Below are 227,563 nucleotides of genomic sequence, written 5' to 3' on the forward strand. Positions count from 1 at the left end.
TACTCGACTTGGCTACAAAATCAGGGGCTTCCGTGACCTCCTCCTCAGATTGGATGACCTGCTATAACAGCTCACAGAGCTCAGAGAAACACTTTACATACTATTGCAAGTGTTTGTACATGCTCAGCCGTGTCCGACTCTTTGTGACCCCATGGAATGTAGCCCTCCAGGCTCCTCTGTCCATGGGATTTCCCAGGCAAGAATCCTGGAGTGGGTTGGCATTTCCTCCTCCAGGGGATCTTCTCGACCCAGGGATCAAACCCACATCTCTTGCATCTCCTGCATTGGCAGGCGGATCTTTTACCACCAGCACCACCTTACCGCTTTATTGTTACTGTTCTGGCTGCACCACGGGACATGGGGGATCTTAGTTCCCCGATCACGGATCAAACCTGCTCCCTCTGCAGTGGAAGCAAATGGAGTCTTAGCCACTGGACCGCCAAGCAAGTCCCAATTACTGACTTATTATAAAGGATATTTGGGTTTCCCAAGAGGTGCTAGTGGTAAAGAATGGACCTGACAATGTAGGAGACACAAGAGACTCGGGTTTGATCCCTGACTCAGGAAGATCCCCTGGAGTAGCAAATGGCAACACACTCCAGGATTCTTGCCTGGAAAATTCCATGGATAAAAGAGCCCGGTGGGTGACAGCCCATAGGGTTGCAAAAAATCAGACTGGACTAAGCATGCCCAGCACGCATAAAGGATGTTACAAAGGACACAAGTGTCCCACCCTCCAGGCTCATGAAAATATCCCCAAGCACAAACAAAGCCAACACTTTCATTTAGGATTTTCATGGAGATTTCCTTAGATAAGCATGAATGAATCACCCATTCAGGTGATTACCTCCATTTCTAATCCCACCCCCAGAGGTCAGGGGTGGGGATGGGGCTGAAAAGTTTAACCCTCTAACCATGGCCAGGTCTTTCCAGTCCAGATGAAAGCCACCCACCCCTTCACCGTGTAGTTCCCAGTCATCAATCATCTCCTTTACATACAGAAAGACACTCAGTTACTTTGGAGGTACAAAGGTCTCAGAAGCTCTACGTCAGGAACGGGGACTAACATCAAACAGTGTAACAAAAGACGTTCTGATCACCCCATCGCTCAGTTTTACAAGGGTTTACAAGCTCTGTGCCAGGAACCTGGGATGGAGACCAAACACACACATCTTCTGACACCACCAGATCTCCATAACCATGCCTGCAGTGCGGGGGTCTCGTCTGCTCCGCACAGGTGGTCTCTGAATGCCTCCACCCTGCTCTGCGCCCCTCGGAGTCTCCCCATCTCTGCCTGGTGGTTGATTTCAGCAAGTGGAGCGGCCAGCAGCAGACCGGAGGGCGGGGACTTCCCTGGTGGTGCACTGGCTGAGGGTCCCAGCACCTAATGCCGGGGGCTCGGGGTCAAGCCCTGGTCAGAGATCCCTCGTGCGACAGCTAAATAACCTGCGTGCCACAACTAAGAACTGGCACACCCAAATAAATAAATATTTGGGGAAAAAAAAAAAGGCTGGAGGGCAGCACTGAAGCGAGGTGGAGGTATTTATTGCCCCTCCCCGCCTCTGGGCTTTGAGTCACCGGTCCTCCCAGGACAGCCCTTCCCATGGCACTGGTAGCCATTCCCAGCCCCCCCACCCAGCCAGGCCCAGGCCTGCCAACAGCTCCCCACTGTTACCTGCCCCAGCCCCACCCCTGGACACGCCATCCCTAGGCCTGCCTACATCTGCTCCCACTTTGGTAAAGATCCTGGGCAGGAAAGCCTGTTTGCATCATCTCACTGGATTGGGAAGATCCCCTGGAGGAGGGCATGGCACTCCAGTATTCCTGCCTGGAGAATCCCCTGGAGAGAGGAGCCTGGCGGGCTACAGTCCATTGGGGTTGTAAAGAGTGGGACATAACTGAAGTGACTGAGCACGCATGCACACACTTGAGAAAGTGCCAGCTGTGTCCTGCCAGGACCCTGACCACCTCACTCTGGGTGTAAAACTGGAAGCTGCACAAAAGCAAAATCTTTGTCCCACCCAGTCCTCCGGACTCTGGGTTCCCCTCCCCCAGGAAACAGTGTACCCAGGCTCCATTGCATCTCTCCATCCAGAAATGTGACTGCGAGGTTTCTGTTGGCTTGTTCGGGATTATCAATAACTTGTGAGTTAAGCCAGGCCCGTGAGTGGACGTGACCCCAGCGCTATGTGGGGAGGACACTGGTTCAGTGCGATTTCCCTCTTGCCCCTTTGTGTCCACACAAAGGCCTTGCTTCCAGTGGGCGGAGTCCAGACCAGGGCTTTCTGGAATTAACCAGGTCCTATGCTGAGATTCTGAAAGAGATGGGAATACCAGAACATCTGACCTGCCTCTTGAGAAACCTGTATGCAGGTCAGGAAGCAACAGTTAGAAGTAGACATGGAACAACAGACTGGTTCCAAATAGGAAAAGGAGTACATCAAGGCTGTATATTGTCACCCTGCTTATTTAACTTCTATGCAGAGTACATCATGAGAAACGCTGGGCTGGAAGAAGCACAAGCTGGAATCAAGATTGCCAGGAGAAATATCAATAACCTCAGGTATGCAGATGACACCACTCTTACAGCAGAAAGTGAAGAGGAACTAAAAACCTCTTGATGAAAGTGAAAGAGGAGACTGAAAAAATTGGCTTAAAGCTCAACATTCAGAAAACAAAGATCATGGCATCCGGTCCCATCACTTCATGGAAAATAGATGGGGAAACAGTGGAAACAGTGTCAGACTTTATTTTTTTGGGCTCCAAAATCACTGCAGATGGTGAGTGCAGCCAGGAAATTAAAAGACGCTTACTCCTTGGAAGGAAAGTTATGTCCAACCTAGATAGCATATTCAAAAGCAGAGACATTACTTTGCCAACAAAGGTCTGTCTAGTCAAGGCTATGGTTTTTCCAGTGGTCATGTATGGATGTGAAAGTTGGACTGTGAAGAAAGCTGAGCGCTGAAGAATTGATGCTTTTGAACTGTGGTGTTGGAGAAGACTCTTGAGAGTCCCTTGGACTGCAAGGAGATCCAACCAGTCCATCCTAAAGGAGATCAGCCCTGGGTGTTCTTTGGAAGGAACAAAGAACTAAAGCTGAAACTCCAGTACTTTGGCCACCTCATGCGAAGAGTTGATTCACTGGAAAAGACTCTGATGCTGGGAGGGATTGAGGGCAGGAGGAGAAGGGGATGAGAGAGGATGAGATGGCTGGATGGCATCACCGACTCAATGGACATGAGTTTGGGTGAACTCTGGGAGATGGTGATGGACAGGGAGGCCTGGCGTGCTGCAATTCATGGGGTCGCAAAGAGTCGGATACGACTAAGCGACTGAACTGAACTGAAGTGATGTTGAGATTGCAACTAACGGACATTAGTCCAAGGCAGGTGGGCCAACAGGAACCGGCTTTAGCAAGACCCTAAGCCCTTCCTGGTAATTCAGGTGTGTAAGAGTCAATTCGGGAAAACTAGTTAGGACGAGGAATCCTGGCTGGCAGCCTGCATTTGGCCCCTCAACTCATTTTTGGATTCCCTCACCTGAGTGGTATACTTTTCCCCAAAGAAACCGAGGGCAACTTTTTTTTTTTTGGCTACCCCAGGTCATGCAGGATTTCAGTTGTGACAGGGGTATGTGGGATTTAACTCCCAGACCAGGGACTGAACCTGGGCCCCTGCATTGGAAGCCCAGAATCAACCACTACACCACCAGAGAAGTCCCAATTATTAGGATTCCTAAATGATGTTTTAGTTTTGTTCCCATGGGGTCAGTTCCTCCTGGGGCTTGGAGCCACATTTCTTGAATTCAAATTCCAGTTCTGCCACTTCCTAGCTGGGAAACAGTGGGCCAGTTGCTTAACCTCCTTGCCTCAGTTTTCTTATCTGTGAAATAGGGAGAAAAACAGAACTTACCTCATAGGGCTGTTTCGAGGCTTAAAGGAGCAAATAAGGGGCTTCCCTAGCCGTCCAGTGGTTAAGACTCTGTGAGTCCAAGGCAGGGGGCACAGGTTCTATCTCTGGTGGTAGAACTAGACCCCACATTGCTGCTGAGTTGTGTCCAACTCTTTGCGACCCCATAGACTGCAGCACGCCAGGCTTCCCTGTCCTTCACCATCTCCTGGAGTTTGCTCAGACTTATGTCCGTTGAGTCGATGATGCCATCCAACCATCTCATCCTCTGTCATCCTCTTCTCCTCTTGCCCTCAATCTTGCCCAGCATCAGGGTCTTTTCCAGTGAGTTGGCTCTTTGCATCAGGTGGCCAAATATTGGAGCTTCAGCTTCAGCATCAGTCCTTCCAATGAATATTCAGGCTTGATTTCCCCTGAATCAACCAGGGTTGATTGACTGGTTTGATTTCTTGGCTGTTTAAGGGACTCTCCAGATGCCACATACTGCATGGCAAAACAAAAAGGAGAAGATAAATGGACATCGTTTGAATGTAAAATGTGAAGCAGGGCTTGGCTGGTAGTAGGTGCTCAAAAATCAGCCAATTTTAGAAGGATGACAACTGACGTTTAACCAAATGCCTACTTGCTGTATAAATACAATTGCCGTTTATCTCACTGAATTCTCATGGCAGTCTCTCAGGTCCACCTCGTCCCTACTTTACAAATGAGGAAACAAGTTTAAAGATTATGGGAACGTTCAGATCAACAGTTAGTACAAGGCAAAGCTTGTAATAGCCCTCATAGTCAACAAAAGAATACAAAATGCAGTACTTGAGTAGAATCTCAAAAAGAACAGAATGATCTCTGTTTGTTTCCAAGGCAAACCATTCAATATCACAGTAATCCAAGTCTATGCCCCAACCACTAATGCCGAAGAAGCTGAAGTTGAACAGTTCTATGAAGACCTACAAGACCTTCTAGAAATAACACCCCAACAACATGTCCTTTTCATCATAGGGGACTGGAATGTAAAAGTAGGAAGTCAAGAGATACCTGGAATAACAGGCAAGTTTGGCCTTAGGCACAAAATGAAGCAGGGCAAAGGCTAACAGAGTTTTGCCAACAAAATGCACTGGTCATAACAAACACCCTCTTCTAAAAACACAAGAGACGACTCTACACATGGATATCACCAGATGGTCAATACTGAAATCAGACTGATTATATTCTTTGCAGCCAAGGATGGAGAAGCTCTATACTGTCAGCAAAAACAAGACCAGGAGCTGACTGTGGCTCAAATCATGAACTCCTTATTGCAGAATGCAGACTTAAAGAAAGTAGGGAAAACCACTAGACCATTCGCATATGACCTGAATCAAATCCCTTACAATTGTGTAGTGAAAGTGACAAATAGATTCAAGGGATTAGATCTGATAGACAGAGTGCCTGAAGAACTATGGATGGAGGTTCATGACATTGTACAGGAGGCAGGGATTAAAACCATCCCAAGTATAAGAAATGCGAAACGGTTGTCTAAGGAGGCCTTACAAATAGCTGAGAAAAGAAGAGAAGCTAAAGGCAAAGGAGAAAAGGAGAGATATCCATCTGAATTCAGAGTTCCAAAAAATAGCAAGGAGAGATAAGAAAGCCTTCCTCAGTGATCAGTGCAAAGAAATAGAGGAAAACAAAATGGGAAAGACTAGAGATCTCTTCAAGAAAATTAGAGATACCAAGGGAACATATCATGCAAAATGGGCACAATGATGGACAGAAATGATATGGACCTGACAGAAGCAGAAGATATTAAGAGGTGGCAAGAATACACAGAAAAACTGTACAAAAAAAGATCTTAATGACCCAGATAACCATGATTGTGTGATCACTCACCTAGAGCCAGATATCCTGGAGTGCGAAGTCCAGTGGGCCTTAGGAAGCATCCTTACGAACAAAGCTAGTGGAGGTGATGGAATTCCAGCTGAGCTATTTCAAATCCTAAAAGATGATGCTGTGAAAGTGCTGCACTCAATATGCCAGCAAATTGGAAAATTCAGCAGTGACCACAGGACTGGAAAAGGTCAGTTTTCATTCCAATCCCCAAAAGAACAATGCCAAAAAATGTTCAGTCTACTGCACAATTGCACTTATCCCACATGCTGGCAAAGTAATGCTCAAAATTCGCCAAGCTAGGCTTCAACAGTACGTGAACCAAGAACTTCCAGATATTCAAGCTGGATTTAGAAAAGGTAGAGGAACCAGAGATCAAATTGCCAACGTCAGTTGGATCATAGAAAAACAAGAGAGTTACAGAAGGACATCTACGTCTGCTTCACTGAGTACTCTAAAGCCTTTGACTGTGTGGATCACAACAAACTGTGGAAAATTCTGAAAGAGATGGGAATACCAGACCACCTGACCTGCCTCCTGAGAAATCTGTATGCAGGTCAAGAAGCAACAGTTAGAAGTAGACATGGAACAACAGACTGGTTCCAAATCTGGAAAGGAGTACGTCAAGGCTGTATATTGTCACCCTCCTTATTTAACTTATATGCAGAGTACGTCATGCAAAATGCCGGGCTGGATGAAGCACAAGCTGGAATCAAGATTGCCAGGAGAAATATCAATAACCTCAAATATGCAGATGACACCACCCTAATGGCAGAAAGCGAAGAGGAACTACAGAACCCTTGATGAAAGTGAAAGGGGAGTATGAAAAGGCTGGCTTAAAGCTCAACATTCAAAAAACAAAGATCATGGCATCCAGTCCCATCAGTTCATGGCAAATAGATGGGGAAACAATAGAAACAGTGACAGACTTTCTTTTCTTGGGCTCCAAAATCACTGCAAATGGCGAGTGCAACCATGAAATTAAAAGATGCTTGCTCCTTGGAAGAAAAGCTATGACCAACCTAGATAGCGTATTAAAAGGAAGAGACATTACTTTACCGACAAAGGTCCCTATAGTCAAAGCTATGGTTTTCCCATGTATGGATGTGAGAGTTGGATCATAAAGAAAGCTGAGCTGCAGAAGAATTGATGCTTTTGAACTGTGGTGTTGAAGAAGACTTTGAGAGTCCCTCGGACTGCAAGGAGATCAAACCAGTCAATCCTAAAGGAAATCAATCTTGAATATTCATTAGAAGGACTGATGCTGAAACTGAAGCTCCAATACTTTGGCCACCTAATGCTAAGAAATGACTCATTGGAAAAGACCCTGATGCTGGGAAAGATTGAAGGTGGAAGGAGAAGGGGACAACAGAGGGTGAGGTGGTTGGATGGCATCACTGACTGATGGACATGAGTTTGAGCAAGCTCTGGGAGCTGGCGATGAACAAGGAAGCCTGGCGTGCTTCAGTCCACAGTGTCACAATGAGTTGGACACAACTGAGCAACTGAACTGAACTGAAAGCTTGTAATAGCCTGCCCTCTGGGCAACGCCACCACATAGCCCTGGGGCTGAAGTGTGACAACCTGGCTAAAGAATGTGTTTCCTCATTTTGATTCACACCACTGAAGGTCTTTCTGGGCTGTTTGCTTGTAGGAATCATGGTTAGTTACCTTGTAAACACCTGGAGGGCTATATGAAGAAAATGAAAGTGGCTCAGTCCTGTCCCACTCTTTGCAGAATTCTCCAGGCCAGAATATTGGAGTGGGTAGCCAGTCCTTTGTTGGCAAAGTAATGTCTCTGCTTTTGAATATGCTATCTAGGTTGGTCATAACTTTCCTTCCAAGGAGTAAGCGTCTTTTAATTTCATGGCTGCACTCACCATCTGCAGTGATTTTGGAGCCCAGAAAAATAAAGTCTGACACTGTTTCCACTGTTTCCCCATCTATTTCCCATGAAGTGATGGGACCGGATGCCATGATCTTCAAACCCGTGTCTCCTGCATTGCAGGAGATTCTTTACCGGCTGAGCTATCAGGGAGGTCCAGGAGGGCTGTGTTTTTGCACTTGCATGATCCAGGGAAAATTTCCTGAGGTGTTTGTTCAAAGGAGGGATTCCCTGGCAGGCTTGCTAGCAAGTCTGATTCAGGAACAATGCGGGCGGGACCTTGGATTTCTGGGTCTTTTTTTTTTCCCCTGCTCCCCTGACCCGGAGTTCTAAAGAAAAGACAGGGTTGGAAATTTCTGCTGTGTGGAATAAGAGCGCCCTCTGCTATCGGTAAAGAGGATGACAGTAAAACGGACGCAGCCATTGCGGGGTTGTCGGGCCCCTTCCTTTAGCAGGTGTTTCTCCTGCCTCGATTTTTCTTCTACCCTTCAGGGTCACTGTGTGCTCAGATCAGAGCTGGGCAGGGGCAAAGGCGAGTAAAAGGAAGGTCAAGGTTCTCCTTGTTCTCGCAGAATTTACAATCGAATTGAACTCGTAAGACATCTTCAGGAAATCATGAGAAGCTCATTCAGAAGCAGTGGACGGGGCTCCGTCCGGCAAGTATCTCTTGAGTATGCGCTGTGTTTGGAGCTTCACGAATGTAGGTATCAGTACTTGGGAGCCCTTGGCGCCCAGGAATAGACATACCGTGGTTCTTACAGCTGTAGCTTATAGCTTGGTGGGGGTCCAGGGACAGACACATAAGATGCGGGACCAAACTCTGAGCATCTCGTGAACCTGGGGTGGGGTTTGGAGAGGAGGTACCACCCAAATAAAAGTGCCTTTATTGTTTTTCTATTTTATATCTATGAAAATAAATATTCATGCTAAACTATTTGAATAATACAGAAAAGGATAAACAAGAAAGTAAAAATCACCTGAAGTCTAAGTGAAGAAGTGAAGTGAAGTCGCTCAGTCGTGTCCGACTCTTTGCGACCCCATGGACTGTAGCCTACCAGGCTCCTCAGTCCATGGGATTTTCCAAGCAAGAGTACTGGAGTGGGTTGCCATTTCCTTCTCCAGGGGATCTTCCCGACCCAGGGATCGAACCTGGGTCTCCCGCATTGTAGGCAGACGCTTTACTGTCTGAGCTATTCGGGAAGCCCTGAAGTCTAACCACCTAGCAGTGTTTGCAAATGTACCTTTGAAGTCCATCTTTCCACATGACGCACTGTGTTTTAGGGACTTCCCTGTAGCTCAAATGGTAAAGAATCTGCCTGTGATGCAGGAGACCAGGGTTTGATCCCTGGGTGGGGAAGTTCCTCTGGAGAAGGGAATGGCAATCCACTCCAGTATTCTTGTCTGCACACACACGCACGCACACACACACACACACACTGTGTTTTATACTGACGCACGTATGTACACCCAGTCACTTTATTATACATGCAGCGTTTTATTCAGGCTTCCTTCCTTGTTTTCTTAAGATCTTTATTGATATATAATTCATATATATAACTCATCCACTTAAAATGTCAGCTCAGGGACTTCCCTGGCCATCCAGTGGTTAAGACTCCATACTTCCAATGCAAGGGGCATGAGTTCGATCCCTGGTCGGGGAACTGAAATCTCCCATGTCCTACAGCCAAACAAAGTCAGTTTAATGATTTTAGTATATAACCAGAGTTCTGCAACCATCATCATCATCTAATTTCCCCAATTTTTAAAATTGAGATTTAGTAGACTTATAACATCGTATTAGTTCAAGGTGCAACGTGACGGCTCGGTTTATGTCCGCATATATTGTGAAATGACTACCGCAGTAAGTTTAGTTAACATCTATTACCTTATATAGTTACAGATTCTTCTTCCTTTCTTTCGACATTTATTTCTCTTTCTCTCCTTCCGCTACTGTTTTTTGGTTTTCTTTGTGCATACTTCTGTGTCAAAGATGTTGACAGCTTGTATTATCTCCTTTCTCATCTTTCCCAAACACACACATACAACCCCATTTATTGTTGATTTGCAGAGTAACACGATTCAGTTTTCTACCCTTTGATGCAAGGAGCAGGCACACTTTGAGCTTAACCCTTTGAGTGTGGAGTCAGGAATCTGAGCTTCTAATCCCCAACCCCAGGCTTTCTGTGGCTGCTGGTTCTGCTCCCTTGAGTTAGGGAAGGTTGGCTAGTGAAGGCTCATGTTGCTGTGGGCAGCAGAAGGAGTCAGGAGGAGACTCAGGAGGATCCTGAAGACAGGTTCACAGGTGAGGGTCTCCAGGTAAACAGTGTGTACAAAAGCCTTGGATGGGAGACAGTTTCAGGTATGCTGTGGAGAGGACAAATTCTGTGATTGGATAGAGAGTGGGGTAGAGGTATTGATGGCCTTGGATGCCAGAATCAGGGCTTAAGAATCAAATAAAGCAGGGAGCAGGAACTCTGATATGGAGAACTTTTGCAAACAAAGGAGAAGGGGGAGGCAGAGGATGAGATGGTTAGATAGCATCACCAACTCAGTGGACATGAATTTGAGCAAACTCTGGGAGATGGTGAAGGACAGGAGAGCCTGGCATGCTGCAATCCATGGGGTTGCAAAGAGTCAGGCACGACTGAACGACTGAACAAGCAACAAACAATGGCAGTGGAGCAGCCACTCATTCAGCCATGGGGAGTGCTGGTAGTGTGTCAGGCACGGTGCTGCTGCTGCTGCTAAGTCGCTTCAGTCGTGTCCGACTCTGTGCGACCCCACAGACGGCAGCACACCAGGCTCCCCCGTCCCTGGGATTCTCCAGGCAAGAACACTGGAGTGGGTTGCCATTTCCTTCTCCAATGCAGGAAAGTGAAAAGTGAAAGTGAAGTCGCTCAGTCGTGTCCGACTCTTTGTGACCCCATGGACTGCAGCCCACTAAGCTCCTCCGCCCATGGGATTTTCCAGGCAAGAGTACTGGAGTGGGGTGCCACTGTCTTCTCCGGTCAGGCACGGTGCTTTCTGTGAATTACTTCATCAGTCCTCCTAACAGCTCTCGGGACAGATAGCATTTTCATTCTCATTTTACGGAAGAAGGCAACTGAGGCACAGAGAAGTAAGTTGCCCAAGGTCACACAGCTGGTAAGCGGCAGTTGTTGCTGTTGTTGAGTCGCCCAGTCATGTCCGAGTGTAAGTGACAGAGCCAGGCTCAAATCCAGGCAGTTGGACTTGAGTCTCTGCTTTTAACCACTGTGTCTTTTTTTTTTTTTTTTTTTTAGTATTTAGGTATTTATTTGGTGTGCAGTCTTAGTTGCAGCACAGATCTTCAGCTGTCACTGTGGCACACAGGATCTTTAGGTGGGACATGGGAACTCGTAGTTGTGGTATGTGGGATCTAGTTCCCTGACCAAGGATCACAGCTGGGCCCCTGCATTGGGAGCGTGAACTCAGCCACTGGACCAGCAGAGAAGTCCCTAACCACTGTGCCTTATTCCACCTCAGCACCTTTAGTCTCTTCATCTGTAAAAACCAGCACAAAGATGACAAGGCCAGTGGGAAGTGACACTTACCCAGAACAACAAACAATGACGACACCAACCAAAATAATAGTAACAAGTATTTAGCAAGCGTGAACTGCCTCAAAGGCAGGGTGGTATGGAATAGTGGTCAAGGGGTTGGATTCTGACATCAGGGAGATCTGGGTTCAAAGTTAGCTCTGCCAAGCACTAGACAGGCAGATTATATACAGCCTCCTAGAGCCTCAGTTTGCTCACCTGTAAGATGAGGCTAAAAGTACCTACCTCATGAGGCTGCTGAGAGGTTAAATGAAAAAAGCATGAAAATTGCATATAGCAGCGACTGTTCAATAAAGGTTAAAAGGCAGTGGGGCTGGGAGGAAGAATAGTCTGAGAATGAAAACAGATGCGTCCTGAGGTGGGGTTGGTGGGGGTGGTAACTAAATTCCGAGAGAGCCCTGAGATTGGATGACAGGGCACCCCTCTTGTGCTGCTTCCTAAGTAGAAGCCTATGTCTTGCCAGAATGTTGCAAACATCTGCTCACACAGTAGGTGAGAACGGTGATAAAAGTTCACAACTACAGTTTACTGAACACCGTCTGTCCGAGAGCATCTCTTAGGTCCGCAGTTCCCAAGTTGTGCCTCCAGGTAGGTGCCCCTGGGCACCACAGAATATTTTAGAGGATTTTTGAAAGGAACACAGCGACATCTATCGGCCAACGTTCAAACTACCAGGTCAAGGTAATTTGCATTTTGAATGTTAGATGTCCTAACTCTATGAAGCTGGGTTTATGGCAGTTGTTCTGATTTTTTTAAAAAGTTTCATGTAAAAATTTTTGTAGGACGGGAAATGAAGGGGCTCATGTTCAATCTAATTCCCGGGTTTGAGCAGTTGTATAGAGCCCAATAAATCCACTTATTTCATTAGTACATACTTAGGATTATTTAAGAAGAAACAGTACGTGAACCGAGAACTTCCAGATGTTCAAGCTGAATTTAGAAAAGGCAGAAGAACCAGAGATCAAATTTCTAACATCCATTGGATCATAGAAAAAGCAAGAGAGTTCCAGAAAAATATCTACTTCTGCTTTATTGACTATGCCAAAGCCTTTGACTTTTTGGATCATAACAAACTGTGGACAATTCTTAAAGAGATGGCAATACCAGACGACCTTACTTGCCTCCTGAGAAATCTGTATGCAGGTTAAGAAGCAACAGTTAAAACTGGACATAGAACAACTGACTGGTTCCAAATTGGGAACAGAGTTATGTCAAGGCTGTATATTGTCACCCTGTTTATTTAATTTATATGCAGAGTACATAATGTGAAATGCTGCGCTGGATGAAGCACAAGCTGGAATCAAGATTGATGGGAGAAATATCAATAACCTCAGATATGAAGATGTCAACCCCCTTATGGCAGAAATCAAAGAAGAACTGAAGAGCCTCTTGCTGAAAGTGAAAGAGGAGACTGAAAAGTTGGCTTAAAGCTCAACATTGAAAAAACAAAGATCATGGCATCTGGTCCCATCACTTCATGGCAAATAGATGGGGAAACAGGGGAAACAGTGACAGACTTTCTTTTCTTGGGCTCCAAAATCACTGCAGATGGTGACTGCAGCCATGAAATTAAAAGACGCTTGCTCCTTGGAAAAGCTATGACCAACCTAGACAGCATGTTATAAAGCAGAGACACTACTTTGCCAACAAAGGTGCGTCTAGTCAAAGCTGTGGTTTTTCCAGTGGTCATGTATGGATGTGAGAGTTGGACTAAAGAAAGCTGAGCGCCGAAGAATTGATGCTTTTGAACTATGGTGTTGGAGAAGACTCTTGAAAGTCCCTTGGACAGCAAGGAGATCAGACCAGTCGATCCTAAAGGAAATCAGTCCTGAATATTCATTGGAAGGACTGATGCTGAAGCTGAAACTCCAATACTTTGGCCACTTGATGCAAAGAACTGACTCATTTGAAAAGACCCTCATGCTGGGAAAGATTGAAGGTGGGAGGAGAAGGGGACGACAGAGGATGAGATGGCTGGATGGCATCACTGACTCGATGGACAGGAGTTTGAGCAAGCTCTGGGAGTTGGTGACGGACAGGGAAGCCTGGTGTGCTGCAGTCCATGGGGTCACAAAGAGTTGGACATGACTGAGAGCAACTGAACTGAACTGAAGAAGAAGCTAAAATATTATTTTTCTTTCAATTTACATGCATTTTCAAGGGCTTCCCTTGTGGCTTAGCTGATAAAGAATCTGCCTGCAATGTGGGAGACCTGGGTTCAATCCCTGGTTTGGGAAGATCCCCTGGAGAAAGGAAAGGCTACCCATTCCATATTCTGGCCTGGAGAATTCCATGAACTTTACAGTCCATGGGGTTGAAAAGAGTCAGACATGACTGAGTGACTTTCACTTCACTCAAGTGGCAACTAAGTTGACATAAATACTTAATTGTTTTGACCTCACTTACTTACTAAACGTAACTGTTGGGTTTTGTTTTTTTTTCCCCCACAGGGAAGTGGGGAGGCAAGTAGGGGCTGCCATAAAAAAAGAAATTACTGAAACATTGAGGTTGCCTAGAACCAAGAAAGTTTGGAATACTTGCATTAGGTGTAAAAAGTTGGAGATCTATATCTCTGTTTTATACATCAGTCAATAAAGGCAAATTCATTGCCTGAGGCCACCCATTGGGGTTGGGGTGTGTGTGTGTGGGGTCCGTGAAATTCACACTAGGTCTCATGTGGTTTTCAACAAGGCAAAATGCCTCTCCCAACCTCTATGTCCATTCAGATGTGTCCCCTGATTGTGAAGAAGGGCAGATTGGGGCCTGGATCCATCCCTTTCTGTTTGCCAAGCATCAATATCTGACACCCTTCTCATTCAAGAGGGGAGCCCTACTCAGGGGGCCCAGGACAACAGCCTTTGTGTGCGGTGGGAGCTGAAGTTGGGCCCTTGGTGGTGGGGCTCTTTCCTTAGATACCCTGCAGGATCTCCCCACTCCTGCTCTTAGTCCCCCTCCCAATTAAATCCACCTTCCGTCCCCAAGTCACTGGCTCAGGCACCTGGCTGCCAGGGGCCCCAGAAGTTAAAGACTTTAAAAGTCGTGCCATGGGACTTCCCTGGTGGTCCAGTGTTTAACATCGTGCTTCCACTGAAGGGGATGCAGGTTCGATCCCTGGTGGAGGAGCTAAGATCCCACAGGCCTCTTGGTGTGGCAAAAAAAAAAAGTCGTGCTGGGCATCCAGGTCCCACGCAATCCGGCTCCACCTTCTAGGCGAGAGTCTCCGAGGGGCAGCTGCAGGTGCCATGCAGCTTCCTGGAGCGGGTAACAAAGGGGAGAGCCACGAGGGGACAGCACATGGCGTCCTCCCTGACCTTCGGCTGGACTTGAGGATCTGCCCCCAGTGGTGAGCTGCCTGACCCCAAGGCTACTTATGCTAGAGATAAAGGGAAGCACTGGAAGAAATGTGGGGGTCCCATTTTCCCAAGGGGCAATTGCCAGCACCATCCCGTGCAGTTGGACTGTCAGGCTCTAGGGGGACTCTGAGCAAGCTGTTCCACCCCTCTGAGCCTCTGTTTTCTCCTCCACAGAGGGGGAATAACAGCGCCTACTTCGTAGAGTGGTTCTGAGCATTTCATACATTACTAAAGGTTAGTGCAGAGCTGAGTACACGTGGTCGGTGTGCAATGAAATATATTCAGTCCATGAATATTTATTGAGTGCCTACTAAGTACAGATGAGGCAACATTCTAAGCACTGGGAGTGAGCAAGACAGACAAAAGCCCAGCCCTGGGAGGAGTGAGGCGGACTTTCTAGCAGAGGCAGACAGACCATAAAAAACCAAACCTCATCCCGACTCAATGGACATGAATTTGAGCAAACTCTGGGAGATGGTGAAGGACAGGGAAGCCTGGCATGCTGCGGTCCATGGGGTCGCGAAGCATGGGACATGACTGAGCGACTGAACAACAGCAGTGTAAGTAAATGACAGAGAGGTACAGTCCAGTAAAGATAGGATGTGAGCCGTGCATGTGATTTAAATGTTTCCAGTGGCACCATTATAAAAGTACAAAGAAATGGGTCAAATTCAGGTTTCTAATTTTTAATGTAAGATGTTTAAAAATGTAGTTTTAAGATTAAAATCTTTCGGGACTTCCCTGGCGGTCCAGTGGTTAAGGCTCCATGCTTCCAATGCAGGGGGCATGAGTTCGATCCCTGGTTGGGGAACTAGGGTTCCATAGGCCACAGAGCGTGGCCAGAAATTTTTTTTTAAATACACACACACAAAAAAAGCTTTCACCTAAAATATTGTTGTTTCGCCCAGAGGCATCAGCCACATTTCAGGGGCTCAGTGGCCACATGGGCCTCACGGTTGCTGAATGTGTCAAGTGAGTGCAAAAATTAAGACTTGACCAGCCCGCTTTTCCCTCTGCTGGCCTGGCCTGGTCTGCAGCAAGAGCCTCCTGGCCACGTGACGCCTTCTCCCCTCCACTGTTGGCAAGCATGACCCTGGTTCCTCAGACCCCTGAGAGGTGCCCCAGCCCAGGGGCTCCTCAGCACCACCCCGCCCACTCCAGGCAACGGTGTGCACCCCTCGTTCTGGGGGCTTATGGCCACCCCAGGGAACAGACAGCAGGAAGTTTTTCCAGGCTCTTACTGGAAAAGGGAAGATGTGGGTTGGTGGGGTGTGAGGATGAGTTTTTGTCCAGGGCTTGGATCAGTAGGAAGTGAGGGAGGGCTGGAACCTGCCTCTATTTAAAATTTGATATTTTTTGTTCATCAGATTTTTGGCATTAATTAAGAAATATGTTTTATTCATATATTATAAAATTTGTCCATTTAAAGTGCAAAATTCAGCGGTTTTTAGTAAAGTCACAGAGTTGTATAACATCACACAATCAATATTAGAACATTTCCGTCGTCCCCAAAGAAACCTTATTCCCACCAAATAGCCACTCCCTGCCCCGACCCCCATCCCTCCAAACCCTGGCGACCATGAATCCACTTTCTGTCCATATGGACTTGCCTATTCTGGATGTTTCCTACACGTGGGATTGTACAATAGATGGCCTTTTGTGTCTGGCTTCTTTTCACTTAGCATAATGTCTTCCAGATTCACACCTATTGGAGTATGAATCAGGACTTCACTCCTTTTTGCTGTGTGTGCTCAGTCGCTTAGTCGTGTCCAACTCTTGGCAACCCCATGGACTGCAACCTGCCAGGCTCCTCTGTCCATGGGATTCTCCAGGCAAGAATACTGGAGGGGGTTGCCATTTCCTTCTCCAGGGGATCTTCCTGACTCAGGGATCGAACCTGAGTCTCCTGTGTCTCCTGCATGGCAGATGGATGCTGAGACATCAGAGAAGCCCACACTCCTTTTTATGGTCAAATAATATGCCATTGTAAGGACAGACCAGATTTTTTTCTACCCATTCTTTCACTGATGGATATGTATGTTGTTTTATTTTTTGGCTATGGTGAATTATTCTGTTGTGAACATTCATGTGCAAGTTTTTGTGTGGACATTTCTTTTAAATTCTTTTAGGGTTTGCATTAATTTAGAACTTTTAATATCCTTATATAAACTATTATTTTATCTAGATGTACTGAGTTTTTCCATCATCCCCTTAAAATTTGCTCCTTAGTCAAGAACTTGACTAGCCTCACCCTGCAGGTCCTGTCCCTGCTAGCTGCGTGACTTTGGGTGAGTTGCTTACCCTCGCAGAGCCTCAATTTCCTCCTCTGTAAAAAGGGCATAATCCCTGTGCCCACTCACGGCTGTAGGGGGCTGCATGGAGGTAATGACGTGAGTTACAGACCCAGTCCACAGTAGACGTGAGTCAACGCGTTTTTCCTCCTGGGAGGCCTGGTGCCCTGGCTGGCTGTGGGGGGTTGTCCCCAAGTGGATGTGACCTTGCCCTGCCCTTGAGGATAGTTGGCCCAACAGCCTGGAAATCGTTGCTGCTTCTGTGCCCAAGGGTAACCTGCTGTTTGGTTCTCTTGCTCCAGCCTGACCCACTGCAAGGTCCTGCGGGGGTGGGGCCGGATGCTGGTCACCCAGAGGCCTCCCCGGCTCCCAGCACCTTGCGCCCCAGCTGTCTGGCCCCCCATCGCCGCCTCCCCCACCCTCCACTCTGCCCGTTCCCGTTGAAGGCCGCGGCTCTACCACTCTCTGCACTGCCATGAGGCCTGCACTGCGCAGGGTGAAGTCCAAAGTTCAGTCCCTTCGCTAAGCACACGGATAAATATGAACCTTGGAGAATTTCCCCAGCTCCAATGTAAACAGAGCGGGCAGGGGCCCTGATTCACTGGCCACTGGGGCCAGGGTTGGGGGTTGGGGGTGCCCACAGGGCTTGGCTAGTGGGGTTTGGGGGGGGCAGCGGGTGCAAGGAGCCTGGCTGGGGCCTGCCTGCGGGCCGGCCAGCACGGAGCCAGCCCACGCGGTCGGGGGAGGCGGCCGGCCCGGTGGCCCCTGGCCGCGTGGCCCGGCGCTAGTGGAGCCATGGTTTCTAAACTGAGCCAGCTGCAGACGGAGCTCCTGGCGGCCCTGCTCGAGTCAGGCCTGAGCAAAGAGGCGCTGATCCAGGCACTGGGTGAGCCGGGTCCCTACCTGCTGGCTGGAGATGGCCCCCTGGACAAGGGGGAGTCCTGCGGCAGTGGCGGCAGCCGAGGGGAGCTGGCCGAGCTGCCCAATGGGCTGGGGGAGACCAGGGGCTCAGAGGACGAGACGGACGACGATGGGGACGACTTCACGCCGCCCATCCTCAAGGAGCTGGAGAGCCTCAGCCCAGAAGAGGCGGCTCACCAGAAGGCCGTGGTGGAGACCCTGCTGCAGTAAGGACCCCTCCCTTGTCCCCCGCTCCCAAGGAGCCCTGAGACAGGGACCCACCCTCGGCTCCTGCCCGCCCTTCCCAGTCCAGAGTCCCATGGGCTGTAGCCTGGTTGTTGCGACGGGGACAGGGCCCGTTAGAGCTTGGAGGTGGTGGGAGGGGGGTTCTGGCTTGGAGGTTGCAGTCTCCAGCACCCGATCCGGCCCTCTGCAGGGTCCTGTCCCCATGAGCCAAGGCTTCCAGCCCAGAGCTTGGGAAGTGGGGCATGCCCCGCAGGGGAACCCCAAGATGGGAACAGAGCAGAGAATCCACAATTTGAGTACCCGGGGAGAGAACTGGGGAAGGGGTGGTGGTGGGAATTTTTAGCTACCAGGCACATTTCTAGTCCCCCAGTCCTAACTTCCCAGCTAAACATCAGGGCACACCCCTGGCTAGGGTTTTGGGGGGCCCCCTTTGCCTCCGCAGAACTCGAGCTTTCAGCCGGGAGAACCCAGGTCTTTCTTACCTGTGGGAAATGGAGCCTCAGGAGGGGAGCTACTCCCCTTTCCAGCACAGCCTCAGGCCCCCCATCACCAGCGGGTACAGCTAGAAGCCTCCCTGCTCTGTACCCCCAACCCACCGGCTGGCTCTCCCCATCTCCTGGAGGACGGGGTGGGTCTGAGCTCTCTGCTCCCCTCTCCTCAGCAGAGCTGAGCTGGTTACTAATTACCCACGGGCTTTATTATTTCTCTTTTGTTTTATAAATTTATAAATGGCGAAAGGCTCTGATAAGGCCTGTGATCATTAACTTGTAGGGCTGGTGGCCTGGGGAGGCCTGAGCCATTTCTGACTTCCCCCCAGGTGGGGGTGGGGGAGGTTGGGGGAGGTTGGAGGTGAAGGAAGGGAAGCCTGGGGGCTGCAGGGACAGCACCCCTCCAAGGCTCTGTAACCTCCCTCCTAACAGTCCGGGGAGGGGTGCCCGGCTGAGGTTTCACCGGCGTCATTTCGGGCAATGTTGAGATGAACTCTGGAGGAAGCTACATACAGAGAAGGATGACGAAAGGAAACTGGGGCTCAGAGAGGGGAAGGAGCTGGACTAAGGATGCCCAGCTGGGGCTCCATACCCCTCTCTTGGGACTGGGGTCGGAGCTGGGGGCAGCTAGGGGTGACGGGGTCGGGGGGAGGTGGGTTGCTGAGGAAGAGTTCCTAAAGACTATCTCTTTTCTGTCCAAGGTCTGGATCCCAGCCTGGGGTGGGGGAGGGCGGGATCCATCCCTCAGGGAGCCCTCAGGGCCTGCCAGGCCTTCTGAGGGCCGGGGAGGGGGCAGGGGAGCAGCCAGGGCCCCCTGACTTGGCAGGAGGAGGAGGGCAAAGGGCCCTGCTGGGCTGCAGGGGAGGGGCATAGAGTCAGGCATCACCAGACCCAGGGAGAGGGCAACCTGGACAGGGTGGGGCTGGGCCAGAACTGCTCAGGGCCCCAGATGGGCCTGGGGGCTTTCAGCGGGGAGTAGGGGGCAGGGGGGGTACCAAAGGCCTTACCTGGCTGGGTGGGGCCTCTTGACCAGTAGCCCCACCAGCAGGATGATGGGTGGACAGGAAGGCTTGATCCACAGCACGCAGGGGTCAAAGTGCTCCCTGGGGACCAGCAGAGACCTGGAGGCGGAGGGAGAGAGAGGAGACAAGAAGGAAGAGACGGGGGTTGGGGGTGAGTCTCGGGAGATGGAGAGAGAGACCTGGAGAAGCAGAGTGGAGCGGAGGAGCCAGGAGGGGCCTGGGGCTGACATGTAGCTGGGAGAAGGGGCTGGGGAGAGAGCGAGGTGCCCCAAGCTGCGAGGAAGCTGGAGTGCTTGCCTCCCGCCCCGATTGGGTTTTCTTTAATGCTAACAGCATGCTATTTACTTTCCATTTAAATTTGAGATGTTGCTATAAATTATCAACCAGCTCCTTGTTCCTGCGGAGTTTATAACTAACTACCTGGGTTACTTATTGTTCAGGTAACAAAAGGGATCTGAAAACACCCCGAGGGGGGAAAGTGGGGCCTTGAGCCTCAGGACATAGGCTGAAGAGGGGTGGGGGACCCCTGTGACAGCCCTGGGTGGTGGGGGAAGTTGAGGCTGGAAAGGATGGCGAAAGGGTAGGACTTTCCCAGGAAGCCAGGTGTGACCTAGAGTTAACTTGGACATGTCTCTTCTCATCCTGCCTTGGTTTCCCTGACCAGGACAATGAGTAAAATTCACACTCCCTGCCCTGGTTCCCTGACCTCTTCCTCAGGTACCTCTCTCCCCGCCACCACTTTCCTCCACTTACATTACACTGACTTCACTGATTCCCACCTCAGGACCTTTGCACGTGCTGTACCTTCTCCCTGGACCCTTCTTTCCAGATCTTCCCATGACCAATTCCTTCCCCTTTTTGCTCCAATATCACCTTGTCAGTGAGGCCCTCCCTGATCACCCCATCTAAAGGAAGGTTCCAGCATCATCACTCTCTTCCTCTATTTTCGCTGACTTTCTCCTGAAATGTATCATTACTTATGATCATCTTATTTGTCTGTTTTCTGTCTCGGGCCATGACTACCGAAGCTCTTCCAGATCTGTGTTCACCACTCAGACCCCTGATCTCCAGCCTGGTAGCTGACATTCATGAATGAATGAGTGACAAGTAGGTTTCTCTGAGCTTTGGGGACATCTGCTGCTATGGCCAAGGGAGGAGCTTGTCCCCAGGGCTCCTTCCTGAGTGTCCTCCTAGGTCCTCCTATCCCTGAGCCGCTCAAACTCGAGGGTCTCTGGTCCTCTCCATTGGGCAGTACCAAGGCCCGGAGATGCAGGACGACAGGGGCTGAGGTGGGACAATCTGACACCCCGACAGAGGCCAGCCTGCCTGGACTTGATCCCCAGCTTGGCTGGGGCAGGCAGTTTTAGTTTTCTGAGCCCCAGTGTTCTCTGCAAGGCAGAGTTGATCATAATGCTTACCCACAGGGTTAAACGGCATGTAAGTGCAACAAACAACTGCTATTATCAATGGTCCCATTTTACAGATGAGCAAACTACGGCTCAGAGAGGCAAAGTGACCTGCCCGAGGTAGCCTTACAAAGCAGGACGGCCAGGACTTGGACCCAGGTCCTCCACACTTGACACAGCACCCTGAGGTCACATGCCTTTCTTTGACACGTTCATCTCCCTCTTTACCCTCCTCCAGCAGTCTCACTGTTAACCATTGACTGATTTCCATGCAGTGCTCTAGGGCTGACGCGTGCGTGCGTGCTCAGTCACTAAGTCGTGTCCGACTCTGAGATCCTATGGGCTGTAGCTTGCCAGCCTCCTCTGTCCATGGGATTTCCCAGGCAAGAATACTGGAGTGGGTTGCCATTTCTTCATCCAGAGGATCTTCCTGATGCAGGGATCAATCCTGCATCTCCAGCATTGGCAGGCAGATTCCCTACCACTGAGCCACCTGGGAAGTCCCCTAGGGCTTATGAAGGGCTTACAAATGCATGAAACTCATCTTCTCCTCCTGATAACCTATGAAATATTATTAGCCCCCTATCATGGTTGAGGAAACTGAGGAACATGGAAGTTAAGCAACTTCCGAGAGCCACCTGGAGGGTGAGTGGTAGAACTGGGGTTCACGCTGAGAACTCGGCTCCCCTCTAGGTAAATGGCTCTTCAGGCTGGTCTCCCAGCTCTGCAACCTTGGACCCACCAAAATCCCATGGGCCTGTAAGCAAGAGGCCCAAAGTCTCAAACCTCTGAGGGACTCCAGAACCGGCAGGAGGTGGGAGGAGGGAGATATGGGCAGATATCCACCATTCCTGAGCCTTCTTCCCTCTGCTGTGGGGCTGGGAGGCCCCAGGACTAAGTTGCAGATGGTGATGATGGAGGTGGTGGTGGTAACAATATCGTTCCACTTACTGAGCTCTTACTGTGCGCCTGGCCCTGACCTCAGCATTTCACCCCTGCTAGAAACTCATCCAGTTCTCCCAATAGACAACTGGGAGGCAGACGTGGAACCATCATCCTGTTACAGGGCGGATGAGAGGCGTGTACATGACAGGCGTGAGGTCACAGAGGTGGGATTCAAACTGGGGATTGGCTTAACTCAAACCCATTAGCGTGAAAGCAGGAGATGCCTGGAGACCTGGCCTCTTAATTCTGCCTTGGGGAAAATGTCCTGAAAAGAGCCCTGTTCTTGGAGACTCTGTGTGTGTGTGTGTGTGTGTGTGTCTGTGTTTTGTGGAGGTGGAGAAAGCAGAAAACAGAGACAAAGAGACAGAAAGAGAGTGTGTGTGAAACAGTGACAGACAGACAGAGACACACGGGGTCAGATGGACAGGGAGAGACAGCAGATCTTTAATTTGAGCCCAGAGAGGCGCTGCTGAAGGAAGACTGGGCTCCTTCTCTCTGGAGAAGAGACGGAGGGAAGAAGGACCTCTCTCTCAGGAGAGGGATGACTGCAGTTGGGGGAGGAGGGAGGCCATGGGCAGCCCAGCCCCGGAATCAGATAAACATGTTTGCCGTGGAGCACAAGGCTGGACTTTGTCCTGCCCTTCCCTCCCAGGACTGACTGGCATCTGGGGAGCTGGTAGAGGGGGGTGGTGGCAGGGAGGAGAGGCTTCTAAGGGCCCCTGAAAGCAGGCAGACAGGGCTCAGGGAGATGTCAGGGGTACAGGCAGAGTGAAATAGTCCTGAGCCCCAGTGAGGTCCCCTTGGACAAGCACACACCTTTCTGAGCTTCAGTTTTCTCACCTGTGAGATGAGTCGACAAGTAGCACCTAGCTTCCAGGGTTAAGATTTAAATGACCAGCCCTCAGCACAGTGCCTGGCTCCCTGTGAATACCCCAAAACATGCATTCTCCTGGCTGCCAATCAGCTACTGACTGCTGACTGTTTTAACTGCATCTGTCCCTATCTTCCCTTCCTCCCTCCCTCTATGCGACCTGCTGATAAAAAAGGAGGAAGTCAGAGGGCCAATGAGGATGAAGGTCTCTGTGCCCTTGGGTCTCAGAGTGGGGCAGGCAAGACTGGTTCTTGGAGGAAAGAGAAGGCCCGGGGGGGGGGGGGGGGGGGGGGGGGGGAGGCACTGTGGGGTGGGCTTTAGAGTGCTGGGAGAGAGGTTAATTTGCTTTTAGATTTTTTTTTCACAATTCAGTTTTAAACATGATCTATGTAGTATATTATCAATATATGATATTGATATATATGACACATGATCCTGTATCATATAATTTACAAAGCGCAGAAGAGTAACAGAGAAAAGCCCCCACCCTGCCCCATCCCTAGCATCCAATCAGTGTCTCCAGTTCTTTCTGTATCCTTCCGGTATTTTATGTGAACACAAGCAAATATGTAGACATGTTTTATCCCAATTAAAAAAAATTTTTTTTAATTTGGCTGTACCAAGTCTTCATTGCGGCATGCAAGAGCTTTGTTGCCTCGGGCGGGCTCTTAGCAGAAGCATATAGGATCTAGTCCCCTGACCCGGGCCCCCTGCCTAGGGAGCACAGAGTCTTAACCCCTGGGCCACCAGGAAAGACCCTGTCCCACTTTACATTTTATTTTTTAATATATAATTTTATTTGTTTCTTTTTTGACTGTGCTGGGCCTTTGTGGCTGTGTGGCTTTTCTCTAGTTGCAGCGAGTAGGGGCTACTCTCTAGCTGCAGTGTGTGGGCTTCTTATAGTGGTGGCTTCTCTTGGGGAGCACGGGCTCTAGGGCATGTGGTCGTCAGTAGCTGGGCACCTGGGCTTGGGAGTTGTGGCTCCCGGGCTCTAGAGCACAGGCTCAGCAGTTGTGGCAGATGGGCTCGGTTGCCCTGAGGCATGTGGGCCCTTCCAGGACCAGGGCTGGAACCTGTGTCTGCTGTGTTGGCAGGTGGACCCTTTACCACTGGGCCATTAGGGAAGGCCCCACACAGCAGATGTACCAGACGAACTGTTCCAGCTGGGCTTGTGCAGAGCTTTCTCAGGGGGTTGGAGCGAGGCGCTGCAATCTGGTTGACCGGCATCCTTTTGCTGGGCGTTCAGGTTGTACCCAATCTTTGGCTGCGACATGTGATGCAGCAACACGCCGTTTGTCACACATGCCAGAATTGGAAGCCTCCGATTTCTGAAAGCAAATAGCTGCAAAGAGGCGGTGGGAACACAGGCTTAGGATTGCACAGACCTGGGTTCAAATCCCAGTTCTGCCTCTCTCAGCACAGCTGCATCTGCCACGTGATGTAGCAGAAGCTCAGGAGAGGATGAAGGGAAGAGAGGAAGGCTGAGACACAGCAGGAGAGGGAGAGGGAAGGACTTATTTGGTACAGGCAGCCTGACCCTTTCTGTTCCCCACGGTGAGCTGAGGGCAGGAGGCTGAGCAACAGTGGCCTCAGGTCCCTTGAATCCCTCCAGTGACAGAACTACGTACATTTTTTCTTACAAGAAGTTCTTGGGATGCCAGCCCATAACCCTGGGACTCTGTTGAAAAACTAGCCATCTGCCTCAGGGCTGTGCGGAGACTGGCCGCACCATCGTCTAGGGTTAAGTGCAGACTTTCAGGAGGCATTTTGACGCTATGTAATTTTTATCAGATGAGCCAACTTAGAACTAAATCCCTTGAGCTGGGGCGGGACTCTGCTGGGCTGACCCCATGACCCTGGGCAAGAGATACATGTGACACAGTGCTTTGAGCCTCAGTGACCCTGGCTGTCAAGTGGGAGAATCATGTTTCTCGCCTTCTTGACAGATCCAACGTTTTTCTTCCAGCAGGTCACTCTCATCTGTACATCCACCCGCCTACCCACCTATCCATCCACACATCCATCCATCCATGCTTTCAACTGCTCATCCATCCACCTACCTCACCACCTGTTCATCCATCCATCTACCATCTACCCATCAACCATCACATTGCTTTATCCATCAGCCGTCCTCTCACCCGCCACCCACCATCAATCCATTGTTCATCCCATTACCTATCCATCCATCCATCCATGCTTTTATCCAATTATCCACCCGTCTACCCTACCATCTGTCCATCCATACACCCACCTATCCGTCCATTTATCTACCATCTGCCCATCAACCAACCCATTTATCCATCCATCCTCTCACCCACCACCCACCATCAATCCATTGGCCATCACGTTACCTATCCATGCATGCATCCATCCATCCATATATACGTACAGTCATTCATTCATGCAGTCACCAAGGGCATACTCTATGTCAGGCCTATGTTGGGTGCTGAGAACCAGACAGTTCCTGCCCTCCAGGTGTGTACAGTCTCTCAGTGGATAAGACACAGTCACAAATAACATTTCTAGGTAGAATGAGGAGGGGTCTTTAACGGAGGATCCTCCCCATGGGCCTGTGTAGCTTCCAGGGTGAGCCTGTTTAAGTCTACATGTGTGTCCGTGTATCACTGTGTGTTTCTAAACCTTCATCTGTTCCTGTGTGTGCAGGGCTGGTTGGGGCCTGTCTACACGTCTGCCACGTGTGTGTGTCTGTGAATCTCTGCCCCCATGTCCTTGTGTCCTGACATGAGTGCCCATACCTCCCCGTCCCTGAGTCAGGCCACAGGCCCCTAGGCTCCACACCTGCCTCCATCCACCATCCCCGCCTCCCGGGTGGACAGGGCTCCCAGCACCCACCCCGGCTCAGCAGACGGTCCTTCCCCCAGGGAGGACCCGTGGCGCGTGGCCAAGATGGTCAAGTCCTACCTGCAGCAACACAACATCCCGCAGCGGGAGGTGGTCGACACCACCGGCCTCAACCAGTCCCACCTGTCCCAGCACCTCAACAAGGGCACGCCCATGAAGACGCAGAAGCGAGCCGCCCTGTACACCTGGTACGTCCGCAAGCAGCGAGAGGTGGCCCAGCGTAAGTAATGACCGACAGCAGCCCGTCTTCCCGGCAGGGCCTGGGACTCCCTGCAGTTCGAGGGCGGGGGCTGGAAGTCTCGCCCCCTCCCCATTCCTTGGATAGGCAGATGGACAAAGTCGAGGAGCGGGTGGTAGTGGGGGGGGAGGGGAATTCAACCAGCGTGTATCACCTGTTCTGTGGGAGGCGCTCTGGTAGAGGGAAAGAGGGTTGATCCTGGGCATCGAGAGATGGATGAACTGGGTCCCTGCCTTCTAAGAGCATCCTGTGCAGAGGGGAAGCCAGAGGACAAATCCGCATGATTCGGTGAGATGAGAATTAAAATGTGATAACACCAACAAGAGCCAGCGTTTCTGGAGCACGCACCACGTTCCAGGCCCAGCACAGGGCACCACAGGGAACGTTTCTAAGTGTTGAGCTTGCAGAGAAGCAGCTCCTCTTCCTCACGGAGGCAGGGGCATCAGGAGTGATCACACGAGGAATATGACCTCTTGACTAAGTCTTGAAGTGTCAGTTGAATTTCGACCCCTGAAGATGCAGGGAAGGGAGTTTCAGGCAGAAGGAACAGCAGCAATGAAGGCTCAGAGGCGAGGTGTATGCTCAGGGAACCCTCCACTGCAAACCTGGGGAGAGCTAGGCATGTTCTCATTCAGGGCATGGTGGGTTTTACCACCTGAGCTTCATACCCTATAGAATCCCAAGTGCACTTCCACACTTTTGAGCTTAAGTGTAAAAAAGATGGGTTTTGATGTTTCTTTTATAATTATCCAGGTTTGTTTTTAAGGCAATACTCATACTTAGTTTTAATAAAACAGAAGAAAGATTTTACAATAAAAATTAGGAGTCTTCTCCTAAAGCAGCCACGGGCATTCCTAGTCTCATACAGATCCTTCCAGAGGTATTATATGCAAACACTGCTGCTATTTAGTCACTTGGTCATGTCTGACTTTTGCCACCCCATGGACTGTAGCCCTCCAGGCTCCTCTGTCCATGGGGCTTCCCCGGCAAGAATATGGTGAATCCTGAGCCACCAGGGATGACCCCCGTGCATACATGAGCCATACACTATATATATATAGATATATATATACACACATCTATATTTCCTCTGCTGTTTGAAGGGCAGCTAGCTGTTCTGTTATTTGGAAGTGCCATTAACTGGCCTCCTACCAAAGAATCAGCTGAGAAAGTGGCTGGGTATCTTCTCTACTGGCTAATACTTGTACTTCAGGCTTGATTTTCAAGGCTAGAATGTTGAAAATAACTCTTGAATCTACTCAGGAGATACAAGTTCAGGTTTCTGCTCTACTGTGTGGCCCTGGAAAAATATTTCACCTCCCTGAGCCTCAGTTACATCTTCTGTAAAATGGGATGGCATATGTGTCCAATGTGAATAAAAGGTGATGCCTACCTGGAGCCTTATATTGAGGACTGTGAGATTATATCTCGGCCCAATAGAAGAGTGTGCAGGGGTTGATTAGTGATGTCTGCCTTGGACACAGGTTAGGCAAGGGGTGACGTGTGCTGTGTGTTTGTCATCACTGGATTAGGCGATTTCTGGGTTCGAGCTGCAAGCCCCTCTGGCTCAGCACCCTGGGAATGAGAAAGAAGCAGAGGCATGCTCAGGCTGATGCGGGAAGGTGGGCTGGCCAGTGTCCTGCTCACAGCTCTCTGTGCCCGCAGAATTCACCCATGCAGGCCAGGGTGGGCTGATTGAAGAGCCTGCGGGAGATGAGCTGCCGACCAAGAAGGGGCGCAGAAACCGATTCAAATGGGGCCCAGCCTCCCAGCAGATCCTGTTCCAGGCCTATGAGAGGCAGAAGAACCCCAGCAAGGAGGAGCGGGAGGCGCTGGTGGAGGAGTGCAACAGGTAGAATGGTTGGCGGTCGGCAGGGCTGGCTGGGTCTGGGCTGGGTCTGGGTTGGGGAAGGCAAGGAGGGCTCTGGATCCTGAGGGAGGCCCCCCAATCCACTCCAATGTTCTTGCCTGGAGAATCCCAGGGATGGGGGAGCCTGGTGGGCTGCCGTCTATGGGGTCGCACAGAGTCGGACACCACTGAAGCGACTTAGCAGCAGCAGCAGCAGCAGCAGCTGTTGGCCCAGGAGTTCTCAGCTCCCATGCAGGGCCTGAAACCTAGCTCTGTTTCTGGCACCCACCCCCCACCCAGGGGTCCCCAACCTCCAAATCTAATGCCTGATGACACAATATGGAGCTGATGTAATAATAATAGAAACAAGTGTTAGTCACTCAGTAGTGTCCGACTTTTTGTGACCCCATGGACTGTAGCCTGCCAGGCTCCTCTGTCCATGGAATTCTCCAGGAAAGAACACTGGAATGGGTAGCCATTCCCTTCCTGAGCCAGGGATCGAACCTGGGTCTCCGGCATTGCAGGCAGAGGGAAGCCCCAACAGAAACAGAGTGCACAATAAATGTAATGCATTTGAATCACCCCAAAAACCATTTCCCACACCCCAGCCCATGAAAAAACTGTCTTCCATGAAACTGGTCCCTGGTGCCAAAACGGTTAGGAACTGCTACCCTGCCTACCCAAGCACCCGAGTGGGGCTGTTCGTCTCACTCACCCTCCGCTTACTGTGCTCCCTCTGTATGAAGAGACTCAAGAGAGGCTAAGCCATTTGCTCAAGATCGCAGAGCAGACTGGGCTCAGAAGCCAGGTCTGTCAGCTTCAGTGGACTCTCGGGTAGAGAGCCCTGCTTCTCAGTACCTCCCCCAGGCTCACAGAACCTGTCTCTCCAGGGCGGAGTGCATCCAGAGGGGGGTGTCACCGTCGCAGGCCCAGGGACTGGGCTCCAACCTCGTCACAGAGGTGCGTGTCTACAACTGGTTTGCCAATCGCCGCAAGGAAGAAGCCTTTCGGCACAAGCTGGCCATGGACACGTACAGCGGGCCGCCGCCGGGGCCAGGTCCCAGCCCTGTGCTGCCCGCCCACAGCTCCCCTGGTCTGCCCCCGCCTGCCCTTTCCCCCAGTAAGGTCCACGGTGAGTGCCATGTGGGCAGGGGGACTGGGCAGTGGGCAAAGGGAATATGGGGTAAACCACTTAGCACCTCATTATGGCTCCAGCTCCATTCTCACCCTATCCACCCCACCCCTCTCCTCTCCTCTCCTCTGACCACTCAGCTCCAGCCACTGCCCTCTCTTCTGTCCACCACATTCACTCCGACCCCACTGGATTTCGGTTACTGCAATTCATTCTCGATCAAGCCAACTTAATCCCTTTCAGCTCAGTTCAACTCAATCCAGTTCAACTCACTATAATCTGAGTTTCATTTAAATTTCATACAGTTTGGTCCAATCCCATTCCCAACTGATCAGTTTAACTAAATGTATTTCAAGGAAATTCGGTTAATCTCGTATCGTAGAGTTCAATTTCAATCCAATTCGATTTGATCCAATTCAACTCAATCTCAGTTCATTTCGGGTTTGATTCAGCTTGATCAGTTTCATTCACCTAATTCCAATTCATTCTATTCAAGTTTGCTGCGGTTTAATTTCATTAGCCTAGTTCAGTTTGGCTCTGTTGTCTTTCATTGAGCACTGACTGCATGTCCGGTGTAGCCCTGGGCAGTGGGGGGCCACAGAGCTGATAAAACACAAAGCTTGTGTTCAAGGGGTGGAACAAGCAGCCAGCACAGGGCCTGGCAGGAAGTGGATACTCCAGCAAAATCTGCTGGCTGCATAGAGAAAGATGGTGTAGTGGCCTGAGCAAGCCAATACAATTTGGGGTGTTGGGGGCCGTGGGCACAGGCAGGAAACTGGGGCGCTGACGCTGGACACTGCTTCCACTCCAGGCGTGCGCTATGGACAGCCTGCCACCAGTGAGGGGGCGGAAGTGCCCTCAAGCAGCGGCGGTCCCTTGGTGACAGTGTCTGCACCCCTGCATCAAGTGTCTCCCACCGGCCTGGAGCCCAGTCACAGTCTGCTGAGCACAGAGGCCAAGCTGGTGAGTGTCCCCCCAACCCTCCCCCATCTCCCCTCAGCTGGGATATTCTGGGGCAGTACCCGGGGAGGCAGGGTGGGGCAGTACCCGGGGAGGCAGGGTGGGGCCCCACCCTGACTCAGTCTGGCTTCCCCTCCAAGGTCTCAGCCACTGGGGGCCCCCTGCCCCCGGTCAGCACCCTGACAGCACTGCACAGCTTGGAGCAGACATCTCCAGGCCTCAGCCAGCAGCCCCAGAACCTCATCATGGCCTCGCTTCCCGGGGTCATGGCCATTGGGCCTGGAGAGCCTGCCTCCCTGGGCCCCACGTTCACCAACACAGGAGCCTCCACACTGGTCATTGGTAAGCTGGTGGGGCTGGAAGGGGGCCATCTGAGTGAGGGCCTCATGGGGTCTCCCGCTGAATCCAGGAATGGGGAGAGCCACTGGGACTCATTCATTCATAGATTTATTGAGTGCCTGCGCCATGCTCCACCGGGGATACACAAGTGAACCAAAGAGCCCAAGAACTCAGTCACCTAAGTGGGGGAGGCAGACGATAAACATAATACACAAGTTACACAATACCTAAGATGGTGAAACAGCTACAGGAAAACAGAGCAGTGTAAGGGGGACTGACGTTTTCTAGGTTTTAGTTTTTTTTTCTTAAAGTTCAGAAAGAGTTTATTCACAGAACTATTATGCAGAAGCTCAATATATGACAGACAGGGAGTTGCTGGGGAAGAGGTACAGAGTTAAGCCCCAAGGCCTCTGCACTGCTGTAGAACCCCAGGGCACCAAGGAACCCTCTTTGACACACTCCCTGCCCTTATAGTAAGCTGGCAGCTCAGAGAGGGGGAGTCACTTGCCTGGGCCTTAATGCAGTGCAAGGCTGTTTCCAGATTACCTCGTCCCCTCCTCCAAGCCACGGGCTCTAGGAGGGAGGGCTGGTGCCCCTGGGGGTCCGGGCTGGGCCTGGGGACACCACGGAGGTAGCCAGAGGCCTGGCCGACCCCTGCCCCTCCCACCACTTCAGGCCTGGCCTCCACGCAGGCACAGAGTGTGCCGGTCATCAACAGCATGGGCAGCAGCCTGACCACCCTGCAGCCCGTCCAGTTCTCGCAGCCGCTGCACCCTTCCTATCAGCAGCCACTCATGCCTTCTGTGCAAAGCCACGTGGCCCAGAGCCCCTTCATGGCCACCATGGCCCAGCTGCAGAGCCCCCACGGTGAGCACCCCTTGGCCCCCTGCTGGGGGGTGGGGTGGTGGGAACCCAGGGGAAGGGGCGGTGTGGCAGATGCTGTGGTCTATGTGTCTGATATTCACAGAAGTGTGAGTGCTTCTGTGATGGGGGCTCTGGGGGTGCTCAGATGCACGTCCATGGGCTGAATACATTTCAATGTGTGAATCCATGTGGTCGTGTGTACACACCCACATGTGCCCTTGGGGCCATGTGTACCCCTCAGCTTTTAGAAAGGTGATATGGTGCATACACCATGAGGACGTACAACACTCTCAGCAAGGCTTGGTCCGACACCCTTTCATCAAACACCATGGTTTCTGCAGCCAAAGGGAGAATTCCACGAAGCAGGGTTAATAGGCTCAGGACCGACTTCGCCACCAGACAAGCTCTAGTACCAACCTGATGAACACCTGTTGGTTTTCAGACCTTTCTGGAACTTGGATTCTTGGATGAGGGATTTGTGGACCTGAACGTCTGTGTGTGTGGTGGCCACCATTTATGTGTGTATGTGGGTGGCTGTGTTTTCATCTGAGTCCACGTGACCATACGTGATTTGTGTCGCTTTTCTGCTGGTGTATGTGTGTTTTGGGGGGGCTGGGACTGCAGATGGAATGCTGGGTTACGCTGTGGAGAGGGGCCCTGGAGGTGGGGGATAAGATGCGCCCCCCTCACCAGGGCACTGACCCTTCCATCCAGGGCCCGTACTGAGTACCCCATCAGCACCTGCATCTCTGGGTCCCTTCCACACCTGCGCTCTCCAGGTGACGGCAGGAGTGGGCTCCCCGCCTCCCCCAGGCTCCTCCCCACAAGACAGGCAGAGCAGGCCCCTGCGGTTGGGGGCAGCACCCATCTCTTCTACCTGGAGCTCCCAGGTTTTAGAAATCAGCCCTGAGTCCCCGACCATTGCCCCACTGCGGGGCTCACCAGGCCCACGCCTCTGCCTTGAGGCCCCTCATGGGAGGAGCCCAGCCGGACCCAGGTGCCACGTCTGTACCCTCCTTTTTCCTCCCTCCTGGCCAGCCCTCTACAGTCACAAGCCTGAGGTGGCCCAGTACACCCACACGGGCCTGCTTCCGCAGACCATGCTCATCACCGACACCACCAACTTGAGCGCCCTGGCCAGCCTCACGCCCACCAAGCAGGTAAGGCCCCGCCCCTCCATGGGCCCTGCCCCAGCCCCCGTCTAGGGCGGCTCAGGAGCTGCTCTTCCGCCAGGTCTTCACCTCAGATGCTGAGGCCTCCAGCGAGTCCGGGCTTCACACGCCGGTGTCTCAGACCACCACCATCCACATCCCCGGCCAGGACCCTGCTGGCATCCAGCAGCTGCAGCCCAGCCATCGGCTCAGCGCCAGCCCCACCGGTGAGCCCCCTTGCCCCACTCCACCCCTTCTCGCTGTCCCCACAGCTGAGGGAGGTGGCGGGGAGGGGTGGACATGTGAGGGGGCACGGGTGCTCTCCTGAAGTGAGACGAGAGGGGTGTGAAGCCACAGGAAGCGGGTCTGTCTCACTGCAACATCCATTAACTCGGTGGAGGAAGAAGATAACCTGAAGTAGGGCGGAATAGAAGGCGTGGGAAGGGCTTGCTGGGGGCGCCGGAGATGACTCGTGGATGTGCTCCTCTGGCTCCGCGTTTGGTGTTTTTTGAATCTGTTGCCAACAGTTAAAAAATTAAGAGCTTTCACACCTTTCTGGCTTCTCCTGGGGAGTCAGAAGGACTCACGTTCCCCCGTAGCGACCACAGAGCCCACCATGTGCCACCCAAACCCTGCATTTTCGTTCCCTGAGAACCCAAGTCTGCAGCCCGCAACACCACAGTGACGAGCAGGCACTGTGGAGTCAGGCTGCTGGGCTCTGAGACCCGGCTACTTGCTAAGTCTGAGTCTTGGGGTCCTCCATCCAGCCCTGGAGGCTGCGGGGACAGTCCCTGAGGGCTCCGCGGTCCAGGCTCTGTGCTCGACCCATGAGGTGGGCAGCAGCACCCCTGTTTTCCAGAGGAGAAAGCACCCGAGGAGGAGAGGGACTTGGAGGTGGTGGGGCCAGGACCCAGACCCAGGTCCAAACTCCACGTCCATTCATTAACCATGTGAATCAGTCAGGGTTCTCCTGAGACGCAGAACCAATAGGGATACACACACACACACACGTGCGTATTTAAGAAATTGGTTCATACAACCGTGGGGTCTGTAAGTCTGAAAGCTGCAGGGCAGGAGGCCCTGCTGCAGTCTCCTTCTCTGGGAAGCCTCAGCTTTTGGGCAAAAGGCTTCGACTGATTGGATGAGGCCCACCCACACTGTCAAGGGAAATCTCTACTACTTAACACCAACTTACGTAGGTGTTAACCACAACTGCAAAATACACAGCGATGTCTGGACTGGGCTTTGGATCATGACTGGGTACTAAAAGGCAAAGCTGAGGCATGAAAACTAACCACGACGCCGGTTCACCAGGGCTCCTCTGACGTGCTCGCTGAACTGTGCTGGGGCTGTGGGGGCCACACCCTGGCGGCCCTGGAGCCGGGCTGGGTTAATAAGGCCTGAGAGCTGAGGTGTGACCTTGGGGTTCTAACCTGCTGAGACTCAGGAGGTGCAGGGGTGCTACTTTCCCATCCCAAACACCCTCAGGGACGGTGGTGGTGGGGCATGGGGTCGGGAGCAGCGTGGCGGGCACCAGCTGCCTCCTCTGCCTCCGCAGTACCCTCCAGCAGCCTGGTGTTGTACCAGAGCTCCGACTCCACCAATGGCCACAGCCACCTGCTGCCATCCAACCACAGTGTCACCGAGACCTTCATCTCCACGCAGATGGCCTCTTCTTCCCAGTAACCATGGCCTCCCAGGGGCCCTGGAGCCTCCACAGTCTGCTGGACGGGTGACCAGGACATCTGAGCCTGCAAACCTTTACTGCTCACCGGGCAGCTGCTCATCCCTGGAAAACTGCGCCTCAGTCCCCATCCCCATCCTGCCAGCTTCAGAAACGGGGCCTTCAGAGGAGGGTTGCTTCAGTGCTCAAGTGGGGACAGTGGAGAGCTGGAGAGCAGAGCCTGTTCCTGGTGGGTCACGGGGAGGGACTGTCCCTGCTGCCCAGGGTAAATCCTGTCGCTTGGAACACAACCCCCCCGAGGCTGGGAGCCCTTGCATCCAGCAGGGAACTGCCAGCCACACTTCTCAGGACAGCAGCCCGTGTAGCTGGCAGAGGTCATAGGTCAATGTGGCCCCAACTCTGTCACCTATGCCCCAATCAGGCCATTCCACCTAGCCCCCTTGCTATTAACCGCATGCCCCTTTAGACCTACCTGTCCCCACTCTCCTAAGCCTCACCTGAGTGGCTCCTCTGGGCTGGGGCCTGGGGAAACGCAGGCCTCTCCAGCTTTCTTCCACCGAAGCCAAACTTCTCCCCAGCCCGTGACCTCTGGTTTTCTTCGACATTTTGTCCCCCCTGAGCACCACACCTTCTGAGGCCAGCCTGGCATCCTGCATCTACTGGAAAGCCCCCCACCCCTGCAGGCCTAGGCGTCATCCCTGCCCCTGGTGAGAGCCTGGTGCCAAGTCGAGGCTGTGGGGCGGAACACCCTTCCCGGCTTCGGGAGTGAAGCTGCTGAGCTCAGAAAGCAGCAAGGCCGGGGAAGCAGAGCTGAGGGGCCCAGAGGGAGAAGAGAGGCAAGATCAGTGGAGGGGTTGCACCTGGGAGCTAGGGCCAGCTAGCAGAGGGGAGGGTTCCCAGCCCGCCCCCCACAACCGCCGAGGAGGCTGAGGTCCTGAGTGATAAGGCAGCCATGTCAGCCGAGGGCTCACATGACCTCATCTCCCGGGGGGTGGGGGCTGCTGCAGATAACCCGGCCCTCGTAGACCACCTCCATCCTGGATTGAGGACAGGGCAAGGAGAGAACTAGCATCAGCGCAGCCTGCAGTCAGCTGAGAGCGAGCCTGTACATTTATTTAACTTTTAGTAAAGTAAACACGGATCGTGTCCAATATCTTGCTTGTTGTGTAGGTGGGGTGGGCAGGCGGAAGGGGGCTCGGGGCCTGAGGAGGGGCGGGGCTGGCACACACACTCTCACATCCCACCTGTCTTCCTGGCTCCACCGAATCTCCGCGGCCAGGCCACCGAGCTGGAATGCCTCCTTCACCATGAACTTCTGCTCCTTCTTGCAGGACACGTGGGTCCAGGAGTCCCAGGCCACGAGTGCTGTGACACTCCCTGCAGTCTTGAAGCTGGGGTGTGGGAACACTTCCTGGGGTGTAGGCAGGAGGACCCCACCTGCATGATGGTCATCAGGCTCAGCACTGACTTGGGATCAGGGCAGCACCCAGATCTCTTGTTACATTTCTGTTCCCTCGACATTTTCCATAATCTGGCTGGCTCAGAGACACGATCACGCATGGCATATTCACATTGTGGAGACAAAATTCTGGAAAACCGGGTGTGGGGGCAGAGTAGATCTCTCTCTTTTCTAGACAGTGTTTTATGAAGCCTGTGTGGAGGGAGACACACAAGGGGCTCTGGGGCCTCGGGGCCCACCCCACCTTGTCTCCTTCAGGTCGTCTCCTGCACCAGACTGAGGCGGCGGGAGCTCGACTACTTGGCCTTCAGCCCTGAGTGACTGGGAATCTCCTTCTTCCTGGGGTCACAGAATGTTCTGGTACCACAGGTCTGCCACGGCCCAGGGGGAGCACAGGAGGGCAGGCCCCGCTCACCCTATGACCACTTCTCGGCCCCTACGCCTGGGCTGGCCCCAGTCACGGGCAGGGCCTGGACTCGCCAGCCAAGTTCTTACATTGGAGAGGGACTCAGGGCTCAGACAGGCTAGTCCCTGTGGGAAGCCTGAGCTGGTGGGCTCCCGGCCCGCACGCTGGGCTCAGTTCGAGGGAACGGCAGCAGCGCTCTTTGTTGGCGGGGACGGGGAGGCCTCACTGGCCTTCTTTGTCTTTTTCTTCCGTTTCTTCTTTTTGGTCCCAGGGGGCGCCTGGTCTCCGTTGAGCTGGGCAGACTCCTTTTCCTGCCTCCCGACTGCGGCCTTGCTGGTGGCGGCAGCAGCCACGTCAGCACTGTCCTCCTTCTTGGCTTTCTTTTTCAACTTCCGTTTCTTCTTTTTCTCCACGGAGACATGGCCATGGATGGCGGACTCCTGGAGAATGTCAGAAGCGGACACAGCCGCCTCCCGGCAGCGCCGTAACTCCTCGTCGCCATCATCGCTGCTGCCGGGGAGGGTGGGGGGAGTGTTAGGGGACTCGGGACTGGGCCTCAAAGGCGCCGCGCCTGCCCCAGGCCAGGCCATCAGACGGAGGCCAGGGAGAGACGGCGGTACGTGGAGAACTCAGGCTTGGCCGGGGGGCAGACCTGGGTTCCCACACAGGCTTCTCTCCTTCCAGGCTGTGTGACCTCGTTTCGTGACTTAACCTCTCCAACCCTCAGGGTCTTCACCTATCAAGTGGGGATCTTAACAGAGCCCAGGCTTCACAGGGATGTCCCAGGAGTGTGGTGTCAGGCACGAGATAGGTGCTCCGAGAGCAGTCAACATCTAGCCCCCAGTGGAAACTCTCCCGCTCCCACTGAGCTACTATGTCTCCAGCTACCTGGTGGGACTCCTCCTGGGCCCAGGCCTGACTGGGGTCCATGTGGCTATCTGTGGGTGGAAGTGGGGGGGATCTGGCCAAAATGAGGGAACCTGAGGAAAGGACGCGTCATCTCACCTGGAGCTGGAAGGCAACCGTTTCCGGCAGGGCTGGGGAGCAGCTTCCTTCTCGGGGCCTCCAGGGATGGACGTGAAGAAAAGGCGGAAGCCTGCAACCCATGGGGACAGAGTCAGCACAGCCAGGGGCCCCCAAGTGCCGAAGCTGCCCCATCTCTGCCCTCACGGAGCCCCTGGTCCAGAGGGCATCGCTCCTGTCTAATAGAGAGTGGTGCCTCACAGGATGAGAGGCAGCATGCTTCCTTCTGCTGCAGCGAGGGGACTGGGTGCTTGAGGGGTTGCCGGCCACCAAGTCAAGCCAGCAAGTCTCCCGAGGCTTCTGGGACTCAGCAGCTGAGCTACCTGCCTATGGCAGCTTGCAGAGTGGTCAGTGAGTCAGGCAGGGGACAGAGACTTGTGTGCGAGAGGCTGTGGGGTGCAGCAGGCGCTCCTGCTCAGGGTCACCTCGGGCCAGTGGCCACATTCCTGGCCCCAGCTCCCCTCATGGGTCCCCCTGTGAACACGGTCACCATAACATCTGCCTTGGACAGGGCCTGCAGGCATGAAGGAAGATAATATGCCAAAAGGGCATTTCGTAGCTCCAGCCTCACAGGCGGGGGCTTAATAAAGGAACGCTGTTATCAATAGTTGAGCTGCTCACCGTCATCCTCCAGGGCGCCTTGCTGCACCTCGGACTTTCTTGGCTCCTTCACGATTTCTGAAATGGTAATGGAGCTACAGGAAGAGACAGTGGATTTAGGATGAGATTTTGGGTAACAACAACAAATATTCTTTTTAATTAAAACTTCTTTTTGTTGTTGCTAAGTGGAGGGGATAGAGTAATGCAATGCTACTCATGGATGCAGAGGGCCCCCAGCTGATGGGAACATGCCTGGTCACAGCCATAATGTGGTGAAGAGCCCCTGTCAGCTCAAACAATGGTGACTCACTGGTTCAAACCCTACTTTATCCCACAAAGTGCTGAAGAAGTTTTGAAGATACTCATAGTATAACAGAATGCAACTTCAAATAAGGCAAAGAGAAAATGAGAGCAAGAGGGACAGAAAGAGCCGGAAGTGTGGCCAGGAAGCCCGAGAGACTTGCTAGACAGAGGGCACACATTTGGTTCTGAACTTCCTGGTAGCAAGCACGAAAAGGGAAATATGACCAGTTGAGGAAAAGAACGTTTCAGAGGTTCAGCTCCTATAACAGGCAGACCTGCCTTTTTTTTTAATATTTAAAAAGCTTGAGTTAATATATATTGACACTCAGTGCCAAGAAATAATATGGGGAGACCCCATGTATTCCCCACCTGGTTTCTCCCTCGGGTAACACTGTGTGTAACTAACATCCATGATCACAGCTGAGAAACTGACTTTGTTACAATCCACTGACCTTTCTCAGACTTCAGACCTGGGTTTTGAGTTCTGATTTTTGTCACTTACTAACAAGGAACTCCATCTCTCTGAACCTGTGTTACCCCTCTGAACACTGGGAGTGATGAGACTCCCGGCCTCCTAGAGCTGTTACAAGGTTCAAATGAGAAAGTGAATTCTAATCCCTGAGGATGGAGCCCGGCTGTGAGCCAGTAAATGCCAGCTATAACGATGATGAAGATGATTACTGCTGTAAGATAAGCAATCAGTAGAGTTTCCTGGTGGCTCAGTGGTAAAGACCAAGCCTACCAATGCAGGTTCAATCCCTGGTCCGGGCAGATCCCACACGCCATGGGGCAACTAAACCCGTGAGCCACGACTACTGAGCCTGTGCTCTAGGGCCTGCGAACTGCAACTACTGAGCCCACGTGCCACAACCACTGAAGCCCGTGAGCCTAGAGCCTGTGATCCCAACCAGTGAAGCCACCGCAGTGAGAACCCCTCGTACCTCAATAAAGAGGAGCCCCCGCTCGCCACAACTAGAGAGCCTGAGCAAAGCAATGAGGACCTGGCACAGCCGAAAAGAAAAGATAAGCAATGAGCTCCACAGGACCCCTTTCTCTAGCACAGACAAAGAGGGGAGAACTGCCGAGACCAGGAAGCAGGTCTCGGGGAGTGCTAGCGAGGCAGTCACCTCGCAACTGGAGACCAACGCTCTCAGCAACGCCCTTGCAGCAAACAGAACGATGTGCTGGGCGCTTCTCCTAACTGCCTTGTGTAGGTGCCAGAGGCCTCATCCTGCACAGAAATGATGCCAACAGGGTCCTGACCCTGAGCCGGGTATCTAACCTGGTGGTTCAGTGTCAGTCAGCAGGGACATTAGGCGATGTCTGGAGACACAGCTGGTTGTCACGGCTGGTGGAGCAATGTTACTAGGATCTCGTGGGTAGAGGCGAAGTATGCTGCTAACCCTCCTACAGCGCTCAGTACAGCCCCACACAACCATGGTGCCAAGCCATGTTGCCACCATGGACAAACCATGTCCATGGTGCCAAGGGACCAACTGGGGTATCGTTTCTCTGTGCGTGCTACATTGATTCAGTCGTGTCTGACTCTGTGCGACCCTATGGACTATAGCCCATCAGGCTCCTCTGTCCATGGGATTCCCCAGGCAAGAATACTGGAGTTGGTTGCCATTTCCTTCTCCAGGGGATCTTCCCAATCGAATTCACATCTCTTATGTCTTCTGCACTGGCAGGCAGGGTCTTTACTGCTAGCACCACCTGGGAAGCCCTTAAAACACAAGATACTGGCTCAGGATAGCTGTGCTAAGTCATTTCTTTGGAGAGGAATAAACACAGAACGCTGCAGGACCTATCCTGATGGTGGGTGACCAACACCCGGTGGATTTCCACCTGGGAAGCGCTCGTCACGGGTCACTGCAATGCCAGGTGGCCCTGGTTACCCTGAAGCCGAACGGTCACTGAGAAAAAGCACTCCCTCAGACTGAGATGCCCAACTGACCTTCCTAAACACGTTAAGCACATTCCCAGATTGGGGACTGGCACTAAGGCCGTGGGGGTGCAGGCTGCTGAGGACTGGCCCAAAGTTCTGTCTGGATTAGCAGCAGCTGTGCACTTTGGGAGGGCTCATCTGTCCTTTTTGATGGTTACTTCACATTGAAGGACTATGGCCCAAACATCCTGAGTCTCCCTTTCAAAATCTGCTAGGGCTTTGTCAAGTGAGAATGGATCTAGCCCAGCCTGCCCGGGACCGAGTCCCATGCCACGCCACTGGTCATCCTCGGAACAGAGGCACTGTGGCCAAACATGCTTGGAAGATGCCGGACTACACAAATTTACGCAGGACTCTCTACTGTAGGACTTCTCAGAGCTTTGAAGACACTACCAAGCATCTAAATCTCCCAGGGCAGGGCTTCCCTGCTGGCTCAGTGGTAAAGAATCCGCCTGCCAATGCAGGAGACATGAATTCGATCCCTGATCCAGGAAGATTCCACATGCCGCAGAGCAACTAAGCCCACTAAGCCAACTAACAGAACTACTGAGCCTGCGCTCTAGAGCCTGGGAGCCACAACTACTGAGCCCACATGCTCTAGAGCCCCTGCTCTATAACAAGAGAAGCCACTGCAATGAGAAGCCTGTGTACTTAGAGAAAAGCTTGCACAGCAATGAAGACCCAGCACGGCCAAAAGTAAATAAATAAAATTATAAAGATAAATTAATTAACTTCCCAAGGCACAGTGGGTATGCAGAGTACAGCATTTCTCCACCTCCTCTTTGCTGCTGGAACCCTGGTGCCCAGAGCCACACTCTGGACTCGAGTTCCTGGGCACCTACTTTAGGAATGCTGATCTGGATCTTTTTTTTTTTTTAAAGTATTTCTTTGGCTGCGCTAGATCTTACTAGTGACACACGTGATTTTTTCTTCAGTTGTGGCATGTGGGAGCTAGTTCCCTGACCAGGGACTGAACCTGGGCCTCCTGCACTGGGATCGTGGAGTCTTAGCCACTGGACCACCAGGGAAGTCCTGCCAACCTGGATCTTCACAGGTTATATTCTCGCAGCACCTGTCATACAGTAAGCACTCAAGAAACAGGAATTCCGCTGGTGCCTTGCCCTCTTGTGGTGGGAATAAGCTCTTGCATCTCGGGGTCCCCTCTTCCTCTGGGGGCAGCAGGAGAGCGCAGCAGTTAAGAGCAGGGCCCTGGAGTTGAGCCCACTCTGCTCCCTCCTCCGTGACTGCAGGCACATGCTTATTCTCACAGATGGGAGCCTTCTCCCACAGCTGGAGGACAAGGATGACGACAAGCCCTGCATGGCAGGGTGATACCTTGTGCTTACCACGATGCCAACTGACATCTGCTGAGCTCCCAGGCCTCGGGGGCCGTGACTCCTGGAATGAATGAATGAGGGCAGGAAAAGAGAACGTAGGTGTTTGTTACCTGTCCAGCAGGGCTCCCAGTTTCTTGGCTACATGGGCTCGGAATTCGGGGGTGGTCTGAAGCTCGTTGCCGTCTTGTTCATGCTCATCTACCTTGTGCCTGCAACACATACACAAGGACCTCACCTCCTGCCAGCTCAGAGGCTGCCCCCGAGAGGGTGGGGAAGACATGTGTCTTGCTCACCCTGACATACCAGGTGTAGCAGGGAGTACATGGGGTGTGTGTGTGGGGGGGGGGCAGGTGGCAGGGGCCAACATCAATGAATGAAAAGATGAAATCTGAATACAAAGTGCACAGTACCTGAGGCTTGGCTGGTTGGCTGGCAACTTAGCATTTGTAGCATCTGTGGAAATAATGAACACTGAGGTATTTACAGAGGAAACAACTACACCATCTGTTGTGTGCTGGGCACTATTTTATGTCATTTACGCCTATAACTTGTTGAATCTTTCCAAAAACCTGATGGGGCTAATGGGGGTGGGGGTGGAGGTGGAGCAGTCACCATCCCCCATTTACAGAAGAGGAAACTGAGGCAAGGAGATGTAAAATAGCTTGTTGTTGTTCAGTGCTAAGTCATGACTGACTGATTGCAACCCCACGGACTGTAGCCTGCCAGGCTCCTCTGTCCATGGGCTTTCCCAAGCAAGAATGTTGCCATTTCCTTCTCCAGGGGATCTTCCTGACCCAGGGATCAAACCCATGCCTCCCTGGGGAAGCCTGTTAAATAGCTTAGCCAAACAGCTAACAAACGACAAGAACTGGGATGAGGATCCAGGCTGTCTGGCTCCACAGCCCCTCTTCATCACCATGCTGAATGAGCACGTCTAAGTGTACTTTGATTCCAGCATTTATTGAGTGCCCACTGTGTGCTTAGCTGTGTGCTAAGTGCTCTGGAAGAGAGAAACGAAGGGGGCTCAGTTATGCTGATCACTGGACGGGGAGTCTTGCTAGGGTCTCAGCTTCCTCACCCCTTAGAGGCCCCTTTCCGGCAAGTTCATTCATTTAAAAATCATTTTGCTGAGCAAGGTATAGGCCCTGGGGATACCATGGTGAACAGACACCAGCCCTTGTGAAGTTCACATCATGCAACCTCTCACTCAATAAATTTGTGGAGCAAGTATGAGCCACAGTTGACTCTAGGTACTGGGGTTGGAGGGGTGAAAGGAAAAAAGGCAGGATAAGTAAAGAAGCAATTATAGAAGAAAGGAAAGCATTATATATGAAGGGAATCACATAAAGTATGACGATCGTGGAGAGAAGGCATGTAACCCAGTCCTCCTGAAGAGATGGTGTCTCAGCTGTATTAAAGGATAAATGGGAGCCAGACAGGAAGGGGAAATGAGTCCATGACGAGAGACCAACCACATAACTGCTCTTTACTGGGCCTTTAATGTGTGCCAAGCACTGCAGATACATCATCTCCACTCCTTACAACGGTGGGTACTATCCTTAACCCCACATTACAGATGAGGAAATTTAAATACAGTGAGACTTAAGTACCCCGCCCAAATTCTTCCTGCTAGTGAGTGGTGGCAGGACTTTACTTTTGGGGGCTCCAAAATCACTGCAGATGGTGACTGCGGCCATGAAATTAAAAGACGCTTGCTCCTTGGAAGAAAAGCTATGACCAACCTAGACAGCATATTAAAAAGCAGAGACATTACTTTGCCAACAAAGGTCCGTCTAGTCAAAGCTATGGTTTTTCCAGTAGTCATGTATGGATGTGAGAATTGGACTATAAAGAAAGCTGAGCGCCAACGAACTGATGCTTCTGAAGTGTGGTGTTGGAGAAGACTCTCGAGAGTCCCTTGGACTGCATGGAATTCCAACCAGTTCATCCTAAAGGAAATCAGTTCTGAATATTCACTGGAAGGACTGATGCTGAAGCTGAAACTCCAATACTTTGGCCACCTGATTGGAAGAAGCAACTCATTGGAAAAGACCCTGATGCTGGGAAAGATTGACGGCAGGAGAAGAAGGGGACGACAGAGGATAAGACAGCTGGATGGCATCACCGACGTGATGGACATGAGTTTGAGTAGGTTTCGGGAGTTGGTGATGGACACGGAAGCCAGACATGCTCTAGTCTAGGGGGTTGCAAAGAGCTGGACGTGACTGAGTGACTGAACTGAAATGAACTGAGTGAGTGGTGGAGATGGAAAGGCATTTCTGCACACAGAAAATAAAAAGAAAATGGCAGAGTTATGGTGACCACAGATGAGAGGACATAGTATGGTCTGGAGCCTAGCTGTGGAACGTGTGGCAGGAAAGCAAGCTGGGAACTGATTACCAAAGGCTGGGAATTGATTACCAAAGGGTTTGTAAATCCTTTTATTTATTTATTATTTTAACTTTTACAGAAATTATTTATTTACTCAGCTCTGCCGGGTCTTAGTTTCGGCACTCTGGATCCTTAGCTGCGGCCTATGAACTTCTTAGCTGCAACATGCAGTCTAATACCCTGACCAGGGATCCAACAAAGGCCCCCTGCACTGGGAGCACGGAGTCTTAGCCACTGGATCACCAGGGAAGTCCCTAGGGCTTGTGAGTCCTTTAAAACAAAAGCAGGAGTTAACCTTGCTTTGCCATGGCCTGCTCTGGCAGCCTGGATCCTTCTCAGAATAATCTTTTAGATGCAAAAAATACAACACATAGGATTACAAAGAAAACCAGTGATAGTGAAATTCAGTTATCATTAAGAGTAAAAAGCAAAATTTGGGATACTTTAATACATGTGCTTCTTCATTAATGTATTAAAATCTACTGATGGGCCTAAAAATTACTGTAATTTTTTAAAAATTAATTAATTTATTTCTGGCTGCGCTGGGTTTCCGTTGCTGCCTGAGGGCTTTATCTAGTTAAAGCAACTGGGGGCTACTCTCTGGTTTCTGTGCTCCCGTTTCTCATTGCAGAAACCGGCTTCTCTTGTTGCAGAGCACCGACTCCAGAGCTTACCAGCTCTGTGGTTTTAACGCTCAGGACTTAGTTGTCCTGTGGCATGGGGGATCTCCCCGGACCAGGGATGAAACCAGTGTGCTTTGCACGGGCAGGTGAATTCTTAACCTCTGGACCACGAGGGAAGTCCAAAATTACTTTAATTTTAAAGCAGGGATGAGTGGAAACGATTTTTTTCCCAACATATTGTGAATAAAATATTTTTGATATATCTGAAAGACTAATGGGATTTGAAAGTCTGAGACTTTTGTTAAGACAAAGTAACAGGTATCGCCAAAACTACTGCGGTTGTTCACACACATGATGGAAAGACAGGCTAAATTTCAGAGACTGGTGAAAGTGAGATGAAATATTTTTCCCATTAATATTCACAAGTCCTCTGCACTTTACCCACCATTGGGCGCCCTTATGTTAAGGGGTCTGGGATTTATTCCCAGGGCACTAGGGAATCAGTGAAGGACAAGAAAGATAGTGAAGGATGGGGAAGGCTGGCGTGCTGCAATCCATGGGGTCGCAGAGTCTGACATGACTGAGGGACTGAACAACAGCAAAGGGAGTCACGGTCAAGGAGGTGTGCGACGAAGCTCGCTGGCAAAGTGGAGCCGAAGAAAGGCTGGATGCAAGAATCCAGCTGTCGCAGTAATCTCCGATGAGTGGCGGGCCGCCCAGGGTGCAACAGTTAGGATGGACCCAAGAAGGCAGAGTCAAGAGATACTCTGGTGCCTTGGTTTCCCTGACTGGGATAATGAACAACCCGCCCCGCTGCCCTGGTCCGTATTTTGACTCCAAATCCTACTCTAAACCCTACCCAAGCCGTGGAGCCTCCTCAGGGAAAGAAGTCGAATCCCGGTGACACCCTCTTCACCGTCCATCCTCTCAGGCCTGAGGGGAAGATCATACGCTCTACGTCCAGAACCCCCGAATATAGTCCCCTACCGACTCCTGGCTTCTCTGGACCCCTCGGGCGCTGCTCCAAGCCCCAAGCCGGCAACGCTGCCTCGCGGCACCGTTCCAGCTCCTCTTCATCGCTGCTGCTGCTGCTGCTGCTCTCCAGATCGCTCATGGTGCCACGGGTGCCGCCACCTTGAAGCACCGCAAAGGATTGTGGGGAGCGCCTCCAGGCGCGGTCGTCCTCTTAGGATCCCCAAAGGGAGCTGAAAAACGCAGGGCATTGTGGGGATTGTAGTTCTTAGACTCAGGCCGTCATTGGTCCTAAATTGTCCTGAAGGGTTTCCTGAAACGTGAGAGCTGGAAGGGCCTAAGAGATCAACAGATCTATCCTTGATGAGGAAAATAAGACCTGTAGACAGGCAGGAATTGCCTAAGGTCACACAAGGGGTTAATGACAGTCAGGATCGGTTCCCATATTTTGGTCCAATGCACTTTGATTCTTATCCACTTATTCTACAAATTCAGAAGTCTATTTGGGCATCAGAAGTAACTTAGGGACCTTTGTGTCTGTGGCAGGGTTGGGTAGGGGGCAAGGGGCTTCTAAGGTGGTGCTAGTAGTAAAGAACCTGCCTTCCAGTGCAGGAGATATAAGAGACGCAGGTTCAATCCCTGGGTCAGGAAGATCCCTTGGAGAAGGGCCTGGCAACCCATTCCAGTATTCTTGACTGGAGAATTCCATGGACAGAAGAGCCTGGTGGGCTACAGTCCATAGAGTGGCACACAACTGAAGCGACTTAGCAAGCACGCAAGCACGTCTGTGGTAAAAGTCACATAATATTTTGTTGTTTAGTTACTAAGTCGTGTCTGACTCTTTCGACCCCATAAACTGCCTGGTCCAATGTCCATGGAAGTCCCCAGGCAAGAATACTGGAGTGAGTTGCCATTTTCTTCTCCAGGGGATCTCTCCAACTCAGGGATCAAACTTGCGCCTCCTGCATTGCAGGTTGATTCTTTACTGCTGAGACACCAGGGAAGACCACATAATATAAAACATACTATTTTAACCATATTTAACTGTATGCTTCACATTGTTGTGTAGGGGACTTTTTAAAATGCAGATTGCTTTCAATATCCTAGGGCTTTGCTACTACTCTCAGTATAATCCGTGAACAAGCAGCATCAGCAAACTCCAGAGCCTGTTAGAAATTCGTAGTCTTGGTTTCAGCCTAGACCTGAATCAGAACCTGCATTTAAACAGAATCTCCAGGTAATACGGACTTCCCTGGTGGCTCAGCAGTAAAGAACCCGCCTGCCAATGCAGGAGATACGGGTTTGATCCCTGGGTCAGGCAGATCCCCAGGAGAAGGAAATGGGAACCCATTCCAGTATTCTTGCCTGGGAAATCCCATGGACAGAGAAGCCTGATGGGCTACAGTCCATGGGGTTGCAAATAGTTGTACTTGACTTAGCGACTCAACAACTGCAACAACAATAGGCTATTACGGAGTATTGAGTCGAGTTCCCCATGCTATACAGCAGGTTCATATTAGTTATCTGTTTTATATGTAGTGTGTATATGTCAGTCTCAATCTCCCAGTTTATCCCTCCCCTTTCCCCCTTCACCCCTGGTAACCATAAGTTTGTTTTCTACATCCATGACTCTACTTCTATTTTGTAAATACGTTGAGGGGATTTTTAAAACTACATCATCCTCCATCTCCCAGACTTCCCTTATCTCTATCTCACTTTCCACACAGTCCTTACTTTCCAGAGTTGAGAGGCTCATATGCTTAGGCTATAACTCCCAGGACAGCCTTAGCACCTGTGGAAATAAACGAAGACCACCCAAAAGAGAACAAACGAAGTTTATTTATTTCCAACTCGCTATAGCCAGGGAGTTAGCCACCATCCCTCGCCTTTGGCAAAGACACCAAGGCAAGGAGGACAGTGAGACAGTTTTATAGTGGCATAAAGAGAAGGCTTCAGGTATACCCCGACTGAGGTTGTTTGCATGGGAAGCTGGAGGTGGGCTAATTAGAAGCAGAGCATCCTATATGATTGGTCAGGGAGCTTGTTTGGATTTCTTTCATCAGTCCTAAATCGGAAGGGAGGGAATAGGGAGGCTAGTAGTTGTTGACCAAATCCTGATGGTTTCCAGTTAATTGATAGAATGGTTCGGCTTCCAGACTGTTGGCTGCAGAGCTTGTGGGTCAGAATTCTATTGTCAAACATGCTCTGGATATTGTTGGTTTGCATACCTAGTCTCATATCCCTCGTCATCCCTCTACTGGCAAGGTTAGGTGAAATCGATGGGACCTAGATTAAACAGCAAAAACGCACAGGGAGATGTTTCAGAAGAGACTAACTGGGTGGAAATGGAACCTATTCAGCTGTCTTTTTGGAGAGGATGAGGCTGGTGCTGGCTCAGACACCACAGAAACCCAGACTCCACTCATCCTGCAGGACTTGGCCTTGCAACTCTAGCTGTTGCTTCTTTCTGAGTAGCCCCTCCCTCACTTCAATCTGACACTTCAGGTCAAGGACTAAGCTGCTGGAGTAAATGGCAAAGGTGTGGCTCCCACCGCTGGGATTCTTCACAAAGACCTGCATCTCAGGAGAGACGATCTGCAGCAGAGAGACGCAAGCGTCAGAGAAGATACTGTAATCTGCCAAAGAGGAGATGTTCCTGAGGACCTGTCGCTCCCCACCAGGCTCCTGGAAGGACAGACGCTGTGGGGCCGAGGACTCCAGCTTACACTGGATCTTCTCTTTAAGCTTCTGTATGGACTCATAGGGGTTCACCTGGATGACGAAATCCACACGACCCCACTGCTCCACTGTCACGTTGATGTCTCATGCAAACTGGAAGGGAGAGGACAGAGAGGGGTTAAATCCACCTTCCGCTGTCTGAGGACAAACGTGCCCTTCAGGGATTTCCCTGGTGATCCAGTGGTTAAGACTTCACCTTCCAGTACAGGGAGTGTGGGTTCGATCCCTGGTTGGGGAACTAAGATCCCACATGCCTCGTAATAGAAAAAACTGAAAACATAAAACAGAAACAACAGTTGTAACGCATTCAATAAAGACTGAAAAAGTAGTCCACATTAAAAAAAAATCTTAAAAAAAATTCTGTTGTGTGGATGGACATTAAAAAAGAAAAAGTGCCTTTCACCTGTCCTTGTCTTTACAACAGCAGCAGCTGCAAACATTTTGTTTGGTTGCTAAGTCATGTTCGACTCTTTGCGACCCCATGGATTGAAGCCCACCAGGCTCCTCTGTCCATGGGATTTCCCAGGCAAGAATACAGGAATGGGTTGTCATTTCCTTCTCCAGGGGATCTTGTGGACCCAGGGATCAAACCTGTGTCTCCTGCACTGGTAGGTGGATTCTTTTCCACTGAGCCACCAGTATCTCATTCTGAACTTCTAGCCTCTGGCAGCCAGAGAGGAGACATTACCTTCAGTTTCCAGTTGGGGATGCATGTCTCATTGTTGTCATAGCAACAGGACTGTTTCAGGCAATGTCGGGCACTCTGAGCCACTATATCCCATCTGTAGCCTGTTGCCACATTGTAGGTGGGGTCAGCCGGATCCAAGATGATGGGCCTGAAACACAGAGAGAGGGAGCCCAGGTTCTTTCTTGTTTGGAAGCCTGAAGGCCAGAAAGAAATCTTCTTGGCAATCATCTGAGCATCTGCTGTGTTCAGAGCCCAGGGTTGTCAGTCCAAGAGGGTCCACAAATATTTCCAGAGAGTAACAGAATGACGAGGGCTTCCCAGGTGGCTCAATGATGAGGAATCCGCCTGCCAATGCAGGAGACTCAGGAGATCTGGATTCGATCTCTGGGTCAGGAAGATCCCCTGGAGGAGGAAATGGCGACCCACTCCAATATTCTTACCTGGGAAATCACCTGGACAGAGGAGCCTTAGGGGGCTACAGTCTGTGGGGTCACAAAGAGTCAGACTCGCCTGAGTGACTGAGCAGCAGCAGCAACAGAATGAAGAGGGTTCTGTTTCCAAGAATTCCTCAGGACTTCCCTGGTGGTCCAGTGGCTAAGACTGCACTCTCAGTGCAGGGGGCCTGGGTTCGATCCTCAGTCAGGGAACTAGATCTTGCATGCTGCAGGTAAAGATCCCACAGGTAGGAACTACGATCGAAGATCCTGACTAAATGCCACAACTAAGTCCCAGTGTGGTCGAAATAAATGAATAAATACTTGAAGTAAATTTCTCTTGGGGAGAGTATTTTAGGTGTTTGTAAGGAATCTTTGAAGTGTACAGAGGTTGAGACCCCCAAAGCCATGATGGAACAAGAATAGCGGTCCCTCAGGCAGACCACACCAGCGTGTGGGCCTCTTAAGTTCAGAGCTTTCACTTTGCTGAACAGACTATGTAAATGAGTTCAAACCTAGAGCTTCTGAATTGCTTTGGAGGATAACAATACCGCTGGTTATTGTTTAAACAATATTGATAAACAATACCAATGTTTCCTGAGGCACGGGGTCAATCTCTGAGTAACCTATTCTAATCCCTGCAACAATTCTCTAAAGTATGACAGTGATGGTGGTGATGATGATGATGGTAATTTCTCCCCACTTTACAGATGAGAAAACTGAGGCACAGACCTCCCTAGGTTCTCCCAACCTGAACATGGGATTCTGATCCATCTCCTCTGCCTCAACGGAGGGGAGGTTGAGCTTCCAAGTGTCTCTCCTCTAGGTGACTGTTGAATAGATATTTTAAAGACTATTGGCTTGAAGGGGTCTAATAGCTGACTGAGGTTGCATGGGGTGACCATAGATCTTGGATGTCAAGCCCATGATGAAGCCCTAGCGCTTGTGTGGTTTCTTGTTGTTTTATTTGGCTGAGCTGGGTCTTAGTTGTGGTGTGCCAGTTTTCATTGTGGCACGTAGGATCTTGGCTGCGGTACATGGGGTCTTCTTAGTTGTGACTTGTGGGATCTAGTTCCCTGACCAGGGATCAAACCCAGGCTCCCTGCATTGGGAGCATGGAGCATTAACTACTGGATCACCAGGGAAGTCCCAAGACCTGGCCCTTGTACCCCAGGAGCTTTTGACTTAGGCATGAGCTGAGACTTTATCTAAGTGACAGAATGTGTTAGCAGGCTAGTGACATGAACTGGACACTTTAGGCTCCATGCTTTCAACCCCCAGCATCCCTGGCTCCCTGAAATGCTCCTGCCTGATGGAGTCAGGGAGCAGTGCCACTCCATCCTGTGGATTCAACTCACCTGATCCAAGTGACCCACCAGGTGAGCTGGCATGTGGAGCCTCTGCCTAGTAATCAAATTAGTTCCCTCTGGAGTTTGGACCAGAAATAATGGATGTTCCTCATCACTTTGGAGTAAGAGGGGAGCAGGGCAGGTATGGAGAGAGAAACAGAGGCAGTGAGAGGGTAGGGAGCACATGGGCCATGAGAGGGAATGACAGAGAAGAGGAGTCTATACTAGTTTGCCTCAGGTCCTGATGGTTTTCCCAGGTCAATATTCTGGGCATCCATACAATAAATTGTCTTTTCATAAGGAGACCTGGTTACTCTTTCTTGTTTAAAAAAAAAAAAAAAAGACCTGATACTCACATGCTGCTGCTGCTGCTGCTAAGTCACTTCAGTAGTGTCCGACTCTGTGCCACCCCACAGATGGCAGCCCACCAGACTCTCCCGTCCCTGGGATTCTCCAGGCAAGAACACTGGAGTGGGTTTCCATTTCCTTCTCCAATGCATGAAAGTGAAAAGTGAAAGTGAAGTCGCTCAGTTGTGTCCGACTCTTCGAGACCCCATGGACTGCAGCCTTCCAGGCTCCTCGTCCATGGGATTTTCCAGGCAAGAGTACTGGAGTGGGGTGCCATTGCCTTCTCCGGACACTCACATGAGGGAACAATAAATATTCTTATGATATTGCTTACAGTGACCTAAAGCTTCTAGTACAAAGAGTTGTCTCAGGCTGGGTTCTCCCAGGAGCAAAACCTAAGATGAGGATTTGAGTGCAAGTCATTTATTTGGAAGGAGGTGCCAGGAAGCACCAAAGAGCAAGTGGGAAAGTGAGACAGGGACAGGAAGGATGCCAATAAAGGATATGCATCAGGGTGATTATCCCTGTGAGCAGCTGGGGCTTGGACTCTGAGAACTAGTGTAGAACACATGACCCAGAAAGAGTCCCTCCATCTGAGATGGCAGGGAGCTAAGGTATTTACACACCAATCCCCACCAGTCACTAAGGGAAGCTGAAAACCCACAGGCAGAGGGACACAGGTGCCGACAGCTGGAGGTTGAACCAACCTTCCCTGAAATGGTAAAGGCCCAGGGGATACAAATGGGTACAAGCAACATGTGTTACAGTACTGAACATTTAGCTGGCATCTATCATAGACTAGATACAGTGGCCCTTCACGTATATTTTCTCTGACTATCTTAAGAGTCCTGCATGGCTGGTGCCAATTACTCCTGTTTTGGGCTTCTGTGGTGGCTCATCAGTAAAGAATCTGCCTGCCAATGGAGGAGATGGGGTCAATCCCTGGATTGGGAAGATCCGCTGGGAAGGAAATGGCAAAACACTCCAGTATTCTTGCCTTGGAAATCCAATGGACAGAGGAGCCTGGTAAGCTATAGTCCATGGGGTCTCGAAAGAGTTGGACAACAACAAGAACAACTCCTGTTTTATAGACGAGGAATGGAGGCTCACAGAGATGAGAAAACGGCAGAGCTTGGATTTAACTTGGATCTCCATGGTTCTTTTTAGTTTCTCATGCTGGGAAAAAGCACTGAAATGGTCTTCTGAGGGCAAGAGGATTAACGTAGAGTGGAGTGATAGCTCAAGGAATAAGGAAAAGGCTTATAGCCCCTAAGGCCCTGGCGATTTGAAAGGTGATCACCTTGAGATGTCAACTGTGTCGGGGTGAGATATCTGCTTTTCTATTTAATAAAGTCCACCCAGGCTTCCCTGGTGGTCCAGTGGTTAAGAATCCGCCTTGCGATGCAGGGGACACAGGGTCGATCCCTGGTCCAGGAAAATTCTACATACAGTGAAGCCCAGAGTAGCCACAGCTACTGAAGCCCGTGCACCCTAGAGCCAGTACTCCACGACTAAGAGAAGCCCCTGCAGCGAGAAGCCTCTGAACCACAGCTAGAGGGCAGCCCCCGCTCACCGCAAGTGGGAGAAGCGCATGTGCGGCAACAGAACTCAGCACAGCCAAACCGTAAAATAGACAAATCTTTAAATATATATATTATATATAGTGATTTTATATATATAATAAAGCCCACCCAGGAAACTCGATACCACCTTTCCCTTAATTCTCTTTCTCTGAGATGTGGCTGGCACGCGGCGATCCAGTACCTCTTTTCTTTGAGCTGGTTTCTGACAAAGTCCTCAATGACCGGGTTCTGCAATGTGTAGTACTTGGTCCAGTAGATGCAGAGACGCTGATACTTCGTAAGCAGCAGCAGCACAGTGACCAGGCCTTTGTCCAACCTGAAACGCTCTTTCTCCTCAGTACCCGTTTCCCAGGCATAGATGGTCAGTAGCTCAAGGGCATACATTGGGGGCAGCTCCGCCCTAGGGCACTTGGCTTTCACATACTGTTGAAAGACATGGGAAGAGAGAGAGAGACCCCGATTCCTTAGAAGGATGACATTGGACCCCAAACTGGAAAAACCCAAGTTCTTGTCCCAGCTTTGCTACCTACCAGCAGTGTATTCTTGGCCAAGTCACTTTTCCTCTCTGGCCTTAACTGGGTTTCCCCATCTTAAAATTAAGCAACTGGGTGAGTCCAGTGGGTTTCAAACTGTACTTGACATAACTTCTGGAATGGAGTGATGAAGAAGTATCCCAGGGAGTGAGCAGGGACTTTTCCTGGTGGTCCAATAGCTAAGATGCCATGCTCCCAGGTTCCATCCCTGGTCAGGACACCTAGATCCCACATGCCATAACTAGAGATCATGCCACAGTGAAGGCAAAAGATGCCACATGCTGCAACTAAGAGCTGGTGAGGCCAAACAGATAAACACTTAAAAGAGAAAAAAGGGAATCAGCAGGTTGGGCTCTGTCACAAGCACCCCAAACAAAATAACTCTATTTTAATCTATTTGGGCTTCCGGGAGATTTCTTTTAAAGAAAAATCTTCTTAGCTAAAGAGGGAAAAAATGTGTTTGTGTGTGTGTTGGGCGACTATGTTATCATTGCTGTTTAGTTGCTAAGTCGGGTCTGACTCTTTTCGACCCCATGGACTGTAGCCTGCCAGGCTCCTCCAGGACTAGGTAATAGCTGAGAATCTGTATTGAACATTGGGGTTGCTTCTCTAATAGGTATGTCTTTCTCCCCCATTGTTTAGTGGCCATGTTGTTTGGATGCGATTGGCCCAATCCTCATCTCCAGGGTTGGCCCCGACTGGACAGGATCACGAGGATAAACCTATTTCCCCTTGCCAAGTGATTGGTTCAAGAGATGCCTGGTGATCTAAGCTGGCTCAATTTGAGTCAAATCTAGTTCTTTTGTTCTGTGGTTGAGAGAAGAGAAGTCTAAGTGAATGTGAGGGCAGGAACAGATGCGGCCATTTTGCCACCATGAGGGAAACCAGCTTGGGGACCAAGTTGACATATAATATTGAGAGAAGCTGTTTCAGATGGCGCTAGTGGTAAAGAACCTGCCTGCCAATGCAGGAGACATAAGAGATGCGGTTCCATCCCTCGGTCGGGAAGATCCCCTGGAGGAGGAAATGGCAACCCACTCTAGTATTCTTGCTTGGAGAATCCCATGGACAAAGGAGCCTAGTGGGCTACAGTCCATGGGGTCGCAAAGACTCAGATATGACTGAAGCAACTTAGCACACACGCACACACAAGAGAATTACAGAGAAACAGAGCTGGAGCCTTCACCAAACGGTGCCTGAAGCTCTCTCCACTGTTGTAGGTTTTCACACATGAGCTGATAATTCTCTTTATTGGTTAAGCCCATTAGCATTGGATTTTCTGTTACTCTCAATTAAAAAACAAAAAGAAAAAAATTAGAATTTCTTCTAATTTCTAAAAAATTACCCAGGTTAATGTTCTATTTTTGATGGCTATATGAGGTGGCGGTGGGGAGACAATGCTTTCTTTCTTTATCTCCTACCCTCAGTATTAGAGAAGGAAATGGCAACACACTGCAGTGTTCTTGCCTGGAAAATCCCATGGATGGAGGAGCCTGGTAGGCAACAGTCCATGGGGTCACAGAGTCAGACATGACTGAGCAACTTCACTCACTCACTCACCCTCAGTATATGGCTATACATAGTGCAAACTTGAATGATAAATTATTCCAACTGACATCTCAAAAATTTTTTTAAAAAATGACTTTGTGTGTGAGCATGCACAAACTTGGACATCTCTGAGATCAGTGATATTCTTACAGTTAAGATTTTGTGAAATCAAATAAAACCCAGAGAATCTAACTTACACATTCCTTGGCTCCAGTGGATGAATTGGTAAGAATCAAAAAATACTTTCGAATCATAATTGTAAATGACAACTCCTGGGATGTTACATAGTCTCCAGATAAAAATGAACTAACAACCTTTTTAGCATCACAGGACTCTAGTTCTGTTTAACGTATCATATACTCTTTGTGTCCTTGAGGATTGATCAACACGTCTTGTAACACTTGGTTAAATAAAAATTCTCAAATAAAAGAAAACATCAAATGAATAATACTGAGTCAAGAAACTTTCAAAAAACCATATGCAGCCAACATCTTGTCTTAGAGGCAGAGTCTTTTAAGCTGTTTGTTTTTAGGTCGTGTGGGGACCGTGGTTCCCTGACCAGGGATGGAGCCCAGTACCCCTGCAGTGCAAACGTGGAGTCTTAACCACTGGACCGCTGGAGAAGTCCCTCAGAGGCAGAGACTTGTACAAAGAAAGGGCTATAGAAAATAAAGCTGGTATGTTTTTCTGTGGACATTGCCAATAAATGTGCATGACGTATTCAGGAAAAAAACACTTTGTACACTTAGCCAAACAAACAAAACAAACAGATCATTCTTTTGAGTTCCATCTCTTCAAATCCACAAAACTTTGGATCATTTCCTGTTTAAGTGACTGACTGGCCAAAAAAACCAATTTCCTTCTTGACTTCGGTGTTGCTAATATCTGAAGATACATCACAACCTTTGTTGAGGTGATAACTATGTAAGGAAATGCTATTTTCCCACATACACATACTAATGTAAACAAACTTTTACATAGTATCTTGATTTTTATCTTTAAATACTATTTTTTTCTTTTTTGGTATTTTTTTCTTTTTTGGTATTTTTTTCTTTTTTGGTATTTTTTTCTTTTTTGGTTAAACCAGTCTAAACTCTGACTCTTACCAATTTTTTTAAAATAAGGAATCATTTTTTTTTTCTTTCTCATTTTTTGTTTGTTTCTGAGTCTTCCTTTCATAAGCGGAGATGACTCTGCTCATCTGGGTATTTGGAAATACCCTTGGTACCATGCAGACATCCTATGTGAAATCTAAAAAGTAGCTTGTCATAAAACAGGTAACTAACTAAATCCTCTCCCTCCCCACGACCATTGCCCCTCCTCACAGTATCCCCCTGATGACAAGTCTGGTTCCTGCCTTTTCTTCTCCTCCCTCCCCCATCTTCTGCTCTTGCCCCCATCAGGCAGCCTCCTCACCTCGAGGTACCAATGTTTTACCAGCCGCAGGAGGCTCTTCAGCTTGGTTGGCTTGTATTTCACAAAGTTTCTCTGCAGCTCGCTGAAGGATGGGGAGAAGTATCCAAGAGTACGGCAGGCCTTAATCAGTCTCACATAGACCTCTGGGGAGGGCTGAAAGTTGGGAACAGAAGGCCCTGAGGAGGCAAAGGGGAGACAGTGAGGGCTTAGAAAGCCCCAGTTGCTAATAAGTCCTCTAGGGTTTTTGTTGTTTAGTCGTTAAGTCATGTCCGACTTCTAGTGACGCCGTAGACTATAGTCTGCCAGGCTCCTCTGTCCATGGAATTTCCCAGGCAAGAATACTGGAGTGGATTGCCATTTCCTCCTCCAGGGGATCTTCTTGACCCAGGGGTCGAATTCACGTCTCCTCTATTGGCAGGCGGATTCTTTACCGCTGAGCCAGTGGGGAAGCTCTCAGGAGACTGCTAATTCATTTGAGTATCTCTCCAGGGAAGCCTTTCAAATCTTTCTGTGTTGTTGGGTGTTGTCATTATAGACATGCCTAAATCGGCTAAGTCTGCTCCTGCCCCTAAAAAGGGCTCTAAAAAAGCTGTGACCAAGGCCCAGAAGGAGGACGGCAAGAAGCGCAAGCGCAGCCGCAAGGAGAGCTACTCCGTGTACGTGTACAAGGTGCTGAAGCAAGTCCATCCGGACACCGGCATCTCGTCCAAGGCCGTGGGAATCATGAACGCCTTCCTCAACGACATTTTCGAGCGCATCGCTGGCGAGGCATCGTCCCTGGCGCATTACAACAAGTGCTCGACTATCACATCCAGGGAGATCCAGACCGCCGTGCGCTTGCTGCTACCTGGGGAGCTGGCCAAGCGTGCCGTGTCCGAGGGCACTAAGGCTGTCACCAAGTATACCAGCTCCAAGTAAATATAATATGCCTAGCCGCTGTTAACGGAGAAGGCAATGGCACCCCACTCCGGTACTCTTGCCTGGAAAATCCCATGGACGGAGGGCCTGGTGGGCTGTAGTCCATGGGGTCGCTAAGAGTCGGACACGACTGAGCGACTTCACTTTCACTTTCCAGGGAAGCCTGGAACCACATAGCTTGAAAGACTAAAGGCTTGCCTTCTTGACTGTCCTTCTGGAGAATGAAAAGTGAGTTTTGCAGAAACAGATTTATAGATATAGAGAACAGACCTGTGTTGCCAAAGAGGGAGACAGATGGGTGGGGTAGGGATAGATTGGAAATTCGGGTTTAGCCGACGCAAACTATTATATGTAGCGTGGGGAAACAACCACCCCCAGGGTAAGTGTTCCAGAGTCACCCCAGGATTTGCTCTAATGCTTTCCCTTCCTTGACTCTCCCTTCCTCTCCAATCATATATTTATCTGCATGATTCCTTGATAAATCTGTTTGCCCCATTGAACCACAAGGATAGCCAGAGCTGAGTCAGTCCCAGGCATTTCAGTCGCCCAGCACCCAGCACGGGATGTGGGTTGAATGGGTGCATGCAGGCGTCTGCACGTGGCCACAAAGGAGAGGTGAAGGAGCTGTGGGTCCTCCCCCTGGGGAGGGCAGGTGTGTGAGTCAGGTGGGCTTTCCCTTACTCAGGACCCCGTAGGCCGGCACAATGGTGACAGTGACTTGCTCTTCCATCTCCCAGGTCTGAATGGTAAAGGCGACAGCAGAGGTGACTCCGTGGACCAGCCTCAGGTTCTGGGGCTGGAGGTGAAGCAGATCCGGGAAATCCGTGAGCTTTTCACAGAGCATGCTCAGAACATGCTCATGGTGATTGTGGTTGCTGGCTTCCTCCTGGAAGCTGCTAAAACCGCTCAGGAACATCACCAGCTCCACCTCCGCGTGGTTCCTGAGCACCGTGCCATTCCCGAAGGAGCCCACCTGTGGAACACAGAGTCCCATCACCTCAAGGCCACTGCTGGGACCAGGGAATCCCTAGGGCTCTTCCACGGATGATCCCGTTCATCGCTACCTGCCTCACCGATGGGTGGGGAGTACCCACATCACCTCTTTATAGGGGAGGAAAGTGGAGAGGTCAAGACGGCAAGCCGCTCACCCAGGGTCACACAGTGGATGTGTCAAACCCAGGCAGCCGGACTCCACAACCCATGTTTCTTACTTACTCCACTGCCTTGCTTCTGAGACTCAGCCTTATCTGCAAGAGTGATCCCCACTCCAAGGAAACCATCGTCCTCTACAGGGTGGCAGTTGGAGGGTTCTGGGGGGTGGGAGGGGCAGGTCTGAATAATTCTGTGCTCTGTGTGTGTGTGCAAAGTCACTGCAGTCGTGTCTGACCCTTTGGGACACTGTGGACTGTATAACCCGCCCGGTTCTCTGTCCATGGGATTCTCCAGGCAAGAATACTGGAGTGGGTTGCCATTTTCCATCCCCAGGATATCGTCCCAACCCAGGGATCAAACCTAAGTCTCCTGTGTCTCCTGCATTGCAGGTGGAGTCTTTACCTGCTGAGCCATCAGGAAAGCGCCCAGTTGAGGTGGAGGGACTAGGATAATTATCCCCATTGTACAGATGAAAAAAAGGAGGCAATTGGGGGTTAACTGATTTGCCATGGACTCATAACCAGGAGTCATGGTCACAGTCAGAGGGTCAGAACACAGGGTGTGGTTCTTCTGCCTCTTTATTTCCAGTGACCCAAGTCTACGTGCCAGGCCCTGCTTTCTGTGGAAGAGAAGTCTGCCATCTTTATTTTCCTCTTCCTTTGTTTTTGGCCTCACCATGTGGCATGCAGGATTTTAGTTCCCCATCCAGGAATCCAGGAATCAAACCCACAACCCTTGCATTGGAAGCGTGGGAGTCTTAACCACTGGACCTCCAGGGAAGTCCTCCTTTTCCTTTTCCATTTTTCTTTCTCCACCTGCATTCAGAGTCAGCCTTTCTGCCCCATGTGAGAGCATTGTGGATGGCACTCGGTGTGCCGAAGAAAGCCACAACCCCTTGAAGGCTGTGCCCTTCCTACCTTTCCCAGTGGGAAGATACGGGCAGAGAGGGAAGAACATTCTAGAGCAGGCTGTATGATTTGCTCCAGTCTAAACCTATTCCAACCCAAGGATAAGCATTCACTCATATGGGCCAGCACAGCTCACCAGATTTTCATGGGAGGGAAGAGGGTTTAAAGCCCAAATAAAGTGCTAATTTCTCAATAGCTGTTGCTCTTTGGGTGTCTCTATTATTTATTAATTTCAAGATTGGAGAAGATTGCAGGCAGGATTTGAGGGCTGGGTTAATACCACTTCCTGCCGTCAAAACTCATGTTTGAGACATCCTTCCGTCACACTCACTTGCCCCATGCCATTCTCAGGGTTGGTGGGGTGGGGTGACTTTGGTCTGGGAGGAGTCATACTGGTGCTCCAGGCCCAGAAGAAAGCTCGAGCAAAAGTTGATAACAATGCTTTTGTTTTTGAACATTGACTAATCATTTAGCCTGCACCATTCTATCTGGTTGACGAGGGAGAGATGATGATGATGGTGTGGGTGTGTGCTCAGTCGCTCAGTTGTGTCCGACTCTTTAGGACCCCATAGACTACAGCCCACCAGGTTCCTCTGTCCATGGAGATTCTCCAGGCAAGAATACTGGAGTGGGGGCTTTCCCTGATGGACCAGTGGTAAAGCATCCATCTGCTAATTCAGGAGACACAGGTTCAATTCCTGGTCCGGGAAGATCCCACATGCCACAGAGCAACTAACCGCACGTGCCACAACTGTTGAGCCTGTGCTCTGCAGCCCGGGAGCTGCAACTACCGAGCCCTCGTGCCACAGCTACTGAAGCTGGTGTGCCATGCAGCCTGTGCTCTGCAACAAGAGATGACACCACAGTGAGAAAACTACATTGCAATGGAGAGTAGCCCCTGATATCCACAACCAGAGGAAAGCCCATGCAGCAACGAAGACCCAGACAGAGCATGGCCAAAAATAAATAAATAAAATTATATATATAAAAAAAATGCTGGAGTGGGTTGCCATTTCCTCCTCCAGGGGATCTTCCTGACCCAGAGATGGAACCTGAGTCTCCTGTATTGGCAGGCAGATTCTTTACCACTGAGCCACTGGGGAACACTTGCCCCCCACCTGCACTGCGATGCTGGTAATGTCATCCCAATTACACAGAAGAAGACTGAGATGGAGGGTTTGAGAGACAAGACTGTGACTCTAAGTTCACCCGGCTAGTGAGGGAAGAAGCCAAGAGTCAAGCCCACGCCTTGTGTCAGAATGTGTGGTGTCTCATTTCTAAATCGCACGGCTTCAGGCTCTGGGTGTTGGGGATGAGAGTTAAAAAGTAACATGGGCCTGCAGCTTCTAGATCCTTCCCTTAAGCAACTGCTCCTAAAGGCAGAACTAGAGCACTGAGCTTCGAGTCAGGAGTCCTAGTGCTAGTCTTGCCTGTACCACCAGCTTGCTGTGTGAACGTGGAAAGTTTCTCACCCTCTCTGTGCCTCAGTTTCCTTAGTGTTTACAGGAAGGATTGGCTGAGACTGTCTGCCTCCAGGACCTTTCATGTTGGGAAGCTGAAGCTGGTGGATTGAATTAAGAACATGTAGGGTTTCCCTTGGAGAAGGCAATGGCAACCCACTCCAGTACTCTTGCCTGGAAAATCCCATGGACGGAGGAGCCTGGCAGGCTGCAGTCCATGGGGTCACTAAGAGTCGGACACGACTGAACGACTTCACTTGCACTTTTCACTTTCATGTATTGGAGAAGGAAATGGCAACCCACTCCGGTGTTCTTGCCTGGAGAATCCCGGGGACGGGGGAGCTAGTGGGGGATAGACTCTGTGAGTCTATGGGGTCGCAGAGTCGGACACAACTGAAGCGACTTGGCAGCAGCAGCAGCAGCAGGGTTTCCCTAGTAGTCCAGTGGTTAAGAATCTGCCTTGCAATGTAGGGGACACCGGTTTGATCCCTAGTCCAGGAAGATCCCCTATGCAGTGGGGCAACTGAGCCCCTGTGCCACCATTGCTGAAGCCCGAGTGCCTAGAGCCTGTGCTCTGCAACCTGACAGGCCACTGTGGTTGAGAGGTCCATGCAGCACAACTAGAGAAAGCCCTGGTGCAATAGCAAAATCCCCAGTGCAGCCAAAAATAAAATAGATAAATAAATTTAAGAATATGTAGATTTTTACTTGATGAATGAGGGGGCACAAGCCATCCATACGGGCAGGTAGCTGCCCCAGCAAGCTCCCCTGTAGGGTAATGAAACTCATGGGGCCATTTGGAGGAAAGACACAGTTTCAGTATACCCATACAAAGGAAGTGGAGTCATAAGATTTATTACTTACACAAACAGATAACTAATGAGGACCTACTGTACAGCTCAGGGAGCTCTACTCCACTCCGTTTGATATTTCCTTCCCATTTAGGTCACCACAAAGCACTGAGTAGAGTATACTGTATACTGAAACTGTGTCTTCAAAACGACTTTTGAAGTGTGATGAGGAAAAACAAACAACTGCGTCCCTTTGCTGTACAGCGGAAACTAACATTCTAAAGCAACCATACTCCAATAAAAATTCATTAAAAATTAATTTTAAAAAAGGCTTATTACTACAGATCCCAGAAGCAAGGGGACTCAGTGAACTGGGGAGAGAGCAGGCCTTCTCCCCAGGTCACAATTTAGCAGGGTAGAAAGCACCTAGTTCTTACAAGGTGATTGGGGCAGAGGTTACTAACGTTTCGCAGGCTTAACTTTGAAGTGGTTATTTTATTTTATAATTTAAAAAATCCATCTTGACTCTATATTAGAAAAAACTTTTAAAAATTTTCATTATTTATTTTGGCTGCATTGCGTGGCTTATGGAATTTCTCTGACCAGGAATCGAATCTGTGTTCCCTGCAGTAGGAGTTCAGAGTCTTAACCACCAGACCACTGGTGAAGCCCAATAACTGGTTATTTTAAAAGGTTCCACCAGGAGAAACAAAGCATAAACTTGCAGGGTGCCCAAAATTTATCTAAAGGTCCAGACTCTGGACTTTTGGTGTTAGCAGGATCATCATACTGTAAGGCGCCTAGGCAGCAACTCAGAAAAAGAAAATTGTTTTTTTGTTTTTCCTCATCACACTTCAAAAGTCATTTTTCTCATCACACCTTTCTAGTTTTGATCCGCTTGGAGTATTACCCTAGTTAGGACCAGAGGTGACGAGAGGCAGCTCCTGAAAGGGTTTGGGGGTAAAAAAGCTCAGTGGGGGCAGCCCAGAGTGGAGTAAGAAATCCCAGCTTCACCACCAGCTGTGTGACCTTCGGTGAGTCCTCATCTCCCTGATCTTCCATTTAAAAACAACAACAAAAAAAAAAACTTTCCTTTATCAAAAATTGTAAACATAAAAATAGAAAGAGAAAACAAAGAACATTTATACCTCCGCCCCGTCAGATTCAACAAGTCTAAACTTGCCATGTTTGCTTCAACTAAGCACTTTAAAGTAATTTATGGGGACTTCCCTGACTGTCCAGTGGTTAAGACATCACCTTCCAACACAGGGCATGTAGGTTCAATCCCTGGTCTGGAACTAAGTCTCGAGACCAAAAAACCAAAACATAAAACAGAAGCAATATTGTAGCAAATTCAAGACTTTAAAAATGGTCCGCATCCAAAAATCTTAAAAAATAATAATAATAAAATAAATTACAGAAACTAAGGACCATTGTCCATAAATACTTTAGCATTTATGTCCAACCAAAGAGAACATTTGCCCCCACAACCACAAAACTATTACACTTCAAAAAAAAATTCCCATATATATACATATAAAATCTAATATTCTGGCCATGCTGAAATTTCCCCAGTTGTTCCCAAATTATATTCTACGGATGGTCCATTCACACCAAGATTCAACCAGAGACCTTGCATTGCATTTAGCCATTACAGATCTTAAGTCACTGAGTTTGCATTGTGCTCATCTGTAAACTGGGAAGACGAGTGCACACTTCAGAGGGTGTACAAATTAGAGGCAGTACACGTGAAGGGCTTAGACACGTGCACCCAAAATGTGCACTATTATTAGCTTCCTTACTCAACTTGCTCCGCTCGAGGCAGCAGTGTGTCGGGATGCTGTGTCTTGAGATGTCAGTAGCATGGACTAGGGATAATGAGGCAAGAGGTCCCTAGCATCCTCAGAGACATGGACCCACGGGTTGGGTTTTGCCCAGCCCTGGCTGGGAAATGGAGGGGACCAGTCTCACCCGGATCACCTTCAGCACCTTCTGGTCCAGCCCATGGTCCCCCCGGAAGCGCTGCTTCTTCAGGAACTTCTCCACGGACTGCACAGCCTTCACCACGTCTTCTTTCCACTCCTTGATGTTATGCTGGCACTGAGCCACAAAGGAGTTCAGCCTAGAAGCTGGGGTATCAAACAGCTCCAGGGATACTGCCATCTGTCTTGAGAGTACCACTGGCGGCTAGGTATGCAGCTATGCACCTACCTATCTGCTGGCACACTCACCCTTCTTTAAGGACACTCCTCTCCAGTACCCTGTGGAATAAAGCACCAGAGTGGACAGGAAACCAGGGGTGTCTGGCTGACCTGGGGCTCCTCTTTATTGAGGCTGTGTACTGTGGCTGGTGCACCCCAGACACTGAGTGATGACTGGAAGGTCAGGTGCCGCCTTAATGGGTGTGGCTTTCAGTCACCCTTCCTGTGGCAAGTTTCGTGTCTCAACTGTTAGTTTTCTTTTTATAAGTTGCAAACTGACATTGGCTTGAGGATGGCCCTGGAAGAGGCAACTCCTCCAGCTGGATGGTATCCACCAATCCCATCCCCCTATGTTGTCATCCAAAACAGGCTGACAAAGAGCAGGGACTTGCTCTAGGTTGAACTGAAGCGTGGGAATTCTAGGGTCCCTAGCACAAACTCTGGAACTCCAGTCTGCCCTTTGTCAGACTCTTAACCTCTCTGACCTTCACATAAATAATCCTTAAAATGGGTTTAGGAATAATACCTGTCCCATAGGGTGTGTGGATTAAGCCTGAGATCATTTAGAAGAGAAAGTATTAAGTACATGTACATATTGGACTTCCCTGGCAGTCCAGTGGTCGAGACTCTGTGCTTCCAATGCAGAGGGCATGGGTTTGATCCCTAGCTGGGCAGCTAGGATTCCACATGCCTCGTGGCCAAAAGCAAAAAATAAATGCAAGTATTATTATTCATTTACTATACATCTAGTGAGGCTTCCCAGGTGGCTCAATGGTAAAGAACCCGCCTGCAAATGCAGGCGACATGGGTTCGATCTCTGAGTTGAGAAGATCCCCTGGAGGAGGAATGGCAACCCACTCCAGTATTCATGCCTGGGAAATTCCATGGATGGAAGAGCCTGGTGGGCTACAGTCCATGGGGATCACAAGAGTCGGACATGACTTAGCAACTAAACCATCTTCTATTCCACATGTGTGGATAGTGAGGGGTGATGGTATTTGGGAGGTCAGTCTCAAGTAAGGTGGTTAGGGAAGTTCTGAAAAGCAAATATTTGAGCAAAACATGAAGGAGGCAAAGAGTGAGCTGTATGTACGTCGGAGGAAATAATGGGAGAAGGAGCAGCAAGTACAAAGGCCCTGTGGTAGTAGTGTGCCTAGTGGGTGTGAAGAATAGCAGTGTGATGGAAATGGGATGATCAAGGGCGGAAAGTGGGAGGGGATGAGGTTTGAGTAGTACAGAGCTGGGGGCAAATTGTGTAGGATCTTGAAGACTGCTAAGACTCTGGCTTTTACTCTGAATGAAATGGGCTTCCCTGGTGGCTCAGATGATAAAGAATCTGCCTGTAATGCAGGAGAGCCAGCTTTGATACCTGGGTCAGAAAGATCCCCTGGAGACGGGAATGGCTACCCACTCCTGTATTCTTGTCTGGGAAATCCCATGGACAGAGGAACCTGGCGGGCCACAGTTCAAAGGGTGGCAAAGAGTCAGACATGACTGAGCAACTAGCTTTCACACTGAATGCAATGGGGAACCATGGAGGAGTTCCAAGCAGAAGAGGGACATGGTTGGACTTTTAACAGAATCACATTGGCTCCCGGTGGGAGGATTAGATTAAAAGTGGAGGGTGGGAGAGGTGGTGAGAGCAGAAGCAGGAATTCATTAAGAAGTTACTGCAACAGTCCAAACAAGAGATGTGGTGGCTTGGATCAGAATATTAGCAGTGAAAGGGAGGGAGATGTGGTATTATTTATTTTTCTTATGGAAAATTTCAAACATGAACAAAAGTAGAATATAATGAATACCTATGTGTCACCTCCCATTTCAACAATTATCAAAGTGAAAGTGAAGTTGCTCAGTTGTGTTCGACTCTTTGCGACCCTATGGGCTGTAACCCTCCAGGCTCCTCTGTCCCTGGGGTTCTCCAGGCAAGAATACTGGAGTGGGTTGCCATTTCCTTCTCCAGGGGATCTTCCCAACCCGGGGATCGAACTTGGGTCTCCCCCACTGAAGGCAGACTTTACCATCTGAGCCACCAGGGAACCCCTTCAACAATTATCAACCTATAGACAATTTTTTAATGTTTATTCAGGTCTTCTGCCTATTTGTGTGTGTGTGTGTGTGCGTGTGTGTGTGTGTGGCCATGTGGCTTGCAGGATCTTAATTTCCCAATCAGGAATAGAACCTCTGCAGTGGAAGCACAGAGTCTTAATTGCTGGGCCTCCAGAGAAGTCCCAATCTAGAGACAGTCTTTTTTGAATGATGTCCCCATCTCCCCTCTTGTATTATTTGGAAGTGAATCCCAGACATCACAGGGGCTTCCCTGGAGGCTCAGTCAGTAAAGAATCTGCCTGCAATGCAGGAGATGCAGATTCAATCCCTGGATTGAGAAGATTCCCTGGAGAAGGAAATGGCAATCCACTCCAGTATCCTTGCCAGGAGAATCCCATGGACGGAGGAGCTTGGCGGGCTACAGTCCATAGCGTTGCAAAGAGTTGGACACAATGAGTGACTAAGCGCACGCACACAGCGAAGACATATTTAAAGCCATGAGTCAGGATGACTTCACCAAGGCAGTGAGTACAGAACAAGATGAGAAAAGGACTAAAGACTGAGCCCTGAAACACTTACTAATATTAATAGATTGGAGAAATGCAAGCATCCAGCAAACAAGAATGAGGCGTATCGAAGGAGGTGGAAGGAAAATCAGGAATGTATCTTGATAGCCAAGTAGAGACGTTGTTCTGGGAAGCAGAAAGTGAGCCACTGGGTCAAATGTCAGGCAAATCTGTGACTGTGTCCTGAGGGCAGTGGCAAATCAGATGAGTGACCAGAGGAAAGGTTACCACTCCCGGTAGATTGGCCTGGCTGCTTCTGCAGGGAGGGTGGGTTGCAGGGGGCAAAGGTAGATAGACATGTCAGGATGCTCAACTGTGGCCCAGGTGTTAGGGAAGGTGTCCTGGACTCAACTGGAAGCACTGGAGGGGGGAGAAGGGATGGCATTCTAGGTCTATGTTGAAGGAAGGGAGGACAGGATTTGGTGACTACCGGTAGGAGGTGAGGGAGAAGACAGGATGGCTATCATCCTTTTGGTTTGGGTACCTGGGTAATGGGTGAAGGAATAGAGACAGGGCAGGAGCAGAGACCCAGAGGTAGAGAACAGACCTGTGGGCATGGCTGGGGGCAGTGGTAGAAGAGGGGAATGAATTGGGAGATTGGGCCTGACATACATACACTGCTGCTGCTGCTAAGTCACTTCAGTCGTGTCCGACTCTGTGCGACCCCAGAGACGGCAGCCCACCACGCTCCCCCGTCCCTGGGATTCTCCAGGCAAGAACACTGGAGTGGGTTGCCATTTCCTTCTCCAATGCATGAAAGGGAAAAGTGAAAGTGAAGTCGCTCAGTCATGTCCGACTCTTAGTGACCTCATGGACTACAGCCTACCAGGCTTCTCTGTCCATGGGATTTTCCAGGCAAGAGTACTGGACTGGGTTATACATACACTACCATGTGTAAAATAGATAGCTAGTAGGAACCTGCTGAATAACACAGGGAGCTCAGCTCTGTGCTCTGCGATGACCTAGATGGGAGGAATGGGCGCGGGTGGTGGGAGGGTGGGAGGGAGAGTCAACGGTGAGGGATATATGTATACACATAGCTGATTCACTTTGTCGTACAGCAGAAACCAACACAATATTGTAAAGCAACTCTACCCCAAATGAAAAACAAACAAAAACAAAGGGAGGAAGGTACAAGGAGGAATGGAAAGCAGGGAGGTCTAGAAGGGTAACTGTTTAAGCCAGAGAGCTTCAAAAAGGTGTCCATATTGCTTAATGTTTCTGGTGAGTTCAGGAATCTAGGCTTGAGATGCACCCAAGAGGCTGCTGGTGATCATGATGGTTCAAGTGTAGGGAGAGCTGGGAGCAGAGGCCAGGCTGGGGGGCGGGGCGGGGGGGGTGGTGTGTTGAGTAGTAGGTTGGGTGAAGGGCATGAACACCAGGAGTGGAGATAACCCTTTCAAGAACTTTGTTGTGAAAGATGGAGAAAGACAGGGTGTGAACTGGACGAAGTGGTGAGGTAAAGTCTGTTTAGTGTCTTAAATACCGTTTGTGGACAAATAAAATGAAAACCCTCAATCATGACACATTTCAGTGTAAACGTTCCAACTGGCTAACCCCAAATGGAGAGAATCACATTTTTAATTACATAAATTCTTAACATATCCAGATTTCCCAAGTCTGGTGGTGCTTGGTCCTTAAACATTCCTATATTACAATGGTTTAAAAGACAAGAGCAGTTTTGCAAAGGGTAGTCAACAATAAAATGAGATTCTAAACATTTGTCCAATGTTTATACTGACAGATAATGAGGCTCAAGGCAAAATAGAAAAGTTATTCAAGCAGTGAACATTCAGACTTGACATCTTAGTTAAAAATTTTTTTTGGAAATATAATTGATTTACAATGCTGTATTGGCTTCAGGTGTACAACAAAGTGATTCAATAGTTTTACGGATTATACTCCATTTAAAGGGCTTCCCCGGTGACTCAGAGGGTAAAGAATCCACTTTCAATGTGTTAGATGGAGGAGATGTGGGATCAATCCCTGGGCTGGGAAGATCCCCTGGAGGAGGCCCTGACAAACCACTCCAGAATTCTTGCCTGGAGAATTCAATGGACAGAGGAGCCTGGTAGACTACAGTCCATAGGGTCACAAAGAGTCGGACACGACTAAGTGACTTCACTTTCACTTTCTGTGCTGTAGAATAGATATCAGTTCAGTTCAGTTGCTCAGTCACGTCTGACTCTTTTTGACCCCATGGAAGCATGCCAAGCTTCCCTGTCCATCACCAACTCCTGGAGCTTGCTCAAACTCATGGCCATTGAGTTGGTGATACCATCCAACCATCTCATCCTCTGTCGTTCCCATGTCCTCCTGTCTTCAATCTTTCCCAGCATCAGGGGCTTTTCCAATAAGTCAGTTCTTCACATTGGATAGCCAAAGTATTGGAGTTTCAGCTTCAGCATGAGTCCTTCCAATGAATATTCAGGGTTGATTTCCTTTAGGATGGACTGGTTGGATCTCCTTGCAGTCCAAGGGACGCTCAAGAGTCTTCTCCAACACCACAGTTCAAAAGCATCAATTCCTCGATGCTCAGCTTTCTTTATAGTTCAACTCTCACATCCATACATGACTACTGGAAAAACTATAGCTTTGGCTAGACGGACCTTTGTTGGCAAAGTAATGTCTCTGCTTTTGAATATGCTGTCTTGGTTGGTCATAACTTTCCTTCCAAGGAGCAAGCGTCTTTTAATTTCATGGCTGCAATCACCATCTGCAGTGATTTTGGAGCCCAAATATAGAATAGATATGTCCTTGTGCATGCGTGTTGTCACCTCAGTCACGTCACTCTTTGTGACCCCATGGACTATATAGCCCACCAGGCTCCTCTGTCCATGGGATTCTCCAGGCATGAATACTGGAGTGGGTAGCCATTTCCTTCTCCAGGGGATCTTCTCAAGCCAGGGATCGAACCTGCGGGGTGGGGGTGGTGAGGGAGAACAAATTAACACCAGGAGGTTCCCTGGCTCACTCCTCCCCGAGGGGGATGGGCGGGTTTCTTCCTTACATGGGGTGAGTGTAGGGGTGTGTCCAGGGGTCAGGCCAGAGGGGTGGCTTAGGTGTTTTGCCCACCCCTCTGGTGGTGGTGTGTGCAGGGGTAGTGGGGTGGAATGGGAAGTACCCTGTTTTTGCTCCCTACACCTTGTTTTTTGGCTCCAGGCTCCTCAAAAGTGGCAGTTGGGTCTTTATCTTTTGGGTCCAGCGTTTGCCCCAACTGCACCCACAGGCAGTAATATTTAGTCCTCTGCAGTTTCGTTGTATTTTGCTGCCTGAGGAGGGGTGTGTCCAGGTGCAAGCACTGGAGCAAAGTGTTCCAGGTCCCAGTCTGTCTCAGATTGTGTGTTGATTTTATGGTTTGTCAAAATGCCACCCAGTTGAGCACGTTTCTATGGGGGTGAGGGAAGAGATAGTGGTTAGAAAGGGTGTGGGCTAGGTCTTGGGAAGGAGGAAGATACATAAAGAAGGGTTTTCTTTTCACTTGTATACCTCTAAATGCAAACCCTGAGACAATGATTTGCGTAAGACTTGTTTTAGGAAATGATCCCAAGAGATGGGTGCGGGGGACTGAGAAGGAGGGAAAACCAATCCAAGAAATATCACAAAAGCGATCACTATTGTGGGCAGCTGAGGTTTTGTTAGGGTACGCACACTGACTGAAACCTCCCACCCTGGCCCAGGCACCATGGTGACCATTTGGATGAGTTGTTTGACAGGAGGTCCTGGTAAGGAACACGGAGCTAATAAACCACCACCAAGCAGGAGAGCTCAGGAAAGGTCAAAAAGTGACACCACGTGTCCGACCACTTCCCAGAATCCTTATCGTTGGCATCCATCTTGGCTGAACAAGGCATGTACCACCAGGAAGGACTCTGAGTCAGAATGATTGGCTAAAGACAACCCAGAAACTAATCCCATCAACATAAAACCCGAGACTTCGAGCCACGTGGCAGAGCAGTTCTCCTGGGTTCCCTTACCCTGCTGCTCTCAGTCCGGGTATCCCTTCCCAAAAAAGTCTCTTGTTTTGTCAGCATATGTATCTCCTTGGGCAATTCATTTCTGAGTGTTAGACAAGAGCCCACTTTTGGGTCTTAGAAGTCGTTCCACTTCCTGCAACAGTTTGATCCCACTGGAGAGAGCAATGTAGAACATGCATCAAAATTATCTATCTGAGAGGTGGAAGACGGGAGTATGTACTCACTAGTTACTGTCTTTCCAGGGGGCAAGGCTTGCCCCCTGCAGTGTTAAGTCCCTAGAACTTCCATTTGTGCCTTGAGTTACTTGGATGTCTTAAGACACAGTCTGGCGAGTCCTACCACCAGAGGACCTGACTCAGGTAAGTCTGGGATAGTTGCTGATAATTTGTAGTTCACAGAGATGGTGATGCCGATTCTGCTGGTTTGGGGTCCATCTCTACTTTTGAGAATCGATGATTTAGAGGTTTGAGTACTGAAAGATGATAACATGGGGGGAAAAGGGTAGTTGACTCAAATTCATGGAGTTGTGAGCCAGCATTAAATGTTCTGGAATTACAAGTGTTTGGCCACATCTGATGTGTTTTGAGAGTGATGAAGAATGACTGCAGGACCAGCAAGGGGTAAATGATCAAGAATCCTGAATGCCAAGCAAAGGAACTTGAACTTAATTCTATATGTGGTAAGAGACTATCTGAAGGATTTTATTTTATTTTTTTACTTCTTGGGTTTTCTCTCTCTTTTTTTTTTTTTTTAGAATCCCTGACATCTACCAAGTCTCTCAGCATTTTATTTTATTAATAATTTTATTTACTTTTATTTTTGGCTGTGCTGGGTCTTCGTTGCTGCGAGGGCTTTTCTCTAGCTGCCATGTGTGAGCTTCTCATTGGTGTGGAGCATGGGTTTTAGGGCACAGAGGTGCAGTAGTTGTGACTCCCAGGCTTGAGAGCATAAGCTCAATAGTTGCGATGCGTGGGCTTAGTTGCTCCTCAGCATGTGGGATCTTCCCAGATCAGGGATCGAACCTGTGTCTCCTGCATTGGCAGGAGGATTCTTTACTACTAGCACCACCTGGGAAGCCCAGAAATGTGGGTGAGAAGCAGGAATTCCAACAGACAAGAATGACCCTTTTATCCCTACCTTGGCCTCATTTCACCCTGGGCTTCATCACTTAAACTCAAAACACACTTTTAATATTTGGTGCTTGTAGCCATTCCAATGTACCACTCTCCACAACCCATTAATGACCACAGGGAACTATAAACAGGTCTGGCTTTCCATGTCACCACATGCATGCTCAACTGCTTCAGCCACGCCTGACTCTTTGAGACCCTCAGGACTGTAGCCTGCCAGGCTCCTCTGTCCGTGGGCTTCTCCAGGCAAGAATGCTGGAATGGGTTGCCATGCCCTTCTTCAGGGGATCCTCTCAACCCAAGGACTGAACCTGTGTCTCTTCGCATTGGCAATCGGGTTCTTTACCACTAGCCCTACCTGGGAAGCCCAACCACTTGTACAAGCCGGTACTTTCCCACACTTGATCAACAGATCACTGACACATAAGGACTGTGCAAAGTAATGAGGAAAAAACTTTATTATACATTATGAAGCTAACACGAGGGTTCTGGAAGGAAGACAGGGAGAGGGAAGGAGTCAGCTGTAGGCAACGGGGGAGGGGGTGGACAGCGAAGGGAACAGGACTAGGGCCTCTGTCTGCTGTTCTGAGGACTGACCACTGGGATGGGACAACAGCCTCGAACCACCCACCTTTGAGAGGGGAAGATGGAAGGCGGGGGAACGGAAGGCGCCAGGTTTGCTCTGGAGTTAGAGGGGTTAGGGCTAGACTTGGGTTTCACATGGAAACAGGGCCCACACGAGGCCCAGCCTGGGAGGAAGGTAGACACTGTCTGTCCCCAAAGTTCTCGGCTCAGGTCTTCATCTGCCTCTTAGACTCCAAAGGAGTGGATCTCGCCCTGGAGGAGGAGGACTTGGTTGATGGCCCAACGGTCTTGTGTCCAGCCAAGTTCTCAGCAGGTGATGGGTCCCTAACAGCACGGCGTTTCCTGGCTGTGACCCCCCTGGAACTGGGGCTGCTGGAGGTAGATGGTGGGGTGGACACGCCCCTGAAGGTAACCTTGGCTGGAGGTGGGCTGTCTTCTGGGCTGGAAGTATGGGGGCTCTGCCTGGGTGCACCCCCAGGCATGTGATTGAAGATGGGGGCAGTAGCACCTCCAAAGCCGGGCTTATTCTTAGCACTGGGCTTATTCTTAGCCCTGGGCCCCATGGTCACCATGGGGGGGCTCTGGCCAGGAAGGCCCCAGTGTGGCGGGCCACTCTTCCCACTCTGCTGTGTGTGGTTCTCCGGGCTCCCCTTCTTTCCATTGAAATACTGAGAGCTGCAAAGGGGCAGCTCAGATCCAGGACAGATGCTCTGCTCCCAATGCCCCGAGGTTCTGCAGAGACTCCCGGCCTGCAGGGGGCTGTGCTCGATCCACCAGCCGTGGAGCAGCCAGGCCGGCTGTTGGGCCCAGCACTGGGCATGGCCTGGGGCACGCAGGTGTCAGCTGCAGAGCCAGGGGCAGGGGCTGGGCCGGATGGGAATGCAGCTGGGGTGGCAGCCAAGGCCGGCTGGGTGCTGGCATGGGTGACAATGGGGGAGTTGGTGGGTGGAGCTGGGGGGCCTGGAGCAGAGGTTGGGTCCCTGGTTAGGGCTGGAGCTGCCGGGTTTCCATAGTGTGGAGAGTGGTCCCAGGCGGGGGCTCCCTGCTGCTGCACATCAGGGGCCCCAGCGATGGGCTGGGCAGGGGCTCCGGTGTGAGAGGAGCCGCTGAAGAGTCCAGGCAGGCTGGTGCTGACTGTGACAGAGGCCGCGCTGTCCCTGGGGGGTGTCTGCAGGGCCTGGGAAGATGGGAAGAGGCTCCCACTGGAGCCAGGGGGAGACCCGAAGAGGGGAGACTGGGAGGGTGGAATGGTGTCCATGGGGGTGACCTCAGCGTCAGAAGCGGGGTGGGGAGCCAGGTCCCCAGATATGCAGGGTGAGGGCCTGATTTGGAGAGCAGACGGGATGAGCTGGCTGGTGGGGGGCAAGGATCGAGGGTCAGATACGGGAGGACGGCTCTGGTGGGTGAAGACAGGAGAGTCCAGGCACAGAGGTGTGGGGGACCCCATGCTCGAGGAGCCGGGCGCTGCAGTGAAGGCCGGTCTGGCGTCCTCCGCAGCCGGGCCCCACGCCGGGGGCTGGTAAGGGCCTCCTCCTCCTGCCGCGTTCGTAAGAGGCCCCCAGACGGGCTTCTGCTGGAAGCCGGGAAGCCAAGCCGCAGCCGGGGCCGGAGCCAGGCTTTCCGTCGCACCCGCCGTGCCTGGCGCGGGGGCTGAAGCAGGGGCAGAGGGGCTTGGGGGCCGAGTAGACAGGCCCGCGCTGCCCGATCCTGGGGAGGAAGCGCGGGTGGGCAAGGTGAACGGGGCGGGGGCGGGGGGGCGTGAGTGGGAAGGAGGGCCCGGGAGGGGCTGGGACCAGGGGGAGAGGGGTCCGGGGGAGCGGTGCCGCCCTCCTGACCAGGGATGCGCAGAGGAGGCCCCTCCAGCAGACGCCCGGGTGTCCACTGGCGCTGGGGAGGCCGACTCCCTCTGGTCTCTCTCGGGCCGAGGAGCCCTGCCGGGGGCCGGAGGGTCGGCGGGCGCGGGGAAGGGACCGCAGGGCTGCGGGGCCGGGGTCTCATCCCGCAGCGCGCTGTTGATGCGCCGGAACGCCGCTGCTTTCTCCGCGTCCAGGTCTTCCGCGGTGACTCGGAAACCCAGCTCAGGGGGTGGGGGCAGCCTCAGCGGCTCCCCTCGCCTGCGCCGCAGCAGAGGAAACCTGCGTCTTCCGGGCCTGGGACTGTCCGACGTAGGGGCGCCTATCTTCCAGGTTCGTTTCTGCCCCCTGGTTGCCTCCGCGTCCTCGTCAGACCGGCTGTTGCTCTGGGAAGCCACCGGGGCGGCACAGGGCGGCGGCAGGCCCCCCTCGCTCGCTTTCCTCGAGGACCTCCGGGGCAGCCCTCGCGGTATGCCAGGGCCCGTCCTCCTCCGCCCTGGCGGGAAACCTCGCCAGGAGGAGCTGTAGGAGCTCGTGATGGCGTTTCCTTGGGGGCAGGAGCTCACACAAGAGGTCTGGAGTTTCTTGGTGGATCTGTCTACTGAGCTCTTGGCGTGGAGGTTTCTCCGCAGAGGCCCAGGCTTGGGCACGAAGGCAGAGAGGTCTCCCTGGGCCCCCAGGGGCCTAAATGTTGATCGTGCACCCCGAGAGCCATCGGGGCCCCTTTTCTGATGATCCTTCCCTGTGAATGCGGGGTCTTCCTCCTGCTGGGCCATGCCCTTCCCGCTGTCTCCCAGGGCCCTCCTCACCATCTTCTCTGTGCAGGAGCCCGGGGCACACCTCAGTGTGGTGGGCGGCACGGGGGTGACCTGCTGCTGGTGCCCACCACACACAGTGACCGTGCCCACTGCGGACGCTGAGCCGCGGCACATCGTGGAGATGCGAGCACCCAGCACTGCCTTCCTCTGATGGCGTCGCCTGCAGAGGGAGGTGAGGACCCCCAGGAAGGAGCGCAGGGTCTGCGGAATCATAGAACACCGTCTCAGAGACGCTGTGACAAAGCGCAGATGCAGAGTCACCGGATATTTGTGGGCTGGCCTGCAAGTGGACAGCGGGGCGACAGCTGGGTGACCTGGGCCGGCCACGGAAAACCGGCGGGTGCGCGAATCGGGCTGGGAGCGGTCGAGCCCTCCTGGCAGGTGCTGACCCCCCAGAGCCTGGGGTGGGAATGAGCGGCAGGGCCTGCCCAGGTAACTGCCCATAGGGCACGTGTGGGTTTTCGGCGCTTGGATAGAGAGCTGAGCTCAGAGAGCTCTGGTTCAGCTGCCAAGTCAGCCAAAGGCGAATCCAGCACTGCTTGGGGCGTTGCTGGGACAAAGCTCTAGAGCCTGTGAGCAAAGAATGGGCACGCATGTGCGGGGCGCGAAGGTTCTAGAGGGATGGCGCATGCGCGGGGGAGTGTGTGTATGTGTGTTTGTGTCCCTGGGGTGGCATAGGGATGCGCTGCCGAGCTTGGGCGCTTCCAGATCTCCAGGGGCTGTGGGTTGAATGTGTTTGCCTTGAAAGTGACGAGCTTCTTGACAGGACAGGCACCCCTTCTCCGGGGCTGAGATCTAATTGTACAGGATCGGTCCCTGCCCAGCAGAGTGGGGACACTGGGGATCAGGGTACCTGGCTCAGCAGCCACTGCATGGGATGGCAGCTTTGACATCAGCACTGCGGGTCCTCCATGATCTTCGTCTTCTGAATGTTGAGCTTTAAGCCAACTTTTTCACTCTCCACTTTCACTTTCATCAAGAGGTTTTTGAGTTCCTCTTCACTTTCTGCCATAAGGGTGGTGTCATCTGCATATCTGAGGTTATTGATATTTCTCCTGGCAATCTTGATTCCAGCTTGTGCTTCTTCCAGCCCAGCATTTCTCATGATGTGCATATAAGTTAAATAAGCAGGGTGACAATATACAGCCTTGATGTACTCTTTTTCCTATTTGGAACCAGTCTGTTGTTCCATGTCCAGTTCTAACTGTTGCTTCCTGACCTGCATACAGATTTCTCAGGAGGCAGGTCAGGTGGTCTGGTATTCCCACCTCTTCCAGAATTTTCCACAGTTTATTGTGATCCACACAGTCAAAGGCTTTGGCATAGTCAATAATGCAGAAATAGATGTTTTTCTGGAACTCTCTTGCTTTTTCGATGATCCAGCAGATATTGGCAATTTGATGTCTGGTTCCTCTGCCTTTTCTAAAACCAGCTTGAACATCTGGAAGTTCACAGTTCACGTATTACTGAAGCCTGGCTTGGAGAATTTTGAGCATTACTTGACTAGCGTGTGAGATGAGTGCAATTGTGCGGTAGTTTGAGCATTCTTTGGCATTACCTTTCTTTGGGATTGGAATGAAAACTGACCTTTTCCAGTCCTGTGGCCACTGCTGAGTTTTCCAAATTTGCTGGCATATTGAGTGCAGCACTTTCACAGCATCATCTTTCAGGACTTGAAATAGCTCAACTGGAATTCCATCACCTCCACTAGCTTTGTTCGTAGTGATGCTTTCTAAGGCCCTCTTGACTTCACATTCCAGGATGTCTGGCTCTACGTGAGTGATCACACCATCGTGATTATCTTGGTCATGAAGATATTTTTTGTACAGTTCTTCTGTGTATTCTTGCTACCTCTTTTTAATATCTTCTGCTTCTGTTAAGTCCAAACCATTTCTGTCCTTTATCGAGCCCATCTTTGCATGAAATATTTCCTTGGTATCTCTAATTTTCTTGAAGAGATCTCTAGTCTTTCCCATTCTGTTGTTTTCCTCTATTTCTTTGCATTGATCGCTGAGGAAGGCTTTCTTATCTCTTCTTGCTATTCTTTGGAACTCTGCATTCAGATGCTTATATCTTTCCTTGGTCCCATCACTTCATGGGAAATAGATGGGGAAACAGTATCAGACTTTATTTTGGGGGGCTCCAAAATCACTGCAGATGGTGACTGCAGCCATGAAATTAAAAGACACTTACTCCTTGGAAGGAAAGTTATGACCAACCTAGATAGCATATTCAAAAGCAGAGACATTACTTTGCCATCAAAGGTCCATCTAGTCAAGGCTATGGTTTTTCCAGTGGTCATGTATGGATGTGAGAGTTGGACTGTGAAGAAAGCTGAACATTGAAGAATTGATGCTTTTGAACTGTCCCTTGGACTGCAAGGAGATCCAACCAGTCCACTCCGAAGGAGATCAGCCCTGGGATTTCTTTGGAGGGAATGATGCCAAAGCTGAAACTCCAGTACTTTGGCCACCTCATGCGAAGAGTTGACTCATTGGAAAAGACTGATGCTGGGAGGGATTGGGGGCAGGAGAAGGGGACGAGAGAGGATGAGATGGCTGGATGGCATCACTGACTCGATGGATGTGAGTCTGAGTGAACCCTGGGAGTTGGTGATGGACAGGGAGGCCTGGTGTGCTGCGATTCATGGGGTCGCAAAGAGTCAGACAGCACTGAGCAACTGAACTGAACTGAACTGAACTGCGGGTCCTCCTACCCTGTCACCTGGTTACATTGGAGAGAGCTGCTAAGAACAGAAGCACCCACGCCACTCAGATCTGTTGGGGTGACAACTGAAATGGCAGCCAGGGCAAGTGGGAGGGACGTATACTTCCTGTGTATTTCCCAGTCCATGTGGGAGAGGAGTCTAAGTTCCATGGGTACTAAATAACACAGAGAGATGTCCTAATCACAAAGAAAATCCATTGTGAACTCAGGAATAACTCAATGGGCTGGACACACCCCATAGGTCAACCCCACCACAGCACTGAGAAACTCTCCTGCCTTTTGTTTCAGCTGAGCTCAGACTGAGTCTTAGCCTTTCTCCATTACTGCAGTAGTCTTCAATATCATCTTCCTTGGCAGTGTTAACTTTTTTTTTTTCCTATTTTTTTAGCCACACCAGGCATGAAGGTTCTTAGTTCCCCACTGGGGTTGGAACCCTGCAGTGGGAGCTGGTGTCTTAACCACCAGACCTCAATGGAAATCCCCTGTTTAACTTGTTTTGGGTGCATTTTTGCTTTGACCACAGTAAAATGTAGAGGCTTTACAGCAATATAGATTTTGTTACCCTTCGCTCTTTGTTATAGTTGTCATGAGCTTCTCCCCACCCTAACCCTCACCCCCACCAACCCCCCACCCCTCACTCTGCGGTGTTAAGTGTTAACAGCTTGGTATTAAGTCCCCAGTGGGTAAGGGAAGGAGAACGTTTTTATAGAGGGGGAAAGGAAGTTGGGCAGGCTCTAGAAAAGAGGGCATGGCTTTTCATTGGCTGAAACCTTGCCAGGAAAGAAAAGGAATCTTCCTTCTTCTTGTTGCGCTCTGCTATGGTCAAAGGACATGAGAGCTCCCACTCTGCCTCCCAACTCTATTTGACTGTGGTTTTTGTTTATTAATTTTTTACAGAAGCATCATGGTTGAGGTTGAAAACAAGTCTTGTCTTCTCTAGGTGTCTTCAATGAATTAAACAGCAAACAAAGTGACATACCGTACACCCGTCTTGGTCATAAAATAAGTATGAGTGAATAAATACCGCCCACTTGGTCAATGAATAAAATTACACTATTAATTCATAATTGTTTCCACCTTAAAACAATAGCCATTAATTATCACACAGTTCTGTAAGTCAGAAATCCATTCTGGCTAAATTGGATTCCTTTCTCAGGGTCTGGAGGTGTGAGGCCAGCTGACTCCTTTTATTGCTTTAGATGACACCCAGAGGACCAGAAAAGTGTAGGGAGGATGAAAATTGGGAGAAAATATAAAGGGAGTCAGACTGATTTCAAATCATTACTTTTTAAAAAAATATTTTTTGTCCATGCCTTGAGGCATGCAGGATCCTAGTTCCCCCACCAGGGATCGAACCCCTGCATTGGAAGCACAGAGTCATAACCACTGGAACACCAGGAAAGTACCTCAAATTATTACACACAATTGTTTATCATCCCACAGTAAGTGTTTGTGGCCTACTTTTTTCTGGATATCTTTGTATTTTTCCAAAATCAAGGCCACAGACTCTGCTTTCTACTAAGTTTATCTCTTTAAAGAATTTTTAAGATCACACCAATGGGCTTCCCTGGTGGTTCAGTTGGCAAACGATCCGCCTGCAATTCAGGAGACCAGGGTTCAATCCCTGGGTTAGGAAGATCCCCTGGAGAAGGAAATGGTAACCCACTCCAATATTCTTGCCTGGAGAATCCCAGGGACAGAGGAGCCTGGCGGGCTACAGTCCATGGGGTCTCAAAGAGTCAGGCACGATTAAAGCAGCTTAGCACGCACAATCCAAATAAAACTGGTAACAGATTCTGTTAGAAATGTTTATAAATTGTCCTGGGAGAGCAACATAAACCAATGTTTTGCCTGGAGACAAAAGGAATGGTTCCTAGAGTAAGGAACAGCTGATCAATGGGCATTGGGTGCAGTGGAATTTCGCTGTCATTCAGGGTTAAATACCTTGAGAAAGAAGGAAAGCTGAACATTTACCTATGAATTTAAACTGCTGTAATTTTTAATATTGTCACCCTGCTTATTTAACTTGTATAAAGAGTGTATCATGCAAAATGCCAGGCTGGATGAAACACAAGCTGGAATCAAGATTGCCGGGAGAAATATCAGTAACTTCAGATACGCAGATGACACCCTCCTTATGGCAGAAATCGAAGAAAAACTAAAGAGCCTCTTGATGAAAATGAAAGAGGAGAGTGAAAAAGTTGGCTTAAAATTCAACATTCAGAAAACTAAGATCATGGCATCCGGTCCCATCACTTCATGGCAAATAGATGGGGAAACAATGGAAACAGTGACAGACTTTATTATATTCTTGGGCTCCAAAATCACTGCAGATAGTGACTGCAGCCATGAAATTAAAAGATGCTTGCTCCTTGGAAGAAAAGCTATGACTAACCTAGACAGCATATTAAAAAGCAGAGACATTACTTTGCCAACAAAGGTCCGTCTAGTCAAAGCTATGGTTTTTCCAGTAGTCATGTAGGGATGTAAGAGTTGGACTATTAAGAGAGCTTAGTCCTGAAGAATTGATGCTTTTGAACTGCGGTATTGGAAAAGACTCTTGAGAGTTTCTTGGACTGCAAGAAGACCCAACCAGTTGATCCTAAAGGAAAGCAGTCCTGAATATTCATTGGTAGGACTGATGCTGATGCTGAAATTCCAATACTTTGGCCACCTGATGCAAAGAACTGACTCATTGGAAAGGCCCCTAATGCTGAGAAAGATTGAATGCGGGAGGAGAAGGGGACGACAGAGGATGAGATGATTGGATAGCATCACTGACTCGAAGGACATGAATTTGAGCAGGTTCTGGGAGTTGGTGATGGACAGGGAAGCCTAGCGTGCTGCAGTCCATGGGGTCATAAGATTTGGACACAACTGAGCGACTTCACTTTCACTTTTCACTTTCATGCATTGGAGAAGGAAATGGCAACCACTCCAGTGTTCTTGCCTGGAGAATCCCAGGGACAGGAGAGCCTGGTGGGCTGCCATCTATGGGGTCGCACAGAGTTGGACCTGACTGAAGCGACTTAGCAGCAGCAGAGTGACTGAACTGAACTGAACTTTTAATAATCTTGTGAGGAGTAGATAGTCAGGATATTGTAGTTATCAAGAGACAGAAACAGTTACAAAACTAAACAATCATAAGATCAGATGAGTCCTTGCCTTCTGGTGGATATTTCAGAACTTGGAAGGGAGGTGAGAGGTCTGGCTTCAGTTCTGTTCAGTTGCTCAGTCGTGTCCGACTCTTTGTGACCCCATGAATCATAGCATGCCAGGCCTCCCTGCCCATCACCAACTCCCGGAGTTCACTCAAACTCATGTCTATCGAGTCGGTGATGCCATCCAGCCATCTCGTCCTCTGTCGTCCCCTTCTCCTCCTGCCCCCAATCCCTCCCAGCATCAGGGTCTTTTCCAGTGAATCAACTCTTTGCATGAGGTGGCCAAAGTATTGGAGTTTCAGCTTCAGCATCAGTCCTTCCAATGAACACCCAGGACTGATCTCCTTTAGGATGAACTGGTTGGATCTTCTTGCAGTCCAAGGGACTCTCAAGAGTCTTCTCCAACAACACAGTTCAAAAGCATCAATTCTTCGGCGCTCAGCTTTCTTCACAGTCCAACTCTCACATCCATACATGACCACTGGAAAAACCATAGCCTTGACTAGACAGACCTTTGTTGGCAAAGTAATGTCTGTGCTTTTCAATATGCTGTCTAGGTTGGTCATAACTTTCCTTCCAAGGAGTGAGCGTCTTTTAATTTCATGGCTGCAGTCACCATCTGTAGTGATTTTGGAGCCCCCCAAAATAAAGTCTGACACTTTTTCCACTGTTTCTCCATATATCTGCCATGAAGTGATGGGACCAGCTCCCATGATCTTCGTTTTCTGAATGTTGAGCTTTAAGCCAACTCTTTTCTCTCTCCTCTTTCACTTTCATCAACAGGCTTTTTAGTTCCTCTTCACTTTCTGCCATAAGGGTGGTGTCATCTACATATCTGAAGTTATTGATATTTCTCCCGGCAATCTTGATTCCAGCTTGTGTTTCATCCAGCCCAGCATTTCTCATGATGTACTCTGCATATAAGTTAAATAAGCAGGGTGACGATATACAGCCTTGACGAACTCCTTTTCCTATTTGGAACCAGTCTGTTGTTCCATGTCCAGTTCTAACTGTTGCTTCCTGACCTGCATATAGGTTTCTCAAGAGGCAGGTCAGGTGGTCTGGTATTCCCATCTCTTTCAGAATTTTCCACAGTTTATTGTGATCCACACAGTCAAAGGCTTTGGCATAGTCAATAATGCAGAAATAGATGTTTTTCTGGAACTCTCTTGCTTTTTCGATGATCCAGCAGATGTTGGCAATTTGATGTCTGCTTCCTCTGCCTTTTCTAAAACCAGCTTGAATATCTGGAAGTTCACGGTTCATGTATTGCTGAAGCCTGGCTTGGAGAATTTTGAGCATTACTTGACTAGCGTGTGAGATGAGTGCAATTGTGCGGTAGTTTGAGAATTCTTTGGCATTACCTTTCTTTGGGATTGGAATGAAAACTGACCTTTTCCAGTCCTGTGGCCACTGCTGAGTTTTCCAAATTTGCTGGCATATTGAGCATCATATGCTTTCACAGCATCATCTTTCAGGACTTGAAATAGCTCAACTGGAATTCCATCACCTCCACTAGCTTTGTTCGTAGTGATGCTTCCTAAGGCCCACTTGACTTCACATTCCAGGGTGTCTGGCTCTAAGTAAGTGATCACACCATCGTGATTATCTGGGTCGTGAAGATCTTTTTTGTACAGTTCTTCTGTGTATTCTTGCCACCTCTTCTTAATATCTTCTGCTTCTGTTAGGTCCATACCATTTCTGTCCTTTATCAAGCCCATCTTTGCATGAAATATTTCCTTGGTATCTCTAATTTTCTTGAAGAGATCTCTAGTCTTTCCCATTCTGTTGTTTTCCTCTATTTCTTTGCATTGATTACTGAGGAAGGCTTTCTTATTTCTCCTTGCTATTCTTTGGAACTCTGCATTCAGATGCTTTTATCTTTCCTTTTCTCGTTTGCTTTTCGCTTCTCTTCTTTTCACAGCAATTCGTAAGGCCTCCTCAGACAGCCATTTTGCTTTTTTGCATTTCTTTTCCATGGGAATGGTCTTGATCCCTGTCTCCTGTACAATGTCATGAACCTCTGTCTGTAGCACGCTTTGCTGGAGCAGCCGTGAACAGATACCCCACGTCCAAGAGAAACCCAAGTAAGACGGTAGGTGTTGCGAGAGGGCATCAGAGGGCAGACACACTGAAACCATAATCATAGAAAACTAGTCAGTTTGATCACAGGGACCATAGCCTTGTCTGACTCAATGAGGTCTGGCTTGGAACAGGGAAAAGCAAGGTCCTTTCATTGACTTTGACACAGTGCCACCTAGCGGGTTGCTGTGAGACGGCTGGACCCTTTTATGATTACTGACTCAATGGACATATTCAGTCCCTCAGTCGTTTCTGACTCTTTGCAACCCCATGGGCTGCAGCACACCAGGCTTCCCTGCCGTTCGCTATCTCCCAGAGCTTGCTCAAAATCATGTCCCTTGAGTTGGTGATGACATCCAACCATCTCATCATCTGTCATCTTCTCCTCCCGCCTTCAGTCTTTCCCAGCATCAGGGTCTTTCCCAGTGAGTCGGCTCTTTGCATCATGTGGCCAAAGTGTTGTGAGCTTCAGCATCACCATCAGTCCTTCCAATGAATATTCAGGGTTGATTTCCTTTAGGATTGACTGGTTTGATCTCCTTGCTGTGCAAAGGACTCTCAGCACCACACTTCACAAGCTTTAATTCTATGGCACTCAGCCTTCTTTATGGTCCAACTCTCACATCTGCACATGACTACTGGAAAAACCATAGCTTTGATTATTCAGATCTTTGTCAGTAAAGTGATGTCTCTGCTTTTTAATATGCTGTCTAGGTTTGTCATAGCTTTTCTTCCAATTGTCTCTTTTAATTTCATGGCTGCAGTCACCATCTGTGGAGATTTTGGAGCCCAAGAAAATAAAGTCTGTCACTATGAATGAACTCAGTGGACATCACTGGCTCAATGGACATGAATTTGAGCAAGCTTTGGGAGACAGTGAAGGACAGGGAAGCCTGGTGTGCTGCAGTCCATGGGGTTGCAAAGAGTCAGAAACGACTTAGCAGATGAACAGCAACAACATTAATCAAATGTCAAATATGTCTGCAACTGTCACTCAAGAATTAAAGCCTGTCCAGGGTTTAAAATATTTGAAGAAAAAAATCCAAAATATGTGGGAGCATGTTCAACATCAACAAACTCAAATTTCTTCAAGAGTTTAGTAATAAAGGTTTTTTTTTTTAAGTAAAATTTATAAACTTTCATTATGACCTCATATTTTGAATCTCAAAAACATTTAAAATAAGCCTCATCATGTTTTTGATACACCTACGTCTTAATATTTCCCTATGCCATAAAACATGATGATAGCAATAAGAGATTTCTTCTTTCCAGGCACTGATTGACAATAAATGAACTCAAAGTTTTCCTTCAGGTCTGTAGATATTCTTTACAGTTTCAGAATTCTAAGAACTTTCAAATGCAAAACTCGGGTAGTATTAAAAAAGAAACTTGAGGTTCCGGTTTCCAGTGTCACTGAAGAGCCCATATTTTCCAGTTACTTAAGAATACTGGAGACACACGATCCATGGCTACAGTACTTAAAGATTCACTTCCGGTCAAGTCTGGGAGATACCAGGACCCAGATACATGCAAGAGTTAAATGTAGAGCCTCAGTTATCAAGTGCTTTTGGCTGGACATTTAGCAGAGCCTGTTCAAACTACCGCACAACTGCACTCATCTCACATGCTAGTAAAGTAATGCTCAAAATTCTCCAAGCCAGGCTTCAACAATACGTGAACTGTGAACTTCCAGATGTTCAAGCTGGTTTTAGAAAAGGCAGAGGAACCAGAAATCAAATTGCCAACATCCGCTGGATCATTGAAAAAGCAAGAGATCTGTATGCAGGTCAGGAAGCAATAGTTAGAACTGGACATGGGACAACAGACTGGTTTCAAATCAGGAAAGGAGTATGTCAAGGTTGTATATTGTCACCCTGCTTATTTAACTTATATGCAGAGTACATCATGAGAAATGCTGGGCTGGAAGAAGCACAAGCTGGAATCAAGATTGCCAAGAGAAATATCAGTAACCTCAGATATGCAGATAACACCACCCTTATGGCAGAAAGTGAAGAAGAACCAAAGAGCCTCTTGATGAAAGTGAAAGAGGCGAGTGAAAAAGTTGGCTTAAAGCTCAACATTCAGAAAACTAAGATCATGGGATCTGGTCCCATCACTTCATGGCAGATATATGGGAAAACAGTGGAATCAGCAGCAGACTTCATTTTGCGGGGGCAGGAGGGGGAGGCTCCAAAATCACTGCAGATGGTGATTGCAGCCATGAAATTAAAAGACGCTTACTCCTTGGAAGGAAAGTTATAACCAACCTAGACAGCATATTAAAAAGCAGAGACATTACTTTGCCAACAAAGGTCCATCTAGTCAGTTCAGTTCAGTCACTCAGTTGTGTCCGACTCTTCGTGACCCCATCCGTCTAGTCAAGGCTATGGTTTTTCCAGTAGTCATGTAGGGATGTGAGAGTTGGACTATAAAGAAAGCTGAGTGCCAAAGAATTGATGCTTTTGAACTGTGGTGTTGGAGAAGACTCTTGAGAGTCCCTTGGACTGCAAGGAGATCCAACCAGTCCATCCTACAAGAGATCAGTCCTGAGTGTTCATTGGAAGGACTGATGTTGAAGCTGAAACTCCAATACTTTGGCCACCTGATGTGAAGAACTGACTCCTTGGAAAAGACCCTGATGCTGGGAAAGATTGAAGGCAGAAGGAGAAGGGGATGACAGAGGATGAGATGGTTGGATGGCATTACCGACTCAATGGACATGGGTTTGGGTGGACTCTGGGAGTTGGTGATGGACAGTGAGGCCTGGCATGCTGCAGTCCATGGAGTCTCAAAGAGTCAGACATGACTGGGCGACTGAACTGAACTGAAGGGATGCCTGGCGTGCTACAGTCCATGAGGTCTTAGAGTCAGACATGACTGAGCAACTGAATTGAACTGAGCAGAGCCTGGGAATCAGAACAGATCAGTTTCATGCCTCTGTGTGTCCTGGGTTCCAGGACACATGTTCATGAACAAGAGGTGGGATTTTAGCTCCTGCTGAGTAAGATCTTGAAACATGGATTCCAATCAAACATAGGCTTTTATTGTTATTTTACTTATTTTTAAAATGATTTTGGTGCCTCAAGTCACGTAGTTCCCCAAGTAGGGATTGAACCCATGTCCCCTGCATTGGAAGCATGGAGTCTTAACCACTGGACTACCAGGGAAGACCAAAGATAGGAGACTTTGAAAGTCTAGAACTGCCAAGGATAGTGGGCAAGGAAAGGCTTTACCACTGATCCAGGGGAAGGTGGGCAATCACCTCTCTCTGCAAATCTCCAATTGGGAAAAATATTGTAAGTAACTTCAGGATCAAAGGGTTGAGTCCCACCCACCTGGGCTCTGCGAGGAGCAGGAGGTCTGCTGACACTGAAGGAGGAAACAGACAGAGTTGGACTCCACCTTAGGCCTGTTCATGCTGATCATGCTCGGCCACCTCTCCAACGGACTCTGAATTCTGTGTTTAGTGCCTATGGAAACTACAATAGAAGGATAAGACCCTCTCTGGACAGGGGAATCTTGAAGATCACATCCAGGTTACTCATTGCCTAAGAAAAAACATACTGTAATCACTCCTGCCTCTGGACAGGTCATAAATTCTTTCTATATCTATCGGAAGACTTATTATTAACCGTTTGAACACATACCACATGAATGATGGGGTTATTGTGATTGTATTTACCCTTCCTTTGTTTTATGTAAGTCTCAAGGAAATTGGGGTGGTGGGTTAGGACACGTACACATGGGGTATAAAAGATTTTCACAAATGCTGGTCGGGGTCCTTGGTTAAGAGGAGACTCTGCCCTGGGCCCGCCGGTGTAATAAACTGCGCTCCACTATCTGCATTGTCCTTCTGAGTGAGTTTGTTTCCCGGAACGTGTGGCTATAACAACACAGGCGGGACTGGTGACCCTGGTCCTCCCAGATCATGCTCAACATTATAAGACCCACAGAGTAGAAATGGGCAGAGACCTGGAATACACCTTGTCCCCTAAAAGTCATTTTTCTTTCTAATTCCCCAGCCAAACTTTGCCCCTCAATTAAAAGAAAATTAGAATGCTTTAAGGGCTTCCCTGGTAGCTCAGCTGGTAAAGAATCCACCCACAAGACAGGAGACCCCAGTTTGATTCCTGGGTTGGGACGATCCCCTGGAGAAATGATAGAATACCCACTCCAGTGTTCTTGGGCTTTTCTGGTGGCTCAGACAGTAAAGAATCCACATGCAAAGTGGGAGACCGGTGTTTGATTCCTGGCTTGGGAAGATCCGCTGGAGGAGGGCATGGCAACCCACTCCAGTACTCTTGCCCGGAGAATTTCATGGACAGAGGAGCCTGGTGGGCTACAGTCCACGGGGTTGCAAAGACTTGGACCTGACTGAGTGACTAAGCACATAGCACAGCACAATGCTTTAATAATAATAGAACCATAAATGTTATGGCCTCAGTCTATTTCAGTAAGAAAAGGTCACAGAACACACTGCTTTGAAAATAGCATACAAATTGCATTTGTGTTTTTTATTTACAAAATTGGGAAATAAAAAGAAATGCAAGTAACTTAGAATCCTAACTCCTTAACATACCCCCGAGGTAGCACTGCATCGAATTTCTTTCACATTCTTATGTTTTGAGTTTTTTTTTGTATTTAGAAAGTTTGCAGAACCTCAGGCCGAGAAATGGTGCCATGAGGTGACCAAGGCCATTCCACGGGGCTCCACAGAGGCTGAGGGGTTCCCCAGGGGTTGGGCAAATCCCAGCCAGGTGTGAATCCTGCAGGGTCCCCTACTTGATGACAGGGTGACTGTGTGCCCGCAGGGAACTGCCTGCTTGTATGAGCAGGAACCTTGGCGCCTCTGTGCACCTCAGCCTTGTCCAAGGAGACCTGAAATGGGGTGGGGGTGGGGCATCAAGGGCCTGTCACACTGTCACCACACTGATCAGTTGAGGAGCTCCCTGTTCAGCTTGAGAAGGTCAGGAGGACAGGATATTTAACCATGCCAGGGACGCTTTCCACAAAGAATGCAACAGGACCTGTCCCTCCCAGAGTCGTGAATATGGTGGCCCTGCAGGCACGTACGGCCCCCTCTTCAGGGCCTGGAAAGGACTGGGTATCCATTCCCTGGGACATGTAGTCAGTTCACCCTTCATTTGCTGGCACTGATGGGAACCATCAGTCATCTCCCCTGCATGGTCACATGCCGTGGTGGCCAACCCAGGGTGCTCCTCTGGTTTGGGGGTTTTCCTGAAGTGCACTTATTCGCCTTCTGCACATCTTCCTACCCTCTCTAACACTCACATTTCCTCTTCTTGCTCTTTTTCATCTCCTTTTACTTTCTTGATTCATTCTCTTGAATCCAGGACAGGAGGATTTCTGGAATTAGATTCCTGATGGAATAACCTTTTTCTAAAAAAAAAATTGTGTAATCTTGACAGCTGAAAGGCAGAAAACAGCTGTGCATGACCAGAGCCATCCAGTGCAGGAGAACCCCCATAGGAGGGGTACCCAGTTTTTCTGATGCCCAGCCCACCTCTATGCTGGCCGCTCAGGATTGCTCAGCACAACTCAATTGTGTAGACTGCGTGTCAGGCGTCAGGATGACCATGGGAAAGCCAGGGAGGGAGGAGGGCTGGAGAGAAATTTTTCTAGACATGGAAGATCTCTGGACCTCAAGTGTCTGGACAAGACCAAGTTCTTTAGGATGAAAATCATAAGAAGGAACAGAGAAGAGCAATGAAGAGGCGTCTACCGATAGAATATAAACAGAATAAAAAAGAGGGACATAAGTAGGAAATTAATTACAGGCAGATTGCTGGTCCCCGTAACTCAGTCGTCAGAATCTGTAACACAGGCCTCTGCGTGCACAAGGGCAGTAATGGTGATGGAGTGGCCTTGGGGAAAGAAAGCACAGAGTTAGGGTGGGGGTGATTCCTTAAACCCCGGCTGCCCCTCTAATATTTCCACCCCTGGGAGTGCCCTTAAACCAGGGTTAAACCTGAGGCTTCCCACGTGGCTCAGAGGTTAAGAATCTGCCTATCAATACCAGAGACTCGGGATTGATCCCTGGTTTGGGAAGATCCTCTGAAGGAGGGCATGGCAACCCACTCCAGTATTCTTGCCTGGAGAATCCCATGGACAGAGGAGCCTTGCTATATAGTCCGGTTCAGTTCAGTTGCTCAGCCATGTCCAACTCTTTGCGACCCCATGGATTGCAGCATGCTATATAGTCCATGAGGTCACAAAAGAGTTGGACACCACTGAGCAACAGAGCACATGATCAGCACATGTAAACCTGAGGACAGGGCATGGAGGCGCTGCCACGAGGCCTGAACGTGCAGAGGGAGTGTCTGCTAGCGTCTGGAGCACACACAAGGGACTCTCTCCAGGTTCAAGTGTTTGTGAGGGAGTCGTGTCTCACCAGACGGCCTGTCTTGTAAATCAACACCAAAACCCAACCCCAGAATGCTAGCACTCAATTCCCAAGAGATGCCAACCAAAGGTTTTGGGGTTTGGCACTGGCAGAATCAGGAAACAGCAGGTCTTGGTGGGGGCGCAGGGGAAGACAAGCTTGCAATACCAAAGCGAAAAAACAAGGTTCCCAAAGCAAGAGACAGAGAGCTCTTATTCTTTTATTAAAAAAATTTTTTTTTTAATTTTCTTGGCTGTGCAGCATGACATGTGGACTCTTAGTTCTCTGACCAGGGATCGAACCTGTACCCCTCGCATTGGAAGTCACAGTCTTAACCACTGGACTGTAGGGAAGTCCTAGTGAGCTCTTAAGTCATGAAATCATAAAAAGGACACAGATTTCCTTTTTCTCTCCCATTTTACACCCTTCCTCCTCTGTCTCTAAAGCAACAGGTATAGCCCAACTGCTCCCAGGATCCTTTTCCCCTTGAATCCTACCTGAGCAGTTCCCTACCTGGGGAGTCTTCGTCCTCGCTACTTGAGTCATATCTTCGGTCAACAATCCAATCTTTAGAGACACAAACATGACTTAATAGCGTAGCTCACTCCTTTCTTCTACTCCAGCTGGGGCCTTCACTCTTTCCTCTGAGGTCCCAGAACTTCCCGGGGCTCCCTGGAGCCAGAGCCCTCCACCCAGACATTGATCACAGTTGCAAATCCTCAAATGAGAGAGGGGATCCCCCTTTAATATCTCACTTCCCCATTTCCACCAGATCTTTCTGGCTCTAGCCTCCAAAGGGATAAGCCTTAAATTCCAACTCTTATGGACACATTCAGACGCGGTCTGTTCACTCGTCCTCTCTCAGATTCTTCCAGAACTGAGAGGGACATGTAAGTTCCCCCTGGGGCTCCTGCAAAATAAAGGAACTCTGCCCCCGAGCCCCAGAGATGAGGGAGGTTTAATGCTGAGACCTCCTGTAATCCAACGGTTTGAGGAAGAAGGGAAGGAGCAGGAATGAAGCATCCTTGGAGGAAATATCCATTTAGTACTAAAATATCTGATGGAGCAAGGGCTGGGGTTGCTGCATCTCAGGCCCTGCAAGCATCCTACACAAAGAGGCCCCGGCACATAACTGATGCCAAACGCATGGAAGCTGAGCTTCTCCCAGGCAGTAGGGGTGTGGGAGAAAGTGCATAGGCTCTGGATGGAAGAGTCTGGATGGCCTCCCTCAGTTCCACACCCACAGTCTGTGCGACTCTCCAGAACTCATCCACTTTCCCCAGTCTCTGCTTTCTCTCATGAGAAATTAGGACAGGGATGACTTCACTTATCATCCTGTCAAACTGAATATGAAAGGTTGGATGGAGGAGAAAATTACTAACAGAAGTTGTCATTGACCCAATCACAGTGCTTCTTGGAACCTTGTGGACATTTGCCAGGCTGGTGATAAGATTTTTCCACTGAGCTTACTGAGGTCTACCTGCCATACAATGAACTGCACACATTTTAAGTGTATGGTTTGAGACATTTTAAATGCATTTAATCATATGAAACAGTAGCAGTGGGATCTTTTGCATTTAGAACTTGACACTAGGGATTTCCAGTGGCTAAGCCTCCGAGCTCTCAGTGTGGGGGTCTGGGGTTCGATCCCTAGTCAGGGAACTAGATCCCATGTGCTGCAACTAAGACCTGGTGCAGTCAAATAAATAAATCAAAATATTAAAAAAAAAAAAGAAGTTGACGCTGGCAGTTGTGTTGTTGGAAGCAACATCAAAATAGGGAAGTACACACACACACACACACATACGGGGTCACCACCTGAAGGCAATCTAAATTTAAAAAATTTAAAAAATTGAATACCCAATGCAGCCAAAAATAAACAAAATTTAAAGGCAATGAAACTGCCATGGGGGCATCCCTGGTGACCCTGTGCTAAAGGATCCACCTGCCCACCCAGGAGACACGGGTTGGATCCCTGATCCAGGAAGATTCCACCTGCCTCAGAGCAACTGAGCCCTCGAGCCACAACTGCTGAGCCTGTGCTCTAGAGCCCAGGAGCCGAAACTTACTGAATCCATGTGCCACAACTACTGAAGCCCGAGAGCCCTACAGCCCGTGCTCCACAACGAGAAGCCACCGCCATGAGAAGCCTGTGCACGGCGACCAGAGAGTAGCCCCTGCTCGCTGCAACTAGAGAAAGCCCAGGTGCAGCAATGAAGACCCAGTGAGCCGTAAGTAAACAAGTATTTAGAAAAGAAAAACAGCCATGGTTCTTTGCCTGGGAAATCAGCTTCTCTCACCCCATCCTCAGCCCCTGTTCCCAGCAGGAATTCAGAATTGGGGAGGCTCGAAGACGGTAGGTGTTGCAAGAGGGCATCAGAGGGCAAACACACTGAAACCATATTCACAGAAAACTAGTCAATCTAATCACACTAGGACCACAGCCTTGTCTAACTCAATGAAACTAAGCCATGCCCGTGGGACAACCCAAGACAGGCGGGTCATGGTGGAGAGATTTGACAGAATGTGGTCCACTGGAGAAGGCAATGGCAAACCACTTCAGTATTCTTGCCTTGAGAACCCCGTGAACAGTATGAAAAGGCAAAATGATAGGGTACTGAAAGAGAAACTCCCCAGGTCAGTAGGTGCCCAATATGCTACTGGATATCAGTGAAGAAATAACTCCAGAAAGAATGAAGGGATGGAGCCAAAGCAAAAACAATACCCAGTTGTGGATGTGACTGGTGATAGAAGCAAGGTCTGATGCTGTAAAGAGCAATATTGCATAGGAACCTGGAATGTCAGGTCCATGAATCAAGGCAAATTGGAAGTGGTCAAACAAGAGATGGCAAGAGTGAATGTCGACATTCTAGGAATCAGCGAGCTGAAATGGACTGGAATGGGTGAATTTAACTCAGATGACCATTATATCTACTACTGCGGGCAGGAATCCCTCAGAAGAAATGGAGTGGCCATCATGATCAACAAAAGAGTCTGAAATGCAGTACTTGGATGCAATCTCAAAAACGTTTCCAAGGCAAACCATTCAATATCACAGTAATCCAAGTCTATGCCCCAACCAGTAACGCTGAAGAAGCTGAAGTTGAACAGGTCTATGAAGACCTACAAGACCTTTTAGAACTAACACCCAAAAAAGATGTCCTTTTCATTATAGGGGACTGGAATGCAAAAGTAGGAAGTCAAGAAACACCTGGAGTAACAGGCAAATTTGGCCTTGGAATACAGAATGAAGCAGGGCAAAGACTAATAGAGTTTTGCCAAGAAAATGCACTGGTCATAACAAACACCCTCTTCCAACAACACAAGAGAAGACTCTATACATGGACATCACCAGATGGTCAACACCAAAATCAGATTGATTATATTCTTTGCAACCAAAGATGGAGAAGCTCTATACAGACAGCAAAAACAAGACCAGGAACTGACTGTGGCTCAGACCATGAACTCCTTATTGCCAAATTCAGACTTAAATTGAAGAAAGTAGGGAAAACCACTAGACCATTCAGGTATGACCTAAATCCAATCCCTTATGATTATACAGTGGAAGGGAGAAACAGATTTAAGGGCCTAGATCTGATAGATAGAGTGCCTGATGAACTGCGGAATGAGGTTCATGACATTGTACAGGAGACAGGGATCAAGACCATTCCCATAGAAAAGAAATGCAAAAAAGCAAAATGGCTGTCTGGGGAGGCCTTACAAATAGCTGTGAAAAGAAGAGAAGTGAAAAGCAAAGGAGAAAAGGAAAGATATATACATCTGAATGCAGAGTTCCAACGAATAGCAAGAAGAGATAAGAAAGCCTTCTTCAGCGATCAATGCAAAGAAATAGAGGAAAACAATAGAATGGGAAAGACTAGGGATCTCTTCAAGAAAATCAGAGATACCAAAGGAACATTTCATGCAAAGATGAGCTTGATAAAGGACAGAAATGGTATGGACTTAACAGACGCGGAAGATATTAAGAAGAGATGTCAAGAATACACAGAAGAACTGTATAAAAAGATCTTCATGACCCAGATAATCACGATGGTGTGATCACTGACCTAGAGCCAGACATCCTGGAATGTGAAGTCAAGTGGGCCTTAGAAAGCATCACTATGAACAAAGCTAGTGGAGGTAATGGAATTCCAGTTGAGCTATTCCAAATCCTGAAAGATGATGCTGTGAAAGTGCTGCACTCAACATGCCAGCAAATTTGGAAAACTCAGCAGTGGCCACAGGACTGGAAAAGGTCAGTTTTCATTCCAATCCCAAAGAAAGGCAATGCCAAAGAATGCTCAAACTACCACACAATTGCACTCATCTCACACGCTAGTCAAGTAATGCTCAAAATTCTCCAAGCCAGGCTTCAGCAATATGTGAACCGTGAACTTCCTGATGTTCAAGCTGGTTTTAGAAAAGGCAGAGAAACCAGAGATCAAATTGCCAATATCCGCTGGATCATCGAAAAAGCAAAAGAGTTCCAGAAAAACATCTATTTCTGCTTTATTGACTATGCCAAAGCCTTTGACTGTGTGGATCATAATAAACTGTGGAAAATTCTGAAAGATATGGGAATACCAGACCACCTGATCTGCCTCTTGAGAAATCTGTATGCAGGTCAGGAAGCAACAGTTAGAACTGGACATGGAACAACAGACTGTTTCCAAATAGGAAAAGGAGTTCGTCAAGGCTGTATATTGTCACCCTGTTTATTTAACTTATATGCAGAGTACATCATGAGAAATGCTGGACTGGAAGAAACACAAGCTGGAATCAAGATTGCCGGGAGAAATATCAATCACCTCAGATATGCAGATGATACCACCCTTATGGCAGAAAGTGAAGAGGAACTCAAAAGCCTCTTGATGAAAGTGAAAGAGGAGAGTGAAAAATTTGGCTTAAAGCTCAACATTCAGAAAACGAAGATCATGGCATCTGGTCCCACCACTTCATGGGAAATAGATGGGGAAACAGTGGAAACAGTGTCAGACTTTAATTTTCTGGGCTCCAAAATCACTACAGATGGTGACTGCAGCCATGAAATTAAAAGACGCTTACTCCTTGGAAGGAAAGTTATGACCAACCTAGATAGCATATTCAAAAGCAGAGATATTACTTTGCCAACAAAGGTCTGTCTAGTCAAGGCTATGGTTTTTCCAGTGGTCATGTATGGATGTGAGAGTTGGACTGTGAAGAAGGCTGAGCGCCGAAGAATTGATGCTTTTGAACTGTGGTGTTGGAGAAGATTCTTGAGAGTCCCTTGGACTGCAAGGAGATCCAACCAGTCCATTCTGAAGGAGATCAGCCCTGGGATTTCTTTGGAAGGAATGATGCTAAAGCTGAAACTCCAGTACTTTGGCCACCTCATGCAAAGAGTTGACTCATTGGAAAAGACTCTGATGCTGGGAGGGATTGGGGGCAGGAGGAGAAGGGGACGACAGAGGATGAGATGGCTGGATGGCATCACTGACTCGATGGACGTGAGTCTGAGTGAACTCCGGGAGTTGGTGATGGACAGGGAGGCCTGGTGTGCTGAGATTCATGGGGTTGCAAAGAGTCGGACATGACTGAGCGACTGATCTGATCTGATCTGATCCAGATGAAAGCCTGCCAACACAGCCCATCTTTCTCATTATCCGCATTCTCCGCATCCCCCACCCCCGGGCCCCGCCACGAAACAAATGAGTAATTCCAGGGTACGTACCATTTTCAGTTAGCCCTGAGGTCACCTGCCATGACAGAAGAGAAAACAGCTATGGGTATCAGATCATGCTGTGCACTGTCAATGTGGGTCTTTGATCCTATAGGGGACTTTAGAAAAACAGGTGGGAAAACTGTCCAGTCAAATGTCCCAAAAGATAGTGTAGAAGACAACACTGGTGAAAAAGGGACAAGCTTTTCCTGCACCATGGATCTTTCAAGTCCATACTGGTCCGCCCATTGCAAAATTCTTACTCCACTGAGGAAGCATTTCTGATGAGGAAAGGTCCCTGCGTGATCTCTAAACCCATGCTGCCTGTGTGAATGGCCTAGGGCACCCTGGTGGCTCAGACGGTAAAGAATCTGCCCACAGTGCAGGAGACCCAGATTCCATCCCTGAGTTTGGAAGATCCCCTGGAGAAGAGAATGGCCAACCACTCCAGTATTCTTGCCTGGAGAATTCCACGGACAGAGGAGCCTGCTGGGCTAAAGTCCATGGGGTCGCAAAAGAGTCAGACATAACTGACCGACTAACACCTTCCCTTTCTTTTCTGGAATCACGGGTCATAGGTGAGAGACTCAATGTTCTCCTTTGAGGAAATTGTAAACCCCACCTCTAATGAACACGCTCGAATTTTCCTACGTGAATTCAAATGAATTAGAAATGAAAGAAAGAAACCAAAAAAGAAGCACTCTCATCTCAGACAAAGATGGGTGAACTTGGACTTCCCTGGTGGTCCAGTGGTAAAGAATCCACCTGCCAATACAGGGGATGCGGATTTGCTCCCCGATCTGGGAAGATCCCACATGCCCAGGAGCAACTAAGCCCGTGCGCCACAGCTACTGAGCCTGTGCGCCCTAGAGCCTGTGTTCTGCAACAAGAGGAGCCACTGCCGTGGAAAGCCTGTACACCGCAGTGAAGAGCAGCCCCTGCTTGCCACAGCTAGAGAGAGCCCGTGCGCAGCAACCAAGACCCGGTGCAGCCAAATTTTAAGTTTATTAATGAATTAAAAGATGGTTGAGCTTACCTTGGTGTTAGACGGGCTCTCTTCCTCTGCCCTGTGCATAGGCAGCTCCTCCACCAGGCCCTCGGGGGGAGCTGGAAAGACACGGAGCAACTGTCAGCCTTTGGTGACGCTGCTCAGGAATCACTCAGAGAGGTCTGCTCGATGTGGACCGCGGGCGAGAGTCTGTGGCCGCGATCAGTTAACAAGCAAGCACTGAGAATTAGGGGCCACCCTCCTTGGTGGGCGAAGAAAGGCAAAGGAGAGGAACGGGAAAGAAATGAGAAGCAGGGTGTTCAGGCTAACAACAAAGCCAAATCCGGGTTTCTTATCTATCACGGTTCTGGGGGATGAAGCTCACATGAGTTGCAGAGCTTGTGGTCATAATACTATTAAATACACTAAAATATCTCCCTGATTTTTTTTCTAAAAAGCAAGTCTTAACAATTTTTAAAAATTTTATTTATCTTTTGGCTGCAATGGGTCTTTATTACTGCACAAGGGCTTTCTCTCTAGCTGTGGTGAGCAGGGGCTACTCTCTAATTTTGGTGTGAGGGTTTTTCATTGCAGTGGCTTCTCTTGTTGCAGAGTGCAGACTGTAGGCACACGGGCTCAGCAGTTGCGGCTTGAGGGCTCTAGAGCTCAGGCTCAGTAGTTGTGGAGAACAGGCTTAGCTGCCGCATGGTGTGTGGGACCTTCCCAGATCAGGGATGGAACCCGTGTCCCCTGCATTGGCAGGTGGATTCTTTACCACTAAGTCACCACGGAAGCTCTCTCCCTGATTTTTATATGGTTAGGGCCAGAGGCTGAGAAGTGACCCTAGCACTGGTAGATATCAACCTGCATTGTCTACACAGAGTCTCAGACTCTGTGGACTGACCAGGAGCATGTGGCTTCTGATGGGCATTCACACTCACATCGATGCCAAAGTTGGCTTTAAATGTACCTATAGCTGCCCTGGCATCCCTGGTGGCTCAGACGGTAATCTGCCCACAGTGTGGGAGACTCGGGTTCATTCGATCCCTGGGTTGGGAAGATCCCTGGAGAAGGGAATGGCAAAACACTCCAGTATTCTTGCCTGAAGAATTCCATGGACAGAGGAGCCTGGCAGGCTACAGTCCGTGGGGTTGCAAAGAGTCAGACACAACTCAACTTTCACTTTCATAGTTGCTCTGGGTTCTGGGACCACTGAGGCCCCTTCTGATGATGGGCGGTGTCTGTGGCCTCTGTACACTGATGCCCAGACTGTCTTGCCCTAAGACAAATGACCCCATGGTTGAGTGGTAACTGAAAGTCAGCTGTTTAGCTTCTTGGCCACACATTTGAATTCACATGTTGGCTCTTCTACATAGGAGCTCCTGAGCATGGGTCAATCATCTCTGCGCCTCTGTTTCTCTCTCTGAGAAGTGGGGATAGTGGGTCATTGCCCAGGCACAGTGGGGAGGGTTGAACGAGATAATGTACATAAAGTATTCAGGGCTGATGGCACTTTTTGGGAAATGTGATGCTGGCAATTGTGATGTGTAAGTGGGACGTATCTACGGGGGAAACGTATTTTTTTTTAAATTTATTTATTTGGCTGCTCTGGGTCTTGTTGAGGCATGCCAGGAATCAAACCTGGGTTCACTGCATTGGGAGCACGGAGTCTTAGTCACTGGATTACCAGGGAAGTCCTGGGAAACACGTGTTTTTAACTGTACACATTGCCCACACATTCACAATCACTTCACATAGATCCTCCCCACACACCCACTTCTAAAGCCCCATGTATGCAGATCCACACCCCCTCAACAGAACACAGCTATTCTCAGGGGGTGCAGAGCTACCTCCAGTCCTCATCCCCAGCAGGAAACTAGAAACAGGATAACTTTCCAGACCTAAGACCAGCAAGAAAGCCCCACCTCCCTTTTCCTCATTGAGTGAGTAATTCTAAAACACATACCCTTTTCATTGGTTCTTGAGACCACCTGCAGATACAAATAGAAAAGAAGATACTATGAGGGTAAGACCAGGTTTTTTTTTTTTTTTTTTTTAAGGAGTTTGAATTTCCTTTCCTCACCTGCACATGTCTTTTGTCCTCTTGGTGAATCTAGAAAACCAAATGGGAAACAGCAGTTGACTCAAGGGCACCCAAAAGCAAAAGGGGCCAAACCTACTCATGCCAAAAGGTACTGACTGGCTTTTCCTAGAGGATGTGTCCCTAAGTCCGATTTGGTTGGCAATCACAGAATCCTTGTCCAAGGAGGAGAAATGCCTGCTGGTGGAAATGCTTGTCCAGTAGGACAGATGCTGCCATTTTTGATTGCCCTCTTTTTATTTTATTTTATTGATATGTATTTGACTGCATCGGGTCTTAGTTGGGGCACTCGGGATCTTTTGTCACAGTGCACTGGACTTTCCAGTTGTGGCACACAGGCTTAGTTGCTCTGCAGCATGTAGGATCTTAGTTCCCCAATCAGGGACTGAACCTGCAGCCCCTGCATCGAAAGGCAGCTTCTTAACCACTGGACCACCAGGGAAGTCCCTTGAATACCCCTTTGTATCAGCTATCAGTTGGTTAGAGATCTGTGAGGGGCACCCTCCCCATCACGGAAACTGTGTAAACCATTGATAATCCAGATTTTCACAGGTGAATTCAATTGACATGAAATAAACGAACAAAGCAACATATCCCTCTCAGACAAAGACAAGCGACCTTACCTTGGCGTTAGATAGGGTTTCTTCCTCTGCTCTGTCATGAGGGAGCTCCTCCAAAAGGTCCTCAGGGGAGTCTGGCAGGCGGGGGTGGGGACACAGAGTGACTGTCAGTCACTGGTGGTGTTGCTCAGGAATTGCTCGGTGAGGTTTTGTTGCCTTGGGCAAGGAGATAGGCTGCATGGATGTGGTGGGTAAAACAAGCATGACTCAGCTGCTGCTGGGCCATCTGCCTTGGTGGACAAGGGAAGGCAAAGGAGAGGAGCAGAAAAGAAGTGAGACAGAGCCCTTGGCTTTTCAGCTGAAGGCAACCTGTATCATTGTGAAATATTCAATCTACAAATGGTACTAAACTCCCATGTTATGATTCAATGACAGAGTCCCATCACTCATCCTGCCCATTTTGAAGTCCAGCTAAATTGCTATATATTTTTTTTTAATGTGGACTGATTTTAAAGTCTGTTTGAAGCCTATTGAATTTGTTACAATATTGCTTTTGTTTTACATTTTGTTTTTATTTGGCTGCCAGGCATGCGGGATCTTAGCTCCTAGAGCAGGGATGGAACTCACACCTCCTGGACTGGAAGGCAAAATCTCAACCTCTGGACTCCCAGGCAAGTGCCCGCTGCTCTATTTTTAACATCTGTCAAAGCCACGCTGGCCTCTGTGAATTCACATAGGCTGCTACCACACTGATCATCTGTTGTTTAGAATTTTGTAGGTGATTACAAGCACACTTTTATTAGGGCACTGGATTGAATTCGAGACAAAATAATTTATTTTATTCATTTGACTAACATTTCATCATAAATATAATCAATTATAGAAGTTTTGAAAATACTGATATCCTACTGTTTAACCACGACTGGACTTCCCTGGTGGTCCAGTGGATAAGACTCCATGCTCCCAATGCAGGGGGTCCAGGTTCGATCCCTGGTCAGGGAACTAGATCCCACACGCTGCAACTAAGAGCTGGCACAGCCAAATGAAAAATAAAACAACCCTTCCCCAAAAAAACCTGTCCTAAATACTAACATCCATTAATTTAAAAAAAATAACCTGACTGCACCGTTTCACGGAGAGACCTACTTCTGCTAATATTCAGCCATCAGCTAACATTAAAACATTAATATCCAGACATTGTTGACTATTACATGTACACAAACCTGAGTTGTAAATACACCTTCACTTTTCTGGTCATGGCACAAATAACTTGGCAAATTTAAATTTTCATACATGGAAAAAAAGGAATATGGCTTAACATTTTTATAGTTTTCTCTTACACACAGTATACTAAATAAACTTCTATCATTATTCTACAGTCTATTTAAAGACTGAATTTCCAAAGTACCTTCAATTGACTGGTTTGTAGGGTGCACCCTGGGGTGTGGCAGGATGCCCACTTTTCTGACCCACTGCTGGGGGTGAGGTGTGTATCTTCTTAACTGAGGAGCAAGTTTCCTTTTTGTCTCCATCAGACCAGATCCTAGGAAATACATTCATAACAAAGAGAGCTGTTGGCATCTTGCTGGCAGAAGAGCACAGGAAAGTCAGTGATAACTTATTCACACTTTAAACCTTTGATCCCCTTATCCGACCAGCTGCCTAGCAGAGCCTCCTGAATCAAAGTTAGGCTTTAAGAAGATCTTACAGTTTGGGGTGCACTTAAAACACTCAAGGGAGAGATTATGTGGGTAAATACCTTTAATTTTTTCTTTTGGCCTCACCATGTGGCATGTGGGATCTTAGTTCCCTGACCAGGGATCGAACCCACGCCCCTGCATTGAAAGCACAGAGTCTTAACCACTGGACCACCTTGGAAGTCCACCAGATACCTTTATGTAGATGAGGCAATATAGGAAGGCAGCACAATATAAACTGAGAACATGGGCACTGGTTCAAATCCCTCTAGAAGCAGCATGAACCTAGGAAGATGATGGACTGACCTCTCCCCACAGTTCTCTGCACTGTTCTTAAATAGAACCTATAGTATCGTGGTATGAGGCTTAAAATGGTTAAATACAAGGAAAAATTAAGAATGGGTACTTCAGAAGTCCTCTTTAAGTGCTTGCTCAATAACTGTGCAGAAGAAAAAGCTAGAAACTGGGTAGGCTTGCCTCCAGAAAGAGGACTTGGATGGCTATAGGACAGGGAAGGGTGGATGTTTTCTTTTCATCCTGTACATGGGAAGGGTGCTTTTGCGGCTCGTGGAGAATGTATCTCAATCTTTCCCATGACTCCTATGTCAGCCCTGTGGAGGGGACAGTGCAGTGGCTGTAGCCCACATCGTGTTGTTGTTATTTAGTCATTGTGTCTGACTCTTTGTGACCCTGTGTGCTGTAGCCCGCCAGTTCTGTCTATGGGATTTCCCAGGCAAGAGTACTGGTGTGGGTTGCTAGTTCACAGCATTGAAATTTAGCGATTTTAAGTGCCTCGTCCAGAGTCATACGATGCATGATGGAACTGAGACAGGAATGTAGTTGGTTCCTTGAGGACAGAGATCCCTGAATCCCTAAGACTTCCCGATGATGCCCTATTCATGAACCAAGGGCTCCTCTCCCCCTCTTTTTCAAAATATCCTGGCCCAGGGTTTCTGCGAGGAGAGAGTTGATACCCCAGAGGAAGTCTTGGGCCAAAAGAATGGCTCAAACCCTGACCCAGCCCCCCACCTCTAGGACTTAATCCCTGACCCCAGACATGACAGATTTCTCCGAAGGAAGCCCCTCTGAAGGCCCAGGGGAAGTACAACCATGTGTTCATCCTCCCCCAGCATCTTCACACTGTCAGCTGTCTCACGCTGAGCTTTCCCGATGACCAGGTGACCACCCCACGTAACCAGCGGTCTGTTTGACCCCTAAGCTGGCTCCGAACTTAGGACATTCCAAACCAACTGTCACATGATGGCTCTGCCAAGATTTAACTTCCCTTCAATGGACCAGCCTTGGATGAGAAGGAGTTCATACAAATTTAATTGGGAAAGTAGCCATCTAGGCTGGTACCCTGGGAATTTAATGAAGTTTGTGACCCTCAATGTCTTACTGACTTAAAAATTTTTTTAATTTATTCATTTATTTTTGGCCGTGCTGGGTCTCCACTGCTGCATGGGCTTTTCTCCAGTTGTGGAGAGCAGGGGCTCCCCTCCAGTTGTGGTGAGGGGCTCCTCCTTGCAGTGGCTTCTCTTGCTGTGGAGCAGGCTCTGGGGCAGGCGGGCTTCAGTAGTTGTGACATGTGGGCTCTAGTGTACAGGCCCAGTATTTGTGGTGAATGGGCTTAGTTGCTCCAAGGCATGTAGTATATTCCCAGATCAGGGATCAAACCCCTGCCTCCTGCATTGGCAGGTGGATTCTTTGCTATTGAGACACCAGGGAAGTCTCTCACTGACTACTGATGTAAGCCACTGTCTGAGCAGCCTAGGCTGAGGACGGGCCCTGGCCTGCACTGGCTCTGATGGCTCACCCTCCCTGTTCATCCTTTCTCACCAGAATCCAGGCCCTGCAGGTTTCTCCTCCATTCCTAGACCTTGTAGAAGCAGAGGACAGACTCCCATCTCCTCCTCTGAGAGGGACCCATCCATAGCCCCACCCTCGAGGCCTCACCCCAGGACTATCCCTGAGGATGACCCAGGCCCTTCTAACTTCTGTCACCAAATGTTTATTTCACTAATCCCAATGGCTTTGTCCCTTCTCTCCAATCATCAAGTAAGTAAGCGTAAGCATGCATGTTCAGTTGTCCCTGACTCTGCAACCCCATGGACTGTAGCCCAACAGGCTCCTCTGTCCATGGGACTCTCCAGGCAAGAATACTGGAGTGGGTTGCCATTTCCTTCTCCAGGGGATCTTCCCGACACATAGATCAAACCAGTGTCTCCTGCGTGTCCTGAATTGGAAGGTGGATTCTTTACCACTGCACCACCACTCCCCAAGGCATCCTCCAAACAGCCAGTGATCCTGATGGAAATCCTGCCATTAAATCCCAATTTCTTTCTAAAAATCTCTGAATATGGGACGCCCCTGGCCATCCACTGGTTAAAACTCTGTGCTCCCAGTTTCAGGGGGCACAGGTTCAATCCATGGTGAGGCCACATTTGGCAGCCAAAAAATGAAAAACAAACAAACAACTCAAACTCTGAATCTAGACTGCCAATGATTAGTATTGGGTTTTGGCATCACCATCCAGAAGAGTTTGGCCTGTGATTGCCCTTTTCCTATAATGTCTATTGTGAAGATGGTATCAAAACTGATAAAAACAGGGTGGGGGTAGTCCCCCTAAATCTGTTCTCTTGAGGAATATGTTGGAGATTGGCATCATTTCTGTCTTAAATATTTGTAAGTATTCAGGGGGGAAACACCAGGGCCAGAAGTTTGCTTTGTGAGAAAAATATTCTTGGCGTTTGTTTTTCATCTGATGATTGCTTTACATATTATAGAGTACATAGATATTAAGTATACGACTTGACTTCTTGTATATATAAATGTGTATATGAAAAGTGAAAGTGAACGTCTCTGAGTCGTGTCTGACTCTTTGTGATCCCATGGACTATATCATCCATGGAATTCCCTAGGCTAGAATACTGGGGTGGTAGCCTTTCCCTTCTCTAGGGAATCTTCCCAACCTAGGGGTTGAACCCAGGTCTCCCGAATTGCAGGCAGATTCTTTACCAGCTGAGCCACAAAGGAAGCCCAAGAATACTGGAGTGGGTAGCCTATCCCTTCTCCAGTGGATCTTCCTGACCCAGGAATTGAACCAGGGTCTCCTGCATTGCAGGCAGATTTTTTACCAACTGAGCTGTCATGGAAGCCTCAACGTGTGTATGGCCAACATCTAAATCAATATACAGAACTTCTGAAACACGTAGACAGGATGGTTTTCACCATTTTCCAGTCAGTAACCCCCCAATAGAAACCCACCATTCTGACTATGATCACCGTATTTTATATTTTTCTGCTTTTGACATCAAATAAATGGAAACACAAGTCTGAACTCCTTTGTGTTTGGCTGAATATTACGTCTGAATAGTATTTGAATTCATTGAGGTTGTTATGAGAGCAAGAGTTTATTTTGAATTGCTGGCTCAGTATAAAACATGGTACAAATAAGCAAAATAAGTTTAGCTCCTCTGAGTCTTGCGTACTATAACCCATGTCGTTTCCCACGGTGGTTACTCAGAATGATTCTGGAATGAATGATTTTGTACAGGCCTGCAGGTGAACATAAGCATGTCTCCTTTATGTATATAAGGGAGAGAAGTTAGTCCAAAGATAAATAAATAAAAACATATTGTATGAGTCCACTTGCATGAAATGCCCAGATTAGGCAAGTCTGTAGATGCGGAACATAGTGTGTTTCGTGGTGTACTGGAGATAGGGGGAGAGGAGATTAGTGTTGTACTGGAGGTAGGGGAAGAGGAGAAGGTTTGTTTCCTGTTGACTGAAAGTACGTGTTTAGTGACAGGTTCCAAATGGTTTACTAGTTGTAGGAGTTAGTTCCTGAGTCTTAACACAAACTTTTAAAGATCACTAATCCCATGGACAGAGGAGCCTGGTGGGCTGCAGTCCATGGGGTCGCTAAGAGTCGGACACGGCTGAGTGACTTCACTTTCACTTTTCACTTTTCACTTTCCTTCATTGGAGAAGGAAATAGCAACCCACTCCAGTGTTCTTGCCTGGAGGATCCCAGGGACGGGGGAGCCTGGTGGGCTGCCGTCTCTGGGGTCGCACAGAGTCAGACACAACTGAATCGACTTAGCAGCAGCATGCAAAAGAGAAGGTTCTTTTATACAGACCACCCCCAACCCACCAGGGACATTCTTCTGTGAAGTAGAATTGTGACTAGCGTCATCAAACAAACAAACAAAAAAAGAGGTGATTTTCAAAGTGCTTGAAGTAGATGTACTCAAACTGATGGACAGTAAAATTTGTCAAGTTGATGGTTTTAAAATTAGAATGTCGATGAAGCTAAATTTCACCCTGTCCCAGGACACAGGAGTATAAACATATTTCTGTTTGAGAAAAATGAAAAATGCAAACTTGATTAACAACAGAAAGGGACAGATAGTACAGAAGACAGCTGCTTCCCTGCAGTAAATGTAGGTGAAAATATACATTTGCAGCTGTACTTTAGATATGATATATAACTTTCTTGGAAGCCAGTCTCATCATTATTTGGCACTCCACCTTTTTTTTTTTAACGTCATTGAGTGGCATGTGGGATCTTAGTTCCCTGGCCAGGGATTGCATCTGGGCCCCTACATTGGGAGCACAGAGTCTTAACCACTGGATCACCAGGAAAGTCCCTTGACATTCAACTTCTGCTGAGGTTTTTTGAAAATATAATCCCAAGTGCCCAAGTAAGAAAAAAAAAAGGTCTAAAAGAACATGAAGGTCATGTGTGGATTTCCTGTTTCGGGTCAACATGTGCTGAAATGAATTAAGGACAGGAGAGGGCGGAGGTGAGAGTAAAGCTGGCTGGGTCCCACTTCAGCTGAAAGGACAGGCCAACACCTGAAACAGACATACCCTTTGCTAAAAATAGTTGGATAAGATATTTCTTATTCAACTCAGGTTTTTGAAGGTCTACCACGTAGGGATTCTTTGGGGTGAAAATCACAGCCACCTGACTTGACAAATAAACGAAAGGAAAAAAATTAAAGAAAGAAGACTTCCTTGCTAGTCCAGTGATTAAAATTGTGTTTCCAAAGCAGGAAGTGTGGGTTCGATCCCTGGTCATGGAACTAAGATTCCATGGTGCAACCAGAAAATAAAAATTTTTTTTAAAAAGAAAGAAATTTATCAGCTTAACTGACTGCAAAGTCTAGCCTAGTTGTCTGAAGCTAGATGCTAATGTCATCCGGCTTCATTTTCATCTCTACAGTCATTGCAGACCTCCTTTCTTCTGTGTTGGTTTTGTCAACTGAAAAAAAATATGTATCCACAACCTAAAAGTTGAGAGTTATGCTTCATTCAGTGGGAATATTTAGGACTTCAAGCCCCGGCGACAGCATCTCAAGTAATCCTGAGAGAACTGCTCTGAGGAGGTGAGGGAAGGAGTCAGGTTATATAGAAGTTTTACAACAAAGGGCAGGTAGTCCAAACATGAAGAGATTATTATTAATTAAAGAAAACCAGATATCCCAAGTTAAGGAATTCTGTGTTTTTCTATGTATGGAAAGATGGGAGAGTCTGGGATCATGGAAATCATTCCTTTCATTTGCCTGTCAGCTATCCTGGGCCAGTATACTGTGTTTCTCACATCCCCGGCTCCCTGGGGGTTTACCATAAGGAATGGCTGCAGCTCAATAGCTGTCAGATCTCAGGTATTCTTCTCCCTCCCCCAGTGCCCTTAGGGCTCACAAACTCATGCTGGAGGGCTGCAGTCAATCATGACTGTGACACCCTTGTTTACTTATATGCCAGGAAATATTCCATTTCTCAGTTTCATCTTCTCAGCAAATAGTAAAAGATTCCAAACTATACCTGAGTCAAGGTGTAGCTCTGCCATTTACTCTGTGCAGCACTGGGCCAAACACTTAACTAAGCTGTTTCCTCATTTATTCAGCCAACATTCCTAGAACATAATATGCTACCCTTCCAGACTCTGGGACAACAGTGAGCAATGACAAATCTCCACCCCTACAGACCTTACATCCTAGGAGGGTGGCAGGTACTCAAAGCCAACTAAAAATTGTCACTTGCCTTCTGTGTTTACATGGGTGAATTCATGAGCCACTGCAGTCAGTGACTTTCAACACACCCTGAAAGGAGTTCAAGGCAGAGCTCAGGAATGAGGCACTTTGTGCTCTGGGAAAATCTGGTCTTCAGACAGTTAAATATTTTTTAGGATACAAATCCTTGAATCTTCTTAAATCTAGAAAAGCACTAACATCATTAATAGAGACACCAGCTCCTTCTGACTAGCAGTAAACCTCTGCCAAAATGTGTGCTTGACCACACGGATCCCTCTTAATTAAAGACTTATAACTGAGCTGGACCCTGTGGGGCCTTCCCAGGACAGGCCTTCCCCATATCCTCTGCTTTAGCTTCTAAGGCTTTGACTGTGTGGATCACAATAAACTGCGGAAAATTCTAAAAGAGATGGGAATACCAGACCACCTGACCTGCCTCTTGAGAAACCTATATGCAGGTCAGGAAGCAACAGTTAGAACTGGACATGGAACAACAGACTGGTTCCAAATAGGAAAAGGAGTACGTCAAGGCTATATATTGTCACCCTGCTTATTTAATTTATATGCAGAGTACATCATGAGAAATGCTGGGCTGGAAGAAGCACAAGCTGGAATCAAGATTGCCAGGAGAAATATCAATAACCTCAGATATGCAGATGACACCATCCTTATGGCAGAAAGTGAAGAAGAACTAAAGCACCCTTGATGAAAGTGAAAGAGGAGAGTGAAAAAGTTGGCTTAAAGCTCAACATTCAGAAAACGAAGATCATGGCATCTGGTCCCATCACTTCATGGGAAATAGATGGGGAATCAGTGGAAATGGTGGTTTACTTTATTTTGGGGGGCTCCAAAATCACTGCAGATGGTGATTGCAGCCATGAAATTAAAAGACGCTTACTCCTTAGAAGCAAAGTTACGACCAACTTAGACAGCATACTAAAAAGCAGAGACATTACTTTGTCAACAAAGGTCCATCTAGTCAAGGCTGTTGTTTTTCCAGTAGTTATGTATGGATGTGAGAGTTGGACTATAAAGAAAGCTGAGTGCAGAAGAATTGATGCTTTTGAATCGTGGTGCTGGAGAATACTCTCGGGAGTCCCTTGGACTACAAGGAGATCCAACCAGTTCATCCTAAAGGAAATCAGTCCTGGGTGTTCATTGGAAGGACTGATGTTGAAGCTGAAACTCCAATATTTTGGCCACCTGATGCGAAAAGCTGACTCATTGGAAAAGGCCCTGATGTTAGGAAAGATTGAAGGCAGGAGGAGAAGGGGACGACAGAGGATGAGATGGTTGAATGGCATCACCGACTCAATGGACATGAGTTTGGGTAAACTCTGGGAGTTGCTCATGGACAGGGAGGCCTGGCGTGCTGCGGTTCATGGGGTCGCAAAGAGTCAGACATGACTGAGAGAACTGAAGTGAACTGAAAGTGCTTAGATAATAGCATTTGATGCACACTTTCAGAATTGCACACATTTGTTTTACGGATGTGAAAACCCCCCGCCAAATGGGAAATGTTAACTTCTTGATGACCGTGAGCACATAGCCCCAGATCTCCTGGAGACTAAGGACTGATCAAATTAACCCCTGTAACACTACCCTGTTCCCTCACTATCAGCCAATCAGAGAACTGTGCATGAGCTGATCACATACCCTGCCACCCCCCTGTCCCCCCCTCCACCTCAAGCTGGCTTTTAAAAATGCTTTGCTGAACCCCTTGGGGGTAGCGAGGGGCTTTTCAGGGTATAAGACATGTGTCTCCTTAAATAGCCCACTGCAGGGCTATTTAAATAAATAAATAAATAAACTAAATTAAATAAATTAAATTAATAAAATAAAATTAATAAATTAATTTATTTAAATTAAATTTAAATAAATAAACTAAATAAACCTTTCTCTGCTCCACATTCTGAAGTTTTGGTTTGTTTGGCCTCATTGTGCCCTCGGACACACGATCTTGCACTAACAATCACATTTATACCGACTTTCCCACTACCACTTCAGAGTAGTTCTTCAGAGTTATCTAAGAGGCTGTCTCCTTGGCTATAGTCCTTACTTTGCCCCCAAATAAAACTTAACTCACAACTGTAACATTGTGCACGTTTTTAGTCAAAATAACAAAATGTATGTTAAATGGATAGGGTAAATGGGAAGGGGTTATGAGGGGATGAGAGAGGTTAAAGAGTAGGGAGTATATATACAGGAGTGTAAAAACTCCCAGAGAAGGTGGCATTTGTAAAATAGGAATAGTGTCTTTTCTTTTTTAGGCCTATGGTGAAGATTTAATAAGAAAATACAGGGATTCGTAAAACACCTTCCAGAGGTCCAAAATGGACCTAAGAAACCTGTATGCAAGGGGGCCCACCTGGAACTCAAAGGAAGGGGGAACGTTGGTCAGGACGGAACTGTAATGGAGGTGGACATTGCCTTGACGGAACGGTGATCCTCTGAAAATTGGGCCGGGTGGAAACGTTTGTCCTGGAGGATCGTGGATCCCCGAGGAACCTTACTGAGGGCTGAAATCTGGCGAGGAAGTACAGTTACCCTGGCAACGACGCTCTCCCGGTGCGATAGAAGGTGGTAGGCGGGAGTAGACGAGACGGGGCTTCCGGCGGAAGTGGCTAGCCTTCCACTGACTGTCAGGGAAGATGCTGCGTTCAGTGTGGCAGTGGCTTTGCCTCGGACTATGCAGCCTCCTGCTGGGACAGGCGGAGGCCCCGACACCCGTGGAGCCGCCAGAGCGGAGCCGGCCGTATGCGGTGCTGCGTGGGCAGAACCTGGGTGAGTGGCCGCTGACCGGCGGTCGGGTCTGCGCTTTCGCCGCTCCGGGCAGCCGGAGCCTGGCACGCGCGGTGTGGATGGGGGGCTGGGGGCGGGGGGCAGTGTGAGGGCAGCGGGTGCTGGTGCAAGCCCTCTCCGAAGGCCTGGGGCTCAGCGGAAGGTTTGGTCCACTGTGGGCTTGATAGGTGCAGGTTGCGTGAATGCCCTGGATAACCCAGGTCACACTCTGGGTCCCCTTCCTCCGTGACTATGTGCGCCCGAGCTAGGCAACACGGCGCATAATATACCTCACCCCCTCTGCTTTCCTAACAGGATTAGTAGTCTTAGTCCATAATGATCATTGGCATTTGTTGAGCATTTCCTCTGTACCGTGTTGTACTAGGCACGTTATATACATGATTTTATTTGAGCCTCACAGTAACTTAAGGAGAAAGGTAAGGTTTACACATAAGGAAAGTGAAACTCAAAGAGGTGAAGTTATTTGCCCAAGGTTACACAGCCAGCCAGGTGGACAGACTTCCCTGGCAGTCCAGTAATTAAAACTCTGCTCTTCCACTGCAAAGGGCAGGAGTTTCAAAAATAAATAAAGGAAGTGGTGGAGGCCAGTAGGAGAACCTTAGTTTTCTGGAGCTTGAAACATCCTTTTGGGAGGATGTCATCAAAATGCACACACACATATATACATATAGAAGTACGTGACTCTGGAAGGGGCCCTGGAGCTCAAAGCTTGGCAAACTTTAAAAAGTCTTTTGTGCTGAACTTCATTGGTAGGTCTGTATATTTACAGTGCTGCCACGTGGTACTGTTTCTGGATTACCTTGACTCTCCATGAGTTCATTGTCATGTATCGACCACTTACTTTGTACCCGAGTACCTTGTACTTGCTCCATGGTTTCCATACATCATCCTGCTTAATACTTTAGAACAGGATTTCTCATCCTGGGTGCTGCTGACATGTTGGACCAGATGATTCTGTTTGAGGGGCAAGGGCAGTGTGGGGTGGGGGTGGACATACTCTTCTGAGCACACACTATCTGAGCACTCTGAGATATTTAGCAGCATCCCCAGCCTTTACCAACTAGATGCCAGGAGGACACCCCACTCCCTGTTCAGAGAATCAAAATGTCTCCTGACACTTGCCTAATGTCCACTGGAGGCAGAATCCCCATGGTTGAGAATCCACTGCTGTTGTGTAGAACAGTACTATTCAAGGAGTGGTGGCAGAGCCCTGTGAAGTCTGCAGACTGTTTGTTATCTGCAAAGAGATGTCTTAGAGCACTTGAGATTATTTAGAAATCTGACAGTGTGACATTGTTGCAACATCCAAGCAACTCAAAAGCACTTCTAGGTCTCTAAATGGGAATGCTTTCTAGGTAGTGGGAGCTGCTAGTGAGTCATGCATAGTAGGGCTAGGTAGTGGCACTGGGACAGACAAGTTACAAAAACTAGTCCTTTACCACAGATTGTTTGAGAAACACTCCCCTGGACAGATCTATGCAGTGGGAATTTTTATCTCCATTTTTACAGAAGAGGAAACAGACAGAGATTGTGTAACTTCTGTAAAGTCACGTAGCCTGTAAGTGTAGATGGGAACCCAGACAGTCTAAACCCCAAACCATGTGTTCTTGACTGCTGTGCTGTGTTGCCTGTCTTGGTGATAATAACAGCTCTCATTTATCATGTGCTTATTATCTGTCCGGCACTGTGTTAAGTGCTTTTCATAGAAAATATGAAAAAATTTTTGAGATCTAAAATGCAGTTTATTTGAGTAAGACACAGTTGACAGTAAAAAAAAAATCATGATGTGGAGGTGCTTTTAAATTTTCTAGTATTTTGGTTGGTTGATAAACAAATACACATAAGTATTCCAAATAAGAGTTGGAACTGCCAGGGATATTGTAGAAAAAACGTTCACATTCAGTGGAAAGCTGGACCAGATGTCCTTTGAGAGCCTTTCAAGGCTAAGATTTTAGAAATCTTTTAGAATATGTTGGCCACTTTTAATATTATATTTAAAACAATAGATTCCATGTGACAGTGTTAACTCAAGCTAAAAAACAAACAAACAAAAAAAGAGCAGTATTAGAATAGTTCCAAAACAGTACAAAAACATTTCACTGGAAATTCGCTGTTTAAATGACATTCATCTTTAGCCCTCAAGAAACTCACTCTTGTGAGATGGGTTTCATTTGCCCCATGTTACAGGGTAGAAATGAGGCTTGAAAAGGGGAAGTGACCATAATGAAGGCCCTAAGTAGCCTTAAGGGCTTCCCAGGTGGCTCAGTGGTAAAGAATCCACCTGCTAATGCAAGAGACATGGGTTTGATCCCTGGGTCAGGAAGATCCCCTTGGGATGGAAATGCCAACCCACCCCAGTATTCTTCCCTGGGAAATGCCATGGAAAGATGAACCTGGCGGGCTACAGTCCGTGGCGTCACAGAAGAGTCAGACACGACTTAGCGACTAAACAATGCCACCACCAAGCGGTCTTAAAGTTCTCCCAGGTCCTGGGAAATGAAGAGTGGCAGGTGTATCCAGGCCCCAAAGGTTAGCTATCCCAACAGATTATTGTGCACCTGACAACTTGGGGTTTAAGCTCTTCTTTTTTCTTTTTTAAAGAAGACTTACATTCTCCAATTCTAGTCCCCTGCATTCCTGCTAGGAGGTTTGGTTTTGTTTAGAGCCTTTTCAAAAATAGGTTGGGAGGGGTGGGGGACATTGGTTTAAATGGAATAAGACAACTTTAGGTCCAATTATAGACAGAGTGTTAGAAACTCATGGCATTCAGAACTTTGAAAATGAGGGCAGGTGTTTAGGTAATGAGGCCTATTTTGAGATAGGTTTTGTTTAACAGAGACCCTTAAACTTCCCTCTGGCCTCTTGCAGTTTTGACCCACCGTCTTTGTCACCTTCTTCATCCTCCCTCCCTCCCTCTCCAGTGAAAGGTGATCTCTCTATACAGCCAGTTTTTAAATAATAGCTCGGTTCAGTGAGTGTGTGGGTGGGGTAGATAAGATACCCTAAATTACTCATTTAAATAAAACTTTGGTCAAATCTTATTGTTTTTTTCAGAGGAACAGTAAGTTATCAGTCTGGAGACCAAGCATGGTTAGGCCCCAGGTAGAACCCAGGTTACTTACCAACACATACACGTACATTTACTTATTAAGGTAACTTCATTTTGGGCTCCCTCCAAGGTTTCTGGGACAGACACACAAAGAGGGCTGCACATCACTTCTGGCAGGTTGCTAGTTAGGTTAAATCCCACGTCCTTATATCTAGTCTTGCACTGGTGGAGGGGGCGGGGCGGGTAACAATAGGTTCCATTTCTCACCTAAGCAACTTAGAAAATTTTGATGTGAAATTCACTGTCAGAAACCTAACAGATTTATGAAGTTGTTTCATTGCTTCTTTGACCAGAAAGCCCTTGTCAAGATGCCCCAAGAGACTGAAACACGTCATTCTTATTGACTCTCCAATCTTTATGAATGGCTTTAAAAACATAGCTGGGCTCCCTGCTTCTGTTCTTGTACCCCTGTAATGGGATGGTTCTCCACGCAGCAGCCAGAGGGATCTTTTTTCTAACTAAATCAGATCATGTCCCTCTTTGCCCATAAGTGAAGTGAAAGTCGCTCAGTCCTGTCTGACTCTTTGCAACCCCACAGACTGTACAGTCCATGGGATTCTCCAGGCCAGAATACTAGAGTGGGTAGCCTATTCCTTCTCCAGGGTATCTTCCTGACCCAGGAATCGAACCGGTGTCTCCTGCATTGCAGGTGGATTCTTTACCAATTGAGCTATCAGGAAAGTCCCATAATCCACTCTTTAAGCTTCCTAGTCTGCACTGCCCTGCGTGAGCTGGCTCCTCGCTTCCTGCCCAGCTGCCTTTCTTCCTTCGCTCCTTCCTCCTGGCCACTTTGGCCTCCTTCCTGTTCCTTGGCTTTCTGGCTTGTTCGGGCCTAAGGGGCTTTCATTTGTGGATCCTCTGCCTGCAGATCTTCACACCTCTTCCATTAAGGCCCCAGCTTGTGTGTTTCCTCCTCACTGGCTTCCTCCACCACCCCTCCCCCATCACCCTCACATTCCCGTTTTCCTCGCAGCACGTAAAGCTACATTCTCTCCCCACGTGCACAGAGACAGCCCGAGAGGTCTGTCGTGGCTGGTTTCCCAACACCTGGCATGGTGCCTGGTACCGAGTGGCATTGGGCACATGGCTGTCAGCAGACGACTTGGAGAACTTGAGCTGCCCTTGGGCAGTAACCTGTTTTCCTTTTGCAGTGTTGATGGGAACCATCTTCAGCCTCCTGCTGGTGACCGTGATCCTCATGGCATTCTGCGTCTACAAGCCCATTCGGCGCCGGTGACAGCTGAGCAAGCAAGTCCTTCCGTGAGCATCTGGGAACGGAATAAGTTGTGTTGCATGCGGGTCAGTGGAGAAGCTGGAATCAGAACTTCACTGCTTGGAAATGATCTTTGGTCTGGACAGTTGGTAAATTCTGAACAATTTAGAGAAAACATCTAGCCATCGTCTTATCCTAACGCTGGAAGGCAAGCATTGGGCCACTGAGTCTGCTTCTCAGTGTTTCTTCTTGTATCTGGCTGTGCTTGTTAAGAGTAAGACCTGAAGTTCCAGGGTTCAGCGTAAAGATGGAGTGCTCACGAGAAAGAAAACATAACTTTATGAGTGGTGAAAAAACCACCCTGGATAGGAAAGTGTATGTTTGAAACTGTTAAGAGAAGGAAGACTTGACCTGTTGACATTCCCTACTTAAGAATCATTTGGTCACAATGGGATAAGAATAACAAATGATTTTAATTATCCAGAGGTGGCCTCGATGCCCTGTTTGCAAAGCAGTGTCCACTGTAGGGAACGTAGGCGGTACCCACCCCCCTCCACCCCACTCCTCATGCTGCATAGAGCTCTGTGCTCAGATGCCTCCACTGAAGTCGGGGTTGCCAGGTAGGCCTGTGACCATGGACACTCTTGGGCTGGGAGGCTCTGGGGGCAGCCGAAGTATAGCAATTGGCCCATCTCAAACACGTTGACTTCCTTGTCCTGCAGTTAAGTCTTTCCAGCCTGTGGCCTGGAAGTCAGGGCAGCTTTTCTGATTCTCACAGGCGCTCTTTTCTGCCCTGGGTGGGCAGGGCGTGGGGCGCGGCAGATGTGTGCATTCACTGTCAAGGCCAAGGGGCACGTATTTGTGTGTTTACACAATTTAATTTCAGCTTTGAAAATGCTGCTATTCATTTGCACTGTTGGTGAACTGGAACATCCCCCCGTGGAAATGATACTTTCATTCTTAACAGTATTTATTTTAAGGGTGCTAGGCTTATCTTACTAAATTAAAATGCTTATCTTGTTTTGTGCTCCATTCTAGCACAGCACTGATTTTTTTTTTTTTTTAAACAACCTGAACTAAATGTGAAATAACTGAAGTGGGATACTGTAACTGACCTAACGATTTTGTGTGTAACCCTGGACTGAGCCGCTGACATGTCCACTGTTCTGTGCTTCTGTGCAAAATGTCCATTAAAACTAAAGTAACATCTTATGTGATGTTTTATCCTAGTCATTATTTCACAAGCATTTAAAATGCAGGTGTGTGTGTGTGTTGGAATCTGATTTAATCTCTTAAGGAGGCACTGTGAAGTAGACCTCTAAGCTACTCAGAAAACTGAGCCCTAAGTAATCTCTCAAGCTGGGCCAGGGGCCAGAAGACCTGGATTCCTGTTCCGGCTCCAGTTACAAACAGGCTTAACTTCTCTTAGAGCCTCAGTTTTCTTATCTATAAACCAGTGATATACACACTTTATCTTTCTTTATTCTAGTGAGGATCAGGTGATGTGAAAACTAACACAAATGGAAGTGGGATCACCACCGCTGGCCTGTGACTGGAGGGCGGAGTGGTGGGGACTCTGAGGGGCAGGGACAGTCACATCACAGGAGCCCACATCCTTGCCTCATCTGGGATGCCCTGTTGTGTTATCTGCCTAAACATTTATTGCCATTTTTAGCATTTTAAAAGGAAAGAGTAAAAACTTATCAGACCCATAAACCTTGTGCCCGGCCTTTTGCCCTGTAATCGCCAGCCAAGTAAACCAATCATGTTTGGTTTTCTGAAACAAACTGGCCATAGTCATTCTACATACACATGGAAAACCCAGCCTGTGTGTTCATCCCCCTGTTACCATCTGTTCAGTATGAGAGAGAGTAGTAAAGGTGAAAGAAAGTATCAATTCTGGAAGCAAGAGAGAAATAAACTGAAAGCTTCTATGCCCAGATGCTGTTTTCAAGTGGAATTATTCTCCTGGCCTTCCGCTTCAGGGGTGCAGGGGACAGGGGTCAAACCCTAGGTTCCCTAAGCTGAACTCTACTCAGGTTACTTGCCACGCCCCCCAGCAAACACATTAGACTAATATACACAAAAATGGGTTATTTTAGCAAACACTGACCTTAACATCCTCTAAATTTGAGAGTAAGAAGTTTGCAGGTTGTTGCTTGAGATTACAGGGGCTTGGAGTCGTCTTAGTGGATCACACATTTTTCCCTTGCAGGATCTCAATTGTAAATCCACACTCATTTCTAGACATGGGTCTCAGTTCAGTTCAGTTGCTCAGTTGTGTCTAACTCTGAGACCCCGTGGATTGCAGCATGTGAGGCCTCCCTGACCAACACCAACTCCCGGAGCTTACTCAAACTCATGTCTACCGAGTCGGTGATGCTATCCAACTATCTCATCTTCTGTCATCCCCTTCTCCCACCTTCAATCTTTCCCAGCATCAGGGTCTTTTCCAAGGAATCAGTTCTTCGCATCAGGTGGCCAAAGTACTGGAGTTTCAGCATCAGCATCAGTCCTTCCAATGAATATTCAAGACTGATTTCCTTTAGGATGAACTGGTTGGATCTCCTTGCTGTCCAAGGGACTCTCAAAGAGTATTCTCCAGCACCACGATTCAAAAGCATCAATTCCTTGGCACTCAGCTTTCTTTATAGTCCAACTCTCACATCCACACATGACTACTGACTGGAAAAACCATAGCCTTGACTAGATGGACCTTTGTTGGTAAAGTAATATCACTGCTTTTTAATATGCTGTCTAGATTGGTCATAACTTTTCTTCCAAGGAGCAAGCATCTTTTAATTTCATGGCTGCAGTCACCATCTGCAGTGATTTTGGAGCCCAAGAAAAGAAAGTCTGTCACTGTTTCCATTGTTACCCCATCTATTTGCCATGAAGTGTTAGGACCAGATGCCATGATCTTAGTTTTCTGAATGTTGAGTTTTAAGCCAACTTTTTCACTCTTCTCTTTCACTTTCAAGAGGCTCTTTAGTTCCTCTTCACTTTCTGCCATAAGTGTGGTGTCATCTGCGTATCTGAGGTTATTGAAATTTCTCCCGGCAATCTTGATTCCAGCTTGTGCTTCTTCCAGTCTAGCGTTTCTCATGATGTACTCTGCATATAAGTTAAATAAGCAGGGTGACAATGTACAGCCTTAACATACTCCTTTCCTGATTTGGAACCAGTCTTTTGTTCCATGTCCAGTTCTAACTGTTGCTTCTTGACCTGCATACAGATTTCTCAGGAGGCAGGTAGGATGGTCTGGTATTCCCATCTCTTTAAGAATTTTCCAGTTTGTTATGATCCACCGTCAAAGGCTTTGACGTAGTTAATAAAGCAGAAGTAGATGTTTCTCTGGAACTCTCTTGCTTTTTCGATGATCCAACGGATGTTGGCAATTTGATCTCTGGTTCCTTTGCTTTTTCTAAATCCAGTTTGAACATCTGGAAGTTCACGGTTCACATACTGTTGAAGCCTGGCTTGGAGAATTTTGAGCATTACTTTGCTAGCATGTGAGATGAGTGCAGTTGTGTAGTAGTTTGAGCATTCGTTGGCATTGCCTTTCTTTGGGATTAGAATGAAAACTGACCTTTTCCAGTCCTGTGGCCACTGCTGAGTTTTCCAAAATTGCTGGCATATTGAGTGCAGCACTTTCACAGCATCATTTCAGGATGTGAAATAGCTCAACTGGAATTCCATCACCTCCACTAGCTTTGTTCCTAGTGATGCTTCCTGAGGCCCACTTGACTTCGCATTCCAGGATATCCGGCTCTAGGTGAGTGATCACACCAATGTGGTTATCTGGGTCATGAAGATCTTTTGTGTACAGTTCTTCTGTGTATTCTTGCCACCTCTTAATATCTTCTGCTTCTGTTAGGTCCATACCATTTTTGTCCTTTATTGTGCCCATCTTTGCATAAATTGTTCCCTTGGTATCTCTAATTTTCTTGAAGAGATCTCTAGTATTTCCCTTTCTATTGTTTTCCTCTATTTCTTTGCATTGATTACTGAGGAAGGCTTTCTTATATCTCCTTGCTATTCTTTGGAACTCTGCTCTCAGATGGGTATATCTTTCTTTTTCTCCTTTGCCTTTTGCTTCTATTCTTTTCACAGCTATCTGTAAAGCCTCCTCAGACACCATTTTGCCTTTTTGTATTTTTTTTTCCTTGAGGATGGTCTTGATCACTGCCTCCCGTATAATGTCACAAAGCTCTGTCCATAGTTCTTCAGGCACTCTGTCAGGTCTAATCCTTTGAATCTATTTGTCACTTCCACTACATAATCACAAGGATTTGATTTAGGTTATACCTGAATGGTCTAATGGTTTTCCCTACTTTCTTCAATTTAAGTCTGAATTTGGCCATAAGGAGTTCATGATCTGAGCCAGTCAGCTCCTGGTCTTGTTTTTTGCCGACTGTATAGAGCTTCTCCATCTTTGGCTGCGAAGAGTATAATCAATCTGATTTCGGTGTTGACTGTCTGGTGATGTCCATGTGTAGAGTCTTCTCTTGTGTTGTTGGAATCTGGTGTTTACTATGACCAGTGCGTTCTCTTGGCAAAACTCTGTTAGCCTTTTCCCTGCTTTATTCTGTACTCCGAGGCCAAATTTGCCTGTACTCCAGGTGTTTCTTGACTTCCTACTTTTGCATTCCGGTCCTGTATAATGAAAAGGACATTTTTTTGGGGTGTTAGTTCTAGACGGTCTTGTAGGTTTTCATAGAACCGTTCAATTTCAGCTTCTTCAGCATTACTGGTCGGAGCATAGACTTGGATTACTGTGCTATTGCATGGTTTGCCTCGGAAACAAACAGAGATCTGGACATGGGTCTAGCTTGGACTTTAAAAACTCCATCAGTCATGGCACTGGCAGACGGCTTCTTTACCACTAGCGCCACCTGGGAAGGCCAACTCCATCATTCAGGGCACCACAGCCATTTGAAATTGCCATAGTGCAACGTATCTTCTTTGAGGTCATCTGCGTTTGTGAGGAAACCTTAGTCACACACGACTGAGGACTGGGAGGCGTTCTAATATTCCAATAACACACACAACAGGAGGGGACTACAAAAATGTGGAGAGAGAAAAAAAAAGCCTCTAAAGCATTCAGAGTATTGTACGAGCACCCTCTAAGGAAGCTGTCTTTATTTGTATTTTGAGAGTGAACACATATATGGAAAACGCTGTGATGGTGATACAAGGCTCAGTCCCTTTTTAACTGACTTCCTAGGGAGAAAGTCAAAGACGTGGAAAGCAGAACAATGGAATGCGAACACAGAAATTACCTCTGTTCACCTCGGTGAGTAAACACATGGCCTAAATGCAGCCATTCCCAAGACGCGTCTTTGCTGGAGGTGAAGGCTAAGTAAACAAAACGCCAGGCTGTGTGTGAGACAGGTGTGATGCTGCATATACTGGCCTTGTGTGCGGAGAAGGAATTTTGGTCAGACCATGAAGAGGAAGGCAGATGGTCACATGGAATCACAAGTCCAGTTCTTTGTGACCGGGCATGTTTTGCTGGCAACAGTTAACTGTACACACGGCCGTTTACTGGAACAGGGGCTTCGGTTTCCCTTCCCACCCCCAAAGCAGCACAACAGGTAGGTAACGGACGCAGAACAGAGGAGCATGTTGTTAACTGGGGGACTTCAGTGCAGCCTGTGGGAATGAATCCATGGGCCGGGCTGGAGTGATGGTGCCCTCGGCCGCATTCCCCAGGGTCCTCTTATGTTGTGCGATGGTTATTTACAGGAGGGTTAGACAAAATAGTTAACTACTAAAGGTATCCCAAAAAGGGCCTGAGAAAATCTGGTTAAAATGTATAACCTTGTATTGCTACGGATGGGAGCAGTCGTTTTTATCTCTTTTAAAAATAATAAAAAGATTCTGTTAAAAAATATATTTATCCAGAAAGATGTTGATTTGAACTCTAAAAAGCAAGGTGGATTCACCATTTTCCCTTTTGAGTACAGAGCCACTGAGTTCTGTCTGTAGCTCCCTTGCTCATTTCAAGCCCACCCCTTCCTCTCAGTGTGCCCAGGGCACGTGGTGGGGTCTTCCCAGGCCTCTGAGTGGAGACCTCTCACCAGAGAAGGCATGGAACACACCCCTGCTTTGGTGATCCTTTGGCCAGCCTGCCCACTTCAAGAACAAGCCTCGGGCTGTCCTAGCTGCTCCTTCAGGGTCAGAATTAGCTGCCTTGGGTTTAGCCTGGAGGATCCTGCTCTCAAAGGAACTGCCTTTACAAATTCAAATCAGGCCCCTCCTCGACAAGAAGAGGAGTGAGGTGGTTTGAAACTACCAGTAATTTTTAAGGCTAAGGCAACTTCCGTTGTCATCTGTGTATCTTAATTTGATGCAAATAGTTAACCCTAAATCTAAAATAGATCCTGTACTTATCTCCTCTTCAGCTGGGGTGGGAGGGTTGGAATAAGGTGGGGGTGGCTTAGGAACAGTGAGGGTGCCCTGGAAACCCTGTACAAAGGTAAAAATTAAAGAGCAGATCGGCACAGGTGATCCATTTCTTTGGTGAACTGTAAAGAAGTGTCTCCTAGGTCCTCATACACCACACTCTGCAAAGGCTGCTCCTCTCTTCTATAAAAGCACCCGACTCTGCAAGAACTCATCACTCCTTGATAAAAATTAATCTACAAACCTGGGGGGAGGGGCAGTGGGAGGAGGGACTGGGTTTGTATCTAAAGCTGGTAAGTAAAAAACGTGACCTGCAAGCCAACAGAGCTAATGGAAAGTGACGATGCTCTCCTCCCCTGATGCCTGGAGCGCAGGGGCGGCGGGACCCCAGCCCCTTCACAGGGGAGCGTGGCGGGTGGGCCCGGAGGAGCCCCGGCTCTGCACCTCTGCAGAAAGCAGGGGACAGCTGCCTTCTGCTGCACCCGTGTGAGATGCAGTCCCGCGCAGGCGCAGTCCCTCGGCGGGAGCGCAGACAGGAGGCGGGAGGCAGGTGGGCCTACTTCTCGGTAAGTGACAACTGGAGGACTTGCTGCAGCTCCGCCTCCTCCTCGCGCAGCCGCAGCTCGCGCTCCTCCAGCTCTTTGGCGGAGAGCTCCATGGCCAGCTGCAGGTCGCTGTCAAAGCGGCTGGTCTCACTGGAGGTGCCAGAGCCCAGACCTTCGGAGCTGCTGAGGAGGCTCTCCTGGATGGCCCTGCGTTACAAGCACAGAGGGGAAGAAACCGTCACCCGCGCGGGCCAGCAACACCCATGCTTCTTAGCCCGGGACCCAGTGCCCGCCGTGCCAGGCGCTTCTTGTCCGCTCAGTAAGCATGAGGCCATCAATCTCACCTAACTAGGGGTGCAGGTGCTGGGTGCTGGTACACACCTGCCCGAAATTACCCAGCCTCTAAGGGCAGGGCTAAGAATTGAACTCGGATCTATTTTAAAGCAAATCCCAACTTCTTCAACAGGTTCTCATATGTGCCCAGACTATAGGAAGATGCTCCATAAAATGAGTCTTTCCAGGTTAACTCCTCCTCAAACGGATAATCTGGCAACTCTCCAGTGGTCCGGTGGTTAGGACTCCAAGGTTTCATTGCCAAGGGCGTAGCTTTGATCCCCAGTGGGGGAAATTGTATAAACTTCCCACTAAGGGCAACTTAGCCCTTCTGTGATCATATTACATTCTTCGCAGAAGATCAGAAAACATTAACGAGGTGCCTTTCTGCCCGTGACACTGGTAGAGGAACTGGTCAGCAATTCTATCACCAGTTCCTGGAAGCTCAGCCACCGTGAGCTTAGAGCTAATTCAATGAGGAACTGCCACAAAGGAAGCAGGAGAGCCAACATTTTATCAAGTCTCTCCCACCAGGCCTGCTGCTGCGTGTCCTAGGCACCTGTACCAACCTCGGGTTAATCAAGAGTCATGTCAATCACCTCTCATACTGGGCGTCATAGGCATGTGCCTGGTTGATCCCTCCATTAGAAGCTGGTCCTGAAAGCTCCTAGGAAAGACAAACGGATGCACGTGAATACCCCTTAGAAGGAATAAAGTGTTGTACTGACAACAAAATGAAAGCAGCAAGAACAAGGTTAACAGTATTTCAAGTCCATTATCATCGGTGCTGGGTGGAAAAACTAACAGGGACCGGGATTATTTCTAAAGTAACACCCAAACATCAGGTAGTACAGGGTCCGCTACCCTGACTGACAGCTCCCAGTTTCCCTTACTTGATATCAAACCAATCTATTAAAAACTACTCAACCTTAGGCAAAGTTTAAATGAACAGAGCAAGACCAGAATACGTAACTCATTATTGGTCATCTTTGGCTACTCCTCTTTTCAAAGTGTATGGTCAAGGTTGATGTAGCTGTTGGGCAGAAATAAGCTCACTTAGAATGGGGAAAGGAAAAGCACGCTGGATTGACGGTGAGGGTGAGGGGAGGGAAGCCTCTCGGGAACATGCCAGCACTGGGGTCTGGCCCTTGGCCCAGCAGCCTCAGAAAACAAAATGGCTCTAAGAATGGGTCCATGGCAGGGGGGGCTCATGCTACCGAGCTCTGAGCCTCCAGAAAAAGCAAGAATGTGAAAAACCTCGGCTGGGAGGACACTGGAGTGTGGGCACCGTTCTCAAAGCTTAGTGGCTCCGTGAAGGCAGGCACTGGGGCTGCTTCACCACAGAACCTCCCAGCACCTGGCACAAAGCAGGCACTGTGCAAACATCTGCTGGATGAATGATGTGAGGAAAGCAGTGGATAGCAGGAGCCTAGGACCACACCAAAGGGCAGAAGCAGACCCCACTCTTGTAGAGCAGGAAGTCACCAAGTCTGGCAGGGAACATCCTGTAAATGATGCTGACTGGGGCTACGCACGTGGTCTTATATAAGAAGCGTTCATAAAAGACCAGGGACATAAAATATAACCTAGGTAAATACCACATATATGCCAAACTTGTCATTTAGAACCAAAGACTGGGGCCAAACGGGAGGGTAAAACCTTCCCAGCCCTGCCATTGGTTCTGATACATGTACCTGGCTTCGGCTGGACTCCAGTAAGCTCTGCTGGATGGCAAACTGCATTATCTCATAATCTTCGTCCTGCAGATGCACGTTTCTGCCATTGTCTTGAACGTGGTAAGACTCAGGGATTTCAAACACAGACTGATCAACCTCGAAGTTTGTGAGAGGGGAAGCTGCAACACAGAAGGTAACAGTCCAGTGCCTGAGTAAGCAGAATAAATTTCCACTTCAACTTTCATAAAAATTTTTTAAATTAAAATGATTAATATCAAGATTTGCTGTTAGGTGAGAGAGATTTCGAAGAAGAATAACCTCGACAGGGAACAGTACCAGAATACTGTTTTTTTTTTTTTTTCCTTTTTGCCTTGACTTTTTTTTTAGTAATATAATGCATAATCACCAAAAAAAAAAAAAAAAAAAATACACAAGACTGCAAAATTAAAAGTGAAGATCTCTCTCCCTACACCCTGTCTGCTATTTCCAAATGCCAGAGGTAACCAGTGTTTACTTGTGTGTCCTCTGAGGAATGTGATGTCTGTTTGTAGATATACACACAATCACACCAATGTCTTTATGTTTTATTATTATGAAAAATAGTAAACATATAAAAGAGTATATAATACACCTGTAAACTCAAAAGTGATATTAATAAAAACAAAGGCCTGCATATCCTTCAACTAGCCTAAGACACAGAATACTACTGTACCATAATAAAAAAGAAACTGAAAAAAACCCAATTAAGTTTCAGTATAAGTGAGTAAACAGGAAGATAAAACTAAAAAATAAATCCATTTACAACAGCATCCAACATCTGAATGGGACTGATGGCAAAGGAGCCTGAGGAAATTAGGGGGAGTTAATGGAAATGTTCTGTATCTTGCCTGTGGTGATGGTTACATGGGTTTGTATACATTTGTCAAAACGCAATGAACTGTCACATTTAAAATGGGAGGATGTGATTACATGTCACACCTCAGTAAAGCTGTTTTTTAAGATAGGCTGTCTTTTTAATTCAAGAGGCGTCATATTCATACATTCCTACAAAATTTTTGTTTTACTTAATTGAAACTAAATCTAAAATTTTCTTTCATTCAGGACAGAAATCAACTTCATAAGATACTCTAATTTCAAACCGAATAATCAGTATAATGATTAAATGTATGAATTTTTTTTTAAACCACAAAATCCAACTTTTTTTTTTACCTGAATCAGGCTGGGTCCCTTCCACATGTTGAGATACAGTTTCTTCAGCAGTGCTACAGCCATTAACATTTCCAAATGTAATCCGTGCATTTAAGACATGAAACAAGGGAATTTCTAACAAAATAAAAGCTTATATAAATAAACTTTATCCAGAAGAATAACAGCCACCACTTACTGAGCACTTACTACGCTGGTACCATGCTAAGTACTTTCTATAAGTATGATTTCATTTAATCAAAACAACCCTTTCCCAATATTCATATAGGAAGACTGAGATTAAAGAGAGGTTAAGTGACTTCTTCTAGATCACAGGAAGTGATCGAGCCAGGTTTCAAGTGTTATGAATATACAACTATCCAAAAGGTAAATTCTTCACAAGCAATTATGTATTATATGTGGTGTCATGTGCACTAATTCAAGCCCTAAAACATATTAATGATCAGAGGATCTTAGTGTCAACTGTCTTCTTCAAATAGTAAGTCTAATTTGAAGTTTCACTTCAGTAAGGTTTGATCTTAAAACAAGGCATGTGTCCCCTTTTTATGCCTTTGTCATCTGTCAGCATCATCTGTAAGCAGCACTGATGGCTGGGGGAAATTCCTAATTTTGATGTGCAAAATGAACTAAGAACCAGGACACTTCTGTAAATCACATTGAACTCGAGGACAAGTCTGCCCTCTTCCATTAAGTCCCTTGTCGGGTGCTCCTCTGCTTGACTGAATGGTACCTATTTTGACGGGAAATCCGGGCGGGAATTCCAGTTTGATGAAGTCTCTCAGCCGGGCAAAATGAGCGCTGGTGCGGGCCATCAGGTCAATGATGGGGACCACCTGCTCTACCAGGGACAGCGGGAACTCCTCACACATCCACAGCGTTGCTTTAAACCTGCCGGATTGGGTGAGATGAGACCAACTGAGGCCGGGTCCCCGAGACGGGGAGACTGCGTGATTTCTCTGCAGTAGCCTAGACAACGCCCGCTTCCCTATGCCCCAGTCTCCCCAGTTATCTCACATCCCCTGCGTCAGAGCTGGGAAGGGATGAGAGCCACAAAGAACTTGCATCACCCCGAAATCAGGGCAACTGGGGGCAAACGACCTGCGCCACAAGCCTTAATCGATAGCAAGCAGGGAGTATTGGTAGCTAGGGGAAACCATTTCATTTGATCAGTTGAGGCTTGTCGGCAGTTAAAAACAAAAAAGGAATTCTTATATCCAGTCTATATTCTATTTGGAGAAGGGCTAATAATAAGATGGGAAATTTACTGTCGCCTTTCATCAGATAAAGTGATTTTAATTTTTGGGGGGGAGTCACTCAGAATGCGTGATCTCAATTCCCCAACCAGGGGAACTTGTGCTCCTGAAGTAGCAGGGCAAGAAGTCTTATTAACCAAAGGGACTGCCAGGGAAATCCCAGTAATTTGAAATTATTTTTCAAGGGAGGGGCTGGAAGAAGAACCACGACATGGGAAACAGCACAACTTCTCAAACAAATAAGAATCTGTAAGTTGAAAATGACCGCTGAGTCCGTCTTACTTTTGCGTCCTAATCGTCAGCTCCTTCGGCCTTCCGATGTCCCTGTCTTTCAGATCGAACTCTTCGTTGAAGTACTCGTCAGGCGTGATGGCTGTGGGGTTGTGGGCCGTGGCGCACTCTGTTGTGAGGTCCTGCCGAGCCAGAACTCAGGGGAGTCAGAAATGCCAATGCTGCTGGCAAGTGGAGGTCTATGGCACCCAGCCTCTGAGGTGGCTGTGTTAACCAGCTACAGAGCAGGAAGTTCTGGTCATTAACTTTTTTTTTTTTAATTAAGTTACTGCACAGAACACCTACAAACCTATGACCAAACTACATGGCCAAGCCTAAAGGATTTCTCCATTTCAAATCGTTTCTCCAATCTCCTCTGCCTTTTTACCTCCTGATTAGAGAAAGGAAAAAGAAAAGAGATATAGACAGAAATATCTGAAAGCATATCTTCAGACTGAACCCAGGGTTCAATCCCTGGGTCAGGAAGATCCCCTGGAGAAGGAAATGGCAACCCACTCCAGTATTCTTGCCTGAAAATCCCATGGATGGAGGAGCCTGGTGGGCTACAGTTCATGAGATTTGAAGATTTGAAGATCAGGTTCCAGCTCTGTCCTTCTCTAGCCTGTGACACTGGAAAGGTCACTTCATTTTTCAGACCCTCAGTGACATCCGCGGCAGCAAATTTCACACAGTTATTGTGAGGACTGAGTCAGAAAATGTTTGTTAAGGTGCTCTATTAAAATATAAAGTCCCGAATCCTTTTTTTTCTTTCCAGTCCCATTTTTATAGAGAGGTCCTAGTTTAAAACAGATGCGAGAGAAAGCACCTGATTCCTATGATCACTATCTGCATCTAAAAATCTCTTTTCCAAGACTTGCTCATCTGATTCTCTTCCAAAAGAACATCTCCAATTCTAGCTGGGGAGTGCTCTTAAGCTTTTTCAAATAAAGTGGCCTGCTCAGGATGCAGGAAATTCCACCAGAAGCACAGAAAAGTCATCTCCTGTTAAACCATGCTGGAAATCACGCTTTGACTTACCCCTTGAGCACCAAACTGGTGTTCCACAGTCCCGAGCAGCGATTCCAGTGGGTTCCTGTCGGCTACAGAGGGGGGAAAGTTTATTTGACTTTACTTATGATTATAGAAAAAGATTCCCGTTCTACCTTCACGTTTCTCCATCATGCATTAGGAAATCCATCCTTGAACAGGCCAATAAAATCATCTCTAATAACCATCAGCTAGCATTCTTTCTGGGGGCTTCCCAGGTCGCTCAGTGGTAAAGAATTGACCTGCCAATGCAGGAGACCTGGGTTCGATCTCTGGGTCAGAAAGATCCCCTGGAGGAGGAAATGGCAACCTACTCCAGTATTCTTGCCTGGGAAATACCACAGACAGAGGAGCCTGGTGGGGCAATAGTTCATGGGGTTGCAGAGAGTCAGATACGATTGAGTGAGTATTTCTATGACACTTTTATTAAGGTCTCTAAGCTCGATGGACAGAGTTTTAAGAATTCAATCAGAATTACTACAAAGAGTTTAGATTTAGGAATGAGCCGGATCTGATTCCAACTGTACCTGTGGGTCACCTCTTGTGTGACTGAGGCCTTGGCTTCCTCCTCTGTCAAAGTGGACTGAAGGGAATAGTAGTGGACGAGGGAGTTAACAGCGACTGCATGCTTACCACGTGCTGCAGGCCCTGGTCTCCAACGTGCAGCAACTCATCTCATCCTCGCAATGACTCTTAAGGCAGGTCTGGTAGCTGAGGTGACCGTGGCAGAGTGGGTAGGTAACCTCACAAGGCCCCACCGGCCTCAGCGAGCTGAGATAAGGCGGCCACATGCTGGCCAAGTTTTGGTTCAGAGCCCAGGTCCTGTCTGAATCTCCCACCATGATGCTTTGCACTAACTCACTTCAGTGATAAATACTCTTCAATATCTTTATCTACTTTTTCGACTTGACTTCAACAACTGTTCTTCATAAAACATCAGCAAGGCCTTGTGAATGGCTTTAATTACAGCTGATGCCAACTACAGGGAAGTGCCACCAGGAGTGAGTCAGACGAGGGAGAAATTTATAAGGAGGAAATTCACATGGCATGACCCCATCACATTGACCCCCGAGTTTAACAGAGCCGACGAAGGTGTGCTGTAGGCTAGAAATGGCGTGGGGTGGGGGCAGGGAGAAGGGAAGAGATTACCTTTATATCTCTTTTTTTCTTCCTCGGTCAGATGTTCTGTCCGTATTTTGGTGATCACACTGACATTGTTCACCGTGTAAACCTTGAGAGGTGTGTGCAAAAGGAAACAGTGACATGGGGAATCAAAATTCAACAGAGAAGCAATAGCAAGAGCAAGAATGCTGAAGCCAAAACAAAACAAAGCCAAAAAAAAAAAAAAATCCAGCAAAATAAAAATGAGAAATGGTTAAACATTCATTAGGACTCTTCAGAGAAAATACAACAGCTACCAACTTAGAAGTGTCTCAGTAGTTACTCTGCATCCCTGACATCTTTCATTACCCCTGAGGAGTTGACAGGGACAGGCTGCTCCTGCCTACTTGCCCTTCGTGTTGCCAAACCCTCTCAAAGAGGGGCCTGCAGTGTAGACCTCCCAGCTGAACTTCTCCTAAGGGAACTGAACCTGTGTCGTGTCCCTGGACTGATTTTTGGTAATCTTATACCAGGACTGACCTGGACAGCCATCTGCTGGGGCAGAAGGAAAATGGAAGGAACACAAGGTTCTCCACACCAGTAAGATTAAGAGAAAACCAGCAAGCCACTGCTTAAAAGGTATTCTGTTTATTGACCCCAAATTATTTTAACTGCCAGGGTCAACGCTCTTGTTTTCAAGGTTGACTAAGGAACACTGGGTCTGAAAAGTCAAATGTTATGGTTCACAGAGAATTAACTGAGGATGCCTAACACTGGATTCCCAGTGTTCAAAGATTCAAGGAACACACGCAGCACTTCTAAGTGCATCTCGCTGAGTGTGACGTAAGCCTTCCTTGCGCACTCAGAGGTCACCAGAGGACCCTGCCGCTCCTGGCAGCGTGGCTGTGAGCCATCAACCCCCACTGTACTGCAGGCCTAGTGGGAGGCCAAGAGACAGCTTCCCAGTTGACAAAATGCCAGATGACTCGAGCAACTGTCGTCTCCACTCTGACAGCTGTGTTCTAAATTCACTGACGTCATGTGAGTGGGCTGGGAGCCTACTGGTTTACAATGAGGTTGACTAAGAATATTGGGAGACTCCTAAAAGCCATTTTGCCATATATATTTTTTAAACCTACTCAGGTGATTAAAAAAGAAAAAAAAAATGAACAAGCATGTTAAGTCTAGTCCTTTCTTTTCCTTTTGTTTTTAAAGAAAAAAATTGTCACTCTCACCAGGACAACTGATACTGGGACTCATTTCTCTACAGCAGTTTCTCTTTGGCCTAACTAGAGACCTCCTTGGGATGTGCTAGTTCACCTTCTGCAAGTCAAATAAGATACAAATGCAAGGAAGAGACATGCTAGACAGAACTTATTTCCCAGAGCACCTCCTCAGCACAGATGCATGACAAAGTCTGAACAGACCCCTCATTTGCATAGAAGCTAAAGAGCTGTATGAAATCTTATTTTAAGAGTGTCCTTTTACCTTTGCTTCGTAACCATTAACAACTTCTGCTTTATCTGTCCTCCAGCCCCAGAATCCGGATTTAGTTCTGATAAAAAGTGAACACCACAAATTTCCACATGTACAATATGCCATTCAGATTCATCCCTGCAGCCTTTACAGGTTTTCTTCCCCCAGCTTAAGTGAGCGAAGGACACTTGGAAATTAGGGTCCCTCTGTCCACGGAAGGATGTTGCTAATGACAGATGGCTCAAACAGCCCCCCGCACCCCCTCCCGCAGTTATTCATCAATTTGCCTAGCCCCCTTGGCAGAGAAAGCCTCCCCTCTTGGCTTCGTGACAAAAGCTGCCAGCAGAGGCGACAAAGGTGGTGACACTCATGGGACAGCTGTCTCAGAGGAGTGAGCGCAGACGACCAGCATCCAAGGGCTCACCACTAGGTGGGGAGCCTTTCCTAGGTCATCCGGACCACGGGCACCGACAGGGTCGGCAGCTGCAGCCCGTTGAGCAGCATTATCTCAGCCTAGGAATTCTTAGATCCGTGAGGCACAGGCCATCCTGCTCCTCAGGAAGGAGAAAGCGGGTGGGGCGGGAACTCATGGCTGTGGGGAGCTGTGTGCAGAAGTCGTGAGCACCAGTAAAAAGGCTTGGGAGGCACACTCTGTGTCCGGTTTGGTGCAGCAGTGGTGGGAACCATGTCTCAAGTGGTTTTTTAGCCTAGCCCTTGAGTCCAGCTCCATTGGAGCTGCTTTAAAGCAGTCAGCACTTCGGCAGCAGCTGCAGCCTTGGTTAAGTGCCTGAACCCCTCGTTACTCCACTCAATATATGCCTGGAAAAAAACACATTTAGGAACCGAAAGCAGCCAAGAAGCTGTGGATCGTTTTCAAGGCAGCTCACTCTGGGAAACGCTCCCAAGCCCCGGGGAGCCCTGCCCAGATGGCCCCTTTGTCTAGGATATCACATCCCAGCTCCTTGCGACGGCTGCACTTGAGCCTGCCTTCCGCCCCGACCCTGGGTGACACGGGGCACACACAGGTGGCAGGGAGGGGGTGACCTGCACCCTGTTTTTCCAAACAGTCTGCCTTTTCTTCTGATGAGATCTGGTCAAAGAAATTAGTCCAGGCTGGGAAGAAGGAGTTTCAGGTGTTTATTATAGTCCATCACAGAAAGGAGGGGCCAGAGCCTTAGTTTTCCTATTCATTATCCACCATTAGTGCAACATCAGTCAGCAAAAACAAGACCGGGAGCTGACTGTGGCTCAGATCATGAAACTCCTTAATGTAAAATTCAGACTTACACTGAAGAAAGTAGGGAAAACCACTAGACCATTCAGGTATGACCTAAATCAAATCGCTTACAATTATACAGTAGAACTGACAAATAGATTCAAGGGATTAGATCTGATAGACAGAATGCCTGAAGAACTATGGAGGTTCTTGATATTGTACAGGAGGCAATGATCAAGACCATCCCTAAGAAAAAGAAATGCAAGAAGGCAAAATGGTTGTCTGAGGAGGACTTACAAATTGCTGAGAAAAGAAGAGAAGTGAAAGGCAAAGGAGAAAAGGAAAAGATATACCCATCTAAATGCAGAGTTCCAAAGAATAGCAAGGAGAGATAAGAAAGCCTTCCTCAGTGATAAATGCAAAAAAATAGAGGAAAACAGCAGAATGGGAAAGACTAGAGATCTCTTCAAGAAAATTAGAGATACCAAGGGAACATTTCATGCAAAGATGGGCACAATAAAGGACAGAAATGGTATGGACCTAACAGAAGCAGAAGGTATTAAGAAGAGATGGCAAGAATACACAGAAGAACTGTACAAAAAAGATCTTCATGACCCAGATAACCACGAAGGTGTGATCACTCACCTAGAGCCAGACATCCTGGAATGTGAAGTCAAGTGGGCCTCATGGAAGCATCACTACAAACAAAGCTAGTGGAGGTGATAGAATTCCAGTTGAGCTATTTCAAATCCTAAAAGATGATGCTGTGAAAGTGCTGCACTCAATATGCCAGCAAATCTGGAAAACTCAGCAGTGGCCACAGGACTGCAAAAGGTCAGTTTCATCCCAATCCCAAAGAAACACAATGCCAAAGAATGCTCAAACTACTGCACAATTGCACTCATCTCACATGCTAGCAAAGTAATGCTCAAAATTCTCCAAGTGAGGTTCCAACAGTATGTGAACTGAGAACTTCCAAATGTTCAAGCTGGATTTGGAAAAGGCAAAGGAATCAAATTGCCAACATCCGTTGGATCACAGAAAAAGCAAGCGAGTTCCAGATAAACATCTACTTCTGCTTTATTGACTAAGCCTCTGACAGTGTGGATCATAACAAACTGTGGAAAATTCTTAAAGAGATGGGAATAGCTGACCACCTGACCTGCCTCCTGAGAAATCTGTACGTAGGTCAAGAAACAACAGTTAGAACTGGACATGGAACAACAGACTGGTTCCAAATCAGGAAAGGAGTATGTCAAGGCTGTATACTGTCACCCTGTTTGTTTAACTAAAATGCAGAGTACATCATGCGACATGGTGGGCTGGATGAAGCACAAGCTGGAATCAAGATTGCAGGGAGAAATATCAATAGCCTCAGATATGCAGATGACACCACCCTTATGGCAGAAAGTGAAGAGGGACTAAAAAGCCTCCTGATGAAAGTAAAAGAGGAGAGTGAAAAAGCTGGTTTAAAACTCAGTATTCAAAAACTAAGATCATGGCATCTGGTCCCATCATTTCACAGCAAATAGATGGGGAAACAATGGAAACAGTGACAGACTTTCTTTTCTTGGGCTCCAAAATCACTGCAGATGGTGACTGCAGCCATGAAATTAACAGACACTTGCTCCTTGGAAGAAGTTATGACAAACCTAGACAGCATATTAAAAAGCAGAGACATTACTTTGCCAACAAAGGTCTGTCTAGTCAAAGGTATGGTTTTCCAATAGTTATGTATGGATGTGAGTTGAACCATAAAGCTGAGCTGCTGAAGAATTGATGCTTTTGAACTGTGATGTTGGAGAAGACTCTTGAGAGTCCCTTGGACAGCAAGGAGATCAAACCAGTCAATCCTAAAGGAAATCAATCCTGAATATTCATTGGAAGGACTGATGCTGAAGCTGAAACTCCAATACTTTGGCCACCTGATGTGAAGAACTGACTCAATGGAAAAGACCCTGATGCTGGGAAAGATTGAAGGCAGGAGGAGAAGGGCACGACAGAGGATGAGATGGTTGGATGGTATCACCGACTCAATGGACATGAGTTTGAGTAAGCTCCGGGAGTTAGTGATGGACAGGGAAGCCCGGCATGCTGCAGTCCATGGGGTCGCAAAGAGTCGAACATGACTGAGCAACTGAACTGAACTGAGTGCAATGTGACCCACTCAAGGAAAGAGAGGGCTCCTAAAGGGATGACCCTGCAGGCTAGCTGTCTCCAATTCACATTCCAGAAACACATTTAGGGACCACACCTGACTGATCAATAAAGCCAAGGCCCCTTTTTGTCAGTGATCAATGAAAATCCAGATCTTCCTTTGGGGGAACCAATCGATCCTCAGTTCCTGTCTCTCAGTAAGAACTCGATATCCTGGCACAAGAAATCACGGGGTTTTGGCACCTGGTCTTCTGCGGGACCAAAGGATGACCCAGTCTGCTCCACGGCATCCTTTGTGGATGCTGAGAAATCAGAACCACGTTTTCTCCCTGGGAACCGCTAGGCTCCTCATTCACCCACCTCCGCCCCATCTGCCATCCCGGCTGCTCCATCGCCTTCCCCATGTCCACTCTCTGACAGCTCAGGTCCTCAACTCAACATCTACATCCTGTTTTAAAACCAAGATTCTGGTTTTAACTTCTTGATCAACTGTATGTGTAGAGGCTCTGAAAATGACAGGAGGAAACCCAGCCTCCTCTTCGGCCATTTTCCCTCTGCCTGTCTCCTGAGGGAGACAGCACCCCAAAGGCCATTGAGCTGGTGCTGGGCTCGGAGGCTGCCTCAAGGTGGGCAGGGCAGGAACCTTTCAGATGAGAGAAAAATCCAGACTGCAAACAGAGGGTCTATACCCACAGGCCAAACTTGAACACGGGAAAAGTACATGTTTGCCAACATCGAGCTCCGAGTGACAGATGAGAAGAAAGAAAGGGAAGAAAAAGACTATCCGAATATATCAGACCCTCATCTGCTAAATTTAATCCGCTGAATGCTTGCTCACACCTCACTTGGGTAAGAAGCAGGCAAGCACACTTTTTCTATTTCTACCAGCAAACCTCACCCTCGTGAGGGACTCAAGTCCTTGCTCGAAGCACAAGAAACTCACTGAGTACATACTTCATTCTGAGCCCCACCAAAACAGCAGCTGCTTTCCAGAAAATTCTCTTTCAGCAACTCCCTATCAGTTGCAAAAGGAGGGTTAGCCTGAACTATCTGAAAACCCCAAGGCCACAGGAATACAAAATGCAACTCAGTACGAACGGAAGGTGCGGTCATTGCCCATCTACCTGCTGGGTAACAGCCAGTAACCATCACCTCTCTGTAAACGACACTTCAGACCAAACAATAACCCTGCAATTCTGCTGCTGAACTAGAGGGAACACTGGCTCTTCTCACGACATCTGAGATTTCAGCTCAAGATTCATTCTTTTTCTCCTTTCAGCTGACGAAACAGAAACCCGGAGATGAAGCTGCTGGCTCAAAGCCGCAGAGGGAGCAGCTCCGCCAGTGGCGCCAGGTTCCTCCAGCCCTCGCTCTCCCGTCTTCCAGCTTTCAGAGCAGAGCCCTGAGCAGGCAGGCCCTCCCGCCCTGCACAGGCAGGTGCTCAAGCCTGGAGATGTCTTCCCAAGACCCTTCCAGGTATGGTCAGTCCCTAAGGCTTGCTGTCCCAGGAAGACAGCGGCTGTCACCTGGTGAGACCGGTGCCCAGAGGCTGACGAAAGGGCACTGACCCTGCCTCAGGGGTATTGCACCCAAGGCAGCAGATACCTGACGTTGTCTCTTCTGCTACCAAACAAACACCTTAATTCCACAGCTTGGTCTAAATTAGGGGGAAGGGGCACTTAAGTCTTACGTCTGACTACACAGAAGACTCCTGGTTTTAGTAATAAATTTTCTACTGGAAAGAAAGATGAAAAGAAAAAGAACAGTTCATATACTCATTAAGAGAGAAGACAGCCTGAGTCCAGGAGAACGCTGTCTGTGTCAGCTCAGATGATGCGGCTTTGGTCTACAGGGAGCAGGATGTGACATCCTAGGCAAACACTCAGGGCTCATGTAGACTCCCTGGGTTCAGTGTGATCTATGGAATAAACTCTTAGCCTAACTAATAGCTGTGACAGCCTCTGTCCCCCTCACAAAGCCCTCCCTGTCTTGGAGCCGCCCCTGGGGAAGACACCCATTCTCACCTGGCTTAACCACGGCAGAGACCTCCCCAGAGGTTGCTCCAGATAAAGTCTGGAATCAAACTGAAACCCTCCAGACTTGCTCAAAACCGTTAGGCCTCATGGAGAAGCAGAGGGCAGGCAAGGGGTAGAACCACATTGAACTGTATGCCAAGTGTGAATCTGACTAATAACCAACCACATTCGATACTGGATTGCTTCTGCCTCAGAAACTCAAGCTCCATGGTTTGGGACAAGGGGAGTCTTGTGGACTGCCAAACACAAAGATAGAATTCAGGTAGAATCCGTTAGAAAAGGGCCCATAAAAGAATATGAAGACATTTCTCCAAGACTTCACCAACGTGTGATAAAAATGCCATATGGTGGAGGATGTCAGCTGTGGTTTCCATTTGGTTGGAGCAGAGATCAACTTTAAAGCCCACTAGTGTTTCTTATGCCATAGTAGAAAAAAAATTCTAATCCACCCATAGTTTCCAATTAATGTATACATGCTATAAAGATGGCAGTAATGGGATTAGACATGAAAATGCAGAACTTAAATCCGTACCTTTCAAAAGCAATGTTTTTAGTATCAAGGCTGGTGTTAATGACAGGGCTTGTGAGCCGCCTCTCAACCTCCCTGCTTTTAGGTTTCATCAGGTCCAGAGTGAGCCGTTCCATTTCCTGGGAAAGGTCAAAGTGTTCAGTGGTGACCACTTTGTCATCGTGGTTGACTTCCATCAACTCTGCCCAGTTGTCTGTTAACGGAAACAAGGGCGTAACTAAGCACAGTGCAAGGAAGATGTGAAACCAAAGAAGCTTCGTATATTGAACTGCATCATCTTTCACACACACACACACACACACACACACACACACACACACGAACACGTTTCGATGGTGAAAAATCACTCTAAACTTAGCAACAGCAGTGACGACTACAAGGGAAACCACTCACCTTCTCCTTTAAAGATGAAACTCCGCCTCCCTCTTATCCAGCTCATGTTCTCAAAGCCCAGCAGCGTGATATCCACACGCAGTTTGGCACCGCTTTTCCAAATGCGACAGACGTCATTCGGGCATATTCGGGAAACCAAGGGCACTGGAGAAGAGATGTGCACTACTGAGAAAAGCCTGAGGGCCCGGCAGAACAGTCAGGCCCCGCAAATCAGGACCCTGACTTTACTGAAAGGACAGGAGAGGTGAGATGCCAATGGTCATACAGAACTGGGCCTGGATCCCATGCTTATGATACAAGAAGTCATTCTTAAAGAATGAGAGTGGACTTTCAGTTCTAGAGCCGTTTATAAAACTGCAGATCTATGCCCTGCCCAGAGAAAACGCTAAATCAGATTCGCAAGTGTGTTCTCAGCCCCAGATGAACCCCTCTTATTGGCCGCCAGCAGGGCTAGTGAGTGTCCATCTGGCCTCAACCCACTATCCTGTCGTTCCCACGAGTCACAAGATCAGACGTCTAAAACATGATGCTTTATCAAAACTTGGGCTCAGGGTTATTATCTTCATTAAAAAGAACTCAGATGTATAGAAGACTCTCAAGTTCTCTTCCTTCATATACTTTTTAGTTCGTTTAAATGTTTCATGGCAAATATGACTTCATGCCTGAAAGGGAAGTCTGGAAGTGAAAATTGCTGAGGCTCTGGGAGCTGGAAGCTGTCATTAACTGATCTACAAGACACAAAAGTAGAACATCTAGGAAAATTACTGTCAGTCAATTTGCCTTACATAAGATTTTGGAGCAATGCATCCATTTTGTTAAAAAATGAGCTATTCCACTGTTCATCTCATCTTCTTCCTTAGAAAAACAAGTTTAAAAGAATCACATTGAACTACATAAGGAAATGAGTAACTGAATTATGATAAATCTACTTACTAAAGATTTTAGCCCCTTTAAAGTGACATTTTAAAAAACGAATAATATGGATAAATGTCAGCCACAGGTAACAAAAGGAGGAGACAAAATTGTCTATATATTCTATTGACGAATGCTTGGGAGAAAAAGTCCCATGCGTGTGGGATACGATTCGAAGGAACACACCTACAACAGTAAGCACCTGTGCTTAAGTAGGACTGTGGGCGACTGTCACTCTCATGTATGCCTTTCCTAGATTTAAAAAATAAATATATAACTTCCATAAAAGAAAAATAAGCCTATATTCAAGCTAAATGAATTTCAAGCTCACAGCCACTCACCCCAGCTGGTGAATTCCCATTTCATCTGCACGTAAAAATCCGGAGCCTGAAGGACAAAGGTTTAAAAGAAATCACTCCTGCTATCAGAAACTAACACAACATTGTAAATTTGACTATACTCCGATAAAAATTAATTTAAAAAATAAAAGAAAATAAATTACCCTTGGTACCATTAGCGAAACACACACAGTAAGGGCTGATAGGGTTGTTCAAAAGGCAGAGGGAGAAAGAACAGAGAAAATAAGAAGAAACATAAATTGCAAACCCATCAGACTAAATGCCTATTTTTATATTCAGGCTGTTATTTTATCTCACTATAAAATACGTCTAGACAGTTAATAAAGTTAACTGCAGGCGACAAGGTTGGAGGGAGATAAAAGTCAAATCTGATTTAAGGGTTCAGTTGGGTTCCTAGCAGTGAGGGTCACAGGCTGGTCTAAGCAAGGAGAAGGAGTGTGGACCCCACCTGTCCTACAGGGAGCTTGACTGCAAAAGGCTCTGTGTGCTGGGAAGGGTGGGGTGTTTATCAGACCACTCTGAAACCAGGAGGGTGTGAGACATCACTGTCCCCAGGAAGTTATTTTCCTTCAGACTTTTGCCCCTCATTTTCTTCTTAAACTTCTAGAATTTGGCTTTTTGAGGTTTCACACCACCACAGCAAGCCTGTTTAGAATCATTTTCTGACCCACCATGAATTCCTATAGAAGGTTCTGGGAGAGCTACTTAAGAAACCCCAAAAGACAAAAGCTAGAAATTCCAGATTCCAAAGATGGGTAAAGTCATTCCAAGGGACAATGGAAAAGAAACATGGACATGCAGTGAGGAGACACCGTTGAAAGGCTGTTAGGCATGGCCTCTGGTGCCACGGAGCACCAGGTCATATGTGGGCTGTCTGTAACCTCCAACACAGGGTATAATTCAGGGCAGTTCATGGCTATGGATCAACACAGGTGAAAAAAGTCTTCTACATGGAATTTTAAAATGGGGGGGGGGTGACTCTAGGTAAAATAAGTCATTTTCTGCTTTGTCAAATGGACAGATGATGTTTTTAGTTCCTCCTACAGTGAGTTAGACAAGAAAACCAATCTATGTGATCTCTGTGCACTCAAACACACATGTATTTTAAAATCAGTGGATACAACAACTTATATTTCACGGATGGTTTCTGTGCAGTATGTGGAAAATCAATGTCTTAGGCAGGATTTAGCTTAAGTGTTAATATTTTTTTAAGAAGAATGCTCAGATTGTCTCACAGCAAAGTTATTCCTTTTCTCAACAGAGCTGTTAATTTTTCTCAAGAAGTGTGGGAAGCTGATTTATCTAGCAAGTATCTTTGGAAGTACTTGGGGGAGCTCACTTCTGTGCTTCAACTGAGAATAAATGATGTGAAAACTGAACCGCTGGCTGCCTCAGGAATACTGCACATGACTGACCAATAAGACAGCTACGCCAAGTGACAAAGGCTATCTGAAGAATGGTAACTATCATCCCAAACAATCCAAGGGGGACTTCCCTGATGGTCTAGTGACTAAGACTCCACACTCTCAATGCGGGAGGCTGGGGGTTTGATCCCAGGTCAGGGAACTAGATCCCACATGCTGCAACTAAGAGTTTCCATGCTGTAACTAAAACGTGTGCGTGCCAGGTCGAAGAGCCCACGTGCTGCAACTAAGACCCGGCGAGGTCGAATAAATAAATATTAAAGCAAACAAACAAAACAAACTTGAGAGCCTAGAAGTAAAATCTTTTAAGAAACTTCTCCAAGTGTTACAGAGCCCATACCCTTTTACTCACAAGACAGATAAACTGCCCCAAAGCTAGTAACTCTAAGTTCAGGCAATGGATTAGAAGTCACAAAATACTAATGGCTAGAAGTGACAGAGGTGTCAAGGAGAGTTGCACAAAGACTTCTGAGCCTCAACAGGCCCTGAAAATCCCCAGACAGTAATGAAGTTCATTATAATTTCCCCAAGATGACCCAAGCTCAGGATGCTACTATTAAGAAAACAGGCAGCTAGACAAATTAATTGCCTGATGTCCATTTGTCTTTAGTTCTAACTTTTAAATAGCACTTAAAAGAGTCAGTCTAGTGGCCTGGAAACATAGTTTGTGAAAGACATCATACATTTAACAGATCGCAAAAGCAAGGAATCACGCTATTTGGTATTCAATACATCGTTTTCACAATCCTTCAAACTGTTTGGGAGGGTGCACAAGGATGTCAAACTGTCTGTGGCTGCTGTGTCAGCATTCAACTCCACGGATGGCGCTGGCAGTTTTTATGGCTACCTCGAGAATTTTCTGGAGCAGCTCCGGAACTCCCTCGAGGGCCATGGACGTGTTGTGGAAGTCCCGATGCTGAAGGACCGTGTACACCATCTCGGGGTCACCGGTGCTCACAGCCTCGTGCAAAACTGGAAGGCAAAAAGATGTAATCTGATCACCCTGTATTCTCATACTTACTCACAAATTCCAAAGCCAGCTTGAAAAGTATCTCTCTGGATCGAAGGCCAACAATTTTTTTAAAGCGGGACAGAGGCTCCAGCCCCACCCAATGTTCACAACCATGACTACTTACTTTAACCCCTACCTGACTGAGCAGAGAACAGAGCACTTTCAGCCTCTTGAGCAAACCTGCCATTATTATCTTCCCCCTGTCTCTTACTACTGACTCAAATCCTGACGGTGTCTTCAGAGCTGGCTTTCACTGTGTGATGACACAGCTGTGGAGATGGGCAGGCAGGCTGTGTGTATTCTTGCTCAGTCAACCCCCAATTACTTGGACCAGCAGTAGGAGAGCTTGCAGAACAAGTGTTGTTGTTTCGTTGCTACGTTGTGTCTGACTCTTCACAATCCCATGGACTGCAGCACTCCAGGCTCCTCTGTCCTTCAGTGTCTCCTGGAGTTTGCTCAAATTCATGTCCATTGAGTCGGTGATGCTATCAACTATCTCATCTTCTGCCATCTCTTCTCCTTCTGCCCTCAATCTTTCCCAGCATCAGAGTTTTCCCAAATGAGTTGGCTTTTCGATCAGGTGGCCAAAGTATTGGAGCTTCAGCATCAGTCCTTCCAATGAATATTCAGGGTTGATTTCCTTTAGGACTGACTGGTTTGATCTCCTCAAAGTCCAAGGGAGTCTCAAGAGTCTCAAAACAAGTGAAGTGCCAGGATTTCACTGGAAAAGGATACTATTTTCAGCTATAATTTTTTTTTTTTTGGCCGGTGGGGGGTGGGGTGGTGAGATATGACCTTTATTTAGCTTATCCACCACACTTTTTCTTTTGGTACAGAAAAAATGTCTGTGCCAAACCAAATGTTTGTTACTATAATTTCTACATCACAATTAAAATCCAAACAGTTTTTCAAAAACAGTCAGCTCAATCAAAACCCACTACTTCAGAATCAATAGCTTCTTTGAAGCCACAGTAACACTTAAACATGGTTAAGACTCGAATGCAGAAATTTGGCTTGTTGGAAAGTTAATTAAGCTTCCAACTTGCTCAAACAGAATTACAAAAAAGGCAAATCTGTCTTATTCCCGGAGATATGGTCCACTGGAATCACCAACACTGGATAGCTGTAGGGGTATTTAGAGTCCTGAGATAAGAAGGAATCCAGGCTTCTTTTAGACAGTCTTCTGTGTCCTCTCTTCCCAGAGATTTGTGGATGTGTGGACTCACATCACCACCAGCAACTGTAGCCTTGATCCGAGAGTCCAATTCTTCATCTCCACGAATAGCAAGTTGCAAGTGACGAGGCGTAATACACTTTACCTTCAAGTCTTCTGACGCATTTCCTGCCAATTCAAGTACCTCTGCGGTGAGGTCCTCCAGGATGGCTGTGCTACACACAGCGGCAGTCACGTCCACACATCCATGGCTGGTGGTCCTAGATTTTAGGTATGGATGAATACGGTCCCCCAGGAACTGCAGACTGGCTCTCTGCAAGTGAGAAAGCGCCTTTGTGTTGGCTTTTCCTGAGTCCTTCCCAGCCTTACCGTCAGCCATTTCAAACAAGCAAGGCAGAAAAAGGACTAGTCAGACACCCAGTGAGAGCCCGCCGCCTCCTCCTTCTTCACATGGTGATTCAAACTGCCTATCATTTCTTTCTGATTGTCCATCATGATGGATTTGCTGGAGTTACCGCCACGCTCCTCAGGGGAAACCGGGTGCTCGCCTTCGTGTCTGGTGCGCTGAGAGCTGCTTTCTGGATGAAGAGTCACCCCCTACCCTGGGCGCCTGACCCAGGACACAATTGGGACCATTGTGCTGCAGACAAGCCAGTGGCCTCCGAGGCTCTCAGCTCCTTCCCCGGCCCCGAGTCCCAAGAGAGACAGAGCTCAAGATAAAGATGACTCTGAAGACAATGAGGACTGAGGCTACCCTTTATTCAGAGAGAGAAAACAAAATGGAAGGCTTTACGTTATTTCGCAAGTACACTTGCCTGTCCAACCCTCACGGTTTTCCTTTGTCACATCTGCTTTATGTCGGAGCAGGACTCTGGCAGATTCCAAGTGTCCCAAAGAAACAGCAAGATGCAACAGGGTGCGACCTCGAGGATCCAGGGCCTCCACGTTCTGTAAATAAACACTGGCATTTATGTAACTGGATATATATAACTGGACACAAAAACGTGGAAAGGAGTTTCAGAGGTTAATAGTAAGTACAGAAATTAAAAATAGTATTTGCACACTCAAGACAGCAGTACATGGGAAAAACAAATGCTTACACATGGGCACGAACTGAAATAATGTGACTCTGGGGGCTATAAATAAAGGTGACGGTTACTGAGTTCCTTTTTCTATAAAGTTAAGAGCCTCATAAACAAACACCAGCTACAGGCCTCCGATCATCAAACACAACCCAAAGCACAACAGCGCTCAAATTAAGTCTAAATAAGGCTAAGGGCTTGCATGGAAACACAGCCACCCTGTGGTGTGGAACGTGGGGGATTTCTCCAGCACATCTCAGCACTCAAGTCCAGAACAGGAAGTGCAAGGACTTTAATCAAAACTGAAAGTACAGAAGATAATTTGGGTCAGAATAAAAGTACGTTCTCTAGCTGGATTCCCACCAAAACACCACTCTCGTTATTGTTTGTTGAGCTCCAAGTGCCCCGAAGTGGCAGCATCCGTGGGTCCCACATACAGTGAGCGTGGTCCGCCAGGCACGCGTGAGGACGCAGATAGACATCCATTTGGCTTCTACTCTTCACTCCTACTCTGGCCCTCCCTCCGGCACCTGCACTGGGGTCCAGGGCTCCGTCTGAACGGGTCAGTGCTGCCTTCCAGAGACAGCTCTGAATGTTCTTCAAGGACACAAGAAACTTCCGTGGGCTGTTGGAAAATAAAAACCTTTAAGGGGACTCCCCTGGTGGTCCAGCGGTTGGGAATCTGCTTGCCAGTGCACGGGACACGGGTTCGATCCCTAGTCCAGAAGATCCCACGTGCCACGGAGCAACTAAGCCTGTGAGCCACAACTACTGAACACATGGACCACGACTCTGAGCCCTTGCTCCCCAATAAGAGAGGCCACAGAAATAAGAAGCCTGCACATCTCAATGAAGAGTAGCCCCCACTACTAGAAAAAAGAGCCTGTGTGCAGCAATGAAGACCCACCACAGCCCCAAATCATGAGACTGCTTGCTTAGAAAATGTGCTTTATGTTGATGTGTGATGCTAGTTGTGGGGCAGCCTCCAGAGAGATCCAGGACAAGCCACTGTCGGCCACAGGAGAGGAAGGTAAGCAGGACTGTGGGTAAATAGCCACTATCCAACAGCTACCTGACCTCCCTGTTTTGCTAATTGTATCGCGGCCATTGTGAAGTGAAGACAGACTGGTATCGAAGAAAAACAGAAGTGGCTGAAGATATTCTGCTAAGTGAACACGTGTCCTCCTGGACCAACTCCAGGCCCGGTGTTCTCTCAGGTGCTAAAAGGCCATCACGTCTCCTAGAATAGGGCCCACACCACCTCCTGGGATTCCCTGACTTTTCCAAAGGGATGGCCTGTTTATCTCACTTGAGAATTCCAAAGGGCGGGATCTGAATCTTATATTTCTTAGCTTCTGCCACCTTAGTCTCTAATGTGCATTAAATCATTGTTCTTTTTTTTCTTTTAAGTAATGTGACTTAAAACTATTAACTTAGCTGAAGTTTAGCAGGAAAGAAAGACTTAGCAAATTCATTCTTATCTTTCACGTCTGTTATAGATGATGCTTTCTTACTCAACAAGTTTTATGTACTACATGAAAGGTGCTAGGGTTAGCACGCTGCCAGACACAGGAGATGCTTAACAATATTTACCAGGCAAAAGGGGAAACTGCTGCTGCTGCTGCTGCTAAGTCATTTCAGTCGTTAATTCACACCCTAGAACAAAGCCAACATCTGGGACTAAGAAGTAAGGCTCAAGTTTCTGGGTCACTAGATATGATGTATACAATCAAATTCAAATATATTAAGTTAACTTTTTTCTATTTTTGACCACAGGGCAGCGGTGGGGCAACTGTATGTCTGAGTCCCATAGCTGTACACTTTGCATAGATAATTATAACTGTGCAGGGCCTCCTATGCCCCTCCTCATCTGAAAGGAGATAAGGGAGGGAAAATGATATATTATAATGAAAGTGTGATTTAAAACAATGGGTGAATAACGATTAGAGTGGAAACTGGTGGGGGGAAGAAAGATAGAAAATCAACAGAGAAATATCAACAAAACCAAAAGTTGGCTCTTGGAAAATATCAACAAAATTGACAAACTTTTGGCTAGAAGAACCAAAAGAAAAAAAAGAGAAGATTCAAGTTACCAAAATCAGGAATGATATAGGGGATGTTACTATCAACTCTACAGAAATAAGAAGTATTATAAATGAACACTATGAACAACTGTATGCCAACAAATGAGAACTTAGATGAAAGGCACGTATTCCTAGGCAGCCACAAGCTAGCAAAACTCACTTAGGAAAAAAACCAGAAAAAATTTATAACAAGTAAAAAGATTGACTCAGTAATTTTAAAATTTCCCAGGGGAAAAAAACCTCAGACCCAGAAGGGCTTCACTGGTGAATTCTACCAAACGTTCAACAAATTAATTCCAATTCTTCACAAACCCAAAAACAGAAGAAGGAAGAAAACCTCCCAACTCATTTTATAAGCTCAGTATTATGCTGATGACAAACAAATCACACAAGAAAGACAACCATAGACAGTATCTCTTATGACTATAGATACAAAAATCCTCAACAATATTTTAGCAAAATAAATTCAATAATATATGAAAAGGGTTATTGTACACCATGACTGAGTGAGTTTATCCCACAAATGCAAGGGTGGCTTAACATCCAATAATCAATTAACGTGACACATCATATTGATAGGAAAAAAACAAACAAACATATGACCATCTCAATAAATGCACGCTGTGGTCTGAATGTGAAGTGTCCACCCAAAATTCGTATGTTGACATCCTAACCTCCAAAGATGATGGTATTAGGAAGTGGGGCCTTTGGGAAGTACTTAGATCATGAGAGTGGAGCCCTCATGAATGGAATGAGTGTCTTTAGAAAACAGGCTCCAGAGAGCTTGTGAAACCTCTTCCACCAAGTGAGGACACTGTGAGGATTCACTTGCTATGAACCAGGAGGAAAGCCCTCACCAGACACCACACAAACCCGCTGGCACCATGGTCGTGGACTGCCAGGCGCCAAGACTATATAGGTTTCTACTGTTCATAAACTGTCCACTTCGTGATATTTTGTTACTGCAGCCCAAATGGACTAAGATGAGGCAGAAAAAGCATTTCACAAAATCCTACACCCTTCATGATTAAAAAAAACCCAAAACATTCAACAAACTAGGAATGAAGGGAACTTCCTCAAACATCATCTATCTATGAAAAACCCACAGCTAACATCATACTTAACGGTGAAAGAATGGATGCTTTCCCCCAAGATAAGAAATAAGACAGGAATGTTCTCTTCATCATATCTATTAAACATTGTACTAGAGGTTCTAACCAAGACTATAAGGCAAGAAAAAGAAATAAAAGGCATCTGAGGAAAATGTAAAACTATTTCTACTCATAGACAACATGATCTCACATATAGGAAATCCTGGGAAATCCACTTAAAAAATATTAGAACTAATGAGTTCAAGTTGTAGGCTACAACAGCAATGTAGAAAAATCAGTTGTATACTTATACACTTGTAACAACTCAAAAGTAAAATAAAAAATTCCATTTATAGTGACATTGAAAATAATAAAACATTTATAAATAAGTAACAAAAGAAGTATAAACCTTATACTCTGAAAACTATAAAGCACTGTTGAAAGAAATAAAGATCTAAAAAATGGAAACATCCCATGTTCATGGTTCAGAAGACTTAATATTTTAACATGTCAAAACTCCCTAAACTGAGCTATAGAGTCAATGCAATCTCCATCAAAATTCCAGCTTATTTCTTGCAGAAATGAACCAGGTGATACTAAAATTCTTAAGGAAATTCAAGGGACCCAGAATAGCCAAAATCATCTTGAAAAGAAGAGTAAAATTTGAGAAATCACACTTCCCAATTTCAAAACTTACTACCCAAAGCTACAGCAATCAAGACTGTGATACTGGCAAAAGGGTAGACATATAAATCAGTGGAATACAATTTAGAGTCCAGAAATAGACTTATACATCTATGGTCAATTGATTCTCAACAAGGGTGCCAAAATAATTCAATGGGGAAAGAATCATCTTTTCCACAAATGGCGCTTGAACAACTAGATATCAGCATGCAAAAAAAGAATGAAGTATTATATATACTAAACGCAAACGTTAGCTCAAAGTTGATCATAAACCTGAATGTAAGAAATAAAACAATAAAACTCTTAGAGGAAAACATACAATTATATTTGTGTGACCTTGTGTTAAGCAAAATTTCCTAAGATACAACATCAAAAGCATAAGAAACAAAAGAAAATATAGGTAAATTATACTCCATCTAAACTGAAAACTGTTATACTTCAAACGGTATAAAGAAAGTAAAAAGACAAAGACAGGGAGAAAATGTTTGTAAGTCATGTACCTATTAATGGGCTAGTATTTAGAATATGGGAGCTTCCCAGGTGGCCCTAGTGGTAAAGAACTCGTCTGCCAGTGCAGGAGACACAAAAGATGCGCGTTTAATCCCTGGGTCGGGAAGATCCCCTGAAGGAGGGCATGGCAACCTACTCCAGTATTCTTGCCTGGAGAATCCCATGAACAGAGGAGCCTGGAGGGTTACAGTCCATGAGGTCGCAAACAGTCGGACACACCTGAGGCAACTTAGCACGTGCACATCTGGAATACATGAAGAACTCTATCCATGAATAAAAAGACAAATGATCCAGTTTTTAAACGGGCAAGGGATTTAAATAGACACTTCTTCAAAGAAGATACGCCAATGGCCAACAGCACATGGAAGACGCTCAAATAACTAATCACTGTGCTGTGCTGCGCTGACTTGCTCAGTCACGCCAGACTCTTTGCAACCCCATGATCTGTAAGCCGCTCTGTCCATGGGGATTCTCTGGGTAAGAATACTGGAGTAGGTTGCATGCCCTCCAACAAGGGATCTTTCCGAACCAGGAATCAAACCCAAGTCTTCTGCATTGAAGGCGGATTCTTTACCATCTGAGCCACCAGGGAAGCCCAAGAATACTGGAGTGGGTAACCTATCCCTCCTCTAGGGGATTTTCCTGACCCAGGAATGGAACCGGGGTCTCCTGCATTGCAGGCAGATTCTTTACCAGCTGAGCTACCAGGGAAGCTTAGGGAAATGCAAATCAAAGCCACAATGAGATAATACTTCACATCCATTAGGATGGCTACAATCAAAAGGACAATAACAAGTGTTGACAAGGATGTGGAAAAACTAGAACCATTATACATTGCTGATGGGAATGTAAAATGGTGCAGTCAAACTGAAAAAACATTTGGCAGTTCCTCAAAAAGTTAAACACAGAATTACTATTAATATAAGACCCAGCAAGTCCTCTTATAGGTGTTTACCCAAGAAAAATAAAAACATACAGTCACACAAAAACCTATACACAGATAAGCAGAGCAGGATTATTCATAATAGCCCAAATGTCCATCAGCTGGCTAAGGAATAAACAAAATATAGCATACACACACACACACACACGGGAGTACTATTCAGCCATTAAAAGGAATGAAGTATTAACACCTCCCATGACATGGATGAACACTGAAAACATCATGTTAGGTTAAAGAAGCCACACACAAAAGGCCACGTATTGTATGATTCCATTTATAAGAAATGTCCAGAAGAAGCAAATCTATAGAGGTATCAAGCTGCTTAATGTTGCCTGGGGCTGAAGGGTTGGGGGGAAATAGGGAATGACAGCTAATGGGTGTGGGGTTTCTTTCGGGGGTGATGAAAATGTTTTGGAATGTGACTGTGGTGACAGTCGCACAACTCAGGGAATACACTAAAAACTGAATAATACACGTTAATGGGTGAATTGCATAAGGGAATTGAATCTCAATAAAGATGTTTAAAAATCAACCTATGTATGTGTTTTATGCAACACATAAGTCTAATCTACGATCTACATGCTCTTTGACGAGTTGCTTAACTCCTCTTGAGCTTCAGTATGCGCGCTTGTAAAACGGGAACAGTAAGAACAAACAAACAAAAAAAACCCACCTATCTTACAAAAGTCTTACTAGGGTAAACCTCATGGCAAGCTCTTAGAAGAGTCAGCTCTTATGATTATACTCCTACACTACATTGCTTCACATAAGCTGTCGCTTTCTCCCTAAAAGGGATTTGTTCCAATTTCCTTACAGCTAATAGGGGAGCTGAGGGTCCTAAACTAATGACATGAGTTGAGTTAGCAAGAGCTCAGAATTTCACTGGAATTCACTGTCATAGCCGATCATTTAAGTTTTTCCTTTAAGTTTCTCCAATGATGAGCTGTACCAAATTAAAACTGCCCACTCTTAATGATCACAGTGCCCTCCCAAAGAAGAAAAGGTGTGCGATTTCTCCATGTCTCCTTATGTGCTAATTTTTAAGCCCACCGACTCTTCTTATCCAAGCCCTCTTTGGTAGCCTACTGTTCTGCAGCTGAGTGCGGGCTGCTGTGTCTGACAGCTGGGTCCACTTCCGGGTCCCTAACTAGCCTCGGGGGACCCATTCTGAGTGGTGCACAGTCAGAACTTTGGAAACTATCACAGGTACCTCCTGGGGGGAAGGCCTCAGGCAAGAGGCTGCTAACTGGCCCTCCCTTTGCTTGAGAGAGTCCTGTGCGTGCTCAGATGGCCCTCGTCCTCTGTGGCCAGCCGGGGCCTGAGCTGGTTCTCCCACCCCAAGTCCGGGGGAGGTATAAATACGTGCCTGGTTGCAAAGGTGCAACTGAGCCCAGGGGCTGAGGAGGAGCACCTGAGAGCAGGCTCCAGGCTCTATCCCTTGGATCCAAGGCTCTGGCTCAGGGTGGGCCTCCAGCCAACAGGGACTGGCTGGAATGAGTGCCCGGTGGCCTCACCCAGCCTTGCCCTGGGCTGCGATGAGAATCCCCGGGTGGTTCCCGATCAGGCTCTGAGCACTGCCGCTGCCTAGAACGTCCTCTTTGGCCCAGATTTTGTGCTTTCACTGCTGGCTCCCTAACTGAGGGCTGGCCCTGGAGTCAGGCCTCAGCTGCTACCCTCTACCTCACTTGATCCCACAGGGCTTTCCCTCCTCTGCTAAGGTGCACAGACTGTCCTTTGCATCTGTCCCCTTAAATTTTCATTCATTCTCCCAGCATCGGCAGGAAGGCTGAAAGATGTTTAACAGACCTCTCTGGCTAAGTGACAAATGACATAACCAGAACACAAATCATTTCAACTGCACCGACCAACTTTAAGGCCCCACTGAATATTAAAGACAGTAGAGCTGATGGGTTAAGAGGCACTTAATAAAGTGCCTCGGCTGAGTAAACGCTGAAAGCTTGAAACAATCTCATCTCTGGCAAAGTTAAACAAGCAGTGAACTTCGGCTAAATGAACAAGACTCACACACATTCAGAAACATGTGCTTATTCTTCTTCATCTGGATAAACTTGATTCTTTCTGTGCTGCTGTTCCTAGAACAAAATAAAAATTCTTACAGCTACCAGTGTGCCAGCTTCATGTCTCACTCGTGGGATGGAAAGAATGAAGAACGGACTGCAGAAAAGTACTGGCAAACAAAGCCTTAAGTGAAACAGCTGGCTTTACTGCTGGGGTGATGGAAATTTTTTGTTTTTAATTATGCAGCCAATACGGGTTCCTTGTAGAAAAATTGGAACATACATAAAAGGAGCCACATTCCCAGGATGATGATGATATTAACAGCAGCAGCTATGGTAAATGTATTGCTTCCAGGTACCCTGGGCCCGCACCTTCTGATCTTTTCCCTTCCTCTTTCTCCAGAATCCTGAAATGGAGGCACTTTTACCAAAAGAAGGAAAGCAGGAGGGTTAAGAATACAGGATTCTTATTCTGTGAGAGTGACTTCCTCAGGATTGACATCTTAGTTTGACAACTTGGTAAGCAGGTGACTGAACCTCTCCACCTCTGTTTCCTCATCTGTAAAATGGGAATCACACAAGCACTAACCCCTGGGGACTGATGTGAGAATTACATCTAAAACTGCACATAAAACATTTTAAGGGACTTGCGTGGCAGCCCAGTGGTTAAGACTCCATGCTTCCAATGCAGAGTGTGCAGGTAGGTTTGATCCCTGGTAGGGGAACTAAGATTCCACATGCAGTGCAGCGTGGCAAAAAAAAAAAAATATATATATATATATATGTATGTATGTATGTATGTATGTATGTAAGTATATGCATTTTTTACCTACAGTATAACACAGGGAACTCTGCTCAATGTTAAGTGGCAGCTGGGATGGGAGACAAGTCTGGGGGAGAATGGACACATGTATATGTATGGCTGAGTCCCTTTACTGTCCACCTGAAACTATCACAACATTGTTAATCAGCTATACTCCATATAAAAGAAAAAGTTAAAACAAACCAAAAACAACAAAAACATTTCAGCACAGTGCCTGGCAAAATAGTAAGCGTTTAGTGTTAATGCTCCGCATTTTGACAGCTCATGAACTGATTTGTTAAGGGTAAATTAAGCACCCAAGCTCACAACGTAACTAGTATTAGTACTGGCCATTAACCTAACTGCCTCCAAGGCAGGGGAGTAGATAGCTATTTCATAATTAACAGAGGATCTCAATAAGTATCAAAGCAACAAAATATTCCCTGCCTTGTGTTTTAATGGTATCAATAATCAAGTTTTTGATCCTGAAGCAGTTGCATAATTCACAGGACCCAGATTAAAATCAACATGCAAGGCCCCTTCTTCAAAAGAAAATAGTAAGACTTCCCAGACGATGACAACAGAACACTGAACCAAGCATGAGCCATTTCTGAGGACAGGGCCCTGGGCAACTGCCGAGACTGCACACCCGTGAGGCCAGCCCCATCTCCACCCCTTCAATGGCCAAAGTTTCAGGATTGCAATTGGACTTCGTGGTCATGACAGTCCAACTTCCACAGTCAAGATGTTTTTTCTGAATACACTTCAACTATCTCTCCCCCAGAGAAAACAGAATCTTGTGACATGATCTACAGTTATAACAGATAACAAAGTCAAAAACAAATAAGTAGCAAAGATGCATATTCTTTCTTGATCTCCTTGACACTCAAAGGCACTAAGGATCAATGTATCCCAGGACTACCTTGCTGCAAAATTAGAATTCGCTAATCACCTGTGTCCTTAATGTTTTTCAAGGTAAGAGGCACAGAGAACTTTTGATGAACATTTCTATCACAAGTTGCAGGAAAAAGAAATAATTCAACCATGCCACATTTCAGATTACAAATCAAGACTGTTATCATCGACTGAGTTTTTCTATAAAGAAAGACGGTGCTTCGTTTTAACTCTTTTCCTCACCTCCCATGAACAGAAAGCCTGCTGTTTTCTGAAATTGGTATTGAACATGTGTGTGGTTCAATGACGATGGTGAACCACTCTATCAGATAGGATTTTAGTTTTGTGACTTTCCTTGTACTTTATCTCAATATTTCACAAGAAGCTGTGAGGCTCCGATACTGAGGAAGTACAGAGGCAAAACACAGCAGGCCTAAAAACAAAGACTGGTCATTTTTAAAGTGTCTAAGGTGAGACTTAAAGCCGAGAAAAAAACGATAGCGGGTTCCCTTTGATCTATGTCTAGTAAGAGAAAGGGAATTGAATCATCAGGTACACTGTGATGCCTAACTGTTGAATCATTTACTCTGGGGGCATGATCTAATTAGGAACAAGGACTCTTACGACAAAAGTTTATTCTGTGTGGACAGAGAATTTAAAAGAAAAAAGGGCAACTTTTGACTTCCACTGGGTGCTCAACAGACTTAAAGAAAGATGGCAGAGTACAAGAACACATTTAGGGCTTCCCTGGTGGCTCAGTGGTAAAGGATCCGCTTGCCAGTGCAGGAGACATGTGTTCGATCCCTAATCAGGGAATATCCCACATGCCGCGAAGCAAGTAAGCCTGGGCTCCACAACTACTTAGCCTGTGCTCTACAGCCCAGGAGCTGCAAAAAGTGAGCCCACTTGAGCCGCAACTGCTGAAGCCCACTTGCCTAGAGCCAGCGCTCTACAACAAGAGAAGCCACCGCAATGAGTAGGCCCCACTCACAACTAGTGAAAAGCCCGGGCAGCAGTGAAGGGCCAACACAGCCAAAAAGGAAGAACACACTTAGCAGTAACTGTTCATCAAGTGGGGGTGTCGGAGGGGGGTGGGGTGGGGAATGCCGACCTTGCTCAATTTTTGCAAATCAGAAGAAAACCAATGCCCTCTTTCCTCTAGAATTTCTTGACAATTAGTGCATCAAATCTGAGCCATCCAAAAACCAGAACTTTAATACACTAGATAAAATGAAGTCAACCCGAACAATTACACGAGGTGCTTCCCTGGTGGCTCAGACTTAAAGAATCTGCTTGCAACGCAGGAGATTCAGGTTCGATCCCTGGGTTGGGAAGATCCCCTGGAGAAAGGAATAGCCACCCGCTCCAGTGTTCTTGCCTGGAGAATTCCATGGACAGAGGAGTCTGGCGGGCTACAGTCCATGAGGTCGCAAAGAACTGGACACGACTGAGGGACTAAAACACACACATACACATCGTAACTGCTAAGTATGTCGGTTTTTAACTTGAGTGTACCAATACCTCCCAGAATCACTGTGCTGCTTTGAAGACAGGGTTTCTCAAAAAGGATGTTACTGACATTTTGGGAAAGACAAATCTTAACTGGGGAGGGGGATGTCTTACACATGTGTGTCTTCTAGGATACTGAGCAGCCTCTGTGGCCTCTACCCATTCGATTCCAGTAACACCCACTCCCCGCGTGTAACAAACAAAAATGTCTCTATTAATTACCAGATGTGTGGGATGAGGGAGGAAATCACTTCCAACTGAGAACCACTGCTTATAAAGCTGGGAATATAAATAAAAAAAGAATCAAAGCACTTTAGAACAGGAAGTGATTTTAAGGATGCTGTGCACCAGCAATTCTCAAACTTTGGTGTTTATCAGCCTCCCTGGGGAGCTTTTCCTGGGCATCACCCCAGACCTATTGGTAACAGTCAAGTACAGAATTTGCCCACATGGGTATCAACACCCTCATTCCACAAAGAAGAGGACGTGGGCCAAGACAGGGAAAATGCCTTGCCCAAGGTCACAGGGCGAGTTAGAACCTGGGCTCCAAACCCAACCAAGCCCAAGCCCTTCCTGACAAAAAGAATGGGTGGGGTGAAAGGTGTGTGTTGCTCACACATTTTGGAGAAAGGCAAGAATAATTGGTTAAGACGGTGCACGCTGGAGCCAGTTGGCCAGAGTTACAATCTCGATTTGGTGTTTATTAGGTAAGCGACCTTGTGTAAGAGACATAATCTCTGAGCGTCTTTAGTTTCCTTCTCTGTAAAATGAAAGGATAGTACCTACCTCCTAGGGCTGCTGGAAAGGTTAAGAGGGAGAATGTATATAAAACCTTCGGCCTGGCACACATTAAATACTCAGTACACATCCTGCTGTTATTATTATTGTCCCTCGATTGCTGAGCGGAAGGGGACGGCGGTGCCCCGTCCCCTTCCCCAGAGGGCTGGAGATGGGCTCAGGGAGGCGATACGATCCCCGACTCCCCGGCTCCTCTAGCCGGGGTAAGACCCTCGCCTCGCCCCCTCACCTGGTCCCGCAGCTCCTTCTCCAGCTGCCGGTAGTCGTTGTTCCAGACCAGGAGGTGCAAGGGGAAGTCGCCGCTAGCGTCGCGGGGCGAGGACATGGCGAGGGAGGCCGCAGCCGGGCCCTCACCGCCCGCTTGCCAAGCCTCAGCCCCCGGTGGGGGTCTCCGGCGCCCGCCCGCCGGCCGGCCGGCGAGCGAAGAGAACCAGGCGAGCGGGCGAGGGGGCGCGGTACGCGGCCGGCCGGCCTAGCGGGCCGGGGGCAGGGCACGCGCGGGAGGTCGGGGATCGTGGGCCGGGTCGGGGACGGGGGTCGGCCGCGCCCACCCCGCGCCCCGCGGCGCTCCCGCCCGCGCTGACAGCTCGCAAACCGACTTCTGCGGGCCGAACTGCCCCAAACAGGGAAGTGCGGGGAGCGGACCACCGCGCGCCGCGGCGGGGGGGTAGGCGAGGCTAGCCACCCGGGCCGGGTTCCGCTCAACCTCACCCACCTCCAATCCCATACCGGGAATCAGAGCATCGTACTGAAAACAGAAATGAAACTCTCTTGCTTAGCCTAGGATCTCGACCTGAAAAACTCGATCTAGCCTTTATCATCCCCTTTACTCCTGCCCCAGGTCCCTCATATGGTTCGGTCCACAACTGGGCCTCTTCCATCGGCTCTGCGGTCAGAGGGGGGTGACAATAGGCTCCTGGACCAAACCATTCTAGTTCCTGACTCTCTTGCAGCCTGTTTGGACCTGGGGAGATCCTGCCACGATTGGTCAGGAGCCATTTTGGAAGTGGGCAACACCAACCAGTTTTCAAGTAGGCATCATAAACTCTTGGAGAAGTGGCGTTAAGTAGTTGCCCCATGAGAGGATGGTTCTAGCTCAGAGCTTCTCAACTTAAGCACATTTTGAACCACATAAATTTCATATATTTGTTTTTGCTGTTCTGGTAACTCTAATTCTTTTATTTTTTACTTTGGATTTATTTTTATTTTTTATACAGTTTTTAAAAGTTGCTTTCCATTTATAGTTTTTACCAAATATTGGTTATATTCCTGGTATTGTACAATACACCTTGAGTTATGTTACACCCAATGGTTTGTGCCTCCCACTCCCCCACACTTACATTACCCCTCTCTCCACTGGTAAGGACTAGTTTGTTCTCTGTATCTGTGAATCTGCTTCGTTTTTGTTGTGTTTATAACTTTGTTGTCATTTTTAGATTCCACATGTAAGTGATGTCATACTGTATTTGTCTTCCTCTATCTTACTTCACTTAGTATAACGCCCTCAAAAGTCCATCCTTGTTGCTGCAAATGGCGAATTTTCACTCTTTTTTTTTTATGACTGAATAGAGTACCATTGGAGAAGGCAATGGCACCCCACTCCAGCCCTCTCGCCTGGAAAATCCCATGGATGGAGGAGCCTGGTGGGCTGAAGTCCATGGGGTTGCTAAGAGTCCGACAGGACTGAGCGACTTCACTTTCACTTTTTCACTTTCATGCATTGGAGAAGGAAATGGCAACCCACTCCAGTGTTCTTGCCTGGAGAATCCCAGGGGCAGGAGAGCCTGGTGGGCTGTCGTCTATGGGGTCACACAGAGTCGACACGACTGAAGTGACTTAGCAGTAGCAGAATACCATTGTAGAATGCTACATACTGAGGGAATGTTGTGCAACATAATAAAGACCCTATAAGACAAACCCACAGCTAACATCATACTGAAGGGTGAAAAGCTGAAAGCATTTCCTCTAAGATCAGGAGCAAGGATGCCCACTTGCATCACTTTTATTCAACATAGTTTTGGAAGTTCTAGGCACAACAATCAGAAGAAAGAGAAATAAAAGGAATCCAAATTGGAAAGCAAGACAGGAACCACATAAAACTTTTTGTGGGAGGGTGGGATGATTTGGGAGAATGGCACTGAAACATGTATAATATCATATATGAAACGAGTCACCAGTCCAGGTTCGATGCACGATACTGGATGCTTGGGGCTGGTGCACTGGGACGACCCAGAGGGATGGTATGGGGAGGGAGGAGGGAGGAGGGTTCAGGATGGGGAACACATGTATGCCTGTGGCGGATTCATTTTAATATATGGCAAAACCAATACAATATTGTAAAGTTAAAAAATAAAATTAAATTAAAAGAAATGAAAAAAAAAAAACAACTTTATGTGGGGATGTTGGGCAGAATCCCCGCAGTTTCTACCCACTAGATGTCAGTAACACTCCTGCCAAAATGTCTCCAAATGTACCCTGGAGGAGAAAAATTCATACCCCCACCCCCCCTACTTTGAGAAGCACTGTTCTGCCTCAACTCCAAACTGGGTTATGATTCAAAGTTACCTAAGTTGCTGGTTTATTCCGCATACGAGTGTCCTTTATTTTTTAATTTGGGGTTATGGCCGAAAGGACTAATAGATAATACTTACACTTGACCACAGTCAGCCAAACTTAAGTTCATTCTTTGGGTTTCACCCTAAGACACTATAGTTCCTTGATTCAATGAAGAACCAAGTCAACTCACGGCTGCTCGCCAGCCTGAGCTTTCTGCACAGCTGTCCACAACTAGACCACATAGCCGGGCAAAGTTATTTGATGCATCCTGAAAGCATACTCTCTGCCTTCTCTGCTTGTGGACATCAGCTTTTCAGACGCCTGCAACAACAGCTGTTCAAGAATCCTGGCCTAATCCTTTCTCCACACATGTTGAGGCCAGAAGATTTGTGAGTCTGTGAACCAGAACAGGATGCAGGAGCATCAGGATGGAACCCAGAGGCTCTAATTGTGGAATGTGTGGGGTTTATGTGGTTATGCCCACACCACACATTTATAAAAATGGAGAGATGAACCAAAGACCAGTGCTCCTGAGACCCCTTCCAGGACTTCCTATCCTTTCAGAAGTCTTGGGCAATTTAATCCTCTGCCTCGTCATCTTTCCGTATTTATTGAACATTTCTCTTTATTTATTAGTGAAAAAACTCCACAATGGCTGCTCACCAGAGTACCTGGAGGTCAAGACAGTTTCTGGCCCACAATAGCCATGGAATATTTGCCAAATGGGGATCATAGTTGTGCTTACACATATGTAATACATACAATGTTCATTAGCATTAGGACCACATCTCTGCTCGATTTCAGACTGATTAAATTCATTTCATTGTGTTTATGTAGTCCTGTAAATTAGGTTATCTATTCTCACCCTCAAAGGAAAAAAAAAGTTGTGATTAGGAAATAATAGCAGTATTTAATTCCAGTAAGAGGAACAACTATTATTGAGTGCTTACTATGGGGCAGGCACACTATATGCTTCTGTAAGTTACTCCATTTGTCCTTAGTAAATATTTCGCTTTTGCATGTCATGTAAGGGTTTTGCTGAATATTCTTCGTCCTCTCCCTCTTTTTTTCCTCTTAACACCCCTTTAAAAATGTAAAAATCATTTTTAGGTAACAAGCTATACAAACGTGAATCATGGGCTTGAGGTAGACAGACTACCTCCACTTTCCAGATAAGATTAAAACTGCAGCATAGGGAAACATCTAATATATTCCTACTTATTTTATTGTAGATCTAGTACAGTTGAATGTAACTCCATAAATACAGAAAATTTCGTCTTCTTGGCTCACTGCTCCTTCTCCAGTGCCCAGAACAGTGTGTGGAACATAGTACATGGTCAATAAATGTGCATCCCTGATAATTTCAGTATTATCTATGTGTGCTTAGCCACTCAGTCCTATCTGACTCTGCGACTCCAAGGACTGTAGCCCCGCCAGCCTCCTCTGTCCATGGGGATTCTCCTGGCAACAGTACTGGAGTGGGTTGCCATACCCTCCTCTAATGGATCTTCCCAACCCCAGGGATCAAACCCAGGTCTTCAGCATTGCTGGCGGATTCTTCACCGTCTGAGCCACCCAAGGAAGCCCAAGAATACTGGAGTGGGTAGCCTATCCCTTCTCCAGGGGATCTTCCCGACCTAGGAACTGAAACGGGGTCTCCTGCATTGCAGGCGAATTCTTTACCAGCTGAGCTACCAAGGAAGCCCTGGTCAATAAATATTTGTTGAATAAAGGAACGAATAAATAAGTGAACGTGGCCAAAGTTATGCTAAATGACTTGACGAATGATTGCCTCAAGAAGGCTGTGGCTGCATACCTTTGGTCACTACATTATGCTGCTTCCCTTGATATTAATCAGCACTGGGAGGAAGTGAATCTCTTCCAGAGAGGGAGACCCCCCCCAAATTAAAGAGGTTTAGAAACAGGAGAGGAGACACCTGCCCTCACTCAAAATGGCGACAAGGAAGCGTGCCCTTTCCGGTCACGTGACCCGCCCGTCGCCGAAGGGCACCTCCCCGCGCGTGCGTGCTGCGCCGCGGCTGTGAGGTGCTGAGGGGAGAGGCGGCCGCCGCCAGCGCCGCTGCGGGGACCCGTTAGAGCGGAAGCGCAGCCGCCGCCGCCGCCTTCACTGTCCCGGGGCCCCAGGTTCCCGGCAGGTGGGAGGCGGGAGCCATGTCGAAGCGGCTCCGGAGCAGCGAGGTGTGCGCTGACTGCAGCGGGCCGGGTGAGTCGCACCGGCCGGGCCCGCTCCCCTCAGCTCTCCTGGCCAGGACCCCTGCCCCGGGGCCGCCCCCTCGGGCCGGGAGGGTTCGGGCAGTAGAGCTCTGCACCCTATGCCCCGGGTCGCGACGAGTAGGCGCCTGGGCGGCCGTGGGGCGGGACCCGTCCCGGGCCTGTCAGAGCCCGGCGGGTAGGGGGCCGCCGCCCTCCCGTCACTCCCGTCCCTCTCTTCTTTCTCGTCCCCTCTGTCCCAGGCCGGGCGTAGAGGCGGCGGGGTCGTGGCCGCTTTCCCAACAGGAAGGGGCTTGGGCAATCCACGAGGAGGCCAATAAGAGAAATCAACTGCGAGCGTCCTCCCGGCTGCGGCCCCCAGAGGCTGCAGGTGTCATCCCCCCTCCCCACAGCCCCCCAGACCCCCGCCCCGGTGTTGGGGGGAGGCCCTGTCCGGAGTGGGCGACGCTCGCCGCTTCCTTCCACTGAGGCTCGCCAGAGGACCCCCAAGGATGAGTTTTGCCCCGCTTCTCTAACATCCCGACTGCCACTCCGCCGCGGACAGTCTCCCGGATGACGGGGTCTTGCAAACGCCGACCATCGCTTGAGGGAGCAATGCTTGTCTCAAGTTCTGAGATCCGAACCGGCCGAGTTCAAACTAGATTTTGCCTCTGGGTGACCTTGGGCTGGTGACTTCATTTGGCCGAGTCTTGATTTCCTCATTTTTCGAGTGAGGATGATTGAGAGTACGGTGCTCAGGGGTAGAACAGTTTCAATGAATATGCTTAGGATTGTCTCATCTAAGGTGGTTTTTGGGGTTGTTGTTTTTATTTTTCCTGTTTTTTGTATTGTGTACAGAACCTTCATAGCCTCTTAAAGCTGTAGTTGAATTTCTAAATTATACATTAATTACTGCCTACAAAATAAACACACCAAATCATTGTCAACTATAATCATTTGGGTATTCAGGCAGTTTAGGCATATGGGAACACTGAAGGGCGGAAACCATCCCTCCCATGTTTAATCAGATTTAGAGTTGAGATCTATCTTAGCTGTTGGAGCCGGGTTGACAGTGCTCTGTGCTGTTTTCAGTGCTTGGATTTATCTCCTTTGAATTTGAAGTAATTCAAAAGGTAAGATGGCTTCTTTGGCACAATAGTATCCAATAAACAATCTTAACGAAGTCATCGAGCACCACTCTGTTTTAAACTTCATCTTGTCATATGGAGGTGCAGACCGATTTTAAAAGGACTATGATAACTCAAACCTTATGTGGTTATTTCACGGACTGTATAATGTAAGTGGGGTTACCACTTTCTTTTGAAGATAGGGAGACCGGGTGGAGGAGTTTAAAGAGGTGTTGTAGAAACTAAGTTAGCTTGTCATACAAACTCCATTGTATTCTCTAAAAATGTTATTTGCTCCACTTCCTTCTTTTCTTGCCTGTTTTCGGTTGAACTTTCTGTGATGTTTGATTCACATGAATCTAGATTCAAACTTCCTCTTGAAGCGCATGTTCTTTGCTTCTCAGTGGATGGTACACAGGGCAGAGGAAAATTGCATCTCTGTTGTCATGCTGAATTCTGTACTAAATACTGTCTTGCACTTCTGTGGCGTTTTGTGCCTTTGAGAACATTTTTCTCTTCCATTGTATCTTTTTTAGTTGTTGTCTCGTATGCCTAATCTACAGAGAATTGAGTCACTTCCTTCCTGTTTTGAATATAATTAGGCTACCTTGAAATGTTCTGAACTTGAGCAGCTAGGAATTTGTGCTGCCTTTTCTGCAAAGCCCTAGTGAGAGAGTAACCTTTATGGTTCAGGATCCCTGTGAGATTCTGATGAATGCTAAGACCTTCTCCCCACAAAATACACGTGCACTTCACCTTTCACACAGAATTTGTTAAGATTTCTTAGTGGGATAATAGATGTTTCTGAAGCCCATTGGTTGTGTTCCTAGAACCCATGTTAAGAAGCCCTAGCATAAAATGTTCACATAAATTGGAAGGGGTTCACTGGATTTTACTGTCGTTAACATTCTGATATTCTCTTCATGTGATTCTGATTCATGATGTTAAAATGACTAGTAGAGAGCCTTGTAGTGGAGAGCTTTGCTTAGTGTGTGTTAAATCCTTCCTGTCTTGTCCCTATTTAATTTCTTCCAAGAGGACTGTAAATTCTCTGAACAATAGGTGAAAACCAAGGCTGATCTTCAAAATAAAGTCTTTCTGTATGTATGTCATTCATAGTACCACACTGCAAAAAGCCAAGTTGTTATGTATCTTTGCAGGGATCTTTCATCTTGATGTTTCCAGTCTTTTTTTTTTAGAGTGCTTTAGTAGTACTGACATAGTTGTTCTTCACTGAAGAATTTTGTTTGAGTTTTTGTTTCATGGCAAACTTGTAATTGTTGCTGTTCAGACCCTAAATTGTGTCCAACTCTTTGCAGTCCCATTGACTGCAGCATGCCAGACTTCCCTGTCCTTCACTGTCTCCCAAAGCTGGCTCAAATGCGTGTCCATTGAGTTGGTGACGCCGTCTAACCATCTCGTCCTCTGTCCTCTGTTGCCCTCTTCTCCTCTGGCCCTCAATCTTTCCCAGCATCAGGGGCTTTTCCAATGAGTTGGAATTCCAATGCTTTGCAACATGGCAAAAAAAAAAAAAAATTTTTTTTAAAAGATAGGTAAACTAATTACTAAGATTTGATGATAGTTAATCAACTGTTTTGGAGCTTCAGCATTGATCCTCGCTCCTCGAAATGAATATTCAAGGATTGATTTCCCTAACCAGTCAGTCCTAAAGGTAATCAACCCTGAATATTCACTGGAAGGACTGATACTAAAGCTGGAGCTCCAAAATGTTTGATTAACTGTGATCAAATCATAGTCAATAGTTTACCTTTATTTTTTTTAAGTCATTTTTTGCCGTGCTGCATGGCATGCAGGATCTTAGTTTCCTGACCAAGCGTTGAACACGTGCACCCTGCAGTGGAAGTGCAGAGTCTTAACCACTGGATCGCCAGGGAGGTCCTGGTTTACCTTTTTTTTTTTTTAATGAATCTAGTTCATATCCTATTCTGAGTTCAACTACCTGAAAACTCCATGAGGTTTTTAAGTGTAGTAAGGTAGTGTTTATGTGGCACATTCAATATTTCGAATATTAGCAATCAAAGACTTTCTCTGCTGCTGCTAAGTCGCTTCAGTCGTGTCTGACTCTGTGCGACCCCATAGAGGGCAGCCCACCAGGCTCCCCCGTCCCTGGGATTCTCCGGGCAAGAACACTGGAGTGGGTTGCCATTTCCTTCTCCTAGTGGCCATGGATTGCAGTGAGCTCTTGAAAATACTTGAGTGGTACTTACAAAATAATTGGGAAAAGTTATAACAGCTCACATTACTGAGTACTTACTATATGCAAAGAGCTTCACTTACTCTTTTATATCCTCACCGCCCTGAGATGTGTTGTTCTTCTATTTGATCCATGATGAGTACCCTCAAAGAAATAACTTGCCTAAGATCCTTGCGCAAGAAGTGGCAGAGTTGGGGTTCAAACCCTGGACTGCTTGTCTCCAAAGCCAGCCCTCTTAACCACCACACTCTCTGACTCCCAGTTTGTCTTTGATTGAAATCCCATAACTTTTCATTATATGGTTGGAAGGGGTTTGAATAAACTGTTAGAAATGGTAAGGATGGTGTACATGCATTTTAGAGATTTTTGTGGACATTGAAGAATTTTTAAATATAACCCTCAAGCCAAGCAGCTTGAGCGGCACCTATTGTCACCCCTTGTGTGAATCTGATGAAATGTAGAAGGTCTGTCTGTGTTTTGAGTTTCTAAATATTTAGTTTACTTTCCCAGCGTGAGTTATTCTTACTGCTTACTAAGTGTGCGTTTTTCCTTGTTTCAGAGGGTGTCTGATGAGGCTTTGTCAGACTTCACAGGAAAAAAAGTATCATGCGCACGTCAGAAATATTGCTCATTTGTATTTTGCGTCTTTTTTTCTGTGAGGCCGATGTTTTTACAGCTTCTGTTCTTTCAGGTCCGTGGTGAGATCGGACTCAACAGTTTATTTAAGACAGCTAACGGATATCCTAGCACGTTTCCTAGTGGAGGAGGCCAGGGTTTCCCAGTCTGTTTTCAGAGCCACTGCGGCTGAGCTGTTTTATAATTGTGTCGCTTGTAGCTTTCTGCTAAGCCCAGAGGCGTGTCGATGTGTAGCGGTATTAGGGTAGCTGTCTTTTCACCATTCACTTCACATAATTCTGTGTGGATTGTTCATGGGCAGTTTTGTTGTCCTGCCATTTGTGGGAATGGAGTCAGAATGATTCAGGTGAACCCGCTCAATTTGCTTCTCTTACATTTAATGAAGGAGCACATATCCGAGATAGTAGATCTTACTAGGGCTACAGATTGTGGTCCTGGACCAGAAAGCAGGTAAGTGATCACTCAGGGCTTCAATCCATGTTTTCCATCTCTATTAACATTGTACCTCTAGTCAAGATGGGTGGTATCATCAGACAGGCTCCCCAGCTTAACATGTTGACTAGCATACCAACACAACAGAAATGTCTTGTTTTTCTGAAACACCAAACCTTGGTCATCTTTTGCCACCTGGCAGAATAGCAACCACCTGGTATCCTTGCCACTGATCTCACTCTTCTTTCCAGATCCTTCCTGGGCATCCGTAAATAGGGGAACGTTTATATGCGATGAGTGCTGCAGTGTCCATCGGAGTCTGGGACGCCATATCTCTCAAGTGAGGCATCTTAAACACACACCATGGCCTCCGACATTGCTTCAGGTAAAGAATAAGAATTCTCCTCAAGAAGTTTAAGTTTTTAGGAGTTACTGTTTTAGGAACTGAAATTACACTTCTTAAACCTTACAAAAATGTTTGAATCCTAATTGAGTAGAGGTGCCATGCTTATCAGTGCTATATATAAGTATTGAATTAGTTATTTAAGATTATTTTTCTCCTAGTGAAAATCTGGAAAAGCTCGACTATAGGTAGACAGATAGTCATTAAAATTTCTTCCTAATGTTTTACTGCCGACTTTCTAGACTATTGCCAGAAATTGTTTTTAAACAATCTGTCTTTTCCGCTTACCACGATGAATGTTCTTGAAAGCAACTGCCTTAGAAACTTTTCATGAAGTTTCCTGCTTTGATAGGAGTCCTCTGAAGTTTCTGACACATCTGATTTAAGTTCTCTTAAAGTTCTTGTAACTTGTTAGAGACAATCAAGTTCTGTTTTGATTGAACGCCTAACTTAGTTTTATTTGGGGGTCCATTAGCATGTCAGCGGGTACTTCTATTTTGGGGTACACATTCTCTGAGTTCTGTTGGAACTCAGACTTTGGCATGTGTTTTTGCCTTCATTTGTCTTGAGTACATATTTTACTAAATCTGTGGCAGCTGCACAGCCTGTCCCAAAAGGGTGAGTTTAGATCTCTGATCTGACAGTATCTGCAGTGTTGTAAAAATCAGATGAGGCCTTGTCAGGAGGCATGCTCTGAAATGAAAATGGTTTATTATTATTAATAACTTCTGCTCAGAAGTTTCTAATAGCTCATTCCCATGTCAAAATGGGTGTTTACTGCTGTCAGATTATACAGAGTACAGATATTATGTCGTATCCTATATTATAGGATATGAATAAAGTCCAGAGATGAGTAGTTTAAAATGCCAGACTTGGCCCTAGAGCAGCAGTCCCCAGAGTGACGCGTGGACTACTAGCGGCACTCGAGGCTGATGCGCGTGCTCAGTCGTCCAGTCGGGTCCACCTCTTTACAGACCCGCAGGCTCCTCTGTCCATAGGCTTTTTTCTCGGCAAAAATACTGGAGTGGGTTGCCATTTCCTTTTTCAGGGGATTTTCCTGAACCCACATCTCCTGTGTTGGCAGGGAGATTCTTTACCACTGATCAAAGGTAGATGTAGGTAATACTCAAATATTTATTTCAATGGTTGCATAAAACTGTAACTAGGGTATCAAATTATAATTGCTAGTGAAGGTTTTAGAAGGTAAGTGGATTTAAAGAAAAAGATTAAGAATCTTAAAAAATAGTATTTGGATGCTCAGGCTTGAGCAGTGCTGTCCTAAAGTGTCAGAGTGCTCTTTCTTCATCGTGTATTAGAAAATGTAATCAAACCCATTGAAGTATGTAGCTATCCTCCTGGTCAAATCTGAATCCTGCATGTAGCTTCTTCTTTCTCATTCTAAAACAGAAAATAATGAAGTGTGTGATCTCCTAGTCATGCTGGTGTTTGTAGTGGAACCAGTTCAGTCATTGATTTCCATGGAATGTTTGTAGAAAGAAATTAAAATTCGATTTTATACTGCTTGATTTTAGATGGTTGAAACCTTGTATAATAATGGTGCTAATTCTATATGGGAGCATTCGTTACTGGACCCCACCTCTATTATGAGTGGAAGACGCAAAGCTAATCCACAGGATAAAGTACAGTGAGTGGAATGTTTATAAATACTCTTATTTCTTCTTAACCCCTGGGGCCCACTGAAAGGAGCGCAGCTGTCTTGAACCAGCCTCCACAGGGGCAGCGCAGGAGATGGTCACCCAGTTGTGCGTTGAACTCTTTGCCTTTAGGAATGCAGAATGAAGCCAGGCATGGGACCATCTCTTCCGCATGGCTACCCAGCACAAGTCTGGTTTCTCCAGCTTAAGACTAAGGCTTGGTGGCTGTCGATGTCACTGGGTTTGCGCTTAGGTGCTCAACCAACAGGCAGTCAGACCAGACATCTGGATTCTTAAAAGATGGGACAAAAAGCTGCTTCCTCCCAAGGTTGCTAGGTCACTTCAGAAAATTACACAGAGAAGAAAGATACTATAAAAAGCAGGTATTCCGCAGTCCTGGCCATTATAATGACTAATGTACGTTTTCAGACTTCAGGTCTTAACACACTGCCAAAGCTTACTTCAGTATTGTTCCTTTTATTCTTGAGTGGGGGATGTGGGTCACTTCCTCTTCTCTTTACAGTCTGAAGAATGGGAAATGTTGTATCTGAACTGCAAGTGAACTGTTTTCTTTTTTTTGTTCTCAAACCAGTCCTAATAAAGCAGAATTCATCAGAGCCAAGTATCAGATGTTAGCGTTCGTCCACCGCTTGCCCTGCCGGGATGACGACAGTGTGACCGCCAAAGATCTCAGTAAGGTGGGTCACACCTTTCAGAATCCTGAAATTACCGGATGAAACAGCACATTGTCCTGTTTGGGGGAAAAAAAGACACTTAGAAAGAAAAGAAAACTCCTTTCTGTATATGAAATAATTAGTAACAGCTTTTTTTGCAGTTGGTTTCTTCTCTCATCTTAATTCAAATGGCAACCATTCATATTAGTGGAGGTATACTAGTGGGACAAAGGAAAAAATAAGTATCCAGGAAACTATTTGTGTTTTCTAGGTCTGGTTCTAGAGTCGTATTTCTGTAAGTTTTTGTTTGCGGAGCTTTGAAATAGGAGCCATGTCAGAGTTTGTTTCTAGGAGGGACTACAAGGTCTGTGGGACTTGTGCAGGTTTCTGGGTTGCATGCTGAGTGAGATCTTCAGGAAGTAGGGCGTCACTCAGAGCCGTAGTCCATGGGATGGTTTATTAAACTCACAAGATGAGTTGATGGCTTTCTTTATGTGGGCCTTTGCATGTTTTTAAGATATGCCACAAAAACACATATCTTAATTTTCAAAGCGCTGCTTTTGGCAGATGCTCAAGGCACTCACAGTTCAGAATTTTAAACTTTGCCTGAAGGTGGATGTGATTGTTACTTCCATTCATTGTGTTTTTAAGCCACAATTTTTAAAAATAGAATTAATTAGGAAAACAAGATCTGGATGCAGATGTTAGAGTAGCTTTCTTCAATCCTGTGGTAAGGATGCTTGCAGTTTGGACAATTCTAGGGTTGAAGGAGGAGTTGAAGGCAGGCAGATTATCCTCTGAATGTATAAGGGCTTTACCTCAGTGCTATATGATTTGATATGCCACAGGCCTGTTTCCACCCCGAAAGACTTCATTAAATCATTGTGCACAAGGCCAAGACTAGTGTTGTGGAGAGGGTGTGATATAAGGCGGAATCCTGTGATTTATACAGTCTAGGATCTGAAGCTCTAAAGCCCTAGGTTCAATATTAACAGCTAATAACAACAGCAGTAATAATAGCAGCTGTTTTCTTTGGGCATTTCCTGTGTACCAGGCTCTGTGCTCTGTTGTATCATCGATCTCTTATAGTTGCCCGTGAATAGGTGGCATTTTTATCACCATTTTAGAGATAAGGAAACAGGTTCAGGTTGCTTTAAACACTTTCTCAAGTTCATACAGCTTGAGGGGTATATGGTTTGAAATTCAGGTCTGTCAGACTTTAGAGCCATGCTTAACCCCTCCTCACACTCCCTCACACTCAGAGACTGGTTGTGCCACTTAGACAGATCATGCCTTTGGGCGCATCAGCCTTCCCAGCCCTAGTTCCCTTATCAGTAACGTAGGCCTGACTCTGCCTTAGAGCCCAGGGGTAGCTGTTACCAGCAAGGGAGAGACGGCTTCATTCACCTTGCTAAGCAAGATAAAGATGATGTAGTGCTGCGATAATGTAGATTGCAGTGGTCTGCCAGCTGCTTTGCTCCCTCATTCTTTACACTTTTAACAAACATTCTTTTCTTGTTTATGTATTTTTCAGCAACTCCATTCAAGCGTGAGAACAGGGAATCTTGAAACCTGTTTGAGGCTGTTATCTTTAGGAGCACAAGCCAACTTTTTTCACCCTGTAAGAAAGCCCAAATTGGTTCAGATATTAAGTTGAAACTAAATGGGTTGCATTTGCTTAGCCTTTGGGTTATTTAATTTGTTTCTTTTTGTGTATTTTGTATTAATGATTCTTAGGAGAAAGGAAACACCCCCCTCCATGTGGCCTCCAAAGCAGGGCAGATTCTACAGGCAGAATTGTTGGCAGTATACGGAGCAGACCCAGGCACCCAGGACTCCAGTGGGAAAACTCCTGTCGACTATGCCAGGTGAGAGACTCAACTCTTTTACCTTTCTCTGTTTGGGATTATTTACCTTGTGTATGATTCATTGTTAATCATTTAGCCACTTTTCATTGTTAAAAGTGGCTAAATTGTGCATGGGTAGCATTTAGCTCCTTCAAAGATATGAATTCTGTTATTTTGCAGATGAAGATATTTCAAGTGCGTATAATCTTACAGCCAGTCAAAGTTGGGGAAGGTAGAACCATTAACCACTGTGCTTTAGCTTCCAATCTTTCATTTTTTTTTATCCTTTGTAACATAGTGGTATTTGAGCCATAGATGGAATCCACATCAAGTATAAAGAGTTGCAGAACCCACTCCTCAGTTTTTTTTGAATACTTTTAGTCATTGCTTGAACTTAGAAACAAATCTGTATGGATGTGCATGTGTGCTCAGTCGTGTCTGACTCTTTGCAACTCGGCAGACTGCAGCCCACCAGACTCCTCTCTCCATGGAATTTTCCAGGCAAAAATCCTGGAGTAGATTGCCATTTCCTTATCCAGGGGATCTTCCTGACCCAGGAATTGAACGTACGTTTCCTGCATTGGCAGGCAGATTCTTTACCACTGGCACTGCCTGGGAAGCCCCTGTATGGATAGATATGTGGTTCAACAAGTATAGTAAAATATTAATTGCAGAATTTAGGTAGTGGACATCTCGGGGCTCCCTATAAAATTCTTTAAATTTTTCTTCGTTTGAAAATTTTGGCTGTGAAGTAGTGGAAAATAAAAAAGTAAATCTGTAGATTAGTCTTTAATATCATTTAAATGACAGAAGATGGATCATCTTTCCTTCTTTTTCCAAATTAACTTGATTAACTGCAAAGAACGATGCTCTGCACAGGGTAAAATGACAGTTGACAACCTGAAAATGACAAGTGAAATGACAAAACTCTGCCCCCCTAGACTTTACTCTCTCATGGAGGAGAGGATTCATAAATGCGTGGAAGAGTTAAATGAGGCAAGATAATGTAGAACTCATTACCATAGTGGATACATACATAGTATTTCTTCACTGTGGCCCAGATCATTAAGTCATGTCTTTAGTTGGTCTTTGAAGAATGGATTGGATTTGGGTGTGTGAAGAGGAGCTAAGGTATTTCAGACGAGAAGAAGGATGTGGGTCAAGTTCTGAAGGGAGGGGTAGACCGGGCACATACGGCACAGCAGGGGTCCTGACTGGATAGAGCAGTGTGTCTGGGAATAAGAGCTCAGGTGTTGAAGAGTGCAGTGTTTCATCAGGTCTAACGCCATTGTTTATATGTGTGCGTGCTAAGTCACTTCAGTCATGTCTGACTCTGCGACGCCATGGACTATAGGCTTCCAGGCTCCTCTGTCCATGGTATTCACCAGGCAAGAATACTAGAGTGGGTTGCCATGCCCTTCTCCAGGGGATCTTCCCGAACCAGGGATGGAACCAGCATCTCTTATGTCTCCTGCATTGGCAGGTGGGTTCTTAACCCTTGGACCACCAGGGGAGACCCCTGTCTCACAAATTAATCAGAGAAAGGGGGTAGTTGAGATTTTGAAAGCAGTTTTACAAGAGTGGAAGTCAGAGTCGACCTTGACAGTTTACCTCACACAAAAAGGTTGATTATTCTGAAAAGTCACTTTTGATTAACTCCTCAGGTATCTCAGGGGGTGTCTCTGTACTTTTCTCTTCTAGCACCCATGGCCAGTGAGTAGTATAAACGGCACTTTGTTTTCTGTTGTAGGCAAGGAGGGCACCACGAGCTGGCAGAGCGCCTTGTAGAAATACAGTACGAGCTGACTGACAGACTAGCCTTCTATCTCTGCGGCAGGAAACCAGGTGAGTGAAAGGAGAGCAGCCTCTCCACAGCTGCAGCCAGGCAGTCCCTGGAAGAGCAAGTCGGGACACTGCTGTTTATGGTCTGTGCTCTAACGTATCCTTGAGAAAACCGCAAATAAGGATTTTTGTGTGAAATGATGACCATGGCATTTTTTGCTATATGTGAAATACATAACATCGGTCACAGCTTGACATTTTAGTTTTTAAAATGATTGCTGTACAGTATGGCCGTTTCAGGAATCAGAGAGCATCATTGAACCCAGCCTGAATGTGGCACCACAGTTCTTGTGGTTAATGAGAGTCAGCATGGAAGAGCAAAGCCTTAACCTCTATAGTTGTTTGCAGAATTCTGCTAGCTAAGGAATGGGGAAAAGGGAAAAAGTGAACTTTACCATTAACCTGCTTTGTTCATGAGGTAGAACTAGGGTCAGCAAACCTTGGTCTGCAGGCCAGATAAGCCTATTACGTTGATTTTTAAAAATAAAGTTTTATTGTAAGATAGCCATGCCCACTCATTTTTGTATTGTCTGTGACTGCTTTCACACTACAGCTGCAGAACTGTGTAGGTTGAGTAATTACAACAGAGACCGTATGGCCACAAAGCTTAAAATATTTAGTCTGGTCCTTTGCAGAAAAATTTTGCCAACTCCTGATATAGCATATCCACATACGTGTATAATCACATAACCAGTGGTTCTCCACCCTGGTTGTACAACAGAGTTAAGAGCCCCTGGTGTGATTCCAGTTCCTGGTGAGATGGAGTAAGCACACTTCACCCTGTCTCTCCTTCTGAACACAATAAAAACCCTGGGCCAAAAATGCATGGAGAGCTATCTAAGGACTCCAGCAGGCAGGTTAGGGAACTCACAGTGACATCAAGCTGGTGGTGAGTGTCCCCTTGATTTTACTTCTGATACGGCCTCCAGGACAGCCCCAAACCTGGAATTGCACAGCAGGTGCAAAGAAGCCTTCTCTGTGTGGTCTGAGGAGCAGGAAATGGGACTGACAGGACGGAGAATCAGGGAGTTCCCACAGGACTTTTCTCTTCCTTTCCCCACTAGTAATCCTGTGGCTTCAGTAATAGCAAGCACAGGTGCCTAAATCTCTGACCAAGAGCCTGAGGGGAACCCTGACGGCTTTTGTTTTATCTTTAGTCTCTCTCACCACTTGGCCCAAGAGGCAGAATCTGCCTGGTCAGGTGCCTGCTAAAACAAAATACTAACATTCACCACAGAATTCAAGGAAGACTCACAAGAGTCTCCACAATGTACTATGTAAAATATCTGGGATACCATCCATAATTACTTGACATGTAAAGAAACAGGAAAATCCCAAAGACTTGCATAGGAAAAGGTAGTTATTAACAGATGCCAACCCTCAGTGACTCTGAGGTTAGAATTATCAGATAAAGATTTTAAAGCAGATAGTAATATGCTTTAAGAAATAAGTGTGAACATTATTGAAGCAAATTGAATAAAGTCTCAGCAGAGAAACAGAAGATATAGAAAAGGACAGAATGTTAGAACTAAAAAATACTATAACTAAAATTTTAAAACCCACTGGATGGGTTTAGTTAGGATGGAGATGACAAAGAAAAAAGTCAGCGAATTGAAAATAGATCACTAGAAATAATCCAGTTTAAGCAACAGAGAGAAAGAAGAGTGGGAGGAAAAGGAGGCTTAGCAGAGCTTTAGGGACCTACGGGACAAAACCAGAACATTAGTATCATCAGACTCTCAGAAAGAGAGAAGAAAGAATGTGGTGCAGAAAAAATATCGGAAGAAATATTGGGTAAAAACTCTAAATTTGGTAAAAGACATAAAATCACAATTTGAAAAGCTCAGAGAACTCCAAACAGGATGAACTCCAGTCATCACTCAGACACATCAAAATCAAACTGCTAAAATACGAAGAAAGAAAATGCCTTGAAAGCAGCCAAGGAAAAAAAATGATACTATATAAAAGAACAATTATGTGTATGACTGTGGATTTCTCATCAGAAACCATAGAGATGAAAAGGAAGTAGAACAATATTTTTTAAATGCTGAAAGGAAAGAACTCTATTTCCATGAAAATAACCTTCAGGAATGAAAAAAAAAAAAAAAAGACTTTTTTTTTTTTAAGTTTTATTAAAGTATAAAGAAGATAGAGAAAGCTTCTGACATAGACATCAGAAGGGGGTAGAAAGAGTACCCCTAAAAAAAGACATTTTAAGATGGAAAAAAAAAAGAGAATTAGTTGCTCTAACAGAAATACTAAAGGAAGTTCTTTGGGTGGAAGGGAGTTGATAAACCAAAGCGAATCTTGGAACTTCAGGAACGAGAGAACAACAACAGAAATGATAAGTATGGATAAATACAATAGCCTGTTTTCTTCTTAAGTTTTTTAAAAGTATGTATGACAGTTTAAAGCAAAAGTTATAGTATTGTATGGTGTGGTTTTCAGCATGTGTCAGTAATATATTTGATAGTTACAACATGAAAGGGGAGAGGGTAAAAGAAATATGAAGGTAAGTTTTTGCACTTTTCTTAAAATGGTAAAATATTATTTCTAGTAGATTGTAACAAGTTTTGCATATTATAATCCCTAGCATTGAAAAAAGACTATACAATCATATATGGTCAGAAACTCTAGAGATAAATTAAAATGGAATGTTAAAAAATTATCCAAATAATCAAAAGATGTTTTGATTCAAAATACTCAAAGAGAGCAAAGAGGAGAGAGAGGAACAAAAACTGTGTTGTGAGAGGAGCAAAACATAAATTCAGAAAATAATGGTATTCCTTTACAGATCTTATTAGTATTTATACAAATGAGACTCTGGCTTGGTTTCTGTTTCAGATCACAAAAATGGACAGCACTTTATAATACCTCAAATGGCGGACAGGTAAGGCCATTGAAATACCAATCAATTACATCTGTCTCGAGTATTTTCCTTGGTTGTTTAGTGTATAAATGTATTATATTTTGTGTTTAACAAAGCCCATACATTTTTCTCTTTTATGGCTATGCACTTTGGAAATAAGACGGCTGTAAGTAAACCACCATATAAAATTTTAAGTTTGAAAGAGTGCAAGTAACAAATTTGCTAATAAGAAAATCAGAGTCTGTGATACTGTGGTAGTTCTAGCCAGCTGTGACAGTATCGTGTCTCTAGAATTATCACAGAATATTTCTGTGTTATTAGAGAATATATCCTCTGTCTATAATAGGGATCAACAAATTTTGTGGTTGTTGTTGTTAAGGGCTAGATAGTAAATACTTCAGGCTTTTTGGGCCACACACCCTCTGCCGCAGCTACTCTGCCAGTTGTAAATGAAAGCATCCGTGGACCCTGTAAATGAAAGGCGTGTCTGTTCCAGTGAAATTTTATTTCTGGATACTAAAATTGGAATTTCATATAATTTCCACATATTACCAGGTATCATCTGTTGTGTTTTTTCCCCCAACCACCTAAAAATGTAAATTCCATACTTAGCTCAAACAAAAAGGGGGATTATAATCTGTTGACCTCTGGTCTATAAGGTCAGATGAGATCATGGCTGTAGAAATGTACTTTAAACCCTTATATAGCTAATAACCTTTGCACAGATCCTGTCAAGAGTTTGTGAAAAGATTAATTGCTATTCCATATGTAATCTTGCCATTCTGGTTTCTAACATTCTGCCCCTTTTATATTTTTCTTCTATTGTGCTGTTAAAAAAAATACTTTAAAAATTATGATTTCTCACATACACACCCTGGGGACTAGCATGGCATAGTTTTTGCCTTTTGGTTAGTAGGTGGTTATTTTTCTCTTTACCATGAGAAATGTTTGCATGATTGTGGTATTTTTAGGAGATAGTCTTACCAAGTTATGTTCAGTTTCCTCACTGACTATTGGGCTAAAGAATTTTGACCTCTGACCTTGTCCATGAGCTGTAATGAATATCTTGATCCCTTGGCTACCTTAGCCTTTTACAGAGCTCATGAAAATGGTTTTATTTGTTTGCTTATCAGTGTTGTACATTTTCTTAGCAGCCTGGATTTGTCTGAATTGGCAAAAGCTGCTAAGAAGAAACTTCAGTCTGTGAGTATCTCTATTTCCTAGTGAACTCCCCTATGGAAAACCATGTGTCCTAATACCTTTTCTCAGCCTGTTACCTAGTACATCAGATTACTTTGTTTCATGCTCTCAGACATTAAATCAGAAGCAAACCATCAAGTCTGCAGTAAAGAAGAATGGAAGTACTAAGTTTAGTACATCCAGTTCACTGGCTCTGCTTCAAATACTGCCATCTTTCTTCAAATACTGGGTATTATTTTAAAAGTGAGGACTGTGACTTTGACTTTTAGAAAGTTGTTTCTCCCTGTAAGAGAGTTCCCTAGTTTCTCTCAATGTAAACTAGTAAGTGGGGCACTCCTTGGGATGACTTCCTATGGCCTCGTAGGATGCTAGAGACTGATAAAAAGCTCACTGCCATTTGGGATCCAGCCCCCACTCACTGTCAGGCATGTTCTACACCATTCATCAGAGCTTTGTAAAATGTAGGCTTTTAATAGCCAGTTCTGCCCCGGCTGTGTGCTCAGAGTTTACCCAGTTCTTCAGGTCACAAGCTCACATTAGTCTGCGTGTTTCTTTCCAGCCTGTCCATTTCAGCTTAAATCAGGCCCCTGAGAAATCTACTCCTCTGGGAACACAATCTCTGTGTAAAGTCCCCACAAATGAAGCCTCACCTGGCGCTCCCCAGCCATTCTAAGCACCTGATTCACCCACCTTAGCTGTTCTCTGTACTCTCAAGATCAGAACCAGGATCCTTCTTGTCATACCTTCTAAGGGCATCATTCTGCTCTCAGTCAGTTCTGGCCCCTCTTCCCCTCTGGTTCCCACTGTGTGTGGGTGTGGGAGGGTGCATTTAACTATTTCTTTAAGGGTTAGCACCCTCTCAGGCCACCTTCAGGTCTTCTTTCTGGAACCCTCTTTTCCCAGCTGTCCTCCCTTTCATCATTCAAGTGGCTGAAGTCTGACCACATTTGCAATGTAGGTAGGAGTATTCTTAGAGCTCAGCTCTGAATTCGCAGCTCTCCTAATTCATGTCTTACTCTTCACCCTCATTTTTATAGAAAACTCTTTACTAGAACTTCATATAGTACTAAGTACTACATAATACATAAAATGAATTTCTCATTACTAGCATTTACCTGTAATATGCAATAAATGTATTTTATGCAATTTGTTTGGTGTCTCTGTGTTCTGTATCTGCAGTTCTGTGTGTATGTGTTTTTACTGCCTTTCTTAAACTAAGGAGGTCCTATAGTTAAGATAATAAGCTTTGGAGTCAGCATTGAATATTCTGTGTTTCCTTTTAATTACTTACAGTATGTAAGCCAGTTTTTATTTTAAATAATAAAAACATTAAAGAGAAAACCCCAGCTCCCTTGACTATGCTGTTTTGCATTTGCTTGGCTGAAAGTTGGGGTTAGGTCTGTAATATCTCTAGATGTTAAGAGGCGCTAGATAAATATCTGGGACAAAGTCGAGTGTAGCTCTCCAGACCCTGGGCTCTGGGTCAGACTGTTCAGGTACAGATCTCGGCTCAGATGAGCTCCGCACCGCTCCGTGCCTCGATGTCCCCTCCTAGAAAGCAAGATGGTGGTCCAGCAGAGCTGCAAGTCAGAGCTGCTTGGTGAGGGTCAGCTCCCCACACCCTGTGGTCTCCTCCTCATATCAGTGACGGTTTAGTGTTTATCTTACAGTATCTCCGTAATGAACAGCTGGGAGAAATATAAGACGACTAATGTATTCCTTGAATTCATAAATTTTAACATTTTGAGAGAAACTTGCATCTCCAGTCCCTCACTTCTTGGCTCTGTGACTTGAGGCACGCTAACTTCTGTGCCTGGGTATCCTTCTCTGTAAAGTGGTATAACTGTAGTTCCTGTCTTCGGGGAGCTGTAGTATTTACTATCATGATGATATTAGCAAGGCACCTCCAGTACAAGCCCTCAGCAGTATTGCTGTTGTAGTGATTGTTAGTAATAATAACATTAGCTTTTTAGCCCCTTGGAGGAAGCACACTGGGTATTTATGATGCAAGTTCAGTTTCCCAATCCTTCATCACCTTATCCAGCAAAAGTCTCTCAGAGCTGACTTTTAATTATAAATGTAGTGTAACCACGCTAGAGAAAATCTGGAAAATAGAGAAAGGGAATCATCTTCATTTACTATATTCTTTTTTTTTTTCATTTACTATATTCTTAATAAGTTCAGGCTCAGTATTTTGGTATATTTTTCTTATTCTGGTTTCAGATGCCTGTCTTTTTTAACTGAAGCATAATTACAGAATTGTTTATTCTGCCTGTGTCACCTAACAATGTACTGTAACCATTTTAACAAGTCCCAATGAGGTGTGCACGGCTGCTGCTAAGTCACTTCAGTCGTGTCCGACTCTGTGCAGCCCCAGAGACGGCAGCCCACCAGGCTCCCCCGTCCCTGGGATTCTCCAGGCAAGAACACTGGAGTGGGTTGCCATTTCCTTCTCCAATGCATGAAAGTGAAAAGTAAAAGTGAAGTTGCTCAGTCGTGTCCGACTCTTAGCGACCCCATGGACTAAAGCCCACAGGCTCCTCCATCCATGGGATTTTCCAGGCAAGAGTACTGGAGTGGGGTGCCATTGCCTTCTCCGGAGGTGTGCACAGCCAGGTTTAAATTCTGCGGGAAGTACCTTCTGGTCAGTGAATGAATGGATATTTAGAGTCCCATCTCAGTGCTGGGGCCTGTGTGGGGATGAAGGGAATAGTAGAGAATGGAACAAATTCAGCATCTGCCCTCACAGAGCAGGGCAGTGGTCACCCCGGAAGTAACATCCACTGGGCAGCAGGGTTTCATGAGGGAGGAAGTACAAGCAGAGCTGGGGCCAGCCTGGCGGGGGCTTAGTCTCCATTGGTTTGAGGAAGACCTGGCTGCTGCCAAGCGGGCGCCCCAGGCCGTGGAGACTGTTTTGCTGGGACGCTACACGGTGTACTGATTAGACAGGCTGTCCTTGGTAGGGGATGCTCAGGTAGTTCTTTGGGGGTTTGGAGGACCCCTACCTACTGAGGATGGAGAAGGAAATGGCAACCCACTCCAGCGTTCTTGCCTGGAGAATCCCAGGGACGGGGGAGCCTGGTGGGCCGCCGTCTGTGGGGTCGCACAGAGTCGGACACTGAAGCGACTTAGCAGTAGCAGCAGCAACGTACTGAGGAAGACAGCAGAGAGACTTAACCCAGAGGTCTGGGTGGTATTTTCCTGCAGGGCACGTTTTTTCCTCTTGAGATGGCATGTTTTGACTTCTTTATCCTACCAAGGGTTTAAGATCCCTTACAATGGGGGTGGGGGGCACTGGCAAACATTTTCCAGAAAGAGCAGAAGAGACTTCAAGGTGATGTCATGCGACGAGTGGAGAATGGACTCTTGTCTTTGAGATTCGCACTTTAGCTGCCTTGTGCATCTCTTATCTGCATGTCTGGAGGGAGGCTGCAGCGGGTGGCAAGTGTTTTTAGAGGATCTGTACCATTTTGGAAATGCTATTGTCTGTTTAACGCTGGGTATTTGCTAAGTAAGTGCTGGCTTTGGATAAGACGTTGGAGGTAGAAGGGTGAATAAGTCACAGTCCTCACTCATTCTCCTAGTGTTAATCCTTGTCCCTTGTGTCCTGATATGTTTTTGATTTCAGCTAAGTAATCATTTGTTTGAAGAACTTGCCATGGATGTGTACGATGAAGTTGACAGGCGAGAGACTGATGCAGGTGACTTAACATGTGGCTCTGTTTACTAAGCTCTGTTACCATAGGCAGCAGCAAGCTGCCAGCCTCAGTGTTTCTCCTTGCCCAACTGCTGCTGTCCTGATAACACGTGTGTCGACTTTGACTCTTGTGTATGTTGGCTTTGGAGTGCACTACCCCAAGTCTCCCTAGTAACACGGGAGCCGCGGCTCTCAGAGGAGCAGCAGCGCCTGTGGTGATGAGATTGTATCTCTGGCTCTTTCCTCTGGCTAGTCTGGCTTGCCACGCAGAACCACAGCACCCTGGTGACCGAGACAACCGTCGTCCCCTTCCTTCCAGTCAATCCCGAGTACTCATCGACACGGAACCAGGCAAGTGGCCGAGTCCAAAAACACACTAGTAGTGATCTTTGAGGAATGACTGATATTGTGGTATTTTATTTTCCCAGGACAGGTATTTAAAATGTTTTTGACTGATTAAAATGGTAATATCCTTTATGTACCAACACACACACATCACAAATTGATAAGAAAAGCAACAGAAGTTAATAAGTGACTGAGAAAGAACATAAGACAGTTCACAGAAGAATTACAAATGGCTTTCAAACACCTTTTAAAGAAATATTTCACCTCATTAGTAATCAAAGAAAGCAGCCTGAAGTCATTAATGAGTGTTTCATCCATCAAATTAATAAAGTATATGATAAAGGAGACTCCACACTGGTAAGGATGTGGCATTCTTATGCTACAGATAAGAGTTTAAATTGCTACAGACTGCAGAAAGGCAGTTTGTTAACTGGTTACAGAGGTCTCAAAATTAACTGCATCCTTTCACCCAGGATACCAAATAACTTCCATCCAAATACCTTATTTGGGAATATGTCCTAATAAAATAAAAGTACAAAGCTTTATGCATACTTTCATTGAAGCATTGTATGTAATGATAAAGCACAGAAACCAAGCCTAAGCATCCATCAAAAGGAGAGAAGTTGAATAAATGATGAAATTCTTTTCATTTTTATTGATTAATGTTTATATATAGTGATAGAGTCCCAGCATCTAAACTGTCTTGAAATTTAAAAATCTATCCCTTCAAGTTGATTTTTAACTAGTAGGCCTATTTCAAAACAGAATTGATAAAGCATTAAGTAGAACCATTTCGTTTCAGTTCACAAAAAGAAATATGCCTTGTGAGAAATGTTACATCATTCTATTATGTAAATGGTTTTAAACTATACACAGAAACAAAGTTTGATTGAGTTATGGCTGTGATTGATGGTACTTTGAGCATGCTGGAAGGCCTTTGCTGAACTCTAACAATAGTCTGACTAATTTTATGTGAACATGTGTGTATTTTTATATCTGGGAATATTTCCAATTATTTTCTCACCCTCAGGGCAGACAGAAACTAGCTCGGTTTAACGCCCATGAGTTTGCCACTCTGGTTATCGACATTCTCAGTGATGCCAAGAGGAGACAGCAAGGCAGCCCTCTCTCTAGTTCAAAAGGTAACTGTTTCAGACCTCTAAATGTTTGCTTCTTTGGCCTTCTGAACTTCACACACATGTTAAAGTTATAAAAATAATTAAAGCAGTCATCGATACCACAGCGTAAAGCCCTGTTAAGTTTTATTGGTACTATGTTGTGATGACAAGTTTCTCTCTCTCAGTCCTGGTTGAATATCTCAACATTATTAACTGTGATTCACATTTATCTTATATATGAGTTTTTACCCCTCAGTCACCTGCCTTCCTTATAAAGTTGCATTCTGAAATTAATTCAGGTATGACTTAGATCTTGTTAAAGGATATCTGCACTGAGAATTTTTGGTGTTTAAAGTTGGGAAGAGAGCACCTCACACATATTTCCAAGGTGCCCTTCAAGTCTTGTTCAGTGGCTCAGGGTCCTGTCTCGGTGCTTGAGAACACACTTCCTCCCCAGCCCTGATACTGTATTTTTGTTGTTTTCATTTTAAAATTTAAAAAATGTGAACCGGAAAAATACATTCAATAAGAATTCAGTTTTTCAGTCAACATCTTACCCCCAAAGATAGTAATCATTAACTGACAGCAGTTTGTCCTTCTTGATTTTACTGACTCAACCAGACATAAACAAGTTCTAAGAAACTCGATTAAATTTTGGTTAAGGTGCAGTGATAAGGGTCCACTCATAAATTTGAAGCCTTAAAATGTATAACTTCCTTTGACTTGGTGGGTCCATCTGTAGGTGTTAATTGAGGAGAATTAGAGATATTATATGTATGATACATATTACACTGGAAACAATAGAGCAATGGTTAGTTTCATATTTGAATAGGGCACACTGTTTTTCAGGGACTATGTAATGATATAATATAAAATAATTTTTTGAAGAAGGTTTAGTATCATCCTAGTTTTGTAAGGAAAACATTTATGTACATGCATATGTACAAATGAATATAAAGATGCCATTTATCCCCATTACTCCCGGATCTCATATTTGCCAGTTCACCTATTCATTAAAATTTATTACCTTGAGAATTCCCTGGCATCCCAGTGGTTAGAACTCTGGGCTTTAACTGCCAAGGGTGCAGGTTCAATCCTTGGTTGGGGAACTAAGATTCTGCAAGTTGCATAGGGCAGCAAAAAGATAAAATTAAAAGTTATTACCTTAAAATCTTACACCACTTTGATGGTAATTTGTGGATCTGTACAGTGTGGTAAAAAATTTGAGTCACCCAAAACACATGTTCCCATGTGAGACTGAGCAAGGCCACACTCTTCCTTTTATTTCAGCTCTTATACTGTAAGCAAGTAGCCTTTTTGATACTTATTTAGTGCTACAGTTTTCACATTTTTTGATAATTTCACTGTTTAAAGTGGTCCCCAAGTACAGTGCTGAAGAGCTGTATAGCATTCCTGAGCACACAAAGGCGGTGACATGCCTTACAGAAAATACATGTGTTAGATTAGCTTTGTTCAGGCCTGAGTTACAGGGCTGTTAACCATGAGTTCAATGTTGATGGATCAATGATATATATTCAAGATGTCTTTAAATAGAAACGCATGTGAAACAAGGTTATGTATTTATCAGTTGACAAAAATGTGACCAAACATTTGCAGGAACCTTACTGTATTTCCACTCAGAACAGTGGTTCAGTATTTGCTGATTTGTTCTTCACAGCAACTTTATAGACCGTGACTGCTACAAATAGTAAAATCTGTATGTATTTGTATATGCTTGGGAAAAAGACTGGCAGAAAATAGAACGACATGTATCAATAGCTATGAATGACTACTCTTATCATTCAGTTCAGTTCAGTCGCTCAGTCGTGTCTGACTCTTTGCAACCCCATGAATCGCAGCACGCCAGGCCTCCCTGTCCATCACCATCTCCCGGAGTTCACTCAAACTCACGTCCATTGAGTCGGTGATGCCATCCAGCCATCTCATCCTCTGTTGTCCCCTTCTCCTCCTGCCCCCAATCCCTCCCAGTATCAGAGTCTTTTCCAATGAGTCAACTCTTCACATGAGGTGGCCAAAGTACTGGAGTTTCAGCTTTAGCATCATTCCTTCCAAAGAACACCCGGGGCTGATCTCCTTTAGAATGGACTGATTAGATCTCCTTACAGTCCAAGGGACTCTCAAGAGTCTTCTCCAATACCACAGTTCAAAAGCATCCATTCTTCAGCGCTCAGCTTTCTTCACAGTCCAACTCTCGCATCCATACATGACCACTGGAAAAACCATAGCCTTGACTAGACGGACCTTTGTTAGCAAAGTAATGTCTTTGCTTTTCAATATGCTATCTAGGTTGGTCATAACTTTCCTTCTATATTGAGTCCTTACTACTTCTGTAATCTGATGGTATGTATATTTTACATATTCATTTTGAAAACTAAAATTCCCTTTGAGTAAACATAATTTATCACCCAGATATTATCCTTCAAAATGTTCATAAACAGTATTGGAAATTCGAGGTTTGCTTGAGTTGCCTGAAAGAGAGCTGAGAAACTTGGATAATTTGCGAAGTCTTTCATTCATAATGTGTCAGAGCCGATAGAACCATCACTGTTTCCCTGTAACCATATGCTCTTGGTCTGCATGGGTGTGTCCAGTGGGTCATTTTCTTTCTCTCTCTTTCTCACTGGCGTTCAGTTAAGGAAAGGCCAACATGCCTTTTCAATGATCTCCTAGTTTTTAGGCTTACTTTAGCAGTTTTCTTTCTGTTTTGACTTGACATTATCTTGTAAAAAAGTTACAATTGTAACTGAATTGCAGTTAATCGTACCTTAGTTACAGCTTTATTTTCATGATTTCGAGCTATACTGTTTCCTTGAATGATTACAAATTTGGGGACCTGCCACCTTACATGTGGAGAAGGCACTGGTGACCCACTCCAGTACTCTTGCCTGGAAACTCCCATGGATGGAGGAGCCTGGTAGGCTGCAATCCATGGGGTCGCGAAGAGTCGGACGCTACTGAGCGACTTCCCTTTCACTTTTCACTTTCATGCATTGGAGAAGGAAATGGCAACCCACTCCGGTGTTCTTGCCTGGAGAATCCCAGGGACGGGGATTGGTGGGCTGCCGTCTATGGGGTCGCACAGAGTCAGACACGAGTGACGTGACTTAGCGGCAGCAGCAGCAGCCACCTTACATGAGCAGCTCTTCCCTAGCCATCTAATTTGTGCCCATTTTGGCAGGCATCTCAGATGGTTGCTTTACTCTCTCTCTATAGTTTTCCGTAGACTCTGTCTAGTTGATAACGTGCTCTGTTATCCCTTTTTGGGGTGAATAGAACCTTGCTATTTCTGTCATTTTTCTTCCAGTCTTTTAAATGGCTCATTTTTCTTTTAGGAAAAAAGAAGTTCTTTTCAAGCCTGAAGTAAAGTTATTTGCTTCTGTTGACAGACAATGTGGAACTGATACTGAAAACAATTAGTAACCAGCACAGTGTTGAGAGTCAGGACAATGACCAGCCAGACTACGACAGTGTGGCGTCAGACGAAGACACGGATCCGGAAGCCACTGCAAGCAAGGCCCACAGGCAAAAGGTAAGGTGGTGCATTGCACACAGAAAGTGAGCTTATGTTCTTTTTCAGATCTTTCCTCCTAAAAATTTGCCTGATTTGTAAAGCATTTGAGGGCTAGGCCTGGGAAAGGTGCTCTGGAGGTAAAGTTGGGTTTTCTACTAGTTTGGCCCAAGCAAAGGTCAACAAGGTAAATAGTTTTAAAATAGGGGGTCCCTCGCCCCTGAGTCAGTTGCTGACTCACAGCCCGGCTGCAGTATTGACTTTATAAAACCTGTGAGGAGGGACGGGTGGGTTTTATTCTTTCAACAAATGTTTACTTTTGTTGGGTAGTTACCCAAACTTCTCTGGATAATACTCTCCTAAATGATGCCTGGTCTCTTTCCTCTGTGAGGCCGTCCTCACCAAAAGGAGAGGGAACCGCGGTTTGAGGGTCATAAATACAGACAGGAGCGGAGGCGTGGGGGCAGGCCACAGCCTGTCTGCCCACGCAGACACAGCCTGTTGCTGACGGGGAGTGTCAAGGGAGGCTGGAAGGCCCAGGACGTGGGCACGTGGAGAGGCGGGGAGGGGTCAGACTGAGCGGAGGTGAGACGGGCACCTGGGGGATGTCAGGTCACGTGGAGAGGCGGCCTGAAAGGAGAGGGAGTCTGAGCTGTGGCAGAGGGCAGGGGTCACACCGTGCAGGAGTGTGACCCCAGACTGAAGAGCCGAGACCTCGGCTGGCAGCGCAGAGCCCAGGAAGCTTTTAGGCAGGGCAGGAAGACCATGTCCACCTTGTTGGGTCCTCTGTTTGGGGAGGACCGTTCTGATGGGTCAGGAGCGGAGGAAAGGAACCCAGGCAGGGAGGTGCCGACAAGGTCCAAACAAGAGCTGACACAGCTCACCTCAGGGCCTCTTCAGCTGGGAGGGTCTGGATGGAAAAAAAAAGTCACTGTAACAGAGGGTGAGCCCAAGGCCAGGGCAGCAGGGGCCTGGCTGGCCCGCCTACCGCTGAATATCCCAGACCTGGCCCACAGGGGCTCAGCCAACACTTGAGAATGGACAAACAGGAAGACAGGAAAGTCAGGGCTTGGTGACAAGTTAGACATTGGAAGTGGGAAGGTAGATTTACCCGAGTTGTGTCCGGAGTTTTCCAGCTTAAACAGCTGTGCGGGTCAGTGGTGCCACCGGCAGATGCAGGGAACATGGAGGGGACAGCAAGAGTCAGCCGTCCCATCTGAAACGTCTCTGCCAGTCTCCCCAGAAGTGCTGGGTTCAGTCAAATGAAGGCGGGTCATGACTGGACCCTGCACGACAGGGTCCCTGCACTGGCCGGCCTCCCCCTCCTCTGGGCCTTGCATACCCACGCCCTCTAGCTGAGTCCTACCGCAGGCTGGAACGCTGTCCTCCAGACGTCCACCAGACTAGTGACCTCCCCTCCTGCAGGCTGTTGTTCATGTCCCCCGACCCAGCTGTCTAGTTAAAATGCACCCACCCCCACCCGTCTTTCAGCTCCCCAGCCCCTCACTCCTCCTCCATAGCACTTATCACATTCCCCTATACTATGTAGTTATTATTATTTTTTCCCTCTCTCACTCAGTTGGGATGTAAACACCATGGAAGCAGGAAACTTTTTCTATTTTCTTTTCTTATGTAACCTAAGCCCCTAGAACACTGCCTGGTGCTTAGTAAAAATCTGTCAGAATGAGTGAAATAATGAATCAAAAAAGAAAAATAAACAAGAGAAAGGCAGATGAGATAGGTATACAGAGTCAATGTTAGAGTAGATTTGTGGCCCCACTGTCTGATTGCCAGAAAATACTGACTTGAAAATTTTTCATCTATTGTAGGAGCCCTACCTTTCTGTTTTATTTTTGTATTCCTCTCAGAAGCCTTGATTTGGTTTGATTAACTTTGCGATCCAGCTGGCACAGTCAGAATTTGAAATTCTTGAGCTGTTAGTCTTGAATGTTATCATCGTCTCAGATTGTGAACGTTTTCCCCAATTTATTTTTAGAGCCTAGATTCAGATTTATCAGATGGACCAGTCACTGTGCAGGAATTTTTGGAGGTCAAAAACGCTCTAGTGGCTTCTGAGGCCAAGATACAACAGCTAATGAAGGTGAATAACAACTTGAGTGACGAGCTGAGAATTATGCAGAAAAAGGTAACATGTCAATAAATGCCAGGATGGTTGCTCTTTAACCCCATAGTATATAAGGAAGAATCCCAGGCATGATGCTTGTGATCAGAGGGAAGAAAAACAGACCTGAAAATCTCTGGGCCAAGCTGTCTCTTTGGAAGCAGTATGTATTATGGATATTTTCAACGAAGTAGCTTTGATTAGATATAAATCCAGTTTAAGTTTCCCAGGTAGGAGAACATCATAACCTATTAAGTAAGTGTTCATATCAGTTGTAGAGACCCTTGCAAGGATCCTGTGTTTCCTGGGAAGCTAGACACAGCTCCATGGATGTGATTCTTACTGTTTACTGCTTATTTTAATCACACCATGAGACAGAGCAGACGAAAGCCCGGAAAAGGGTGTGTGTTCACCAGCATTTCAGAGCCCACCCCATGCCACACACGGGCTGCTGTCCCTGTTCACTCTTGTTTATTGTTACCCACCCCCGGCCTGGCAGCCTAGTCTCACAGTCCCACTGCGCTGTTCGCCAGCTCCTACCACTAATTTATGATGTCCTCAGAGTCGCAGAATAGATACTCAGTATAAGAAAACCTTTCATGTGTACAAGCGAGAACTGTATGCTGGTGAGAGACAATCCCATTTGCTCAGCATTTGCTTGTTTGCCACCTTTTGAGAGAGTCAGAAATACATGAATATATTGATCTCTAAAAAGCGTGTGGCTGACGGTAGCAAAGAAAATGTTTAAGAGAGGATTATGTGTGTCATTCTTTATAAGAATGCTAAGAGGAGGAAGTAGAAAAATTCTAAATTCTGCCCTAGACTTTGTCGGCACTGCTCCCACCATTCAGTGCTCTACAAAACGAGATGCACGCACGCTTCCCTTAACCAGAAAGAAAACAAAGTATGTATCTGCATCTTCCTACTGTCACTTGAAGAGTAATGCTTCAGAATCGTTACCACCACCAGAGGACACAGCGCACCTTGTTTGTGGCTGGGCCCTTTTCAGCGGTGCTTCCTGAGGGAAGGCTGAAGAACTAAGGGGCCCGTGTGCCTCTGCTTGTCAGGAAAGGACACGGCAGTGCACCTCACCTGGGCCTTGGTCCAGGACTCTTTTTGAGTCTAGATCATTTTTTGGAGACATTTTGACATAGATGGCTTCAATACCTGTAATAGAAGGGGATAAGAATACCTGAAGATCAATCAGATTTTAATCAGACATTTGTTCTCTGCCACCCTGGCCCTGTCTAAGGCTGGTGTGCAGCCATGAACAAGACAGACCAAGTGCCCTTTTGCCATAATGTACAGGGCTTGCACTTCTCTCTTCTCTGAAATGTCTTTTGTTTAGTGAATTATAGTTTATCTCATAAGTTGAACTAAAACATGGATTTGGGGTGACATTTTCTGAAACAAGCTGACTTTGCCACTGCAAATCAGTCTGCTAAGCATTACCATTTTTATTCTGTTATGCTCCTTTTAGTATTTGTAGAAATCACCAGAGATAACTTCGAATCTCTGAAAGCAAATGTCTCGAGCTTCTTTAAGAAATGTTGAGTGGAATTATTTGTCATCATTCGTGGATTATCTCCTTGATTCTTAGAAAATGCTCTTGATTTCTGAAACTGTTATCTGTAACTTTTCATTTCCTGTTGTACTCCTTCCAAACAGAAAAAGTATAGCCTGGTTCTTATTAAGATAAGCATCATTCAGGTTTATCCAAGGACATCTCGCTAAATTCAGAGTACTAAAACTTTTTAAAGTTGAGACCAGCTGAGATCTCGCACATTCAGGTGAGATCCAGACTGGATGTTCTAGAGTGAAAAGTGTGAAGATAAAGTTTCAGATTTCAAGACCTTGTCTAAAATCTTCTAGGAGGTTTCCACATAGATAAGCACATGACCAGATCCCCCCGTCCTTCACTGAGGGCCGTGTGTCAGTTATGTTCCTCACTGTCTGGCCCTCGACCATTTATTTCACTTTAGAACATGGGTTCCCTAGTAAGTAGTTTTGACAGGCACGTTATGCCTGTCTGTCTCCTGGAATGTAGCACTTTTCAGTAGGTGCTTATTACTTTGCAGCCATTCTATCCTTGGAAAGGGAGTTGCAGATACAAGTTATGGCCTGAAGCATAGGTGTAGAAGCATCCTCTCATTTCTCAAGGGTCATGCTTCGAGAAAATAGAAAACAAGGGTATTTCTGTGGCAAAGTCAGTAAGTCAGACTTTCACAGGCGTTTGGCACTACTGATATAAAGTATATGGAACTCGTTTATTCAGTGAAGAAACATTGATTTTATTTCAAATTCAGGTAAAGTTTTTTAATACAGTAGTCAACAAAGTAGCATGATTTGTGTCTGATCTTTCACATTTAACAGTTGCTTGGAAAAGATGCTAATTAATGAAGAGGAGCAGCCACTATTGGTGTATTTGTCACAGAGCGGTGCTTTCTAAATAGAAATTGAAAGTAACTCCTAACACTGAATGGGTTGGCTATTGGAAAAAAGTAATGATCTTCTGGTGCAGACACAGTTGCTTGTGGACTTGAGCCTTGGCCCCGGTGGGGAGTTTGGTCAGATTTTTGCTCTCTCTCAAGGAGTAGACAGCTGAACTCATACCACACCCAGCTTATAAAATGCCCTGGAGGATGGAGGAGCACCAGAGGGGAAGGACGTTGTACAGCCTGGACTCAGTTACTTGTGTCTAACATGCCAGATGGCTAAAGAGGAACCCAATTCCTTGCCGATCCCTGTAACTCTAATTCATCCAGCACCATGAAGCAGCCTGCATGTGAGCAATGGGAAGAGCATTCAGGGCCTCCAGGTGCCAGCCTCTAACTAAAATGGGGTGGTGCCAGGCAGCTTAGCGTGTTTAAAGCTGACACCATCACGGTCGCATTTCTGGGTGACAGAGCCAAAGGAGAGCGAGGCCAGGTCTTCCGGCCCTGGCTGAAAGATGACTGATCACCAGAGGGCGGCGCGCGCCAGTGGAGCGTTCAGATGAAGATGTTGATAGTTCAGTAGGCCTCCGGTTCTCTTCATGATATGTTTATAGAGCAAATTTACCATGATCCGGTTCCCTCTCTTTAAGGAAAAAAAAAATACTCAGTTGTTTGGAATTTCAAAGAATATATTATATAATAAAAACTTGTTGATCTTAATTTTTCCTGTTGGCTTTTTGGGCAGCAATAGCTCATCTGATTTTTTTTTTTTTTTTTTCCGTAAACTGGATTTCACTGTCTTTCTTGCTTTGCAAAGAACTCTAAGTTATCTTTGTGCTGCTTCCATGGTGTCTGCTGACATTTTTGGCATTTCTAAATTGCTCAGGGCTCATCTGAAAAGCAGGTTACCAAAGTGATGTCTTAATGATCTCAAGCTCTTGCTTGAAACAGCCTTACCTAAGTGATGTCTTAATGATCTCAAGCTCTTGCTTGAAATAGCCTTAGAAACAGCCTGCCTGCAGACATTTTCCAGGGCCACCATGACCAGTCTTTAAGCCTTGAGATATTTTGCTTTTAAAAAGTCCAAACTGCAACTTTTCCACAGTCAGAATTGATTTCATTTGCTTAAGTGATTAAGTGAGTTGATTGCATTTCACTCATTCTAGAAGAAAGAGTTTGTGTTTGTGGTTGCCTTTGACTTTCAGCTCAGCAAGCTGTTACTGTTGTTATTGTTAAAGCTGGTAGTCGTATGCGTTTACTTGGTGTTTGCTTTTTCTGCTTGCTATAGAAAAACACAGTCCCACTGCCAAACATGTCTTTCAGCTTCAAACACTCCAGAGTGAAAATTCGAACCTCAGGAAACAGGCCACAACCAATATATATCAGGTGCAAACTGGTTCTGAGTACACAGACACTTCCAACCACTCTTCCTTAAAGCGACGTCCGTCTGCCCGGGGCAGTAGGCCCATGTCCATGTACGAGACAGGATCGGGTCAGAAACCCTATCTCCCAATGGGAGAAGTGAACCATCCCGAAGAGAGCAGGACGAGACTCCAGCCTTTCCCGGCGCACGTAAGTAACACCACCAGCGCTTCCACTCTTTACTCTCTGTCCAGCCTGACCCCTGCCTTCCCTCTTCTCAGCTTGCAGATCCCCAGTCTCCGCTTTGCCAAATTGGGCTACGAGAACCGTCCTTGTGTTTGCTGTATTAGGATGTCGACAGGTGCTTGTGGTGTTCCCACAAGCCGTCAGGGCCCGTGGCCGAAGGTGTCCCAGCAGCTCTGGGGATTCTGGCTCTTGCTCGGCCCCCTCTCCCCCTTTTTCTGCCCCATATCCATAGTATATTTCCCGGGTGGCCACTGTTGGAACTTTTTTGGTTATGAACTTCCTTCCCCATATCCAAAACCAAAAATTTATAAAGGTTATCACTGGAAGAAAGTACCATCTTCTTCCAGGTAGGCGGGCACATGCCCACTTATGCAGCAGAGCCCTTGGAATTCAGAGTGCCTTCTCCACTTCTCCGAGTGGAGCGGGCGGCGTCTGTGGCCTGGGGGTGCAGGCCTGGTCGGAAGCATGTGGGCCTCGGCAGCCCTGCACCTGTGGTCAGTGTGCCGGCTTAGCTGCTGCCTCCTCCTCCTCCCTTGTGGGGAAAAAGTGTTGTTTTTTCATTTCATGAGAACGAGATGTAAAAACTCCTGTATCAACTTTACCTGCTTTATGTTCCAAAGATGGTATTCTGTAACAGGCTGCTAACACTCTTGCTTTTCCCATGGAAGAAGTATTGTGTTGTGAGGTTTTCAAATTTTATATCTTTTGGATTAATTTATTTTAAAAACCTATGTTTTGACAAAATGTTGTCTGCATTTTGAACCTACATGATTTTATTTTTTCAGAGAGTAATACTTTCTTTTTGAACGTCAGTTGCTCTTCAGTCCACTTTTATAGGAATTTCCAAAAAAGTTCTCAGAGTCAATAGTAAAGAATATGGCCTTGGAAATTATACCCTATTCAATTTTGTCAAGGTTTAGTGTGATAAAATTACAGTGTTGTTATATTGTAATTGGGAATCTGCTGCTTCAGCTTTTAAAGTTGTTTGGGCTAAACATTCTAAAACAATTGATTCAACACATTTGGTGTAATGGGAATGCCATTGAACTAAGAATCTTATTTTTGTATAACTGAGAACAAAATTTAGGAAAAGCCACTTTGTTCATTTTCACAGTGTACTTTTTGATTTTAAAAACATTTAAAATGTAAAAATGTCTTATTTTAAAAGTTCCATATCTGTACTGTATCTGATATACATAAACCAACTTTAAATCATTTGTATAGATTTTCATTTCATATCATCTGTCCTGATTAAAAAGCAAATACTTGTTTAAGACTATTAAAAAAAAAAAAAAAGAAACCATTGGCACAATTGACAGATTATGCTAGGTACTGTCTTTTCCCTCATGGAAAAGTAGCCTTACAGATTCCAAGTAATTTCCGAGAGGCATTTATTTCACTGAGGGATTAAACATCTCTGGGGATCTGTCGTTGGCTAGCGTGGGCGTTTCAGCACTGATCCCACGTAGTGAGTTGCTCCTTAGGAGTCTTTTAACTGGGAACCCAGGTGAAGCCAGGGTGGGTGGTGGGGTTTCATGCTTGTTTTGTGTTTTCCCGAGTGTGTCTCTTTTTCCCCTTCCAGATCGGGAGGAGTGCGTTTGTGACCTCCTCTTCATCTCTGCCTTCCTTCCCCTCAACACTGTCCTGGTCGAGGGACGAGAGCACCCGAAGGGTTAAGTACACTGAATGGTCTGCTCTCTGGAGGAGGGGCCTTGCTCCTGGGCGCTTGGTGCTTCTCCTGGCCCTCCCTCCTCCACTAACCACCTTCTGTCCTGCATGAGGCCTCGCACGCACACCCGCACTCATGTCTGCGGGAGAGGGCCTCCCTCTAGCTCACTCCACATCGCTCAGTCTCACGTGACATTTAACACAGTCCACAGTTCGCCCTGTAACGTTGATTCTGAACGTTCTGTCTTTTTAAATAATCAGAAAATTAGCTGGCTGCTGGTTAAACATAATATGGCAAATCTGTGCAATTTTGTTGAGAGTGTTATTAGGACTAACAGAAACGCTGAGTCACCGTGTTTCTTTTTTTTTTTTTTCAACGTCTTGATGTGTTATGTCAGCACCTGACTTGACAGACCCAGGTTTAGCAGTCCCTGCATTCCACATCCGGATTGGAGGTGTAGGTAGCTGTTAGTACAAAGCTGTTCACTCTTAGTTGGTCAAGTCCAACTTGCCAATGTATAATTTACATTTCCAGTAACAGCATGTGATTCAGGTAAGCTCCCTTTAGAGTAGCCAGGCAGCAAGTATTTATTAAGCACTTCATCCACACCCTGCCTTTCAGAAAGTCAATTAAAGAGTCCTAGGAAGTTAGGTGACACCCCTGCTCCCAAAGGCCCTGTCAGTTTAAAAAATGCCTTGATGCATGAAGAGTACATGACAGCAAACTGGGAAAGTCATGGAAGAGCACAGGCTTTGAAAACCTGTGTTCAGGTCCTGGCTCTCGCGCCTTTTACTGGAAGGATGGTGTCCCTAAAGTGAAAGGAGGGAGGGAGGCTGTGGGTGAGGGACCACCTTTACAGACCAGGGGGGATTTGCACAGGCCTTTGTCTATTCCCTCCGCGTTTGGCTGGAACTACGGAGAGTCTTCTTTCCCACTCAGGAGGGATTTCCCAGTGCCTCACAGCTCATTGTGGCCCTTCAGGGGCTCTTTTCTGCATGTTTGAGGTAACCTATTGAAAAGAAGCCTCTTGGCGTGTGTATGCTGCTATCCTCTGAGCAGTTCTGAGGTCGAACTGCACTGGTTTTACTAGAGTATTTCACTTAAGGAATTTCCTGGTGGCTGAGTGCTAAAGACTCTACCTGCAATGTAGGAGACCCAGGTTCCATCCCGGGGCAGCTAAAGAGAAATGATATCTTTCTTGAAATGTTGCTAAGAGTCAGGTAAACCTTTTTGTCCACTGTGAAAGTTTGTGTTTTTTTTTTAATTTTTGGTAGTTTTGAGAATTATTGCCAGGACTGCTTGCTGAGACAGTGATTTATACACGTCATTTACACTGGTGATCCCAGCTGCTCCTGACAGCTGCGTCATGAGTTTAGGTTTTTATTGGCACATCTGTATTCAGAGAAAGCTACCACTCTCTTAAATAAACTGAACCAGCACCAACTATAAGGTAACTTTTCTATTAACAGCTTTAAGAGAGCAGCACTTTTAACTAATAGACCTGAGTTCTGCATGTTGACAGTAATCTCCTTAAAATTAACACTGATTAATTTGAAAGCCCGAAATATGCTTTTGTTGACAACAATGAAGGATTTAATGTAAGTAACCGATTTCCTGGGTGGTTATTGCTGTACATTGTTATCTGTATTCAAGAAGCATTTCCTGAGTACTTTAATCAGATAGATGAGTCATTACTCTTGTAACATGCTTCAATTAAACTTGGTACTTTTGATCATGGGTGATACATTTGATTTGTAATTGTCAAATTTACATCAAGGAAGGCAAAAAGATCCATTGTAAATAGATGGGATTTTTCTGGGCTTAATTCTGTTTTCTAGCTTTTTCACTGGAACTACTCTGGACAAATTTCTCAGAATCCTTATTTAAATGCAAGTGTTTCACATTCTATTTTATGCTCTATATATGTGTACACACACGGAAGCACACAGTCATCTTTGTGTGTATGTATATATAAAAACTAAAGGAAAAGGAATTTAAAGATTATTCAAACATGCACTGTGAAAGGTAAGAGGAGTTTGTTTGTTTTTTGGTTTTGTTTTGTCTTGGTTTTGTTTTGTTTTTTTGAAATATCTCTGGAAGAGCCTGGTTTCACTGTTCCCTTCCTGGGATATAGTGCCTGCTTTGGTCTTTCATCTAGACAGCCAGTAGCCACTAACTCACTGATTGGCTCATGAAGCCAGATCAGAGGCAGCAAGTGAAGCAGCGCTGCTTGCTGGTAGGAGATCGAAACAGCGGGATCTTGAATGTTGTAGTTTTTACAGAACTTAGCTCTGCGGACTGTCTGTGCAGCTGCCAGCCAACACTTTCAATCACTTGCCAGATGAACTCAAGCACAGACTCTTTAGAAGCCCATCGCAAGTGTCTTGTGTTAAGTGGCTGGAACCAAATAGAGCATCTAAGGGAGACGCGAAAGACCTCAGCGCACACACAGAAAGAGCGTTCTACCTGGGAGAGATCAGAGAGAGGCTAGCAGGCAACACATATTCTGGTAGAGAAGGAAATAAACCATTTCTGGATCCACTGTTTACCAGTTACTAAAAATTTTTTCTTAATTAAAAAAACTTTTTTTGGCCTTACCCATAGCTTGTGAGGTCATAATTCCCCAACCAGGGAACAAACCCAGGCCCTGGGCAGTGAAAGCACCAAGTCCTAATAGTATTCTGCTTCTAGAATAGGGGCTGCCTGCCTGCCTGCTCACATAGGCCTTCAGAAGGCCAAGCAGCATGATCAGTAAGGACCAAATAATTAAACTTTAGGGAGGCTTTCTTAACTGACTTAGTCTAAGGGAACCATTCTTATGAGTGAAGCTACAGGGACTCCATGTGTTTAAAACAGGGCTCTGAATTTACACATGAAGAAATTCTGAATTTGCAGCTATCTCTTACTACAGCTGCAATAAAATTCCTTAGTCACATGTTTTGATTCACTTGGATTAAATTCAGGGTATAGAACTAGAAATAGCTCATGTTTGTCGTTTGCAATTGGTAATCAACCTAGGTTTTAAATCGGCTTCCACAGATTTCTATTCAAATGAAGAAATTCTCAAGCACTGTGGATAAATAATGAGAGGAAATCCTCTGTATTAAATACTCCAGAACTAACACAGTTCCCTTCAAAGGAATGTGGTCCCCTCTAAATGTAGTACTCCCCCACCCCACCCTGAAGGCCCTGTACTTAGTGGTGCTGCCATTGCTCAAAACAGTTCAAGGGTTCCTGCATCCCTTTTATTTTACGCTGTATCTTTATGTTTTAAGGGATAGATGTTTGGGGAGACTGATGAAAATGTTTGGAAACCAGTTGTCACACCGGCTTGATCCATTTTGGCCCACAAACAACGTGTGGCAATGAATGAGTGATGTCTGGCTTCCTCTTGTGGCTCACAGAAGCCGTCTCTAAGGGTGGTTCTTGGAGGGCCAGATTGAGAGCAGTGGTGGATCTCAGAACCCCGAGCTGGGGCATCGCAGGCAGCAGGAGACGGAGACTCCAGGTTTTGGTCCAGGTTTTCTGCTGACTTTTTGGCCTTAGGGGTGACCCCCGGCTCTTTTGGCCCTTCCTTTTCCCATCTGGTATTAGACCAGCTAATCTGCAAGCAGCTCCCAGCACTGACAATCCGATCTATGATATGGCATGTTTGCTTCTTAAATGGGTCTCTTTATATTATGGTTAAACTCCATACTTCTTAGCTAAACGTGAGTGTTGCCTTGCGTGTCTCTGTTAATTTGTATCAGGGATCTGGGTGCAGAGCAGCTAAGGAGTGAAGATGAAGATGGGGTAGAATAGGAAAGAAAGCATTTCTGGATCCACTGTTAATCAGTTACTAAAAAATTTTTTTTTAATTAAAACTTTTTTTTTTGGCCTTGAACATAGCTTGTGGGGTCATAATTCCCCAACCAGGGATCAAACCCAGGCTCTGGGCAGTGAAAACACCAAGTCCTAACCACTGAACCACCAGGGAATTCCCTGTTACTAAATTTTTAATAGAGCATTGGCCCCTGTCCCAGATGAAGTCTAGGGCATGAAGGCCATGTGGCCTGACAGGTAAGGATTCCTGGGAGGGCACTCAGGAAGTATCTGGTGCTCTCAGCTAATGGGATCACGTTTCCTCTTGTAGGCATCCCGGCTGGAGAAGCAGAATAGCACACCTGAGAGTGACTACGACAACACTCCCAACGACAGGGACCTGGATGACATGGGGTACTTGTGCAGGAAGAAGGCCTCGGGGCTGGGCTCTTTAACCAGAAACCTAACAGCTTGGTCACGCCCTTTACCACCTCCACCTGCTTCTCTGTTCTCAGACCCTTAAGGTCCTCAGATACCGAGACATAAGTTCACAGTTCACACCTTTTCTCATCTCACCTGATTGTCCCAGGGGCCCTTTTTCCTTTTACCAGCCGGTTAGACTCATCTCTGAGTCTCTGTATTATGCTTAAAGTCAGTCCTTCACTTCAAGTCAACGTTAGGTTATACCCTGCATCTCTGTCCCAAGAATTGCCTTGATTCAAATGACTTGATAACCACACACGCTCCCCATTCTGTTTGCTCCCTCCCTTTCCCCATCATTAGCCTTCCTATGAGGGCCATCCCATTCAGCCTCATGGTAGAATGAAGCCGCCTCCTCGTGAGCAGTGGCTGCTGCTGCTCAACGAGCCTTACCCCGAGTCTCCTGCCAGACAGGATAAAGGAAACCACAGTAGCAGCCCGCTCGTGCCTCCAGCAGATGCACACGCCGCGGCTCCTAGAAGCAGAGAGACCGCCCATCAGCACCTGTCACGTTTAACCACTTCTTTAACGCTCACAGGTCAAGCAGGAAAGGAAGGCAGAGGAGCTCGGTGTGGCAGAGTGACAGCTCAGGCCCAGACACGGCAGAGCCCCATGTGGCCCCTAGCCCCATCCTCCCCAGCACCGAAGACGTCATCCGGAAGACAGAGCAGATCACCAAAAACATACAGGAGCTCCTAAGGGCAGCCCAAGAAAATAAACATGACAGGTAAGGGGGCTTGAGAATCCCGCCTGGCGCTCTGGGAGAGATGCTGCCGCTCTGGTTACAGACGGGACTGGGTTTTAACACGCTGACATCAGAAGGTCAGAAATTTCAGGTTTACTTAAGACATTTAAAAACAAATATGTAAATTTGGGGTTTTTTTGTTTGTTTTCTACGGTACTTTTTTTTCTTTTTAAAAAATTTATTTTTAATTTAAGGATAATTGCTTTACAATATCGGTTTCCTTTCTGCCACACATCAACATGAATTAGCTTTAGATGTATATGTCTCCTCCTTCTTGAACCTTCCTCCCACCTCCCACTCTTTACCATCCCTCCAGGGGGTCACAGAGCCCCCGTTTGAGTTCCCTGAGTCCTACAGCAAATTTCCACTGGCTATCTGTTTTATATATGGTAGTGTATATGCTTCCGTGCTACTCTCTCCATTCGTCTCACCTGTTTTATATGGTATTTTTAATCTTTCATTTTCTCACGAAATGCTCAGAATAAAACTGCATCTAGAGATAGAATTACAGCATCTTTGGGGTGGTGACATTCCTAGTTCTTGAGGTGAAAGAAGCTGCCTCAAAACTGGCAACAGATTCTCCCGGCCGCTCTGCCTAGCTGGGGAGGAGTGTGTGCCATAGATTTCCTGAAATGAACCTGATTTCTTACCCAGCTCCCTCACATGTGCATGTGCACGTCTAGGAAGCAAGTGGTTTACAAATAAAAGTGGGTCTAATCATCACCCCAAATCATTCTCTGCTCCTGAAAGAAAAACCTGCTCAGTCTGGGCAGAACGGCATCCCGCAGAGTTCTTTGCAGCTGCAGAGAAGGGCCCGGCCCCTGTTATCACCCGCCCCTCTCCTCTTGGGTAGGTTATTAGCAGTTGAGAGTTGACCCTAGTTTCAGGTGGCGGCCGGCCTGCTCCAGACACATTTAACATCATCCCACTGAATTTGTGAAAGCAGCAGAATTTGATCAAAATCCAGGAAAACCTCATTTTTTTCAGTAGGTCAGCAAAATTTGGCCTTCCCAGGTGGCCCAGTGGTAAAGAATCCAGATGTGAGTTCGATCCCTGGGTTGGGAAGATCCCCTGGAGGAGGAAATGGCAGCCCACTCCAGTGTTCTTGCCTGGTGAATCCCATGGACGGAGGAGCCTGGCGGGCTTACAGTCCATAGGGTCGCAAGAGTCAGAAGCAACTCAGCGACTAACCGACAGCAAAGTTTAGTGCTTCCGTGAAGAAGTTCTCTTTATGCCTTTGCACAAACAGAAGTTGTTTGAGGAGCACAGCACTGCCCTCCTTTTTCCTCTGTGCTCCCTTCCACAGAAAGATGGGCCGGTGTCTCTTGCAGTCTCCGTGTCCCTGGCAGCGTCACGTTCACCTCCCCATTTTCCACCCTTTTCGTTTTGCTGTACAGCTCAGACTTCTCCCAGTGGCGTCATTTCCCCCTCACCAGGAGGGGAGCGGGCAGTGTTTATTACCAGAGCAGAATTAGTCTTCATGGGTGGATGGCTGGAGGAGCCTCAGAGAAAAAGAGGAACCTACATGATTTCTCAGCCTCCTTCCATGACAATCATATAACTGTTCATCTCTCCTTCCCCGGGACATCCTGGTCGTCACATGCCCCTCCTGCCTCACACGCTATAGATGTGCAGTACCTCTGCTCAGCACCGCGGCCTGGACAGCAGGCGCCTTTATTCCCTTATTACATGAAGCAAAACGTTTCCCACCTTCCCATGTATGGTCTGTTAGGGTCCCTCGATAACATGGTAAACCCCTCCCCTGGCGCTCTCCCACTGCCGAGCAACACGCTTCACTTCCCATCTCACCCAGCTCGGAAGTGCCCCGCTCGTATTGCAAATGACCAAAAAAACATGCTTACGTTATGTTTCTTTCTTTGATGGTTGTCAAGAATATAAATGTGTGTCCTGGGGCTGTTTCCTGGCTTCAAAGATCGCAATATGGTGCTTGGTACAATCTGGGAAGTTTTTTGTTTTTTTTTTAAGATGTACAAATCCATTCAGTGTATGTTGTGATCTCAGTGTTCTGTGGTTCCACCAGGCTGTTATGTACGTCGCCTGCATTCATACCTGGAGGCTGGTTTTATATAATGGAATCAACTTTGAAGGATGGGGGCCCCGGCTTTATCCCCGAGTGCCTTGTGTTGGTGTGGGATCCACAGCAGGCTGGCTGTGGCCTCAGCCCCTTTATTACGGGAGTGTTCTCTGTCTCTGAATTATTTTTGCTGTCTTTGAATAACCTTTTCAATATTCTTGCAGTTATATTCCCTGCTCAGAGAGGATACATGTGGCTGTTACAGAAATGGCAGCGTTATTCCCCAAAGTAAGTCACTCCCTGCTAACTTGGTTTGGATTCTTTTCAATGAGCTCCAAGAAATTTCTTGATGACCTTTACATTATATTCATCTTTTTTTGTAGCACAGAGAGTTTTAAATATGCAAACAGCCATATAGAGCTATTGGTTTGGGTTTAATAAGACAAGAATGTATGAGCCAAATGCTGCAAGGCAAAGCATTAATAGAAAAAAAACTTTATCTGGAATATTTCACCTGTGTAAATAATTTTTCGAATGCTGCTTCAGAATAGCACTAGTAAATGCATACTGCTAAATATACTGCGTGCACTCTGAACTTTGAGTCAGAGCCCCCAGAATCCCCTACACTGCAGGTTGCCAAACTTGTGGTCTTTCACACATCCCCAGTAAAAACATGCAGGACACAACTGCGGAATAGTTTGAGTTGTCTTCCGAGGAATGCTAGTCCCTGTTCTCGGAGGTGTCCGCCCTGCAGTCCATGGCGAACGCCTGTTTTTCTGTTTAGAAACCCAAGTCCGACATGGTGAGGACCTCCCTCCGCTTACTGACGTCCAGTGCCTACCGACTGCAGTCAGAATGCAAGAAGACCCTCCCGGGGGACCCGGGCCCGCCCACGGACATCCAGCTGGTCACGCAGCAGGTCATCCAGTGTGCCTACGACATCGCCAAGGCCGCCAAGCAGCTGGTCACCATCACCACCAAAGAGAACAACAACTGAACGGCAGGGCTGGCCCTTCTGTTTTCTAAGCTTTTCCAAGTCCGGTTTCCACTTTAGACATGGAACTCTTGGCGATTTTTGCAGACACAAACATTTAATGAAAGTTTAAAACTTTTTAAAAAGAAAACTCAGTATTATTTTTGCATGTTTTCTAACAAATTTTCAACTATTAATTTAACCCACTTGCCTTATTTTGTGCCTGTCTGCCAGTTTACCTTCTGACGTTCTGTTGTGCTGTCCGTGACCGTCGAGTTAACGATCATAGACACCCGAAAGCAGAGCTTTGTTGTTTAAAGTTTGTTAGGCCTTCTCCATCCCTTCAGACTCCTTGCCTGTGGCTAAAACTATAAGTGAGGTTCTTAGTGAAACATTCTCTGGAGAGAGTTGTCTGATCCCTGTCAAGCATTGTGCAATAAGCAAGTTTTCCAGGCTCTACTGCAGAACCTCTTTAAGTTTGGGGTATCTCCAAGCAGGCGTGTAGAGAAAGGACTTTGCCGCTTTCTAAAACTAGCGTAGCAGTCTCTCTCGGGAGGGAACAATGAAGTGCTCCGTTTACCCGTCCTGCCACACTCGGTGTTCTCTCAGCTAATTTTTCTGTCTTGTCTTCTGTCCGTTTCTGTTTTACTGTCACCCCTAAGTCCGCATAGCGATAAGCACTCGCCCTCCGTGTCCTGTGTGCCTTGGCCACGTTGTCACGCACAGGCTGAGGACCCCCAGCCCCACGAGCCATAGCTAATTTCGTCCCACCCTTCAGATAGCACTGCCGTAAACTGTGACGAGAGAAATGGCCTACTCCCCTCACTCCTTTAGCCGCTTAAAGCCTTCTCACACGACCAGCCCCGCACGTCTCACCACCTTTAAGGACTTCAGGTAAGGTAAGATGCGTACAGTCACCGGGATTCGCTTCTCCTCTGGCGCCTCCTCGCTGGTACTTCAGCATCAGACATCACATTTCAGGAATTCCCTGCAGAGCGCTCTAGGTGACCGTGCGCTATCCCAAGGCTACAAAAGCCTGCAGGTGTAAGGTCTGGGATGCCCTGAGGTTGCCTTCTAAGAAGAGCTGGGTCGTTCTGGAAGCTTAAAGTGTATTCCTTCCTGCTCGTGGCCACTGTTTTGTGTGGGCGTGGCTCAGACCCTGACCTCAACCAGCGGGGCCAGGCAGTAGTGACAATGAATGAAGCGAGCCAGGTGCCAGGGAGGGACAGCAAGGAGCCCACGGCATGTCAGTGGGGACAGCAGCTGCCCAGCTCCACTCAGGCTGCCGTGTAAATAAAACGGGCCTGGAGTTGCTGAAGCTTTTGACTTGTCAGAAGACATCAGATGTTTCTGTGCCATCTCTCCATCTGTAATCGTCGGTGACTCGTCTAAACGTGTTCACAGCACGCGTGTGGGCACGCTGCGGCCTGGAGGCTGCTGGTTCCCGGCTCTGCTGTGGATTGCGAGGCCTGGCTTCCCTGGCCTCCCGGGGTTTAGCCTCTGAGCCTTATCACCTTTTGTGGGGCTGCCGCACCCTCTGTTAAAGTTGCTGTTGGTCCTTGTTTCGCCATCTGTTCTGTCCCGTAGCGCTCGTTCACACACATGGAAAAGTCAAAATCATCACAGTTGCCCCAAAACATGCTCGGTAAGCCTGTATTTTCACAGAACTGTTTGAATCACAAACACCTTTGTAGCCTGACTGAATGCTGTCAGAAGGAGTACGGTGATGGTATTTGGTTACTAAGTCACTGTGCTGGGTGCTTTCGCCGGCTTTTGCTCTGCTGAGTAGTGCGGGGAAAGGGTCCACGTCTCCAAGATTTGTCTGCACAAACCTAAGTGCCACGCTCTTGTCAGATGCTGAGGGGCATCTTCTCAAAGGAGGTCTTCTACCTCCACTTCAGGCACCGTCTGAGAACCATCTCTGCACGCTGCACGGACAGGCTGTCCCTCTTCTTCCTGGCGAGCACCTGCTCTTCTTCCCGGCCAACACCTGCTCTTCTTCCCGGCCAACACAGGCTCCTTGGGCAAGGCCCGGCGCAGCCTTGGGTCGGTGCCCTTGGCCGCCTCTGTCGGGAGGACAGCCTTCTGGATGATGAGTTGCTGCAGTGGGTAAAGCAGCGTCTTCACGGGCACACTCAGGACCTGGAGTGGGGGATGTCATTTTGTGCCCCTGGAGAAAGTCAAGGAACATGGGGACCAGCAAAGCATGCCCAGCCGTGAGCACACCACAGGAGTTCGCCCTGCTGACCCACAGTGCCAGCACTTGGGAAGGGATGCTCCCGGGAAGGGATGCTCCCAGGTGGAGTGACACCCAGCGACAGGAGGGCTGAGGGGGACCCTTCTCCTCCAGCCCGCTGCGTGTTTCCTTGAGGCCAGGGTCGGAGACCCACAGGGCCCTGTGGACAGTCTCACCTCGTCTCAGCAGCCGTTCACCACCTTTTGCACAGGGGTTCCCGGGCCTTACACTGACGTCTGAGCTCTGTCATGTCATCCTCTTCCCCTTGATTCTCAAATCCCTGCCCCCTCAGATGCCCTAAGGAGCTGGGAGGACACAGGTAGGAAAGCGACCGGGAGGCAGCTCCACCTGAGCGCCTCCCGCTGAAGTCCTCCTCTGCTTCGGAACACAAATAGTTCTTATTTGCCAAAGAACAACGACTCGGACCCAAAGACTAAACACAGCATTTCACGGATGGGAACTGGAAACGCACAACTCAGGAGCTGTCCTCCGACTCCCCCAGTGATTTCAGCTGCAGAACCCGAGCGAGCCCAGCTCGGGTCTTTCCCCCACAGCCGCCCTGAGCTCCCCATGCAGAGGGTCTTCCTTCTTTCCTTGTCCTGGTTGAAGGTCACCTTGATTTTCCAAAAGAAAATGCTGCATAGGAAAAATGAAATGCCTTTTATCCCAGTGTCTTCTATCCATGTCACCCATGATTCTGTACTTATTTTTCCTGTTCGTTGTACATTTGTATCCCTGTAATTATTGTTCAACCCTGTAAGCCGTTGTAAAATTGTTTTGGAATTTGTGCCTGCTAGTTATGCAATAAACAGGCTATGTAAGTGTCCTTGGGGTACCGTGTCTGCCATCAATTAGCTGATGTTTCCAGATACTCGGTCAAAGTTCTGAGGAAGTTGTCCCCGTGGAAACCCGTCTTCCGTGGGAGGCAGTACTGCAGGTGCTTCCACCCTGGGAGCTCTGTCGATGGCCTTGTCCTCCTCTGTTCTCAGCAGACAGCTTTCTTACAAGAGGTACTGCATCATGGGGTCATTTCCAGGTATCTGATAGTGAGGCCTTTACTCCTCACGTTAGATTTTTAAAATTCAGCGAAAGCCAGCCAAGCACAGGTGCCGTCACCTCTCCTGAGTGAGTAACCGGGGCACAGTCTTCTTTTGCCAAGAAGTTGTGTCTTACCCTTGAGCCCCAGGTGCCAGGACTCCCGCAGCGTCTATGAAATAACCGACTGAAAGGACTGTCCACTGGCTCCCAAGCACCATGGGCAGTGCTCTGCCAGCCATGGGGCTACACAGAGGCCACTGGCCTCACCACAGGGACAGGTCGGGGCCATCTGCGGGTGACGCGCCGAGAGGCTGTCCAGGAGCTGTCTCCGTGGCCAGAGCCATCGAGATGGCACGGACTCCACAGCTTTCTGGGGTCATGTGGCAGCTCACCACACAGCAGCTCCCTGGCGGAGGGGGCGCTGCGGACAAGGGGAGGTCTGGGGAAGCTGGGCTTCATCCTCCCGCCCCCGCTCCTAGGCCCTTACTCACAAGCAGTTTTCCTGACCACACTCCCCAGAATTCTCAGCCCATCTCCCACCCCAGTGCAGCTGCTCCCCGAAACTCCTCTTCCCCCCTCACCCCTTCCCACACCTTCCCTTCTTGGGATTCGTCTTCCCCCTTCTGTCTGTCCCCTCTCAGGCCTCTCTCTTCCTCCCCAGTCCTTGTAGCATTGCCTGTGTCCTGCCGCCCGCCAGCTCTCTACCTCTGCCTTTCAGAAACCCAGGTAATTAATTCCCTCCCACTCGGCCTAGCCTCCTCTCACCTTTTTCCTGTAAGGACCAACTGGAAGGACCGTCTCTCTCCCAGGCCCTGCTTTCCTCAGGAGCCCACAATGCATTACAGACAGGATAAGTTTTGAAATCTAACTTGGTCTTGCAATTTGCACACACACACACATAGCCCCTGCTATGGCCTAAGAGTAGATGTTAGCCCCCTCTTGCCCCACACCTTGCTATCTGCTTCCCTCTCCTAGCCCTCCCCTCCCAGGACCTCTTTCAATATTTCCCTACCCTCCCCAGCCCCCTTCCTTTCTGAGGGGCTGAATTATCTACATAATTACCTATATATAGGTGCTTATTGTGGGCAGTCCCTGGCTAAGTGCAATTTCCTACAGTCACAATGGAAACGACCTCCCATTTTGCAGACGAGGAAACAGCCCAGTTGGTGGTGGCGGTGGTGCAGGTCAGGGCCTGTGTTCAGCCACAGGTTCTCACTGTCCAGAGGAGCCTCCAGGATGTGGGCTGCAGGAACATAGTGGACGGCAGACCTTCTGGAAGCAGGAGAGGGTGAGGGATGGTTGCACCCTGGACAGAGGTGAGGTGGGCGGCAGGCCCCAAGGCAATCCTCTGGTCTGGGAGCATCAGGGCGGGAAGGCAGGGATGCTGGTCTCTGCCCACCGTGGGTGCTGGGGGCTTTAAAGGAATGTTGAACACCTGGGTGGCCGAGCTTGTGTTTTGTTTCCAATTCCTTGTTTTTTTGCCATAAGTATTTCTCTTCTCTTCTGTTGGTTTCAAATTGAGACATGTGGAAACTGCTGTTCAAGTCAGGTTCTGATCTCTTGAGTGGAGGACACTACCCAGCTCAGCTGTCTCAATGTTCAGGGCAGTGTTCTCTACACAGTGTGTACAGAAACGGAGGACTGGGTATTTAGGGGCAAAAAAACGAACAAAGGGAACTGCAGCCTTTTAAATCAGCTAATAACCAAAATAAAGTGAGGGAGAGAAAGAAACCACTACGGCACTGCAAGGAGAGCATCACAGCATAAGACTTTCACGTCATCATCACGGAAAGCTGAGAGAGAGGTCTTCCAGCTGTCTAGCTAGAGATGATCCTAAATGCATGCAAATGAAATTATGTGTCAGGATGTTCACAGAAACCCAGTTTTTAAAAGAAAAAAACTGGAAGCCAAATGAGAATGAATAAATAATACCATTTACATTAGCACCACAAAATGAAATACTTAAGGTATAAAGTCTTAATAAAAAAATTTTTTAATTACATGCTTGTATCCTTTGAAGAAAGTTTTTTCCTACCTTTTAGCACTTTTGAGTAATCGTAACATTAAGTCAGAAAGTAAATAACCCTCTAAAATGAAGACACGATGGTGTCAGACTCCCTAAAATAAAATAATTCCATGTGGCTTCATGGCCAAATTTCATCACGGTCAGCAAGCACTGCTAATGCTAATGTGTTTGAAGGCATTATGATGATGCTCTGTATTTTATGAAGACTGAAAACTACCTAAAAACCCAGATTGTAAAAAAAAAAGAAATTCATTATGGGACTTCCCTGGTGGCCCAGTGGTTAAGAATTGTCTGGCAGTGCAGGGGACACAGGTCCAATCCCTGGTCTGGGAAGATCACACATGGGGGACAGCTGAGACCGTGGGCCACAGCTACTGAGCCTACGCTCTCTCAGAGCCTGTGAGCCGCAACTAGGGGGTAGACCCTGCTTGCCACAATTAGAAGAAACCTGGACGCAGCAATGAAGACCCAGTGACGCCAAAAGCAGATTTTTAAAAACGTAAATATTAATATACCCATAAGGAAATACGGATGCACTGAATATATTTATTGCACAAATGGTTCCTTCAGCCCCATGAGTTACAGCTGGCTCTGTGCCTGCCAGGGACATCTGCTCACCCGTGCACTTGTTTGATTCCTGTCCCTGTTCTTGTTCAGCTTTGTAACTTCCCCAGGCCTAGCAGCACATCCTCCCTAGAGAGGATATATGTGCTGAGTGAGCAAAAAGAGTGAAAATCATTCACATACAGAACATGTGAGTAGTGGCTTCAACACCATCTGTTCTAAACAACTTGAACCTTGCAGGAGAATCTGCTGTAGAATGATTTACAAATCATTAATTTTACAGTAAGTACGAAAAGTTGCTTAAAATAATAAAACCAATATACACGATCAATAATTACGAGCTAAGAGTACGTGCTACACCAGAAATAGTTAAGACAGTGGATGCTCTAAATCTGGAAACAAAGACTGAGGCCCAGTTCAGAGAGGAATCATTTAAATATATCAGGGTAGAGAACTAGTGTAACAGAGACTGCCGAGTCCCAACCACTGGACTGCCAGGGAATCCCCTATAATGAACTTGAATGCTAATAAGACTGCTGCCAGGCTTCACAAACAAAAAACTCAAGGAAATAAAAAATAGTAAATACATGAGTGCCTATTTACCAGGCATTCTGTCCATTTTGAATTCTATCCCGGAGCTTGGACAATGTATGACTGCTAGTGATTCCCTGCAGTTTTACTTAGAAGAGGTTCCAGTGGAAATGAGAACAGAGACAATACCACTGACACAAGAAAGTGAAAACACCCAAACCCGTTAGAGATATGGACTGAATCAGTAAAACTTATTCTATACAACCCACTTTGCAGCAGTTACTAAAAGCAACAGTGACAAAAGCTTGGGAGCAGCGCCATCAACCAGGACTTTATTTCACATGAACATCTGAGAGGAGGAATGCAAACATGAGCATGCATAATGAAAGCAGTGCTCGGGGTCACAGTCAAAAGGGATGTAAGACGAGAAAATGAAAACCAGACTAAGGATGTAGTTCGCAGCTCAGTTTGTTTTTATGGCACAATAGAAATGAAAGGCAGTGCCACCCTGAGACTCGGGATTTTTAATAAACTCTGGTTTTTAATAACCTGGAACAGAGCCCTGTAATTAGTTGTAATTTACTGAGATATGGAATCTTGAGCACAATATAATGAAAACTGAAACCTCAGAGGAAAAATATGAAAAAAAAATACAAGTCATAAAAATATGATGATTGCTGCAAGGAACTTATAGCTATTTATAGAGATTAATCTAGGACTATGTCACATTGATAGAACAGTGAGAAGAGACATTTCTGGCTGATCTGCAGTTGAGTCTGATCTAGTTTCTTCAGGTTCAGTGCCCCTTCCTCTGGGGACATAAATCTCAAAAGGCTGCACATGGCTGAGCCCTATCCAAGACACTAGAGGCCCAAGGTGTCCTGCCAAAACGTTAGCCAGCCAGGTGACCTTTTGAGGCTCAGTTACATACATGTTGGGGTCACCCATCACCCCCAACAATGCTCTATGCAAATTCTACCAAAATGCTTCTAAAACTAGGAAAGACTCATTTCTCACCACCTTTTCAGAAAGCATCCATGGACGCCCCCAGACTGTCTCGGGGTTCATAGTTCTTTTCTTCCAGAAAACAAGACAAAATCGTTTTGGGACCACTAAATTAATAAACCCTGAAAATAATAAACTAGACCAAGACCCACAAGTTTGTTTTCAATAGAACAAATTTAAATGGCAATTTTAAAAACTGAAAAACTTGTCTCCTATCTGTAATTAAGAGTCCTCACTGGAGGTTGACAATTAGGGGTGAGACAACAGGAAACCCGTAGCCCGTCATGGAAGACAACTTGTAAGTCCTAGCACCGATTTAGAATCTAACATTATTTATCAACATATCACAAGACTGTGAGAGCACTGTCAACGTGTGACTATGAAGTCCCTTTCTGAGATAAAAAAGGCAGAAAAGGGCCTCCTGTATAGCCATCACAGCTTAAAGCCCAGCCAGACCCTCACTCCATTTAATCGTGGACCTGAACATTCATGGAACTATTTTACAGTGACCCGAACACTGGAACAGAGCCTGTACAACGGTCTGGCGGCGGCATATCAGAGACCTCACCATCCTCACTCTCTGTACCAACGAAGTCAGTTCCAAGCGATTCTGGGATGTCCATAAGGCTGAGAAGAAAGAGAAAACACAAGACTGATTAAGTCAGCAGTCGCTGGAGCATTAGAAATTAATCTCAAGAAACAGCTAAAAGCACCGTTTTATAAATGGCTGTTTTCACTTACAGCTAAAAAGTCTTTGACCCTAAGCCATAAATGAGGCACTCTGATTTTTTTTTAAGTACCAGCCCTAAATAACACTTCACGTGGCCCTGTGAGTCCCTGATCTGAGACACGCACTGATCCATGGTGGAGGAAGTTTAGAAAATGCTGTTCCTTGCACTCGAGAGCCCCGGCTGGCTAGGACACTGACATTCTGCAGAAGGTGTGGGACCTGCTCTGCTCCATCAGCTTCCCAGAGTCTCTGACCAGAGGGGCCGGCCTCTGTCTGGCAGAATGTTAGTGCCAGGGTGGCCAGGGTGGCCCTGGCCAAGGAGGGACAGTGGTGACATGCCTGCTGAGCCCTTGCTCACTTCCCTGGTGCTTTACTCATCAGCTCCTCCAAAGCACGGGTGATGGCCTTCGCTTCTCTGTGCTCCCCTGAGGTCCTGCACCAGGGGTCACTCAAGTACTTGGGGAGACAAAGAAGGAAGGAGAGGACCAGACGACAGGGAGGGGGTGACCATAGTGCTGAGGGCAGGAGAGGAAGGGACCCAGGTCCCGGTCACCCCGCTCAGCTGGGCACTGCTGTCCAGACAGCTAGGACCCAGTCCCACTGCACCTTCCCCCCTCACCAGCCGCCCCAAACCTCTTCCCAGATTGCTCTTTGTCCCAGACAGGGTCGCCAGGCACCAGCAGACCAGTCGGGACCTCAGTCATCAGGCTGCAGCGGCAGGAGCCAGAGCAAAGTTGCTGCAAGGTCTATTTGAGGCCCAACAGAGGATCGAACAGACCGTGTGTCCAGGCTCCCTACCAGTCAGGAAAGGAAAGGAAACACACGAAAAGAGGAGCAAGGAAGAGTCCAAGGTGCTGGGAAGTGGCCCTGTGCCTGGGGCTATGAACGGGGGACCAGGAGGGCAGGGCCGACTGAGCGGCTCCCTACCTTGGGCCGATAGCCCTGCTTGGCCATCATCTTCGCCTCCTGCTGCAGCAGGGCGGCCGTGAGCTGCTCTTCCCGCCTCGCCTCCTCTTCCTCCTCCTTCTCCTGCTGGTCTGCCTCCCATGCCTGCAGCTGCCGCTCTGCCACCTGGGCACCAAGAGGAAAGTCACCCTGGATGGGCCACGGGCAGGACCCTGCCTCCTATCTCGAGGGACAGCCTGGGGTCCCCTCACTGGAGCATCAGTGCTGAGCACCAGTGCTCTCGTGGGAAGGACACTCATGGACCTGGAGAGGTTATGTGTGTGGTCGTATGTACCTTGTGAAACACTCTGGATGTGGCCACGTGTTTGGAAGATTCTTTTGTGTTAACTATTAGGTACTGAATTGAATAAAAGAGACTTGGGGCCAGAGAGCCAAGTGCTTGCAGAGGCAACCAGGAAAGAGGTGAGGGGCAGGAACAGTAAGCATAGCTTTCCTAGGAGATGGAGGACCCAGAGCCTACAACCAGAAGGGTCAAGGTTCCAGTGGGAAACAAAAATGGATGCTCTGAGCTCCTGATTGTGGGCTTCCTAGACAAAGTCCAGGCCAGGCTGTGGAAGTAAGTCAAGGGCCCCTGAGCCCTGTGCCTTGATGGCACAGCAACCCCAACAGGGCCTGCTGCCCTTGCGCTTGTCCCAGGGCTCAGCCCCACCTGTGCTTCCAGCTCCTGTTTCCTGGCCGATTTCAGTTCCTCACTCTCCTCTTTCTCACGACGAGCTAACTCTCTTGCCTCCTCAAGATCTTGAATAAGTTGCTCTCTGTGTCTCAGGGATTCCTCCTGCGCCCGTCGGTTTTGTTCAATCTTTTCCTGGATCTGTTGTTGTCTTCCTGTCAGAACCTATCCTCAGCAGAAAGTAAGAGGGGAGGTTTTAGTTAGACTTTAACAGATGCCTCAAAAGTGATCCACCAACCGTGGACCACTCTGCAGCTGCAGCTACACAGCCACCAGCCTAATCCTCGGCCTCAGGCCCACATGCACCAGGCAAGCCTGCTGCAGGGTCAGCCCAGACAACTGGCTGTATTTCCCACACGCCCCCATCACACGCAAGGTGCACGTGGCCTGTGCGTGTGGAGACAGCCAAGCACCAGCAAGACCGGCAGGCAGGGCTGGAGCTCCGTCCCCACAGACGCACAGCCACAAGGCGACGCTCACTCCTTATCAGCGAGTGCCAGAAAAGCAAGAGCCACAAGCCACGCAGGCAGCCAGAGGTAGAGTCGGGGTCATCCCGCCAACCTTGTGGCTGTGAATTCACTGCTCAGAGCAACAGAAACCTGCTGTGCTTGATTCTGGAGGATTCGTCCAGAACACGGTCCAGTCTCGGGAACCACCTGCCATTCTGGACAGTCAGGCTCTCTGGACAGGACAAGTGGCCACAACAAGGAGGGATGTTTTAAATGGGAGGGAAAAAAGTCAAAAGATGCTGGAGAATATCTGGTATTCCTAGAAGAGCACCAGCTGGGACCCACGTTCCCACAGGTTCTGAAATGTAGCATGCTGGCATGCACAGAATACAAGATCCATTTTAAACTACTGTAGATGACTTTCAATACATGGAGAATAAAGGCTTTCTTCCCCAAAAGATTTCCTTTGAATTGGGGTGTGTCTTATAACAGACTACTTCTAAATGACAAATGAAACAGTCATGTTCTTTAGTCCGCTTCTGGTGTTGCACCCCAAGAAAAAATTCCTAAATATGAAAAAGGTTTCTGCACCAGGTGTTCATCGCAGTGTTTCTTAAAAGGCTCCAATTAGAAAAAAATGGACCCACAAAAGGAACAGAAAAACAAAGTGTAGTCTACCCACGTGATATATGTCATCACAATGATACTTACAAAGATACATATTAAAATGACAAATAGCTCAGTATAGTAAGTAATACATAGGAAAAATGTTATGCATAGAAACAGAAGCATAGAAGGAAATAAATAGTGGCTGTGGAGATGACGGGTCTAGGTGACTTTTTGGTTTTACTTTTCTGTACTGAAGTTTTTTTCTGGGAAACATATTACTTTTATGATGACATAAAAGACAACAAAATAACCTGAGGGGACTCTGTTCCCTGAGCATTTGGCAGGGTCAACACATGGTCACCAACCCCAGACACCTGCCCGGCCGAGCTGCGCCCCTCCCGGGATTACCTCGCTCATCAGCCGGTCTCGAGCACTCCTCTCGCGGGCCCACTCTGCCTCTCTCTTTTCCCACACTTCCTTGGCCTCTTCCCTAGGGAGACACAGAGCGGATGACAGCGGGCTCCTTACCACCGCCAGTGGCAGAAGAGAACCAAAGAACAATCAAGGCTCCAGGGAGCCAGGTAACGCATACTTTCTGCGGGGTCAACCTCCAGGTAAACTTCAGTGGATTACAGGTAACGGTAACTTCACAGAAAATACTACTGTCATAAGTACTTTTTAAATTCTCTTTTTTAACACTCCCTCTCCTTACAAAAAGCACTGGTGATGACATGCCCCCGGGACATTTAAACACAGAAGTGAATGAAACCACTGGGAATGGAGAGGAGGAGGGGCACGCCAGTGCCTGAGCTCTGTTGCCGTGTTCCTGCGGTCACTCTAGCTCACCGTGGTCCAGGCAGGTGAGTGGCCTTGACTGTCTGTGGCCCACCAGCCTGGATGTCAGGTTTAAACAGGAGGAGGACTATAATGCACTTAGCACTGTATCTGGCACACAGTAAGTGCTCAATAAGTGTTAACTGTTATTCCATTACTTCACTCTACCAGATGAAGTTTTAGGATCAAGACTCATTTATATAGGCCTAAGATGCATTCAAAAATGTCTCCATAATTTATAACAATTTCCTTTCAAATTTCTAAGATTTCAGATGAACAGATCCTTACTTTAAACCCCAGGGGTTTCCACCTTACATAACCCGAGGGAAACACCCACAAGCTAGGTCCATTAGCAAAGGTGTGCTCCTCACGAACAATGGACAGAGGAACAAGGATGGGCGTTTCAACAGCAGCAGACGACCCTCATGGTAACCTGCTGACCTGTGGGGACCGCGGCACAAGGGGACCTGAGGATGCCACCTCTCACCTCAGCAGCATCTGCAGCTCCGCCTCCCGCGCCCTCTCCAGCTCCAGCTGCTCCTCAATGACCCGCTTCATCCAGGCCACGTCGGCCAGGGCCTGCTCCCGCCGGGCCTGGTGCACACGCTGGTTCTCGTCCTCCTCCTCTAACAGCGCCTGCAGGATGCGCTTGTCCGCCTCCTTAGAGGACAGACGAGGAAGCGCAGTTACCACAAGTAACAGCCTCCCTCCCTGATCACAGGTCTTCTGGGAAGTGATTGCTCAGGGCCACTTTAGAGGCCACCAACGCCCAGGAGCTTTTCTCTGCCCACCATCGGGAGAGACCCTCTGCACCACACGCACATCCTTGCCCTCGGACACACCTGGCAGCCCAGCTTTCTAGAACACAACTTCAAGCAGTTCTACTGCAGAGGATATAAGCTACAGAAATGCTCAAAATGCTTCCTGCAGCTGTTCCATAAGAGGACAGCCACCAGGATGAGCGATCTCTCCTGTCCCATCTCAGTGAGGGAGCCCGTCTAAATACTTGCCAGAAACACTGAACAGCTAGCCAGAAAGGGCAAGCTCAGTTTAAGAACACTGGTCTTGAGGTCTGAGGTGTACTGTTAGGTACTGGGTTGAGCAATGCCACATCAAGTACATTCAAAAACGAAACCAAGAAGCCCCAAACCCACCACTTCCCTGAATGTGTATGGCTCACCCCTGAACAACATGGGTTTGAACTGGGCGAGTCCACTAACCACAGTTTTTTGTCAATAAGGATAGTACTCATATTTTTATTTTATAGATCTTTAATATTTTAATTTTATCTTGGAATATAGTTGATTTACCATATTGTGTTAGTTTCATGTATACAGCCAGGTGATTCAGTTATAATGGAATATATCCATTCCTTTTTAAAATCTTTTCCCATATAGGTAATTACAGAGTACTGAGTGGAGTTCCCTTTACAGATTTTATATTAACTAAGTGGGGGAGAAGTGTCTGACTAGAGATTACAGTATGCAGACTCAAAAGAACTGGGGTTTGAGTCCTGATTCTATCCAAACTGTCTTAGCTTCCTGCCCTTCAGTGAGTCATTTATCAGTTCCTATCAGTTCCTTTGTTTTTGAGGCAGAAATAACAGTACACAGGTTTTCATTTCCATGGGGGTCAGTGCCCCTAACCCCATGTGGTTCAGGGGTCAACTGTATATCCAGAAAGATGTATACCCAGACACCTCTGGGGAGGGGCAGGGATTGCGAGGGCTGCTGGTCAAGAGGGGATGACCCTTGGTGTTTTCTCATGAGAACGCACCCGTTACTAAGCAACAAAAAACGAGTTTTTCAAAAGAAAGTACAAGCAACACCAGACTGCCACTTCAGACTTACCAGTTCCTCTTGGATCTGCTGTGTGCGTCTATTGAGCTTCACATTATACTGATGTCTCAGGAAGCGTCTAGAAATGACAAGATATGGGTTGCCTTTAGTGCTTATGATCATAAAGAATTCTGCAGAGGTTAGACTGTTACTTTCTACAGATTGTATCCCTTCTGCTTTCAGGGTTACCAGGGCAAGCCTGAGAAAGTGAGAGGCTCGCTGGCCTGGGATGGGCAGGCGAGGGGTGGGGGCCTTCCCACACGTACCCCAGTTCCGCCTTCTGCCGCAAGGCTGCCATCTGCCTCCTCTCCTCCTCCAGCCTCTCCAGCTCCCAGCGCTGCTTCAACAGATTCTCCTGCTCCTTCTTCAGTTTGGTGGCCTGTGGTTACCGGACAGCAAACCCAGTTAGGCTCATCATCCCTCATCTCCCTTTCTAACAGACACGATGCAACAAGGGCGGCCTGGCCACCTGGTACCTGGGATCCCCTCCCACTTCCAAGGCACTAAGTCCTTTGGCCCAGCTTACTCAGTCATCCCGGCTGGGTCTTTCCCAACCCCGCCGACAAGAATGAAACCCTGCCCCACATGACCCTGCACTGCCCACGCTTACTGCAACTTAACCTCTGTCTCCCCAACCTGACACAGCCCCTAGCTGTATTCCCAGCAGCCAGTCTAGTGCTCAGGCACAAAGGACCCAGTTCTCGAATCACTGAGGCCTGGGGGAGGAGGGCTGCTCCCCTCAGAGTTGCTGGGCACAGGATTCTTGGAACAGCCTCCTGGACCAAAGATCCTCATGGTTTGTCCCAAGACCCCAAAACTACTAGCCAGGGAGAACTGTGGGCTGGCTCATCAGACTAAGTCAGGTCTACCAAGCACACACTGAACTCCGGGTTCCCAGAGGCCCTCAGACAGCAGGCCTCTAGTCACATCTGCGGGGACAGGTGTGATCCCCTGAGGGTTAGCGTTCAAGAATCCAGCACACAGCGTGAGTGTGGAAGAACCACTGGTGAGACCGCACGTCAGGAGAAACCAGCTTGGCTCCCCTTCTTAGAACCACCTCCCGGATGCCATCTCCGTATGGAGCAGCTTCTAAAATGCCTGTTTCCTCACAATGAGAGGCTGAGAGTGAGGAGGCCCTGGTGGCCGGGGCACGCCCTCACCTCCATCTCCTTCGCCTTCAGCTCTTCCATCTGCTGGCGCAGCACCTCTGCCTGCAGCTTACTCTCCAGCTGCCTCCTCTCCTCTTCTGCTTTCATCCGTTCCAGCGCTTCCCGGCGGGCCGTTTCATACTCATTTTCAAATCGTTTTTCCTTTTCCTCTTCAGCGGCTTCTTGCTGCATGGAGCCAAAGGAACGTGGGGGTCAGTGTCTGTAACACGGAGCCAGCGAAGACCTCACCACTAGTCATCAGGCCACAGGGCCCGTTCTTCACTCTGACACGTCTACACCTGAGCAGGCTATGCACTTATCGGCCGTGAGGCCTGGGCTCAGCTCTCACGGTGGGAACCATGGGCGTGGTGCTGCTCTCAGAGACGAGGCTGGGAGCACAGTGCCCAGCACGGAGGAGGGGCTCAGGACACCGGGTTCCTTCCCTTTCACAAGTCCACAAAGCACTTTCCAAAATGAACCCAGAGGCAAAGCGATGGGGCCACGAAGTGTGGACTTCCATCACCAGAGGTGCTGCTGTCAACCCAGGTTGAGAGTTTATGATGTAAATTATGTCCAAAGAGGCTACTGGCAGCAGAACCACCTTTAAGGATGCGCACTGCATCTACCATCGCCCAGCCCTGGACACCTGGTCTTATTCTGCCCCGAGAGTGATCACCTGGGATTCTTTTCTGTGCAAGAGCAACAAACACTCCGTTTTAACAGGTGTTAAGTAAACCGAGCAAAGGTCTATTCCTGGCCTGGAGTCACTGAGATGGAAAAGAAACAAATTCAAAGACTTGGAGAGAGTCTCCCAACACATAGCACACCTGTTTTTTTTCCTCTTTCTGCGTTTCCCAAGCATTTATCACATGCCTCTTGTGAAGGTCCGATTCGATCTGAGGATGAGAAGGCAAAAAATATAAACTTCCTCAGTGGTTCACAGGATGGATGTTCACTGCTGAGCCCTGTACCGTGGCCTGGAATGTGACCAGGTGTCTTACAAGGAAGTGCATGGTGACCCCAACATACATAGTCTAAATGCAAGTCAGTAAGAAAACCAAAGGACCAGGCAATTCTAAGCCATCTCAAGAACTGGAACAAAGTATCAAAAACTTTTCTCCCAGTCCCCTTGGAGCTGAGCTGACACTGAAATGGAAATCCAATCTCAAAGGCTACTGTGGTGGGTCTAAACCCTGTGAGGCCCCAGGGCAGCAAGACCTGGGTGAGGAGCAGACTCAACTTTTTGCCTGGCTCCCCAAACCTCCCTCTGCAAAGGAGCAGCTGTGAAAACACACACCACCTGTATCGATGGATGCAACAAATTTGGGATTATTAATAAGAGATCTGGGTTTAAAGAATCTTTTGGATCAGAAAATGAATCGTAACAATGTCCAAAGGCTTTTGTTTGGAAAATTGTTTATACAAGTTTTAAATTTTTCTCAACTTACAAACATAAACATTTGCAACTAACTTGAATGTTCTGAATAAACAACTGAGTACCTGACTTTGGAGGATCCACTGAAATCTACAAGTGGCCGAGGAGAGGTTTAGTGGTAACCACATGGCATACCAGAGCAGCCAGATACTCTATTATGACTGGCAACTTCTAAATATAGTTACGTGCACATAAATTAACACCACCAAATAAGTTGCTCAGAGGGTAAAGAATCTGCCTGCCAATGCAGGACACCCAGGTATGATCCTTGGATCAGGAAGACCCTCCTGGAGAAGGGAATGGCAACCCACTTCAGTATTCTTGCTGGGAAATCTCACAGACAGAGGAACCTGATGGGCTACAGTCCACGGGGTCGCAAAGAGTCGGACACGACTTAGAGACTAAATACAAATGTATACACAAATTGTAAACTGAACTAAATTAATGATTTCTGTCACGGGATTCTCTCCCTGTAGACCAGTCTCTGCTGAATGATGTCACCCCAGCCACAGTGCACCCTTCTCTCCTTGCCCCAAAGTCTTGTGGATCTGTCCCCTTTCTCCTGCCACTCCAGTTCTGACCATCATTCACCTGGGCTGCAGCCGCAACCCCTCAATTGACATCACCCCTTCCCACCCCCTCGACACTGCTGCTGCTCCCCAAAATGCAGCCAGGGCCCCACTGCACCTCTGCTGAGAATCTCGCAGGAGCTCCCAGGTGACTCCAGGGGAAGGCCACCCAAGGCTGTCCCAGGTGGCCCCATCTGCCTACCCAGCCTCCACTGTTGGGTTTCCCCCTTCCTATCAGATGTCCCAACCTCTTGCAGCCTCTTGTAGATGTTAAATAACCAAATGAACCAGATCTTCTGTGTGGAGCCTCTTTCCAAAGCAGCTGGAGTGATGTCTTTTTCATCCCAGCACAAGATGCAAATTTAAAAACAAGGCGAGCAACGTGATTTCATCTACTTAGGCAAACCAATGGGAGGATCTCTTTGGTGTTCACCTCTCGAAGTTTGGGGTTGTTCTTTTTCCAGTGTTCATACAAAAGTCGTTCAGCAATCTGCCAAGAAAACACAAAGAGGGGAGACTGACGTCGCTTTTGCAATCCATCCACGTTTCAGGTAACCCACAGTGAAGTCAGCTGAGCCTAAGAGCTCTTCCACTGGCAGCCAGCACCACTCCTGCCCTTCAGACCTCCCTCGGGCCTCAGGAGGTGTCTGGCTCTCAACAGACACAATCACGTGCTGACAAATGATTCATTTTTTTGGCTACGCCAATCTTAGTTCGCGATCAGGGATTGAACCTGGGCACTCAGCAGTGAGTGTGGAGTCCTAACCACTGGACCACCAGGGAGTTCCCACAAGTGACTCTTATAATGGTGATAAAAGGGGGCCAAAATCTGATGCTACAGATGGGTCCTAGATGCTAAAGATCTACTTCAAAATATACAGCAGGCTTAAAAACAGAGCTTGGAGACCACCACTACACATGACTACTTTGGAAGTTAAGTTAAAATACACCAGTCCCAGCCTTTCATGGGACCAGAGAACTAGAATAAAGAAAAAGGACTCAGATATAATGATTTAAGGAGCCCAAGAGACTAAAGATGACTCCTGGAAAATACACACGAAGAACGACTCAGAGTCAGCACTTTTCCCAGCTGGCTCTGCAGTGAACTGCCATCTCATAGCCCCTGAGGGGGACACCTCATGGCCTCACTGACAGGCTGGGGACTTGGGCTTCACAGCCTCCTAAAGAGCTACGCAAAGTTACCAGCTTCCTTTGCTCCTCTCGGGCTGCCTTCAGGTTCCCGTGCTGCTCCCGGATTCTCCCTTCCCTCAAGTTCATGCTCAGCCTCAGCTCCTCCAGTTGCCTGGCCAGCAAGTCCTGCTCCTCCACCAGAAGCTGCCTGAGTCTCTGCCGTCGGGCCTCCAGACGTTTCCTGCCCTCCTCCTTCATCTTCTCCCGCTGGTAGGCATGCATGCTGGGCGAGAGGGGCCACCATCAGCCAGGAGTGCTTCCAGCTGCACGGGGGCTGCATGGCTGGCTGTGTGGGTGACAGAGGCTAAGGCACACAGAACGTGGTGACCTGGGAAGGTGTCCTCCAGCCAAAGTGAACAGACCAGGTAATAGAACCACTATGCACAACAGAATCTTGTTCTTGAAAGAAAACGTATGAGAGGCATATATATGCACATACTAATATTATCTGAGTAGTTACCATGTACTACATAACCTGGATGGTTTTTATAGTAGTCATGACATAAATCCTATAAAGTAGGTTCTGTTTGAGCCCCACTTCACTGATGAGGAAACTGAGGCTCATTCATACAGCAAGTGACACAGTCAGAATTGCTATCTAGATCTGTCCGACTCCAAAGCCCATAGTCAGAATTGCTATCTAGGTCTGTCTGACTCCAAAGCCCATGCTTTTAACTTCCGTCGTTTCGTATGTATCTCTCTCTATAAAAATGGTTGTATGCTTGTATCTATATTTACACACAAACACAGATGAAGAAATGTACAGGAGGCTATGGACCAGACAGTTCACGGTGGTTCTCTCCTGGGGAAATGGGGCTACCAGGGGACTTCCGGATTCTACATACATGTCTCATCATCTTATCTTCTTCAGTCAAATGTGTTACTTCACTGATAACCTTTTTTTCCGTTTCCAGTTGGAAAGACATCACCATGCGAGTATCCATGGAAATCATCACATTTCCATGAGAGTATCCATGCCGGCCAGCCACCCTCCCCCAGGTCCTTGAGTCAGTCACATCTCCTGGCAGCAGGAGGCCCTCCAGCCCTAAGGGAAGGTGCTCACCGCACAGTTACCTCCGCTGGTAGGAGGCCCTGGAGCTCCACTCTGCCTGTTTGGAGCTGCAGATGTCGGACACCTGGAAGTAGCGGCTGTTCTGGTCCCACTGCTGCCGAAGATGTGCCTCCTGCTCCCGGCGGCGCTGTCGGGCAGCCTGCTGATCTGGGAGTCGCCGGCTGCACCAGGAGGAGGGCAGCGTGGGAAGTGCCATCTGAGGAGAACATGTTCTTAGGGGCACTAAGAACAGGAGCCTGCTGCAGCCCCTCATCCCTTTGAGGCCCGGTCCTCACCCCTGGGCTGCACACTGGAATCGCCTGGGCCCTAAGGCAGACCAATTAAGTAAAAAAAAATCTCAGTGCAGGCTCCCAGGCATCAGCATTTTAAAAATGACTTGCTACCAGGACCGCAAATCATCTAGCTGAAGAAGCCTGGACTGCACCCAGCTGTGAGCCTGACATCATTAAGGGCAGTGCAGAGGCAGGGAGCCAGTCCTGACGACACTGGACTAGACACTGGACTAGCACACGGGGGGTTTCTGTGCTCTGCCTAAGGTAACAGAGAGGATAACTGAAGGCATATGGATGTGGGCCAAGCCCTTGACTTATATGACCTTTTTCATTGTTACTATCGCCCTGTTTTTTTGGCAGCTGAGGAAACAAGTTCAAAGAGGTAAAATGACTTGCTGAAGATCACAAAGCAAGGAAGCAGAGGAAATTTAAACAAGAGCTGGGAGTCTAATTCATGTTAGGCTGGGATGAGGCCCAAGCTCTGTAAACTGCAAGACAGTACCTGTTGGTACAGTACACCAACATGCCCTGGCTGTGAGGTGAAATCAAAGTCGCTTGCTGAAATGAAACTCGTGTCCCACTCTTTGCAACCCCATGGACTGTAGCCCACCAGGCTCCTCTGTCCATGGTATTCTCCAGGCAAGGATACTGGAGTGGGTTGCCATCTCCAGGTGTCACACCTGGTAATGTTCTGGATGAGCATGGAGGGAGATCCCTCCTCCTACAGATGGGGAAACTACTACCCAGAGGGAAGAACCAATTTGCACGGGTCAAGGGGGCGATCTGGGGACACGGCCGGAGACTCGAAAGCAGAACCAGTCTCTCCGACACCTCCCCTCAACCACTCCCGGTCCAAAAGCTGCCCCAGGTGCAGGGTCTACACAGTGCCTGGCTGTGACAGTGCTCAAGGAGCTTCTGGCAAATAAACAAACTCAGAGTCCTCCGAACCGGGAGGAAAATCATCTGCGTCTATGAGTCAAGCTTAGCCTGAGGCTGCCAGGTCAAGATCTGTCTTCAGACTGTGGCAGGCCTGACAAACATTTTTCTTTGCCCCATAGGCCGCCTGCGGATAAATCTTTGCACGAGGATTGAGGAAAGTGAAGATTCCGGCCCCAGATGAACCATCAACAAGCTGGGAGGCTCTCTGAACAAGTCGCATCCCTCTCTCAGCCACATACAACAAAAACGGTTATAGAAGAAAGGGTCGGACCGAGGCCGCGCGGGGAGCCGAGTGAGGACTGGAAGCCGAAGCCCCGGGCGCCCGCGATCGCGTCCCGGAACGGCGGGCGCGCTTCCCGCCGCGCGGAGCCAACTGCGGCAGAGCTCTGAGGGTTCCGACCCCAACGCCGGCCCCCGACCGAGCCTAAACCCCCGACTCACGTTTCTCTGCGCGCCGGAGTTTCCCAAGACTGCCCCGGCCCAAGGTCCCGCAAGCCCCAACTATTCCCTGCCGGCCCACGGCGACCCTCTCGGACAGCGCTGCACTTACGCCGGCCTTTTCCCCGCTCGTTGCCGAGGCAACGGGCCGGCGATGGAGCGCCGCGAGGGCCAAGCCTCCTGCATCGCGATTACTCGGCGTGCATAGAGAGAAAAGAAGTCTGTGTTTTTCTGTGGTGCCCCCTCGTGGTGGGCGGGAGCTCAATCGCGGACATCGCTCGTCTAAGGAAAAGAATCCATTCACTACACCAAATTCAGGATGGTGGCTACCTGAGGGAGGCAGGTAAGCGTCGGGGAAAATCAGAGGGGTATAATAGGGAAGAGAATTATAAGCCAGTCGCCCTCAAACCTGGGTTCCCAAGAGAATCATCTGGAGAGTTCTGAAAAATCCAGATGCCCAAACCGGACTCCAGACAAACCCCATGGAGCACTCCGAGGGAATCAGTGGCTGTCTAAGCCCCCCAGGTGTGTTCAACGTGCCGCCAGCTCGAAGAACCGCTGGTGTAAGTAGGTTCGAGCTATTGGCAACTTTCTATTGTCTTAGGATGGTGGTGGGTTCAAGGGTGTTCCTTCTGTTAGTATGTTTTGTAACTCACATGCTACGTGTATCATTTTATGTACCAACTATTCTCTTAAAAAATAAAATTAAAAGATTGGAAATTCCCCGGCAGTCCAGTGGTTAAGACTCCCCGCTGTCACTGCCGAGAGCCTGGGTTCAATCCCAGGCTGGGGATTCAACCAGGAACTGGGTTCAATCCCAGTTCCCCAATCCCTGTCACTGCCGAGAGCCTGGGTTCAATCCCAGCTGGGGATTCAACCCAGGAACTGGGTTCAATCCCAGTTCCCCAATCCCTGGTTGGGGAACTAAGATCCCACAGGCTCTGCAGTGTGACAAAAATAAATGAAAAAATAAATGAAGAACAAAAGTGTTAACTCTTTTACTCATGCTCTTTTCATTTTCCCACTTTTGTCTTCATTTATTCTTCCCTTCACCCTTTCCTCCTTTTTATTTTTTATTTTATTTATTTGGCTGCCTGGTGTCTTAGTCGCTGGCACTCCCATTTTCTAGTTGTAGCTTGTAGGCTTAGTTGCTCTGCCACATGTAGGAACCTAGTTCCCCAACCAGGGATCAAACTTGGGTCCTCTGCATTGCAAGATGGACACTTAACCACCAGACCACCAGGGAAGCCCCCCCACCCCTGCTCCACTTCCTTCTTTTATTCACTTCTCTGTTTTTCCTGGATGAAGTATAATGTCTGGTTGAGCAGAGTGACCCCTGTTGCAGCGTCCACCACAACAGTCGTGTGGTCTTGGACAGGTCACTTCATCACTCTGAGCCTCCGTGTCCTCATCCGTGAAATAAGAATGTTCAAGTAATTGAAAAAGGAGCCTATTATTACCGGGAAGGCTGTGACACCTCCGTAGCCTATGCAAGTCACCCTAAACCTAGGCCAGAGCCGCCCACACAGCAAAAGAGCCTGATTAATAAATAGTTGTTGATGGGCCTCTTTGAGTGTGATGGGAACTTCAGAAATGTGTGAATTGTGCTGTGGGAGATGAGCCTTCAGGTCCTGGTTTTGCACCTCTTGGCAAGGGCCTTCCACTCTCTGGGCTTTAGTTGCCTCATCTGTATAATGGCCTTAAAGGACCAAACAAGCTCAACTACTGGGATCAAGGGCCTAGGGCTTAACTGACCTTGTCCTGGAAGCCTGAGGCCCCAGGCCATAGCCTCTGGCCTTTCTTCTGGGACAGGAGAAGCTTGTAGGTTGTGGAATTTGTCTGAGGAACCACAGCTTGTAGGTGGTAAGCCCAGCCTTGAACCCAGCTCTGTCTGATTCCAGGGCCTGGACTTGCTCTGCCGCTCCACAAGGTTAGGGATCATTACCTTCCCTGCTATGGTTCTAGCGCCCAGCACAGCGTAGTCATTTAACAAATATTCATCGAGAATGAATGAGTAGATTCCCCCCAACTTTGAGCCCCTAATTTTTCTCCAAGAGAAAAAGGGAAAGATGGTGTTGAAAGAAAGCAAAAAGAAAAACAAAAAGGAACTAACATTGTTTGAATACCTACCATGTGCCAAATGCTTTCAGATGTATTTTCTTGTGTAAGCTTCCCTCCAGCAGGTGAGGTTCCTGCCCTCGTTCTGCAGATAAGGAAACTGAGACTCTGAGAGGTCAAGCAAATCTCTTGCCAGCACCATGAGAGCCAGGATTTACATCCAACTTCCAGAGCTTGTGAACCTCTTTTCAGTCTGCTTTTCCAGAACTGTGTGGTTTACAGATATAACTCTTAAAAGAGGCCAGTAGATGTGGACCAGTTTAGCCATATAAAGTGCTCAGGAATATTAAATATTTTGTGACAGGTTGATGACTATGGCCCACAGAGGGGTAACCCTGGCAGGTAGCCATCAAGATGGACACCGCATGCACAGGCCCTGGGCCAGTGCACTGTTTCTTGGTGCTGTTCTTGGGCTTGTTTGGAGGTATTCTGGCAAGAGATGAGAAAACAGGAATGGGAGTGGCATGGTAACACCGGAGCGGCTTCCCTATTAGCTGAACGGGGACCGTGCTGGAGGCCATGCAATGCCCTTACATAAACAGCAGGTGGCGCTGCCGAGGCACATTTATCTAGGCTGGGTTTTCACAGCGTTTCACCAACCACCCTGGGTTCTCTCTTCATACCTAAGCTGGCCTCCCCGCCCTCCCTGAAGACAAGGATGTCTTGTAGATAGGGAAGCTCAAAGACTCTGGGGCTACAAGGCTGCCTCTCGGAAGTCCGGTTTTGTGTTTTAATAACAATAACAACAGGAATAATAATAGAGGTAGGTATTATCCATGAGAAAAAGGTGTAAAAGGACTTTTTCATCCGAAACAGTGGTTGTCAATAGGGGCCAGGATTAGGGGTGATTTTAATTTTTCTCTCTGGGTTTTTAATTTTACATTGGTCACTGTTATTTGTGTAATTTTATTAAAAATAAAGCATTGGGCGACTTGCCTGGAAGTCTGGTGGTGAAGACTTCGCCTACCAGCGCAGAGGATACTAGTTTGATCCCTGGTAGGGAAGCTAAGATTTCACATGCCTCTCAGCCAAAAATCCAGAACCAAAACAATAGAAGCAATATTGTAACACATTCAATAAAGACTTTAAAAATGGTCCACCTCAGAAAAAAAAAATCTTAAAAAATCAAAACTTTGGTTGGTTGATCATAACATATTGCACTTCCCCCATGCTTTACACTTAAGAGGTGCTTTCCATGCATGAGTCGTCCAACCCTGACATTCTGAATTGCTAGGAGAGCTTTCTGATAAATCCAGATGCTTGATCCCCGAGACAGAGATTCTGATTGCATTGGTCAGGACCGGGGCCTGGACATCTGATATTTTTTTAAACTTTTAATTTCAGAATAGATTTAGATTTACAGAAAGTTTCCAAAGCAAGAACAGAGAGTTTCCTTATATTTCACACCAATTTCCCCTGTAATTATTAATAACATCTTATGAACATTTCATACACCCAAAGGACAGACATATGACATGGGTTTGGGGGTAAAATACACATAAAAGAGACAAAAATGACCACTTTAACCATTTTTAAGTGTCCAGTGATATTAAGTATATTCACAATGTACAACCATCTCAAAGTAGGATTTTTAAATTTACTTTGAATTTTTTTCAATTTTTTTTTTCTGTTTCAACTATTTAATGTAAAAAATCAGGTCATGGGAATACAAATCATCATTATCATTATCACTCTGCAGCTCAGACATCACACTGTGGGTATGTTTCCATAGCCAGGGTGTCACTGGCAAGAGAAAGCGCGAGAAAACAAAATAACTATTCAAACACTCCTTTCCCCAGGCAGGTTGGCAGTCAGCTGCATCCCACGTGCACAGAGAGAATTCCGAAAGAATGCCGCTCGGTGGCAGTGAGGCAGGGGCCTGGATTAGCGTGGTTGCTTGAACTCTGCTGTTTCATCACTCGGGCTGGTTCCCTTCCCACGGCGGAATTTCTAAAGACAGGCGCCACCACGAGCACACAGCGCCCTTTCTGGAAAACAGGTGATGTGTGCATCTCTTGCTTTTAGAATCAAAGTGTAATTCTTGGACCATGCGAACCACTGGGGAAGGGATGTCAGGGGTTCTCCCCCTGCTCCCTTGGGGGAGGTGAAGCCCAAGAAGACTTGTCTCTTGACAAGTCCCCCTGCTGGATCTGACGTCACCACAGCTGGAGAACCACCTGGCCCTGCGAGGCGGGGCTCACCCATCCAAATCCCTTCCTCTCTAGGGGAACCAAGGCCCAGAGATGGGGAGGTCGTACCCAGATGAGATCAGTGGCAGAGCCAGTGTCTCTAGTGAGAGCCGCTGGCGGCATTAGTGCATGGAGGCAGCAAAGAAGAGGAGACTCGGTTGGCACCTGCTTGACACTTAGTGTTTCTAGGAATTATGGGTTATCACAACTCCATTTTTCAGATGGGGAAACATACAGCATGGCTGGCCGTATGATGTGTGCCAGGTCCCCACCCCAAAGCTTACACTGGTTCCATCCTGCTGAGCCATCATCAGATCTGGGCACAGTCCACAGAGATGGGGCATGGAGCCAGCCCTGTGTTTTCCATGCCTTTCCCAGACATGGGCACCCACTAGCCATCCCCAGATGGCAGAGAGCCTCCCGTTCCTAACTACAAGGTGACTGGTGGCTGGTGTCGGGGCAGCTCCCTTTTCTGCTTGAACTTGAGCCCTCCCTGGCTCCCCATGTCCCTGTGAGCAAGCCACTGAGCCTGGCACGGTCTGGGCCCTGGCCGACTTTGCCCGGCACGCTAGCCATCTTTTTGTTTGAGTCTCACGGCACTATTTCTGCTGTGCGGTTCCCCCTGCCTAGAAGGCTCTTTCCCATTCTGACTCTCTCATCCTTCAGGTCTTGGTGTAAACGCCCCTTCCTGTGAGAGGTCCTCCCCACAACCCCTCTAACCCGGTCAGGTCACCTAGCCTCAGAACACATTGGATTTTTCCTCCATACATTCCAGTGCTCAGTAAATGATTTTAAAGAGTAACATCCTGCCTGCAGTGGACTGCAAAGTTCATGAGAGCCAGGGACCTGGCTGTCTGGATGCTGGTGTGTGTCCCAGCCTCTGCTGTGTTGCTTGGTATACAGTGGGTACTTAATAAATACTTTGAGAGTGGGTGAATGAAACTGTGGCCCGTGGGGTGCTACATCCTCATAGTCAGGAGTGTGGGGACATGGGCTGGAGGGCCACACCTCTGCCGGAGAGGTTTGCCACACAACCTGGGCAGTGTGCAGGACCGGTTTCTAAAAAATCAGTGCGATCTGTTGAGCAAGCACCTGGGATGTTCCCAGATTCTTCGGATGAGTTTCAGGAGCCTTCTTCCTGTCCCCTGAGCTGCACCTCCACTCCACCCTTTTTGGCACAGTGAGGAACTCACATTACTGGCCTGGGTCCTGCAGCCAAGCCAGCTACCTGGGGCAGCAAGAGTGAGGGGACACCCCCGGAGCCACTAGTGGAACCAGAAGGCAGAAGGGGCTTTTTTTTTTTAATGGCTTCAGGTTAGTTCATTTATTTTATTGTTTAAAGTTGTATTGGAGTGTTGTTGATTTACAGTGTCATGTTAGTTCCAAGTGTACAGCAGAGCGAACCAGTTATATGTATACATATACTCACTCTTCTTTTAGATTCTATTCCCACATAGGCCATTACAGAGGATGGAAGAGAGTTCCCTGTGCTATACAGTAGGTTCTTTGTTTTGTTTATTTATTTGGCAGCATCAGGTCTTAGTCACATCTTCGTTGCCTCACGTGGGACCTTTCATTGCCGCACGTGGACTCTAAGTTGTGGCTCATGGGCTCTGTAGTTGTGGCGTGTGGGCTTAGTTGTTCCAAGGCACGTGGGATCTTAGTTCCCTGACCAGGGATTGAACTCACATCCCCTGCATTGCAAGGCAGATTCTCAACCACGAGACCACCAGGGAAGTCTCAATAGGTTCTTAATAGTTATCTGTTTTCTGTGTGTAGGAGTGTGCACATGTCAATCCCAGCCTTCTGACTTGTCCCTCTCCCCCTAGAAAGGGCTTTTGAAATACTTGTTCCAGACCCATCTGCTCTGTGGGGAAACTGAGACACACAGAGGGAAATAGAGTCTAGAAACCTGTCAACAACAGAGTCAGGACCGGATCCAGGAGACCCCCGAGAGGTGGACCTGGCTGCTTTCACTCTGCTCCCACCCAGAAGTACTGAGAGCTGGGCAGGGCATTTCTAGAATCATCAACAGTCTCACCTGCAGCACCCCCAAGTGACTTAGGCTAAGCGCCAGCCTATGTCCCAGGTGATTCCTTAAATCCTTAGGTGCCATCTCCTTGAATCTTCCCACTATGTTGAAGGAGGGGCTCTTAGGATACCCATGTTACAGATGTGGAAACTGAGACTCAGAGAGGTTCTTTGCCCAGGGTCACACAGCTAGAAGTGGTAGGGCTACCAGTAGCAATGGTAGTTTGTTGTGACACTGTCTTAGGTCAGTGACCTGACTGGGTTCCCTCACAGCATTTTTTCCCCAAGGTTGCCCCATGGATAGAAAATGAAGCAGAATTTCTCCCTTTACTCTGTGCTGTTTAAATGCCCAAAATACTATTTTCATGCAGCAACTGAAACAAAAAATGTTCAAATATTTAGCTGTTGTCTGTGGCACTGTTTTCCTGGGATGGCAGCAAGCGGGCCTGCTGGCGAGCGTTGCCTTTGCGTTAATTAGGGAGAAGCGGCAGACGGGCTCCGCGAAACTGCAAGGCGGGTTGGCATGGCGGCTCTTCACACCCAGAGGAGTTGGCTCAACAAAGCCAATTTGGCACGTTTAATCCTGCTGAAAACCTGGCAGTTGGGGAAGTGACATCACTGGAATCAATTACCCCCAGAATTGCCAGTCCTGGGTAGAAATAACTCAAGAAATCGATTCGTAATAACCACACCATTCATCGAGGGCTGCCTGCCTGCCAGGGCACCCCCCACCCCCCGCCCCTGCCGCCAGGTTTCCATTAACTTGTTAAACCCCACATCAGCCCTGAGAGGCCATTACCATGATTACTATCCCCATTTTACAGGTGGGATAAACTGAGGCTTAGAGAGGGGAAGTGTGGCCAGCTGAGGAACGGCCCTCACAAAGATCAGGTGCTATCCCCGGAGCCTGTCAGATTTGGACAGGATTTGGAAAAGGGGTCTTTGCGGATGTGATTAAGGGTTGAGATGGAGAAATCATCTTGGATTATCTGATGGGCCCTAAATGCCATCACAAGTGCCCTCCTTATAAGAGAGAAACAGGGGACTTCCCTAGGGGTGCAGTGGTTAGGACTCTTGTGTTTCCACTGCAGGGGGCACAGGTTCGATCCCTGGTCTGGGAAGAGCCCACAAACTGCATGGTGCAGCCAAAAAAAAGAAAAGGAAGAAGAGACGGAGAGAGACTTCATGTACACAGAGGAGAAGACCATGTGAAGACGGAGGCAGAGGCCAGGGTTATGCAGCCGCAGTCTGGGACATCTGGAGCCATCAGAAGCCAGAAGAGACAAGGGACAAATTCTCCTCTAGGGCCCTCCCAGCATGTGCAGCACTGCTGACACCTTGACTTTGGCCCGGAGATACAGATTTCAGACTTCTGGCCTCCAGACTGGGAGAATAAATTTCAGTTGTTTGAAACTGGCAAGTTTGTGGTCATTTGTTACAGCAGCCACTGGAAACTTATACAGAAGTATGGCCCATGGCCATACAGCTATGAAGTGGCTCAAAACATAGTAAGTGCTCAATAAACGTTGGTGTGGTTGTTTGGTCACTACGTCGTGTCCGACTCTTTTGCGACCTCATGGACTGTAAACTGCCAGGCTCCTCTTTCCGGGATTTCCACTCCCTTCTCCAGGGGATCTTCCTGACCTGAGGATCAAAGCCACATCTCCTGCATTGACAAGCAGATTCTTTACTGCTGAGCCACCAGGGAAGCCCTCAATAAATGTCATCTGTTACTATTATTATGACCATATTATGACCAAATCAGCCTTGGGAAGCTGATTTCCAGGGTGAAATGTCCAAAAGAACATGACCTTGGTCTTCTTTATCCATCCCAACAAACACTGTTGAGAAGGGACCGTCTGAGTCACCCAGATTTGACAATTTGGTTTGGAAAGAAGCTACTAACACAGGTGGAGTCGGGTCAGGAAAACGATAAAACTTGGTAGGATGAACACCTCACTCCCACTGAGTCAATGCCTAGCACTAGAATTAACTCCACTGGCCAAGCTGGTCCTGCAAATCAATTTGAGAGCAGGTTCGTAGCTGATGGAGCAAGTGTGATGGCCCAACAGTTCAAAAAGATGAGGTGGCTCCTCTGTGTCTGGAAGTATCTCCCACACAAAACCTTATTTATTGTTGACTCCATCCTCTGTCCTCTTTGTTTCAGAGTAATACCCAATACATATGTACTGAATGTGTGACGTTTGCCCCACTACAGTAAGCTACAGTGGGGGTTGATGGTCCATAGCTGATGGCCCCAGCTGCTAACGTTCATGTGGCTCCTCCCCGCGCTTCCCATCCCCTCTTCTCCCTCCCCTTCCCGCCCATGCCCTTCCCTTCCATCATGCTAAGTTGTGTCAGACTCATTGTGACCCCATCAACTGTAGCCGCCAGGCTCCTCTGTCCATGGCAGGTGGATTCCTTACCACTGAACCCCCTGGGAAGCCCCCTCCTCCCACTTCCATTATATTTGATAACGGTTTGATCAGGAACTTCCCTGCTGGACCTGTGGTTAAGAATCCATTTTGTAATGCAGGGGAGATGGGTTTGATCCCTGGTCTGGGAACTAAGATGCCACATGCTGGGCAACTAAGCCCATGCATGTGCCATAATAAAGAATCCAGGGTAGTCTAAACAAGGGGGTCCCAGCAACATCAAGTGAGCTGTAGAGGGAGGGGGATAAGACACATGCTGGTCCACAGAGGGGTGTCATAGCCCAGTGGGATAAGAAGAGTGTCCATATGGTGTGAGAGTGGCCCCATCATAGGGGCCAGAGCTTGTGTGAGTGAGGAGGGCATCCTAATGGAACAGCAGCTTGGCATGGGGGGTCAGGCAGCCTCCCAGGTGACACTAGTGGTAAGGAGCCCAGCTGTCAATGCAGGAGATGTAAATTTGATTTGATCCCTGGGCCAGGAAATCTCCCTGAGGAGGGCACGGCAACCCACTCCAGTATTCTTGCCTGGAAAACCTCATGGACAGAGGAGTCTGGCAGGCTACAGTCCATAGAGTCACAAAGAATTGGACATGACTAAGGCTACTTAGCACGCACACATGGGGTGTCAGAGATTGAGTAGGGTGTAGAGGGTATCCTTGTTGGGTAGAGGGCAGCATCAACAATAAGAAATCATGATCTATGGGGTGGGGGTTGGTCAATTAAGTGAACACACCGAGAATACTAGGTTTCTCACTGTCAGAGAGGAGGTTACCAACATGGAACGACTAGCATTAACCCTGTGGAGTTAGGTTGGACTTGGATCTATTAGGGTGAACTCATGCTTTTCAACATCAATAGAAAACCATGGAAACAAATATAGATATAAGTGTGTGTGTGTGTGTGTGGACATCCCTGGTGGTCCAATGGTTAAGAATCCACCTTGCAATGCAGGGAACTTGGGTTCGACCCCTGATTGGGGAACTAAGATCCTACATGCTGCAGGGAGTCTTAGCCCACACACCCCAACTAGTGAGAAACCCAAACACTGCAACACAGATATCACATGCTGCAATTAAGACTCAAAGCAGTCAAAAAGTACAAGAAGAGCCTGGAATATCTTGTGTCAGAAAGTAAGGAAATGTTTAAAGAATGGTAGGGAGACAGAAGCCAGCTGAAAAGGACCATCACGGGCTGAGTCTGGGATACATTGGGCGCCCAAATAAATAATAACAGCAATGGATTGTAACCCATGGAATCAGAAGTCTGTACTGATGAAAATAAATAAATGGAAAGTCTGATGAGAGATGGGATAGTAGTCTCAAAATACCTCTCCATGAACTACGTATTATTTTCAAAGAGGAAAGAGGAGATTCAGAGGCTCTCTGAGAGTGGTGGGGACTGTGGAGAGCTGGGGATTCCGTCCCACAGCAGGCACTTAAAAATTTTGTTGTATGGATGGGTAGGCATCAAGACATCACATTCACTCAGAACAACGACCCATCTCACCACATCGAACCCATATTCCATGACAAGACAGTTTTTCTAGACTTGAATTTTTGATATCAGCCACAGTCTCCGGTGGTTTGGCTGAGATGGATCAAGTTGAGAAATCGGGGTGTCATCTGAGGCTGGTGGTCCCCATGTAGGCTATGATCTCTCTGTTGAAGTAATGGCAGGGCTGTGTCTAAAATATGGGTGGGGGTTCTGGGTCCAGGTGCTGGGCGGGCTGGTGAGGGAGGCTTCAAGGAGATGGTATCTTAGGATGCCTGAGGGGGGTGAGGTTGGGTGGGGTGGGAACAAGCCAAGTTTGACGGCTTGGGCTTCTATTCGTGGGTGAGCTGACTTGATGGAACATGTCAGGGTTTGGGTCATGAGTAAGACATGATGATAATCTTTTTTCCCCCAGATCCTTTCATTTCCTGACTATACATGGGTTTGGAACAGCCTCTTCTCTCATTTTCCCCTTGCAAAATTACATTGAGAAATATTGAATAAAGTTTGGCAATTATTTTTACTGACACCGGTGAGTTCTCATTGCCCTTAGCTTAAAATCTAAACTTTATACCACACTCTACCTAACCTAACAAGCCCCTGCTCTCCTCCCTGAGCTCAGTTCCTATCATCATTTCTCTGCCTCATCCTCTCACTCACTCCACTCCCATTCCCTCCCCTGGTTGCTTGCACACACCAAGCTCTTTGTCACCTTAAGGCTTTTTCATGTGTCCCAGCCACTCTGGCTGTCTCCTACTTCTTCTTCAGGTCCTGGATCAAATGTCACCACTTCATAGGTACTTACTGCCCCTCACTCCCTACATCCTATCACAAGTACATCCTCAGACATCCCTGTCACTCTGCCTTATTTTATTTTCTTCATTACACTTAGCATATGAATTTGTCTTATTTACTTATGTATTGTATTGTAATATAATGTATTATCTTGTCTCCTCAACTAGAATGTGAGCCCCCACAGGAGCCAGGATTTTGCTGTACTGTTCATCACTTTATCCTCAATGCCTAGCACAGTGCATGGTGCATGGTGG

General features: G+C 47.2%; 8 protein-coding genes, 2 long non-coding RNA genes and 1 other non-coding gene across 28 annotated transcripts; 4 read left to right on the plus strand and 7 right to left on the minus strand.

The window, feature by feature from the left end:
* Positions 1–15,257: 15,257 nt before the first annotated feature.
* Positions 15,258–19,829, minus strand: LOC132342631 (uncharacterized). The gene is made up of 2 exons (XR_009491095.1): positions 19,520–19,829; positions 15,258–16,502 (listed from the first exon to the last, which is right to left on the minus strand). It is a non-coding gene; the product is annotated as an uncharacterized lncRNA (long non-coding RNA).
* HNF1A (HNF1 homeobox A) lies at positions 17,215–33,951 on the plus strand. The gene is made up of 10 exons (NM_001192524.3): positions 17,215–18,005; positions 25,639–25,838; positions 27,522–27,708; positions 28,596–28,837; positions 29,649–29,800; positions 29,938–30,139; positions 30,812–31,003; positions 32,039–32,160; positions 32,234–32,378; positions 33,710–33,951. Exons 1-10 carry the CDS (start codon positions 17,674–17,676, stop codon positions 33,835–33,837), a joined length of 1,902 nt encoding a protein of 633 aa, NP_001179453.1. The 5' UTR covers positions 17,215–17,673; the 3' UTR covers positions 33,838–33,951.
* A 967-nt stretch (positions 33,952–34,918) lies between these two features.
* Positions 34,919–45,082, minus strand: C17H12orf43 (chromosome 17 C12orf43 homolog). 2 transcript variants are annotated; one of them, NM_001031753.1, is given in 6 exon segments: positions 34,919–36,210; positions 36,706–36,796; positions 37,345–37,418; positions 41,022–41,120; positions 41,322–41,364; positions 44,913–45,065. In NM_001031753.1, coding segments are annotated over 6 exon segments (774 nt in total). In that variant the 5' UTR covers positions 45,040–45,065; the 3' UTR covers positions 34,919–35,870.
* A 1,635-nt stretch (positions 45,083–46,717) lies between these two features.
* On the minus strand, positions 46,718–63,140 carry OASL (2'-5'-oligoadenylate synthetase like). The gene is given in 6 exon segments (NM_001081659.1): positions 46,718–47,729; positions 48,325–48,472; positions 52,220–52,461; positions 55,536–55,711; positions 57,135–57,426; positions 62,736–63,140. Coding segments are annotated over 6 exon segments (1,059 nt in total). The 5' UTR covers positions 62,928–63,140; the 3' UTR covers positions 46,718–47,720.
* An 8,697-nt stretch (positions 63,141–71,837) lies between these two features.
* On the minus strand, positions 71,838–74,387 carry LOC101905682 (nuclear envelope pore membrane protein POM 121-like). The gene has a single exon (XM_024977510.1). It carries the CDS (start codon positions 74,385–74,387, stop codon positions 71,838–71,840), a length of 2,550 nt encoding a protein of 849 aa, XP_024833278.1.
* Positions 74,388–98,592: 24,205 nt separating this feature from the next.
* TRNAW-CCA (transfer RNA tryptophan (anticodon CCA)) lies at positions 98,593–98,665 on the plus strand. Its single transcript has one exon. It is a non-coding gene; the product is annotated as a tRNA-Trp (tRNA).
* Positions 98,666–108,027: 9,362 nt separating this feature from the next.
* Positions 108,028–113,737, plus strand: C17H12orf76 (chromosome 17 C12orf76 homolog). The gene is made up of 2 exons (XR_238164.5): positions 108,028–108,185; positions 112,464–113,737. It is a non-coding gene; the product is annotated as a chromosome 17 C12orf76 homolog (long non-coding RNA).
* Positions 113,738–117,629: 3,892 nt separating this feature from the next.
* ANKRD13A (ankyrin repeat domain 13A) lies at positions 117,630–151,792 on the minus strand. Its single transcript, NM_001205709.2, has 15 exons — positions 151,697–151,792; positions 139,868–140,000; positions 137,714–137,838; positions 135,425–135,470; positions 134,172–134,315; positions 133,782–133,971; positions 127,853–127,919; positions 126,413–126,494; positions 125,255–125,316; positions 124,229–124,359; positions 123,424–123,581; positions 122,697–122,810; positions 121,506–121,666; positions 120,411–120,478; positions 117,630–119,685 (listed from the first exon to the last, which is right to left on the minus strand). Exons 1-15 carry the CDS (start codon positions 151,790–151,792, stop codon positions 119,490–119,492), a joined length of 1,773 nt encoding a protein of 590 aa, NP_001192638.1. The 3' UTR covers positions 117,630–119,489.
* On the minus strand, positions 137,845–139,857 carry LOC107133305 (histone H2A.Z-like). Its single transcript, XM_059876406.1, has one exon. It carries the CDS (start codon positions 139,429–139,431, stop codon positions 138,985–138,987), a length of 447 nt encoding a protein of 148 aa, XP_059732389.1. The 5' UTR covers positions 139,432–139,857; the 3' UTR covers positions 137,845–138,984.
* A 4,261-nt stretch (positions 151,793–156,053) lies between the features above and the next one.
* On the plus strand, positions 156,054–198,753 carry GIT2 (GIT ArfGAP 2). 13 transcript variants are annotated; one of them, XR_009490949.1, is made up of 21 exons: positions 156,054–156,247; positions 160,896–161,029; positions 162,580–162,692; positions 163,295–163,400; positions 164,911–164,997; positions 165,114–165,244; positions 166,974–167,068; positions 169,910–169,955; positions 171,086–171,137; positions 174,763–174,835; positions 175,085–175,182; positions 176,207–176,318; positions 179,702–179,844; positions 181,820–181,969; positions 185,704–185,952; positions 187,571–187,660; positions 191,790–191,872; positions 192,477–192,665; positions 194,943–195,006; positions 195,503–196,590; positions 197,593–198,753. XR_009490949.1 is itself a non-coding variant. In XM_005217834.5 (20 exons), exons 1-20 carry the CDS (start codon positions 156,196–156,198, stop codon positions 195,713–195,715), a joined length of 2,235 nt encoding a protein of 744 aa, XP_005217891.1. In that variant the 5' UTR covers positions 156,054–156,195; the 3' UTR covers positions 195,716–198,753. The 13 variants fall into 13 exon arrangements, 12 of the variants coding, with proteins under 12 accessions (XP_005217891.1, XP_005217890.1, XP_005217892.1 ...); XM_005217834.5 differs by having other exon boundaries at positions 181,820–181,924; positions 195,503–198,753; XM_005217833.5 differs by having other exon boundaries at positions 171,089–171,137; positions 195,503–198,753.
* Positions 198,754–201,474: 2,721 nt separating this feature from the next.
* On the minus strand, positions 201,475–216,428 carry TCHP (trichoplein keratin filament binding). Of its 5 annotated transcripts, XM_010813930.4 has the most exons (14): positions 216,255–216,338; positions 214,878–214,908; positions 214,605–214,798; positions 213,543–213,753; positions 212,773–212,829; positions 211,163–211,231; positions 210,348–210,521; positions 209,454–209,566; positions 209,200–209,266; positions 207,837–208,009; positions 206,924–207,005; positions 205,437–205,622; positions 204,749–204,892; positions 201,475–203,718 (listed from the first exon to the last, which is right to left on the minus strand). In XM_010813930.4, exons 3-14 carry the CDS (start codon positions 214,796–214,798, stop codon positions 203,686–203,688), a joined length of 1,503 nt encoding a protein of 500 aa, XP_010812232.1. In that variant the 5' UTR covers positions 214,878–214,908; positions 216,255–216,338; the 3' UTR covers positions 201,475–203,685. The 5 variants fall into 5 exon arrangements, with proteins under 5 accessions (XP_010812232.1, XP_015330955.1, XP_015330954.1 ...); XM_015475469.3 differs by lacking the exons at positions 214,878–214,908; positions 216,255–216,338 and adding an exon at positions 216,364–216,428; XM_015475468.3 differs by having other exon boundaries at positions 214,605–214,908; positions 216,255–216,344.
* Between the last annotated feature and the right edge of the window lie 11,135 nt (positions 216,429–227,563).

Source organism: Bos taurus, chromosome 17, assembly GCF_002263795.3.
Source record: "Bos taurus isolate L1 Dominette 01449 registration number 42190680 breed Hereford chromosome 17, ARS-UCD2.0, whole genome shotgun sequence".
Taxonomy (NCBI): Eukaryota; Metazoa; Chordata; class Mammalia; order Artiodactyla; family Bovidae; genus Bos; species Bos taurus.

Coding starts and splice junctions, on each gene's coding strand:
- HNF1A (NM_001192524.3), top strand. CDS start 17,674: ATGGTTTCTAAACTGAGCCAGCTGCAGACGGAGCTCCTGGCGGCCCTG. Junction 18,006..25,638: donor GTGGTGGAGACCCTGCTGCA/GTAAGGACCCCT, acceptor TCCTTCCCCCAG/GGAGGACCCGTGGCGCGTGG. Junction 27,709..28,595: donor CTGGTGGAGGAGTGCAACAG/GTAGAATGGTTG, acceptor CTGTCTCTCCAG/GGCGGAGTGCATCCAGAGGG.
- C17H12orf43 (XM_005217767.5), bottom strand. CDS start 45,039: ATGAGCGATCTGGAGAGCAGCAGCAGCAGCAGCAGCGATGAAGAGGAG. Junction 41,365..44,912: donor TCCAGAGAAGCCAGGAGTCG/GTAGGGGACTAT, acceptor TTATTTCCACAG/ATGCTACAAATGCTAAGTTG. Junction 36,208..36,705: donor CGGTTGCCTTCCAGCTCCAG/GTGAGATGACGC, acceptor CCCCGGCAGCAG/CGATGATGGCGACGAGGAGT.
- LOC101905682 (XM_024977510.1), bottom strand. CDS start 74,387: ATGGGCAGTTACCTGGGCAGGCCCTGCCGCTCATTCCCACCCCAGGCT.
- LOC107133305 (XM_059876406.1), bottom strand. CDS start 139,431: ATGGCTGACGGTAAGGCTGGGAAGGACTCAGGAAAAGCCAACACAAAG.
- ANKRD13A (NM_001205709.2), bottom strand. CDS start 151,792: ATGTCCTCGCCCCGCGACGCTAGCGGCGACTTCCCCTTGCACCTCCTG. Junction 134,316..135,424: donor ATGGGAATTCACCAGCTGGG/GTGAGTGGCTGT, acceptor TCTCTTCTCCAG/TGCCCTTGGTTTCCCGAATA. Junction 123,582..124,228: donor CTGACGATTAGGACGCAAAA/GTAAGACGGACT, acceptor CCAATCCGGCAG/GTTTAAAGCAACGCTGTGGA.
- GIT2 (NM_001193101.1), top strand. CDS start 156,196: ATGTCGAAGCGGCTCCGGAGCAGCGAGGTGTGCGCTGACTGCAGCGGG. Junction 175,183..176,206: donor ACTCATCGACACGGAACCAG/GCAAGTGGCCGA, acceptor TCTCACCCTCAG/GGCAGACAGAAACTAGCTCG. Junction 192,666..194,942: donor CAAGAAAATAAACATGACAG/GTAAGGGGGCTT, acceptor ATATTCTTGCAG/TTATATTCCCTGCTCAGAGA.
- TCHP (XM_015475468.3), bottom strand. CDS start 214,855: ATGAGGGGCTGCAGCAGGCTCCTGTTCTTAGTGCCCCTAAGAACATGT. Junction 213,754..214,604: donor AGGGCCTCCTACCAGCGGAG/GTAACTGTGCGG, acceptor CCTCTCGCCCAG/CATGCATGCCTACCAGCGGG. Junction 204,893..205,436: donor AACAGGAGCTGGAAGCACAG/GTGGGGCTGAGC, acceptor CTTGGTGCCCAG/GTGGCAGAGCGGCAGCTGCA.